This window comes from Mytilus galloprovincialis, chromosome 9 (genome assembly GCF_965363235.1).
Source record: "Mytilus galloprovincialis chromosome 9, xbMytGall1.hap1.1, whole genome shotgun sequence".
NCBI lineage: Eukaryota > Metazoa > Mollusca > Bivalvia > Mytilida > Mytilidae > Mytilus > Mytilus galloprovincialis.
Genome location: NC_134846.1, coordinates 5,416,342 through 5,704,699, shown reverse-complemented (window position 1 = coordinate 5,704,699; position 288,358 = coordinate 5,416,342). Strand labels below are relative to the sequence as shown.

The window sequence follows — 288,358 nt, the reverse complement described above, 5'->3', positions numbered from 1 at the left end:
ATTATATCAAGGGTTGTTTTCAAATGAATTTAACATGGCATACCAAATACATTATCGGATGATGTTTTTTTAAACACTTCACTGAATTATTCACAACTGTATCAATATCAGATTGTCATGCATTCAGTTTCAAAAGCACCTCGTCCAAAGTAGTTTCTATATATTTAATAATATGTACTTCAATAACTCTTACGCGTTCTATAAACCTTATTTTCTCGTCTGTTTTCTGTTTAATATTTTTTGGTTGTGACCATGTAATTTTTCATTATTAATGGCATCAACTATGATTGAAAAACTTAACTGAAAATTAACATCTGAAAACAGGTGATTAAAATCCTTTCCTTTCTGTTCTTGCCTAGATTTTTTCATGACGGGATACAATTTCTTCCGTCGTGTCTCGACTTTGCCTGGCAACTCTCATTGAAACCGGAAAAAAAAATAACAAAAATACTGAACTCAGCGGTAAATTCAAAACGGAAAGTCCATAATCAAATGGCAAAATCAAAAGCTCCTCTGTGATTTTTTTCTGTTAAATATACTGACAGAGTTTGTAAACTCTGTACGGTTTGAATGTGTATATATTGTAAAAACACGCGTCTATTGTTGCAGACTTTTTCATGCCCGTCATATGTGTTTTTGGTTATTTTTGTCGTATGTTGCTATTAAGGTGTATACCCCACATTTCTTTTTATACTCATAAATCAATTATTGATATTTTAACATTGGTAAACTATTGTGCCTTAATTGTCAACAACGACAGTTTGCAAATGGTATTAAATCTATACAATCTTTTTTAGATTTACTTTTAACCCCTATCCAGCTGACTGACCATAAATGTATTACATAATCTTCTAAAGTTTTGTTCTATCAAGAATTTTCTAATTTTCTTATCTGTTTGTTTTATTTTTTTATTTTTTTTTTTTTTTTTTTGTGTCAATTTTTCTGTTAAAGATAGCATTTGGCAACCTACACCTGTTACTGGCATGAGCTTAATCGGGTTAGTTCGTGTCCGACACTTTTGAAGACCATACAATCAAATCTGTCCATGGTATTGCAAGATGTTATACATTGCAATCTCAGATTTAGCCTTTTTTAAACGTGAATCGAAAATTAATAAACAAAATGTGAATTCGGCAACTTCGAAGAGAAATCTTCTGGTGTGTTACAGGTATGTCTGTAATCATATATATAATCAAAAGCGTTCTTGACAATGTGTTGTTCGCTGTTGTTTGTCTTTGTGGGTTTTATTTCTATACTTTTGTGAAGTTTCTTGATTTTTATTTGTTGGTTGATGTGGTATATTACAATGTACAGTATTTTTCGTGTTTCCTGTTATCCATTTTATGTATATATCTGAAGGCCGTAGTGTAACCCATAGTTGTTAATTTCTGTGTTATTCTGTCTCTTATGGAGAGTTGTCTCATTGGAAATCATACAACATCTTTTTATTTTTATAAATATCTATTTACTTAACGCAAACTACTCTTACTTGTTTTGATTAATATTAATTGTTTTAATACATTTTTCCATATCAAAAAGACGAAGAAAAAATTGGATAAAATGGTATTCGCTCTAATGCATACGATTTCTGTGTATCATAAAGATTCATACACATTTTTCTTCTTCTGTCTAAATCTTCCGTTAAAGGATTTTCCGAAAGATTTTTGTAATATAAATCAATTTGTAAGGCACAAAACTTCAAAAGGTTAGCAGTAGAGGTAGCGCCGTCATGTAGTTTGGACAAAACAAATAGCACAGACAATTATATGTAAGTATGACCTTCAAGACTGTATATCGAACTCTTGCTAACGTCCAAATTCCTAACTAACCAAAGTAATTCATAAAATTAATGTCAATCCATACCAGGCATAAATAGTATTTTTAGCAATGAACTTTTCAAGCCCTGGAAGAACCAATTGAGAAAACTATTTTTTACGCTTTTTAGGAAAATCGTGACAAAACAAATTTACATGATATCAAATTAAATACATTGTAATCAGTAAACTCAAGCAAGATAAGTTTTATTCGAAAACCTTGGCATTTAAACAAATTTGACAAAAGTAGATGAAAAACGTGAATGCATTTATAATGATAGCATCGTGTTTACTATACAATATTTAACACATAAACATTTAATTGTCAATTATCTCTATAAATATTGAACTCATTATGTAATTAACACATCATAATTCCTCAATTAACTCTATGAGTATTGTACTTATTTCGCGCTCACATATATAATAAATAACACTAGAACACACCGGTGAAATCGCGGGGAAATAAAGCGTATGTAAACTGTAAAAAATGTATAACTGGAGAGGTATCAAAAGTCAAAGGTACTTGGGGACCGGGCACATTTGTTTTGCCCTCCCCCTTTTTTCGAAATACCGATTTGTATTCCTTCTGTTTTTCTGTATACTATGAACATAAATATATACTATAACTGGTCACTGATATATATATATATATATATATATATATATATATACAACTCGTCTAAACATCAACCCAACAATGTTAGATCTGTAAATTTGCTTTCGCAAATTTTTGGTTCTTCCCTCGCCGGGATTCGAACCCATGCTACTATGATATCGTGACACCAAATCGCCTGCACTGTAGCCGTCCCGCTAGACCACACGACCACCTGGGCTCTCTAAAAAAGAGCTTTCGCTGGCCGTGTGATACCTTTCCTCGTCAGTTTTAATCTAGCGGCGTACTACAGTACATGATATATAAGGCATGAAGATGTTATTGTTACAGATCAGCTAAATTATCTATAGTAAAGGATCCTACAAATTAATGTAATATACAGTCACAGAAAATAATTATATTTATAAGTACGTCTGAGTCAGTGACAACTCTACAACAGATGTATCCATCGGATCGCCATCAATGATAGTGATACATGGCTGTGTACATAATGTATATACAACTCGTCTAAACATCAACCCAACAATGTTAGATCTGTAAATTTGCTTTCGCAAATTTTTGGTTCTTCCCTCGCCGGGATTCGAACCCATGCTACTATGATATCGTGACACCAAATCGCCTGCACTGTAGCCGTCCCGCTAGACCACACGACCACCTGGGCTCTCTAAAAAAGAGCTTTCGCTGGCCGTGTGTTACCTTTCCTCGTCAGTTTTAATCTAGCGGCGTACTACAGTACTATATATATATATATATGATATATATATATATATATATATATATATAGTGACCGCCGTGAAAAGTAAAGAACCCCCCCCCCCCAGTAAACTATTGGAATTTATAGTAAAAGAGGAGGTCCAGTAAGACCCTTTTTTGTCCACAAAATATAGCAGTTTTACAACATTGTTAAAATGTAAACTTTTAGTTATTTATTGGAAAGAAGAATGCTCTGATACATAAATATGGGCTGTTTTTGATAATGCAATGCACATATATCGGGTAATAGCATCATTAAGTCATGCTAAACTTCAGGACTCTTCATTATTTTAGCATTTTAGTTAAATTTTAGACGGTTTCCGTCTTAAATGAAAGTGGCCCCATTTGTGTTCATTTTTAATATCGAAATGTAAGTTGTATTTGATGATAATAAAGGTTGAGGATGAACACGGATGGGGCCACTTTCATTTCTGACAAAAACCATCTGAAAAGTGACATTTTCTGGGCATATTTGATAGATTTTTCATATTTAAGCTAGAATCGGAGCGTTTTAAATAATGAGTAAATCAGTTACAATCTTTCACATTAACTAATTGAAACAACTGAAAAAGACACTTAAGTGTTTTAAAAGAGTCCAAAATCTTTCGTCAGATGAACCTGAACTTTGAGGCCAAAATCAGCCCTTACCGGACCTACTCCTTTTATCAAATACAATTTATTCATAGTATATGTATGTAGTATACTGAAATATATCAGTGACCGCCGTGGATAGAAAACTATTGGAATTGGTAGTAAATAGCAAATACACATTATTTATAGTATATGTGTACATATTCGTTCATCAGTGGCGGATCCAGGGGGAGGGGGGTTCCGGGGGTTGGAACCCCCTTTTTTTGGACGATCAATGTATTTGAATTGGGACATGTAGTTTGACCCCCCCCCCTTTTGTCCTGGATTAGGAACCCATAAGTACTTGGGACAGGACAATTATTTTCGCGTGATTCTGTATACTATGAACAGGGGCGGATCCAGCAATTTTAAAAAAGGGGGAGGTTCCTAACCCAGGCAAAAGGGTTTCAACTACATGTCCCCATTCAAATGCATTGATCGTCCAAACAAGGGGGTTCCAAATCCCGGAACCCACCCACCCACCCCTCCCCCCCCCCCCCTGGATCCGCCATTGTAACGTACGTTTAGTAGTTTAGTATATTATGAACATTCATATTACTATAATAAAGTGTATTTACTTTTTACTATCAATTTTCAGTTTACTAATCGATCCACGGCGGTCATTGACATATCATATAGACCCTCTCTATTTAACTAACTCTGTGACCGCCGTGGATAGTAAACTTGAAAATGATAGATAGCAAATACACTTTATGCATAGTCTTTGTATGATTAAAGTACAGAAAAACGAAAACCGGAAGTCTAGTCTGACTTAAAATTTGGAGAAGGTTCACGAAGGGTTAAAATTGGCCCTGTATTTTTTATGTTTTTTAAATCAGGCCAAAAAATTACGAATTTCACATAGAAATACTTGTGATAATACTACTAAGACAAAAACATTTTTTCTGGCACTTTCCTTTACTATTTATGGAGCAGTGATCCCTTATATGAGCATAATTTGTATTAAAAGGTCAATTTTGGTACTTTTTGTCCATAATTTCAATATTTTTTTTTTGGCATAGTTAACCTAGGCCTCCATCTACGATCCAAAAAGTTTTAATATTGATGAAATCTATATCAAAATTGGAATATTTTGGTTACAACACATTTTGGATCGTAAGTGGCGGCCAATGTGTTTCAAAACCTTTTAGGGCTGGAAAATGCACAAAATCATCATATTTGACAAAATGTCCAAAATGGGCTTACTTTTGGCGAATATCTTGTACTCTTATGAAAAGAACTGATATATTTAGCATATATACTTTTGAAATAGACCCATTTACGAACCAAATTGTTTTATGATTAAGTTGATATTTTAGGCCATTTTGTGCCATTAGTGAATCGTCCAATGACGGAAAAAAACCTCCGGACGCATTTTTTAAATTTTTCGTTTTCTCCCAAAATAACCCAAACTGAATAATCATAAGAATGGATGACAAATGCGACTATACATGGTACCTATAAGACACAGAGGCATGATGATTAATTTATTGTGGAAGGAACAGAAGCGACACACAAAATCAGGTCTTCTCGTTTAATAGTATAGATTTTTCTATTCAGCACAACACATTTTGATCAAAATCGTTTCAACAAGTACAACTATGTTGGCTTTGGTACTCTTTCACGTCGGCTTTCGCCTTGGGTAAGTTAAATCTTTTTTTTTAGTACTAATATTTTTCACTAACAATATTGTATTTTCCGCATTGATAACGAATAGTTTCTATGGCAACAATATCATATCACCACGGTTTTTTTTGTTTTGTTAGTTTTTACTGAATATATGATAAATATAATACTTAACTCAAGTTATGTACCTTTTATCACTCAAGTTATAAAAAGCTTAATGTGAGTCTTCTTCAAATAAGTTATGTTTTTTTTTTCTTGCACACCAATTGCGGATTGTGATTTCGTTTTCAAGATCTGTGAATATATCAAAATATAATGAATAATGACGAGTTTTCAACTTTAGAAGAAAAGTTAAATAAAGGCGTAACAAAATCAGCCCAGTAGTCCGCATGTTTTTGTTGACATCATTTATATGCTCTTTTTCCTTAAATTTACTGTTTACAAAATGTTCAATTTCTTGTAATACAAGGGTTTGTTCGACCACAAGTTATTGGTCATAGTTGACACAACTTCATTATAGTTTCTGATAAGGCCTCCAAACTATTTTGATTCGAGAGTCACTACTGATGAGTCTGCTATTGACCATACGAGTCTCGTGTAACAAATTATAAGCCTGGTATTCTTGATGAGTTTTTACATTGTGAGCATGTCAGATAACATGGATAATTCATAAACATCGTCATTAAAAATCCAATATTAACAAGTTACAGAATATTCTAACATGATAGATCGGTGTTTAAGGCCACTTTCAACACTATATTTTGCTATTTCAGTTTATATTGTTGGATGGAGTAGGAGTGCCCGGAGAGAACCACCAACCTTCTGTAGGAAAACCTGACAATCCTAGTCAATTAAGATAGTAGGAGACGAGCCCACCTGCCTTGTGCGGGATTCGACCTCATAACCTCAGTGTTAATAGGCTAGTGAATTTTCTAACAAAACATAATTACAGTTGCAGATACAACATGGAATATACCGGTAGAATGCTATCCAGTGTTTAGTTGTTTTCACAGGTTTCTAGATGTTGGAAACTTCTTCTATGATGGCGATACTTTAAAAGATGTCAGCGAAGAAACAGTTGAAGAGCTATGTCAGTATGTGTATATTTTTGTCATTAAATAGTATAAATACAGTCTCGATATCCCAATAGCATGATTTCGAATCCCGGCGATGGAAGAACAAAAATTTGCTCCCGCAAATTTGCAGATTTAACATTGTTGTGCTTATATTTAGAGTAATTATATATGTATACCAAGATTTTGTCATTAACTGCAAACCATCGGTATTTAACGAAACTAATGTAACTTTGGTAAAATAGACTAAAATGTTAACCTGCGTGTTTAAACTTAAAATAATGTTTTACAAGCATTCCATTGAATGTAAAAAGAACAATTAAAACATGTTTTTTTGTAAATACTAGATTTTTCTATCTGTGAATTAAATTTAGGAGAATGTTGAAATTGTAAGTACTAGTTTTAGTGCAAAATCTTACCGTAAATTCGGAAAAATAGTACTGGGTTTGAAGCAATAAATTTACGGATATGTGCGGTATACGTAAATAAGCAAACGTCCAAACAAAATTTGACCTCTAATTTGACATAGTATTACAGTTTTCAAAAACAGACAAATATGGAAATAGAAGATTACAGACCACTAAATTTCGAGAGCGTGACTTTCGTGGGTAGGACAAAAAAAGTGAATGTGTTAAACTTGGATCTTCAATTGAATGAGAAAATCGCGAAAAACAAATATCCGTGAAGTCGGCTAGAAAGGTCTAAACTCGAAATGAAGTATCCGCAAAAACAGGTTTTCTTAACAGAATCATTGCACTCTCATATTATATAGATTTATACGTTAATATTGTATATTGCATTGCAGACATTTGAAGACAAAATCCGTGTGTAAGGAGGCGGAAAAATCTAAAGAGATGGATTTTGTTACTGAAATGATGGCTGAAATAGAAAGAGCTGTTTGTGTTGAGTATAAAAAAGGTTTGTATATCATTTGCATTAGATAATCGAATAAAATTGAAATATTCTATGGTTATTCATAGCGTCTCATTTAGAGCCGACATATGTGCATACACTCATGTATATTTATTTGTTTAAAGATTTTATATTTAAGCATGTCTTGCTGTGTGATTTACGTTTTGTTGTATTGCATCGACGAATCTGTGTATCCAATCAATGACATTTATATTTCCATGTTATGGTCGAGGTACAGTACACATGCCGTCAAAGATGGTACAATTTTGCATACAACTTTTGCTAGTTGAATTTTATCTGAAATCGAAAAAGTATGAATGTATCTCTTTTTTGAATATTGATACCTAGTGTTTTATATGCATTGACTTCATGTTCGTCTATTATTTTATATTGAGGCTATATTTTCTTGTCTGTTTGATATGGTCCCAGTAGCAAATAGTAAACAAAAAGTAAATTTGATATCCGAATTTAATTTCGACTATTCAAGCTGAAAACAAGTCGTTGCTTAAAAAAAGAAATATAATAAACATTTGATTGGAAAAATGTAAATCCGCTAAGAATGACAGAGTACAAAGCAACCTGTTTAAGATAAGTTTCAGACAAATTAACTTTGTTTCCTCTCTAATGAAATCCTCTTTAAGCATAGCTATTCAATATTATTTTGTCGAATTCTCTGGTTGGGTGAATCGTAATACCAGGATATTGCTGTTTGACTGTTAAAATACATGGCACATGTAGAAACAAGAAAGAATCGGATTGACTCTCAACGATATGCCTCGATATTATGTTTTTGTTATCTGTTTGAGTAAGAATGCATTTCGTTGATTAAGACTATAGCCATGTATAATCATATGACATTGAAATGTAAAGGTCATGAAAACTTATGTTTTCGACCAGTTATAATAAAGCATATCTAGTAATCCGTTTATTCTATACAAATAATGATTTGAACATTTCAGACATTCAAGGTTTAACACCATGCTACAATGAATCAGAGTTCAGATCAAAGTTCGTGGAATGTGTACAAGGTTCCTTTACAGACTATAATCCAAATACGTGTGGGTAAGTTTTACTTCAGGCAGTATATCAACGATTTACGATCAAATTTGTATTTCAACAATTCTTTTAAAGAAATGTTTTCAATTCTTGTCAATTTTTGAAATATTTGTAAATTAATGACATATTTTGTGGCAGATAGATTTTCTTCAGTTTGTAAACTTTTACGTAATTGTATTTGCCAATTTTCATAATAGCACAATTCTATTTTTGTTATAACGTTGGTTTGTTTAAGATTAACGTCGGCTACCGTGAATATTCTTGTGAAGTTTACCAATGTTTAATATGGTTACATGTCTAAACCATAGAGGAATTCCTCATAATCTGAAACAGTACTATATTCCTTTGGGAGCCTGTGTCTCTTCTACTGAGATTTAATTTCATTTTAAATCATACTTATTTAAACGAAATAAAAAGTAAAAGTATTCTGGAAATTTGATATTAAAAAATCCTCATTGGTGGCTGCATGACAAACCGATATAACAAAAACAGGGACATATGATACATTATGATCTCATTAAATGTACTGGAAATTCTTGATTTTGAATAACAGATTTGTGGACAGCCTGAAAAACTGTGCTTCCATGTTACAGCAGTGTGGATACAATCAACACGCATATACTGCTGAAACCATGCTCAGCGAATATGGTACAACAATATGCAATCATCATGAATTTAATGTTGGGGCTTGATTTCAGCACAATTTTAAACCTTAGATGAATTTTAATTTACCATAAATAAAAAAACATTTTGTAACGCCGAGAATCTTTGTGTTCAACGAATAAATTAGTAAACTATCTTAGAAGATTTATCACGGTTGGTTATGTTGACTCATAATCAAGTCTTAAATACACATTTTACCTGCTTTTGCTACCGTTAGACACTTTGAAATACAATTTTCATTTATTTTTTGGGGGTGACGTCACTCATCACGAGAGTGCACACGCTGAAATGTCTCGCCTGCTTTAGTCTTGATTAGATTTATGTTGAAAGTCTGTAGTATAAAGGTTTTCCTACAAGTATCACATAAACTTAACATCATCAAAATTGTATGAAAACGGTGTTACGGTCAGATGACCCATGCCAGAGAGACAGACATGTACACCTTTCAATCATTCCATACACCGCTATAACTGACCTATTACTTATACATGTAGTATCCGGGAAAATGTCCAAGCCTAAAAAATGAACATTGGCAAATGAACCATGAAAAAAGTAAAATAACAAAAATTCCGAACTCAGAGGAAAATTCAAAACGGAAAGTCCCTAATCAAATGGCAAAACAAAATCTCAAACGCATCAAACGTATGTATAACAACTGTCATGGTCCTGACTTGGCTATGGTACAGGCATTTTCTTGTGTTGAAAGTGGTGAAAATGAATACAAAGTCAGATGAAGCCTACCAGTCGGACATGTACACCTTACAATCAATCCATATACCAAATATAGTGGACCTATTGCTTATATTATCTCAAATACAGACTTGACCGCGTAATTTTAATCTTGATCACTTATCCATGAAATGAGGTCACGGTCAGGTGAAACCTCGCTGACGGATATATAGACGTTTCAATGAACCCATATATCAAATACAGTTATTCTATTTCTCACTGGGTTTTATTTCAAGCACTCACTGAACCATGAAAATGAGGTCGATGACAATGTACATGTGACGGACGGAAACTTCGTAACATAAGGTATATGCATACAAGGTAGTAAGCATTCATGGCTTCCACTTTTCTAAAATATAAAGCCTATTACAAATAGCTTACGCTTTCGGTTATCTTTTCACGTATATATCTTTTTCGAACCCTCCCCCCTCCCTCTCCCCATAGACTCATGTAGCTTTTCCGTTTGTACAGGACATTTTAAAAGTTCAAACAGCATCTGTTTATAATAATATATTGTATTTATATGTTCTATATAACAGAAAACATTTTAGGAGATAATCAGAAACGGCCTTTTCCATGACTGTATTCAATCGGGCGTCATGGATAAAAACTACTTCTAACCTAAACTTTTAAAACAGTGTAACAAAAATGGAAATCTAAAATAAAACGTTATAATTTCAGTAAAAAAAGTACTGTGGTTCGTTTATCTGGATTCTCACAAAGACGTGTCCGTGTGTCCTGTAAAATATTGTATCAACTAATCAATAGTAGCATCATTCTATAACAAAAAATTAAAAACAATCTAAACTGATAGGGGGAGGGTTGAGATCTCACAAACATGTTTAACCCCGCCGCATTTTTGCGCCTGTCCCAAGTCAGGAGCCTCTGGCCTTTGTTAGTCTTGTATTATTTTAATTTTAGTTTCTTGTGTACAATTTGGAAATTAGTATGGCGTTCATTATCACTGGACTAGTATATATTTGTTTAGGGGCCAGCTGAAGGACGCCTCCGGGTGCGGAAATTTCTCGCTACATTGAAGACCTGTTGGTGACCCTCTGCTGTTGTTTTTTATTTGGGCGGGTTGTTGTCTCTTTGACACATTCCCCATTTCCATTCTCAATTGTATTGCTCTATTTTGTTATGATGAACTGAATTAATAAATGATATAACAGTAAAATTTTATCTTCTCACTGTTGGACTAGAATTGGCAGAAAACGGCAAGTCCCTGGACTCGCCTCCACAAATACTTATTGAGAACTTTGATAAATATTCGTGGATTGGGGAAAAATGTTGTACTTTCGCTAGTATTTGATTTCTCTGTTTTGTCAATGTATATGTACAAGCATATATATAATTTGTACTTTGTTTGTTAAACTGTACGCGCGGAATCTACGAAAATAGGTATCTCATGGATATTGATGAATCCACGATAGGCTAAGCAAGACCCTTGTCACACCCTTTTCTTTTAACCAAGAAAGAATGATGATGCCGAATGACTCATCACTCGCGAGGAATCGTTTGTAAATCGTGACAGTTTTCAAGCACCTGATATCACCCCAGGTTTTTGTGGGGTTCCTGTTGCTCCGCCTTTAGTTTTCTATACTATGTTTTGTGGGGTTCCTGTTGCTCCGTCTTTAGTTTTCAATACTGTGTTTTTGTATGCTGTTTGTGGGGTTCCTGTTGCTCCGTCTTTAGTTTTCTATACTGTGTTTTGTATGCTGTTTGTGGGGTTCCTGTTGCTCCGTCTTTAGTTTTCTATACAATGTTTTGTGGGGTTCCTGTTGCTCCGTCTTTAGTTTTCTATACTGTGTTTTATGGGGTTCCTGATGCTCCGTCTTTAGTTTTCTATACTGTGTTTTGTATGCTGTTTGTGGGGGTTCCTGTTGCTCCGTCTTTAGTTTTCTATACTGTGTTTTGTAAGCTGTTTGTGGGGTTCCTGTTATAAATCAACAATTTAATGACACCAAACATTGACAAGAGTTTTCTCATTTTCTTCCACCTGGTCAGTTCAATTATATTTTCAAACCGTTACCCGATATTAAAATCAAAAACTGCTCCAAAGAAGCAGCTAACTTCAAGTGTCACACCACCAATTCAACCAATCAGCATCAAGAACATCTTCAAGTGTCACATCACCAATTCAACCAATCAGAAATGACATGACATATTCAAACAAGCAGTATTTTTTAAATATATTTTTTTATGCAATTGTCCTTTTCTGGGTTATGTTAAGCTGACTTTACCTAAATTTTAAACACTTAAAAAGCTTTTGTATATATTTAAATGAAATTTACTACTTGTTTAACTTACAAAATTTTTTATGCTGATAAACAACGATACTAACTAGGATGCACGATATAATGGTTAATGGTAGACAAATTTTAGCTTAATTTACAGTCATGATGACAAGTCAACAAAGGTTGGGATGTAATTGAAATCAAGTTAAAAGTTAGATAAGTTGACATTAAAAAAAAATACAGAATAAACAACTAATGAATGATAAATTGATTAAGAATAATTAATACTTATAACAGCCACTAATAAAAGTCATAAATTTTATAGATTTTGATTGAATGTTTAATCTTTCATTTCAATAGACATATAAAGATATAGTATGGGTGCCAATGAGACAACTCTCCATTCAAGTCACCATTAGTAAAAAGTAAACCATTATAGGTCAAAGTACGGCCTTCAACACTAGATAACATTATTGACAATTTGCTGAATAGGTTTAAATTCTGATTACTTAAAATTACATAATTGTTTCATATTTTTATGTTTAGTTAGTAAACTGCTAACATTCAGATACGTGCTGCCTGTGTAACCTGATCACAAATTTAACAAATGTTGATGCTTCCAGGGTCATAAAAGCACTAAAACAGCTCCAAGACTTGTTTCTACAACGCTCATCATGGATTAGCCAGAAACACAGTTTTGGACACCTTATATAACTTCAAAGCTTTCACACTAAAATGAATGATTAAAGTTCTTCGTCTAATATCATGATCGTTTTCCCGTTGAATGGACTTTCTAAAAAAAAAAAATAGCCATCATAATGTTTTAGTTTTTGTATATTTAATGTACTTTTCCAATTTGAAAAAGGAAAATTTCTAAATCTTTAAATCATATTAATGAAATTGAATCTTCTGATAATTAAGAAGAAATTATAAGCTTAAAATTGGAATTATAAAATGACGTTCTTCAAACGCTTTGAGTACACACCCGTGGTAAAATATGAATATATTGTTTGGTCTGTTACGATTACACTCCCACGTCATGTGGATTTTTTTTATGAATGAGCTACCCGACGTCTTTCAACGATAACGTAAGAATATAAGCATTTTATTTTAGCAAATACGCTAGTTTATGTCGATAGTTTACCCCTAGATCGCTGTCGCTCGAGGTAAAGTATTTAGCATAAATGGTAAACCCGCGGTAAAATCAGTACAAATTCAAGCCCCAATGAATTATTTCTTAATTATTCTCAATTAAAAAAATTAACTATGATCATTTTCAAATCTTATTAATATAGACATTCTTCTGTTCTTTATTGTAACGTTACTTACTACTGATTTTCTAAAATATTTTTATTTTTTCTGATATTTCTGTTTATTTAATTATCATTTGTGTTCTCAAAGAGATTTCTGTTGACCCTAATGACAAGGTCACTTTATAGTAGAAGGAAATTTTGGTTTCCTTCTCAAACTAACTCACATTTGTTAACAGATGTATATAGAATAAGAAGATGTCAGTGGTCTGATTGCCAATGAGACAACTATCCATCTATTGACAGATATGTTAGCAACTATGGGTCACCTCACAGATTCAAACATGAGCAAAAACCATACTGCATCTAGTAAGCTATAATTATCCTCGACATAATTAGGGTAAAAAAATATCAATTAAGAAAACCAAGGACCTGAGCTATGTGCATGTTATTAATAAAAAAAAATATTTTTTTTATAAATTTTCGCTTTTATATGAGACCAGTTTGCAGTTTTTCGTATTTTTGCATGAAAAAAAAACAAGTATATGTATGCAAGAAGTTTGAAGTTTGAAGACCAAATACAAATATTTAAGGCAAAATTTAACATTTATATCTGTAAACTAATTTCGTATGACTTATGAACATTTAAAAGGTGTTATTTAATAGATTCTGACCATTCATAATACTTTTTCATTTTCAAATAACGGGTTCAAAAAAGTTGCCTTATCAAACTTTCCCCTTAAATAATCAAATGGTTTATTAAAAAGGGTATTTATATCTTTAGAATATCTTGCTGGATATTAACCTAGCGTGTCATTGTGTTACTAATGAAACAGACGTATTCTGCATTTCTGGATCGTACTGGAACCAAATTTGAAATGTAACATATAAATGTACAACGTTTAAGACGATATTTTGTTTTATCTAAATGAGTTTTTAAATTGTATGTGTACGTTTTGTTTATCTCCTGATCGATATATAAAAGGTAAGGGTTGGGATCTTCAAAAACCTAGTATAATCAGACCACATTTTCATGTGCCTGTCCAAAGTCAGGTTCCTCATCAGTTGTTGTCGTATGTCATGACGTAATTATTTTCGTTATTTTGTATTCCCCTCATATTTTTTCTACATTTGAAAATGCCTTTACCAACTCAGTAATATGACAGTTCTTGCCCATTCGTTTTTGATGCGTTTTGTTATTTGATTTTGCCATGTGATTATAGAGTTTCCGAATTGATTTTCCTTTAAGTTCAGTATTTTTGTGATTTTACTTTTTATATACATAAACCAATTGATGGAATTTTAATATCGGTAAACTATTGTTGTTTTTATTGTCGAAAAGTACAATTATCCAATGATATCTAAACACAATGCACAATCTCCCCAACTTCAATCAACCCGCCTTATACGGTTTTTTTTTTTTAGAAATATGTAATTGCATTTTTAAATCAGTCGAAATTTAGATTTTCTGTTCACCCCGTATCCAAATGACTTGAATTAAATGAAGACCATAGAAGTGTTATGTAAAATTCTGGTAGCAATTGGATCTTTCTATAATATTTCTTATTTAAACATGTAAAATATCTAGTTTCATTCTTTAATTTTCTGTTCAAAGTATTAATGGCAGCCAACGCTTGTTTCAGGAATAAATTTAATCGGATAAGTTCGTGACAGAAACTTTTGAAGGCAGAATCAAAATCAAATTTTTCTAAATAGAGCAGGAGCAATTGTATACGGTCGAATTGGCAAACATCATATTGCAATCTTAGCTTTTGCTATGTTTTGCCTGGGTGTATGTTTATTGTTTAACCTAAACTGTTCTGTTGATTGGTTTTTGATAAACGTTTACATCATAAGAGAAGAAGAAAAAATGGGAAAAAATAATTTTTGCATACGATTTTCGTGTAATCATAATACTTCATCAAACTTTTTTTACATCGACCTAAATTAACCAATTTACAATTCATAAAAGTTGAAAGACTATCAAATTCTTGCTAACCACAAATGTCAAGCAATACAAAGCATAAAGAGTTTTTTTTTTTTTGGCAGTGAATTTTCAAGCCATGAAAAACCCCATTTAGAAATAATAAATATTTTTGATAATTTTAGGATAATCGTGACAAAACAAATTAACATACTTGTATATCAAATGCCTTGTAATTAGTATACTCAAGCATGTTTACATTTATTAGAAAAACACTTTGGTATTTAAACAAATGAGACTAAATGGATAAAACGTGCTGGTATTTATGATAAATCACAGCGTGTTTAATACATACCATAACACAAACTAACACATCAAAATTTGGCAATCACCTCCATAGATATTGTACTTGATAATAATATCATATAATTAACACATCAAAATTTGTCAATTATCTTCATAACTATTAAACTTTGTCGTGCTTATATAAATAAATGGCATTTTCATATTCAGCATAAAATATTCAGATCAAACTCGTTTCAACAAGTAAGACTATGTTGGTTTTGGTAATCCTTCAGTTCGGCCTTGCTTTGGGTAAGTCAAATAATTTTCTTTTTCTAAATGTTGATATTTCATCACAAATGATATTATATTGTCAGCATTTTTTTTTCTTCAAAATAGTCTCTTTGACGACATTGAACATCTAGTCAGATCACTACGCATTGTTTCTATCTTTCCTCAATATGTGATAAAAATAATACTTAAGGATGTACTTAGAGATGACACGTTTTCGTTAATTGTATTCGCATTGTTTCATTACGATCCGTACGTGAACGTTGTATTCGGAAAGGCAAACGTTTTTTTTTTTTCATTTAATATATGTGTATGTCCTTGTAATACGTAAAGTTATTGTATTGTATGTATGTACTGGTAAATGCCTCCGTTATCAGAAGAACCCATCGAAAGCTGCGAGGGTACAGAGGCATCCATGTACACTCCTTATCGGGATTAATGGAGATGTGTCACTAACGTATAACTACGACAATTTTTCACAAGGACAATCAATCCCCACCCAACACAAGGGAGTGCTAGGACACCGGGAAGTCTGTTGTTGTGGTGGAGGAAGCCGAAGTACTCGGAGAGAACCACCGGACCACTCGGCGGAAACAGACAAACCGGAGAGGTATCAGAAGATTGATCTCCAGGTGAAAGTAGGGGACAACTTTGACCAACCGAGGCCCCCAACGTATTATTGTTTGTCAAGGCGTATTTTGGAAATTTCAATAAAAATCTGCTATTCTTAAAAACTTTATGAAAATATTCCGTGAAAGGGTTGACAAGAAAGTTCAGAAGTTGAGGGCTAAACGTAACTGAACACATCAAAACGTTATTTGTTTTTAAAGATTCAAACGTAAAGACTCGTCAAGTTTTTTGGCATAAAAAGGGAAGAAGGGACGAACATCCGGCTTCTATAGAAAGTACATTTTCATGAATAAGATAATTAGTATGACTTAATTTTATTTTAATAGTTGGTCAAATGTTATTGAATGCATTGACCAGTAAGACGTTTAACAATTTAGCACAACGTTATTTTTAAATTCAAACACGCCTACTATGTTATGATGACTCATTACAAATATATTTCACTTGACCAATATAAATTGTTTTCTAGTAATACAACAATTTAATGTTAGTATATAAACATTTAGCTTTGTTCCTGTATTATAAATTTAAAGGACGAAACAGGTGACCCAAACTCGCTTGAATAAGTATGGTGTACCTGACGTTCTTAACATGATAAGATTGTTACCAATTTTAAGGATTTTCTTACGAATACTGTTGCTTGGGCAGAGATGCAGGTAAATGTTTTTAACAGAACAATCTCTTACATTTATGTGGACACTTATTTCAACGTAATTTTATATATGCATCTTTAAGATAAAAAATTATATAACCTACCAAAATCAGTAGTTTTGTGACAATTTGTCTTTCATTAAAACGATTTTAATTTTTTATCTGGATTTCGTCAAAGTACAGTAACTATGTAGGGATAAATAAGCAAAACAAAATACTCACGTCTTGTTTAACAAACATAAACATGTACCGTAGCGAATTGCAAGATATGAAATGCCCTACGCCTGCATACCTGGGTGAATTATGAATAGCAAAAGAGAATAATTTAACATCTCGCCAAGATTTTTCTTGTGAAAATGCCTAAATGACCTTGTTCTCAATAATCTTACTTAAATTATTAATACATAAGGAAACCTGCATATATTTTTAACTACACACGTTTAGGATTATTCTTTAGTAGTTAACGTCCACTCAAAAGTAGTAAGATACACTCGAATCTAGAAGTTACATTATGAACTGTTTCATATCTTTAAATGTCATTCTTCGGTACTTCAATGTTTTGTATACAAATAAAGAATAAGTAGAAACCAAGTACACATGAAAAATACCACTTTTTGATTTGATTAATACATGTACATTGATTAAGTCATCGGGTCAGAATAAAAGAAACTCATTTTAACTATATCGCATGTATATCATGTATATGGATACCTCGATACGTATACGTATCTAAATACATCAGTTCTGCAACATCTCCAATAAAAGGTGCATTACTTGAATTAAGGATGTACTTAGGTCAGGTTTAGGAATTTGTGTCAGATGTTTCTTTTTTCCCAACGTTACAGGGTAAATATTTTGCCCCATAACACCCATTTTATTTTCACATTAGACTTCAATAGCTCATGAAAGGTCATTTACCAAAATTTAAGCAGATTCAAGAATTCCTTTCTTTCGATTTTAGACCAGAATAATACCAATGCAAATATCAGGTAAAAGTCCCAATATGCCTGTTCCCACCAAAATGAGCTCCATAACCTATCAATATTTTTATCTTATTTTGTTTCTTCCGTTATTTAGAACAGATCAACTTTAAATTCTTTTTTTATTTTAAAATTCCTTTATTTCCATCAGTTGCTTGTTACATTGTCTTCAACAAGTCCAAGCTCCTTGTGAAGAATACATATAAATTTCAATTCTATTATATTAATAAATAAAACATCAATCTAATAAATGTTTCTTAACATTAACTAAAAAATTATCTTCTTTTAACTTCTTTGAATAATACATTCGTTTTGTAAATTCTCTAATGAATAGACAAAAAACATCAAGTCTTTAAATTTTAGATTTTTTAAATTTCACTTAACATGTTCTACTGTTATCTTGATGGAGAAAAAAAAACGATTTTATAAACAGATAACCAGATACATCATAAAACGATTTTATATACAGATAACCAGATACATTTTTTTTATCTACAGAAGAATTTTGTGTAAGTTCATCATAAATATATTAATATATAAATACAATACAATACAAAAATTGCAGGCTCTTCGATAATGCAAATTAAAGATTGGAATGGGAACATTCTATTTTTTATACATTTTTGGAAGATTCATGAAATACTAAAGCAACTATTTCAATGTAGCTGCCATTTCAGAAGACAGTTTCTTCGTATATTTTTCCAAGCAAAATTGATTTATGTCAATAATGTTATCTCTCGTCGTAAAAGTATTTGTTTCGCTCTATAATTCACAAGTAAAACCATTTCTTTATTCCATTTTACCCCTTCCTTACAATACCTACCTTTTGTACTTATTGAAACTGACTTGTGTTCGTCCTGAACATGAAATATATGCCACTAGACATTAAACCAACAACAATCAATCTAGGTATCTCTGTATACCGTGGGATTTACTGAATTGCAAAGGTTCGTTAGTACATGTACATGTATATATAGGCTGTTGATTCCTTGCGCTTGAAGATGGTGTTCAGTTGTCTATGTTTATATATTTTTTAGAATATTGCCATCCCTTTTGATTAAAGACGAAGTTCCCGCTTGACAAGAAAGTATTGTATGCTCTTAAGTTCATAATGAAGCAGCAAGAGTACCGCTAAAATTATACTGTCTAATACTAGTAACAGAGTATACAAATGTCCTAGGTACTGATTATTTGCCTGTTGGTGATTTTATACTAGGTCGATGACACGGCTGGTGAACGTTGCATCCATGAGGGTTTCAACAGCCCAAAAGTCCGCACTTCAATGTTGACACAGAATATCTGTTTACTGTTTATAAAATGTTAGATTCCTGGTAATGCAAAATTTTTTTAACACCAGGTATATGTCATTATTGGCATAACTTTATGTAATTTTCAGTTTGATTTACAACTTGGTTTTTGATAAGGCGTTCCAACTATTTTGATTCGAATGTCACTGATGAGTCGTATGTTGACGATACCCGAGTATAAAAAATAGTTAGACTGTTATGCTTGATGAGTGTTTACATTGTAACTCAAAGCATTAGACAACACAAATTAAGGCAACATAAGTACCGATGTTCTAATATCGTAATTTGATTACTGTAAATTCAGAAATTAATGCGAGGTTTTTATTATTGCGAAAAATGCGACTGAGTTCTAAACGCAATAATTTAAACTCGCATTTTGAAATATTTTATATGAATTTAACAGGATTTTTCTCAAAATCGTAAAAATTAAATCGCATTTAAGTCTAAAATGGCAAAATCGCAATAATAAATGCACGCAATAAAATCTGAATTTACAGTATCAAGAGACAAATCAAGGTAACTGTTTATAAAATTTCCTTTTTATAGTTTAAATTGATTTTTAAAAACCCCTCGACAAAAGTTCGACGTTGGTTACTGTTCAAATATCAGATAATTTATAAACATCATTACAATCCTACATTAACAAGTTACAGAATGTTCTTACATGGTTGATTGATTGGTTAGTGTTTCATTACTAGTGTGCTATTTTGTGGCGTTCAGTTGTTATAGATTGAGGAAGCCGGAGTGCCCGGAGAGTACCACCGACCTTCGGTAGGAAAACTCACAATCCCAGTAAATTAAGATATGAAGATATGAGTCGAGCGCACCTCTCTCGTGGGGGTTTGTAATCACAACCTCAGTGATGACAGACAGTTAATTTTCTAACAAAACGTTTTCATATAGTTGCAGGTACATCCTGGAGTGTTCCAAAAGAATGCTATCCAGTGTTCCAATGTTCTTACAGGTTTCTTAACGTTGAAAAGTTCTTTTATGATGGCGATACTTTAAAGGATGTCGATGCAGAAACTGTTGACGAGCTATGCCAGTATGTGTATATTTCTTTGACTTGTCACAAATTAAACAATCGGTATTTAAATTATGTTGAGCCGTAGAAATAAATAAAGGTATCAGCGTTTTCCCATTCAGAATATCGTGAATTTTAATCTGGTTGGTTTCAATATAAAAGATACAACATTAAAGACTATCTAATGTTTACACATTATGTTTTTCGTTTTAAAGCTTTGACTATATTTGACATGTTTGAGTTTACACATGTATATAACTTACTTAACGAAAATGATTGCTATTTTTTGTCAATCAAAATGATTATTTAATTTATGACTTATTTTCAGTCCTTGCATAATGTAACTTAAGTTTATACCACACTGACTTGTGTGTGGCTTGCTTGCTATCTGAACAATGAAATCATTATTAGCTAAGGTACTACCTTCTTTTGGGCGGATTCAATTGTTAAGTAGGGAACCAATCAAAAGGAGGAACAGCAAGTTAGACAAGTTTGCAGTTTGTATGTGAGTTTGATTTGTCAATTGCATTTCAATCAATAACCTCTGTTCAATTATAGCTAGATGTTGTACATGTTTAGTTCTACATAACATTATGATTTAATCGATTAAAAAAATATCTTATTATATATGTTTATATTTATATATGTTTATATATAATAAGATATTTAAAGTTATCTGATATTTGAACAGTAACCAACGTCGAACTTTTGTCGAGGGGTTTTTAAAATCAATTTAAACTATAAAAAGGAAATTTTATATATATATATATATATATAATATTGATATCATTATCATTGTCTTGGTGTGCATTTTTATTTTATTTTGGGGGAGTGCTACAGAAGGTGTAAAAATAAACTAAGTCGGGTCAAATCTTTGAGATGTTCTTCTCACACATGATATTGTAGAAAAGGTATTGCATCGATTTGATTAAAATAAAATCGACAAATCAAACACACCTTCAACATGCTTGTGATTTAGCTTATAGTTGACACTATATTTTGACTTTAGATTGAAAACATATTTATAAACTTTGCTTCACAATGTTTATACAGTCCTTACTTTTAATTGGTTATCTACTTTAATTCAAAACTGTAATAATTGACCCCGCCCAAAGGAAGATGATACCTTAGCTAAATACGATTTCATGGTTCAGCTAGCAAGCAAGCTTACCAAAGATGTTACCTTTACCTACACACTCAAATCATTTTGCTGTAATTGACAAAAGAGCTAATCTGCATTTTTACACTTTAAATAATGTTTTATAAGCATTCCATTTAAAATTAAAGAGAACAATTAAAGCGTGATTTTCGTTAATTGTTTTGTAATAAGTTAGGCCGTTAGTTTCCTACTTTGAATTGTTTCATATTTTTCATGTCGGGCCTTTTATAGCCGACTATACTTTATGAGTTTTTTTCACTGTTGAAGACCGTACTGTTGCTTATAACTGCTTATATCCATTTTGTTTAAATTTTGGTGGATGGCTGTCTCATTGGCAATCATACCTCATCTCGTTATTTTTTTTAATTTTGAAGCAATTCATTAAAGAAGATGAGCGGTATCCGAAAATGGAAAAGCGTGTCCAAACAACACAAAACATTAACCTCTAGACATCAACACTGCAATATTACAGTTTTCAACAAAATAAGTATGATAGTAGAAAATTATTCTTACTGTAAATCAACTAATTAACGAGATTTTCCCCGAGTAGAAAAATAAAGGGTATATAAAACGTTGCGATTGTGTAAAATTTGAATCATCCCTATAAATTCATCAAGGAACTAAGAAAATCATAAAAAATAAATCGCCACGAAGTCGGCTAAAACGGGTTTAACGCCAAATAAAGTATCTGCGAAAAAGTTATTTTCCAGAATTATTTCATTACTCATATTCTTTAGCTTTTATGTTGATGTTTCATATTGTATTGCAGACATTTGAAAAAACAATCCGTTTGTAAGAAGGCAGACAAATGTAAAGTGATGGATTTTGTAACTGAAATGATGGCTGATATAGAAAGAGCTGTTTGTGTTGAGTATAAGAAAGGTTTGGATATCATTTGCATTAGATAAAAGACTAAACCTGTAGTAGTCAGCGTTACCGTAATTCATAACGTCTTATTTAGAACTTGACATATGTGTTTACACTTTGTACTGTATTTGTTAAAGATTTTATAATGGAATGTCTTTCTAAGTTATTTTAGTATTGTTGTAGGGCATCGACGATCTTTGTATACAGTCTATGACATTTATATGTTCATGTTACGGTCAATGTACAGTAAATGAGCGATGCCACAGATTTTGGTAACATTTTGTATACAATTATGGCTAGTAGAATTTAAACTGAAGTCGAAAATAATTATGAGTGTATCTTTTATTTTCTAAAATATTACTAATTGAATACTGAATATTGATATTTAGTGTTTTATATCCATTGATTTTACGTTTGTCTACTATTGTGTATTGAAATTTATGTTTTCATGTCTTTAGATACGGTTCCAGTGAACAAAAAGGAAATTTAATTCAGAATGGATTTCGATTTTTTAAGCTGAGAATGTCGGAACAAGTCGCTGTTTAAAAATACAGATAAGATTGACATCCGCGTGGAAAAGTTAAAATCAGTTCAGAATGAGAAAATACCGAATACATATGGAGTCCTGATTAAAGACAATCAGAGAGAGAAAAATTCATCTCTTTAAGCCAATCCACTCAGTCTCCTTTTGTCGAATTCTCTGGTTGACTATATTAAATTACAGGTGATTGCTGCTTGTCTGTTGTAGTACGTGGCCAATGTAGGAACAAGGAAGACTCAGACTGAACTAGAATGATATATGTTTTTGTAGGATTGTTTTGTCATCCTTTTGATCGTTATCCTGTGAGTAAGGGGTATGGAAAACCGACGCAGTTCGTCAATTTTGATTAAAGGAGTGTATTATCATTTTCCACTAGATACTAATCGCCAATTAACTGTTTATCCTATACACATAATGCTGTTAACATTTCAGACATTCAAGGTTTAACACCATGCTACAATGAACCAGAGTTCAGATCAAAGTTCGTGGAATGTGTACAAGGTTCCTTTACAGGCTATGATCCAAATACGTGTGGGTAAGTTTTACTCCAGGCAATTAGCGTTTTATATCAACAATAGGCGATCAAATTTGTATTTAAACAATTCTTTTTATACAACATTTGACCAGTTTGTCAATTTTTTTAATTTGTAAATTAAAAACATATTCTATGGCAGAATATTTATCTTCAGTCATGAAAGACACCATAGGATCAGTTTTTTGCAGTTTTTCATTTTCATTATAGCAACATTCTATGTTGTTTTGTTTAAAATTAACTGCCGCTACCGATAATACACGTCTGAAGTTTGCACATGTTTAGTACGGTTATACGTTTAAACTAAAGAGGAATTCCTCATAATCTGAAACAGTACCATATCCCTTTTGGAGCACGCGTTTATTGTACTGAGATTTAATTTAGTTTCAGCCATGATGAAATGAAACGAAACGAAAATGAAAAACAAAGATGGCTGCATGACAAACCAATAAAATCAAATCAGAGAATTCTCTGATTAAATGCACATGTTCCGGTAGAAACCCTTGGCAATTTTTGATTTTCAATTACAGGTTTGTGGACGGCCTGAAAAACTGTGCTTCAATGTTCCAGCAGTGTGGAGACAAGCAACATGCATCTGCTGTTGCGAATATGCTCAGCGAATATGGTACAACAATATGCAAGCATCACAAATTCAATATTGGAGGTCCTTAATTTCTTGAACCTTAGATGAATTTTGATCTACCATAAATAAAAATAAAACTGAAACACCGTGAATCTTTGTGTTTAACAAATTAATTAGTAAACTGTTTTAGACGATTGATCTCGGTTGGTTATGTTGACTCCTTTCTTGTAATCAAGTCTAAAAATACACATTTACCTGTTTTTGCTACCGTTAGACACTTTAAAATACAATTTTCATTTTTTTTAATTTAATTCTTTTAGAGAGCGACGTCACTCAATACTAGACTGCTTTACTTATGATTGAATATATGTTGAAAGTATGTAGTATAAAGGTTTTACTGCAAGTATCACATACACTTTAACACCAAATATGGTCGACCTATTGCTTATAGTATCTGAGATACAGACTTGACCACTTAACTTAAACCTTAATCACTGATCCATGAAACGAGGTTGAGGTCAGGTGAACCCTCCCTGGCGGACATGTAGACGTTTCAATGAACCCATAAACCAAATACAGTTATCCTATTTCTCAAAATAAGTAGATATTTCACTAGTGAAATAGTGGGTTTTTTTTCAAGCAGTCTCTGAACCATGAAAATGAGTTCAAGCACAATATGGTTAGAGAGTTGTCTCATGGGCACTCATACCACATCTTCCTATATCTATGTGACGGACAGAAACTTCATAACATAAGGTATATGAATACAAGTTATGAAACATTCATGGCTGCTTTCTTCTAAAATATAAAGCTTAATAACAAATAGTTTACGCCGTTTCAGCCGATACAAACCATACAAATTGGTATATACCATTAGCAATAAACTCATCATAGATACCAGAACTAAATTTTGTATATACGCCAGACACGCGTTTCGTCTACAAAAGACTCATCAGTGACGCTCGAATCCAAAAAAGTTCTTGATTTACCTCAATCGTAAATGCACAAAACAGAACATTTCCATAGATCTTTATAAACACCAACCGTCCTACCCCTGAGCCTCGCGTAACTTTTTCGTTTGTACAGGACCTTTTAAAAGTGCAATCAAAATTTTGTTCATCTTAACAATTTGTAGTTATATGTTCTATATAATAGAAGAGATTTAAGGATGGTTGCTACTCTTTACTCTTGTTTTTAACTTTTTGTCAAATATCCTGAATCCTCTAGGTTAATATATGTAGTACCAATGATAATTTTGCCAGCTAACCCATACTTTTGATTTCATAATTTTTTACATATAGTTAAAAAGCCATTTTTGAAAATCTTATAAAATTCTTGTTATTTTTTTCATAGTTTTTGACAGAAAAAAAGTGCCAATGTTAAATGCATGAAAAATCTAGAGAGATTCATTTCCCGCCAATTTAATTGATTGTATCTCAAGAACAAGGACGCGGTCCTTTTTTCTGTCATTTTAGTCCCGTTATTTATATACTATCAATCTATAACAGTCTTTTACAGGGCTTATTATTTTGAAACAGAGGAGCGAACATCCTTAAGGAGATAATCGGAAAATCTATGTCATTTAAACAAAAACATGTCGAAGGGCCTTTTCCATGACTGCTTTTTATGGGACGGCAAGGATAAAAGCCACTTCTTACCCCAACTTTTAAAACAGTGGCACATAAATAGTAATCTAAAATAAAACATTCTCATTTCAGTAAAGAAAAGTACTGTGGATTCATTTAATTTTTTACCATTCGTGGATCATTGAGGAAATAATTGTATTTTCGTGGATATTTCATTTCGTGGTTTTGTTAAAGTCTACATACAAGCCTATAGATTATAGGTACTTTGTTGGTAAACCTGTACCCAAGAAATCAACAAAAAATGGTATCCCATGAACTACGATGAATCCGCGATAGGCTAAGCAAGACCCTTGTCACACCCTTTTTACAAAGAAAGGGTGATGATGCTGGATGGCACTCACTTGAATGGAATTGATTTTAAATCGTTGAGGTTGTCAATCATACTGGTATTGTATCAGTACTCCTACTTGCCATAGAAAAGAATAAGAATAATAGTATTTGAAAAAGTGTGGAAATTCAGTTTTCGAAATATCTCTTCGTGATGAAAAACTCGTATTCATTTTGCGGATTTGTTTATATTTTAGGTCCATTTTGATTTGTTATTCAACGTCTGTATAGTAACGTTTCAGTGTTTCAAACTCTTTAGCCTCGAGCATCACTAAAGGGACTTTTTTTTAGTCGAAATGAGAATCTGAAGCATTCAAATTGGTACCATAAATATTTTAACGTCAAGAGCGAAGCAACTTAAATGCATATTTAGGACGAGAAGATGATTATGAGATATGAATTAAGACCTATACTTTGTACTAGACTGCAACACTGAGCCAGATGATTTTATAAGCGCTAGTTCACAAGGTGAGCCGGATAATTTTATAAGTGCTACTTAACAAGTTCCGCAGGAAGACATATCCTGCGCAGAAACATAATTATGACTCCGAGCTGACCAGTTATTTCTCACCCTTTATGACATGTGCATAGCAATTAAATACCAATTTTCAAGGCTTTCTAATAACACTTGGCAAGAATTCCATACAACAATCTTCCTGAAATGTGGGATTCTGTTTGTTTAAATTGTACAGTTCTGAAAGTAAGATATTGTTACAAATTTCGATAAATCATGTTTATTATTTACAAGCAGAAAGCAGCTCCCAGTTTGAAATAACAAGTTACTTCTTAAAATCCTTAATCACATTTTTAGAATTTTATAACTGAACTTGCAGAAATACATGATACACACACAGATGAAAGGCTTTATGAGTGTGTCACAAGAATCCTTGTGTAATGAGATAAAGAGAGATTAATTTTGCTGATTTTTCTGAATGGCTTTAATATGTCCACCTCAATGATCTGTGATAAATAAGATTTGTAATATCTTTCACTAAAAGAACATGTATTCCGTTACACTTTTGACTAAAAGACCATGTATTTTAATGCATAACACTTGAATAAATCAAAGAAACCATTGTATCTTGTCTTTAGGAGGGAGAAATCCTAATTTGAAAAAAAAATCTCTGAAACTGACACTATCAAGATAAATAAAGGCAACAGTAGTATACCGCTGTTCGATAGTCATAAATCGATTAAGAGAAAACAAATCCGGTCACAAATAAAACCCGAGGGAAACACATCAACTATAAGAGGAAACCAATGGAACAACAAAACACTGAAATTCTACAAGAACAAACACCAACATACACAGAAACGGACTATTTGTTACGTTTTGGGACTGTTTTTTCAACAAACAATCGGCTTTTCCATGGGAACCAACTGTGGTCCTCTTCTTGCAGACTTGCTGCGTTATTCATAAAAGGCTGACTTCATACAGAAGCTTCTTAGGAAGAATGAAAAGAATCAAGCATTATCCTCTAGCTTCAATATAATTCAAAGTTTGGGGACTATGTTCAACGCATCTGTTCCGTCGAACTTGAAATAAAGAATAAAAAGATAGTTATAGCTTACAAGGAAGCTTATCAACCAAAAGTTCCAAGAGATGAAGTTGAAATCCTCCCTTCAAGATTACAGACGTCTTCACGAGTTGTTTGACCTTTATGGTATATATATGCTTCAGGATGACATGCTATCTTCCAATTGTGGTAACCATGATGCTGTCCTCTTTTCATTGAATGTGACCTTCTGAATTATACTCATCACCGGGCTTATACTTACATTAGCAACAAGACAAGTGTCACATGTGGAGCAGGATAATTATGCTTACCCTTCTGGAGAAAATGATAGCACCCCCGGTTTTTGATGCTCCGTCTTTAGTTTTCTATCTTGTATTTTGTTTACTGTCTTTTGATCATTTTTATTTTCTTGCAATGAAATTGTCAATTTGTTTTCGACTTTTGAGTTCGAATATCCCTTTGGTATGTTTCGACTATCATTGTAAAGGTTTTATCGAAAACTAAAACAAAACAGAATAATGTGCCATAAAATTTAACTGTAAGATATGTTTAATTTACAGTGGATACAACGTCCATGAACACAAGTCACAAGAAATCCAACTATAAATTTCAGTTAATTAATCTTTGGATAAATTCGGTTAGTGCTCTCCTTGGAAGATCCAAATTTCAGATGTAAAGATTGACAGACTTTTTATATAGATAATCCAGTTGGTTTTCCTGCTTCAATTGTATTCCACTAATCATTGTTGGGTCCTATATAGCTTGCTGTGCGCTGTGAGCCAAAGCTCTGTGTTGAAGGACGTACTTTGACCTATAATTGTTAACTTTTTATACATTGTAACTTGGATGGAGAATTGTCTCTTTGGCACTCATACCACATCTTCTTATTTACAATAACTCCTACATCATGAACAAGGTGCCAATTGACAAAACATCGATGTTGGCTTGTGGATTGTATTTTGTTAAACATTTTAACTATCTAAATATTCAATGGGCAATAACTCCAAAATGGGTTGTCCTATTTTTCTGAAAATTCAACAGTTCAACCTTGACCTACTGATCATTTTTACCATAATCAGACTTGCTCTATCTGCTTTTGTTTTGAGATATCAGGGACCACCACGACAGATGTCAAGGGATATCAAAAGCTCACATGGCTTTTTAGGCTGTGTGAGCTTAAAATACATTCTCTTTCAAACACAAATCAACATCTTACATAAAATGTTTATTTTATTTAAATTTAACAAAAAACACCAGCACTGGTATCAAGTGAACCTACACAAATATATACACGAGACTTTCAAAAAAATCAAATTAAAATCACCTTCTAGGTAGTTAACATATTTATTAGATCTGTCTAAAAACAAAATTTCTAAGGTCTTTTATAAATCAACAGTTTAATGACACCAAACCTTGACAGGACTTTTCTCGTTTTCTTGCTGCTCGTCAGTTCAATTAAATTTTCAAACCATAACCAGATATCAAAATCAAAGCAGCTAACTTCAAGTGTCACACCACCAATTCAACCAATCAGCATCAAGAACATCACAAATTCAAACAAGCAGTATTTTTCAAATATTATGTAAAAGTCCTTCTCTCAGTTATTTTCAGCTGACTTTACCCTTAATTTACAAAATTAATCCTGATCCTTTATTTGTTTGATCACTTTAATTGCTATTCTGTGTATAAAATAAAATTTACCAATTGTGAAAATTTGATTAAACTGACATAATTTTGTTTAACTGATTAACAACAGTACCATGTCCAAGTAGGCTGCAAGGTATATATATATATATATAAATGGTTTATGGTTGGCTAATTTTAGCTTTACTTGCAGTCATTAGGACAAATTTGCAAAGGCTGGGATGTAATTGAAATCAAGTTAAAAGTTCAATAATGTGTCAATATCAGTTGACTTATTTTTTTGAGAAAAGAATACTTTTCAGTATAAACAATAGAATGCTGTAAAATAAATTGATTAAAAACAGTAAATACTTATAACAGTCACTAATATAAGGGATAAATTTTATAGATTTTGATTGAATGTTTAATCTTTCATTTCAAAACTAGATAACATCGTTGACAATTTGCTGAATAGTTTTTATTCTGATTATTTAAAATTACATTAATGTGTCCTTAATTTTTTTTTTTTAAATAAACTTAACTTTCAGGTATGTGTCTCCTGTGTAACTTTATCACAAATTTTAACAATTGTTGATGCTTTGAACGCCAAAAGATCATAGCCTGCCAACGACTTGCTTCTACAACTTTCATCATAGATGAGACAAAATTACATTTTTGGACCCTGAGATAATTTCAAAGCTTTCACACTTAAGCAAGTGATATAATTTATTCACTTTTAAACATTCAAACAATGCATTTCCTTGTTGAAATAGCCATCTTATTGTTATAAGATTTTGCACATTAATTTTATTGTTTTTTTTCATTTGCAAAAGGAAAATTCTGTATCTTCAAATCTAATTAATGATGTAGGAAATTGAATCTTCTGATAATTAAGAAGAAATAATAAGTTTAAAATTGAAATTGTTCTCAGTTATAAAAATCTACTATAATCATTCTGAACATTTTCAAATCTTGTTAATATAGACAAAATTTGATAGCACTATGCTTTAATAGTCATACATTCTTAGGAAATTTTTGTTAAAATATTTTCATAATTTATAAAATCATTATTTAAACATAAAATGTGTAAAAACAATGTTGCACTACAATAAAACCAGTAACTTTTGATCTCCAAAAAGATAGACAATAAAATTATAAAATCTAAAAGTTTTTGACAAACAAACTAGTAATATTCAAAGCGTGTGCAATCAATGGTAACAAGTAAAGAGAACAAATGCTGATTTCTTCCTCAATAAGGAAGAAAAGTTCTACTAAGAAAGTCATAAACTTCTTCCATATTTCTTCACTGACACAAGGATTAGTATAATCTCTAACCAAATCTTCTAGACCAATCAGAAGTGTCTGAATGCAAAGTCTCTCACCCTTTTCTTTACAAACATCTTTCTAAAATGTAAAATATAAGTAAAGAATTGTTCAGATAATTTAATAATAATCTTTATTGTCATATAAACATATTAAAAATGTTTTCGTTTCAAAATGAATTGTTTTACATTTGTCATTTCGGGGCCTTTTATAGCTGACTATGCAGTATGGGCTTTGCTCATTGTTGAAGGCAGTACATTGACCTACAGTTGTTAATTTCTGTGTCATTTGGTCTCCTGTGGAGAGTTGTCTCATTGGCAATCATACAACATCTTCTTTTTTATACTTAACTTTGTACCTGTTGAAAATTTGTTGGATTGAGTATATATTGGGTTATTTTTGTTATTGAAACTCATAAAGTCAATATTTTGGGAAGCAATTTCAGAGAAGAAATTGTTTCCTAAATTTTTATTTTATTTCTTAATGGTAGAAGAAATAAAATTGATAAATAGAAATACATTGTAAATGGCAGAGAGGTTTATATGAATTTGTCACTCTTAGAGACCTGTACATGTTACTGAGGTTATAGTGTCTACTTTGTCACTCTTAGAGACCTGTACATGTTACTGAGGTTATAGTGTCTACTTTGTCACTCTTAGAGACCTGTACATGTTACTGAGGTTATAGTGTCTACTTTGTCACTCTTAGAGACCTGTACATGTTACTGAGGTTATAGTGTCTACTTTGTCACTCTTAGAGACCTGTACATGTTACTGAGGTTATAGTGTCTACTTTGTCACTCTTAGAGACCTGTACATGTTACTGAGGTTATAGTGTCTACTTTGTCACTCTTAGAGACCTGTACATGTTACTGAGGTTATAGTGTCTACTTTGTCACTCTTAGAGACCTGTACATGTTACTGAGGTTATAGTGTCTACTTTGTCACTCTTAGAGACCTGTACATGTTACTGAGGTTATAGTGTCTACTTTGTCACTCTTAGAGACCTGTACATGTTACTGAGGTTATAGTGTCTACTTTGTCACTCTTAGAGACCTGTACATGTTACTGAGGTTATAGTGTCTACTTTGTCACTCTTAGAGACCTGTACATGTTACTGAGGTTATAGTGTCTACTTTGTCACTCTTAGAGACCTGTACATGTTACTGAGGTTATAGTGTCTACTTTGTCACTCTTAGAGACCTGTACATGTTACTGAGGTTATAGTGTCTACTTTGTCACTCTTAGAGACCTGTACATGTTACTGAGGTTATAGTGTCTACTTTGTCACTCTTAGAGACCTGTACATGTTACTGAGGTTATAGTGTCTACTTTGTCACTCTTAGAGACCTGTACATGTTACTGAGGTTATAGTGTCTACTTTGTCACTCTTAGAGACCTGTACATGTTACTGAGGTTATAGTGTCTACTTTGTCACTCTTAGAGACCTGTACATGTTACTGAGGTTATAGTGTCTACTTTGTCACTCTTAGAGACCTGTACATGTTACTGAGGTTATAGTGTCTACTTTGTCACTCTTATAGACCTGTACATGTTACTGAGGTTATAGTGTCTACTTTGTCACTCTTAGAGACCTGTACATGTTACTGAGGTTATAGTGTCTACTTTGTTGACTTGATGATCATATGTAAACAAAATGTCCATTGGTTTTCAATAGCAGTAGGACAACCGGAAGCGCCTGAGTAAGGATTTCGGCGCTCAGTGATACGGTTCACTAGACGACGTTGTCAACACGTAATGGCGGCCATTATTTGACGTCGGATTTAGCATTCCTCGTTGAAAGTTGCATTTATGACATTCTTGGATGATTTAACTTTGTGCCACACAACATAAAAGATAAAGCTTTATTCCAGATATTGCAGGTAATTATTTTCAAAGAAGTCGTATCCCAAGAAATGATTTAAACGGCAAAAATAAAGTGTAAAATAATATGATTATGAAACATGAATATTGAAATCCAAGTTTTCATCATTTCCTTTTCATGTAATGAATTTACTATTTATCCGAGTATTTCATGTATTTATCACTTTTATTATTTTACTACATTCGGATTTCGGTCTGGGGTATCCGCCCTTGTCTCCGGAAATATTATACCCACTGTCAACATCCGTTTTCAAACTGGACAGACAAAATTAAAAAAGTGTTCTTCACGATCTCCCTCGAAATAATTCACGCTATCACTTTGTGAACATTGTAAACATGAAACTGCAAATACGGACCAAAACGAATCAAATATGAAAGCGTGGATGATCATGTTTCATGCCGACTGTAAGTTCTCTAAAAAAGGGGGTGGGGTGGGTGAATTTCGCTGCTCGTCAAAGTTAAGACGTCCATGTACTAAATCATTAGAATGTAAGACATATTCACTTTAACTCTTGGCTACTTTATACCTGGTCTTATATAAATAAATTCCTATTTCATCTGCGAACAATTAATTTTATCTTCATTATAAACTAACTACCTAAGGTATCCGGTTGTTCCGGCCCCAAACCGATCCGGCCCCAAGTCAATCCGGCCCAAAGTCGATCCGGTCCACGTCGATCCGGCCCCAAGTCGATCCGGCCCCATAATAAAATAAGGCAAATCAAACAAAATTTCTCAATTTGAGAAATTTTAAGAACTTAAAAGAAAAGCAAAGTTTGTGCGTATCAGCTTGGGCATCGGCTTGTACCGTTGTGTATGTAACTATTTGTTATTACACAAGATGAAAGACTTGTTAGGGTCACAGTCAATTGAAAGAAAACGCTAATTACTGCTGATTAATGTTGATGTCTGAATTGTTTTAATATAATTATACCCAATAATCTTGAAAACTTGTAATAAAAACATAATCAACCTAGTTGTTTTATACTCATCTGAAGAAAATATTTTTTTATTTTTTTTTTACCGTACACCTTTAACATTATAATAAAAATCATAAACATTTATGAATTACTTTAATATATATCTTTATTTTTATTCCTTATAAATATTTTTTTTTATTGGGGCCGGATCGACTTTACATTTGGGCCGGATCGACGTGGGGCCGGATCGACGTGGGACGGATCGACTTGGGCCGGATCGACGTGGGGCCGGATCGACGCGAAAGAGCACCTAACTAATTTTATTCAGGATAAAATCCAGTACAAAAGGATCATTGCTGAAACATATGAACACATATAAAAACATATACAAAACAAAACATAACAGCCAACACTTTTGACACTTATAACAACATGAACAAGCAAGAGACAAAACTCATTATATGTTAATTGTTTATGTGTTAAGAATCAGAATGTATTGTGTATTGTTGTCATTATTGCCGTCAGGGGCCCTTAATTGGAAAATAAAGAACTTTGAACTTTTATATGTCCCTGATTTCATTTATATAATACATGTACACTCATTTTATCTATAAAAATTAAATCTTTTATGAACACAAATTGATACAGTACAAAGGGAAAGGGATTATAGGCACTTGTTTCTGACAATGGGGGTTCACTATCCATACTCTTCTTTCCCATATATAAAAAAATAAACCAGATACATGTAGTATCCCCATTGTAATTAACCAATCACCCGTCACCCATTTGAGAGTTTACACAGTGACATACATTTACATGTCAGACCAGAAACTAACAAATTTCAGTGGCAAAACCAGAACTTTTCATAAAGGGGGGGGGGGGGGGGGCTCCAATCATGCTTCAGTCCCTATATAATCAACCAAATTTTTTCCAACAAGGTCTCAATAGTCATGACAGTGGTGGTTCCAGGATTTAAATTGAGAAAAACTGGGTTGTTAGTGCCCCCAACATAGGCGGATTTAGGGGGGGGGCCCAGGGGGCCCGGGCCCCCCCTTTTTGGGAAAAAATTTGGTTGCTTATATAGGGAATCACTGAAGCGTGACTGGAGCGGGCCCCCTCTTAGGTCAGTCAGTGGGCCCCCACTTATGAAAATTTCTGGATCCGCCACTGCCCAAAATGTATATAATTTTAGCTTGTATTGTACATGTTATGATATTTATGTACACTATAATATAATTGAATATAAAAATGTTAACGAAAGGATTGTTAACACACAAATCTGCTCCATGTTATGATATTAAACATTGTTATCTAACATGTTTAACACCGCCACATTATTTATGTATGTGCCTGTCCCAAGCCAGGAGCCTGTAATTCAGTGGTTGTCGTTTGATTATGTGTTACATATTTGTTCTTCGTTTTTTCATAAATAAGGCCGTTAGTTTTCTCGTTTGAATTGTTTTACATTGTCTTATCGGGGCCCTTTATAGCTGACTATGCGGTATGGGCTTTGCTCATTGTTGAAGGCTGTACAGTGACCTATAGTTGTTAATGTCTGTGTCATTTTGGTCTTTTGTGGATAGTTGTCTCATTGGCAATCATACCACATCTTCTTTTTTATATTATACATAAAAAATAATTTTTCAAGACTTGGAAATATTTTCTTTGCCCATTATTGCCTTTAACTTTCATGTATTGAGCAAAATGCTTGAGGCATAATTATTTATAATACTTAGTAAAAACATGTATTTTCTTGGTAATTCATATGGCAAATTTGTATTAATGTGTTGATAATAACAATGCAAAGTTTAATTTTGCTTTGAATAATTTAGTATATAATTTATTTAGTAATTGTATGTACATTTGCTTTATATTTACAGGAAGGAGAAAGATGTTTTCAATTTGAATCAAAAATTCAATACATAGGACTTTTATATATCAACAAAAAACACTTGTACATGTGCATGTGTATGTCATGTATGTGTGATATACATACAACAAGAAAACAGTAATCAAATGGAATGTCAACGACCAGTGTCCAGTAATGTTGAAAGCAAAATGATTTTGATAGAAAACAATAGGACTAGAATATATTATGGGTAAGTAATCCAAAAGTGTCTGTTTAGGGTAAAAACAGTCAGTTATTTACAGTGTGCTATGATTTCAATCCCACAAATATGAAACAAAAACATAATATACATGGTATGCAGACTGTTTTCATAAGGGAATTGACTGAAAATATCTACATTTAACAGTCAGACATAATTATATACTAAATTATTTTTTTTTATATATAAAAGTTGCCAATGGAATAAATTGAGGATGGAAATTATAATTAATGAGATATACGTAAAAGAATCATACACAGACTTTAAGGTCGAATGGTATTCTTTTAATAGTTTAAAGATTTTATTCTGTTATCTATGCCTTATAAATGTCAAGATAGTTACATTTGGATTTAAAACCTAATTTCAAGAATGAAGGGTACCATAATTTAAATTTATTTTATGATAAAAAAAACAATATAAGGGAATTAACTCTTACATGATGTGCATCATATCCATGCAAATGAAGCGTTTTAATAAATCTGACCATTTTTATACGACCGCAAAAATTGAAAATTTTTTGGTCGTATATTGGTATCACGTTGGCGTCGTCGTCCGAATACTTTTAGTTTTCGCACTCTAACTTTAGTAAAAGTGAATAGAAATCTATGAAATTTTAACACAAGGTTTATGACCACAAAAGGAAGGTTGGGATTGATTTTGGAAGTTTTGGTCCCACCATTTTAGGAATAAGGGGCCAAAAAGGGCCCAAATAAGCATTTTCATGGTTTTCGTACTGTAACTTAAGTTTAAGTAAATATAAATCTATGAAATTTTGACACAAGGTTTATGACCACAAAAGAAAGGTTGGGATTGATTTTGAGAGTTTTGGTTTCAACAGTTCAGGAGTTAGGGGCCAAAAAAGAGCCCAAATAAGCTTTATTCTTGGTTTTTCGCACAATAACTTTAGTATAAGTAAATAGAAATCAATGAAATTTAAACACAAGGTTTATGACCACAAAAGGAAGGTTGGGATTGATTTTGGGAGTTGATGTCTGAACAGTTTAGGAATTAGGGGCCAAAAAGGGGCCCAAATAAGCATTTTTCTTGGTTTTCGCACCATAACTTTAGTATAAGTCAATAGAAATCTATGAAATTTAAACACAAGGTTTATGACCATAAAAGGAAGGTTGGGATTGATTTTGGAAGTTTTGGTTCAAACAGTTTAGGAATAAGGGGCCCAAAGGGTCCAAAATTAAACTTTGTTTGATTTCATCAAAAATTGAATAATTGGGGTTCTTCGATATGCCAAATCTAACTGTGTATGTAGATTCTTAATTTTTGGTCCCGTTTTCAAATTGGTCTACATTAAAGTCCAAAGGGTCCAAAATTAAACTAAGTTTGATTTTAACAAAAATTGAATTCTTGGGCTTCTTTAATATGCTGAATCTAAACATGTACTTAGATTTTTGATTATGGGCCTAGTTTCCAAGTTGGTCCAAATCAGGATCCAAAATTTTTATATTAAGTATTGTGCAATAGCAAGAAATTTTCAATTGCACAGTATTGCGCAAAAGCAAGAAATCTTCAATTGCACAGTATTGTGCAATAGCAAATATTTTCAATTGCACAGTATTGCGCAATAGCAAGAAATATCTAATTGCACAATATTGTGCAATAGCAAGAATTTTCAATTGGAGTTATCTTTCTTTGTCCAGAATAGTAGTTGAATCAGCTTAAATCATTGTTTTATACAATATACAATGTATATTCACTTTTACTACCAACTGATAAATTAAAACAATCTTTACCATTCAGTGATTACAAGCACTTTCTTTACGTTTTAATATAATATTTTATGATGTATTTAAATGAGTAGTTATTGTTGCAAACTCCATTAGAAATTTGAATTTAGATCAGTTTTGTAATAAGGGAAAGGGGGATGTGAAAAAAAAATTGGGGGGGGGGTCAATTTTTTTCATTTCAGATTTCATAAATAAAAAGAAAATGTCTTCAAACATTTTTTTGAGAGGATTAATATTCAACAGCATAGTGAATTGCTCAAAGGCAAAAAAAAATTTTTAAGTTCATTAGACCACATTCATTCTGTGTCAGAAACCTATGCTGTGTCAACTATTTAATCACAATCCAAATTTAGAGCTGAATCCAGCTTGAATGTTGTGTCCATACTTGCCCCAACCGTTCAGGGTTCAACCTCTGCGGTCGTATAAAGCTGTGCCCTGCGGAGCATCTGTTTTTTTTTTAGATAAGAGAATGACTTGAGCAGACTGTATTGAGGTCATAGATGGCAATAACAATGAAATACAATATATTATAATTATTATTCTTCATTAATTTTTGATTAAATTAACAAACTTAATTTAATAACAAAATATTTCATTTTCAGTAGACAACACATCCTGTCAGAGGAATAATTTTACTGGAGGATAAAAATTTTGATACCTGGAATCAGCAATTTATATGAAATTTGTTATGAGAGATATATTCATGTACAGAATGGTATCCGAGGTGGTTCAAGTGATTATAAGCGGACATTTTTGTTGAACTAATGCAGGATTTAATAAATGAAAGTTTAACAGACTATGGGCTCCAAAGTTTAGTAACAAGAGGATTTTTTAAATATGTGAGACTCATCAACATTAAAAAGTGCAGAAGTGAAATGTCACCATATTTATTAAAAAAAATCAGATTATTGACTCGGTTGTTTTCATGAATATTTTGTTTTAAGCAATTTCACTGTTATATAATTAATAAGATTCCACATTTATTTTATACTTCTGACAACCGAATATTATATCTTCCCTCTGGCCTCAAGTGTTTCCCTTTTATTTTGCATGAGTGTAATTTAAAAAAAGCTCGCTTTTAGTTTTGGGCAAATTCAAGTTTTGCCATTCCAGAATTATTCGACTTTTTTCCTGGTAAATTAGACATGTACCCACATGTTGTATTTTGCTTTGGTACTTTTTCAAGAAATTGTGGATCAAGGCTGAATTCTATCAAATAAGCTCATTTTTGGATATTTATCACATATCACATACTTGAATAATCTTTAAAATTGAGAATATAGATGGGCAATGTGTCAAAGAGATAACAACCCAACCAAAGAGCAGAAAACGAGCAGAACCAGTAGTATGCTTATATTGATTTACTTCACTTTTGCCTTGTTGTTGAGATTGAGTGAAAGAATTTTTGTTTTGTTTATTCCTATCAATTAGGGGGGTGGGGACTTGTATTCAACACTGCATAACTAAATGTATATCCCATCACCAGATATGAAGCAGCCAACCATACAAAATAGGCCCCCCGTCACTAAAAGGAGAAAAGAGGTGCACAACATACAAAATATTCCATAAGGCTAGCTACATTGTATCATTTGAAATTATGTTTCATTTATTTTTTTTACATGTGGAATTGTTTTTGTAAGTAGTTATTTATTCAATTCAAGGTAATAAATACAGTTACCTTTCAGTAATATGAAAATTAGAAAGTTGGGGTATGATCAATGCCAATAAGACAACTCTCCACCAGATATCAAATGTCTAAAAAGATTAACTTGAACAAAAAGCAGTTAGTGAGCCACATGTATAAAAGACCCTGTTAAATTACACAAGATAGGCTGAAAAGGAATATTCTGCATCTGTATGCAAAAGTGAAAATATGTTTAGAAATAAAAGATGTGTAGCAATGGATGCAAATGAATAGTCAATCAAGACAAAATCTGCAACGTTTTGGCGTATGTGGTTTATTCACAAAATTGTCAACCAAATTTTACATACTTCATTCAAATAATTTACATTAAAGAGGACAACAAAATAAAAAAAAAGAACAGGGCGAATGGGTATAAGGGCAAAGCACCCAGGGCGAACAAGTACAATGGCGGATCCAGCCCCCCCCCCCCCTTTAGGAAAAGTTCTGGATCCGCCACTGAAGTACTATTGTGAACGGACCAGGATTTCTTTTGAATTCCCACGACCTACTTTGAATAGAATTGGTCATCCCTCCTATGCATAGATATATTGATAGTCAGTATGTCAATGCCCCAAGAAACTGCAAAATGAATTTTTAATAAGTTTTTAAAGTCATGATGAGTTTGAACCTCCACTGTAACCAGAGATTGAGAACCATGAGCCCTAAAAATGACACATGCCTCTGACAAAATAAAAAGAGCATGCCCCTGCCAACGCCCCCCTTTTAAAAATAAGAAACCAAACAAAACATACAACGATAATTATATTAACGAAAGGAATATCAACAGCTTTTCTATCACCTAATCAGATTAAATGTTCATTAAAAACTCAGCGGCAGGTAACAATATTCACGGAATGAATCTTGTTTTTTATAAGTTACTTTGAAAACTTTTAGTTAAAGTACGATCATGATTTCAACAAATCAATCGGGGTCCCATGATGTGTAAGCCTAACACTCTAGGGTACCAAGTATATGTATAACGTTGGTATGGATTCAACATATTGCATGCCTTCCTTGGCATTAAGATTAACAAAGAAGAAAAGAATCCAACTTTTAATGACATTTTACGTTGGCATTTTAGGCGCCGGAAATTGACAACGTTTATCTATATACTGACACAACTTCGGTTGAGGTCGATTCCGGCAATTCTGCTTAAAAAATCATATCCAGTAAAATTTATTGATGTATTAACATATATTTGATATGTTTAAACTATTTTTAGTGGATATTTTTTTCGAGAGATGAATTACTATCGTGTTCTTCAGAAACAAGGTAAAGGGAGGATCAGGGCCCCCATAGTGGGGACATACAAAGTAAAGATGACCATTCTCAATTTCTACTCGATAGAAGTGCCTAATTTTTTCAAAACACATACATTTTGTACCAAAGATTAGCATATGAAAGTTTTAAAAAAATTGAGTCGGAGATTTTTTAGAAACACCTCATAATTTTAGCATATCAATAGACGTAATGGAAAAATAGCCAAAAATGGCGCCTTCTTCAATTTCGAAAAAAATCTATAATTTTACAATTCAGTGACACAAACTGCTATATTTAAAGTGGTTTTATACCTAATGATTCACCTTTTCATGATATTTGAATAAATATTTACTTTAAAAACAGAAATTCTTCCAATTTTCAAATCTACCGACCATGCAAGGAAAAACCTATAAAAGATTGAGACCCCTACTTTAAAATGGGAACAAATTTTTGCCCTGGCTTGGACACCTCTGTTCTTTACGAATTTCGATGCCAAAAACTCGCGAGAATAGGTTGTAAAATTTTTTAGCAAATCGAAGGATAGGTATTTTTTTGTTCCCATTTTTGATATAGCCATTTAATCCTATAGTGCAGAAAATCAAAATCCGAAATTCTATGTTCAGATGTAAAAAAATAAGATTTCCTTATGTTTCAATGATAAAAAATGAAAATAATATGTAAACTCATATATTTTTCTCATGTAGATATGCTTAAAATCGACAGTATTTATCGTCCGCACTTTGCCGCAAACGAATTTAAAAAAAAATACAAAAGCGCGCCATTTTTCAGTTGACGTCGGCCGACGCAAAATAGTCCAATTTTCGGCGTAGGACTACTGAGCGCCGCCGAATCACATTTTGGCCGAAAAGGCACATCCGGTTGTCCTACTGTAGGCTGAATAGAGTAAGACAATTTCATAATATTTATTCTTTAAATCTTTTTTGAAGATGATATCTTATTTCTTTAAAGGAGTAGGTCCGGTAAGGGCCGGTTTTGGCCTCAAATTTCAAGTTCATCTGACGAAAGATTTTGGACACTTTTTGAACACTTTAATGTCTATTTCAATTGATTCAATTATTTTTTGTGAAAGATTTTAACTGATTCTCTCATTACAATGGCTCCGATTCTAGCTAAATATGAAAAATCTATCAAATATGCCAAAAACTGTCACTTTTCATATGGTTTTTGCCAAAAATGAATGTGGCTGCATCCGTGTTCATCCTAGACCTTTATATATGTTATATATATGTATCATCATTAAACACAACTTACATTTCAATATCAAGAATGAACACAAATGCGGCCACTTTCATTTAAGACGGAAACCGTCTAAAGTTTAACTAAAATGCTGAAATTGTGAAGATTTCAGTAATTTAACATGACTTAATGATGCAAGTACCCGATATATGTGCATTGTAATGCCAAAACTGCCCATATTTATGTAGCAGAGGCTAAAAATTAACTAAAAGTTTAGTTGACATTTAAACAATTTTATAAAACTGCCATATTTTGGGGCCAAAAAGGGGTCTTACTGAACCTTCTCCTTCACTGATTTCAGCCAGGATCAGCAATTATTTTTTAAAGATCACTTAGTGCAGTAAATTAAGTAGATAATGTTTTGAACTTAATACTGCATTTGAATTTTTAAATAAAGGGTGGCTGCTGCTGCTCATGACACAAGGAAGCTAATAAACCAAGATTTCCAAGTGGTGAAGTTGAAATCATTTCTTTATTAGTCTTATGGACACCACCACAAATTGGTTGACTGTTATAGAATATCCCTTTCAAATATAGATGATAACAGATATGTTCTTAAGGTGGTACCTAACACTACAGGGAGATAATTCTGTAAAATCAGCTAAACATTTTGATTACGTTGTGTTGTAAGCTTCTCAATGATCAAAATAAGTGTTTGTCAAACTGCTATATAACCAGTGTAATTTTTCTGATAAAACGGTTGGTTCAAAATTTTTGAAATATTTATATTTTTGTCAAAGAGTCAAAGTAAATACTTTGTCAAAATTTTAAGAAAATTAAACGAGCCAAATTAATTTTAGTTAAAGTGTTGGGTACCACCTTAACTAAAATTCCATCCCCTTTTCCCGAATCTGACCTTCCAAAAATAAGACATGTTTCTGGGTTTGCACTTACATGAGCAATGCTACGGCTGCCACATGTGGATCACTATCTGCTTACACCGGAGACCCCCCCCCTCTAGTTTTAAGTGGGGTTCATGTTGCTCAGGGTTCTATCTTGTGGGTTTGTGTTCTATTGTTTGTTTGATGGTCTTTTTTATTTTTAGCCATGGCATTGTCAGTTTTTAGTTTCAACATATTTATTTATGGTGGATTGGGAAACAAGTGATTACAACTTATATTAATCCCTTTCCACTTTGCTAGTGCAAGTGCTGCCTTGTAGCGGCATTAACCTGCTTTTTTTCGTCCCCTTTCGACAGACTATCATAATTTCACAAGACCATATTGACAAATGGTGTCAAGGGAGAGTTGTTTTCGACTTATGAGTTAGATGTCCCTCTAGTATCTCTTGCCTCTCATTTGATACTTTATATTTATTTACCACTTATGTTTAACAGTCCTCTGTCTGTCCGTTTGTCCATTTGATACTTTATATTTACTTACCACTTATGTTTAACAGTCGTCTGTCTGTCCATTTGTCCATTTGATACTTTATATTTATTTACCACTTATGTTTAACAGTCCTCTGTCTGTCCATTTGTCCATTTGATACTTTATATTTATTTACCACTTATGTTTAAGTCCTCTGTCTGTCCGTTTGTCCATTTGATACTTTATATTTACTTACCACTTATGTTAAACAGTCCTCTGTCTGTCCGTTTGTCCATTTGATACTTTATATTTATTTACCACTTATGTTTAACAGTCCTCTGTCTGTCCATTTGTCCATTTGATACTTTATATTTATTTACCACTTATGTTTAACAGTCCTCTGTCTGTCTGTTTGTCCATTTGATACTTTATATTTACTTACCACTTATGTTTAAAAGTCCTCTGTCTGTCCGTTTGTCCATTTGATACTTTATATTTATTTACCACTTATGTTTAACAGTCCTCTGTCTGTCCGTTTGTCCATTTGATACTTTATATTTATTTACCACTTATGTTTAACAGTCCTCTGTCTGTCCGTTTGTCCATTTGATACTTTATATTCATTTACCACTTATGTTTAACAGTCCTCTGTCTGTCCGTTTGTCCATTTGATACTTTATATTTATTTACCACTTATGTTTAACAGTCCTCTGTCTGTCCGTTTGTCCATTTGATACTTTATATTTATTTACCACTTATGTTTAACAGTCCTCTGTCTGTCCGTTTGTCCATTTGATACTTTATATTTATTTACCACTTATGTTTAACAGTCCTCTGTCTGTCCATTTGTCCATTTGATACTTTATATTTATTTACCACTTATGTTTAACAGTCCTCTGTCTGTCCGTTTGTCCATTTGATACTTTATATTTATTTACCACTTATGTTTAACAGTCCTCTGTCTGTCCGTTTGTCCATTTGATACTTTATATTTACTTACCACTTATGTTTAACAGTCCTCTGTCTGTCCATTTGTCCATTTAATACTTTATATTTATTTACCACTTATGTTTAACAGTCCTCTGTCTGTCCATTTGTCAATTTGATACTTTATATTTATTTACCACTTATGTTTAACAGTCCTCTGTCTGTCCGTTTGTCCATTTGATACTTTATATTTATTTACCACTTATGTTTAACTGTCCTCTGTCTGTCTGTTTGTCCAATTGATACTTTATATTTACTTACCACTTATGTTTAACAGTCCTCTGTCTGTCCGTTTGTCCATTTGATACTTTATATTTATTTACCACTTCTGTTTAACAGTCCTCTGTCTGTCTGTTTGTCCATTTGATACTTTATATTTATTTACCACTTATGTTTAACAGTCCTCTGTCTGTCCACTTGTCCATTTGATACTTTATATTTACTTACCACTTATGTTTAACAGTCCTCTGTCTGTCCGTTTGTCCATTTGATACTTTATATTTATTTACCACTTATGTTTAACTGTCCTCTGTCTGTCTGTTTGTCCATTTGATACTTTATATTTATTTACCACTTATGTTTAACAGTCCTCTGTCTGTCCGTTTGTCCATTTGATACTTTATATTTATTTACCACTTATGTTTAACAGTCCTGTGTCTGTCCCATATTAAAATTAAAGAACCTTAGTGAGCACGCTCACATACCCCACGTCCCCACATTGTCATAGGAGAAATTAAATAAGTATAAGAAAAAAAAATTGTATAAGAAAAAATACTGAATAATAAATTCCTGTCAATATACACATCTACATAGTATGTCCTTATTATCTACAAAATTTCATGAAATTCTGTTGTGTGTTTTCAGAGGAGTTGAGATGACAAACTGTTGCAGAAGTACATTGAAGCAAATAAGTTCAAAGGGGCATAACTCCTAGAAAAAAAATTGAATCGTAATTTCCTGTTGATATGCACATCTACGTAGTATGTCCTTATTATCTGAAAAGGTTTCGTGAAATTCTGTTGTGTGGTTTGAGAGGAGTTACGATGACAAACTGTTGCAGTAGTACATTAAAGTAAATAAGTTCAAAGGGGCGAAACTCCTAGAAAAAAAATTGAATCGCAATTTCCCGTCGATATGCACAACTACATAGTATGTCCTTATTATCTGAAAAGGTTTCGTGAAATTCTGTTGTGTGGTTTGAGAGGAGTTGCGATGACAAAAAACAGGACTGACGGACGGACTGACGGACGGACTGACGGACGGACTGACGGACGGACGGTTTAAAAACATTATACCCTCCGCAACTTCGTTGCGTGGGGTATAATAAGTTTTATTAAAATGCAGGTTGTGCTCATATGACTTTAAAACTAAACAAACATGTTCATCATAAAAAAAATCTTTGAAATATATTTCAAATGAGGGGCTTAACCTGATTTGACAATTTAAAGAACATGGCAACACAATAGGTTAACGTTTTCTTTGTAGTAGTGTAGTCTCATGAACTATGCATGTCCATTTTACAGTGACATGTACATGTCTTTTAAATAATCCAATTTAACGTTTTGACAGTACAGGGTATGCATGGTGGTCTATGGATACAAGTTCTTGTTTTAATTATTTTTGGTGAAATAATGGCTAAAAGAAGAACAGTGAGAAAATCAAGAGGTCCTTTAAAAAATGTATTACAAATTTCTACTAATAAATCGGTCAGGTCAAGACATCAGACCTTCTTCGTTCGAACCCCTGCTGTGTTATAAAGATATGAAACTAACCTTCAACAAAATACTGCAGAACTCTGCACTGAGTAATATATCTTTGCCAGTCAATACGTCTTTCATGACAATCTTTAAAATGCTCAAGTATTCCTCTCTGGAACATTCTGAAATGATCAACATAATATCGAAAACATCAATTTATATAATGAAGTTAGTTCTTATTATTAAAACCTTATTGTGACTCTTTTATCTAAATTTTTTCAGATTTATAGAAAGTTTGATTTATTAAGATATCAATGTTTTCACAAATTATTTTTTTTCAGATCTGGTCCGAGACCACAATCATTTCGTAGTGCATTTCTTTTAGAACATAAATGAAAATTAAAAAAATCCAACCTGTGCTTTCTCAATGAAATTTTTACAGTGTGTTGTACATGTACTACTTTTGGGACAAATTATATCAAATTTATAGAAAAGTTCATCGGCTCTAACTCAAAATATGGACAATTTTATGTATAGGGCGTCTTGAAATCTTTTGACAGCTTCCTAAGTGCTAATTTTTAACCTTTTTCAGCTTTTTCACTACTTTCCTTAAAAATTTGGGACCCAAATTTTTTTACAGTGTAATTTTAACCCCTTCTTGCAATTTGAGGCATTAAACATGGAGAAATAAATTTGGAAGGGGTATGAAAATTAATGGCAAGTAACCCACTGTCAACACTAGAGACTATATTCGTGAACAACGAAAATCAAGGGACGACAATTGTGGTCTCGGACCATCTAGTCTCATTGTCCAATCCAAATGGTTGCAAAAATATTAAAATCTATAGTCAATATTTCACAATATATATATTCATTACTATTCTTAAATGTGTATCAAACCTTGATTTCTGTAAGCTTTGAAAAGCACTCTGACTTCTGATGGTTTGTGACCTGTTAAAAATTTGTTCACTCGGATCTGTCTTTGTAATCTGTGACTTAAAATTTCTACATTAATATGTCTATGTACTACATTCTTCAGTGAACTTAAATCCACACTAATCTGTCTGTGTGGTGTGGAGGCTTTTGTCGGTGATTCATCAGAGCTGATGTTGCAAACATTTATGGGATCATGATCTAAATCTTTTTCCACCTTCTTGTCACTGTTATGTTGTCTATCTATAAAATACAAAACAAGAATGTTACCCATACATTATCTGAATAACCAGGTGCTCCGTAGGGCGCAGCTTTATACGACCCCAGTGGTTGAACCCTGAACAGTTGGGGCAAATTTGGTCACAATATTCAAGCTTGATTCTGTCTGAATTTGGATTGTGATCAAATTTTTGACATAATATCGGTTTTTGTCACAAAATTTATGTGATCAAAGATCTAACAAATCTATTGCACAATACTGTGCAATTGAAGATTTCTTCTTGAAACTTTTCAAAATTCGAAATTTGAAAAATTTTGAAAAAAAGGAAGCCCTTCAAAAAATGGTAAACAAAAATCCCCCCCCCAACTTTTTGAAACCCCCTTGGAGAAATAACCCTTAAACTCAATCCCATTCTTTCCATTGCAGTATTGAACCTTGTAGTACAATTTCAGAGAGATCCATACACTTAAACACAAGTTATTGTCATGTATGTTTGGAAACTAGAAACATGCTTCTTTTTGGCCCTTTTTTGGTCCCTAATTCCTACATATTTTAGGCAATTAACCCAAAACTTAATCCCAGCCTCCCCTTTGTTATATGGTACATTGTGGTACAATTTCAGAGAGATCCATACAAATACACACAAGTTATTGTCTTGAAACTAGAAAAATGCCTTTTTTACCCCTTTTTGGCCCTTAATTCCTAAACTTTGACCCATAACCCCTAAAATGAATCCAAACCTTCTACTTGTGGTTTTAAACATTGCAGTAAGATTTCAGAGCAATTGAAATACTTCTACACAAGTTATTATCTTGAAACTAGAAAAATGATTGTTTTGGGACCCTTTTGGGCCCCTAATTCCTAATCGGTTGGGACCATCATCCCCAAAATCAATCCCAACCTTTCTTATGTGGTATTAAACCTTCTGAAAAAATTTCATGAAGATCTATTCACTTAAACTAAAGTTATTATCCAGAAACCAATGTGTCTTCGGACGACAACGACGCAGACAACAACATCATACCATTATATGATCCCAAACACTTTTGGGGGTCATATAAAAGCCCTTATTTTGCATATATATATTTCTAAAAGTTCAAACATAATGTTCATGTGTACCAAGTTTCAAGTTGATGTGACCCCAACTTCATAATAAATCTCTATAAACCAAATCTGTACATCTAATAAATAAGTTAGATTAATCTGGTATTTACCCATGTAAGTTTTGAGGCCCTTTATAGCTTGCTGTTCAGTGTGAGCCAAGGCTCTGTGTTAAAGACCAAACTTTGACCTATGATGGTTTACTTTTACCAATTGTGACTTGGATGAGAGAGTTGTCTCATTGGCACTCATACCACATCTTCTTATATATACTTACTTTGTACATTGTTTTCCTGAGTTTCTTGTTTTTTTCTCATATTTCTGTTTATACAATTATTGTTTGCATCCTCAAAGAGATTTCTGTTGACCCTAATGACAAGGTCACCAATGTTGTTGTTGTCATCATCAGACTCTTTCAACGCAACCGTGCGTCCAGATCTTGAAGCTATAAATAGACATGTTTAGATTTAATTACTGTGAATTCATTCATATTCATTGGATACCAATTTTTGTGGATTTCGTGGGAACAAAGGAACCACAAATTTAAATGTTCATCGATATATTATTTTTTTAAAGAATGTATGCAAACTTTGCCAAAAAAAAAGAAATTAAATATCCTAATGGTTTATCCATGAAAATATGCCAGTTTTCCTCTATCCTTAAAAAATTGTTACAACCGAAAATAAATGAAACAACAGTATATGGTTAATACTATGTAAAAATATAGTGAACATAATTTTATATATATAATTTAATTTTGGATGTAACGCGTCTTCTGATTGGCCAACGTTATTTTGTTATCAGCCCATAGACATAATTTAGTCATGTGACCGTGACGTCATCAACGTTTTTTCATGGTTTTCTAGGGTTTTAAATGGAATTTAGAATTAAATTATAAGAAATGACTGTAATATTTTTTCTCTCTATTCGAAATAACATAAAAAATGTGGTGCACACTGTTAAATAACCCGCTACGCACGTTATTCAGTGTGCACCACATTTTTTATGTTATTTTTTCATAGACAGAAAAAATATTACAGTCATTCCTTAAATAATTATTTGATAGCAGGCAGTTATCAGAAAAGTTAACTGCTTGTGGCAGCCAAGCGAAATTATGTATGTTGCCTTCTTGAACTAGTCAGAATACAACTTGTTTATTGGCTAATTATATAAAAATGATCTGACACAGTTTTGACCATTTTTCTAGAAACTGGTCTGTTGAAATTTGTTTAGAGATAAACTTAAAAAAAATGTAGAACTGTTCAAATGGATAAGTTTATCTAAGGGGATCTTTACCTAAGATTTTAATTGAGAGTTCCACCTTGTGAACTAGGAAATCAAAATTTCAAAAAACCCAGTTTAAATACTACATACAATGTATACTATAGTTTCAAATATCTGTTACAAAATTAAAACTTAATTGACCACTTACCATGCTTACAAGACTTTTAAGGATATAACCATAAAAGGATATAATCATAAACAAGATTTTATTTTCAAATCACAAAGTAGCCTTATCATATTTTCTCCTTTAAAATCAAAAGGTATAAAACTGAACTATAGGTCAAGGTTTGAGTATTTACCAGGTATACTATAGTATTGAATTGTTGGTCTTTTTGGTTTCTTTCCTTCTTTGCATTCCATTATCTGTAATATAGAAAAATAGTAATAAAGTATATAGAATTCATGAAAGTCATGTAAAACAAACTAGAGGCTCTAAAGAGCCGGTGTCACTCAACTTGGTGTATGTGCTTATGAAACAAAGGACACAGATGGACTCTTTGTGACCTCTAATTGTGTGTTGGTGGTGGTGATGTGTTTGTAGACATTACTTTAATGAACATTCTTACAATTAACTTTAGATATAATTAACTTGGCCCAGTAGTTACAGTGGAAAACATTTTGTAAAAATTTACAAAAGTATACAAAATTTATGAAAATTGACTCTAAAAGGCAACAACTCTTAAAAGGGGTCAATTGACCATTTTGATCATTTTGACTTATTTGTAGGTCTTACTTTGCTGTACATTATTGCTGTTTACAGTTTATCTCTATCTATAATATTATTCAAGATAATAACCAAAAGCAGTTAAGCTGCAAAATTTTCTTAAATTACCAATTCAGGGGCAGCAACCCAACAACAGGTTGCCTTAATTGGTCTAAAAATTTCAGGGCAGATAGATCTAAACCTAATGAACAATTTTATCCTCATCAGATTTGCTCCAAATTGTATCAGAGATATGAGCCAAAAACTGCATTTTACCCTATGTACTATTTTTAGTCTTGGTTTCGCTGGTGGAGTCATCTAGGACACATTTTTTAAAGTAAATACCCTAATGATTATTGTGGACAAGTTTAGTTAAATTTGTCTTAGTGGTTAGAGGAGAAGATTTTTGTAAAAGATTACAAAAATTTAGGAAAAATTGTTAAAAATTGACTATATAAAGGACAATATAACTCCTTATGGGGTCAACTGACTATTTTGGTCTTGCTAACTTATTTGTAGATCTTACTTGGCTGAACATTGTTGCTGTTTACAGTTTATCTCTATCTATAATAATATTTAAGATAATAACCAAAAGTTGCAAAATTTTCAAAAAATTACCAATTCAGGGGGCAACAACCCAACAAAGTGTTGCCTAATTGATTTGAAAATTTAATGGCAGATAGAAATTGACCTAAGGAACAATTTTATCCCATCAGATTTGTTCTCAATGCCTTGATTTCAGAGATATGAGCCAAAAACTGCATTTTACTCTATGTACTATTTTTAGTCATGTTGGCCATCTTAGTTCACAGGCGGGGTCAATGGACACATTTTTAAAACAAAATACCCTAATGATGATTGTGGATAAGTTTAGTTAAATTTTCCTAGTAGTTTCAGCATTGTTCAGAGAAGATTTTTGGTAGAGATTACAAAAATTTACGAAAAAATGTTAAAAATTGACTATAAAGGGCAACAACCCCTTTAGTGGTCAACTGAAAATTTTGGTCTTGTTGACTTATTTGTAGATCTTACTTTGCTGAACAAAATTGCTGTTACACTTTCTCTCTATCTACTTGTATAACAATATTCAAGATAATAACCAAAAACGGCAAAATTTCCTAAAAATTACCAATTCAGGGGCATCTGTCACAGAATTCATCTGAAAATTTCAGGGCAGTTAGATGTTGACCTGATAAACAATTTTATAATGACAGATTTGCTCTAAATGCTTTGGTTTCAGAGATATAGGCCAAAATCTATATTTTACCCCTATGGTCTATTTTTAGCTATTGCGGCCATCTTGGTTGGTTGGGTCACCGGACACATTTTTTAAACAAGATACCCCAATGATGATTGTTGACAAGTTTGGTCAAATTTGGCCCAGTAGTTTCAGAGAAGATTTTTGTAAAAGTTACAACAACGGATGCCAGACGAAGGACGCCAAGTGACATTGAGTGATGAGAAAAGCTAAATGGGCTCAAAATGATAAAAAAACTTTGTTTCTTTTATTAAAAAGTCATTAGACCTTAGGAAAGGAGACCAATAACTGTTTTAGTATATATGTATATTATTATTGTAGAGTTTTTCATTGATTGTCCTGTCCCTATTAATTACTCCCCTGATATTCCCTTAGTAAGACGTCAAATGGATAGAGAAAAAAACATACATGGCACTCTTCTTGTGTCCCTTTGTAAAGATTTGCAGTTGAGACTTCTTAATGGGAGATTTCTAGGCGATTCCTTAGGATTTTTTACTTTCTATAATTCTAATGGCCAAAGCACAGTTGATTTTATGTTAACAACACCTAATTTATTCTATTGTGTACAGCATTTTATTGTTAGATCTCCAGTGGAATTGTCTGACCACTGTTTATTATCTGTATGCTTTAAATCATGTACTCAAAGAGAGACAACTCTTGAGTCTCTTTCTGATGTTGGTAAATTTCAATGGGAACATTCCATGTCAGACAATTATCATGATGCTTTATTACATAAAGTGTCTGTAAATGATATATTAGATCTAATGAACAATATTGATGATGAAAACTGTGATGATATTGATTTTCTTGTCTCATCAGTTAATAAAATTTATGTAAATGCAGCATCAGAAACTTTAGTATTAAAAAAGAAAAGTTCTCGTCCATTTAATAAGAGAAAAAGAGCTAAACCAAAAAAAGCATGGATGTCCAATGATTGTCTTTTGCTGAGGAAAGAAGTAAGATCTCTTGGTAAAAGACTCCAAAAGGATAAAAATAATGCTAACCTTCGCCAAACATATTCTAATTGTGTAAAACATTATAATAAACAAAAAAAGAGCTTAAAAGCAGAGTTTTATAGGACATTTATTAGTAAATTGAATAGTCTAGAACACAAAGACTGTAAGTCCTTTTGGAAATCTATTAACAATCTAAAAAATAATCACCAACAGGCACCCAGTCCATTATCAAAGCAGGAATGGGTAGAACATTACAAATCCCTATTAAACTCTGATTCAGAACTTAATTTTCCTGATGATCTTGAAACATCAAAAGACAATCATTGCTCTCTGGATTACCCATTTACTTGTAATGAAGTTAAAAAGGGTATCACTAGACTTAAATCTGGTAAGTCTGGTGGTCCTGATTTGATATTGAATGAGTTTATTAAATGTAGTGCCTCATCCATGGTACTAGTTATAGTAAAACTTTTTAATAAAATACTACAATGTGGAAAATTTCCAAAATCATGGAATCTGTCATATATTTCTTCAATTTTTAAATCAGGTGATCCAAATGATTGCAATAACTATAGAGGTATATGTGTCTCTAGCTGTTTAGGTAAATTATTTACTTCATTACTGCAAAACAGATTAACTGTGTTCATAGAGTCTAAAGACTTGTTGAGTGTCAAGCAGGGTGGTTTTCGTGAAGGATATAGAACAAGTGACCATATATTCATAATGAAAACTTTAATTAATAAATATTTAAATAAGTGTAAGAAAAATCTTTACATTTGTTTTGTGGACTTTAAAAAGGCATTCGACAGTGTTGTAAGAAAGGCATTACTACATAAATTGCTCAAAAAGGGAATAGGTGGGAAATTTTATGACTTGTTAAAACATATGTATAGTAATACATTATATTGTTGTAAAACAGATGGATTTATTAGTGAATCGTTCCATGCTAATTTAGGGGTTAAACAGGGGGACAGTCTTAGCCCCACCCTTTTTAATATTTTTGTTGATGACATAGATTCCTATTTCAACCCTGTTTTGTCTGATCCGGTTAATTTAAATCAGAACACCTAATGGCTTGCAACACTGTGTGGATGCCTTACAAACTAATGTTTAAATACTATGCTAGATTAACTGACATTGAAGTTGGAAACAACCCAAAATTTGATTTATTAAAATCTGCATTCATTGAAGATAAAAAATTGTATACACAGAAGAGCTCTTGCTGGGTACAATCATTACATATAAACTAAAAAAGTTAATCAACTTTGATTCACTTCAAATATCACATAATGTGTTTGAGGACTCACTAAAAAACTTTTATAAATACAAGATTTTGGGTCAACTTGAGCATATCAAATCTAATAACACAGGTAAACTAAGATTTTATAGTAAAATGTGCTCATCCTTTGACTTAAAAGCTTACTTAAGATTTGATATTAAGAAATATGATAGATCACTGCTTACAAAAATTAGAATAAGTGCACATTCACTTGCAATTGAAACTGGGAGGTATAGCAAACCAAAAATTTTAGCAAGTGAAAGATACTGCAAACTTTGTAAAGATAAAGTGGAAGATGAAGTTCATTTTCTTTTATATTGTCCTCTATATAAAGACATTCGAGACAAGTTTGATATTTTCAAAAACCTTAATAATGATGATGATATTAAATCAACAATTTATTTACTTAACCCAGTAAATCTGGTTGACACCAGACAAATATGTAATTATTTAAGTCAAGCTTTTGAACTTCGTAATAAAAATCTAATGTCAGTTGGTCTACCATAAGTATAATACTGTGTAATAGTAAATACTGTGATATTATATATATAATTGGTACTTGAAATGCTTTCTTTATGTTATATTTGCATAAATTGTCATGTTTAATGTGTTTGTATCTTGGAATACGCATTATATCATATGTGCTTTGTCCAATAAAATATTTGAATTTTGAATTATATGTGTATGTTTTGTCTATGCATTTACTGTAATCAAAAGTGTTTTTTGTTTGTTTCGCAAATACACTATTCCAGAAAAAATAAAAAGCAAGAGGGTTTGGGTTGGACAACACTTGCATTCTCTTTATTTTGTAACTTAATTGTATAAATTTGCTCCCTCATATTATCAACAGAAAAAAAACCAGCATGAGGTGTCCTACCCCAAACCTTTAAACCCTTACATCAGATTTTTTTTTTATCCTATGAATTCTGAATGATTGTACCTGCACATGTCTTGGAATGCCTATATATATATATACATATATACCTTCCTATCCTGAGATCAGACCACATGGATCAATGAGGATTAATTGGTTCTCAGCAGCCTTGCAAGAGAAATGGTATCCGACAATGACTCTACTATATTCAACTATAAAACAAAACCCGTTATGAAATGCATCAAAAGATTACGTCTAACATGTCTAAGTGAGTTTAAATACTAATTACCTTAAAACCGTCCAAACTTTATTTTTGAAACACACAAGGTTAAAGTAAACAAACAGACTGAGCTCTGGTCATATTAACAAATATTTTTTAAATGTTTATAACTCTTGTTTTTTGGAAACAGATTATCAGATATAATAATTTTGATATGAAAAAAAAAAACCCAAATAGCACATTCGATATACATCTGAAGTGCATTTTTCTTTCTTTACCTTTTCTTCTTCAGATAATTTCTACTCTGTTGGCTACTGGTTTAAAAGTGTTGTACTTCAGATTAAAAATATAAATTTTGTATTCATCCAGACTCCAAATGTGAAATACGTCACAGTTTTGTGTGTATCACGGAGGGTCGTCTCAAAACATGGTTTTAACGGTCCTTGCATGGAAGTTGATTTTTTTACATGTTTATTCTGGGACTATTATGAATGTATTATGTCCCAGCTAAATTGAATATTTTATTGGTTTCGCTTTTTGGTTAATTTTATTTGTTCTTTGTTTTTGTAATGTTTTGTTACTGTTTTTTTCATGAGTTTTGTTTGTGGTCTTTTTTCCGGCAAGTTAGGCCGGGTGAGGATATCAGTCCAACCTGGGAACAGTATACCTAATTATATACTGAGTGCCAATGAAAACGCAACACTTTGTTTTTCAAAAATAAATTTATACTAGAAATGATAATCTTTCAAAATAAACAAAAACTGTTTCCTTGTCATCTTTCGTGCGCAATAGGTAAACGAAACATCCAATGTCGAATCATCAACTCACAGTCCTAACACAAAATGTTACAGCCCCGTGGTGCATTGCAATCTCCACAGCGCCGTGGAGTTGATCATCCCGGACGTTTAATGTGATCCCGAGGAATTTTATTCCACTTGTCCCGCAAAGCAAACTCAAGCTGACTTTATGATATTGGTGGTGGTTTTCATCGTCTAAACCATGTTAAATCTGATGCAAAATTTGTTCGATTGGACCAAAATCCGGCGAAAAGCAAGACTTTTGGCCAAGGCGCGTGCCAAATGTCTATGTAACCACCACTGATATTTTTTGGTACATAATGAATGTTTTTTGGTCTACCGTACAGAATTCGATGTTTACGCCAGACGGCCGTTTAGATGTCACTAAGGAAAAACTGTGGTGCTCTTTAACAATTTCTGCGCAAATGGTGCTTTACTGAAATTGCTCCAAAGGTTCTACCGTGACCACCATTGAACTCTCGTGACCTTTGAACAGCCATCAGAGTCGATATCGGATATGTTAAAGACCAAATGTATCGGTCTTGCTGAGCGTTTCTTGCTTTTTGTATCCCGGGATGTGGCTGTAATATCATTAAATGATTCATTTTGGTTGAATTTGTGGATGATTTGGGTTGTTGTAGAGGCTACAGCTTCAGTCTTCTCGTAATTGTATACTGTGAAAGGCTTCATTGGATCATGCCGAAAACTGCATGTCGCTGGTTGTGATAAAGTCCTGGCATTTACTCAGATGTTTATTGCAGTTTGTTAACAATAAGGGCGGGAAAATTCATGACATTAGCCAAGCTTTAAATGACAAAATCGTGAAAATGGTGGGTATGTTGAAAAGCGGTGAACTCGGTTTATGTCCGTTCAAAATAACCCTTACTTCGCATTTGTTCCAAAAATCACTCAACCGTAAAATTGTCGACAATTGTCTTAAAAGTCATTTTCAACCAACTATACAAAGTTCTAATATAAATATTTTTTTTTTTTTTTTTTTTGAAAAACAAAAGTGTTGCGTTTTCATTGGCACTCAGTATATATATGTTCCTGTTCCAACTATGTGATTGGTCGATATCATAATTCTCATACTTTCCTGAAATATGAAAAAAGTTAACTTGATCGATCTGTTCGTGTCTTAAGTTTTTGAATGAACTATCCGCAAACATACTGTCTTCAGTATTCTTATTAGACTATATAGTTTAATAAAAGAGGGACGACAGATACCAGAGGGACAGTAAACAAACTCATGAGATTGAAAATAAACTGACAACGCCATGGCTAAAAATAAAAAGACAAACAGACAATTATAATACAGAAGACAAAACATGGAAAACTAAAGACTAAGCAATACGAATCCCACCAAAAACTGGGGGTGATCTCATGTCACGCTCTGTAAGGGTGAGCAGATCCTGCTCCACATGTCACATGTGGCACCCGTCTTGTTGATATTTGTGCCGATAGATAGTGGCAAAATTTAAATACCTTGTGGAGAATTGTAAATCCATTTTACAAATTTTCAAACATTCAACCTTTTAGATAAATAAATATGTATTGCCGCTAAATGTTTACAATTCCATATACAGCGTTGAATAGATTGTGCCTCGGAAAAACAAAGGCAAAATTGTTAGAATTACTCTAGGCACTTTATCAAAAATAAAAAATGAATAATCATGTTTCGTGACTTTTTTTAAAGTAAGTTCTATATAAGTTCGTACAATCATTTTGTGAAAATGCCGATTTTGGTAAAAAGCAGCTTTACATTACTATGAAACAAAAATAGTAACAGCCTATGGCGGGTCCCTCAAGACTTAAATGTATACAACATAAATACAAAATAATAACATTAAAATGTACTTAAAATAGGAGAGATTTTACAATTTTGTTATTTTATTTTCTGTTTGTTAACTTCGTGGACAGAGGACTTACCAGATAAACATGAAACATTTGTAGATGTGGTATGATAGCCAATAAAACAAATATCCATTCAAAGTTCAAATGAAGTGGATATAAGTATAAGCAGAGGCGGATGTAGGGGGCCAGGGTGCCCGCCCCCCCCCTTTTTTTCAGAAAAATTTTGGTTGGTTATATAGGGAATCGCTGAAGCGTGACGGAATCCCCCCTTAGGCAGTCAGTGGGCCCCCTCTTATGAAAATTTCTAGATCCGCCACTGATAAGTATGAGGCAACCGTAATCCTTCAACAATGAGAAAACCCATACCGTATAGCTGGTCTAAAAGACCCCAACATGAATGATATAAAACTGTTTTCATTGATTACAATTTTGAAAACAGGAATGTTTTATCAGGCAACAATAAAGACAAATTTTTGAAGGAGTTTTAACATTTTGCACATATTTTAGTTATCTCGTTTGAATTGTTTCACCTTTGTCATTTCGGGGTCTTTTATAATTGACTATAAGGTATTGGTTTTAGCTCATTGTTAAAGGCCAAAAGGTGACCTATATAAATTGTTAACGTATATGTCATCTGGTTTACACTTAATCTTCTTTGACATTTTTTTTAAACAGACCGTTTCCAAACGGATAATTTTGGGTTTTTTTCGGCTATATTCAAGCTATGTTTTGTGGCGTTCTTTGAAGATAAAAAAAACATTTACTTTATATGAAAATTGAAAATTTCGAAAGGATATTGATCGATTGTTTTTTTTTATGTTTAACGTCACATTCAAAACGGAACCATGGCTTACACCAAACAGCAAGCTCTACATAAATATTAATGTGAAAGATTGATTTATTTATTTTATATATAAATTAGCGTATTGTTATCAGATTAGTGAATAGTTTGCGTCTTTATTTTGTACAAGGCCAACTCTTTTGGCTGGGATCGATGGTAATTGAGACTGCTTGGTGTGTGGATGTGGAATCCTTAGGTCCTCAGTATCAGACAGGCTTTCATCGGAGCAGGATCTGCATGGAAAATCTCTTGGTGTCAGTTCTTTCTTGTCAACATTCTTGACTCGACTAAGGCGCAAGTTTTTCTTCAATGCTGACCATTTCTGTGATTCAAAATTCTTTTTCCCTGTAAAAAAAAGGACTAAAATTGAGAATGGAAATGGAGAATATGTCAAAGAGACAACAACCCGACCAAAGAGCAGACAACAGTCGAAGGCCATCAATGGGTCTTCAACGCAGCGAGAAAATCCCTCACCCGGAGGTGGTCAACTGTGAATTTGGACATCGATAATCATTTTGAATAAAGGGAGAATACTGATGTTGTTATACGTTAGGTAATGATGCAGCAACGGATCGAATAAAATAATCAAAAAGATCGGGTGCAATATACAATACAGTCTTATTGCGGACGTACCTTTTTCTGCATTGATTTGAGTTACAATTTGTGACTAAAATCAGCAAAGACCCTGGCATGTCGTGTGGTAATCAGAAAACGGGAGATATGAGAGATCGTTTTTTAATTAGATTGGCAATGAGACAGCAACTGAACGAATAAAATAATCAAAAAGATCGGGTGCAATATACAATACAGTCTTCAACAATAAACAGCCTATATATGATGAGATTTAAATGGTCCCCATGCAGATATATATAAAGTTGTGATTAAATAAAACAAAAGCTATCAATGGTTTAATGCAATCAACTCTATGCAAATTCTCCAACTTAAAAAAAATAAAATATCATGATAAATAACAAGCGTGAACTGAGTGACCAAAGGTTCTAGACTTGTGGCCGTGTTTAATTTATCATTTTGGTTTGTGTAGTAATGCATTAGAATAGGCATGTATATTGTTTTTGTTTCAGTTAACTTCAATTTTCTTGGAACTCAAGGGTCCCATACATATGTATCGAACAACAATAGTCGAAAAGATTGCTATGGAAGTTTCGGAAACATTGTCTATCGAACTGTAAACCGGGGGGATCTACACGATTTACTTTTACCAAGTTAAGGAGGCTCGAGGGTACAAAAACTTTGGAACATTTTTTTTCATTACAAATTTTATTTATTACACTATTAGTTGTTACTTTAGGATACCGTATGGTACAAAAATCAACCAATCTCGCCTGTTCATTCACTTACCATAAAAGATGGTGTAGGTGGGATTAACAGAATAGAGAATAATAGGCAAAAAGATATCTAGAGAATAGATGATAATATATAGAATTTATTTAGACCAAAAAAATTAGAGAATATTGGGATGCTAAAATATAAAGAATAACTGCAAGATTTAAAGAATTGGATAAGAATTTACTGGTTACATTTCCAGAATACAGTTATGAAGACTTAGTAATTACAGAGTAGCCTTGATTTTCAAAGATAAACATTAAAGAGCGAAAAATTCAAGAATACAAAAATGAGGGACCCCATCCATACCTCTCATAAACATTTGTTAGTAAGTATGATCACTGATTCGCATGTCATATTTTACACATATATAGGTTTCTACAACATAAATTTGTCGGACAGGTCGAATCTTTGATATTACATTTTTTCCTAGTGATAGAAAAAAAAACCACTTTTGAATGAAGTGTGTAATGCCGATTGAAATTAAATCTTATTAAGAGGTTTTTTAAAATATTTTGGGATCGCTGTTTCTTTTATCTTTTTTCTACTTTGAGCGACAGTGTGTGTTAGCAGTTTCGCTCGTATCATGGCTTGCCTTTTTATTGACCCTAATATACTTTCTATTTCATGTGTCTATTTTTGCCTCCTTTAATGAATTGACAATACGGCAGATTTTTTTTATTGTGTTTCAATTAACATATGAGATTAACACGTAATAAAACTGTAAGCTTATTGTATTATGTGTCATTTACCAGTCATGCATTTTTCGTTGCTATATAGATATAGGAAGATGTGGTATGAGTGCCAATGAGACAACTCTCCATCCGTCTTTATATATAATGTTATTCAGAAAAGTCGTTTCTTTTTGTGATGAATGATCAGTATGTAATACACAGATAGATGCATTCTCGGTTTTATCAGTACATTTGAAAATTGACCTAACAGTATGTTATGAACTATTATACCGATAAATAAACTTGCCTTTCTTAGATCCCTTTGAAACATTACTGATCTCTGTGATCAACGATGACATGGTTGGATCTTTTGTAATCTTCTGAAGAGGAGTTATCGGCAAAGGCTTTGCTGGCAGACGATATGAATTCGACATTTGGTCCGATACTAGTCCATACAATTTGGGCATATCTTCTATAATATTTGTAGTTAATTCCTTTTCGGTTAAAGGACAAGAAAATGTGTCGAATTCGTCTTCAGATGCATTAACGACCGTGCTTGACGTTGGGCTTATTGCCAGAATTGATGATGGAATGTGTCCAGTCTTCGGGTTATTTCCCATGAAGGATTTTAGTTGAAAATCAAAACCACCATTGTCACAGGATGAAGAATCTGACGGGAACGAGTCCAAAGAAGAATCATCATCTGATTCTGAAGAGTACTGAATCTTTACTCGACTACGACTCGCACGATTTTCCCTATACCTTATTTTATTTTGCGTTTCAGGTTCCAATATCGCAGGAAATTTGGGATTTTTATATACAGCCTTCCCTCTGTCGCTCAAACTATGAACAGCCCATTTTTCAGCACTTTCAAAATCCTTCGGGTATTTCATATTGACCCCGACCTTTGCTCTACCATTTTGTTTTAAAATACTCGCACATACGTCATATCCCAAACGAACTGCATGCATGAGAGGCGAATATCCCATATAGTCCGGAACGTCTACACTCATGTCATATTTTGTTAGGGCTATAACCATTAATCTAACAGTTGCAGCGTTACCCGACGACACTGCATGGTAAAGTGGGGTATTCCCATTGACATCGGTATAATTCAAATCTAGGTCAAGATCTGCGTTTTCCAAAAGGAGGTTCACATCTTTATCTCGACCGTAAATACAAGCCCAGGAAAGTGCATTTCGTCCTACAATATCTGATTTACTCACGGCCGTCCCTTTTCGCAGTAACATTTTCAAAATTTGTAATCTACTTCCTTCATTTTCTACAAAAATTGTTCTTATTAGTGACGTTTGTCCACAGTCATCGGACTCGTCTGCTGAACATCCAGAATCTAGTAGCAGACGAACTTGTCTAGGTCGTCCGGCAGATATTGCTTTTAGCAATGCCAGGCCAGCCATTTTAAAACGAAAATCTGCAGTTAAAAGTTTTACGTTTACAACACACAACAAATCGACATCGTATTAAATTCAACTTTCTCCAAATGAAATGAATTTTATTAATTAAAAAGTTTTTTTCTGTGTTTCACAAGTCTTGGTTTATAAGAGGGAGGAATGACAAACAAAAAATTAAATGCCCAAAAAATTGAAATGACATTTAATTACACATGACAGCTGTTAAAAACTGTCAAAAACTTTAATTAACTCGACTAAGTTATTATATTTTAGCTGTAAACTGTTATCATAACGGTGCAGCAAACAAAACAATCATATATATATGCTGTACTCTACCATGTTATTTTTTGGTTTTTTTAAAAAAGTATGAGTCAAAAAAACATTTTCCCTTTTCCAACAACCGTAAAAAAAGATCTGTATTAAGTCCGATATATAATGAATTCATTAAAAATTTTGTCGTCCTTTCTCTTACCCAAATATTAGGGGCAACACATAATCAGGTACAAATAAAACCAAAGGAGACATATTTATTTTTTGTATTCTTTTATTTTATAGTTCATAAGTAGGTTGAAAAGGTAGAATATAGTTCAAAATGATTTAAAGAATATAATTTTATGATATATATTATACGTCCCAAGTGTCTCTTTTCTCGGTTAAAGGTGATTGCATATCCCTATATTTTAAATATAAAGAAAAAGTCAATGTAACCCCGAAACGTCAATATTTTTTGGCAAAGTTTCATAAAGATCATAAAGCGTTTTGTAAATCGTAATTGACGTTTTCACAAATATCAAAGTGATAGAAAAGTTTAAATGCGCGAAATTAGCCAGCCGATATGATTATTTTATAACAATTTGACAGAATATCTAGCAAATGCATGTGATATTTTTTTTTTTAAATATGATTAGTTTAAGTCAATATGAGGAAATATTTTCCCTATTTTATGGTGCATCTTTTACAAAATTAATGCATATATTCTTATTTCAAAAATATGAACTCAGCAATAATATTTAAAACAAGAATGTGTTCAAAGTACACAGATGCCCCGCCCCACTCGCACTATCATTTTCCATGTTCAAAGGACTGTGAAATTGGGTATTTTTTTTAATTTGGCATTTAAACTAGAAAGATCATACCATCGGGAACATGTGTACTAAGTTTCAAGTTGATTGGACTTCAACTTCATCAAATAAAATTGAGAATGGAAATGGGGAATGTGTTAAAGAGACAACAACCCGACCAAATAAAAAACAGCAGCAGAAGGTCACCAACAGGTCTTCAATGTAGCGAGAAATTCCCGCACCCGGAGGCGTCCTTCAGCTGGACCCTAAACAAATATATACTAGTCCAGTGATAATGAAGTTGATTGAACTTCAGCTTCATCAAACACTACCTTGACCAAAAACTTTAACCTGAAGCGGGACAGACAGCCGGACGAACGAACAGACGGACGGACGCACAGACCAGAAAACATAATACCCCTCTACTATCGTAGGTGGGGCATAGAAATTACTAACTTTACTTCAGTTTTTTCCCCAAAGTGATTCATTTATCGGGCAAACTTAAATCTTTGTTAAAAAAGTGTCCTATAGACTGACAATACACAATGCCTTCACGGTACCATACAGCCTGCATGTAAGTCGGTGGTTTATAGAGATTATTTTTAATACTTTACACAATGATACCAGTATTGGTAAAAACATATGAAGACTTTTGGCAATACTCGATTGTGAACAATTGAAACGAAGAACTAAACACTGCAATTAACATTCGGCCTACATTCAAATGTTCTAGCCAGGCTTAAAATATAGCAGCCCCTCGCTAGCAGCCAGTTTTCAGATATGTCAGTTTCCCTCTAGGTTAAAGAGTAAGAAGGTGATGTTATGTTCCTATTTTGATACTTTATTTGTTCCATCTAATTTGAACGGAAGGGATGTGGGGAATTTAATAATGACTTAAATTCACGCTTAACGAAATTAAGCAAAGGAACTGAGCTTTTATTGTGGTTCCTTATCTTATGGAAAGAGACTCTTTCTCTACTTTACATCAATAGCCCACAGAAAAACTTGAAAATTGAACAAAATTGTATACGACGTTCTCATGATTTTGAGAGTTGCAATCGATTACAAATCAAGTTAAGGAATCTTTTACCAACTTCGTGACCATTATCGAAAAGAAGTGAAAACAGCCTAAAGTACATCCGAAACTGGAAGTACTTTTTTTGTCAATATATAGTACAGTTAACTTATAGATAAGAAAATGTGGTATGAAACAACTCTCAATGTATAAAAAGTTACTAACAAGCATAATTATACTAGGTCAAAGTACAGTCTTAAACCCGGAGCCTTGGTTCACACCGGACATTCGCAAACTCCACACTTCATAGTAGGTATGACTGTTCGACGTCATGATGGTAACGGAAACGTGATACAAACCAGCTTGTTCACAAATACACTTTCCTGATGATAAATAGGACGAAACATGCTTGACGCCAACAGATATTATTTTTCTTGGAAATCCTATTATCCCGTCTTTATTAACAGCAACGCTACTATGAACTCCACATGACGTAAGAGCAACTAAATTAAAGAAAATATTAAAGATTAAAAGTAATAAAAATTGACTGTTCTTCTTTAGTAATACAGTCATTCCCAAAAAATGGGTACAATTACAAAATCTCAGTGTCGCCGGCAAATAACCACAAAATGCAAGCTTAACATATGTCACAGATAATCTTTTTCGTGTTCTAAGTGATTAATATGTATACTAAAATAAAATTATATTCTTTTGTGATGTATATCGTAAATATATTTGTGTGATTTTCTATTCAATATACGGAAATCACACGAATTCCGAATGTCGCCAAGAAAAACTCCAAATATCGGTGTGAATTAAAATACTTTTTTTCATCTAAATCATGATTAGATTTGCTTTTTTTATTTGACACTATATTGATTTTTATCCACAAAAATATTTTAGAATCAAAAGTTATAATATACACTTTGATTTACCCATTAAACAAATGTCGCCGACTTTAAGCAAAGTTGATACATCAAATTTTAAAATCCTGCCTTTAACTTTTATTGCAATGAAACGAAAAATAAAAAAAAATCTTCTCTTTCTCTTTTTTTCGATTGTCGCATATAAGAATCCAACCTACGTAACGCGTATTTTGGAACGCACTAACCAAGAACAAATCAAAATGATGATTATTTCATTGAAAGCACCCATAAAGCTTCTCAATAATCAGTTTTGAGAAAGCAACTCAACAATATTGTTACATATTTCCATGTATAATGTAAATAAAACTAACCTCCGTTTAAATAACCTCCGTGACGCAGTTATTTACAGTTAAGTTGTCAGACTTTTTTTATCAGTATCAGCGGCTGCCGACACTGCCGAAAGTCATTTTTGTAGCAGACATCATTTATTTTTAAAGAAAACAGACAAACAAAATACAGATTTTGAGAAAAAAAATGTTGAGAAAGGTAGGTTGACTTGTTTTTTCCCTATTATGTGAGCAACATTATAACGTTTAATAAACGTTATTTCAGCCATTTACATAGATTTAAAATAGTCTACAACACAACTTGTGTAATTACGACGACAATCATAACTTTTACAGCGGTTTATGGCAAACATTTTCAAGATTATTTAGGACTCATCAATGTAACGGAGGTTATGCAAATAAAAAAAATCTAAAGATGCATGTAAACACGATCATACCAATTGAAATTCTTGTACATTGTTATAGATACCAAATCAGTTCATCAATTATCACTAATAAAAATCAAAAGGTGGTGTCAATCATAGACGACATCATTGATTTACGATACGGAGGATAGAAATTTAAGGAAAAAAAAGTTTTTTTCTCTAACAGGACTTTACTCTTTTTAGATAACGATTTACTAAGAAAAATGTTTAATTCTGTTGTCTTGTTTGTCATTTAATTCCAATATTTACATTCATTTATATGTTTGCTGTTGGTAAGAACTGGAATTGTCCGTTATGGAGGTTTTAAATGTCGTTACGGAGGATAGAAATTTTCGAAATGAAAATGTTTTGACTCCAAAACTTCATAGTTGAGTATAATACATACATTATGGTGTGAAGGAAGATGACATTATCTGTATAGAGCTAATAAAATTAAGTTGAACAGTATTCGGTTTAGGTAAAACATATTTTTGAGTGAAAGTTCATGAATCGTTACGGAGATTTTGACAAGAACAAGTCCATTTGACTAAAAGAAACATATAACTTGATAGAACACAGTTTTTTAGTTTGTAATGTCAATAAATTGTTTAGAAAAGCTAGCATTAAAGAGTTAAGTGTTACTATGTATCAGCATTCAGATACTGGTTTGATATCAACCTCCGTAACAAAGATGGGGTTGTGGATTAATACAAGCATAAAAAATACATACAAGTGATTCAAAACATAAATAATAGGGTTTTTCCTGGAAAGCTGTATTATGAAAATAAAATATTATACAGCATAACATTTCATTAGTTTAAATTTATTACTAAATAAGTTGTGAAAACTACTTATTTGAATTATTTTTTAAACACTATATTAATTCAGACCTTAAAATTGGTATTTGCTTTCAATATATACAGAATAATACGTATAAATCAGTTTGCTATGGTGGTAAATGTAACCCATTTCACATGAGCCTGGATTTAAATCTTGTGTTTTTCTCTAATGCAATTTTTAAGATGACTTTATACAACACTAACCTCCGATACGTTCATACTTACCTTGTCTTACAAAAAATGCTAAAACTAGAAAACAACTGAAATGGTGCAAGTAAAAATTAAAAAAATGACAGACTAGATATAGACACAGAAGAAAACAACACTCTCTCTCTGCTCAGTTGAAATTTATTTTTTAACAGTGTCTACTTACGAATTGTACCCATTTTTTGGGAATGACTGAATACAACAAACTTCTTGATATTGAAGATGACTGGTTGTTGCGCGACTTGTGCGCATGCATGTATAACACAAAAAAATGGTTGAAATCAACATTATTTCATTATTTACAGAATTCAGCTTGCATGCAAACTATAGTAAAACAAAACCTTCAAATGCTCTTATAACAACAGTACTTAATACCAGGTGTATGTCCAATACTGTGTCCCCATTGCTTTTTCTGTATCTCCTTCTGTAAGTTCTCAATCTTTCTATCGAAGTCAACCTTTTGGGATTCAAAATGCTTACTTAAAGTAGCCATAGTGGCCACAAGTTTTTTCACTTCTGCTTTGGTGTAAACTAATGTTTATCGAGATATTGTTTCGTCTCAATTCTATCAAGCTGTCTTATGATGGTCCATAGGAGAGGGTTTTTCTTTTCAACTGCTGTTAACACATGTGTTTGATTACCATTTGTAGAAATAATTGCTGATATAAGTAATAATGCAAACAACAGATTAGAATGAAATTCAAAACAGTGTGGCTGTGGCCATTGATTGACACATTAAATTCATCCATTGACTGGGACAATTTAGGTGAACGTTTTTATGTAACGACCACTGCTCACTGTGTACTTGATGTTTTGTTTGCGTGACCATATACAGCATATGTTTAAGTCTCAGAATCAGTTTCCACGTATATTATGTTGATAGAATAAAACATATTGAATTACGTAAGTGAAAAATAATAATGAATAACATAATGATCAAAACTGGCTAATTTATGATAAAGAAGCGCCGACTTAAAAGTAAGCACATATAGAAGACAAAAATATGTGTGATAAGAAAAAAGAAAAACCATAAGTTAAAAAAGCAATCAGAATAAATAATTTTATCCTGACTTTTGACTTCGAGCCAGGGGCGGACCCAGCCATCAAAAAAAGGGGGTGTCCCAACCCAGGACAAAAAAAGGGGGGGGGGTCCAGCTATATGTCCCCATTCATGATGCATTGATCGTCCAAAAATAGGGGGTTCCAACCCCCGGACCCCCCCTGGATCCGCCAATGCGATCGCACATGATATACTTTGCATATGAAGTACAATAAAATTATTTGATAGCCGCTGTATCATATTGGTTAAATTGCCAAAATTTGGTGTAATCCTGCATGTGCATCATATATTTTCTAGCTTTGGCATTGTGTTCAGCCGAAATCTAGATGTGTTTAAATCTATATTGAAATACGTAACTTGAAATGCAAGAACCCTCTTGCTTTTGTGTCATATATCAACAACTCAATATTTTAATATGATTTTATGGGTATGTAATAATGCATTGGTGTTAATAGACCTATATGAACTTTTCTAGTGAAATAAAACGATTATTGATATGGGTGTGGTTTGCGTTATCATTTTTTACTTATATTTTTTTTTATTCTTCTCTTTGCGTTTAAAAAAATATAAACGGTAAGTTCAAAAGAACCCGTATGCTGTTCTCTCAGCATATATATTTCTCATGCAATGTTTACGCGTTTACCCGAACTAGAATTATACTCCATGCAGACCCAAATAGATTTGTACATAGTAATTTAGGTGGCACGGTAGTATTTCGTTCCAGAAATTTAGGTTGCTCTTTTGGTTAATGTATCTAAACAGTGTGATTGGACAAAAAATACAGGATCAACTGAACATACTTTCCCAAACTGAGGGATGAATCAGGTGTAGAAAAATATGAAATAATTTTACATACAGATGAAAATGAATTTTTGAGATTTTTTAAAAATTTTGTATTCACTGCACCATAAAAGACCTAAAAGTACTAGTGGCCTTAGGTTTTTAAAAATAGCAAAAAAAAAGTAAACGGTCATGATACATATTCAAATTCATTTCTGAATAGTAAAATGAAAGTACTTCAGTTAACTGTGAATGTAGAATTTTTTGCAGTGTTAGAAAGTGGTGAAAATTCTAAAAAGGCTATCATTATCCCTTATGGGCCAGGAAATACTACCGTGCCACCTTTAATCCATGCAGTCTATACAAATCCTTGGTTTATTCTGAGACTACTATAACACAGTTGTTATAGTGGTCTCAGGTTAATGGCATGAAATTCAGCAAATTCAGCAAATTCAAGAATGATTTTTAGATCAATCTAAATAAATACTTAATAAATAAACAAACACAAATTTAATTCTTATAACAGTAACTTGATGATACATTTGTGTAGACACAAGTTATATATATATTCTTTTATATTTTCCCCAGTCCCCTATCACAGTTTCATGATCATTGTTGGAATTATTCAAATTTTTATGTGTTAAACTCAATACCCCATTATTTTCATAAACTTTTACAAACAATTAACTGCTTTTAAATGTAAATCAAGAAGTTGTTCAGGCTGTTTATAGGTGTTATTTTCAGTCTGAGGTTTTCATCCTTTTTTTTTGTTTGTTAGGGAGCTACCATTTGATTTTTATGGGGGGGGGATGGGGGGGATGAAATTTGAAAAAAATAGACATGACAGGAAGATTGAGTAAAAAAAAAGGCAGGATGAGACAACTTGCAAAAAAAAAAGTCAGGACGACAATTTAGGTAAAAAAAAGTCAGGATAAACTAAAAAAAAAAGTTTCATGATCATTGTTGGAATTATTCAAATTTTTATGTGTTAAACTCAATACCCCATTATTTTCATAAACTTTTACAAACAATTAACTGCTTATAAATGTAAATCAAGAAGTTGTTCAGGCTGTTTATAGGTGTTATTTTCAGTCTGAGGGTTTTCATCCTTTTTTTTGTTTGTTAGGGAGCTACCATTTGATTTTTATGGGGGGGGGGGGGGATGAAATTTTAAAAAAATAGACAGGACAGGAAGTTTGAGTAAAAAAAAAGGCAGGATGAGACAACTTGCAAAAAAAAAAGTCAGGACGACAATTTAGGTAAAAAAAAGTCAGGATAAACTAAAAAAAAAAAAAAAAGGCAGGACCGAACAGAGTGAAAAATAAAAAGGCAGGACAGAGATTACAGCTAAAAAAAATATTTCATTCTAGCCCCCCCCCCCCCATAAAAATCAAATGGTAGCTCCCTTAGGCTACATTTATTAGAGACATACCTATCAGCATTTACTACTCTTATGATTGCCTTAACTTTTATATACTTATGGGTTTTATTCTTTTTTCTGTATTTGAGAAAACTGCAACCACACGTCTTATCATTTTCTGAAACATGATCATTTTATAAAAATTGTAGTTTGAAACTTTCCCCAAATTTTCCGCGGGAAATTCACACATGGATTGAACAGAGGCTAAAGCAGTGGCTATGCCGCCGGAGGCCAAACATTTCGAATATTTATCCAGGTAAAACTAATACCTATGCCACACTTGGGACCAAGTCCCGATAAAAGGCCTGTAACAACAGACTTTTTCATTAGCCCGCCTCTGTTAATAATGTAACGGAGGGGGTCGGTGACGACACCTCCCGGGAAGTGTAGTGGCCAGTACTTTGTCCCTATTCGACCATTGGGATACCTGATATCAGATTATGGCTGAACAACAAACAATTAATAAAATGAAACTATATTTTATTCACAAATGTACAGTAATTGCATGAATATTAAACAAAGTCGGAAATAAACAGGAGTCAGAAAACTTTCTAAACTGAAGTTCAAAAATAAAGTAATTTCAAATGTAAAATAAAATAGAGTGTTCCCAGAGTTAGTCTTTTAAGTAAAATAAAGTAAATTTGCTTTGCGTTGTGTTTTAAAGTAGTAAAATTGCACCAAAAAGGGGTGACTAACTCTGGCGAACTGCACCGAAGTGGTGGCTAACTCTAGACTCGATTAGTACTAATATTAGTTCCGGCGAGTATTTGGAGGCCTGTGCAATGCCGACTCCGACTGAATATCAAATGATATCCTAAACTTGTCATTAATCAGGAGAACTTTAAACAGAAAAGGTACTGAAGAAAAGTTGAATAAATGAATATTCTTAAAACATGATAAAAGCATCAAAAGTTAAATACTAAATAATTAATCTGTCCAAATTAAGGGGAATTAACCTAGGCACATCAAGGCACATCTATTACAATAATAATTAGCTTTTACCATGGTAATTTCGGGAGATGTAGCAAAAGGGATAGTTGCAAAGTATTCATTTTCATCCCTCGAGTCAATTTTACCTATTTAACTTATTAAAGCATATAATAAAATTGTTCACCAATTGTCGATTTATGAGGCCCCTCATGGGGGGGGGGGGGGGTCCTAGTAATCACATAATCACCATTTTTTTGCCAATATAATCACATAATCATTAAATATTTGCTTATCTTTAGTAATCAAATAATCATAAACTAAAAATACAGTCCTAGGTAATCAAATAATCATGAAATATTTGGCTTAATAATCAAATAATCATTAAAAAAACGGCCAAGTAATCACATAATCAAAAACCCCATGAGGGCCCTCATTTATTGTTGTATGCAACATAGGTACCTGGGACATCAGACGGTTTCTCTGAAGGAAACACTGCTCTCCCCCTTTTTTCCCAAAATATATATATATTTTTTTCTTTTTCATTAAGGTTCATCATAACAAACGGACAAATATGGCTGTACTTACATGCCAAAAATTACTCTTGAGTACAGACTTACCTGTGAAGTTGGAAAAGTTTTAATGCCTGGCATCACTATCCATAGTGGTCACAGATATATTATATAAGAGAGAAGGTATCTTAATTACTTCATACATTATCACGGGTACCATGATTTCCCGAGAAATACAAGAACAACGTAATATCCCAAAAACAAACTGATATATCCCAATAACAAGATTTTTAATGGTGTTATACTGCTTATATCAGCATACAATTATAAGGTTTAAGGCGTTCATAATTAATAAAAGTACAGTTAGTACACACAATCTTCAGAAAATTGATTTGTGTATCTTGTATGCAAATTCCTTGTTGAAAACAATATGGCGGACGTTATATTTTGTATACAAGACATACAAATCGAATTCGTGAAGTGAAATTGCACTTTTATTATCGGGATATATATATCAGTTTGTTTTGGGGATATTGTAAAGGTTCTTGTATTTCTCAGGAAATCGTGGTACCGCATTATCACCTATTTTCCTTCGTGAATTCTAGGCCAAATCCCAATTCTAATTCATTAAAGATTAAATTTCTTTATGCCAGAGGGCATAACTTGTTTCAGCAAAAATTCCTCTTTTTAATTTAAAGTGCCATTACTTTTAGTATAATTCTACTCTATCGACAGAACCAATTAATTTTGCTCATGGTGTCCTATTTGATCCTTAATTGACGGTTGTTAATCTGGTTCCCTTTATTAAAATAAAGAAAATAAAACTTCTTTCATCATGTGAAAAGAAATATTTTATGAAACACATATTTGAATTTTAAACTTTTAATTAGTAGTAATTTAAATTTGAAAAGAAGATGTGGTATGATTGCCAATAATACAACTTTACACAAGAGACCTAATGACACAGAAATTCACAGCTATAGGTCATAATACGTTCTTCAAAAATGAACAGATCCCATATAATGTTATAAGCCAACCATATATTGCACCACTTTTGATTCATGAATTTGCTTTCTTTTAGTTTTATTTATTTATTTGCAGATACAGAATTATAGGAGAGAAATCTAAAGGATTTTCAGCTTAAAGTACATTTGAACCATTCTATAGTTGACTGTCCAACATTTAGGACAGAAATAGAAACAGGTGTTCAGTTGACATGAAGCTGTACAGGTGCACACTGAAATCTACATCTTTAAACTATAAATAGACTAGTCCTTAGCATGTGTACTGTCTGCAAAGCATGCTTTAGTTTATGGAGTAAAAATTGTCAGGTGATCATGAAATGTACAGCAAACCTGACCAATGATATGGCTCACCAGAGTTGATTGACAGATGTCAGTGAAAAGGGGGCAAGAGATTGAAACTATATTTTTCTTAACAGAGAAGACACTTTTAAAAAGAAATTGATTCAAGAACATGAAAAATTGTAAGTTTTGAAATATATGAAGAGTTTAACCAATTTCTGTTTATCAGTATTTTTTTTATATAAACTCAGGGGGAGTAAATCAAAATAATGTACAGAAAAACAAAAATTGTGTGTTTGCTTATAATCTATAAGAAGATTTCACATTGTGTCAAAAGTTTTATAATAGGTCAGGACAATGCAAAGAATAAGATATTGTAAGTTCTGTTTCTAGTTTATTTATTCTTAACAGTGGCGGATCTAGAACTTTTCCTAAAGAGGGGGGGGGGAGCTGCTCCAGTCATGCTTCAGTGATTTCCTATATAATCAACCTCTTAAATCCGCCTATGCTTAATATGTTTTCTTAAAGCTAATGTCTTAATTAATTGTTAAAACATGAACCAATATGAATCAATATATCTTTAGATTACAGATTGTTATTGCTATATAGACAAGGGGAGATAATTCTATTTGTTGTAGTATAAGCATCATCCCTATGGAAATTCACTTCAACATGTTCAACAGAAGTTAAAAATGTCTATCATATATACATGTAATATTTGTGAAGTTGAAAGAAACAAGTAAAAAAAGTTATACTACCTTACAAGGACAGATATTTGTCGTACTTTTTATTTTTAACAGTCTGTTCTATATGATATTATAGGAGTTATGTGGCTTAGCACTAGTTTTATATTGCATTCTGTAGAATATATGGCAGATTTTACAATAACCAGGATATTTTATTTTTTTTATCAATCAAAAAAGGAATTGCTGAAACTGTGAAACAGACTGTGAAATGTAGTAATGCAGAATGTTATTCTATTAAATGTGTATTTCTGAGTAAATAAAAATAAAAATTAATTTGTATTTGTGTTTTCTGTCAGATGTAGAGAGTTTTTAATTTCAAAATGTTAGACATTGCAGAGACATGGTATCCTACTTGCCCAAAATCTAACTTATTTTGAGTTGAATTTTAAAGTATAAATCATATGTTGGGCATTATATCATGGGCTTATATTTTAATAAAAAGTCTCCTTTTGGGTGTTTATCACAATTTAAAGGCAGATTTTTATTAGTAAAGGTTAAAAAAGTGCATTTTAATAAAAAATTGCGAATGTTACATATTTTCCGTCCGGTGTGGTATGTCGCGATCGCAACTTTTATTTTGGTTCTCAGACAGTCCATTGTAGTTATTTTTATCTTCGGATTTATGAATCATTGAAAATACCAATTATTTACATTTTGATGACCTTAAGGGGGTCAACGGACTAGAGGAATCAATATCATTGGCTGTTCTATTTTTGCGAATGTTACTGATCTACGTTTCCGTCCTTATCAGGGTCACGTGAGGAACATTATATTTAGATCTGTAGCTCTCCTGTATAGAAGTTACGATCTCGCCCTGAGTAGAAATGGAAGCTGAATCGGTTGATTCACAGGATGGGAGGAAACAAAAGGTAAGTTGTATGTAATTTCACTGCATGAGGAACTTGAATATATTCCGTCCATCATAAGGAAGTTCGCAACAAATAGTCGAATCAAGTAATTTCATGATAATATCAAATTAAGAAGCTTTTGTTGTGTTTTTTCATCGTCAATCGAGATTTGATCGTATTTTACGAACATTTGAGTCATCCCGTTCATCTTGGAACATATAATATACATTATTCTTGATAAGTTGTTGTGAACGGTATAAGTTGGACACATTTTTATGTAGCGATTGTTACTTTCGGACATAAATTCAATGTTGCGAATGTCGATCTGAGTCTAGTGAGACAAGTACAGTCGTTGCGAATGTTCCCTGAAGACTTGAATAGGTGTTGGGAACGTTACTTATGGACAAAAAAGAAGGAAGTAATGTTCAATTATGTTGCTAATGTTTCATGTTGGACACAAATTACGACAATAAATTCATAAATTTTCCAAAAAAAATATTTGTAGAAACAGTTGAAATATGGGTGAAAAAACTACTAATTTCTGTAAATTTAGTATTTTCAAATAATTTTGAATAAATTTAAAGAAGGATTTTTACATCTATGATGCTATGAGATGGAACAGATATACTATGTTGCATATGTTACGAAAAGACATTTGTTAAAGTTGCTAATGCTACAAGTGAGACTAAATTGCATCTATTGCAATTCTAAAAACATCACACAGAATTTTGAATTTTAAAACGTAACAAAATACTGAGACCGTCATACACTATTGTGGTGTGAGTAACATGGTAAAAAAATTTAATCTGGCAGCAAGAAGGTTAAAATCATATGATAAATAATAAAGAACCAGGGTTAGCATTCAATTTTATTTGAAGGTACAGGGACAAATAAAAAAATACAAAAAAAACCATTCTGATAATTTTATTTCAAGTAATATTATATACATGATATACATGATATATGCCCGCTTTAAATTGTTACATTTTTTTCTCAGAACAACTACATTATATTAAAATATAAGCATTTCTAAAACTTGGTTTCAAGAATTATTCATCAATCCATCCCACAGTGGCTAAATGGTTAATTTCCTGTTTACTGTATACTTTTAGTGTGGTTTCATAAGTGAGCAGTAGCTCACAGATACTCTTGTTTTTAACTGGATTTCTGTATTTTTTTACTGAAAAAAACTTTTGTATGAGGTTGTACAGCCAGCCTGTCTGTCACAAACACTTATATTTTTTTTTCTTTTCTAGAAGCATCGCAGCACCATTTGGAGAGAACAGCTTAAAAAGAATAATCCTCAAAAGTATAAACAATATTTAGAAAAACAAAAAGAACACTCCAAAACAAATAGACAAAAATTGAAGTCAATAAGATTGAAAAAGAACAAAACACCAGAAGAAGAGCAAGTATGCAAAAATATCCTAGAAAATCTGAGAATGAGGCAAGCTAAACTAAGACAAAGAAAGAAAGAAAAAACTGAAACACCAATTAAAGTTAAGATTGGATCAAACAAAAATACAAAAAGTAAACCATCAACAAGAAAAAATGTGCAAACAAAGAGAGAGAAATGGAGAGTGGCAAAGGCAAAATACAGAGCAAACACCTCAAATTATAAAAAAAGATGGGTTAAGGAAAAGGATAAAAATCGTAAAAAAACAACAAAAGATGATGAGAAAAAGATGCAATTGCCAAAATTGAAACAGAAAACTGAAAAAAGTCATGACATGATAGGATACAAAACAAAGCAGTCCTTGTGGAATAAGGCGTCCTCAGTAAGACAACAGTTGCCAACTACACCAAGAAAGTTTGTAGATCTTTTAACACACATCATTAAAAACACAACACCAAGGAAAAAGGATGCAATATACGAACAACTGATACAGAAAGAAAAAAAGTATGCAAGCATATTTATGCGTAGAAACATGGCATTTACTAAGGATCTTTTAGATAGAAATACTCTCAGATATCTGAAAAGTTATGATAGAAAAAACATAGTCAGAAAAGCATTGAAGAACCTGAAGATACAACCTAGAAAAACAAGGAAGGATAAATTTTCGAAAACAAAAGAAAACTTGGTGAAGTCATTTTTCCTAAGAACAGCCAGAGTTCTACCACAGAAGAGATATACTACAAAATATGGGCCTGGTTATTCTCTACAAATGACATTAACAGCTGCATTTAAAACCTTCAGAGATGAGAATCCTACTATTAAATTGAGCTTTTCTAAATTTATATCATTAAAGCCAAAATGTGTCCGACTATTGACAAAAACTCAGTGGAATGTGTGTGTTTGTCCTACATGTTTTAACATTAAATACAAACTTACATGCCTAAACAGAGCTTTCTCTCATCACAAAAGTCCAAGAAATGAAAAAGAGCTAGTCAACTTTTTATTATGTAGAAAACCTGATGCAAGGAGATTTCACCAAAGTAAATGCATTTATGGCATTTGTGAAATGTGTAGTTCACACGAGAAACATTGTAATATTGTACAACATTATCGTGATTTAAATACAGATCAAGAACAAATACGTAAGCTGTCCTGGAACCATTGGGAGAGAAAAATGGGAAGTGATGGTAAAATAAGGAAATGTTTGGTACAGAAAGAAGGAAATGTTCATCAATGTCTAGAGGAATTGCAGGAAGACGTTGAAAAACCAACACAAGGAACATCCCTTGTTAAACATGTATTTACTGCTGATTGGCAACAGTTCCAGTTTAACACGATAAAAGATAATCTTCCTAAAGATAATATTTTAATGGTAATGGATTTCGTAAGAAATAGAGTAGTGAGATATCAAGATGAAATTAAATCAGCATATTTTGCTGCAGCTCAGATTACAATACATCCTATAGTTTTATTTTATCACTCCAATGATGTGCCAGAACTGATTGTAAGACATTCTTTAGTATTTCTGAGTGATGATATTACACACGACTCAAAAGCAGTCGAGTATTTTCAAAACAAAACTCTTGAATTTTTGGATGAAAAATCTATACCCTACAAGGAATTGATAATTTTTTCTGATGGTTGTGCTGGACAGTATAAAAGTAGGCACACTTTTGCCAAATTAGCACAAGAAAATGTTGTTATACAGCGTCATTATTTTGGGAGTGAACACGGCAAAAGTGAATCTGATGGAGAGGTTGCTGCTGTTAATAAAGCAGTGGACTCAGTTGTAATAGGAAGACGAGCAATTATAACAAATGCTACAGACATGTATAATTGGTGCTGTGAGCATATTGTTTTTGATGAACCAGGATCGAAGAGAGATTTTTTCCTAGTTGATAAAAACATTATCGAACATTCTAAAGAAGACACTGTTAAACCCATTAAAGGAATAAGACAGATACATCAAGTTAACAATGATCCTCAAACACAAGGTGCACTTAACATTAAGAAGGTGTCATGTTTTTGTGAACAATGTTTAAAACGGGACTATGAAAGATGTATAAATTCTGACTATACAGATATTGAAAGAATAAAGATCCAAAATGAAGGTAAAGATGTTAAAGAATCAAAGAGGAAGACAATTATACAGGGAAATAAAAACAGTGAAAACAAAGAAAATGCAAAATTGAAAGTCAAGGAAAAGAAAACAACAATTAAGAAAAAGAAGGAAACAGCATCATCAAAACCAAAAGTACCTGTTGTTCCACAAGAAAAGAAAACAGCAATTAAGAAAAAGAAGGAAACAGCATCATCAAAACCAAAGGTACCTGTTGTTCCACAAGAAAAGAAAACATCAATAAGGAAAAAGAATGAAACAGTATCTTCAAAACCAAAGGTAGTAAAACAAAGTGTGCCATTGAGGACAGCAGAACAACAACAACCACCAAATGAGCACACAGCAATAGACAGGAAACAATATTTTGATTTAAAACTTCAGGAATTGCAAAGGTGTGCAGACTATGATATCTTACTGGCATTATGTACACAGTTAGATGAAGAATTCAAACAAATTGAAATTGTGATAAATGAAGATACTAATATTGTCTCAAATAATTTAGTAGTTGACCGTGATGCATCAAATTTATTCCCCAAACTTAGACTACAGACAACAAAGTTTGTGAACTATTTGCCAGTGGTGGTGTACGGGGATGGGAATTGTCTTCCCAGAAGCATCAGCACTCTTGTCTTTGGGAATGAAAATAATTTTAAGGAAATTAGAGCAAGAATAACAGTAGAGATGTGCATAAATGCAGAATTATACCTCAAAAATGAAAATCTTATCAAGGGAAACAGTTTCCCCAAGAAGGATGCTTCTTATCTATTAAATACGTATATAATGTTTCTGGAGCAATATACACCTGGAGATAGACTTACAAGAAATGTTATAAGAAGACTTTATGAAGAAGAGGTATTAAACTCGTGTAAAAATGGATCCTGGATGGGTATTTGGGAACTTCTCGCAGTTTCATCAGTATTAAAATGTGAAATAATGTCTGTTTATCCAGATGTACACACTGATGTTGTTCCAAGAACTGTACTCCACAGGCGAATTCTTCCCTTGAAAGAACAAGAAGGTTTATATTCTATCTCTGCTGCTGTAATGTGGTCATCAACTAGAAATGATGGATTCATCAATCATTTTGTCCCGCTCTTACCACTTCATAGACAAGAATCACACTCAGTTAATACTGAACCCTTGATTTGCTTTGATGATTCAGATACTAGTTTAAATGAAGATGACAGTTTTATTAAAACTTTTCTTGAAAATGATGTTTTTATGAACATTGATAATAGTGACATTGATGTCATGTCTGAAGTTTTAAGTAGCCAAGCAAACATAGTTGATGAAAAGTCAGAAGTCAAATCAGATGATGTAGTCAAGTCAATGCCGATCGAGTTTGAAGTTGTATGTAGACAAGCAAACATAGGTGACGAAAAGTCAGAAGTCAAATCAGATGATGTAGTCAAGTTTGAAGTTTTAAGTAGCCAAGCAAACATAGGTGATGAAAAGTCAGAAGTCAAATCAGATGATGTAGTCAAGTCGGTGCCAGTCAAGTTTGAAGTTTTAAGTAGCCAAGCAAACATAGGTGATGAAAAGTCAGAAGTCAAATCAGATGATGTAGTCAAGTCGGTGCCAGTCAAGTTTGAAGTTTTAAGTAGCCAAGCAAACATAGGTGATGAAAAGTCAAAAGTCAAATCAGATGATGTAGTCAAGTCGGTGCCAGTCAAGTTTGAAGTTTTAAGTAGCCAAGCAAACATAGGTGATGAAAAGTCAGTAGTCAAATCAGATGATGTAGTCAAGTCGGTGCCAGTCAAGTTTGAAGTTTTAAGTAGCCAAGCAAACATAGGTGATGAAAAGTCAGAAGTCAAATCAGATGATGAAGTCAAGTCTGATGTAGATGTTATGGATAATAGTGCATTAGAGACAACTGTAGCAGAGAAATCAAGGTATAAGTGAATTACATTTGATGTTAAATTATTAATTTTTCTAGTCAAAGCGTTTTTTCCCCTCACAATTACTACATTTGTACTTAAATAATTATGATAACGTTTTGGATACTTTTTTTAACTTAAAGATTATTATCACCAGAATCTATATTTAAAAATATATAGATTTATAACTTGTAATTTCTAATTATTACATTGCTTTAAATGAAGAAGAATTTTAAAAAACAGCCAATACAATATGACAATAATTTATCAAATAGTTTATGGTTAATAATTTATAAACAAGGTAAATGTTATTTAAAACAGAACTTTTAAAACTGGGGATTATCTGGCTGTCAGATTTGGAAATAATGTATACCCAGCAGTTGTAAGTTATCAATTTCATCAAATTGTTGATGTTATTTTTTAGCTCACCTTTCCTAAAAGGAAATGTGAGCTTTTACCATCACTTGGCGTCCGTCGTCGTCCGTCGTCGTCGTCGTCCGTCTGTCTGTCCGGTGTAAACTATTTCAAAGATCTTCTCCTCTGAAACTACTGAACTAATTCCAACCAAACTTAAGCTGAATGATCCCTAGGGTATCTAGAATAAAGTTTGTGTTTTATATACCATTTCATAAAAAAATTGAAGGTGAGCGATTCAGGCTCTTGAGAGCCTCTTGTTTTATTTTCTTGGATTTTTCATTCTTTATCTAACCTGACTTAGATTTCTCCAGTGAAATGCTATATAGATCAAGAACAAATAGAAATGGGATATATTTATTGAAAAAACAGGGTCTTAACTTGGAAAATCTTTAAATGCTTTTCAATTTTCAATGACTGCTTGATTGGTACATTTGAAGAAAAAAAAATCGGTCATTATTTTTAAAGCTATCATTTTGAAGTTTAGGTCAGGTTATGTTTAATTTTTTGTTTGTGAAGATATGTACATACATTTCTTGATTTATATCAACAATTTATTAATAAAATATGTGTTATCTTTAAACTAAGAAAGATATGTTCATTGTACGAAAATTTAGATTTATACTTAATGACACAAGATATTCTTTGTTAAATGTCAGAATACATGAAAAAAAAACACATTAATCAAGCTACAATTAAAAAATAATATTTACAGTGTTCTGTTATTTCATTGATTTCATCTACATGTATCATTTGTGTATTGAGAAGTCACTTGTCATTATTTTTAAATCTTGTTTCAGGTGTCTGAATGGCCATGGATTTTTTATTATGCATCTACTAGATGTAATAGAAGGTGGAAGGAGGGAACATTAAAGTACATCATAGCTGAACATGATATTATACAAAAACTTAAACCACCAGAGATAATAATGGAGGGGCGTTTACTTTTATATATATTCAAAGGTAATTTATAATCTGTTTCTTTGAAGGGCTTTATATCACATTTAAGCTACCATATATATATATCTAGTTGGCATAAAAGTCATTGTTCACAGAAATAATTACCAAGAAATTGTCAATTTGATTTTCAAGTGTACCTTAGCATTATCTAGGGTAATCAGTAAAAAAACATGGTTACCGTTTCAGCTAAAACTAATAATGACAACAAAATTTTTAAAACCATACTTCAAGCATTCAGAAAAAATCCCATTAAGAGTGATGTAAATTTGAAGAAAAGTCCTAAAATAATAGTAAAACATTTTTTTTTTCATAATCATATATATTATAAGCAGTAATATTTTCAATTTATTTTCTTTCAGATGAAGTCCTCCAGAAGAAACCGGGAGACAGAAAATGACTGTTAAATTAAAACATTAAATTAATTTTAAGCTTCAGCAGTATTTGAGATTTTGAATGCAAGATGCTGATGCATCTATCATCGGATCATGATTTAATTGACAAAACAAGGTGTTGAGGCATTGATCACTATTGCATATCAGTACTCACTATATATGTGCAAACTGATTTGAAATTGTTTATTAATTTCTTGTTTGATTTTTCTGGCCAGACATGACATGGCAAATCTCAGTAATACTTCATCTAGAATCAATATCTGGCCTTTTAGCTACTAGTATTTAGTGCTTTTGGTTGCAGGTTTAATTAAAATTGGTATTTGCCTCTTGACATGGATAACAGTTTATACTTCATCTAGAATCAATATCTGGCCTTTTAGCTACTAGTATTTAGTGCTTTTGGTTGCAGGTTTAATTAAAATTGGTATTTGCCTCTTGACATGGGAAACATAGCTTTAATACTTCAAAAAGAATCAATATCCTGCCTTTTAGTAACTAGTATTTAGTGCTTTTGGTTTCAGGTTTACTCCAATTTCGGATAAAACAATAGACATTAAAATGTGTATACTGTGCCTCTTGTCCTCCAAGCATACAGCATCTTTTAATAAGAGCAAAGGTCGGCTCAAAAATATAGGCAAAACAGTTAGTATAGTATGTCTGGGTCAGTTTAATAATATTTAACTTGTTCTAGTCCATATATGCACTTGGCTTCTAATGGAATTTATGCAATAATTAATATTAATGCATCCATTAAATCTGGTTGGTTGGTTCATCTACTACAAGGAAGGGTTCTTTTTGGTACTCTAATCATTTTGACATGATTATCTGGGTAACTGAAAAAGATATCAACAAGAACGGGAATTTTCTTAAAGTATAACTGAAGAAGGTGTTGCTAATGTTACAACCGGGGTACTGTGAATTGGTTTCTAGTTTGACATTTGATATTAAGACAATTACATTCTGTATATTAAGAAACTATTAACCAGAATATATATAATAGTATAACTACAGGCAAAGATAAACATTACTGTATGCATACATTTTAACTTTTAAAGATGTTGTTGCTAATGTGACATGTCCAAATGTTGCTAACGTTACTAATTTTTGTCTCTGTCACATTAGCAACAGCAGTAATTAAAAACATGTTTTTTTTAAAGAATCTGGCATAAATTCAACTTGTATAATGTTAATATATGTAACACATGAAAATCTTAACTGATTAAAAAAAAAATACTGTGAAGAAGAGGTCAATTTCCTAGCAAAATGAAAACTTTACGTCACATTTTATGTCTGTTACATGTCCAACAAGTTATACATTATTTATTTCCACTAATATATTGGAAATAGTAATGTGTTAGATGCTAATTATCTTCCAAAACCAATTTACTTTCAGAATGTGTTTTAGTTTTAACTCAGGGAAAAGGGTTTAAACCAAAATTTATGCAATTTTGGACAAGGGTGGAAAAGGAGAAAATGTGGGCAACCCTGTTTCATTGGAAATTATTCAATAATCTGGTACATTATTTACTATGTGTTGGAAGATTTAAGCCCTACTGATCATAAATTTTCAAAAAATATAATTTGTTTCCATGAAATGTCTACTTTATTTTTTTATTTTGAAAGTAGGTGACAAAACACAATACTGAAAAATCTGCCATATATCTCACATTGATTGACAGGTCATATGATCACTCAAAACTGGATTTATATGCTTTGCCAGAACCACTTGTCATTGGGTAAGGATGTAAAGTTGTGACAGGAAAAACATTAAAAAAACATAAGGTTAAAACCTGCTTGAAGTAGAAGTTTGAAGTTAAAATTAATGCAAAATTTTAACAATTAAAATGTAGTCATCTTTGATGTTGAGATCAATTCCTAACAATTTTTATCATCAAACTATTTTTATTTTGAACCTGCTGACAGGTGTGTAGAATCTATTGTTTCCATTGACCGTTCATTTTTCTTCCATCCACCTTTTTGTCCAGTTTTTGTTTCCACACTCTGAAGTTCAACAAAAATGAAGTTTTCCTCATTCAAATTAAAAACAAACCTCATATACAATGCTAAGAACCAAAACTAACAGACACGGTTCAAATTATGGCAGTGAATCACATACTGTCTTTAGAGTTTTTTCCTTTTATTTAAGAATTGAATGCTTCTTTTTGTAACTTTATTTGGGTGTAAAAGCATTGACCGAAGTACATTTTGTATGAAGCGCGGAAGTGCTTCATTCTAAAAATGTACCCACAGTCAATGCTTTTACAACCCTATAAAGTTACAAAAAGAAGCATTCAATACTTATAATTACATTTTTTAGCTATGATCATGAAAACACTAATTTTATAATTTTTAGCTCACCTGGCCGAAAGGCCAAGTGAGCTTTTCTCATCACTTGGCGTCCGGCGGCGTCCTTCGTCGTCGTCGTCGTCCTGCGTTAACTTTTAGAAAAATCTTCTCCTCTGAAACTACTGGGCCAAATTTAACCAAACTTGGCCACAATCATCATTGGAGTATATAGTTTAAAAAATGTGTCCGGTGACCCCGCCAACCAACCAAGATGGCCGCCATGGCTAAAAATAGAACATAGGGGTAAAATGCAGTTTTTGGCTTATAACTCAAAAACCAAAGCATTTAGAGCAAATCTGACATGGGGGTAATATTGTTCATCAGGTCAAGATCTATCTGCCCTGAAATTTTCAGATGAATCGGACATTCCGTTGTTGGGTTGCTGCCCCTGAAATGGTAATTTTAAGGAAATTTTGCTGTTTTTGGTTATTATCTTGAATATTATTATAGATAAAGATAAACTGTAAACAGCAATAATGTTCAGCAAAGTAAGATTTACAAATAAGTCAAAATGACTGAAATGGTCAGTTGACCCCTTTAGGAGTTATTGCCCTTTATAATCAATTTTTAACCATTTTTCGTAAATCTTAGTAATCTTTTAGAAAAATCTTCTCTGAAACTACTGGGCCAAATTTAACCAAACTTGGCCATAATCATCATTGGGGTATCTAGTTTAAAAAATGTGTCCGGTGACCCTGCCAACCAACCAAGATGGCCGCCATGGCTAAAAATAGAACATAGGGGTAAAATGCAGTTTTTGGCTTATAACTCAAAAACCAAAGCATTTAGAGCAAATCTGACATGGGATAAAATTGTTCATCAGGTCAAGATCTATCTGCCCTGAAATTTTCAGATGAATCGGACATTCCGTTGTTGGGTTGCTGCCCCTGAAATGGTAATTTTAAGGAAATTTTGCTGTTTTTGGTTATTATCTTGAATATTATTATAGATAGAGATAAACTGTAAACAGCAATAATGTTCAGCAAAGTAAGATCTACAAATAAGTCAACATGACATAAATGGTCAGTTGACCTCTTTAGGAGTTATTGCCCTTTATAGTCAATTTTTAACCATTTTTAGCTCACCTGGCCTAAAAGGCCAAGTGAGCTTTTCTCATCACTTGGCGTCCGGCGTCCGTCGTCGTCCGTCGTCGTCCGTCGTCCGTCGTCGTCGTTAACTTTTACAAAAATCTTCTCCTCTGAAACTACTGGGCCAAATTAAACCAAACTTGGCCACAATCATCATTGGGGTATCTAGTTTAAAAAATGTGTCCGGTGACACGGCCAACCATCCAAGATGGCCGCCATGGCTAAAAATAGAACATAGGGGTAAAATGCAGTTTTTGGCTTATAACTCAAAAACCAAAGCATTTAGAGCAAATCTGACATGGGGTAGAATTGTTAAACAGGTGAAGATCTATCTGCCCTGAAATTTTCAGATGAATCGGATAACCCGTTGTTGGGTTGCTGCCCCTGAATTAGTAATTTTAAGGAAATTTTGCTGTTTTTGGTTATTATCTTGAATATTATTATAGATAGAGATAAACAGTAAACAGCAATAATGTTCAGCAAAGTAAGATTTACAAATAAGTCAAAATGACTGAAATGGTCAGTTGACCCCTTTAGGAGTTATTGCCCTTTATAGTCAATTTTTAACCATTTTTCGTAAATCTTAGTAATCTTTTACAAAAATCTTCTCCTCTGAAACTACTGGGCCAAATTAATCCAAACTTGGCCACAATCATCTTTTGGGTTAGTAGTTTGAAAAATGTGTCCGGTGACCCGGCCATCAAACCAAGATGGCCGCCATGGCTAAAAATAGAACATGGGGTAAAATGCAGTTTTTGGCTTATAACTCAAAACTCAAAGCATTTAGAGCAAATCTGACATGGGGTAAAATTGTTTATCAGTTCAAGATCTATCTGCCCTGAAATTTTCAGATGAATCGGATAACCCGTTGTTGGGTTGCTGGCTCTGAATTAGTAATTTTAAGGAAATTTTGCTCTTTTTGGTTATTATCTTGAATATTATTATAGATAGAGATAAACAGTAAACAGCAATAATGTTCAGCAAAGTAAGATTTACAAATAAGTCAACATGACTGAAATGGTCAGTTGACCCCTTTAGGAGTTATTGCCCTTTATAGTCAATTTTTAACCATTTTTCGTAAATCTTAGTTATCTTTTACAAAAATCTTCTCCTCTGAAACTACTTGGCCAAATTAATCCAAACTTGGCCACAATCATCTTTTGGGTTAGTAGTTTGAAAAATGTGTCCGATGACCCGGCCATCAAACCAAGATGGCCGTCATGGCTAAAAATAGAACATGGGGTAAAATGCAGTTTTTGGCTTATAACTCAAAACCCAAAGCATTTAGAGCAAATCTGACATGGGGTAAAATTGTTTATCAGGTCAACATTTATCTGCTCTGAAATTTTTAGATGAATCGGATAACCCGTTGTTGGGTTGCTGACCCTGAATTGTTAGTTTTAAGGAAATTTTGCTGTTTTTGGTCATTATCTTGAATATTATTATTGATAGAGATAAACTGTAAACAACAATAATGTTCAGCAAAGTAAGATTTACAAATAAGTCAACATGACCGAAATGGTCAATTGACCCCCTTAGGAGTTATTGTTCTTTATAGTAAATTTTTAACAATTTTCATAAAATTTGTAAATTTTTACTAACATTTTCCACTGAAACTAATGGGCCAAGTTCATTATAGATAGAGATAATTTTAAGCAGCAAGAATGTTCAGTAAAGTAAGATGAACAAACACATCACCATCACCAAAACACAATTTTGTCATGAATCCATCTGCTTCCTTTAATATTCACATGGACCAAGGTGAGCGACACAGGCTCTTTAGAGCCTCTAGTTCATAAATCTTAGTAATCTTTTAGAAAAATCTTCTCCTCTGAAACTACTGGACCAAATTTAACCAAACTTGGCCATAATCATCATTGGGGTATCTAGTTTAAAAAATGTGTCCGGTGACCCGGCCAACCAACCAAGATGGCCGCCATGGCTAAAAATAGAACATAGGGGTAAAATGCAGTTTTTGGCTTATAACTCAAAAAACAAAGCATTAAGAGCAAATCTGACGTGGGTAAAATTGTTCATCAGGTCAAGATCTACCTGCCCTGAAATTTTCAGATGAATCGGACATTCCGTTGTTGGGTTGCTGCCCCTGAAATGGTAATTTTAAGGAAATTTTGCTGTTTTTGGTTATTATCTTGAATATTATTATAGATAGAGATAAACTGTAAACAGCAATAATGTTCAGCAAAGTAATATCTACAAATAAGTCAACATGACCAAAATGGTCAGTTGACCATTTTAGGAGTTATTGCCCTTTATAATCAATTTTTAACCATTTTTAGCTCACCTGGCCCAAAGGGCCAAGTGAGCTTTTCTCATCACTTGGCGTCCGGCGTCCGTCGTCGTCGTCCGTCGTCGTCCTGCGTCCGGCGTTAACTTTTACAAAAATCTTCTCCTCTGAAACTACTAGGCCAAATTTAACCAAACTTGGCCACAATCATCATTGGGGTATCTAGTTTAAAAATTGTGTCCGGTGACCCCGCCAACTAACCAAGATGGCCGCCATGGCTATAAATAGAACATAGGGGTAAAATGCAGTTTTTGGCTTATAACTCAAAAAACAAAGCATTTAGGGCAAATCTGACATGGGGTAATATTGTTAATCAGGTTAAGATCTATCTGCCCTGAAATTTTCAGATGAATCTGACATTCCGTTGTTAGGTTGCTGCCCCTGAATTGGTAATTTTAAGGAAATTTTGTTGTTTTTGGTTATTATCTTGAATAATATTTCAGATAGAGATAAACTGTAAAAAGCAATAATGTTCAGCAAAGTAAGATCTACAAATAAGTCAACATGACCAAAATGATCAGTTGACCACTGTAGGAGTTATTGCCCTTTATAGTCAATTTTTAACCATTTTTCGTAAATCTTAGTTATCTTTTAGAAAAATCTTCTCCTCTGAAACTGCTGGGCCAAATTATTTGAAACTTGGCCACAATCATCATTGGGGTATCTAGTTTAAAAATTGTGTCCGGTGACCCCGCCAACTAACCAAGATGACCGCCATGGCTATAAATAGAACATAAGGGTAAAATGCAGTTTTTGGCTTATAACTCAAAAACCAAATAATTTAGAGCAAATCTGACATGAAGTAAAATTGTTAATCAGGTCAAGATCTATCTGCCCTGAAATTTTCAGATGAACCTGTTTTTGGGTTGCGGCCCCTGAATTGGTAATTTTAAGGAAATTTTGCTGTTTTTGGTTATTATATTGAATATTATTATAGATATAGGTAAACTGTAAACAGCAATAATGTTCAGCAAAGTAAGATCTACAAATAAGTCAACATGAACGAAATGGTCAATTGACCCCTGTAGGAGTTATTGACCTTTGTAGTCAATTTTCAATCTGCTTCCTTTGTTTAATATTCACATAGACCAAGGTGAGCGACACAGGCTCTTTAGAGCCTCTAGTTCTTAAATCTTAGTAATCTTTTAGAAAAATCTTCTCCTCTGAAACTACTGTGCCAAATTTAATTAAACTTAGCCATAATCGTCATTGGGGTATCTTGTTAAAAAAATGTGTCCGGTAACTTGGCAAACAAACCAAGATGGCCGCCATGGCTAAAAATAGAACATGGGGGTAAAATGCAGTTTTTGGCTTATAACTCAAAAACCAAAGCATTAAGAGCAAATCTGACAGGAAGTAAAATTGTTGATCAGGTCACGATCTATCTACCCTGGAATTTTCAGATGAATCGGATAATTGGTTGTTAGGTTGCTGCCCCTGAATTGGTAATTTTGAGGAAGTTTTGCTGTTGTTTTGTTATTATCTTGAATATTATTATAGATAGAGATAAACTGTAAACAGCAATAATGTACAGCAAAGTAAGAACTAAAAATAAGTCAGTATGACCAAAATAGTCAATTGACCCCCTAAGGAGTTATTGCCCTTCATAGTCAATTTTTAACAATTTTCTTGAAATTTGAAGATTTTCAATAACATTTTCCACAGAAAGTACTGTTATAGATAGAGATAATTGTAAGCAGCAAGAATGTTTAGTAAAGTAAGATCTACAAACACATCACCATCACCAAAACACAATTTTGTCATGAATCCATCTGTGTCCATTGTTTAATATTCACATAGACCAAGGTGAGCGACACAGGCTCTTTAGAGCCTCTAGTTTTATTTAATTCACCTGTGCACTTTATTGTGGGACCACGTGTTATCCTGAATGAAAAGTTTTATTGAGTAATGCAATTGCTTAAGGAATAACATGTGATGTGCAGTTAGCCATTCAGAATAAAGTATTATAATGAAACATACATCTTATGTAATTATATTAACTTGGAAAATTGCTATTTTTATTGTTTTCACACTCTTTCTTTAAGTTTTCCAATGTAAATTTTTTAAGAATAAGAATAAGAATTTTATTAGTTTAAATCCAAACAATAGGATTGTTACTAAATGAACAAACCAATACAAAACAAAAAGAAAACAGACAGACAGACAGACAGACAGACAGGCAGACAGGCATATTAATAACAAAATGATAGACATTAAACACTACAAAAATGTAGCAGTGAAAAAACTAAAGATTATTGATATCAATTATAATACTATTTTTGACAGCATGCCTTCTCTTTAAAATTATCATTTCAAATATTATGATAGTTGATTATATATAACATTATAATTGTGTCTCTTACTATACATTTCACTTATATTGTTAACAGTGATAAGTAAAATATCACATTCTTCACAGGAAAATATAAAATCAAATTTGTTTTATTTACTCATTGAATTAAAACTGGGGACAATACTAGAAATGTCATTTAACATTTTGATCCTAGTTTTATTAATTTCTGAACATGTTATGATAAAATGGAATTCATCTTCCACCTCTTTATGGCATAAAGGACATATTCTATTTTCCAAAACTGTTTTGTTGTATCTAGACTACCGCGTTGTAAATTATGAAACTTATACCCCATTCTAAGAAGGAAAAAATGGAGACAGAGTTCGAATTTGTCCTAGAGTTGTTCTTCTATAACTTGGAACATTGCAAATCTTTTCGTTTCTGCACTCTTAAATTTAGTTTTCCTAATATTGAAATACATACAATGCTAAGATCCAAAAGTTACAGACATAGTTTGAATTAGAGCTGCAAGTCTTTTACTGTTCTAGAGTTATGATATTTTTTAAGCATGAAGTTTGCCAAGCTTGAGCGGTGGCATCATGTCCTTGGACACATTCTTCTATTTATTTAGATAATATTTTCAGGTTAAATTATAATTTATTCTTCTGAATATAATTATTTATTTGAATCAACTTCTTATTTTTAAGAATATTATGAGTGTGACTACCGGTTACTGTTACTGTGTATATCAGCTGCAAAGATATTCAAAGATGAACCAATAGTCTCTCTAACCTGAGTCAGCCATGGCAGTACATTTTATTCAAGTTATTTACAATAAATATGCTTGTTTATCCAGGGCTAGATGTTATAGGAGAGGAGAGGTGAAATATGCTTGTATACTCCCAAGGTAATTGATAGTTAAGATTCTGTCTGTTGGTATTTTCAATCTGCATGTGTGTTATTACATTTATTGCTATTTTGTGCATTTTTCCTTTGATCTTTTTTTGTGATAATTTTTCATATCATGCTACTTGCTTGAGATGGAAAATTATCGCTAGAAACTAAGAGGCACCTGGCGTTGCTAACGAAATTGACAGGAAATTGAAAACGTCGTCATAGGTACAATAGAGATAAACAGATTGTCATTGGTCATCTCAACTCAATTGCCTTTCTCGCTTTCGCCGTCCCGGCTCAAGCTAGAAAATCAATCTCGTCAGGGGTACTACTTATTCAAGTAATTTTTATTTACTTAAAGAAGTAAAAAAAAAATATACACATATAAGTAAATTTGTAGGATACTTATACAAGTGAATTTTATTTACTTGTATAGGTAAAAAAAAAATTGGCTTAGTTATGTCCCTTAGATATTCAGAATTTTTTACTTGTATAAGTAAAAAAGTCATCCTTTTTTCTTTTCTTGAATTCTTAAGATTTCTTTGCTCTAATAAAATTTTAAATTGTGTACCCTTTACTAATCATTTAAGTGTAATTTCGTGGACAATGAAAATCCCATTTGTCTGTTATCATCTTAACACTGCTCATTTACAAGCCCCAAAGGAGCAATTTTTGAAGGCCTTGCCCAAATATACAAGATCTTTGCTCAATCAGTTTCTTTGTTGAATTAATGAGATGAAACATTGAAATTTAATAAACATAATTGAGCAAACCTGGGAAAAATCATTAAAGGCATGATTTTACATCTCAAAACATGAGGATTTTTGTGGGATTGTAAGAAAAATTTGCTTATACAAGTAAATTTTTCAGAAAATTAAAGGGAGATTATTCAAACATCATTTATTTACTTATATGTGTATATTTTTTTTTACTTCTTCAAGTAAATAAAATTAAATTGTACAAGTAGTACCCCTGACTGACGATAATCTATGAATATATCGTTTTAAAGACTATTTTGATATAGATATTAACAATATTGTCTAGATAATATCTTATTGTTTGTACTCCCAATTAAATATAATATCTCCATCAACTCCTTGTTTGTCTTCTTCTGACTAGTTCTCGGACATCCTTCCATACACCAGTCGACCTCTTAAAAGTTGATTCTGAGGTTCAACTCTTTATCCTGCAGGAGAGATGTACAGCGCCATTATTAAGGTTTTATGATTGTCTAGAGCTCTTCCATACACACCCTTAGTTAGTCCATGGTGGGTCCTTTTGAAGGTATTAATATATTTTACAGAGTTGTGCTTTTCTGTTAAAAATCATCTTTTAAATTGGCATGTAGCAACCTTAACATATTTTTTTTACATAACTGGTTTCTTTATAGCTTAAAAGTTAAAACAGATATTTTATATATTAAGAGTTATCTCCCATACACTGTTATATTTAATATGAAATATTCATGTTTTGTTTAAATTTCAGGTGGATATATGGTGTATCATACCTTGTACTTGAGATGACCAATTTGAGTTACTTTAACCTGGGATTACAAGCACCCAAGATGGACATAGTCTAGCCATGAAAAATAAGGACTTGAGTAGTTATGGTAGTGGTAGACTGTAAATTTAATAATATCTAATCATGACCATGTTGCAATATTGAGAAATAGATATTAGAAGATTTGGTATGAGTGCCAATGAGGCAACTCTCCATCCAAGTCACAATTTATAAAAGTAAACAATTATAGGTCAAAGTTTAGGGTATATGAATTTACTTATAGAGTAATGTGGGATAAATGTTAAAGACAACAGAAAGACATTATTGTAGGTTTTACAGTAAAGTTATTTTCATCGGTGTCATTGGGACTCGTAGTGTCTGGATGAAAATGATCTCGTAGACAATTATAAAACATCTCTTTATTTTTATATTCAGTTCAGAATTATCAAGTTTAAGAAGACAATGCAGATAAAAAAAATTTGACTGAAATGAATTTTAGACTTATCTATATATAATGATTAATGATTGTATTTTAACAAAATTAAACTTCAGTTTGGTATAAAACGTAACAACTTGTATATTTTCACGTTGATATTGAGAGGAGAGTGATAGATTATAAAATTATTGGAAGACAAATGAACTTAAATTGACTTACACCTGTGATTTTTTAATTTTATTAGATCTTTTTATGGAAGATATATTATAATGAGAAAGATGTACCTAGGTTGAATCATGATACTCAGGCAGACAGAATTGCTGACTTCTTAAAAGCCAATCTCCTGTGAGAGAATGACATGATAAACAAAGATAAACAGAAACAGATATAATGGTTCCTGCTAAAAAAGGTAGGTTTAAGAAATTGTCAGATATTAACTCTAAATACTTGCTCAGTTTTTATTTGTAGTCTCCTAAACTGAGATTGCTGTGATGTGTGTTTCCTGACAGTCTATTTGTTTTATTTGCTGGAGTCTTGGGACGTTATACCACATTGCATATAGAAAAACACTCAAATCCCAACCCATCGAGCAAGTTTCTGTTTCAAAATCAAAATATATCCATTCCAAGTAGTTAAATCATGCCTCATTCAGTTTCCTCCACAAAAATGTAACTTACATTTAGTTTAAACAAAGTTTTATTCATTAGGACTCCTAGTGTCTGGATGAAAATGATCTCTCCGACAATTATAAAACATCTCTTTATTTTTGTATTCAGTTCAGAATTATCTAGTTTAAGAAGACAATGCGGATAAAAAAAAGTTGACTTAAATGAATTTTGGACTTATCTATAAATAAATCAAAAACATAATATACAACTCTGATGCATGAATTAAATATAATTCAGAAACAAGCAAACATTGCTTTTATTAATCTTTCTGACAGCATAAGCATAATAGATTTATTTAAAAGTTGGTTATACATACAACAATACAACATAAGCTTTGTAAAGCATTTATCTAACATAAATTACATGACTTATGGTTGATGTAGAAGTACTGTTGAAGATTAAGTTTTAACTAGAGTTATTTCCCTTTTGAAGCCATTCTTATTCAGTTTCTTCTGGTGTTTATGAATTTTACTTGTCCTTGGATATTATAATTTCTTTCAAAACTGAGATAATTAAATGAACTGATTTTCAGTTTTTACTTATGTTGTGACAGTATTTTAAATAGAAGTTAATTTGTTGAGTAGTAGAATACATATCTTGACTCTTTTCTGTTTGCCATAGATTAAGAAATTTAATTAAGACCTTCAGTTTCATGAACAATTAACATTTTGAGAGAAAAAAATACTTTGAAATTGAGCAAGTGCATTTTTATGTGCCGTATATGTAGATACCTTGACACAAAATAGATCACGGTCCTGTTGTAAATTACTAGAAAAACTTTGACAATACGAATTTATATTGACGTTTTATTTCATCAATAAATAATACTGTGTGATATTTACTTAGAACATGAGATGTTATAGTCAAAATGATTGTTTGTTTACAAGGCAAACATACAGTTAAATATATTGGTGATTTGAATGGTGTTAGCTGTTGACAAGGGAGCTTCATGATGACTTCAAGTAGCCACTTTAAAAGCTTTGTAGTGATAAAATATAGATATAAGAAGTTACTTTGATAACAGATAGATTTGACGATCTTGAGAAGTAATAAAATTTTTGTAAGAATTCACGCTGGGGTTTAAGGACATTACACTGTAATAACGTACAAAGTTCAATAGATTATTTTGAAAAAAAGATATCAGTACAATTTACTACAAATATTTTATTAATAATTTTCCACCTATATTAGGAATTTCATACCTTTTCTGAATTGTTTTGGTAACACTAATATGTATAAAGACATCATTTATAATTACTTATATATTATTACCAGTATAAGCTAAGTGCTTCTGTCCTAATACAATTACTCTGTTAACAAAGGTATAAAAAATCCTATGTTAATAAATTGGAAATCTATTTGGTAGATAATTGTCTCATAGGCATCACACTGTGGATCAACCAATTTTTGATATTTCATTATTGTTTATAATTACTTATATATTATTGCTAGTATTGCTCAGTGCTTCAACCTTAATACAATTATTCTGCTTGGCAATCAGGAAGATCTCTGTGACATTTAAACACCAGTCTTTATTATGCTTTTTTCTACAAAATATCTTATTCCCAATATCCCCAATATGCTAAAAAAAACATAATCAGGCCAAACAGATGATCAACATTTGGAAGTTTTTTATTTCCTAAAATACTGAATACTGTAAATAGTACTTTTCAATTCAAAATATTAAGTGACATTCTAATTTTGTAATTTCAAAACTTTTTAATTGTACATGCATTTTGTCAATCTCCTAAAAGAGGAAATAATGGGGAGAGATCTGTTTGCGCCAAAAATGCATCACATTTGCGCCACAACTTTTTTTCACCAAAGCTACGTTTGCGCCACCTGTTTTAAAATTACATGGCATCATTTGCGCCAAAAAATAAAACATACGATTGCGCCAATTAGAAGATAAACGACTTCCCTCCCCTTTTATTCGGACTTAAACCAGCAGTTTACACGGCAAATGTTTCCTTTTCTGAAACATACTTTCTTCTTACTGCTGCTGCATGGGTACTTCCCAATTTAATGTATATAGTAGCTTGTAACAACTTAACTTTATTGTCCAAAAAGACAAACATTAAAGGATGAAATGCATAAAACAGTTCATAATAATTCCTGTGGAATGCTTCCGTTTCATTACTGATAGATATATAAAATTTCAGCCCATACGAATGGTGGGAACACATCACTGTGTCATCAACATATATGTGTCTAAAACCTATTCAGCAAAAGATTCAATTTTCTTCTCTTTTGGCATATCTTGTATTAAATATTCAGCAAAGCAATACGTTTTCTTCTATCTCTGTACATGGACTGTCTAATGCATTTCAAGTCATTTCTCTCCAGATGCTCATCTTCATGGTGAAATATATCCGAACGTTTGATTAAAAAATTGGAATAATATTTGGTAGATAATTGTGTCCTTGGTATCACACTGGTGGATCAACCAATTTTTGGAACTTCAATTTACCTGTTCTGTATTGTTTACACTGGTGGATCACATCTTATTAAAATCTTTAAATTGATATAAAAATGTAAGCCAGTTCATAGATGCTTATATGCACACAAGTATTTTGGTTTTAAATTTAGCTTTCGAATTTTTATTATTTTCTACATGAAATGATTCTTAACTTGATTTTAATTGCTATATATATGTATTTAATCCATATCATGTACGGTATTATGAATATCAATATATATCATTAATATGAAATCTTCTTTAACAAATCTCCAGTTTAAAAAAGTTCCAAACAAAGAGAAAATAGAATTTAATCAGGCAAGATAATAAGAAGATTTGGTTTTAATTTGGAACATGCATTTTACACTTGATTTGAGGAAGCTGTTGATAAAAATCTTCAGTTGACATTTTAAATATCACTTCGAATTTTAAAAAAAGAAGCTTTTCATTGAAATTTTTTTTTTCTTTTTGCATGCATGCAATTGTTGATCATTATGAGTCTTTTGACAATTCATATAACTTTAAAAAAAAGTATAGTGTCATTTAATTTAAATGTTTTCTTTTTCTTTTTCATGCATGCAGTTGTTGATCACTAAAAGAATTTTTAGATAATTTTTGCACAATTCATAAGATTTGAAAAAAGAAATTAAATGTTTTCTTTTTGCTTGCAAGCAATAGTTGATAATTAACGTTTTATGACAATTTTTTTGTGCAGTTTAATCTGACAGTTATTCTATTCAAAATTTTATAGTATGACATTAGTTTTTGGTAATGTTATAATCTCACTGAATTGGACTTTTTATTTTCGATTTAATTTTCTATTTTTTTGCATCCTTTAGGATGTAGACCTGTTATCTTTTATTGATATTTTCTTTGGCATTAAATTAATCTCTTTAGATGGAACCAAAAAAATAGTTCTGATATCATATAACAATACAGACATATTAAAATTTGATATTAGCAGAAATAATTCTCTTTATGGAGAGCAACAAAACCATTTTAATAGCATCTAATGAGTTTTTGTCATTAATTACAGGTTTGGCTTTCTGTCATTATGCATTTTGAATGAAACATTTAATACTTGAATTGGTAAAATAAGATCATCGTTGTTCAGCTTTGTGATGTGTTAAATGGGGAGAGTTTATTAACATGGGTCTTTTAGTGTAAGTATTAAAATTGATTGTTCAGAACATGTTTGTCATTTAATCAGTTCAGCAAGGTCAAAATTATACATAAACATCGCAATAAACTCAAAGACCAGGATTAAAACTTTTTACGCTTGATACACTGCTTTTTCTCTCCAAAAGACTCACCAGTGCAACTTGAATCAAAAATTAAAAAAAATTAAGAGCATTGAGGACCAAAGTACCCAAAATTAGAAAAAGTTTTGCCAAACACAGCAAAGGCAATCTTGAAAAATATGATGTAATGCTTATTTGGAAACTATCATGAGATGGAATTTCTTTATTGCACAATTTTAATATTCTAGTAGGGACTGGTGCATATTTAGAACAATTCACCATTTAGAACAACAAAATTTATATTAATACTTTTATATCTGAATTTGCAACAATTATTAGTAATAATCCTTATTACGCATTTAACTGTTTAATTGAAATGGTTTTATTATTAAAATTTGTCACCTGAGGGCAGAAATATTGTATGCAAATTGTGTTAATTGGACATTAATTAAGTCATATCTAGCAGCAGTTTTTCTCACTTTTTCCTTTGAAGTAAAAGGATATGGTTAGATCAATATTTAATTACATGTAGTTATTAATTCAAGTATGTGCTAATACACTTCCATACATTAATTCAAACCACAAAAACATATAACAAATTTAATTGTGTCCAACTTCATGCAGTTTTTAATTGATAAATAACTAGTCATAGATTTTCCCATTTACTCTTTATTTCCTAGTGAAATTCTGATAAATAAATGCAGTCTGGAGGTAAGTCAATAAAATTTACTTAAGATATTTTAAAAAATTACCAAAAATGAGATAAAACTAGAAATTTTATAATTTTTGGCAAACTTTTCTTTTTAACTGTTTTTCAGATAAAAGTGACAAGCTTAGAAACTGGATTCACTGTTATGATTTAATGAGATTTAATACAAACAGGTTTTATAAGAGTACATTTTCATGACGTATATTATTATGTACATCTTACATATCAAATTTCACTGTGGATTCTATAGTGCCAATAAATAGACTGAAATTTGCTGTGAAATTTGGGATAAATAATATATAAAAAGGAAAAATAAAATTATTTATACCAGACAAAATCTTTTTATAATGTCCTATAAGGGTGATCATGAAACTTTTTGATTTTAAAGTGTTTTGATCAAAGTTGAAAGTCACAGCAGTAAATAGAAGACTAAATTAAAAAAATAAAATAGTTTATGGGTATCTTTTGAACCATATGTCCAATCTTCACCACCTATGATTGAATATACCCCTTGGAAACACGGGCAGTGGCTGCCCCTTGGCTGAGTGGTCCAAGAAGTTATACTGCTGTATCTCTAGCCTGCCATCTCCTAGGTGGTAAGTTCAGGCACTCTTGCTTCCCCAATCAATTATAACTGACCACAAAGAAATAGCACAATAGTGTTGAAAGTGGCATTAAACACCAAACAATCAAGAAAGGAAAGCACACTCAGTTATGCATTGATTTTTGTGACAAAATTCCAGAACACCATGCTTATGACTATAAAAATGGCTAATAGGGGTTCAAATGTCCTTTTAAGTTTGGTTCATGGTAGTTTTGTTCCTAAACCAACCTGAAAATTAAAACATATAATGCATAATTAATCAATAAAGTGAGTTATTTAAACTGTGTACAAAATAAGGGTTTTGACCCAGATTTCATGGTTTATTAAACATGGTTATATGATAGTGCTAGAAGGTCAGCACTATAGGTTTTTAGCTCACCTGGCCCGAAGGGCCAAGTGAGCTTTTCTCACCACTTGGCGTCCGTCGTCCGCGTCGTCGTCCGGCGTCGTCCGGCGTCGTCGTCGTCGTTAACAATTTACATTTTGAACTTCTTCTAGAGAACCACTGAATGGAATGGAACCAAACATGGCATGAATGTTCTTTATGAGGTGCTGACCAAGTGTTGTTACTTTGTAGCCGATCCATCATCCAAGATGGCTGCCAGCGGGGGACTTAGTTTAACAAAGGACGCTATGGGAAATGCATACAAATGACTTCTTTTAGAGAACCACTGAATGGAATGAAACCAAACATGGCATGAATGTTCCTTATGAGGTGCTGACCAAGTGTTGTTACTTTGTTGCCGATCCATCATCCAAGATGGCCGCCAGCCGGGGACTTAGTTTAACATAGGACCCTATGGGAAATGCATACAAATGACTTCTTTTAGAGAACCACTGAATGGAATAAAACCAAACATAGCATGAATTATCCTTATGGGGTGCTGACCAAGTGTTGTTACTTTGTAGCCGATCCATCATCCAAGATGGCCGCCAGCGGGGGACTTAGTTTAACATAGGACCCTATAGGAAATGCATACAAATGACTTCTTCTAGAGAATCACTAAATGGAATGAAACCAAACATTGCATGAATGTTTCTTATGGAGTGCTGACCAATTGTTGTTACTTTGTAGCCGATCCATTATCCAAGATGGCCGCCAGCAGGGACTTAGTTTAACATAGGACCCTATTGGAAATGCATACAAATGACTTCTTCTAGTGAACCACTGAATGGAATGAAACCAAACATGGCATGAATGTTCCTTATGAGGTGCTGACCAAGTGTTGTTACTTTGTTGCTGATCCATCATCCAAGATGGCCGCCAGCCGGGGACTTAGTTTAACATAGGACCCTATGGGAAATGCATACAAATGACTTCTTTTAGAGAACCACTGAATGGAATAAAACCAAACATAGCATGAATGTTCCTTATGGGGTGCTGACCAAGTGTTGTTACTTTGTAGCCGATCCATCATCCAAGATGGCCGTCAGCGGGGGACTTAGTTTAACATAGGACCCTATGGGAAATGCACACAAATGACTTCTTTTAGAGAACCACTGAATGGAATGAAACCAAACATGGCATGAATGTTCCTTATGAGGTGCTGACCAAGTGTTGTTACTTTGTTGCTGATCCATCATCCAAGATGGCCGCCAGCCGGGGACTTAGTTTAACATAGGACCCTATGGGAAATGCATACAAATGACTTCTTTTAGAGAACCACTGAATGGAATAAAACCAAACATAGCATGAATGTTCCTTATGGGGTGCTGACCAAGTATTGTTACTTTGTAGCCGATCCATCATCCAAGATGGCCGTCAGCGGGGGACTTAGTTTAACATAGGACCCTATGGGAAATGCACACAAATGACTTCTTTTAGAGAACCACTGAATGGAATGAAACCAAACATGGCATGAATGTTCCTTATGAGGTGCTGACCAAGTGTTGTTACTTTGTTGCTGATCCATCATCCAAGATGGCCGCCAGCCGGGGACTTAGTTTAACATAGGACCCTATGGGAAATGCATACAAATGACTTCTTCTAGTGAACCACTGAATGGAATGAAACCAAACATGGCATGAATGTTCCTTATGTGGTGCTGACCAAGTGTTGTTACTTTGTAGCCGATCCATCATCAAAGATGGCCCCCAGCAGGGGACTTAGTTTAACATAGGCCCCTATGGGAAATGCATACAAATGACTTCTTTTAGAGAACCACTGAATGGAATAAAACCAAACATAGCATGAATGTTCCTTATGGGGTGCTGACCAAGTGTTGTTACTTTGTAGCCGATCCATCATCTAAGATGGCCGTCAGCGGGGGACTTAGTTTAACATAGGACCCTATGGGAAATGCACACAAATGACTTCTTTTAGAGAACCACTGAATGGAATGAAACCAAACATGGCATGAATGTTCCTTATGAGGTGCTGACCAAGTGTTGTTACTTTGTTGCTGATCCATCATCCAAGATGGCCGCCAGCCGGGGACTTAGTTTAACATAGGACCCTATGGGAAATGCATACAAATGACTTCTTTTAGAGAACCACTGAATGGAATAAAACCAAACATAGCATGAATGTTCCTTATGGGGTGCTGACCAAGTGTTGTTACTTTGTAGCCGATCCATCATCCAAGATGGTCGCCAGCGGGGGACTTAGTTTAACATAGGACCCTATGGGAAATGCATACAAATTACTTCTTCTAGAGAACCACTAAATGGAATTAAACCAAACATAGCATGAATGTTCCTTATGGAGTGCTGACCAAGTGTTGTTACTTTGTAGCTGATCCATTATCCAAGATGGCCACCAGCGGGGGACTTAGTTTAACATAGGACCCTATTGGAAATGCATACAAATCACTTCTTCTAGTGAACCACTGAATGGAATGAAACCAAACATGGCATGAATGTTCCTTATGTGGTGCTGACTAAGTGTTGTTACTTTGTAGCCGATCCATCATCCAAGATGGCCACCAGCGTGGGACTTAGTTTAACATAGGACCCTATGGGAAATGCATACAAATGACTTCTTTTAGAGAACCACTGAATGGAATGAAATCAAACATGGCATGAATGTTCCTAATGTGGTGCTGACCAAGTGTTGTTACTTTGTAGCCGATCCTTTATCCAAGATTGCCGCCAGCGGGGGACTTAGTTTAACATAGGACCCTATGGGAAATGCATACAAATGGTTTTTTCAGAGAACCACTGAATGGAATAAAACCAAACATTGCATGAATGTTCCTTATGAGGTGCTGACCAAGTGTTGTTACTTTGTAGCCGATTCATCATCCAAGATTGCCGCCAGCAGGGGACTTAGTTTAACATAGGAACCTATGGGAAATGCATACAAATAACTTCTTTTAGAGAACCACTGAATGGAATAAAACCAAACATGGCATGAATGTTCCTTATGAGGTGCTGACCAAGTGTTGTTACTTTGTAGCCGATCCGTCATCCAAGATGGCCGCCAGTGGGGGACTTTTGAATGAAATTAAACATGTTCCTTTCCTTATAAATGAGGTTGTGTTGTCACTTTTAGCCAAATTTTATATTTTTTTATATGATTTCAAAAACCCAAGTAGAATCAGGTGAGCGATACAGGCTCTTGAGAGCCTCTAGTTTTCTAAATCGATTTATGAATTTCAAAACAGTGGTATACTGCTGTTGCCTTTACTTAGTATAATTATTTTTGTTTTATGTTTTCTTTGTGCTGGTTGCTGTCTCTGCCCATACCCCCTTTTAGTCTTGCACACAAACATGTTAGAATAATAAATGTAGAGCATTCTTCATTAATCAACTGTGGGAAAAATGGGACTTTATTTTTCTTGACTATTAAGTAAAGTATGATTTTGCTGAAATATTATCATGGTATGGAATAAATGATATTATTAATTCCAAGTAAAAGAAATAGTTTAAAACCAATAAAATGAAGCATTATGTTTTCTGGCAGGTGCAGATGTAGGGTTTTGAAAAAAGGTCTAGGAGGCCTGGACAAGCAAGGTTTGGAGTGATACTTGTATAAAGTCTATCATATATGTAGGTGCATTAAAGGGGATCCATGTGCCCCATAAATTTGGCTCTGTCTTGTCTGTGTTTGTTTCCATCCCATATCACAGTAATGTTTTAAATCAAGATAGTTTACTGTAAATTTATCATATTTATAATCGCATCAACTTGAAACCTGGTACATATGTTCATTATGATGTGAACTTTATAAATTATATGCAATGACCTATAATGGTCCTGATTTCAACTTTCTTCAAACATAGAATTGTGAAATCAGTACATTCTATTAAGGTTCAAGTTTTTTAGTTAAGGTAGTTTAGTGTAAACATATTTTATTAATGAACTTGTCATATACAAATACGTGTACTAATGTATAAGCAAATAAAAAGAATGCAAGTAATTCAAATTAAGGATTAACAGTGCTCTTATATAAATCCGTTCCCATGAAGTTGTGGTCACATCAACTTGAAACTGTTTGCAGAACATGGAATGTCATCATGTGAAAGCAGTACATGCTAATGTTAGAATTTATCTTAAAAGTACATTTGTAGTTCTACTTCTTATCGTTGCTTGTGGAGAGTTGTCTCATAGGCAATCATACCACATTCTCTTAAGTTTTTTATTTATCATTTGCTGAAAATCTTTACTTTCCATTTCTTCTATAGACTAAAAAATCTTGGTAGTTCATGTAAGCGGAAGAAACATATTCTGATTCTATCATTCTTCTTCTCAGGACATTTTATAGCTGAATATGTGATATAGGTTTTACTCATTGTTGAAGGCTGTACATTGACCTATAGTTATTAATTTCTTTGTTATTTTGACTCTTGTGAAGAGTTGTCTCATTGGCAATCATCCCACATGTTCTTAAGTTTATATTATTGAATGCTATACTTTGGGACTCTGCCTTCTTTTAAACTGAGTTTTACTGTGCATATTGCTATGGGTTTCTTTATTCTACATTGACTTGAGGTATTGGGGGAGGGTTGATATCTCACAAACATGTTTAACCCCGCTACATATTTGCGCCTGTCCCTGTCAACGTAAATTTGTTCCGCCTAACAGAAGTTCCAATGGAAACTTTGTTATAAACATTGTCATAATATCTATTCCTGTTGGAACAAATATTCTATTCCATTTATTCCGTTAGGAACATATACTGTAATATTTATTCCTGTGGAAATGATATTCCAGAATATTTTTTCCTTTTGGAATTTATATTATGAAGGAATTTCTATTCCATGACACTCTTTGGTCGGGTTGTTGTCTCTTTGACATATTCCCAAATTCCATTCTCAGTTTTATCTGAAATAGCCTGTACATGTATAAGTGATAGAGAATCTTGATTTAAAAAGTCATTTGAGTTCATGTGAACTAGTAAGTTAAACAATACAAATCATTCACCTACTTACAAGTTACAATACTGTCAGATTTTATACTGTGGTTTCTACGTTTAGGTGAAGAGTTAACAATAAAAAGTCTATCATTATTTTTCTTAATTGTTGTACTTGCAATACAAAACCTGAAATTCATCAAGAATGGCGGAGGTTTATAGGGGTTCAGTTCTTCATGATTTATGACTGTTTGTAGTTACTTAGCTCTTTTGTTTAGTTAATCTCCCATGATTTTAAAATTGGCAGAAAATCATTTTCTGCTGTACTTGGTTGCCAGGTTTGTGAGAATGATAAGAAATCTGTTTCTCAAGGAATATTGAAGGTTGAAGAGCATATGTGACCAAAAGTTTATGAAATTTGTTTTTCTGCTGATGCACATATATTATTTCATTTTACTCAAAAAGAAAATATATACTTGGTAACCTCTTTTCTTCTAACTGTCTCTCTTGAGAAAAAGTTGGCAAAAATCACATAGTACTGATCTGACAGTTACTGAAAGCTAGTTTAAAACCTTTTTTGAACTAATAAATAAATCATGTTTTCCCAGCTTAACATATCAATCAGTACACATCCTACAGGTTTAATGGAAAGACATCCTAAACAGTCTAACATCATAAGCTTATCAATCCTAAAGTAGGTATCTACAGGATGTAGGACCACAAATGATTATAACTGTAAAGAAATAAATATTTTATTTCTGTTTGAAATTATGAAAAAATATCTAGGTAGTACTTGAGCTATAATTGAAAAGGCTAAATGGGAAAGAATTTGTTGGGGTCTTAAATAAGTCATGTACTTTCATGATTTTAGAATAAATATTATTGGAACTGTTTATTGATCAGTCTCTTTTGAACAAATGATTGAATTGTTTCTAAGGTAGACTTTTATGAGGGGGGGCAAGGGGGGTCCCAATAACAGCAAAACAGCAAATTGATTTGGGTCATAACAGATAACAAGGAATTAAAATGGACAAAAACAGATAACAGTAAATGAAATATTAAAATAATTCGGTCTTTGACAAATCAGTATTTCTTATTACGGATATAATCCTTTGTAATGCATTCCATTTTTTGATGACTATGTTTTTAGTATTAATTTATGTATCTAGAATGTGTTTAAATTACTACTCAATATATTATAATATTTTTATATGCTTGTTTACGGAACGTATTATGGTATACTGTTGTCCGTCTGTTGTCAACATGTCGGACATTAACTCAAAAACTCTTTAACCATTTGCATTAAACTTTGGGAAATTGGTTATATCTATTGACGTGAGCTCCCTTTTTTTTCTTTTTTTTTTTTTTATAAATTTTAGATTTTAAGTTTCTGGGTAATGGGTTTTTATTCAATAAAATTGGTGGGTTTTTTTTTCAGTTTTCTGATAATATCTCAAAAATGCTTTCACAAAGCAAGGAATTTTGGTGAATTGTTTATATCTATTAACATGAGGTAACTTTCAATTTTTATAAATTTTAGATTTTACGTTTCCGAGTTAACGGGTTTTATTAATTAAAAAGGGGTGATTTTCCAGTTTTCAGACATTAACACAAAAATCATACGGTTTTCAGCAGTTCTCATGAAACGTTGGTGTATTGTTTATATATATTGACTGAAGCTCCCTTTGTTAATAATCAAAAAAGTGACCTAAAAGAGTTGAATATTCTGACTTTTTCTAAATGACCATTTAATGAGGTGTGTGAATTTTTCTTAATAAAACTTTGAGGCAAAGTGGTATATAGGGTAGAAAAATCAAAAGCACCAATTATAAGCATGCAATTTATCAAGTACTTCGAACGAATTTTGACACTCTAAAAGCAATTTATTCCACTATTTTCAAAGGCCTTATTTGAACAATTTTTTTATCAGCTGAGGTTTTTGATTGTACCAAGTGTACTAGTAAGTAGAATATATAGTTTAGTAGGGAAACAATGGGTTGAAACGAAATAAATCTTTGTTTGTAATGAGTTATGTGCAGCTTCGGACCCAAGTACATGGTTGGAACTTTCATTGTACAATGCATTTGGTTCTGCTTTGAAAAGAATCACAGAGCTGAGTCTATGTACCATATTATATAAAAGGTTAAGTGGTTGTTAGGACCTAGTCCTTAATTGAGATCCTTGTCAGATATTCCTGGTCATATGTTTTCCCTTTTGTCATATTAAGAATTGTTTTAATTTAATATGTTCGTACGGAAAACAAGGAACATTATTCTCATACAAAAAATTAAGATAATTCTAAATACACATTCATAAAAAAAATGGGATTTATTACAAAGGATAATCATAAGATATACTTGAATTGTCCTGGACCTCACTTCTGTGATGGGTATATGTTAATGGAATCCTTCTCTGAATACGGGACAAACATATTAGTAGTGGTAGACCCCAATGGCCAATGATCTTCAATTTATACCGAATATTGACTGTCAAAAAAAATGCTAACATTCCAATTTTCAATAACAGTTAACAGCAAATACATTATCACAATAACAGATAACAAAAAAACTAAAAGCCCAATAACAGCTAACAAAGAATAAGACAATAACAGCTAACAGCAAATACATTTTCAAAATAACAGATAACAAAGAATTAAATTGCCCCATAACAGCATAACAGTTAAACCCCTTGCCCCCCCTCTTTTATATTTGAATTTGACCTCAGCTACCAACGAACTCATAGCCAAAGTTACATACAATAATAAAATCTTCCAGAAAGTAACAGAATGTCTCAGGCCATAAAAAAGAATAGATTTGTTTGCCCTAACCCTACCTACCGAGTAACAGAATGTCTCAGACCATAAAAAAGAATAGGTTTGTTTGCCCTAACCCTACCTACCGAGTAACAGAATGTCTGACCATAAAAAAGAATAGGTGTGTTTCCCCTAACCCTACCTACAGAGTAACAGAATGTCTCAGACCATAAAAAAGAATAGGTGTGTTTGCCCTAACCCTACCTACTGAGTAACAGAATTTCTCAGACCATAAAAAAGAATAGGTTTGTTTGCCCTAACCCTACCTACCGAGTAACAGAATGTCTCAGACCATAAAAAAGAATAGGCTTGTTTGTCCTAACCCTACCTACCGAGTAACAGAATGTCTCAGACCATAGAAAAGAATAGGCTTGTTTGCCCTAACCCTACCTACCGAGTAACAGAATGTCTCAGACCATAAAAAAGAATAGGCTTGTTTGCCCTAACCCTACCTACCGAGTAACAGAATGTCTCAGACCATAAAAAAGAATAGGTTTGTTGCCCTAACCCTACCTACCGAGTAACAGAATGTCTCAGACCATAAAAAAGAATAGGTTTGTTTGCCCTAACCCTACCTACCGAGTAACAGAATGTCTCAGACCATAAAAAAGAATAGGTTTGTTTGCCCTAACCCTACCTACCGAGTAACAGAATGTCTCAGACCATAAAAAAGAATAGGTTTGTTTGCCCTAACCCTACCTACCGAGTAACAGAATGTCTCAGACCATAAAAAAGAATAGGTTTGTTTGCCCTAACCCTACCTACCGAGTAACAGAATGTCTCAGACCATAAAAAAGAATAGGTTTGTTTGTCCTAACCCTACCTACCGAGTAACAGAATGTCTCAGACCATAAAAAAGGATAGGTGTGTTTGCCCTAACCCTACCTACTGAGTAACAGAATGTCTCAGACTATAAAAAAGAATAGATTTGTTTCCCCTAACCCTACCTACCGAGTAACAGAATGTCTCAGACCATAAAAAAGAATAAATTTGTTTGCCCTAACCCTACCTACCGAGTAACAGAATGTCTCAGACCATAAAAAAGGATAGGTGTGTTTGCCCTAACCCTACCTACCGAGTAACAGAATGTCTCAGACCATAAAAAAGAATAGGTTTGTTTGCCCTAACCCTACCTACCGAGTAACAGAATGTCTCAGACCATAAAAAAGAATAGGCTTGTTTGTCCTAACCCTACCTACTGAGTAACAGAATGTCTCAGACCATAAAAAAGGATAGGTTTGTTTGCCCTAACCCTACCTACCGAGTAACAGAATGTCTCAGACCATAAAAAAGAATAGGTTTGTTTGCCCTAACCCTACCTACCGAGTAACAGAATGTCTCAGACCATAAAAAAGAATAGGTTTGTTTGTCCTAACCCTACCTACCGAGTAACAGAATGTCTCAGACCATAAAAAAGGATAGGTGTGTTTGCCCTAACCCTACCTACCGAGTAACAGAATGTCTCAGACTATAAAAAAGAATAGATTTGTTTCCCCTAACCCTACCTACCGAGTAACAGAATGTCTCAGACTATAAAAAAGGATAGGTGTGTTTGCCCTAACCCTACCTACCGAGTAACAGAATGTCTCAGACTATAAAAAAGAATAGATTTGTTTCCCCTAACCCTACCTACCGAGTAACAGAATGTCTCAGGCCATAAAAAAGAATAGATTTGTTTGCCCTAACCCTACCTACCGAGTAACAGAATGTCTTAGACCATAAAAAAGAATAGGTTTGTTTGCCCTAACCCTACCTACCGAGTAACAGAATGTCTCAGACCATAAAAAAGAATAGGTTTGTTTGCCCTAACCCTACCTACCGAGTAACAGAATGTCTTAAACCATAAAAAAGAATAGGTTTGTTTGCCCTAACCCTACCTACCGAGTAACAGAATGTCTCAGACTATAAAAAAGAATAGATTTGTTTCCCCTAACCCTACCTACCGAGTAACAGAATGTCTCAGGCCATAAAAAAGAATAGATTTGTTTGCCCTAACCCTACCTACCGAGTAACAGAATGTCTTAGACCATAAAAAAGAATAGGTGTGTTTGCCCTAACCCTACCTACCGAGTAACAGAATGTCTTAGACTATAAAAAAGGATAGGTGTGTTTGCCCTAACCCTACCTACCGAGTAACAGAATGTCTCAGACTATAAAAAAGAATAGATTTGTTTCCCCTAACCCTACCTACCGAGTAACAGAATGTCTCAGGCCATAAAAAAGAATAGATTTGTTTGCCCTAACCCTACCTACCGAGTAACAGAATGTCTTAGACCATAAAAAAGAATAGGTTTGTTTGCCCTAACCCTACCTACCGAGTAACAGAATGTCTCAGACCATAAAAAAGAATAGGTTTGTTTGCCCTAACCCTACCTACCGAGTAACAGAATGTCTTAGACCATAAAAAAGAATAGGTTTGTTTGCCCTAACCCTACCTACCGAGTAACAGAATGTCTCAGACCATAAAAAAGAATAGGTTTGTTTGCCCTAACCCTACCTACCGAGTAACAGAATGTCTCAGACCATAAAAAAGAATAGGTGTGTTTGTCCGAACCCTACCTACCGAGTAACAGAATGTCTCAGACCATAAAAAAGAATAGATTTGTTTCCCCTAACCCTACCTACCGAGTAACAGAATGTCTCAGGCCATAAAAAAGAATAGATTTGTTTGCCCTAACCCTACCTACCGAGTAACAGAATGTCTTAGACCATAAAAAAGAATAGGTTTGTTTGCCCTAACCCTACCTACCGAGTAACAGAATGTCTCAGACCATAAAAAAGAATAGGTTTGTTTGCCCTAACCCTACCTACCGAGTAACAGAATGTCTCAGACCATAAAAAAGAATAGGCTTGTTTGCCCTAACCCTACCTACCGAGTAACAGAATGTCTGAGACCATAAAAAAGAATAGGCTTGTTTGCCCTAACCCTACCTACCGAGTAACAGAATGTCTGAGACCATAAAAAAGAATAGGCTTGTTTGCCCTAACCCTACCTACCGAGTAACAGAATGTCTCAGACCATAAAAAAGAATAGGCTTGTTTGCCCTAACCCTACCTACCGAGTAACAGAATGTCTCAGACCATAAAAAAGAATAGGCTTGTTTGCCCTAACCCTACCTATCGAGTAACAGAATGTCTTAGACCATAAAAAAGAATAGGTTTGTTTGCCCTAACCCTACCTACCGAGTAACAGAATGTCTCAGACCATAAAAAAGAATAGGCTTGTTTGCCCTAACCCTACCTACCGAGTAACAGAATGTCTCAGACCATAAAAAAGAATAGGTTTGTTTGCCCTAACCCTACCTACCGAGTAACAGAATGTCTTAGACCATAAAAAAGAATAGGTTTGTTTGCCCTAACCCTACCTACCGAGTAACAGAATGTCTTAGACCATAAAAAAGAATAGGTTTGTTTGCCCTAACCCTACCTACCGAGTAACAGAATGTCTCAGACCATAAAAAAGAATAGGCTTGTTTGCCCTAACCCTACCTACCGAGTAACAGAATGTCTTAGACCATAAAAAAGAATAGGTTTGTTTGCCCTAACCCTACCTACCGAGTAACAGAATGTCTCAGACCATAAAAAAGAATAGGCTTGTTTGCCCTAACCCTACCTACCGAGTAACAGAATGTCTCAGACCATAAAAAAGAATAGGCTTGTTTGCCCTAACCCTACCTACCGAGTAACAGAATGTCTTAGACCATAAAAAAGAATAGGTTTGTTTGCCCTAACCCTACCTACCGAGTAACAGAATGTCTCAGACCATAAAAAAGAATAGGCTTGTTTGCCCTAACCCTACCTACTGAGTAACAGAATGTCTCAGACCATAAAAAAGAATAGGCTTGTTTGCCCTAACCCTACCTACCGAGTAACAGAATGTCTTAGACCATAAAAAAGAATAGGTTTGTTTGCCCTAACCCTACCTACCGAGTAACAGAATGTCTCAGACCATAAAAAAGAATAGGCTTGTTTGCCCTAACCCTACCTACCGAGTAACAGAATGTCTTAGACCATAAAAAAGAATAGGTTTGTTTGCCCTAACCCTACCTACCGAGTAACAGAATGTCTCAGACCATAAAAAAGAATAGGTTTGTTTGCCCTAACCCTACCTACCCAGAAAATAGCTGCCTACTCAAAATCTTTCATTGTCCTGATGTGAAAATATTTTTTTTAATCAGATAGGCATGGAGACTTTAAAAAAATTGACGCTTTAATTTCATTTTGTAGAAAAAAATTAAAAAAAATGCCTACCTACCTACCTACCTATTGTCCTAACCTTTGGGTAGGGTTTGGGCAAACCAAAATATTTTTAAGTGTGGCCTCAGTAAATGTTTTACATAGAATCCAGGTGAGCGACTAACAGGGTCATTGGGGACTCTTAGTGTTTATATTTTAAAAGTCTAAAAGGTCCACAAGTAACAAAGTTTATTGATTAGAACAGAACTATTTATTGTAATTGAATTAAACATAATATGTGTTTCATGGATTCTATGAAGTAGAAGTCATTGTTATATTTAACTTGTATAAAATGAAATAAACGTTTCCTTTGTAAATTCATGGTATCTTAGTTTCAGTGAAGAGTTTTAAGTCGCAATTCTACAGCAGTTTTTAATTGATTTGTTTGTTTTCCGAGATATTTAAATATATTCACGAATGTTTGACGAAGGATTTACTACAGGAAGTGTTGACTTTGTTTCACTTTATTATTTGACTTATCTCTGCATATTATTTACTTATATGAAAATTATGTAAGAATTTGTGACAATCGTTAGAATATTTCTAATTGACAAGTAATAAACTTCTAAAGGTAGCACTAAGTATACTTTTAGTACGCTTGTTGTACATGATCTTAAATGTCCTTAAGAATTACAAATACAAAAGAGAGCAGACTTTTATACATATCAATGAAAATACCAGACATATGTTTTTTTTCCCATTTCCTAGTACATGTATATATATTATATTTTAACTGCTCAAAATTTTTATGTTGAGCAATAATGAAAAAAAAGTCAATTGGCTAAAAGCTGGACTTGTATGGGATGAACATGAATAAATTGGAATTGTAGTATATTTTCCGATTGTGTGACGTAAGAAAATTCTTGCTTCATTTCATGGTAAATATTACAAATATCACATTTGAATATTGACTTATTTGTTGACAATTTGTTTTAATTTGTTTTGAACTTTCCATAAGGTCCAATAAAAAATTAAAAAATTCCTGCGTGTACTAACCGAATGAATTTTATTTTAGAACCAAGCCATAAGTTTAATTTAAAAATTAATGGTCTTGGCGAACGGAAGGAATGTAGAGTAGATATCAGTGCAATACAAAACAAATGCCTTACAAGCAAAAAGACATCTATTTGTCAGTTTAAGGTTTGGGCTTGTGTCTTAACACTAATATTGCTTCAAAGTCTATATTACTTAACGCAAGCTTTTTCTAAAAAGGTACTAATTGTTTATTTTTATGAACTGCAGGCATGACTCCTGCAAATATTTTGAAATATATTTAAACATTTCTGAAGGTTATAACATCAAGAGAAATGAAAGTGTGATTTAATTGTGAAAACTAACGATTGACCAATTTGATATGATTGAAACAGAATTCAGCAGTTATTGTTTGAAGTGACTGTTCAATGATCTGAATGATTAGTTTTTGATTGTTTTGAATTCATTCTCTTACAATAATTTATTTTCCTGTTGAAAAAATAATAATGGTTATGTTTTATTGTGTTTATAAATTAGAAGTTGTTAGTGGAATGAAGATAAATGATTTTGATGTAAATTGTAGTAAATTGAATGCTGACTTAACGAGTTCATTAAAAATAAAGAAACAAAAAAAAAAATGGTCTAGGTCACTTACCAAGAGTATTTAAAAAAAAAGTGAAATGAGTCATAGGATTCAATCCTAAAATCTTAATTTTGGAAGAATATTCATACTCCAATATAATACTGTACGTTACAATGAAAAGATTACTTATTGAGAAGTAAAGTTTGGTTTACGTAACAGAAAGATTATGTTTTATCATCCACCTGGAAACATATTAAGAGATCAGGATTACAAGAAAAGGGAGTTTTTGTTAATTTATCAGTTTTAAAGTTTTGATGAAATTTGATGAAATGGACAACAAGTGTTGTGAGGTATCTAGGATTTAAAAGTTTGCTAAACACCTTACCTAATAAGTATTACTCATACTAATATGGTCTTTTATTAAGGCAGGATGGATAAGGGATCATCAGTATGGTCGTTGTGGGTGGTTCATACAGAATAAAATTTCATTGAATCCCAAAACTTGTTTATTTTGAATCAGATGGATCACAAATGAATTTTCTAATTATTGTGTTTAGGTAGCACTCATTGATAAATTTTAAAAAAGGATACAAAAGATGAAAACTGAATTAGAATTCAAGAGATGCAATACGAGAGCAGTTGATTTAAAAAAAAAATAGAGTGAAAAATAATTTTTATCGCACATTGGCAGTAAATTAGACTTGACCTAAAAAAAAAAAAATGTTTGCATTTAAAAAAAAATCAGTATCCTATATTTCATCAAATAATACTTTGAGATTTTTGTCTTAAGATTGTTTTCATGAAAACTAATTATATACATATAGAAAAAGAAGTAAATCAGTATACAAGCACTGAGAATAAGTGATCAACTTAAAATTAGGTTGATCTATGGATATTGATGTTCCACATTTTACTCTTATATCACACTTCCACGTAATTGTAATGTCATCTTGAAATACAAGAACCTTTCAAAAATATGGTATAATATAGGTAATACACCATATAGAATTGGTCAGAATAACATAACCCTTTTTGGTATTATCAAGGTTTTCCAAAAGCACGTATTTAATTATACCCCCAAATGGATTGTACAAATTTGTTCAATGCATTTAACTGTAAAATTTGCATGAAATGGACATTTCCTGATTTAATGGTTGGATGTGATTTTTACGATCATATAATCTTAATGGCAGGAAAATGGTAATGATGAACTGAACCTAGTAAAAGACAAGCTCACATTAACATTTAAGTGGGTAATACAGTTCAAATATCCATCAAAATCGTTAATCAATATTGAATAAACATTAATGGATTACGAACATTATGTGGATTTATGGCGAGATTTACTGATAACACTTCAACGTTTTGTTAGGTATTTGTCCTTTTCTATTCATAAAAAAGCTGTTGCTGGTTAAATTATAGATTTGATATGGTAATATCTTTGCTATATATCTTTGTTTACAAATCGGTGGTTTTTATCTTCCTTTCATACTCTGATACAAGATTAACAATGCTGAAAATTTGATGTTTTGTCGCTCATCATATCTTATTTTATATCTTGATGTATGGGTTCATCATGAAAAGGAAAAAAAAATCATAATTGAATTATTAATAGATCATTGATGCACATCTGTGTCATAAGGCAACAAGAAATTTAAATGTTGAAATACATTGAATGTTAATATGATTGTTAAGCAATATTTTTAGGTGGTCTTTCAAGTCTTTGTTTATTGCATGGATTTTATTATTTTTAAGACTAAAACCTAAAATAAATATTAATCAAATTTCTTTCAAATGTTTTTATGCCCTGCTTTAGAGAGTTAAAATTACGTTGAGCATAAAGCATGAAGGATTAAATCTTACATTTGAAATTAGGTTTTGTTTGTCAACACTTGAAATGAATCTTAATACACACGAGGAACACGTCCAGGTGCCAGATTTTCTCAATGCATTGAAGACCCATTTGTGGCCTTTAGCTGTTGTCTGCTCTTTAGTTGGGTTGTTGTCTCTTTGACATATTTGCCATTTTCATTCTCAACATTATGTTCATTTTGAAGTAAATTTCTAAATAGATATGCCAAATTAGGGTTTTGACGCAGATTTTACAGTTCAATGATCATTGAAATGTTATAGCACATGATGTCCTATGTTTATTTTGTCAGATGGTGAAACTCATCTGCTGATGTTGACCTTGGTAAATTTAAGATAAAGCCACCTCTAGAAAACTCTCATATTGTTTTTATGCCCCACCTACGATAGTAGAGGGGCATTATGTTTTCTGGTATGTGCCTCCGTTCGTCCGTTCGTTCGTCCATTTGTTCGTCCCGTTTCAGGTTAAAATTTTTGGAAGAGGTAGTTTTTGATGAAGTTGAAGTCCAATCAATTTGAAACTTAGTACACATGTTCCCTATGATATGATCTTTCTAATTTTAATGTCAAATTAAAGTATTGACCTCAATTTCATGGTCCACTGAACAAAGAAGAAGATAGTGTGAAGCTCAGGTTAAAGTTTTTGGTCAAGGTAGTTTTTGATGAAGTTGAAGTCCAATCAACTTGAAACTTAGTACACATGTTAACTATGATATGATATTTCTAATTTTAATGCCAAATTAAAGTATTGACCCCAATTTCACGGTCGAGTGAACATGTAAAATGATAGTGCGAGTGGGGCATCCGTGTACTATGGACACATTCTTGTTAAAACCTTATATTTGTTCACAAAGCATAAGAATATGACCAGTTGATAGAAAACTGGAAAAGAAAAAAAACACTTGTTATATCATATTCATGGTATAACAAAATCAGAATTGAAAAGCTAAGAAATATATATTTGGTAGAATAACAAGTAATTTCTGATGTTGTAAATTTGTGAAACCTGGTAACTGGTTATTTTATTACACGATCGTAAGATTTCATTGTTATGTAAAATAATATTATATTCAAGCCTTGTCTAAAGAAAATGATATTATTATAGCAGTGACAAACATAATTGTGCATTTCTAAAGGGAGATTGTATTTTCTCTAAAAACAATCCTTATAACAATAGCGCTGCAGATGATTTGTTAAAATAGATTAACTGTTGAATTATTGAAGACTGCACACACAATGTAAAGATTGAAAGATAATTGAGATCAAGTTGATAAAATATTTGTGTTTGAAAATTGTCATTTTAAGTTTCATTGCACTAATATTGCTGGGTGGGATTAATATTCATGAAGACTTGATACATTTCTATCTATTTTGTATTTATGACAGATTTCCACAAATTATTACTTTATTTACACTAATTTATTATTACTGTTAATTCAGAAATTATTGCGAGGTTTTTATTATTGCGAAAAATGCGACAGAGTTGTAAACACAAAAATTAAAACTCGCATTTTGTAATATTTTGTCTGAATTAAGAATGATTTTCTCAAAATTGTAAAAATCGCATTTAAGTTCAAAATGACAAAATTGCAATAAGAAATGCACACAATAATTTCTGAATTTACAGTATATTGTCTACGAGGGAATTTTTAATTTGAATGAGCTCTCCTTCCAGGCCCATTGACAGGAATATCTATTGAAGGGGGGGGGGGGGTTCTATACAATCATACAACAGATACAATTCAAACAGAACATTGACTTTAGCAGTACTTATTTGTTTTCAAGGGTGTTTGTACGAACCCCTCAACACTCTTGACTTCAGGTGTGCCTTCAAGAAGGTTCAAACTGCATTAAAGGGGATATATAACTCATCATCTTTTATCTTTTCTTTTTTATATTTTTATAATATAGAAAACACTACCAGCAGGTTAACAGGATATGATAATATGAATAACTAAATAATGGCTATCTAAGAACTATAAACATTTAATATTTTTTTTACCTAATAAAAGAAAACATTGAAATTTAAGTAAATGTTTTTAAACCATGAATGGGCATGATATGTTTAATTAGATTCATGCTGTTTAAAAAACTTTCCTATCTTGTTGATGACAAAACACTGCAAGAGTGAAATTTATTGTAACGTTGGACATGAAAGTGATATGAACTGTTAAGCATGCACAAGCATATATTCAGAGTGGGACCCATTCTTGTTAGATCCTTTTCATTCAAATAAAATGTGAGCATATTTTAACTCTTGACAGCCATAATTTGAAGTGAAATATATTGACAGTTATGGCCTCAGACTGAATAGACTTTTTCATTTGCCTGTATTTGTGACATCTTTTTAATCTAGTGGATAACGCATACACTAAATAATAGCATGAGAAGCACAGGTCTTTAATATTTACTTAGTGTAAATATAGATGAATGGAAATTATGGAAAATCATGATTTTGTTGTCTCTTGGTAGACAATGCTATTTTGTGCAGACTATTTTGTTTACATAAACTTTAGATTAGGAGCCAATAAATGAAAATGTTAGCCATTACATCATGTCAAATAAAGATAGAACTTCTCAGGTAAAATGTCATGGGACTCTTAAATGAGCTGAATGATGCAATTTCTCAAATGGTTTGTTACTCCAAAGATGAACTTTTTTTGAAAAATTCTCTTCATGTTTCTAGGAATAATTGATATATAATGATTGTGAGATAAATAGTGTTTGTTCATGGGAACATTCTATATGAAGTAATACATAAACAGCTCTAAACAATTACCATGGTTTTCTAATACCGATGTAATCTGTTTTTAAATCTTTTAGCTGAGCAACTTTAGGCCACGGTTTTTTAATTTGTTGGTTTACGGATTTTCCCCATAAAAAAGTGAGGTCGGTCGGTCGGGAAAAAAAAGAAAATAAAATATCTTTCAAGACAGAAAAATATGCAAAATAAATATATATTTCACCTTTCTAACATGCTATTTTGTCATAATTTCTTAAATTTTAGTTCAATGAAATATTATGGCTCAGCTGTCATAAACATTGCATGACATATATATTGTCTAATAATTTCCCGTAAATAGGGGGTGCACGGACAAAGACGAAATTAAATCATCATTTCACAAACAAGAAAAACATTCGCATATATACTATCAGATTATTACATGGCATTTTTCATATCGCATGCATTATCAGCCCTAGGTTCAATATCAGCCCAAGAGCCACATGGCTCGAGGGCTGATATTGACCGAGGGCTGATAATACATGCGATATGAAAAATGACATGTTATGATCTTTTTATCATATGCTTCAACAGTAGAGAAAAATAACAGATTCATATATTGATCCTTCTACGTGGTTCCCAAAAAGATCTTGAAAGAGTAAAAAGTTCACGGACGTCGGACCCAAAATTTGATACATTCAATAAGAAATATTTCTATCATATGCCTCAACAGAGAGAAAAAAAACAACATTTTAATATGGACGAATCGACAAAAAAATAATTCAACAACATACATAATGATCATTGTTTGGAAAAGTCAACTTTTTAAAGAAACTTTCTAAATTATGTTTCAGAAAAACTTAAAAAATGCATTTATTGAATAAATATTTTTTTTTATTTTACTTTTATTTTTTTTTTATTTTAAACAATATACTTTCCAGTATTCAAATAATTGTTTTGTGCACTACTTTGTAATGTTTTTTTACTGCAAACGTAGCATTGAGGTGTATTTTCCGGAATTGGCCGAGTATTACCGGAATGCCATGTGATAACGTTACGGAAAGGCATGTGATAACAATCGAAGCATGTGCTAAACTTTTCATATCAGCCCGCTAAGCACCAATTCGAAAAATATGGAATTTACGTCAATTTAATGCTATTATCATACGGTAAAATTTATATGTTATTTAGTCTAAGTATATGATAAATGTATATATATTTTTTATATATATATATATACATAGCTCTTAATCAATTCCAGAAAACTTGGTGAATAATGAACGAAAACTGATAAAGAAAAAAATGTAAAAACGTCGTACGAAAAGAAGTTTCAACACATGGGTCAAAAAACGTAATAGACTCGTCCACTGGAAAAACGAGAATATTGGTTTAACCTGTTGTCATGCATTCCCGTTTTTTATCCAAATGGCCAATATTTTTTTTTATGTATGATACAAGAAAATTCCAAATGATTTGTTAATATTCAGTATTTTAACTTGATATCCGCATTTGGACAAGTCTATTCCTATGAGATGATGCATCTTACGGACTGGTGACAAAAAAGGGAAATGAACTTATTGTGTAAGCGGTTTTAAACACAGGTTTCGTTCCGCAAAATTATTTGTGCAAACAACATTTCAAGGTCAGTTATATTTATTTGTCTATTTTTAGAAACGTAAACTGGAAGTTCTATTTTTTTACAACAGAAAGTGTTATCAATTTTGTTAGTGATGAATGCATTTCATTTTATAAAAAAAAAAATATTTTAATTATTTTTCAGGGAAAATGCATTTGTTAGGGTCGGCGGGAATAAAAAAGCATGAAAAGTCAATTTTATTTTTATTCTGAAAATCGGCAAAATCGGGTCGGCGGATCCATAAACCAACAAATTAAAAAACCATGGCCTTTAATAGTTTTAAAGAAGGGGGGTCCAGGGGTTAAAACCCCACTTTTTTTGACGATCATTGTATTAGATTGGGGATCCAGGGGTTAAAACCCCACTTTTTTTGACGATCATTGTATTAGATTGGGGACATGGTTGGTACCCCCCCTCTTTATCCTGGGTAGGGAACCCCCTTTTTAAAATGTCTGGATCCATCCCTTGTATGAGACCTATTATATAGCAGATGATACAGAATAGGTATTTGTTCAAGTGCAAACAGTGGTCTATCAATGTCACATCTCTTTATTATAATTTTATAGGGAATGGCTTCTTCAACCCCTTTCTAGAATTTAAAAAAAACTTTCAATATATATATTTGTCATAGTGCACATTCTTTTATTTTTGTTGGTGGGTTAGGGTTTAGTGTTAAATAATCTTTACTCACAGTTCCACCAGATTATCTAAATTTGCCCTTTTGGAAATTAAAGTAAAACCTTAAGGATGTACTTAATAAGTGAAATTTAAAAAAAATCAAGAATTTAAAATTGATACTATAAGTCGAAAGAGTATTAGATAAGGAACAATATAAGCTTAAAATATTGATAAGTTATGAAGCTCCTTTTCAAGATATTTGAGTTTAGAAAAATTGCGGGAAAAGGCTGACTCAAACTTTAACCTATCATTTGCATTGGTATTGTTAACTTTGGGTCTCAAATTGAAATAAAAGAAATCAAGAATCTACTTAAATTTTGGTAAATGACCTTTTATGAGCTATTAAAGTCTTATATAAAAAGAAAATGTATGTTATGGGCCAAAATATATTGCCCTGTATTGTAGGAAAAAAACCCAAGGAGTTTGAATGTCTGACTCAAATTTTGAACTTCGCCTAAGAATATCCTTAAGAGATGCTAAAAAATGGCAGTAAATATGGTAGGAAGCTTCCCAGCAAGCTTCTGATCGAATGTTTCATAACCATTGTTGAAAGCTGATAGATTTGATAAATAGCTAGAATGATTTTTATGTGGTTCTTTAGAAATTTGAGATAACAAAGTATTACAGTATAAGAATAATGGACTGAAAATATTATAAAAATTGTTGTCTTCACGATATCAAAATCAGTCTAGTACCAGATTGTATTACTAGTAAATGGATTAATTGATGAGTTGGTAAAAAATCAGGACTATACCATGTTATATGAAATGAAAATCAACCTATTTTATGTTAAACAGACATACTGACAGTTGGTCATAGTCAGGACAAATACAATGTTAATGTCATATAAATTTATATAATTATGCTAAATACATTGTACTAGACAGACTTGCTAACAGTCTGCAGGAAGGAGAATTGGTATGATTGCCAATGAGTCAACTCCTTATCAGAGGCTAAATGACATAGAAGTTTACAACTAAAGATCAACTAACAGCCTTTAATTATGATCAAAACACATACCACATAGTAAGTTATAAAAGGTCCCAAAATGATAAATATCAAACAATTTGAAATAAGAAAACTAACAGCCTGATATATACACAAAATAAATATGATATACAACAACAAATAACAACCACTAGTTTGGAACAGGCATATACAAATTGTGGCAGGGTTTAACATTTTTGCGGTGGCTCAACCTTTTATACACAATTCTTTGACTTTTTTCTGAATTTCCTCGTTCCATTGAATTAATCCATGAAATTATTAAAAAGATAATGTGTTTCTATTGTCCAATCGACTGAAGATTAAACCTTCAAAGAAACACGGAAATAGTTTCTAGAGCCTCAAACATTGATGAAGTTAAATCAAAGAACTGTAGATTATTTCTTTTAGAGCCTCAAGCACTGCTAAGAAGATAAAACCATTTCACTGATTAATTTCTTACCTGAAAATCTCTGATTTTCTCGTTCAAAGATCTTTTTAGTAAATACAGGAAAAAACCTTAGATTGATAATTACTGAGAGCCTTATAGATTCACTGAATTAAAGTACTTTTCCAGAAAATTTGTGTTGTCATGGTTATAACCATAAATCTTTCCTGTATTTTTTCATGTTATGAAGTAGCATTATTTTGTATTCATATGACCACAAAAATTTTTGCGGTCGTATATTGGTATCACAAAGACAGTTGGTTTCCAGACAATAACTTTAGTATAAGTAAATAGAAATCTATTGAATTTTAACACAAGGTTTATAACTAGAAAATTCATAAGGGTTCCACGGAACCCAGTGTCTCGCCTACTTTTGCTGTTAATCGCAGACTCAACAAAAATGAGGAATTTATATATAGACATCAATAAAAATTTCCCTCTCTATACTGTCTTTTGATTAAAAGAAGCTTCCAAGTTTGGTAAAAAATCCAGGATAGTTTATGAATCTAATAAATGTTTTATAAACTTTAACTGCAGACTGTATGTAATGTTAACTGGAAGAAAAACTAAGTCCATTTATAAGAAAAATACAGAAAAAGTGAATTTTTTTTTTCAAAATTTACTTCTGAATAATATCTTATGATCAGAAACAAGCTTTTGTCTAAGTTTGGTAGAAATCCAGGATAGTTTAAGAACATTATAAAAATTTTAAAAACTTAAACCACAGAGTGAATGTTTTGTTTCTGGCAAAAAAACTAAGTCCATTTATAAGTAAAATACGGAAAAGTGGAAATTTATTTTTACAAAGTTTTCTTCTTGACACTATCTTATGATCATAAACAAGCTTCTGTCCAAGTTTGGTACAAATCAAGGATAGTTTATGAAAGTTATTAAAATTTTAAAAACTTTAACCACAGAGTGAATGTAATGTTTCATCGCAGAAAAACTAAGTCCATTTATAAGTAAAATACAGAAAAGTGGAAATTTATTTTTACAAAATTTTCTTCTTGATACTATCTTATGATCATAAACAAGCTTCTGTACAAGTTTGGTACAAATCAAGGATAGTTTATGAAAGTTATTAAAATTTTAAAAACTTTAACCACAGAGTGAATGTAATGTTTCCTAGCAGAAAAACTAAGTCCATTTATAAGTAAAATACGGAAAAAATGGAATTTTATTTTTACAAACTTACTTCTGGATACTTTCTTATGATCATAAACAAGCTTCTGACTAAGTTTGGTAGAAATTCAGTATAGTTTAAGAAAGTTATTAAAATTTCAAAAACTTTAACCACAGAGTGAATATTTGTGGACGCCGCCGCCGACGCCGCCGACGCCGACGGAATGTAGGATCGCTTAGTCTCGCTTTTTCGACTAAAGTCGAAGGCTCGACAAAAAGGGTAGGTGGGGATTGATTTTGGGGGTTATGGTTCTAACAGTTTAGGAATTAGGGACCAAAAAGAGGCCCAAATAAGCATGTTTCTAGTTTCCAGACAATAACTTTTGTTAAGTGTATGGATCTCTCTGAAATTATACCACACATTTCCATACCACAAATGGATGGTTTGGATTGACTTTGGGGGTTATGGAAACCATTTAGGAATTAGGACCAAAAAGGGGGAAAAACAAGGGTTTCCTTGTTAAAGGACAATTAAGACAAATATATTTCAGTGTAAGGGAGGTAATCCAATCATATTGAGGTAATAAAGACATATGTTTGGATTACCTCCCTTACATTGCTTATCAATTATGGTGTTTGCCTTGATGTGATTAGCGCTTATAAATTATGGTGTTTGCCTTGATGTGATTAGCTATCATTTTACTTTAAGAAGTTACTTTTAAACTTATGCTGATTAATTAAGGAATATTTATTTTCTATTTTAAGACTTTTATGATGTATTTAAATGGGTAATTATTGGGAAATTTGAATTGAGATTATGATCATATCTTGAGGGAAAGAATTTTTTATTTCAAAAAAGGTGAGGGGAGGTGAGAAAACAAAAAATTAGAGGGGAGGTAGGGGGTTAAAAAAGAAATTAGGGAGGGGGGTATTTTTTCTCATTTCAGATTCAGAAATTTAAAAGAAAAATTCTTCATTTATTTATTATTTTTGCAAATAAAAGGGGGGATACACAATTAATTTTTCTTGCAAAAGGGGGAGGGGCAAAATTCTACACCATATTGTATTGCACAAAATAAAATAAAAAATGCAGGTAATTATTTTTATTCTTGGGGGGAATAAAGGGGGGGGGTCAATTTGCATAGTGTATTGTGCAAAAGCGAAAACAATTGAGTATAAATTTAAATCATATAACCAATTCTGAGCTCTTTATTCGACTACAGTTACTCTGTGTCAGAAACTTATTATGTGTCCAATATTTAATTACAATCCAAATTCATCCTGTATCAAGTATGAATATTTTGTATCTTTTTGCCCCAACGGTTGAGGGTTATACCTCTGTCGTATCCAGCTGTGATCGGCAAAGCAATTCATTTTAGTATTTGGTGCATGTTATGATAAATCCCAACACAGATATAGATACTTCATACAAATGTGTTTTTCATATTTTGTTCTTGTACATGACTGGATTTTCGTCATTATTTGTGGTATCCAATTTTTCATGGATTTTGTGCAAACAGATGAACCACCAATTCAAATGATCAACGAAATATGTATGTATGCATGTATGTACATTGTATTTTCAATCCTTTAAATTTGGTATCCACAAAAATATATGAATACACTGTATATATGATACATCTGGGTTGGTGTCAGTAATAGATAACAGTCTTTATATATGCCTTGGAAAAGAATCCAGTATTTCTTAGAATACTGACAAATTAAAGCTAGCTTATAAGGATATTCATTTTGTTTTCTTGAGTTCAGGATTTTAATCTGAAAAATAGCTGTTTTTTCCCATAGTATTTAAAATTAAATTGATTGTATAAAAGCATTGTCCTCAAGTATATATTTAAATCCTATATCCAGTAAAAAAATGGATTAAATAAGTTATAATAGAGTGTTTGTTATCTATTTTACAATCAAGACAATGAAAAATCTGAAAAATCAAGATTTACTGTTGTGTCACAGTTTGGGAGTAGATACTTGAAGACATATTATATAACAGCTTGTGTTACCTAGATTGTAATGGGCATGATGTGAGCTTGTAATTGTTAATTATTGTCATATTTCTAAAGTTTTAATGATATCTACACAGCGCGTAAGATGACAATTTATATCATCAAAAGATTGTTTTATCAACAAACCATCTGTCACAGAGAGAGATAAATATTGTTTGGTATGATTGTAGTAATGGATGTACTTATCGTAGAATATCGGTTAATTTGGGTACATTTATTTGAAGTACTGTGGATTCATTAGGGCGCCGCCGAGTGGGCGGTTGGCCTTTAGTGATCAGTCTGTCCCTCTGTAACAAATTGTGTCCACTCTATATCTAGAGAACCGTTTCCTTGCTGTGTAGAAGACCTATTGGTGGCCTTTGGCTGTTATTTGCTCTAGATCTTTGGCCATGATTGGGTTGTTGTCTCTTTGAAACATGCCTGTTTCTATTCTCTGTAATATTTTTTTTTACTGAATTTCAATACAAGGGAAGAAATGTTATTCTAGAAATATACAAATTTTATAAGACAAAAATATTTTGCAACTACTAATACACCTTATGGATATTTTTGTCCACCATAACTGGACATCACAAAGTTCCCATTAAATTTTGGCATTATAATAGAAAATATTTGACGTCACAATGGAAAAGTGATTGTTGTATGACTTCAAAAGTTCAAGCAGACCAGATTCTCAGGTCAAGCGGCACTGATTTCCAAGTAGCATAAGGGGTATTAAGTAACTTTGGCCCTCATCAACTTTTCTTATTTCTTCTTTTATGGGAGAAAATTAGGTGTTGTGGTTTGACAATTTGTTAGACTACTTCCAAACCACATTGGTTAACCAAAATATATTTATGTAGAGGTCACTTAGTTTTCATCAATGGAAAAAGTCATTATATGGCAAATTCTGAATAAAAATGCTTAACATGGCATTAAAAAACATATATATCGTATATCAGTTTGCTTATGAAAATAAAATACCATTGACCAGGTAATAATACTATCATTTTAACCATATCCAATAGTTACCAAATGAGATGAATGAATAATAGTCATACCTTTACAACTGAACTGATAGACAGTTATTAATCAAAGGTACTAATAAACTGTGACCATTTGTCAATAAAACAGATACCACACTCGACCTCATTGTATTCAGTAAGAAGACTTTTACTTTAACACCTTTTACTACCTGTATTACTTCAGTCACATGGTATTGTGAATGAGCCAGTTAAACGCTATTGACTTTAATGTCAACATTGGAACTTTAAACAGTGTTTCCTATACTTTTTCTCATTTCAATTGAAGACAAAATTTTCAAAGATTGGAATTAGAATTCAAATTGCATTTTAATTTTGCTGTTTGATAAATATATTACTTCAAGGACAGTAATAAGTGGATGTTTTTGTTTTAAAAGTTTCTAAACAAGTGAAAAATTTTCTTTTTAAGAAGGAGAAGTATTTCTTTGTTTTAAGTACAAAAAAAATAATTGTGGTTTAAATTACGTAGTTGAGTCATACATTACAAAAGAAAATATAAAGGAATTGTTCTTTAATGTTTCATGGTGTTCATTAACAACAGAATATGGAATAGTGAATAGTGACTTTGGATTTTATTTTTTATCTGACTGAGCTATAATCATTATAAGGTAAGGAAAGGCTACATTTGACTTAATATTGAAATCGCATGTCTTATATCATGATACGACTATTAAGAAAATGTTTCAATTGCATGCCTGGTGATCATTTGACCCCTTAATCGGTTTTATAATTAATATTCTGAAAATTAACTTTTGGATGAAAAAAAAAATCAATATAAACAGTCATGATTGAATGTTTTGATTTAGATTTTTGTTCCAAATAATCTTTAAAGATTGTAAAATAGCTATTTATATAGTTAGCAGTAGAATTAATTTTGGCGACTGTTTTAAATGTTTACATAATACTGATGATATGAATTCAAAGACTTTGCAAGAGTGCTGTAATGCTACAGGAATGAAAAATGAGGCATGAATAATTAATTTATTTTCTAAAATGGTTTTGGTTACTTAAGAAAGATACATTATTTTTAAACAGGAGGTGCTTATATTTGTAGATGTACTGTCAAAATATATTTTTTTTTATATACAGGTAAATTTAATGTTGGCATTGCATATTTCTTGATAAACATAAAAATCTGCAATTCATTGTATAATAAACAGTTGTAAAGGTACAGTTTACACATGAAATATTATAACCATTAATTTCATTTCAAGCTTGTTATCTGAAAGATAATGTTTGCCCATAGTTTGATTGGTTGTCTAGTAGTTGTACAGAAAATATCCCCAAAATCAAAAGAAAAACTAAATAGAAATAGAGGTTTAAAATATCAAATCAAACCCTGAAAAATAACTCATCAAAATTGTGGTGACAGAAAATAGTGGATTTATAAACAAGAATCAATTTTGGATTAAAGTAGCTGGTTGATTATCATTTCTGAATCCACTACTAAGATGTTAAAGTTGTTGCCTATAATTGCTTGCTTACAATCACTTTATTTGAACTTTGGTGGATAGTGGTATCATTTCCAATCTAACTACATCTCTTTTTATTGATGTAAATTTCATAGCTTAAATAAGTCACCTGCACAAATGCTAAGTTTTCTGATGGTATAATTACAAAGTTCTGTTTAACATATGTGTAAATTATTTTAAAATAGTTTACAAAAGTGACCTTAAACATGACTTTAATGTTGTTAATTATATGAAGTTCAAGATTGCACATTTATTATGCTGTTTATTTATTAGGGAATTATATTTTCATTTTACATTGAAAGCTTTGCCTACATTGATGTTTACAAGTTCTACTCTTTCTTCTTAGAAAAATGATCATCTTTTATAACTAGATTTTTATGCCTTTTTTGGGGCATTCTCTTTTTCTGTCTGTGCGCTCATTCTTTTGTCTGTTCCTGTGTCTGTACCGTTTCAGGTTAAAGTTTTTGGTTAAGGTAGTTCTGATGAAGTTGAAGTCAACTTGAAACTAAGTACAAGTGTTCCCTATTATGATCATAATAATCTTTCAATTTTTGCAAGTTCTAGATGGTTTGCCACATTTGGCTGATTGTAATACTTATAGATTATCGATTGGTTTTCTCGCTTGAGCCGACATGGCAAAAGCGAGAAAAACAATCGAGTTGAGATGACCAATGATAATCTATTTATTGCTATTTTACCTATGACAGTGTTGTCAATTTCATGTCAATTTCATTAGCAACACCACATGCCTCCTTAGGTTCTAGCGATAATTTTCCATCTCATGATATGAAAAATGATCACAAAAATAGATCAAAGGAAAAATGCACAAAATAGCAATCAATATAGTTATATAGTAAAATGACCCAAAATATGTCGGATCTATTAAAGTTAGGTCAAAGTAAGGTCATTGTCAACAGTATCAGTATTTCTTAGAGAATTTGATAACTGTTTTGTACTAAAGTAAAGTCTTAAAAATAAACATATTGTGGTAAAGACTGATTCAAATACAGGTATGATCAAAGTTTAGGTGTAATTTTAAGATAGTAGCCAATTTCAAGGGATTATTTACTCCTTGCCTTCAGAAAGTGTTAAATCAACATTTAAATCTCAAATGTATAAAATCTAATATCAAAAGTGCTTCATATTTAGCTCAAATCAAAATATAACGGTGTTTAAATTTCACTTGAAATCTTTTAAAAAGTATTTCAAATTAAGGTCAATGCAAGTCTTTGAATAAAAATGTTTGAAACTGGAACACACTGACTGGACTTGAAAGACATGTACTGACAAAGGATGAAATACATTGATGGTAACTGTCACTTTCATCTTCAAGTTTCTTTAAAACAGGAATAATAAATTTTCATAAATATGTTATTTTGAATATATTTTTGACCCGTTTTGTTTGACACAGACTGTCTGTTAAAAGTGCATATATATATAAGAGTATATATTTCAAATTTTGTATATCGTAATCTGCAATTTTAACTTTTTTAAAAATGAAATAAAATGTGTAAAATAAGGTTGATAATCAAATTGCAGAATGATTGATTAATAACTGGTGCTTACTGCTACTTTCACACTTTTGGTTGTATTGTATCATGGCAATAAGATTTTAATGGTGGAAAAGCTATAGAGTTTGGAATGGGCCACAACCTTTGGCAGGAAAATAGCAATCTTTGTGAATTAAAATTGGACTCAAATGCACCTGTAGGGTTTGAACTCACAATCACAGGCTAATGTTATCTCCAGGCACTCAGTCTTCCTTCACAAATGAAAACTAACCGCCATGAAATAGCCTAAATGTAAGCACCAGTTATTAATCAATCATTCTGCAATTTGATCTTATTTCCAAAAAAATAGATGGTCTAAAATGAAAAAGTTCTCTTCAAGATTTGATTTGTTTATTGGTGTTTTAAAGCCACTTTTAAGGACCCCATTTAGGCTATTTCATGGCGGTTAGTTTTCATTTGTGAAGGAAGACTGAGTGCCTGGAGAAAACCACAGACCTTCTGACAATCATAGTTAATTAAGATTGGAGTCTAATGCACCGGCATGAGCGGGGTTCGAACTCACAACCACAGTGTTGACTGGCTAGTGATTACAGTAGTAACTACTACAACCTCAGTGTTGACTGGCTAGTGATTACAGTAGTAACTACTACAGCCTCAGTGTTGACTGGCTAGTGATTACAGTAGTAACTACCACAACCTCAGTGTTGACTGGCTAGTGATTACAGTAGTAACTACTACAACCTCAATGTTGACTGGCTAGTGATTACAGTAGTAACTACCACAACCTCAGTGTTGACTGGCTAGTGATTACAGTAGTAACTACTACAACCTCAGTGTTGACTGGCTAGTGATTACAGTAGTAACTACTACAACCTCAGTGTTGACTGGCTAGTGATTACAGTAGTAACTACTACAACCTCAGTGTTGACTGGCTAGTGATTACAGTAGTAACTACCACAACCTCAGTGTTGACTGGCTAGTGATTACAGTAGTAACTACCACAACCTCAGTGTTGACTGGCTAGTGATTACAGTAGTAACTACCACAACCTCAGTGTTGACTGGCTAGTGATTACAGTAGTAACTACCACAACCTCAGTGTTGACTGGCTAGTGATTACAGTAGTAACTACCACAACCTCAGTGTTGACTGGCTAGTGATTACAGTAGTAACTACTACAACCTCAGTGTTGACTGGCTAGTGATTACAGTAGTAACTACCACAACCTCAGTGTTGACTGGCTAGTGATTACAGTAGTAACTACCACAACCTCAGTGTTGACTGGCTAGTGATTACAGTAGTAACTACCACAACCTCAGTGTTGACTGGCTAGTGATTACAGTAGTAACTACCACAACCTCAGTGTTGACTGGCTAGTGATTACAGTAGTAACTACTACAACCTCAGTGTTGACTGGCTAGTGATTACAGTAGTAACTACCACAACCTCAGTGTTGACTGGCTAGTGATTACAGTAGTAACTACCACAACCTCAGTGTTGACTGGCTAGTGATTACAGTAGTAACTACCACAACCTCAGTGTTGACTGGCTAGTGATTACAGTAGTAACTACCACAACCTCAGTGTTGACTGGCTAGTGATTACAGTAGTAACTACCACAACCTCAGTGTTGACTGGCTAGTGATTACAGTAGTAACTACTACAACCTCAGTGTTGACTGGCTAGTGATTACAGTAGTAACTACTACAACCTCAGTGTTGACTGGCTAGTGATTACAGTAGTAACTACCACAACCTCAGTGTTGACTGGCTAGTGATTACAGTAGTAACTACCACAACCTCAGTGTTGACTGGCTAGTGATTACAGTAGTAACTACCACAACCTCAGTGTTGACTGGCTAGTGATTACAGTAGTAACTACCACAACCTCAGTGTTGACTGGCTAGTGATTACAGTAGTAACTACCACAACCTCAGTGTTGACTGGCTAGTGATTACAGTAGTAACTACCACAACCTCAGTGTTGACTGGCTAGTGATTACAGTAGTAACTACCACAACCTCAGTGTTGACTGGCTAGTGATTACAGTAGTAACTACCACAACCTCAGTGTTGACTGGCTAGTGATTACAGTAGTAACTACCACAACCTCAGTGTTGACTGGCTAGTGATTACAGTAGTAACTACCACAACCTCAGTGTTGACTGGCTAGTGATTACAGTAGTAACTACCACAACCTCAGTGTTGACTGGCTAGTGATTACAGTAGTAACTACTACAACCTCAGTGTTGACTGGCTAGTGATTACAGTAGTAACTACCACAACCTCAGTGTTGACTGGCTAGTGATTACAGTAGTAACTACCACAACCTCAGTGTTGACTGGCTAGTGATTACAGTAGTAACTACTACAACCTCAGTGTTGACTGGCTAGTGATTACAGTAGTAACTACTTAGACCACTCGGACATCGAGGCCCCTTCTCTTCTAGAACAAGCCTTGCTATAAAAAATATCCATTTAGAATTGATGTCAAGACGTACGCATGAATTACAAGACTTATTAGAAATCCCGGGCTTTAAAAGCGGCTGTTGTTAAACTGAGTGTCTTGTCTTACAGTTTAGATATATATAATACTAAATCATGCTAGTGTGTCTTTACTTTAAGCAAAGAGACAAATATTACTAAGAAATTCAGTAGTAATATTCACTTCATTTTCCTTATTGTAATATATTTTTGCCATATACGGTATGTTAAAAGTGTTTAATTTTCTTTTCTGACATGCTAAATTCAAGTTAGCGAGCAATTGGGGGGGGGGGGGGGGGGGGGGGGGGGTGCTGTAAATAGATATTTACTTTTGGATATCTGATTATGTTGTTCAATTTATTTGAAGCAAAAGAAAGTGAATTACTTTTATTTATAATCTGTTTGAAGGTACAGCAAACACCTCTTGGTACAACAGTTCATTTAAAATATTGTAATTACTGCCTTGTAACTTCACAGGAACTTAATATTAGTCATTATAGGCTACAAGGATCACATTCAAAAATACAATATGTAATTTTTCCAATGTGTTTGCTCAGATTATATATGGATTATGAACACCAAATACATTTTATGTTAATGTGAAATGAACATGAAATGGACACTATGTTGACATTGTTGTTGAGTGTAATTATATATCATCTGCTTTACTTTGTCACCTTGTTAACTGTCCAAGTTTAAATAAGTTTAAATGGACGTTACAATTCTGATTTTACCGTTAGTGTATTTAAACATTATTTCTAACACAGTTGGAGAAAGTTCAATAAGTTGTGATTTGAAGATTGAAAATGGCTGTTTATTAGTTTAGAGTACTAAATTATTTAATTCACACCTTTTTGAAGAGTAATTCATTTAATGTTCTTTGGGAAATTGGACGTTTTATTAGTGAGATATATTATTCAGTACTTTTTATGCTCCACCTTTATTCTGACTGTTCATGAGTCTTTAGCTATTTTTTTTTTATTAAAAGTTGAATGGGATGTTTGAAGGTTACTTTGAATAATATAAGTTACTGTACAATTTAGGTGTTTAACGTTGATGTGCTAGGTCCCCCAACCCAACTCTTTACTAAATTCTGTTGTCATTTCTTAAGGTTGGTGACAGAATTAATGTTGAAATTTGCTTTTAATTTCAATTCAAGATTCGTCTGCACCAAAAACTATTTCAACTACTAGTCTGAAGACCAATATTCTGACATTTTTCTTATTGGGCCAAACAAAGTTTTGCAAAAAATTACTAGTCTGAATGAAATTTTACAAGTCTGGGGCATCCGACTAGTGGCTAACTGGCAGACTGCAGATTAGAGTTTTGACCCCAATTTCATGATCCCCTGAACATAGAAAAAGATGGAGAGAGTTGTGCATCTCTGTATGTACTAAGGACACATTCTGGTTTCTGCTATTTCTCTCTCTATGCTATTACCTTCTTAACTCTTCTTGAAGCATTTGTTTTACATATTTAAAACTTCTGTAACCCCATTTTATGGATCAGAGATAAAAATATTCCGACAGTACGTAATTTGATAACCCTTTTGAAATATCATCTATTATCATTTTTCTGGGTCTGTGTTGATCTTCAGAAAATTACCATATATCTTAATTACAACAATTATAATTAATCCTACGAAGGTTGGTATGAAAACTAATATGTCAACAAAATTAAAATTTTAAACAATAATTAAATAAAAAAACCAGTAGGAAGAAATTCACAAGTATAGGCCCATGTTTGTAACTCATAATTAAAACTACCAATGTCAATATATGTTCAAGAAAATAAAAAGATATTTTCTGTATTTAATAAAATTGTTATTTTAACCATTGATCTCCATTCTATTTGAGTTATCTGTCAGTTTTGATAAATCGTTCTCAAAATTTTGATGAACAAGTCAATATATTTGTCAATTAATTCGATACCAGGTGATTGAAATTTGAGATAGGTCGTCTTTGTATTTTGACGAAGATGTCATAAATGTTTTATGTGTCAATGAAAAAAGACTTTAAAACCAATTTTAAATCAATAAAATGGATTTTTATAAGAAATTTTGTGGGAAACTAACAGAAAAGCAAAGATTAATCAAGAATATCATGTATTTCGTATTGTTGTAAAGTTTAAATATTTACGTTTTGATAAATGTATAAGGCTCTTTGTACTTGATAGTACCAAGTACTTAGTTAGATTGTGATAACATGGAAACACAAAGTTAGTGTGGACAGTTCCTGTTTTGACCAAGTAAGTACCTAATCTTCTGGACACTTCACTTCTTTTCTTTTAAAGATTACATTAAGTTATTGACTTTTAAGGCCAGTAAAAATGCAATTGGCTGACCGAACAATCTGAGTCTTCAAAATTTTGTTTTTGAATTTCCAACAATATAGTTGAGAGATTACTTTAAAATCAAAAACTTTTCAAGGACTTAATGTACTCGACTCGAATATCTGAAAAATCCAAAAGTCAGTATTTTTCCTCAAGGCTCAAGCAAAATATCAATGATAATAATTCAAATTATTCTGTTTTGAAAACTAATTATTGTGAGATCAAAGGCATTTTGATACATCACATGTATTGAGGATCAATAATTTAAAAAGATTGTCCCTGATTGTCATGCAAACAATATGCATACAATAAACAGTGAATGGCAGGAATGAATAGTAAATGACACACTTGCAGGTTGATTTCCAGGGGATTTTTAAAGGGAAATATAACACGACTACTAACAGGTTTGAACAGGGTAAGGGAACATGGGAAGGAGGGGTGCGAAGCAGAGTTGAAGGGACAGAAAAAGGGATGATCAATGAAAGGATATCCTGGGAAATTGTCTTTGACTGATTTTTGTATGGAGAGAGAAGTGGGATTGAGGGATGGGGAGATATCTGTTTGCGCCAAAAATGCGTCCTTTTGCGCCACAACTTTTTCTCTCCAATGCTACGTTTGCGCCACATGTTTTTAAAATTACATCATATCATTTGCACCAAAACTAAAACATACGATTGCACCAATTAGAAGAAAAATTACTTCCCTACTCCTTTATTTTGGACTTGGAACTGGCAGTTTACACAGCAAATGTTTCCTTTTCTGAAACATATCTTCTTCTTACTGCAGGTGCATGGGTACTTCCCAATTAAATGTAAGCAGTAGCTTGTAACTTCACTTCATTCAGTTTATTGTTCAAAAAACAAATATTGAAGGATGAAATGCATAAAACAGTTCATAATAATTAATATTATAATAAAGCCTGTACGCATGGTGGGAACAAAGCACTGTGTCATCAACATATGTGGCTAAAACATAATCAGCAAAAGCTTCTACTTTCTAATCTATTGGCATGTCTTTATTAAAATATTCAGCAAAACAATAAGTTTTATTCTCTCTCTTTACGTTGACTGTCTACTGCATTTTAAGTCATTTCTCTCCAGATGCTCATCTTCATGGTGAAATATCTCCGAACATATGATACTTGTAAGCCAAAAAATAAGAATAAATATATATTAAACATTAATATTTATGATAGATGTGTACAGGTAAATTGGCTCAAATGAGTTCCGGCGCAATTAATACATTTGGAAAACAAAATTTGGCACAAATGATACCCTTGAAAAACAGTAATTGGCGCAAAAGGACTGCTGCCGAGGGATGGCCCTGTCCTCCAAATCAGTAATGATTCTAATGTGGAACATGGTGTTAGAAATGAACTTCAACTTCGGAGAAAATGAATGTGATAGATTGGTCTGTGTAAATGTAAACCATCATGTTGTACCACAAATATTTTGAATTGTATGCTTTGAAGCCATGTATGATGTATTTCAACTTTTGAGATTAGAGGATGATTTTTAATCTGGTCCATTTTTACTTTAAAAGTACCCAAAGGTGAACATTTAATTAGTGCCCATCAAATACCGAATATACAAGATTACACTGTTTAAACCATTTCAATGGCATTTGAAAGCTTAATGACCCAGTTGAGCTAAAAAAAATCATATTACTTGCTTGCTTGACACTGAGGCAACATTAAAGACACATTTCTGTGTTATATTACTATACTCTTCTATTAATGTTCAGACTCCATAATAATCATTCTGTTACTAATAATAATTCAAAAGTGCTTTCAACTTGCTAATTAATAACGGCTATTTGAGGAATAGCTATTTGAAGTCATGACAAGATTTAGCAAAAAATAGCTAATGCTAAACTATTGACTCATATCAAGCACAATAGAGTGATATTTCATGTGATATTTCAGGTTATTTTTAACAGCTTTCAATCATCTTTTTTTACCTGAATCACTTTGTTAAAATAATGATGAAATAAGTCCAGTCTTAGATTCCTATTGTGTACCAGATCAAAGACATTAGAATCAATGACTTATTTGACTTTAAAGAACTTGATCTATAGACTTGTCCAAGTATTATTAATGTAGAATGGATTAATAGAAATACAGATGGTTATTCACCAGTCTATCAAACAGTTATGGATATCTGTGGTTGTGTGGTCTCAGTACTGTTGATAAATACAGATGGTTATTCACCAGTCTATCAGACAGTTATGGACATCTGTGGTTGTGTGGTCTCAGTACTGTTGATAAATACAGATGGTTATTCACCAGTCTATCCAACAGTTATGGACATCTGTGGTTGTGTGGTCTCAGTACTGTTGATAAATACAGATGGTTATTCACCAGTCTATCAAACAGTTATGGACATCTGTGGTTGTGTGGTCTAAGTACTGTTGATAAATACGGATGGTTATTCACCAGTCTATCAAACAGTTATGGACATCTGTGGTTGTGTGGTCTCAGTACTGTTGATAAATACAGATGGTTATTCACCAGTCTATCAAACAGTTATGGAGATCTGTGGTTGTGTGGTCTCAGTACTGTTGATAAATACAGATGGTTATTCACCAGTCTATCAGACAGTTATGGAGATCTGTGGTTGTGTGGTCTCAGTACTGTTGATAAATACAGATGGTTATTCACCAGTCTATCAAACAGTTATGGATATCTGTGGTTGTGTGGTCTCAGTACTGTTGATAAATACAGATGGTTATTCACCAGTCTATCAGACAGTTATGGACATCTGTGGTTGTGTGGTCTCAGTACTGTTGATAAATACAGATGGTTATTCACCAGTCTATCAAACAGTTATGGACATCTGTGGTTGTGTGGTCTCAGTACTGTTGATAAATACAGATGGTTATTCACCAGTCTATCAGACAGTTATGGACATCTGTGGTTGTGTGGTCTCAGTACTGTTGATAAATATAGATGGTTATTCACCAGTCTATCAGACAGTTATGGACATCTGTGGTTGTGTGGTCTCAGTACTGTTGATAAATATAGATGGTTATTCACCAGTCTATCAGACAGTTATGGACCTCTGTGGTTGTGTGGTCTCAGTACTGTTGATAAATACAGATGGTTATTCACCAGTCTATCAGACAGTTATGGACATCTGTGGTTCTGTGGTCTCAGTACTGTTGATAAATACAGATGGTTATTCACCAGTCTATCAGACAGTTATGGACATCTGTGGTTGTGTGGTCTCAGTACTGTTGATAAATACAGATGGTTATTCACCAGTCTATCAAACAGTTATGGACATCTGTGGTTGTGTGGTCTCAGTACTGTTGATTCATTAATTTTCGTCGGATACCAATTTCGTGGAATTCATGGTTCAGGTTAATTATAAATATAAATGGTCATCCTTATTACTGCAGACCTTGGCAAAACCACAAAATTAAATATCCATGAAAGTGACGGTTTTCAGCAATCCACGAAAATTGGTACCCATGAAAATAAATAGATCCACAGTAGTTGGATTACTGTATTACTAGCCTGTCAACACTGAGATCGTGAGTTCAAACCCTGCACCATGGCAGAGAGTCTTGGAACTTTAACAGCCCTTTTAATTAGTCTTTTGTTGACATAAAGAGTTAACTTTTTATGTACATGTACTTTAGATGAATTGAAATATAAGTCCTCATATAATCCTTTGTTTTTGGTTCATGTCCGTCATTTTTAATTTTCATTCATTGTCTAGTTATAAATAAGGCCTTTAATGGTTTCTTCTTGACTGTTTCACATTTTTCATTTCAGCCAAGGGGGGGGGGGGAGGTGGCTTATATAGCTCACTGTCTAATTTAGGGTGTTCACAATGTTGAAACCTGTATGGAAGGAAGCCTTATAGCTTAAATCCACTTCATTTGAACTTTGGTGGATTGTTGTGTCATTGGCAAGCATACCTCTGCTTTTAGATATACAAATTCCTATGAATGAATCCCTAATGATAAAATGTGATAACTTTGCATTATATTTTAACTCCAACACTTAGAATCCTACAAGTGTATAATATTACAATCATTGAAGGCCAACTTTAAATAAGATAATTATATTCCATGCTTGAAATTTTACAACATATGTTTTAATACAGCGAGAGAATCACTTTTACGTAATAAATAATAATTAAATGTTCATTTTTTGCCACCCATTTAAAGGTTTATAGATCTAAATGTGCACTAAATGATTTAGAAATGGCTCAGAATAGATATAAAATAATTTTCCGTTTTTTCATCGTTTTAATTTGAAACAAATTACTGAGAAATGAGATCTCACATTGAGAAATAGACTTGTAATTTTATTGTGACTGCAGTCGTAACACTTATGATATTCCATTATAGATACAAAAGAAATAATGAAATAACTCTTAATCATATCATACTTAATAAACTTATCTTGTAAAAAATATTTTAAAGTTTTGCAAGATATTCGTTGTAAGCAAGAAAATGTTCTAATTTCACCTTGGCAAAAGTATAATTAAAATTAATTCAGATGTGAATTCAAAACCTAAAATATGTTCAGATAAATCTCTAATTATTTTATGAGTAGTGTAATGATTACAGCTTGGTACAAGTGTTAAAATTAATTCTTAGGTCTTCAATATAGTAAGTAATATTTATATTCAAGTGAATTTTTTGACTATTTTATGAGAAGTCAAAGTTTGGGTTATTTACAAATTATTACTGCTTTTGTCTGTATCTAGATATAAGAAGATGTGGTATGAGTGCTAATGAGACAACTCTCCTTTCAAGTCACAATTTGTAAATGTAAACCATTATAAGTCAAAGTACAGCCTTAAACAGAAAGCCATCGCTCACACCGAACAGCAAGCTATAAAGGGCCCCAAAAATGACTAGTGTAAAACCATAAAACAGGCAAACCAATGGTCTAATCTATATAAAAAAACAAGAAACACTTATGCTAAAAGTACAGCTGAGCTTGGAGATCTTTTACCATAAAACCCTGTATAAATGGTACGTCACCATAACATATTTCCATGGGAAATGTTCAAAATTTGGAGCCAACGAAAGTTTGATAGATTTTTACAAAACCATTTTTGGGGCTATACTTTTTTTACAATCAGGATTTTGGGTTTGAGACACAGTAAAAACCATATAGTTCATGTCCTAATTTTGTCAGCAAATCAGTAACTGCCTGTCCAAAATAATTTGAGATAAAAACAAGGTCATCTTTGTATACCAGATAATAATACTGTGACCCAAGTCAAGAATTATAAATAATCAAGAAAAGAATCTGTTTTGTTGATTCCAAACAACAATTAACGGAATTGTACAAATCCTTTTGATTCAGGGACAAAACATTGTAAATTGTAAATTTATCAGCTGTTCAATGGTTAAATTCTAATCTGAACATGTCAAAGACCTGTTGCTCGCCTTCATCTGATTTTTTCGCTCTTTGATCAGTTTGTCGTCTCCACAACATATTCCCCATTTCCATTCTTAATTTTATTCTATCAAAACATATGAATGATATGTATAGATATTAATGCCTATGATATCCTACATTATGACCTCCTCTTGTTTATATTATTGATGTGTAAATGTACATATGCAGTATAAGGTTATAAATATCTTAGGAGTTGACAGTAATGACTATTTCTCAGGTCATTTGCCTTTATTATCGGAATGAACAGAGGTGGAATGCCTTATATATTTATCTATGTCCTTGTATGGATATAAATAGCACATTGGTTATTGTTTATCAAATTTTCTTAGCGTTTTCAATCCCATAGTACACCAAAATGCCAATCTTGACATCATTTGAGAGCTTTACTCTTACATGTTAAAGACACCCTTGTAGATTCCGATAACAGTGCAGGCTAATGCCGCTACAAGGCAGCTCTCGCATCTCCAAAGTTGAAAGGGATTGATATAAGTTGTAACAACTTGTTTCCCAATCCACAATAAATAAATATGTTTAAACTCAACTAAGAATGCCACTTGTAGAAACTTTGAATATATACCGTCCTTTTTTTTCTCAGCAAATTCAACTTGCACAACTCTCCAATGTTAATTGAATAAATTTTTTGCTCATGTTTTATGTAAATTTTAATAAAAGCTTAAAAAGGTCAGGAAACCATAATTATTTATCTTGTTATGCAATTTATCTTAAATAAAATCATTTAAATTTTAAAGAAGATTTTCATATCCATTTTACCATCAATTTAATTTATCTATTCATACTAATACTAAAAATTGACAAATTGTTAGTTATTCGATATTAAGTTCAGTTTGTAAACGTAGGTCAGACTTTTTAAAAAAAGTTTCAAATTTCATAATTTTTCTTCAGTTGAAATTAAAATTTTGAATAGATTTTATTTAATGATTTTATGGTATGTGTGGTTAAAGTTTGAAACCTGTGTACAGTGCTATAATAATACCTCCTGTCAAACATGACTTTAATCAGAATTTTATTTGAAATTTGTAATCTGGACCTGAGTTTATCAATTGATTTTCTGTCATACATATATCTAGACACTGATGCAAAAAGTAAATTCACCAAAATAAAGCTCAAACACATCAAATAAATGGATAACATCTGTCATATTCCTGATTTTGTACAGGCATTTTCCTATATAGAAAATGGAGGATTTAACCTGGTTTTATAGCTAGCTAAACATCTCACTCTTATGGTATATAAGAATTGAAGGCATCTCTCTTAAACTTCCAATATAACTTAACGGCATTTGAATTACTGTGGATTCGTTATTATTTGTGGGATACCAAACTTCTAGCTTTTCAGGGTTTAAAACATGATGAATGAAATTGTAAATTTAAGTGGACATTTTATATAGGCTTGTATGCTGACTTTTGAAAGACCATGCAGGAAATGAAATATTCATGAAAATACATTATTTCTTCATTCCCTGAAAATTAATATTAAACAGTATAGTCTTAATGTCTCATACATGTATGACACTTTTCTTAGTCTAAAGATTGCATGAAACAATTATGTTGTATTCATCGCTAATTTTGACCAAGTATTAACAGACTGGTTAATAAATAATTCTAAGAGGAAGTTTGCTTGATCAAATGTTTTGAATTGAAGAATATCGTTATGTTTAATCATGTAACAGTAATGAATAAGCAAGTATGCCAAAATCTGAGCACAACCAGCAAATTTCTAGTGCAGAACCAATTAAAAATTTTTATGTACAATTTATTCCTTTTAAAATTGTAGAATGTTTCAATCTTGTTATATTTGAAAAATAAGACCATTTTTTGCTCATAATTGTTGTAATGAACAGCTAATTAGCTATTGTTTGCTGTTTACATTAAATCTTTATTCAAAAGGATGAATCAATGAAAGCAGCTGTATTCTTTCATGTACACCATGACACCTGTATCTTCCAGCTATCGGTTCAAATTTCAAAAGTTATGTAATGATTATGTTTTCAATATAAAAGGTAAACGATTTGTTAAAAGAAATAACTTAGATGTATTTATCAGAGTTGAGAAAATCAATTGATGGTAATTGTTATAATGACAGGAATACTGTTATAAGGATAAGTACTTGTGCTGGTGCTATGGTTGCATCAGGTTAAGTTGAACTGTAAATTTGGTTCGTGAAACCAACCTTGTCCAACTATGCTCAGCTGGTCTAAAAATCTTTTTTTTTTAATTACACTTGCAAAAAATCCCATGCCCATACCTGTAGCCAGGGGGGTTTGAAGGGTTCGGATAAAGCCCCATTGAAAACAAATAAGCACTGTTAAGTCAACATTCTGTTCGAATTGTAACTGTTAAGGTCGAGTTCATGAGACCAAATAACCCTCCCTATGAAATTCCTGGCTAAGCATGCCAGTCTCATAAGGTTTAATAATAATTAAAGAAAAGCAACAAGGTTTTGTCTATGTTTATGAAATGATGTCATACATACACCTGCTTAGACAAAAGCCACATTTATTGTTATTTTTCATTTGGATAAAAACTGGAATATCTACATTATCATTAATGTAAGTTGTGAGTCACTACTAAAATTCTCTCTTAAGGATAAGAAATTAATCTACATTAAAAACAAACAAGATATTCAAGGTGTTTTACTTCAGAAATATTTTTGTTTGTTATAGTGCTCCTAACAAGGGAATTTGTTGAAGTCCATTGGTTTATTTTTAGTTATAAAAGCAATAACAAAGAAAAATTCAGTACAGAATTGAGGTCATAAGTTTTATTTTCTTTTTGTTTTGATTTGATTTCCCAGTTGATGAGGTAAATGCAAAATGATCATAATTTGAAATTTGGATGACAACTGTTATTCATATGTGAGGAACAGAATATAAGGCAGCAACCATTTGATTTTCTGGGGGGGGGGGGGGGGGGGGGCTATGGTTTTTTTTGGAAAAAAAAGTTTGTTTCCAGTTTTTGGAGAAAAAAATAATTTGTTTTTGATTCTGAGAAAAAAAAATTGTTTGTTTCACCCTCAGCTGCCACTATATGTAATGCTAAAATTGAAAGAAAAAAATTGTTTTCGACTTGTCGCGAAAAAAATAGATTGTTTTTCGCCTCAGTCGAAAAAAAAAATAAAAAAATAAAAAAAAAAATTTGTCCAGAAAAAAAAACCATAGCCCCCCCAGAAAATCAAATGGTTGCTGCCTAAGGCACACATTAAAGATGTCATACGAAAAACATTTCTTTGTTTATAGAATATGTTTGAGTGAGATGTAGAAATCTTTGATCTCTGTTGTAGATCCTTTGAAAATTATTTGTCAACAAGCTTGAATTGATGTAAACATGAAGATGTTACAAGTCCACATTTTTTTATATCAACGTTTCTCAATCTCCCAGTTTTTCCATGTCTGATATATTGAGAGTAGATATTTATGGTAATGTTAAAATATTAATAGATAATGCTCTTTGATTTTATGGTAATTGTTCTGTTATAATCTTTTTATCTAGGAATAAGGGAATTAAGTTCAGTGTGTTTTTATCTGATTTTCTGTGATCCTTAGAGATTCTATTAGGCAAAACTCAAAAACCTAATAACAGAATGCATGACAATTAATTATCAAGCCTCAAGTTGACTTTTTATTGTAAAATCATTATGTCAGCTTTTGTATGTTTAGCAACTCATCCCCTTTTTACTTTAGTTTACAAGGATAGGTTTACATGTACATGTATTTTTAAGGTGTATATATTTACATTCAGACTTCCATTTATAAAAAAAAAACATGATATGTGACTCTGTACGATGAATTCCTCAAGTCCATGGACGTTATAAATGTTGAAACAGTTTTTTTCTAACTTGTGAGATGTAGATATTCAATTGAAAAATCCTTTTCTGCCATTTCAAATGACTTTTATTTTAAATCTCAATGTTTGTTGAATGGGATATGAAATCTTAGACATGAGTATTTTATTTGTCTAAGATATACAAAGTTCTTCTCGTCCAATTCTGGTTCTCAAATACCAATATTTTACATATCAGAAAGTTATTAAATGGTGAATTTCATTGTTGTCAAGTCACTCTAAATCACTTACGAAAATATTTACCATGCAAGTACCGTTTGAATAGCTGTCGATACTACAGTGAAGACGTAAGCCCTTCAGTAACAAATTTACCCAAATATCTCTGTATGGTGGGGTGGTGGGTCAAGGTACGCTCGGCTTAATATCTTTAAAGTAAGTTATTTGTATGCTGTTTGATTAGGTTTTGATATGTAGTAATAAATGTATAATATGAATCTAATGATATAACAGGTTACGACATTATTTTGTCGTGGAAGAAGAAATGATGCGATACGGGTTATTGGATTAAATTTACCGGAAAAATCTTTTATATAATGTATCTTTAAAGAGATGGATTTATAAGGGTTAAGAATAATCAAGCAAACAGTTACATAAAATGTTTTACAGAAGAGTATTTAATAGATTCAGAAGCTATTTTTGGTGTTCTCTTTTACTTTCCACTTTGATCATTACCATACAGTGGCGGCATTGTAAAGAGATTTGTAAACAGGATAATTCTCTTATAAATTCCTCTCTAGACTTGTACCTCAATAGGACAGTGATAGTAAGAAAATCTCAATTTATATTAATGTTTGTAATTAATTATAAAATACTTGAGAGTCCATTGAAGCATTTTATAATAATAATTAAGTCTTAAAAGTTATGAAGTACATGTAAACTCGGCTGTTTTCTGCTCTTTGATCAGGTTGTTGTCTCCCTAATTTCCATTCTCAATTTTATTTGAACTTGTTAAAAGCAAGTACGGAAGGTTTAATACTGTTCAGTTTTCTATGTAGAGATGTTCAAGAAAATAATAAAAAGAAAATACTGTTACTTATGCTTTTAATAACTTATTTTTCGATCTATATAAAAGTTAGATGCAGTATGATTTCCAATGATACTTTTATCCACTCAAGACCAAAGAATGATGATTTAAACAGTTATACGTCACTGAAGGGCCTTCAACAATGGGCAAAGTAGGTGATATCTAAAAGCTTTACAATGCCCCTGCATGACAAAAATGGTCTGTGTAAATTAAACTGTATAGTGATAATTGGTTATTTCAATAACTGTTATTCTGTTATTTCCTGTGTTTGAAACTCAAGATACCAAACATGTTAAAGGCCACAAGTAACTCAGTACATGTACTTCAATTTGGGGAGAAACATATATAACTCTTCTATGTAATGGTATGCATTGAAAACATAGATTGACCTTCAAATTCATACACACAAAACGAAATTATGATTAAAAATTTTCTTTCCTTTAAATTAGTGTTATAAGCATTTTAGAAATATCTGTGTGTAAGATCTTGATAATATTATGTTGATCAATAATGAGGGTTATAATTAAGGTTCCTTTTAAATCTTCCTTTACATTGAAATGTTACCCATGTAATAACTGTTAAATAATTTAAGGTCAATACTAATAATTACAGTATTTTGAAAAAAAAGTAATAAATTATCTCCAGTTACAATGATTGAATGATTGCAGATTATTGCTGGTTATATTTGTTACGGTAGTCATTTTTCTTTTGCACAAAAAAATACCAGTTTGGAGAGTGTACAGTAGTGTGGAACCCCAACTTTCATCTTTAAACCAAAGGCTTCTGGTTAACAGTTATTATAAAGATCTTCCCATCCATGTATGTATCTATTTTTTACAATGACATGCCATATGTCCTTTGAATAGGGGTAAACACTTGGAGATGTCATGTGTTTTCCATGTTATCTTGGGTTGCTGTCTTGATTTATACTAACCTCATATCAAGGTTCAGATCCAGGATTTTGAAAAAAATGAGGTGGGGGAGGGAGAGGCATTGTCATTTATCATATAAATAGCCCCTCCCCATAATAACTTTGACTGATATATAGCCTTTTCATACAATGATTATCTTGTTATATTCCAAACATGAGACTGTTTCTTTCCTTTTCCAAATACAACAGGAAATAATCTGCCAGGAAACATGACCAGGTTTCTATTGTTTATATAATTGAGGCACTAAAACACATATTTTATAAGGTTTCTTAGATCTATATCATGTTCTTTCTTCCTGAGAGTGCTAATTAGTTATCTGTGTTTTATAATTAAAAAAAATATCATGTAAAACCTCACCTTAAATAACAAGGTAAATGAAAATGTCCATAAGTGTTGTTTAATTAAGTTCGGCATGCATTTTCTTTATATTCAAACTTCAAGGACATGCATACTTTTATGACAGAGTGTTTTATGAGACAAAGGTTTTATGTTAAAATGATAAAAGAACAGAATCCTGAAAGAAGCATATTTAGGCTAGTCAATAAGTAATTTAGTGTTGAACCATAATTCATTCAAGACGGAATGATTTACACTAATTCTTTAATAAGGTATGCCACATTATAAATGAATTTTGCTGTTTTGCACACTCAACAATCATTATTAAAAAAAAAAATGTCAATAGGTTTGAATTAGAACATTTACTCTTACATATATTTACAAGCAGGTGGCATCTGTGTCCCATGGACACATTCTTGTTTTATTTGTTAATTGATTTCTCATCAATCTGGCTGTTATGTTCTCTCATTTCAACATTTTGCCATGTTGGAGCTTTTTATAAACTGACTATGCAATATTGGTTTTGCTCATTTTTTGAAGGCTGTTCAGGGACCTTTAGTTACTTCCTTCTATGTCATTTGGTCTCTTGAGAAATAGAGTTGTCTCGTTGAAAATTGTACCACATCTCTTCATCTTTATATACAGTATTGAATACCCATTGGTGGACTTGGTCTATTTTCTGTTCTATGGTAGGGTTGTTGTCTCTTTGATTCATTCCCCATTGTCATTCTCAATTTTAGTACTAATGGTTTTATCCATTGTCAAAGGTCGTACATTGAACTGTTCTTGCTTACAACCATATCATTTGGACTCGTGTGGCTAATTGTCTCTTTGGCAATTATAATTCTCCTTTCATACAAATGATGATGAAAAAAAACCCTGAATGTGACTATAAAGTGTTTAGAGCCAGTTTGTTGATGTAATTATTCAACTTGTCGCAAAAGTACATTTAATAATACCATAAATGTCTTCCTAATGATCACAATGTAAAACTTGTAACCTGGCGTGATTATGGACTTGGTCAACTTGTCAACAAACGACAGATTGAATAATGTTGTATGACAAGATGACAACAATTAAAACATCATAAATTGGACATTTATGGCATTTTATTACATTTTTTGACAATTAAAAGTACAAGATACATTCCTAGATGTATTTTGTTATATAAAAAATCCAAATAAAAATGTGTGATGAATTTGAATGTGAGGAAATTAAGTTAATAACGATATTTCATATTATCAACCTATCTGTTGCTTGACTTATTATAAGATGTATTGTTTTAGACCAGCTGTTTTATTTAAGAGGTGAACTTTCTGATCTTTAGGTTGAAAACAACTGATATTGGGACAAAATGTTTTTTTGTCCAAAACATGACCTAAGTCTAAGACGGTTCTGTTACTATATTTCCATTAATTAGAAATCTAAAGAAAATCTAAATTTGATATATATTCTTCTTGTATTGAAGTTTTGGTGAATCTCATAAAAGGAATATATTTAGTTATGTATATTTTGTTGCTTCTTTTTTAAACAAGCTTTTAGGTTTATCTGCTGACAATGTATAATTTTAAAATCAAAAGCAATATAATTAAAACATTGTAAGCAAATTCTTCAACGTAATACTTTGACATCCTATGTCTTTTGATATTATTTCTGGAATGCATCACATCAAGCTTTTCTCTTGACTTTTAAAACGTAAATTGTGGCCCTGCAGCTAGATTTCACCAGTAAGTTACAAAATTACCCCTGATATGCAGGTATGAATTGGACTGTATATTATTTCATTGATAGATTAAAATTGGAAAGGGTTGAGGGGTATTAAACAAATATTTTCTATGTTTTCAAATTATTCCTCTGTTAAAGACCAGTTGCTTTATTCTTTTAAAGTATGACAGTTCATTGCTATACCATCTATCCTTGAAGTTCTTTTAAGATAGAAGCATAACATGTCCTTAGAAGTCACTGACATTGTAAGATCGACAACAACATACTAACAATCATGTTTACATTCATAAAGATGTTGGTATCACAGAGAGGATAAACCACATCATTTATTGAAAATGACAAGTTGTTTTAATTAATTGATTTATTAACATGTGGTTGTCCTTCATGCTAGTTTGTCTAATATTTTGTGTGAACTTTCCATAGCAGTCTGAAACTGGCACTTTTATTATGTGACTTTAAAAATCTTTCACTTTGCTTAGTTCTTATCTAGACTTACCCAGTAATTTGAAAACTATGACTTTGTGATATTTCTATTACTAGACTCGTAATTCCTTTATTCCAAGTCAGTTATGAAGGGTTGAGATTATTGTTTATAAATAAAATGTTTTTTTCTGTTCTTGGATTTTTCTTGATGTTTTACATAATAATTAGTTGAGTACGGTATAACATGGTTTTTGGCTTGATTTAATCCCTTCTGCAATTTCTGAAACTAGCTTTTATGAATGTTTTTTTAACATAAATTAGGCCGTTGGTCGTCACGTTTTAATTGTTTTACTTTTGTCATTTCGAGCCTTTTAAAGCTGACTGTGATATGGGTTATGCTCATTCTCGAAGGCCGTACAGTGACTTAAAGTTGTCAATTTCTGTGTCATTTGGACTCCTGTGGAGAGTAGTCTCATTTGCAATCCACATCTGCTTTTTATACGACCGCAAAATTTGAAAAATTTTTCGTCGTATATTGCTATCACGTTGGCGTCTGCGTCGTCGTCGTCGTCCGAATACTTTTAGTTTTCGCACTCTAACTTTAGTAAAAGTGAATGGAAATCTATGAAATTTTAACACAAGGTTTATGACCATAAAAGGAAGGTTGGTATTGATTTTGGGAGTTTTGGTCCCAACATTTTAGGAATTAGGGGCCAAAAAGGGCCCAAATAAGCATTTTCTTGGTTTTCGCACTATAACTTTAGTTTAAGTTAATAGAAATCTATGAAATTTTGACACAAGGTTTATGACCACAAAAAAACGGTTGGGATTGATTTTGGGAGTTTTGGTTTCAACAGTTTAGGAATTAGGGGCCAAAAAAGGGCCCAAATAAGCATTATTCTTGGTTTTCGCACAATAACTTTAGTATAAGTAAATAGAAATCTATGAAATTTAAACGCAATGTTAATGACTACAAAAGGAAGGTTGGTATTGATTTTGGGAGTTTAGGTCCCAACAGTTTAGGAATTAGGGGCCAAAAAGGGACCCAAATAAGCATTTTTCTTGGTTTTCGCACCATAACCTTAGTATAAGTAAATAGAAATCTATGAAATTTAAACACAAGGTTTATGACCATAAAAGGAAGGTTGGTATTGATTTTGGGAGTTTTGGTCCCAACAGAATAAGGGGCCCAAAGGGTCCAAAATTAAACTTTGTTTGATTTCATCAAAATTGAATAATTGGGGTTCTTTGATATGCCGAATCTAACTGTCATGACTGTGTATGTAGATTCTTAACTTTTGGTCCCGTTTTCAAATTGGTCTACATTAAGGTCCAAAGGGTCCAAAATTAAACTTAGTTTGATTTTGACAAAAAATGAATCAGTTAGGTTCTTTGATATGCTGAATCTAAAAATGTACTTAGATTCTTGATTATGGGCCCAGTTTTCAAGTTGGTCCAAATCGGGGTCCAAAATTAAACTTTGTTTGATTTCATCAAAAATTGAATAAATGGGGTTCTTTGATATACCAAATCTAACTGTGTATGTAGATTCTTCATTTTTGGTCCTGTTTTCAAATTGGTCTACACTAAAGTCCAAAGGGTCCAAAATTAAACTTAGTCTGATTTTAACAAAAATTGAAATCTTGGGGTTCTTTGATATGCTGAATCCAAAAATGTACTTAGATTTTTTATTATGGGCCCAGTTTTCAAGTTGGTCCAAATCAGGATCTAAAATTATTATATTAAGTATTGTGCAATAGCAAGTCTTTTCAATTGCACAGTATTGCGCAATGGCAAGAAATATCTAATTGCACAATATTGTGAAATAGCAAATTTTTTTTTAATTAGAGTTATCTTTCTTTGTCCAGAATAGTAAGCAAGAAATATCTAATTGCAAAATATTGTGCAATAGCAAGATTTTTTTTTAATTGGAGTTATCTTTCTTTGTCCAGAATCAACTTAAATCTTTGTTATATACAATATACAATGTATATTCACTTTTTACTACTAACTGATAAATTAAAATAATCTTTACCATTCAGTGATAACAAGCAGTTTTTTTACATCTTATTTCCTTATCTTATCTAAAATGTTTTTAGATAATGTATGTTGGACATTTGCCAGACATGACTATGATGTCATTTTCTATTTTTATTTGCCAATAACTTTATGTAAATAACTTCATTGGAAATTTGCCAATATAAAATGTTGCTGATGAAGTTTTTTTTATTGTTTTATACAATAAACAATGTATATTCACTTTTACTACCAACCAATCTTTACCATTCAGTGATAACAAGCACTTTATTTTACATTTTAATATTTTATGATGTATTTAAAAGAGTAGTTATTGTTGCAAACTCCATTAGAAATTTGAATTGATATCAGTTTTGGAAAAAGGGAAACGGGGATGTGAAAAAAGGGGGGGGGGGGTTAAATTTTTCTCATTTCAGATTTCATAAATAAAAAGAAAATTTCTTCAAACATTTTTTTGAGAGGATTAATATTCAACAGCATAGTGAATTGCTAAAAGGCAAAAACAAACTTTTAAGTTCATTAGACCACATTCATTCTGTGTCAGAAACCTATGCTGTGTCAACTATTTAATTTTAGATTTAAAAAGTTTGAAGAAGATATCTTTAATTGTAAAATTTGTAAAATCTTGACATTTGTTTTGTGTAAAAAAAAACCATGTAATGTCAAAAATTTGATCACAATCCAAATTCAGAGCTGTATCACACTAGAATGTTTTGTCCATACTTGCCCCAACTGTTCAGGGTTCGACCTCTGCGGTCGTATAAAGCTGCGCCCTGCGGAGCACCTGATTTTAGCTCCCCTGGTCCTTCAGGCCAAGTGAGCTATTCTCATCACTTTGCGGCTGTTGTCTGTTGTTGTCATTGTTAACTTTTTATACGACCGCAAAATTTGAAAAATTTTTCGTTGTATATTGCTATCACGTTGGCGTCGTCGTCTGCGTCGTCATCGTCGTCGTCGTCCGAATACTTTTAGTTTTCGCACTCTAACTTTAGTAAAAGTGAATGGAAATCTATGAAATTTTAACACAAGGTTTATGACCACAAAAGGAAGGTTGGTATTGATTTTGAGAGTTTTGGTCCCAATATTTTAGGAATTAGGGGCCAAAAAGGGCCCAAATAAGCATTTTCTTGGTTTTCATACTATAACTTTAGTTTAAGTTTATAGAAATCTATGAAATTTTGACACAAGGTTTATGACCACAAAAGAACGGTTGGGATTGATTTTGGGAGTTTTGGTTTCAACAGTTTAGGAATTAGGGGCCAAAAAAGGGCCCAAATAAGCATTATTCTTAGTTTTCGCACAATAACTTTAGTTTAAGTAAATAGAAATCAATGAAACTTAAACACAATGTTAATGACTACAAAAGGAAGGTTGGTATTGATTTTGGGAGTTTAGGTCCCAACAGTTTAGGAATTAGGGGCCAAAAAGGGACCCAAATAAGCATTTTTCTTGGTTTTCGCACCATAACGTTAGTATAAGTAAATAGAAATCTATGAAATTTAAACACAAGGTTTATGACCATAAAAGGAAGTTGGTATTGATTTTGGGAGTTTTGGTCCCAACAGTATAAGGGGCCCAAAGGGTCCAAAATTAAACTTTGTTTGATTTCATCAAAATTGAATAATTGGGGTTCTTTGATATGCCGAATCTAACTGTCATGACTGTGTATGTAGATTCTTAAATTTTGGTCCCGTTTTCAAATTGGTCTACATTAAGGTCCAAAGGGTCCAAAATTAAACTTAGTTTGATTTTGACAAAAAATGAATCAGTTAGGTTCTTTGATATGCTGAATCTAAAAATGTACTTAGATTCTTGATTATTGGCCCAGCTTTCAAGTTGGTCCAAATCGGGGTCCAAAATTAAACTTTGTTTGATTTCATCAAAAATTGAATAAATGGGGTTCTTTGATATACCAAATCTAAGGCCAGAATTTTTTAATTTGTTGGTTTACGGATCCGCCGACCCGATTTTGCCGATTTCCAGAATAAAAATAAAATTCACTTTTCATGCTTTTGATTCCTGTCGACCCTAACAAATGCATTATCCCTGAAAAAATAATTAAAATATTCTTTTTTTTTTCATGAAATGAAATGCATTTATCGCTATCAAAATTGATAACACTTTCTGTTGTGAAAAAACAAAACTTCCAGTTTATGTTTCTAAAAATAATGAAATCAATTATAACTGACCTTGAAATGTCGTTTGCGCAAATTATTTTGCGAAACGAAACCTGTGTTTAAAACCAATTACACAATAAGTTCGTTTTCCCTATTTGTCATCAATCCATAAGATGCATCATCTGATAGAAATAGACTTGTTCAAATGTGGACAGGTGGAAGACGTCAAGTTAAAGTACTGAATATTAAATAATCATTTGGAATTTTCTTGTTTCATAGATAATAAAAAAATATCGTCCATTTCCATACCTGTCAACCTGTGACGATGAAAATGCAGGTCATGACCTGCATTGAAGAATCAAATCTCAGGTCATAACGCGTACGAACTTTTTCGAGCTGAATTTCAGTATTTATGGTACATTTTCTTATAATGTATATCAAAGATACCAAAACATCAATGCATTTTCACTTGGTTAAGTCATTTTAAATCTTATTTATTATTATTTCATTATACTTTTAAAGATTTTTATAAATTTGTGTATCACAGTCTTATGTTCTTTACTTTTTGTCATCATCTTAAATTTATTTCTGAAATGTAATTTTAAAATGAGAATACTAGCCTTTAAACATACCATGTAGAGGTGTTACATGTATGAACAATCATCTATAAGGAAATTAGACTATGATAAAATATAATAATACAGTTAAAGGAAGTATAAATGTAAAAAATAATTTTCAACTTTTTTTTTAAAAATTGTATAAAGTTATAAAAATAATGAAAAGTTATTTTTCAATATGTATTTGAATTTTATATTATTATGATTTAATCTTTTTCACCCATAAAACGTAAATATAAGGAATAATTTTGAATGGTGACAAATAAGGGGAAGTAACTCTTAGTTGAAATATCTTTGTAAAACAACAGGGCAATTTATTTACGACCTAAAGCTAATGTATTGGTGTTAATCAACAGTGTGTTTGACACCAAAGCTGTCAAGTGAAGCCATGCACTTAATGGGTCACTTAATTTGACAGTTTACATAGCTAGATGAACTGCATGTTCATGGAAGAATTACAAATTTGCCGGTATTTCAATCAAAGTAATATTACTTATGAAAATCAATCTCAAGGCTAAGAAATACGGGTGAAATCGGGTCATTTTCGGAATTTCCGGGTTATTTTAATGACCCGGCGGGTGATCCGGGTGATCCCTCAGAATTGTGAAAATCTCAGGTCATACCCGCAGAATCCGTGTCAGTTGACAGGTATGCATTTCGATAAAAAACGGGAATGCATGACAACAGATTAACCTGATATTCTCGTTTTTCCAGTGGACGAGTCTATTACGTTTGTTGACACATGTGTTGAAACTTATTTTCGTATGACGTTTTTACATTTTTTTTTCTTTATTAGTTTTCGTGCTTGAAGATCATAATTCACCAAGTTTTCTGGAATTGATTAAGAGCTACGAGAATGATTTGTGTTTCATGTCCGTGCACCCCCTGTTGTTTACGGGAAATTATTAGAATATTGTTATGCAATGTTTATAACAGCTGATTTCATCGAATTAAAAATCTAAGAAATGATGACAAAATAGGATAACAAACATATTGTTAGAAAGGTAAAATATATATTTATTTTGCATATTTTTCTGTCTTGCAAGATATTTTTTTTTATTTTTTTCCCGACTGACCGACCCGACTTTTTCATGGGTAAAATCCGTAAACCAACAAATTAAAAAACCCTGGCCTATCTGTGTATGTAGATTCTTCATTTTTAGCTCACCTGGCCCGAAGGGCCAAGTGAGCTTTTCTCATCACTTGGCGTCCGTCGTCCGTCGTCGTCCGTCGTCGTTAACTTTTACAAAAATCTTCTCCTCTGAAACTACTGGGCCAAATCAAACCAAACTTGGCCACAATCATCATTGGGGTATCTAGTTTAAAAAATGTGTGGCGTGACCCGGTCAACCAACCAAGATGGCCGCCACGGCTAAAAATAGAACATAGGGGTAAAATGCAGTTTTTGGCTTATAACTCAAAAACCAAAGCATTTAGAGCAAATCTGACACGGGGTAAAAATGTTAATCAGGTCAAGATCTATCTGCCCTGAAATTTTCAGATGAATCGGTCAATCGGTTGTTGGGTTGCTGCCCCTGAATTGGTAATTTTGAAGAAATTTTGCTGTTTTTGGTTATTATCTTGAATATTATTATAGTTAGAGATAAACTGTAAACAGCAATAATGTTCAGCAAAGTAAGATCTACAAATAAGTCAACATGACCAAAATGGTCAGTTGACCCGTTTTGGAGTTATTGCCCTTTATAGTCAATTTTTAACCATTTTTCGTTAATTAAAGTAATCTTTTACAAAAATCTTCTCCTCTGAAACTACTTGGCCAAATTAATCCAAACTTGGCCACAATCATCTTTGGGGTATCTAGTTTAAAAAATGTGTGGCGTGACCTGGTCAACCAACCAAGATGGCCGCCACGGCTAAAAATAGAACATAGGGGTAAAATGCAGTTTTTGGCTTATAACTCAAAAACCAAAGCATTTTGAGGAAATCTGACAGGGATAAAAATGTTTATCAGGTCAAGATCTATCTGCCCTAAAATTTTCAGATGAATCGGTCAATCGGTTGTTGGGTTGCTGCCCCTGAATTGGTAATTTTGAGGAAATTTTGCTGTTTTTGGTTATTATCTTGAATATTATTATAGATAGAGATAAACTGTAAACAGCAATAATGTTCAGCAAAGTAAGATCTACAAATAAGTCAACATGACCAAAATGGTCAGTTGACCCGTTTAGGAGTTATTGCCCTTTATAGTCAATTTTTAACCATTTTTCGTAAATTAAACAATCTTTTACAAAAATCTTCTCCTCTGAAACTACTTGGCCAAATTAATCCAAACTTGGCCACAATCATCTTTGGGGTATCTAGTTTAAAAAATGTGTGGCGTGACCTGGTCAACCAACCAAGATGGCTGCCACCGCTAAAAATAGAACATAGGGGTAAAATGCAGTTTTTGGCTTATAACTCAAAAACCAAAGCATTTTGAGGAAATCTGACAGGGGATAAAAATGTTTATCAGGTCAAGAACTATCTGCCCTGAAATTTTCAGATGAATCGGTCAATCGGTTGTTGGGTTGCTGCCCCTGAATTGGTAATTTTGAAGAAATTTTGCTGTTTTTGGTTATTATCTTGAATATTATTATAGTTAGAGATAAACTGTAAACAGCAATAATGTTCAGCAAAGTAAGATCTACAAATAAGTCAACATGACCTAAATGGTCTATTGACCCCTTAAGGAGTTATTGCCCTTTATAGTCAATTTTTAACAATTTTCATTAATTTGGTAAATTTATGTAAATTTTTACCAAATATAGTTCTCTGTTACCAATGGGCAAAGTTCATGATAGATATAATTGTAAGAAGCAAAATCGTTCAGTAAAGTAAGAACTTCAAACACATCACCATCACCAAAATACAATTTTGTCATGAATCCATTTGTGTCCTTTGTTTAATATGCACATAGACCAAGGTGAGCGACACAGGCTCTTTAGAGCCTCTAGTTGGTCCTGTTTTCAAATTGGTCTACACTAATGTCCAAAGGGTCCAAAATTAAACTTAGTCTGATTTTAACAAAAATTGAAATCGTGGGGTTCTTTGATATGCTGAATCCAAAAATGTACTTAGATTTTTTATTATGGGCCCAGTTTTCAAGTTGGTCCAAATCAGGATCTAAAATTATTATATTAAGTATTGTGCAATAGCAAGTCTTTTCAATTGCACAGTATTGCGCAATGGCAAGAAATATCTAATTGCACAATATTGTGAAATAGCAATTTTTTTTTAATTAGAGTTATCTTTCTTTGTCCAGAATAGTAAGCAAGAAATATCTAATTGCAAAATATTGTGCAGTAGCAAGATTTTTTTTAAATTGGAGTTATCTTTCTTTGTCCAGAATCAACTTAAATCTTTGTTATATACAATATACAATGTATATTCACTTTTTACTACCAACTGATAAATTAAAATAATCTTTACCATTCAGTGATAACAAGCAGTTTTTTTACATCTTAATATTTTATGATGTATTTAAATGAGTAGTTATTGTTGCAAACTCCATTAGAAATTTTAATTTAGATTAGTTTTGGAATAAGGGAAAGGGGGATGTGATTAAAAAAATTGGGTTCAATTTTTCTCATTTGAAATTTCATAAATAAAAAAGAAAATTTCTTCAAACATTTTTTTGAGAGGATTAATATTCAACAGCATAGTGAATTGCTCTAAGAGAAAACAAAATTTTTAAGTTCATTAGAACACATTCATTCTGTGTCAGAAACCTATGATGTGTCAACTATTTAATCACAATCCAAATTTAGAGCTGAATCCAGCTTGAATGTTGTGTCCATAAAATGCCCCAACCGTTCAGGGTTCAACCTCTGCGGTCGTATAAAGCTACGCCCTGCGGAGCATCTGGTTTCATTTGTAACTTCTTGAGGACTGAAAGGAATGGAACCAAACATGGCATGAATGTTCCTTATGAGGTGCTGATCAAGCTTTGTTGCTTTGTAGCCGATCCATCATCCAAGATGGCTGCCAGCAAGTTTAACAAAGGACCCTAAGGGAAATGCATACAAGTGTCTTTTTATAGAGAACCAATGAATGGAATGAAACCAAACATAGCATGAATGTTTGTTATAAGGTGCTGACCAAGTGTTGTTATTTTGGAACCATTCCATCATCCAAGATGGCCATCAATGTGGGACTTAATTAAACAATCATTAGAACCCTACGAGAAATACATACAAATGTTGCCTCAATCATTATTTAAGTATCTGTTACATTGTATTTTTTTTTTTTTTTTATATGATTATAAAAACCCAAGTATAGTCAGGTGAGCGACACAGATTCTTGAGAGCCTCTAGTTATATTTGAAATGAAATACATCTTTGTATCACAATTAAGTCACACACAAAAAATGACTAGTGGTCACTTATTTAGGAGATTATATCTTTAATATTTGCTCTTGAAATATAAATATGGTTTATATCACTATGACAGGTGTTTCTTGGGGCTTTAGGATGCAAATGTCTGTATTAACCTCACTGGCCCGTGTCACAATTCTCAAGATAATAAATGTTTGGAAAGTTCAGGCAAAACTCCATTATTTATGTGTAGCCACAGTAACCTCATTCAATCTTTTCAGGTTCAGTAGTGAGAAAACAATTAATTATGTATGTAATTTATGGTTTATGTATGTCATCTGTATTTTTGTTTTTTGAAATAATTGCGCCTTTTTTCAGACCACTTTATTATGACATGTAATTGTGAAATATGATATCTTACAAATAATGATGTTGTAATTGTTTTGTCTGCATATGGATAATACATCAGCATATATGGTATGTAACATGGAGTAATTACTGGCTTAAAATGGAAGAAATTCAATTTCTGAAAATCTAGTTTAGATTTAGATGCATTTGTTTTGTCTGACAGAAAAGAATATTTTGTGACAAAGAGAGACTGGCATATCCATTGTCTTCATTATTCTTTTTGTATGTGTCACAATTTTTGTGAATTCTCAACTTCTTCAAATACGCTCGACGGAAATTTCTATTGAACACACATTTTTGATATGAGTGAAATTTGGAGTTTCTGATATCAAGTTATTGACTTGGTCATTTCTGTTTATATCAGTGAGTTAATCTATAAATAGCTTGACAGAATTGCACAAATTATTTCTGCTCTGCAAGTAAGTAATCAAAATCTGAAACAGTGAACTTAAGAAAGGTAGTAATGGTAACAGATGACAGTCCCTATGTATGTACTGCATTGAAGACCTATTTATTCTACATGTGCTTCAATTATCAGTGGTGCACAAATAAAAAAATGTGGGAGTCAAAATCAGACTTGAAGTTTAATAACATTTTTATAATATGTGTTAATTAATACCTCAATATTATAATAAATAATGAAGGCATAATGTCATAATACTTTCATATTAAAAAAACAAACCTTTGGGCTGAGTAGAAATGAAAACCACATAGAAGTGATTTGGCTTACTTCTGGTAGATTTATTAAATCGTCACAAAACATTCATTTGTACCTCAAATTGCAAATGACATTATGTAACAATGAAATTTCTTTAGAAATGTTATCAATGTTTTGATATAATCTCCATAACAAGATTTTGATTGATATGCATGTTTATTGAGATCTAATCGGTGTATTAGTTTTCTCCAATAACACCCAGTCTAAATGTTCTACGATATTGAAAATACAGATTTACTTTCAATATCCATTTATTACATGGATCAGTCTAGATTGGGCGACATGAATGGAAAGATTTGAAACATTAGTTCAGAGTATATTAAATTACTGTAAGAATGGCCACCTTATGTTGTGGTAAAAATGAATAAAAATATGATGTCTAATTTTGGAAAACAGAAAGGTTATTGTTCATTAAATTTTTTTTTACAAATTATTGAAGAAGAACAAAGTTTTGATATATGATGTGTGTTTATCTCGTTACATCACATTTGTTAGCTTGTTTTAAATACATTAGTTAACAAAGTAACAAAGAGCTATTTCTTGTAACAATACTTTTTTCCTAATTAAAAATGTTTTGTGCCAAGATTCCCTACCAATAAACATTATTTTGTGCACATGTTTATTTTGTGACATTAATTTTGTGAGACACTATGACTTTGATCCCCAGATGCAATACATCAATAAATCCTTGCTTTAACATAAGCTAACATGGTTGCTGTTTGTCATATTTGTTTTTATTTATTGTTTTATCCTGAATCTGGTAGTTGGTTTTCTTGTTTGAATTGATTCACATGTTGTCATGTCATGGCCTTTTATAGATAACAATACAGTATGGGTTTTGCTCCTTGTTGAAAACTATGAATGTGTGGTCACATCAATAAAAACTTAGTTCACATGTTCAATATGATACGACTGTTCTATATATGTTGTATATGCCTTTCTAGAATTAATAAATGACTTAGATTGTGTAGTTTACTGAATATGGAAAGGTGGTAGTAAGAGCAAGGAATGATTCTATGGATACACACGCTTCTTTGCAAATATTATAATTTTGTATCTTTTAACTTTATTGTAGGCTGTGAAACCTAAAGATGAATGGCTGAATGATGTCCAGGGTCTCTGACGTGGCAAGGAGCGGCTATCAGATGGCGCCACATCAGTACAGACGTAATGTAAACAAACAACCAGAAATCTATGATATAAATAGTGATCTACCACAAAATAACAGGTTTGTCCAGAATATATTCATAGAAAATTAAATAAATACGTTAAATTGGTTTTGTCTAATTCTAAAAAATAACATGACATTGTTTTTTTGTATTAACCAAAATTAATTTTTAGTGTCTACAAGGCAAATATTCATTAATAGTCTGTTGATTTCCAGGGGCGGATCCAGCCATTTTAAAAGGGGGGTTCCCAATCCAGGACAAAGGGGGGTTGGTGGTGGGTTCCAACTATATGTCCCCATTCAAATGCATTGATCGGCCAAATTAAAGGGGGGTTCCAACCCCCCCCCCCCCAAGGAACACCCCCCCCCCCCCTGGATCCGCCAATGATTTCAAAATAAAATATTTGTCATTGATTTGGATAAAATTGTTGATACCATATGGTGTTGTCTTATATGATTGACTCTCTATGTCAAATGATGTCAGTTTGCAAAAAAATCCGCTCAAACTGATGCTTTTGGCTGTCTTAAACTTGCAATGACTTGAGAGTTTTTATTTTGCATCCTGTTAAAGGCCATACTAGAACGTTAATCAGAAGCCAAGCCGTTAAAATGATAAGTTGATAAAAAGTGTTCCCTCGACTCTTCACTACTCTCAGAATTTTTCCTTTACCTGTAAATAAAAATTTTGTAATTTAGCTGTTATTTTTGGCCTCACATTTTAATTAAACTTATTGATTTAATTTGAGAGTAAAGTTTTAATATTATGCTAGCTACACTTGCTGATCACTTTATAGATATAAAAAAATGAATGTCATTTTTCAAAGGGTCATATTAATTTTAAACCTCATCATTTATGTATTATAAGCTGTCATTAAATTTTTCAACTTTGAAACTTCATGCATTACTTTTGTCATCAAGAAAAATTTGTACCCCACACATATAGATGGTAGATTTTTTATTGCTTGTGAGAATTATCTGAAAATTATTATAATATTTAATAAGATAACATTATTTAAACTGGTAATTTAAACAATTTTTGATATTGGGGAAAAGAGTCCTGCTTATGCTGGATGCTTTGTTTAAGGAAAAACTTCATCAATGGGAAAACTTCAAATATAAACAGATATTTTGTTCTTTTTTTTTTTTCTTTTTTTTTTATACCATGGCTTTGTTGGAAATTTTAAGGGCAAAGAACAGCTGTTGTACTACGATTTGTAGAAAAAGAATTTTATAAAGTAAAACTGGTCACAATATTTTTTACTGACAAATTTATATCGAGGTTATTTCTGCTTTTATAAATTTAGAATAAACACATTTGGAGTTTAGTATGGTGTTCATTATCACTGAACCAGTATATATCTGTTTAGGGCCAGCTGAAGGACGCCTCCGGGTTCGAGAATTTCTAGTTGCATTGAAGACCTGTTGGTGACCTTCTGCTGTTGTCTGCTCTATGGTCGGGTTGTTGTCTTTTTGGCACATTCCCCATTTCCATTCTCAATTTTATTTATTTAAAAGTTCAAAGTTAAAAAAAAAATTATGGGGATATGTGGACGGGATTTTCTAACTGCCTTGAAGAACAATTGGTGGACTTTGGCAGTGTACTGCTCTTTGGCTGGGATGTTGTGTCTTTGACACATTACATGTTTCCATTACCAATTTTGATACTTGCTCAGTTAATAAGAAAAGAGATCTCAACAACTAACTCACAGTGGTTACAAGGTTGCATGAAAGAATTTTAAATTGAATGGCCTTCAATTATTTTTGTTTGATTCTTTATTGTTTTCCCATATAAGTTATTTCTTTTGTTTGTACTAAAATTTAATTTTGACTTAAATACAAAAACTTCAATACTGGTTTAGACTATCATACTTGGAAAATCCAAAAACATAACCAAGCAGTTTATAAGTTATTTTTAGTATTTAATTTCCTTTTTATTTAACCTAACCAGGAAGTAAATCAGCTCTTTTTGTTCTTCATGTATAATTGAAAGGCTTGCAACAAATGTTCTATCAACTTTGTGATGTTTAAATTGCAAATAAAACATAAAAAAATCAAAGTTAAGGCGAACTTTATTAAATATTTAAAAGACAATAGTGAGTGCTTGATGAAGTGGCAAGTTTTAGGTGGCTAAATTTCAATTATAACCGATTAGAAAATTTATTATGAAAATTGCTGATAGATGGTTTATGATAAAAATGCTTTTATAATTGAAAAAATATATAATTTATTTGGTAGATTGATATTGTTTCAGTTTGCACGGTTAGCCAGACTAGAAAAATTTCATTTGGACTAGTAAGTTTTTGCAAAACTTTGTTAGGACCAATAAGAAAAAATTCAGAATAATGGTCTTTGGACTAGTAGTTGAAAAAGTTTTTTGGTGCAGACTTGTTTTATTTGTTTTTGTTATTGGATGTTGTTACACAGTATATATGACTGTGTTTACAGCAACATTGTCAGAGCATCTGAGATCACTATAATTTTTGGTTGAATTTGTGTTCCATTAGGTGTTAAGTTTTCTATGTTAGGTTTCGTTTAAACTGTTGTTCTCCATTTTGTTGGGTTTTTTTCAACATTATTTACCATAGCTTTGTTGGTTTGTTTTCAACTTGTTAGTTAAATGGTATCTTTTGCCTGTGAATTACCATAAATGTTAAAATGTAATTGCATTTGAAAATTTTAGAATTCAGAATTAATGAAATTTAAAACATATTGACAAAACAAACAAGACTTATTCCCAAATGTGATCTTCAGTCTGTCTTAGCCATTAGGACAAAGACAAGCTCAAGCTTATATGAATACCTCCATGATCTTGATAGGTTGAAAACAAAGTGTAAGGGGTCAATTCCCTGTGCTATTGTACTTTTACTTCTGGGAGGTAAATATGTTGATAATGGAGAATGTAATATCATAATTATTAACTATAACACCGTTAGCTTATTACTGCCCCAGTAAATCACTGCTTCCTGAGAAGATGTTCTTTATGGTCCTATACTTGGTTTAAGACAATTTCATTGTTTTGTAACTCAGACAAATTATTTATATCGGTAAAAGAAAAAATAGCTTTCTTTAGTGATGAATCAGTACAGAAGTGGTCTGTACTTTTGCTTTTAAAATTAATTAAGGTAGTCATGCAATGTTATGCACTAGTTATAGAAGAAATTTATTTAATGTCCTTTTAAGTTGTATCAGAAACAACTGTATTGGTATTTTAAAGTTAAATACAGTGCATGGAAATACATATAGTATTCTTCATTCATAAGTTTTCACAATATAATATAATTCAAATAGAACCACATATTTTTCAAAAGGATATTCTGGGGTCATTTTTTGTCAAATTTAAAGAATTTTTATTACTAATATATAAGAGGAATTGTCACATTTTCTATTGGGTATAATTTTGTTAAAACACATTTTTATTTTCTGACTATTGAACACAAGATTTAATTTTTTGTCTAAAGTTGTTACATATTTCTACCAAATTAAATTAAAAACAGTCAACATACAGTCTTGAACAACAATAAACAAAGGTCTGTACCATCTTCATTTTAGCTGAGTCAGTTTCATCCCTATAATTACCGGAAATCTATCTTTTAACAGCATCTTGAACTGTAACTAATTACATTTACATGTACATGTATGGTTTCAATGATTAATCCTTTGACAGTTCTTCGATATGTTGGAAATTTACATCATTGAGAAGTGATTATTAATATATTGTAACTGATTGCTAGAAAAATACATGTTGTAGATCACTGTCTCTTGACCTAAATGTAACTACAGATTTTCCACCTTTTTATTTTAATTTTTACCACTTTCTTGTTCACTGGCTGTTTAATGGGAGATAACTCTAACTGATATAGGTAACTCATTCTAGTTATTGTGTAAAATCAAAGTTTGACAGGGCTTGACATTAACGCTTGTCCGATTGTCCGGGACAAGTGGACACAGGTGTCGGGCAAGTAGATTCACCATACTACTTGTCCGATGGGACAAGTGAAAAAACAAGATCAGATAAAAATAGATCAAATTCAAGACTTATACATTCCCAAAAATATTAATGATTGTTTTATTGATCATACTTAATGAAATTATTATTCATTGATTGAACCAGAGACATATAAAACTTGTATAATATGTCTCTGATTTGGAGTATTGAACATGGTGGCAGCCATTGACCAGGGGGATATAAGTAAGGGGAAAGAAACCAATGTTAATGTATCTTAGTATAAGCTTCCTTGAATTAGGAGCACCTCCATATGGAGTTTTACCTTAACTTTAAAATATTAAATTAAAGTATGTTTCATTTGATTTTGCTTTTATGCATAACAATACATTAAAAAAGGTTTTATTTGATAAGATCTATGATATAAAAATTTAAGATGAAAAAAAAAAAAAAAAAAATCTAAAAAGGCAGATTTTTTAGTGAAATGTGTATGTACTTCATGATCATATATATCAATGTATATACAAATCAAAATAAATTGTAAAAGCTTGTTTTAACATCATCAATAAATTAAAAAGGTTTACTCATATACATGTTCAAGGTGGCCAGGTGTATTTACGTCCTTGGTTTAACCCATACCACTACTAAAGAATGAATAGGTCCATAGGGGAACGTAGTGGTTTGGGAAGAAATGATGATTTAATGATTGACAAATGATAGTGACATTGAGTCAGAGAACACAGTCTTGCAAAAAAACTTTTATTCTGAAATAATGAAATGTATTTTGATGCGGTATTCATATAACATTACAAAATGCTCCTTTTATTAGGTACAATCAAAGCCTAAGTGTTATTATTGCATAAATCATCAATATGTTAGATTTTTAATTATGAATTCGGACAAGCGAGTTAAGAGTTCGGACAAGCTGATTTCCTTGCCACTTGTCCGAAGGGACAAGTTAGAAAAAATGTTAATGTAGAGGCCTGTTTGATTATAACATTGAAATAAGATCTAAGTGGTTTAAAATTGACTTGCACATTTTTAGCTCACCTGGCCCTATAGGCCAAATGAGCTTTTCTCATCACTTGGCATCAGTCGTCCTTTAACTTTTACAATAATCTTCTCCTTTGAAATTAATTGACCATTTTTAACCAAACTTGGCCAAAAACATCTTTTTGGTATCTAGTAAAAAAAATGTGTCCAATGACTCAGCCCGCCAACCAAGATCGCCACCATGGCTAACTTCGGAACATAGGGGTAAAATATAGATGTTCAGGCTTGTATCTTTAGAAAAAATTGCATTTAGATCAAATCTGACAAAGCGTAAAATTGTTCATCAGGTCAAGATCTATCTATCAGACAAATCAGACAACCCATTGTAATCTTTTACAAAAATCTTCCCAGAAACTACTGACACAAATTTAATCAAAATATGTGAAAGATTACACGAGTTGTCTCCCATTGAACATAACATTTAAAAGTCTTATTTATGTATCATTTTGATATTAAAACATAAATAGGTATTTTAACAGTAAAAAGAAAACCCAACTGTTTCAACAAACACAATTAATTTTACTTCAGACAAAATTGTTGTTTATGTATCTTTCAGTCATACCTCAAAATGTATTTAGAACACAGTTGCATGTTAGTCTATTTACTTTTTAAAGTTGACTGTCTGGTCATCAAATACTACAGTCATGAATTGATAAATGTGATGTTCAATGGGAGACAACTCATGTAATCTTCCACAAATATTTTTATTGGCATAACCATGATACTCAGATATAATAATTGGAAAGCTTGAATAAATAAAGATATGGGATATATATCAATGAGATAGTTACTCTACAACAGAAATAACTAAAAGATATGAGTTTCAATGATTAGTACTGGTACCATTCAAAGACTTTTAAAGGCCTATTAAGCTAAATTACCCAGTTTTATATGAATTTGGTTAAATATACTTATCATGAAATTGCCTCTATATATTATAGTATATGTTTGCTTTTACAACATTTTCTCATCGCAATCAAGGGAAGACATCAAAAGATCGATGTAGGATAAAAAACTTAAATCAAATAGATTGGGGGTGGGGGTCAACATTGCTGCAAGTTTTGTTAATCCAAAATCGATTTTACATATATCCATATAGGTAAATCAATTTTTCCCAAATTAAGTTAAGGGTGGGGTGTGGGGGTCAATGAAAAAACTATGTGAATTAAGTCTTTTATCCTATGTTGAACTTTTGATGTCGTCCCTAACTAGGTGATGAAAATTACACTCAGATGCTGATTGTTCATGTATTTGATCAGGGATAAATGAAACCATCATAGTGCAATATAAAGACCAAATTATTCTGGTTAATTTTATTCTTCTAATTGTTGCATTGCAACAATTTCAATATGCACAATAAATGGTTATCATGTGTTCGTGGCACAGCTGTTAATTAGTAGATATTTTTTTACAACCCTGACACAGTAAGATCTTAATCAAGTTTGAGACCTCAAAAATTATTCAACTCAGTGAAATAAGTTATAGCATCAAAACAACATTCTTAGTTAACCATCAAAACAGTTTCTATCGTGTCTAATTAAAGCAGAATAATTAGTAGTAATTAGCTCCCTTGGGAACTTTCATACTGTGATATTTGTAATAAATATAAAACATTTTTCATTTACCAAGAAAAATAAGAAAATGTTATCCATACATCCTATTGGGATTTGGATTTGATTACCTCATTACAAAGAACTATACTAAAAATGAACTTTATGTCTTTTTTGACAATTACGTGGTTGTCAGTCTGTCTTATGTCACACAAGTTTTCACGCGTCTTTCTGGAGTTTCTTCATTTACTCCAAGCAAAGTGCCAGCAGCAGCATAAGACTCATTATAAAAGTACATGTAGTTGAAAAAGATTTAATGACTGTTTTGCATAAAGTGTCCGTGTAGCTATGCAAAGGGAGGCAACTGTACTTTTGTTTTATAACAACAATCACAATGTATTGACAGTATGCTAAGAATGCTAATCATGTGGTGATTATTTTAACATGAACTAATTCAATCAATTTATTTAAACCATATATATTTTAGTATATCAGAGAACTGTGTCTGTAAGTATTTTTTATCCCTCTGCTGCTAGGCAAAGATGGGATTTAGTGTTACCCTTGACCATTGGTCTGTCTGTCCAATATTCCTTTCTGCACTATAACTTAAGTAGTGCTCATTCAAATATTATGAAACTTGTTCACAATGCTGAGAACTTAAATTTGATGGTAGCGAGTCACCTACCAAACTAGAGTTGTTCCCCTTTATAACTTGGAAAATTGCAATTTTTGTTTGTATCAGAAAAATTATTACATAAGAAATAAAAAGATGACAATGAAAACAACACACTGCTCAAAAATATGCAAGATTAGAACAAAATAGAACTCAGTGTCTTAAAACCTAGGAATGACATCAAATGGTCTTTAGCTCTTGTAAAGTATTTTTACAAGAACTTAATGAATTAAAGCTATTCTTTTGATAAGTTTTATCTACAATGACATTGTTCAAAACATTTAATTTTAATGTTTGATTTCAGTTACCCGTACTATTAGCTCTGTACATTATGAATCAGGACATTATGAATCAGAACTTTTTATTATTTTCCTGCTTATTTCAGTTACACTGTAGGTCAGGACATTATGAATCAGAACTCTATATTTTACTGTTTGATTTCAGTTACCCTGCACATGACAATGAGCCAGAACTGTATTGTTTTGAAGATTTTATCCCCAGTGATGAACCAGTCCAGTATTGTAATGTAGAATCCATGCACCCCAGTGAAATGACCTGTCTGTCATGTATTAACAAGTAAGTCCACATATTTATCACCCTGGTCATTTTATGTCCTAGAAAAACAGCAGCAAACTTAAGAACAAAAGTTAAGCAATGAAATTCAGTTTAAAACCCTTCTAAAAGTTCTTAAACAGTTGATAGTACTTATGAATTTTAATATCTTCTGTTTCAAATACCAGAGAATATCCCTAAATTTACCCCACAGTTAAACTGTAGTACCTTACATGGTATATTAATGCAAGTCTTCCCTGAGGTTATTCAGTAGAGACGAGAGGGTTATTCTTGTATTTTATGTGAGTCCATCAAAATATTCAAGAAGAAGCTGACATTTATATGATAAGTCTGCATATTGCCAGAAAAAGTTATGTATTAAAATTTCTGCTGATGATGCACATACATTTCTCTTCTTGTATTTGGATCGGACTTTTATTACATTGTAAACGGCAGAAAACGTTAGCATTAGCATAGAAACAGTATGCTTATAAATCTGATGTATGTGACCTCTTGGTCATCTTAACTCTAGTTATGTCATTAGGTGTTCTATCAACCCTGCTACATCCTGATTGTGCCTGTCCTACTTCGTCAGGAGCTTGTAAATCAGTGGTTGTTTGTTGCTGTATTTCACATTGTTTGTATACCCCACCGAGAGACATATTTTTTCGGCCTGTGGGTCTGTTCATCTGTTCCACTTCAGGTTGAAGTTTTTGGCAAGGTAGTTTTTGATGAAGTTGAAGGTCCAATCAACTTGAAACTTAGTACACATGTACTCTATGATATGATCATTTTATTTTAATGTCAAATAATACTTTTTTTACCACAATTTCATGGTCCACTAAACAGAAAATGACAATGCATATGGGGCATCCATGTAATGTGGACACATTCTTTATTTTTTTTTATAGTTTTGTCCATAAATCAGGCCTTTAGATTTCTTGTTTAAATTGCTAAACATTCATAACTTTGGGGCTTTTAAGTTTACAAAGTGGTGTTGGTTTTGCTGATTGTTGAAGTCCATACAGTGACCTATAGTTTTTAACTTCTACATTATTTGCTCTGTGGTGGTGAGTTGTCTCATTAGCAATCATACCACATCTTCTAATTTGTACATATACTAATATCTCTATGGTAATATAAATGACACCTTTCAGAGAATTTAGATCCTGTTGCAACTTTAATGAGAGTCGTGGTCTGAATGGGGAAAATTAATGAACTAAAAATATCTTTTGATACAGAGAGAAGTTGATATTTTTATGTTGCTGACAATGTTGTCACTAAGGGGAACATACTTTTTATTATTCTCATTGTTCTGAAAATAATCATTAGCAGGTAAAATTGCAGTTATTTTCTATATAAACCTTTCCGTACGTATGTAAAGAATTGTTATTAGAAATTGCAAAAATTATTCTATCCTGTACTATAACAGTTTTCATTGCTTCTGAATTGATGAGGATTTGAATTAGTAACAGGATTTCATTCATCGGGAGAAATAGATTTTCTGTAAAATCTCTGTTTTTATGACAGCACCAAGTTTGCAAATCAGTTTTATTCAGTTTTATCATTTATAATATTCATGCAGCAATTTCTGAATTCTTCCGCGTATTGCCTACGAGGTCAGCCACAGAGGTCAGCTAGCGTGGGTGAAATATCCCAGTAGGACCAGGAAGCGTTTGATTAATTTATATACCTTATTTACTTGGTTTAATATTAAGATTCCATCAAACGATAGCGATAAATAGAATTATTGATAAATTTAGGAAATAATGGGTAACTTTTATAGCATTTGATCCTAGAATACTTTAAGCTGATGATGTATTATGGACATATAGTTTTCTTAAGGAAATAGATGTGATGTATATACATTAATTAAATGTCTTTATGGTTCTTGGTTTGTTAGACAATGTTGGTTCCTCGTTTGTTAGATAAATAGACAGAAAAATAAACTGAGTATATTAGTTTGTTTAATGCATGTTCCTTAATAAATTGTCTGAAAGTTATCAAAATTTGATGAAATATTTGAAATTAAGAGATGTAAAAAAATCAAATATTAATCTGTTAAAGAATAAATGAAGTACAATATTATATAAGAGTTATAGATAATGGTAGTTGAAACTTTATGTATAGATTAAGTCCTATTTGATTTATGTACTGAATTTTCTTTAGTTCTCAGTGCAGTCTTTTATACGACAGTTATGTTCAGCAACATTTGTGTCCTTATGACCTTTAACAAAACATGAAATACAGTATCTAATTAGTTATCAAAGGTACCAGGATTATAATTTAGTACACCAGACGCACGTTTCCTCTACATAAGACTCATCAGTGACGCTCATATCAAAAAAGTTATAAAGCCAAACAAGTACAAAGTTGAAGAGCCTTGAGGATCCATTTATTACAATAAGTTTTATGATAATTAAGTGTCATAGGAAAAGGAATGTATATATACAGTATATTTTATCTGGAAAGTACTCAGACAATATTTTAATGCAGTGAATTTTTTGAATGTAAAAAAAACAACATAAAAAACCAGCTTGTAATCTTGTCGCATTAGAAATTGGTACTAGTCAGCATAATAAACAAAGAAGGAATGTTTGACACAGCAACTTACCAAAACAAAGGAACCAAGGTCATCATACAATTTTATCAAATAGATTATTCTTAAAATTGGGTTTTCAAGTCTCACAAGATCACATATGCATTGAATGAAAAATTGAAATCTAAAACCGCCTTTGCAAATGTGTCTTACTCAATCGATTTTCACCTTTTTCACTATTTTTATCTTAATTTAAATCATCTTACACTTGGTAAGATATACAGCCAGGGTCAGTTGTTGAAAAAATAATAATTTTTGAATACTATTTCATCTTGTTTGTTTGATAGGCAGCTTATTCTTATTTGAGTTTAATTAAAAGTAGGTGTGTCTGGAAATGAAGGGATTGTGGGATCACGGAAAATCAATGTTATCAACATTTCCAAGATGAAAACAGTATTTGTCTTTTTAAGAAAACTTGTCATTAATATTCAATACAAGATCCTTCATTTCGTGTTTAATTATAACTACAAGACCTTTGAGTAGGGAGCGCCCATGTTCCAATTTGTTGATAAATAGACTAACAATTTTCATTTAGCAAGGAAATCCTGTTTCCATTACTGAATGACAACATCGCTAGTTTCCAGGAATGAAATTAATGTGCGTGAAATTAACGACTACTTTGGATATAGGTAAACATAACAACCATACGAACAGATCACAAGGCTCTATAATTGAAGAGAAAATAGAAATCGTGATTATCGTTTCTGCAAAGAAGGAATGGCTACGTCTTATTTATTCGCTGAGGCCAGAAATGTGCTGTCTTTTTGATTACAGCTTTTGTTAATTGGTTAGCTGACAACTTTTAGTATAAATATAAGTTTTCATGACAGCTACAAGAATCGTTTTTATTGCTATGATTTGAAAGGGATTGGAAATAAGTCATTGTAATTACTAAAAAGGTTCAAGCAATTTGGCTACAAATAGCTAACACAGCAAAATCTGAATAACATTCATCTGCAGAAATCAAGGATTTATTCCATTTCTTATGACATCTCTCTAAGGCAAAGTGGCACAGTACTAAGAATTGTTTTTTTTTTATTTAAGTTATAACACAACTTAGTTCAATCGAAAATACCTCCTTATTTCAAAGACCAGTCTGTACCAATCATTTCTTATACCTATACCAAACCTATTGCAACTAAAATTTTCAATTACAAACACGTTTTGCAGGATCTCGATATTGACGACTTCAAGTCTAAACCTCCTGATTGCACTTGTGCTAGTTCCCAATTCACATATAATCCTGCTGGCCACGTTATTACCAGTGACCTCAACATTGTTAATAACACGTCTCTGCGAAATGTGTTATCGAAAGGTCCGAAATATCTTGAGCCTAAATCCATCAATTGGAAATACAACTTTAAAATTTTGATGGATTCAGTTGAGGATTATGCCAGGCAATGGGCTAAGCGTGAGAAGGAAGACGTAGACACTCTTTCCGAATGGATTAAGGCAGTGAGGTCGTTGATACAAATCAGAATTAAGAAACTGAATGGGTCTATCAATGCCCATGCTACGTCAATCTTTAAAGACCCAAAATGTTGCAAAACACCTATCCTACCTCCATGACAAATATGTTGTTGTCCCCGCAGATAAAGCCCCAAACAACATCGTTTTTGTCGAGCCTGCAACTTTTGTTGCAGAAAGCTCGACATAGGGATAGTGATCCGGCAGCGGCTACGGCGGCGGCCGCGGCTACGGCGGCGGCGTTAGCTAACTTCTTAAAAGCTTTATATTTTAGAAGGTGGAAGACCTGGATGCTTCATACTTTGTATATAGATGCCTCATGTTACGAACTTTCCGTCAGTCACATGTCCAATGTCCTTGACCTCATTTTCATGGTTCAGTGACCACTTGAAAAAAAAGTTCAAATTTTTTGTAATGTTGAATTCTCTCTTATTATAAGTAATAGGATAACTATATTTGATATGTGCGTACCTTGCAAGGTCCTCGTGTCTGTCAGACAGTTTTCACTTGACCTCGACCTCATTTCATGGATCAGTGAACAAGGTTAAGTTTTGGTGGTCAAGTCCATATCTCAGATACTATAAGCAATAGGGCTAGTATATTCGGTGTATGAAAGGACTGTAAGGTGTACATGTCCAACTGGCAGGTGTCATCTGACCTTGACCTCATTTTCATGGTTCAGTGGTTATAGTTAAATTTTTGTGTTTTGGTCTGTTTTTCTCATACCATATGCAATAGGTCTACTATATTTGTTGTATGGAATGATTGTTAAGTGTTCATGTTTAGCGGGCAGATGTCATGTGACCTTGACCTCATTTTCATGGTTCAGTGGTCAAAGTTAAGTTTTTGAGTTTTGGTCTTTTTATCTAATGCTTTATGCCATAGGTCAACTATATTTGGTGTATGGAAATATTTTATGATCTTTATGTCAGTCGAGCAGGTTTTATTTAACCGTGACCTCATTTTCACGGTTCATTGCACAGTGTAAAGTGTTTGTGTTTTGGTCTATTTTTCTTAAACTATAAGTAATGTGTCAACTATATATGTTGTATAGAAGCATTGTTAGCTGTACCTGTCTGCCTGGCATGGTTCATCTGACCTTGACCTCTTTTTCAAGGTTCATTGGTCTTTGTTTAGTTATCTTGGTTAATGTTAAGTTTATGTGACAGTAAGTGAGTTGTAATAAAGCTTAGCTTTATACTTAGGACTATCAACATAATATCAATGATTAGTATAGAAGGCGAGACATTTCAGCGTGTGCACTCTTGTTTTAAACTATAAGTAATAGGTCAACTATATTTGTTGTATGGAAGCATTGTTAGCTGTACATGTCTGCCTGGCATGGTTCATCTGACCTTGAACTCATTTTCATGGTTCATTGGTCTTTGTTTTGTTATCTTGGTTAATGTTAAGTTTATGTGACAGTCTTTAATAAAGCTTTATACTTAGGACTATCAACATAATATCAATGATAAGTAAAGAAGGCGAGACATTTCAGCGTGTGCACTCTTGTTGTATGTAAAACTCATTACATTAACTGCTTGATAAACGAATTAGGTATTGACAATTCACTTGGAAACTCAACATATACCCTCATGACACTTACCAAAGAGGAAATCCTGGATAATCATAGGTCTGTTCTGTGTTCCTTTGAAATTTCAACCAAAGATGAAGAACTGGATCTGCCATCACTGTATTGGATACCTAAACTACATAAGTGTCCTTACAAGCAACGGTATATTGCTGGGTCTTCCAAGTGCTCCACGAAACCTCTTTCTAAATTATTAACATCTATTTTATCAGCAATCAAAGACAGGCTTCAAAGTTATTGTGAAACTGCCTATTCTAGAGGGGGCGTGAATCAGATGTGGATACTTAAAAATTCCAAACATCTTTTAGAGTACATACAATCTAACTCTCTTTCATCTTGTAACAGTATTAAAACATTTGACTTTTCTACTCTGTACACTAGTATTCCACATTCCAAACTAAAAGACAAATTGAAAGAGTTGGTATTGCTTTCCTTCGTAAAAAAGAATGGCCAACGTAGATACAAGTATCTTGTCTTAGTGAGGGACAAATCCTACTTTGTAAAGGATCACTGATTCGAACAAAAAATTCTCTGAAACTGATATTATCAAGATGCTTGATTTCTTGATTGACAACATATTTGTTACGTTCGGAGGACGTGTTTTTCAACAGACTGTCGGCTTCCAATGGGAACAAACTGTGCCCCTCTACTTGTCGACTTGTTTCTTTATTATTATGAGGCTGACTTCATGCAGGAACTTCTTAGGAAGAAAGATAAGAAGTTAGCAATATCCTTTAACTCTACTTTTCGCTATATAGATGATGTTCTTTCACTAAATAATTCAAGATTTGGTGACTATGTGGAACGCATCTATCCAATGGAGCTAGAGATAAAGGATACTACAGATACAGTTAAGTCGGCCTCATATCTTGACCTACATCTAGAAATTGACAATGAGGGTCGGTTGAAAACAAAACTTTACGACAAAAGAGATGATTTCAGCTTTCCAATTGTGAACTTTCCAAGTAGCAACATTCCAGCAGCACCTGCATACGGGGTATATATCTCCCAATTGATACGATATTCCCGTGCTTGCATTTCCTATCATGATTTTCTTGATAGAGGGTTGCTGCTCACAAGGAAGCTATTGAACCAAGAGTTCCAAATGGTGAAGTTGAAATCATCCCTTCGTAAATTTTACGGACGCCATCACGAGTTGGTTGACCGTTATGGAATAACCGTTTCACAAATGATATCGGATATGTTCCTTACGTCGTAACTACAATCCCCTTCCCTTTCATGAATGTGACCTACAGAATTAGACTATTTACCGGATTTGTTATCACATAGGAATACGACGGGTGTCGCATGTGGAGCAGGATCTGCTTACCCTTCCGGAGCACCTGAGATCACCCCTAGTTTTTTGGTGGGGTTCGTGTTGTTTATTCTTTAGTTTTCTATGTTATGTCCTGTGTGCTGTTGTTTGTTTGTTTTTTTCATTTTTAGCCATGGCTTTGTCAGTTTGTTTTAGATTTATGAGTTTGACTGTCCCTTTGGTATCTTTCGTCCCTCTTTGACTTTGTAGCTCAAAATTTTGAATCCATTTACCCTTTGAAAAATGTACATTTTGATGATAAAAAAGAGTGAGTTTAAAGTTTTGAAGTTGTGTGCCTACTATAATAGAATTGTTTGAAGAATTTTTCACATTTTCAGGACTATGGGAATTTATTTTCCAACAAAATTTCCAACCTTTTATAATTGCAACTATATTGTAAACCATTGACATTGATCAGTCGCTATGTGTAACCTGGACATTTGAGACTTTCACACATTTTGAATTATTTAAGCCACCATACATGTTCATTTGAAATTCTTAAAATATTGATAAGATTTGCCTATTGAAATAAATCATACAGATTGTTCCATCAAATTTTAGAATTTTGACCCAATCTTAAAAAGCATTTTTAATCTGATCATCAAAGTATCTAAACAACAAATATGAATTCCTTTTTAATGACATCTGTTTTAATAGAAGACAAAGAGCATCTTAAGGTTGTAAATGATATATAAGAAATGACAGCCGTTTTGACGAATCCTCGGGAGTTCAATGAAAGTCTCCCTGTTAGAAATGACAACGGTTTTGACGAATGAATCCTCTGGAGTTCAATGAAAGCCTCCCTGTTAGAAATGACATTTACAGATGTCATAAGAGCAGACTAATTGAGAAGTACAGTTAGAGTATAATTAACAGAGTAGTACTACCACCAGCTGTGATGTATTGTTAAACTGATAGATGTTCACTTTAATATATCCTATTGTCTATATTGACTCAGTCCTAAATTAAGTTGGATCAGAAGTAAATATAGTAGCATCTCTGTCTAAAATAGAAATACTGATGAGGAATGATACTAATCTCATTGTGTTTATTCTTATCAGGGTTTTTTTTAGAAGTGCATTTCTGAGTGTCATGTCTAATATTTCGTTATCTTAGTTCCAATCAAATTCCCTACGTGACAACTTCTCATGAAAAGACTGCTGGAAGAAATAGGAAATTGAGATGTTTGTTCACTATAGTATGTGGTTATAAATTCTTCCGTTCTGAAAGAGAAAACTATTAAAGGGTCATAGAAACTAAGCATTCTTGTGTTTAATTTGCTTTGTCATACTATTATGTAAAAACAAAAAACTTATAATATCAGAATTTATAGGTGTTGAACATGCAAAATGCAAAAAGAAAATCAAAAGATATATAGATTTCATTTTTTAAAAAACCTTTACTTTACATGATATTAATATTGTATGCATGAATGTACTGAAATTATAGAAAAATGTATATTAGGTTTGTCACGTGTAGGTTGAACTGAAACAATTTGAAGAAAAAAAAACTCATTTGCTTTTGTAAAGTTTGATCTTCAAAATGGAAGAGTAAAATATGATATATGCTGCTTACACATGAAACATGTGGGATTATAATAGATATGAAATTAAATGATGCATGCCTTAGGCTTTTGAGTTCTATCATTATCTCAAATATCTATATGAAAATAGAATTTGAGAAAGAAGTAGTGTAAAAGTTATGTAATTCTGTGGTTGTTCATCGACCATACAAGACCCTCATGGTTTGTCAAGGTTGCTAAAAACCACCCTCATAGTTATTGCAGCTGTTTGTTGGTAATATGCATTTTTAGAATAGAGAATGGAACAAAAATGTTTTGTTTAAAATCATGCCTCTTGATTTTTTTGTTTCTGAGTTCTTATAATGACGAATAGCCCCTAAAAAGTTATAACGGACAATAAAAAAAGACAAACGCAAAATTATAGACTCCTAATTTAACTAAAATTGAGAATGGAAATGGGGGATATGTCAATAACCAAACCAAAGAGCAGATAACAGCACCTGGAGTTAGGCCTCAGCTGGCCCCTTAAAAAAATGAGTTCAGTGATGTTGAATGTCATACTAAGCTCTAAAAACTGTCTTTATTGTCGACATAAACTCTAAAACATACAAATGACTTAGATTTAATAAAACATACAACACAAACAAAGGCCAGAGGCTCCTGACTTGGGACAGGCGAAAAAATGTGACAGGTTTAAACATGTTTTGTGAAATCTCAACCCTATCCCTAATTTTTATGAAGTGAGCCCTCAACCCTCTCTCTAATCTAGCAGAGTCATGTCACTGCACAAGATGGAACAATTGAAAAATCGTTTGAAATGGATTGACTACTGGGGAAGATAAAGATGAACCTGAAAAAAAAACCTAGCTTAAAAGACAAAGATCAAAGTACCGATCTAAGAGTACTGGCAGTAACTTACAAGCTTGTTCAAAACCAATAGCAACTAATAAATAAATCATGATCTTCCAGACTAAAGTACCAACCAGTACACATCTTACAGATTTAATAATAGACATCATAAACAGTCTGAGAAAAAGCAGGATCTCTTCAAATGCCAAAATATAATTTCGTAATAGAAACAGGAAGTTTAGGACCATAACTTTTCATAAATGTATAACATCTATCTATATATTAGAAAATTTAGATCTACAAAATCAATGCTATCACAATATACCAGTAAGGTTTATTCAAAGGTCACTTATGATACTGTGTTAAAATTATATCCTTTTAGAATCAAGTGAATTCAATAATTTATATAGTAAGACTTAATATAAATGCTTGTTTTATTCATAATGAATAAGTAAAAGTTTTTTAAATTAACAAGCTTCATTAACAACTTTAATATAAAAATCAAGGTGTGCTAGCTTGGTTTGTTTGTTCAGATTCTTATTCTACATGTACTGATATAAACTTTTGAACCAATTATGTTTGTATCTTTTGAATTTTTGTTTTGAAACTGTTTATGACAATTCCAACTTGAATAGATTATGATAGATTCTTAATATCTCTAATTGCTTAATTCAAAAAAAAATATTCTGAATATAGGACCTTTAAAAATGAACTTTTCTTATGAAAAAAAGTGCTATCTTTAAGTTTATCTAGGTCTTTTTCGCAATCTCATTCAATCAATTATAGAATGATTGCCAAAAAAGCCGGAAACCATGAAAATCTGTGTTTGTGTTCATTAAGTTATTTAAAATCAAGAACTAAAAGATTGAAACACATTTTCTGTTGTAAAAGCTATTTCATTTTGAGTAATTACTGAAATATTGAAATTTGAAAGCTCACTTCACTTTTCTATGAAAGTCCATTTGTTTGTTAATCATAACATTCACATTTCAAAGTAGTTTATACTTTGTTGTAAACAACTTGAATTATTGTTAAATTAAAAATACATTAATTCTTTGGAATATGATTGACACAAATATGAAAACATGAAATTACCATTTAGAACACCCAAAATTTTGTCTGGAGCAAAGTAAGATAGGCAGGGCAGAATTAGGTTAATTAGTGGCGTCAATTAACATTTTCACTCTTGACTATGCCAGCAACAGTTTTAAAAATGTCTTTGCTGCAAAAACTGTGAGCCTGACTTGACATTGATGTTATAATTTTTCATGGTGTAATAAATTTGGTCTGAAAATTTATCAATAGAGTAATATGAAATGGAATAAAATCTCTTTTTAGCTCACCTGGCCCAAAGGGCCAAGTGAGCTTTTCCCATCACTTGGCGTCCGTCGTCCGTCGTCTGTCGTCCGTCGTCTGTCGTCCGTCGTCGTCTGGCGTCGTTAACTTTTACAAAAATCTTCTCCTCTGAAACTACTGGGCCAAATTACACCAAACTTGGCCATAACCATCATTGGGGTATCTAGTTTAAAAAATGTGTTCGGTGACCCGGCCAACCATCCAAGATGGCCACCATGGCTAAAAATAGAACATAGGGGTAAAATGCAGTTTTTGGCTTATAACTCAAAAATCAAAGCATTTAGAGCAAATCTGACAAGGGGTTAAATTGTTAAACAGGTCAAAATCTATCTGCCCTGAAATTTTCAGATAAATCGGATATCCTGTTGTTGGGTTGCTGCCCCTGAATTAGTAATTTTAAGGAAATTTTGCTGTTTTTGGTTATTATCTTGAATATTATTATAGATAGAGATGAACTGTAAACAGCAATAATGTTCAGCAAAGTAAGATTTACAAATAAGTCAACATGACCGAAATGGTCAGTTGACCCCTTTAGGAGTTATTGCCCTTTATAGTCAATTTTTAACCATTTTTCATAAATCTTAGTTATCTTTTACAAAAATCTTCTCCTCTGAAACTACTTGGCCAAATCAATCCAAACTTGGCCACAACCATCTTTGGGGTATGTAGTTTCAAAAATGTGTCCGGTGACCCGGCCATCCAATCAATATGGCTGCCATGGCTAAAAATAGAATCTGGGGTAAAATGCAGTTTTTGGCTTATAACTCAAAAACCAAAGCATTTATAGTAAATCTGACAGGGGTAAAATTGTTTATCAGGTCAAGATCTACCTGCCCTGAAATTTTCTGATGAATCTGACAACCCAGTTTTGGGATGCCGCCCCAGAATTAGTAATTTTAATGAAATTTTGCTGTTTTTGGTTATTATCTTGAATATTATTATAGATAGAGATAAACTGTACACAGCAATAATGTTCAGCAAAATAAGATTTACAAATAAGTCAAAATGACCACAATGGTCAGTTGACCCGTTTAGGAGTTATTGCCCTTTATAGTCAATTTTTAACCATTTTTTCGTAAATCTTAGTAATTTTTTTACAAAAATCTTCTCCTCTGAAACTGCTTGGCCAAATCAATCCAAACTTGGCCACAACCATCTTTGGGGTATGTAGTTTCAAAAATGTGTGCGGTGACCCAGCCATCCAACCAAAATGAAAAAAAAAAAAATCTGGAGTAAAGGTGTTTATCAGGTCAAGATTTGTCTGCTCTGAAATTTTCGGATGAATCAGACAACCCGTTGTCGGGTTGTTGATCCTGAATTGTTAGTTTTAAGGAAATTTTGCTGTATTTGGTTATTATCTTGAATACTATTATAGATAGAGATAAACTGTAAACAGCAATAATGTTCAGCAAAGTAAGATTTACAAATAAGTCAACGTGACTGAAATGGTCAATTGACCCCCTATGGAGTTATTGTCCTTTATAGTCAATTTTTAACAATTTTCATAAAATTTGTAAATTTTTTCTAACATTTTTCACTGAAACTATTGGGCCAAGTTCATTATAGATAGAGATAATTTTCAGCAGCAAGAATGATCAGTAAAGTAAGATGTACAAACACATCACCATCACCAAAACACAATTTTGTCATGAATCCATCCTCTTCCTTTGTTTAATATTCATAAAGACCAAGGTGAGCGACACAGGCTCTTTAGAGCCTCTAGTTAATCATAAAATGCATGTTACAAAACCATGCAATAAATAGATTATCAGTTTTGCTTTGTACAGAAATCATAAAAAAATAGCTGCTTTGTAATTGAACATTACAGCTTTTTCAGGTCAACTTTCAATGTAATAATTCATTGGAAAAGTTGATAGTATGACAGATGATATTTTACGGTATCTTATATACTATTTCTCACAGCTGTATCTTCCTTAGTTAGAGGTTACAGTGTCATTACTCCAATATTTGTCTTCTTCAAACAGATGAAAAGTTTTCTTGAATGCAACTATGAATTCATTAATATATGTTGGATTCTAATTTTCGTGGAATTCACAGGTACAGGGGAACCACAAATTTAAATGTTCAATGAATTACAAAATTTCTCAAGGAATGATAGTAGGCAGAGCTTGGCAAAACCAGGAAATTGAATATCCATGAATATGCAAGTTCTCCTCTATCAATGAAAATTGGTACCCACGAAAATAACTGAATCCACAGTAATAAAATATACATAGCAGCCAAGTCAGTTGGGGATCAAGAACTTTTCCTAAGGGGGGCTCTGACTGACCTAAAAGGGGGGGGGGGCCTCTCCAGTCATGCTTCAGTGATTCCCTATATAATCAACCAAATTTTTCCCACGAAAAGGGGGCCAGACACCCCCCCCCCCCCCTGGATCTGCCTATGCAAGTTTTTGTAAAAACAAATATTCAAAAATATAGTACATTAATCAATGTTTTACAGGTGAATTTGCAACAAATTGAAAACAAATGTGATAAATATATTGAATATGTCAGAATGAACCTCAAGCTTTGAAATTTTATTAAGGCTCTACTGAAAAAATAGTGATAAACAAATTATTAATGGTCTTTCAAATTCAAGGATGTTTCGTGGACAAATCTTGATGATGATCTCAAGGCTGTTGCCCTTTGATGAAATGGTAGCTGAGAAAGACCTGCTCATTCGAAGAACCATCGATTAACTCTAATTCCCTGATGCTCAAATTTATCCTTGAAAATTGGTGATTGTCCTAGAGAAATGTTTTTACTAAATGAGTGGGAAGCCTTGTTTAAAGATAACTTTGAATAATAAAAAACCTTCAAACTACTTCCTACTTTACTTTATCTCAATACATCAAATGTTTTTACAATCACGATTATTAACATTGTCTTAATTCTAATTATAAATCATCAATCATCGAAGATCATGTTAACCACACACTCAATTTGAAACATAATTAGTCTGTTACACACTATCTGATGGGTTTCCACCTGTATTTTTTTATTTTCTGTCTGATGTAGAAATCATTTTATGAAAAAGGTGAATTCAAAAAAATCCTTTAAGAAATTAATCTATTCATCATTATTATTTTCTGTAACCTCAGCATGGATTTTTTGTTATTTTATGTTGTTGTTGTAATTACCAATTAATTTAGCTTTTGGAATTCATTTTGAAAAAAAATATAAAGTTGAAATGAGTGGATAAGTCTGTGAGTTCTGTAGTAAAATTGGGGCCACATGTCAGAGAGCATCCCAACAAGCAATTTCATGGTCTTGAGAAATAAGCATTGGACTGTACATTATATTAAAAGCTTTAAAATAGCCTAAAGAACAAATTCTGAATTTCAATTACTGTCCTCATTATTTATGTTTGGCAGTTATTGTCTTCTTGAATAGTATCTAGACTGAACATTAAAACAACAATGTTCCCATGATGCAACATTCAAAGCAACAATGTTCCCATGATGCAACATTCAAAACAACAATATTCCAATGATGATGCAACATCCAAAACAACATTGTTACATTGTTCTTATAATTTAACACGATTTCCCATAATTTAAACAACGGTATATTGCTGGGTCTTCCAAGTGCTCCACGAAACCTCTTTCTAAATTATTAACATCTATTTTATCAGCAATCAAAGACGGGCTTCAAAGTTATTGTGAAACTGCCTATTCTAGAGGGGGCGTGAATCAGATGTGGATACTTAAAAATCCCAAAGATCTTTTAGAGTACATACAATCTAACTCTCTTTCATCTTGTAACAGTATTAAAACATTTGACTCCTCTACTCTGTACACTAGTATTCCACATTCCAAACAAAAAGACAAATTGAAAGAGTTGGTATTGCTTTGCTTCGTAAAAAAGAATGGCCAACATAGATACAAGTATCTTGTCTTAGGGAGGGATAAATCCTACTTTGCAAAGGATCACTCTGATTCGAACAAAAATTTCTCTGAAACTGATATTATCAAGGTGCTTGATTTCTTAATTGACAACATATTTGTTACGTTCGTAGGACATGTTTTTCAACAGACTGTCGGCATTCCAATGGGAACAAACTGTGCCCCTCTACTTTGCAGGGACTTTTTAGGAAGAAAGATAAGAAGTTAGCAATATCCTTTAACTCTACTTTTTCGCTATATAGATGATGTTCTTTCACTAAATAATTCAAAATTTGTTGACTATGTGGAACGCATCTATCCAATGGAGCTAGAGATAAAGGATACTACAGATACAGTTAAGTCGGCCTCATATCTTGACTTAATCTAGAAATTGACAATGAGGGTCGGTTGAAAACAAAACTTTACGACAAAAGAGATGATTTCAGCTTTCCAATTGTGAACTTTCCATTTCTAAGTAGCAACATTCCAGCAGCACCTGCATACGGGGTATTTATCTCCTAATTGATACGATATTCCCGTGCTTGCATTTCCTATCATGATTTTTTTGAAAGAGGGTTGCTGCTCACAAGGAAGCTATTAAACCAAGAGTTCCAAATGGTGAAGTTGAAATCATCCCTTCGTAAATTTTACGGACGCCATCACGATTTGGTTGACCGTTATGGAATAACCCTTTCACAAATGATGTCAGATATGTTCCTTACATCGTAACTACGATCCCCTTCCCTTTCATGAATGTGACCTACCAAATTAGACTATTTACCGGATTTGTTTTCACATAAGCAACACGACGGGTGCCGCATGTGGAGCAGGATCTGCTTACCCTTCCAGAGCACCTGAGATCATCCCTAGTTTTTTGGTGGGGTTCGTGTTGTTTATTCTTTAGTTTTCTATGTTGTGTCATGTGTGCTGTTGTTTGTTTGTCTTTTTCATTTTTAGCCATGGCGTTGCCAGTTTGTTTTAGATTTATGAGTTTGACTGTCCCTTTGGTATCTTTCGTCCCTCTTTTTTAACACCATTTATGGATAGATCCATTTCTGAAATTACAATTAACCTTGATACAGATACAATGACAACTCTTGACGAGTTTTAATACGTGGGACAAACCCATTATCATTATATGATAGTGTTAAATGTACTTTCCTGCCAACTCAGACACACTATCATTGATGTATCTATTGCATTTCCGTTTCCTACTTGTCGACTGTCCTGGCTTTAAAACAATTTTCTAATGGAGTGTACTTTAGATATATCTTGTTCATAAATCATTTAATTTCCAAATGCTTATCCCCCAAAAAGTGAACTATGAAACAACTTTGGTAATTATTTTAAGTTTAAGTGTGAAGTAAAATTCTGACAAAGTTTCCTTCTTCTTGAGATAAGAAAGTGCTTGTTAGCCACTGAAGTATTATATTAACGAGGAGATGAAAGTATCTCTATTATGTAATGCTGGTTATCCTTCAAAAATGCATCTATTTTTGTGGTGTTCCATCACCAATTAGTAATTTTGAATGTTTTGGCAGGTTCTGATGAAAGTTTGATTATTATTTTACATGTTCTAGATAATTTATGTCCTCAGTAGCAGTAGTATTACAGTTTTGATTAATGGTTCGTGTACTCTACAGGTTAGATAGAATTTGTTCCTTAATCTTCTGTAGTCACATTAAGCATGTAAATGTTTTTTTTATTTATTGCACTTGGATAAAAAATGAGGTTTGGTTGGTAAACAAAACTTTTTTGGAATGGCTGAGGCATCTACTAACAAAGTGATATTTTCATAGCAGAGTAAAAGTTAATTGCTTACGTCTCAACAGCATGAGTTCATATTCCTTGCAGAGAAATAAATGTAGGAACAAAATTTCAGTTTTAGCATTGTATGTTACTGGATGTTAGCCTTTGCTATTTGGCATGTGTGTGCATTACAAGACAACAAGTTGCTTCCCATTACAGATGACCTTTGACCTATACAATTACCTTGGACCTATAGGTTAAATGAACTTGTAGAGAACAATAATTGCAAGATACCCCAAAACCATAAATATTTGTGTTTGCCTTTGCCAGACCTTTCTACTGCAATAAAAAATTAAAGGTTTCTTAATGAGGATAGTTCCCCCTCCCCTTAAATAATAATTAAATTATTAAAAATCTTTTGGCTCCCACTCCTAAACATAAAAGACATTTTTTTGTGATGAATTTGTACATTAACAACATACAGAAATCCTCTTTACTAATAGGCCTTTTTAGATTACAAAATATCAAATATCAGCTTTGAACATTGAGCGATAATTTCTCTTTTAATGGAGCTAATTAGCATGTACTGTCAAAGAGCAAAAATTTGGTTCCTTTTACAGGTATACTGTAATGGACTGCAAGAAATATAATGTTTGTGTGAAAATAATATTGTAAATCATTACAATTTATATCAAACATTAATAACACTATCAGACACAATACACCTTTAAATTAATATTGGCTGTAATAAGAGATAGAAATTCTATTTTTAGGGCAATAATGATGATACGCCTTGAAATTAATATTTGTTGTACAAATAAGAGAGAAAAATGAGGATTTTAAGGCAAACGTGAGGTTCTCAGTTTTATATAACTAAATGAAATACAAAACTCCGAGACATAATTGTGAAAATCAATGTCCATGAGATATGTACATGGTGGCCATTATATAAAACAGTACTTGTTTGTTGAACTCCTTAATATGTTTTATCTAATCTGCAGCAGTTGCAAGACAAGAAGATGTGTTTAAATCTTGACTTGTGTCTGAGACACATGTTTTAATCCTCTGCTTGTCAAGCTTGATGTATCATAGAAGATTTGGATATCAACTTGGGGGAATTATTTTATCCATTCTTTAGCATCAAGTAGATTTTTAGTCAGAATTAAACCTGTAGAATTAAATTACTTTTCCACACTTTCACCATGTTTATGACCATTTTATTTTTAGTTCTCAGGGATCTGATAAGAATCTGGCCTTAAAAGTCATTTCCAATTGTAAAGTTTATCTTCAAACCAGTTTTATTGATAGTAACTAAAAATAAAAAAAAAAACTTGCTAACATTACTTTCAAGAGGTTCTTAAAGAATAGAACCACCTCAATGTAACTTTAAAACAGTATTTCCATTTTTGATGCTCTTTTGTTGGGTTGTTGTCTCTTTGCACATTCATCATTTCAATTCTCAATTTTTTATAATATCCAATTTGAAGAATTGATATTTGATTGTACTATATATTATATGTACAAGATAAAATTGAGAATGGTTAGTGGGAAATGTGTCAAGGAGAGAGCAAGAAAAACCCACACATTGAAGCAGGCTGCAGGTTGCCCCATTTACACTAGGTAAAATAGGTCAAACTTTCCCAATTTCTATTTAAAAAGATTTGATCCTTATAACAATTCTCAATTGAGCTGTGCCAGGAATACAATAACATTGACAATACCTGATCACAGTGTTTAATCTGATTACTTCACTTTGTGTATATAACAACCTAGCAATAACTCCTATGATACTTTTGAATTTTGAAGGGGATGCATGTTGGTGACCTAGTACATTGCAAATTTTGTGTCCCTTACCCTTATTCCTTAATACTCAAATTTACATTGGAAATCAAAATTTCACACCTTCCATTCCAGTTGACCAAATTTCCTGACTTATTAATCCATTTAATATGGTCTTGTCATGAGTATGTCTAAACCATTTGTGAACTGGTTTATTAGGCATTGGCAGCTAATGTTGCTGTACTAGACCAGTCACATGTTTTATAAGCCATTTAGGATCACTGTGGAATTGTACCGTTTATTGGTAATTACAACAGTATCTAGACTGTGAAACCAGTGAGTCTTATGGAATCGTTATTTATATTTGAATTTTGGTTAACCATAATGTCTTTTAATTCTCGATTTCACTGTGGAATTCTGTCACTCGTCTTTAATTTTATAATAACTTGGTCGAAATTGAAACAGACAATGTGATGGTAAATGGAACAAAATGTACGTGACTGCCTCAGTCAAAGTCTCTGTAATTTAATGAAGTGTAAATTTAAAATGCTAGACTAAGTACACATGCAGAGTAATTGAAACAAAACATGAGACTTGCGTAAAGAAATGAATACCAGCATGAAAAAAATAATGAGACAAAACATTAGTCGTGATTAGAACAGTTGCTTCGAAAAGTCAGAGATCCCTTTTATGGGCATTAAAAACTCTGCTTTTTCAAGTAAACACATCAATTTTTTTTTTAAGGAGACCCAAAGACGAAGAGATCATAAGATATAATATGCATCCCTTCAAAATTCAAAAGTGTTTGAAGAGGCATTAGCTGACAAATTTATGCGAACAGAATTTATCAAAACTCAAATTTGAAAATACTTAAACATATTATGAACTGCACAAGTTCTAAAACATTATGCAATGTTTGGAATTTTGTTTCACATTTTGGTTCAGCTGACTTTTTAGCTCACTTGAGCTTTTCTCATCACTTGGCGTCCGTCGTCCGTAAACTTTTACAAAAATCTTCTCCTCTGAAACTACTGGGCCAAATTTAACCAAACTTGGCCACAATCATCCTTGGGGTATCTAGTTTAAAAATGTGTCCGATGACCTGGCCATCAAACGAAGATGGCCGTCATGGCTAAAAATAGAACACAGGGGTAAAATGCAGTTTTTGTCGAGCCTTCGACTTTAGTCGAAAAAGCGAGATTAAGCGATCCTACATTCCGTCGGCGGCGGCGGCAACAGCGTCCACAAATATTCACTCTGTGGTTAAAGTTTTTGAAATTTTAATAACTTTCTTAAACTATACTGAATTTCTACCAAACTTGGACAGAAGCTTGTTTATGATCATAATAAAGTATCCAGAAGTAAATTTTGTAAAAATAAAATTCCATTTTTTCTGTATTTTACTTATAAATGGACTTAGTTTTTCTGCGAGGAAACATTACATTCACTCTGTGGTTAAAGTTTTTAATATTTTAATAACTTTCATAAACTATCCTTGATTTGTACCAAACTTGGACAGAAGCTTGTTTATGATCATAAGATAGTATCAAGAAGAAAATTTTGTAAAAATAAATTTCCACTTTTCTGTATTTTACTTATAAATGGACTTAGTTTTTTTGCCAGAAACAAAACATTCACTCTGTGGTTTAAGTTTTTAAAATTTTTATAATGTTCTTAAACTATCCTGGATTTCTACCAAACTTAGACAAAAGCTTGTTTCTGATCATAAGATATTATTCAGAAGTAAATTTTGTAAAAAAAAATTTCATTTTTTCCGTATTTTACTTATAAGTGGTCTTAGTTTTTCTTCCAGTTAACATTACATACAGTCTGCAGTTAAAGTTTATAAAACATTTATTAGATTCATAAACTATCCTGGATTTTTTACCAAACTTGGAAGCTTCTTTCAATCAAAAGACAGTATCGAGAGGAAAATTTTTATTAATGTTTTTCCTCATTTTTGTTGAGTCTGCGATTAACAGCAAAAGTAGGCGAGACACTGGGTTCCGTGGAACCTTTACAAATTTTTGACTTATAACTCAAAAACCAAAGCATTTAGAGCAAATCTGACAGGGATAAAATTGATTATCAGGTCAAGATCTATCTGCCCTGAAATTTTCAGATGAATCGGACAACCCGTTGTTGGGTTGCTGCCCCTGAATTGGTAATTTTATGGAAGTTTTGCTGTGTTTGGTTATTATCTTGAATATTATTATAGATAGAAATAAACTGTAAACAGCAAAAATAATCAGCAAAGTAAGATTTACAAATAAGTCAACATGACTGAAATGGTCAGTTGACCCCTTTAGGAGTTATTGCCCTTTATAGTCAATTTTTAACCATTTTTCGTAAATCTTAGTAATCTTTTACACAAATCTTCTCCTCTGAAACTACTTGGCCAAATTTAAACAAACTTGGCAACAATCATTTTTTGGGTATCTAGTTAAAAAAATGTGTCCTGTGACCCGGCCATCCAACCAAGATGGCCACCACGGCTAAAAATAGAACATAGGGGTAAAATGCAGTTTTTGGCTTATAACTCAAAAACCAAAGCATTAAGAGCAAAACTGACGGAATTAAATTGTTTATTAGGTCAAGATCTATCTGCTCTAAAATTTTCAGATGGATCGGACAACTGGTTGTTGGGTTGCTGCCCCTGAATTGGTAATTTTAAGGAAATTTTGCAGTTTTTGGTTATTAACTTGAATACTTTTATAGATAGAGATAAACTGTAAACAGCAATAATGTTCAGCAAAGTAAGATCTACAAATAAGTCAGCATGACCAAAATTGTCAGAGTACTCCTTAAGGAGTTATTTTCCTTTATAGTCAATATTGAACAACTTTTGGTCATTTTTGTAACTTGTACAAAAATCTTCTTTTCTAAAACTATGGGCCAAATTTAACCAAACTTGGCCACAATCATTACCAGGGTATCTATTTTAAAAAAGTGTCTAATGACCCTGCCTGCCAAACAAGATGGCCGACATCAGTAAATACAGTAACAGGTGAGCGACACAGGCTCTTGAGAGCCTCTAGACAAATCATCTCCAACAAAGGCTAAAAAAAAAAAGGTTACATCAATACAGATAAAGACTTGCAAGCCAATAATGCATAAGTATGATTTTGAGATTAATAATTTTGTCAAGTTTGATCTTAAATGACTGTTTATAACAAAATGATATTTTTTTATTTTTCGCTGTAATAAATGCTTCAAGCAAACAACAAAATCACAATGTAATTGAAAATCAAAACTTTTATAGATTTATTCCTTGTTCTGTCATCATTCTCTTTTACAATGTTTGTTTACACTGTTGTTTACTCTGTAAATGTGTCATTGTATAACAGTTGCATGTTAAGGACACACCTAATATGAATATTAATTACTGCTTTTAATTACGTGTCAACAGTAGCATATAACCTAATTCATTTAACAAGATGTTGTTGAATTGTACCCTTTTTAACAGGATTGGCTCCTATTTGTTAATTGTTTTGTAATTTATCATAACAATCCATATTATCTAGAGTACCGTCATACCCTGTGGTATGTTCTTTCCTATTATATATTCTCTATGGAATGAAAAAAATATTTATATTTATTTGCTTTGAAAATTTATCTTCCAAATTGGTATTTTAGTGGTTTATTTGATGTGTTTTTTAGTGCATCTCTGCCATCCTGTGATTTTTCTACCAGGAAGGAAGTAACCTGTGTTAATTATTAACCAGAGATAAAGATAACATGCTAGTAAACATAAAGATGTTGTTTGTACAATCAAATGTTTTTAAGTACAGCGTGAGGCAGTTCAATTGTCAGTGTATTTACCAATTTTCATGTTTTATTAGAGAGGAGGTGGGGTCGAAGAGGATGTACTCTTTCAATTTCCTCTCTCTCTCTCTCTCTGGTCCACCCCACCCCATCCCCCACCCCACCCCCCAAAAATTTTTAAAAAAATCAATTAAAAAAAATCCTTTTTCATCATAAAAAGGTCATAATAATTTGCAATGCTCTATTCAAAATGTTTCACAATCAAGGACAATTATACTCACTTTCTTCACACCCTGAATCTTCAATTGAAATTTAAAAGCTGCAGAAAAAGTTTCTGTATAGGGAGGAGGTGGATATGGTTTTATCCATTTGAATGCCTTACAAAAAATTCCCCTCGACCCTTATTTTTCTTTTTATAAATCTTTTTTTATATATAATGATAAGCAATCTGTAAAAGTTTTATAAAAGTTTAATTATTTTTTTAATAGTTTTTGAGAAGTTAAACTTGTCAATGACAAAGCTATGAAAAGTCAAGAGAGAACATTTTCCCGCCAAAATTTCAACGGCATATATCTAGAAAACAAGCACATTCACCTATATAATTTTTAGACATTTTTTTTTTTTTAAATAAGGGAGATAATTTGTTACATCCTGTTTGGAAAATGTCACTTCCCATTTTATTTGATACTTAATTACTTGACAGATTTCTAAAATATATGGTTCTTAAGATGCTTTTTCACTACACAAGTACAAAAAATAGCTATTTCTGGTTTACACAAAGTAACTTTCGGTTGGCTTTTCCAAGGTCATATGGCTTGCAACTTTCGGATCATGCTTACATGTGAAGTAAAATCAAATGTCAAAATCTAGAATGCCAATGTATCAATGACCTTGAGCTCAATTTGAAGGTCATAAACCAAGGACCTCAAATCAAAAGACACTAGGTTTATATTATATTTGGTGAATGAGATATATCACTAAGCACATTTTTAAAAGTAAGAGGGGAGAAAACTCCGATTTGATGTTAGCATACCTGTATAACCAAAATGAATGTGTTATGACATGTCGCAACTAACAATTTAGTAAAGGTATGTTGTCATCATCTTATAGATGGGTTTTAAAAAAAAAGAAATATGCCATAATCAAGTTAAGAATATGACCTTTACCTCTGACCTTGACCTACATTCTTTTTTTGTGACCAAGGACCTAAAATCAAAAGACCATAGATCTCCAACTCCTTCTTGTTTAATATGAAACAAACATTTAATATCTTCTGACTAAACCTTTTAAAAAACAATTTCTAGACAGTATATTCGAATGTGTTGAATCCATTAATTCTTTATCCCTACTTTACTGACAGAGATTAAAAGCTCTTTGTTAATTGAAGACGTAATGATGAGCTTGGTTAATCTATAATACATTATACAATCATAATCGCATGTGCACTGCTGATGCACTCTTTGATGGGTTGATGTCAGCTGGAATTTTAGTTCTGGAAGATGCACAAAAGATGGTTAATTCATACATCTTAGAGCTTTTTTTAGCAGATAGCGTCTAAAAAAAGCTGAAATGTCCTTTTAAATTGTTGGCCTGCTGGGATTTGTTTGTGATTATTATAAGTGACATTTGGTGTACATCTCTTGCTAAATCTATTACGTACTGTAATCACTGACTGCTTTCTACTGCTTTCTACTACCAGTATGAGATAAGGGATTGTTAATTGAAGTGAAATTTTCAAATGAAAGTTTTTAGAAGCTTCATTTCCAGAAGTGATTTCCGTTACAAATGGACAGAGAATCTAAGCACTTTTTGATATATTGAAATATTTGGAACAGAGATATTGACACGTATTCATATATGTTGCAATGTTTGTTCTTAAAATCGTCAGTGGAAATAAAATTTATTGGAGTTTATAGAATACATTAATTATTAAAATTGCAATTATATTAAACAATTTACAATTAAAAGGTTCATTCACTTGAACTCCTGCAGGAATATAAGTAAATCAACAATTTTGACACATATTATTACATACATTGGTTCTACATTTAGTGGGAATCTGGTTTACTAATTGTTACAGATTTTTATAACGCTGTGACTGGAATACAATAGAATTAAATTGATTATTGGTATGCAGTTACCAGTTAGCTTTTATGGAAACTGACAAGCGACACTTAATGCTGTTAGTGGCTGAGAAAAAAATGATCTGATCAGCGCCTAGAATTGGCTTGGTCATGACCGTTATGGTTGTAGGGTATTGTTGAACTCTGGGAGAAATCTGAATACTCAGTAGAAATTGTATCATTACATAAATCAATAGGAATTTGATTTGTCAGACTCTTTAGAGCGTTTGATGAATGAAGGAATGAATGGTCTTAGACTCCAAGCAGTAATGAGATTATTTTTCTTAATGGAATTGATATATAGGAAGTGAGAACAAACTTTACCTGAAATATCAACCACTTGTTTCATTTTCTTCATCTACCCGGAAAAAAATTTAGCCGAATGATGAATCTAGTTCTTACATTGTAAATGTTTATATGAGGAATTAAAAATTTTGTAAAATGAGTTTATTATGGCAACGAGTGTACAGAAAATGGAAAGCATGGAAACAAGCAGAAATGGTGGTGACATCACTTCTTATCACTGTTCAAAACAAGAGAAAAGAAAAGAAAATGTGAGTCTTATCATTTATTTTACTGTTATTGTATCAATTTTAACTTGCATTCTGATTTGTTATAAAATTTGTCACTTGACATTAACCATTCAAAAATCCTGCTATCAATTTCAGATATTTTTTGCCATGTTACAAGAAAAAAAAATAATTTAAAAATTTCAATTTTGAAAAAGTTTCATATAGCTGACTTATTCATTGACAGAAAAATATATTAAATGCACTAGACCCCATAAATCTTTGCAATATCAAAAAAAATATCCTAGAAGACAATAAGGATACTATTTTTTGTATCCATTTTTCCAAATTGCTAAGCTTTTACCTTATATTGAATGATTGAGCATCTTAAAAATTGATACACGTAACTGTATTAATTAATCTGGCCTTAAGATGTGCTAACTTCATTTTGCAAAAATTGTTGATGTCCACTCCATTACTTTCTCTGCACAAAATAGTTAAATTTGAGATACTCAACGTTATTATAAGGCCGGAAGATGTTAAAATTCTAAATTTAAAGATAGTAAGTGGAGAAATTTCATAATATGTTCATTTACAGTAAGAGATCTGAAAATGTGTCTGCATCAACGAGACAGCTACCAAACAAAGAGAATATCAGAAAAGAAAAGAATATGTTTCTTCAGTATGTTTTTCATCTTTTTAATTGTGGTAACATCATAAGTCAACAATGGAGGTGTTTCTCTAGATTAAAAGCTACCAATAATGTAATCATATTCAATTAACTCCCAATCAAATCACCTGAAATTGACAGTTTATTGGGGGAATCAATTGAACCCCCACATGATTTAAATTATTTTTTACTACCTGCCTGAACTTTGTAAGGAAGCCTTTGTCAATGCTAGATAAGATAAATAGTCCATATAAATGTATTGTGAAACATTACTCTGCTAATTTAGAAATCTAAAATACTTAGTGGATCACTAGAACACACAACACATTATATCCATTGCTCTTCTAACAGTTTGAAATATTTCTTTTATGGTATTTAAAAAAATTGTATAAACTCAGGTCTTTTAAAAAGGTCTTTTATCTATATTTTCTGTTCAAAAAGACTGGTGGTTCTTTCTGGTCCCAGCAAGACCAGCTTCCTGCACCAATAAAAACACCACCACATAGTGATGAAACAGGTGTTAAATACCAATCAAGCAATCAATCAGTCAAAAGTCACAAATTGCAATTAATTTTTGAGTTGTTTATACCAAATGCAATTGCAAAGGATACTTAATAAACTTCATAACTTTTATATTAATATTGTTAGAAAAGTTTATTATACCTAAAATTTGCCGGACCTCAGAAGAGAAAATTTCAATTTTTAGTTAATTCATAATGTGTAATTTGTGATTTGGAAGCCCTGAAAATTGCAAAACAATTGTTGGTGCATATTTGAAGAAGTCAGCAAAATATTTCTACAATTGATCAATTTCTGAGTAAGATCTATACTTTTTAGTAAAAAGAAAATACTTAGCTGATGCAATTCTATATGGTACTTATGATCAGCATATTAATATGTTTCCTAAAATTAGGAGTTACAATTAATTTAATACATTATAATTTATAAATTCACCCCCCCCCCCCCCCCCCCCCCACATTAGTAGCAATATACCAACTTCACCTGCATATGGGATGTTTTACTTATTATGTCTGTTTAGATTGTAAATATAACAGAATTTGATGAGACTGTCATCAAAGTGAGAGGTTTAGCACTTTAAAACCAGGATTAATCCACTATTTTCTACATTTGATAATATCTGTACCAAGTCAGGAATATGACAGTTGTTGTCCATTCGTTTTTGATGTGTTTTGTCATTTGATTTTGCCATGTGATTATGGACTTTCAAATTGGATTTTCCTCTGAGTTCAGTATTTTTGTGATATAACTTTTTATACACTAGAGCATGAAACATTATGACAAACGGAAGTGAAAAACACAATAAAATAAAATGAAGCAAGTTTGTGCATTTTGGAATTCTTACATAATTATATAGTTAATCTATATTTGGATAACAAAAGAATGATTTATGTACTGTATCATCATGGTACCTTCAATTCATAAAAAAATATTTGTGTTGGAAATCAAAGCCTGTTGTATTCTGACCTAATGAGAAAGATATAATGTATTTAGTTTTACCCGAGATAGATAGTTGACCATTTATGTAATAATATTCACTATCCTGTGAGTATAATCTTCAAATACGATTGAATCAGCAGCATTGATTGGTCACATGTTGAATTCTTTTATTAATGTAAATTTCAATATAGTCAAGATTTTTTACTTTTTATTAAATTGTGTTAATATCTCAATACCCCTTCAGCAATTTTTTTTGGTCGAATATATGGTTTTAAGAATGGCTTTATATATAAAACAATAAATTTATTTTAAATAATCTCTATTGAATCACATTTTAAAAATGGTTACTCGTTTTGATTGCAGTCAAATGCTACACATACTTTTATGAAATATTAGCAAAGTAATTAAAATTTATTAATATTTATTCACACAAAAGCTGATGGCTAAACATATACTGTGGAGTTATTATAAGTTGGATACTTGTACTTACTTTTGTGGATTTCGTTGGTATGATCGTGAATCACAAATTTATTAAATGTTCAATGAATTACAAATTTCTATCAAGTTTTATGCAGACTCTGGCAGTAACACCACAAGTTCAAGTTTTCACAAAAATACAAGTTTTTCTCAATCAACAAAAATAATTGAATCCACAGAATCTGATTGGCTGTTTCTTATTATAAAAGATTGAGCTTAAAACTTCCCCATTTTTTGACCTTTTGGATAAAGGAAGCTGGCTTGTCATGTTTTGGATTTTTTTGTCAGATTTTCGGAATCCTCTGGTTTTATCCATTTGAATGCCTTGAAAAATATTCCCATTTTTCTTTTTGTAAATCTTTTACATTTATAATGATAAGCCATCTGTAAAAGTCTTATAAAATTTTAATTACTTTTTAACAGTTTTTAAGAACTTCAACCTGTCAATGATAAAGCTATGAAAAGTCAAGAGAGAATATTTTCCCGCCAAAATTTCAATTTTTTTTCAAAACCCATCTATAAGATGACAACATACCTCGAAAACAAGCACGGTGACCTCTATATTTTTTTTGCTCTTTGAATTCCTTTATTAATTCCCTATCAATATAAACTAATGTTTTGAAAAGTTAATTACTCTGAAACTGAGAAGCGAACTCCCTTAAGCAGTTTTCACTGTTTTAGCATTTAGTGTTGAATTCTGTAGGAGTTTTATCACAGTTTTAAAATTCTGCTAAGAAGGATTATTAGATTGATGACATTTTTTTCCAAATAACATGTGAAATGTGTTAATGTTTTCAGAGAAAATCTTTACATTATAATTGAATACAAAATGTGATTTAGAACACCTTTATTCTTAAGGTTTCTTGCATTAGGCATGTGACATATTCAAATTTTAATTTATACCCCAAACGATGAAGTGGAAAAGAGTGAAAGGTTATCATCACTTGTTGTGGCCCAGGATTCTAAGGTCCTTTATTTTTGTTGAATCCTCTTTATATTTGAATCAGAACGGCTAATATTAATTCAAATAATCAGATAAATCTGAAAAGGGGCTGATTTTTTTTTTTCGGTAGTAAATCATGTAAACTTCGTATATTAAAAGATGATGGTTTTAGTTATATATTATATCATACAGCAGCATTTGTATCATGGGTCTGTAACTGTAGGGCAATTCCTATATACAAGGGGATACAAGGACAAGCCGTGTTTCTATGAACCAATTTTCTCTCTTTTGGCACTTTGGTATTCCACTTTTACATTACACCAAATGAAACCCAAACAATATGGGAAAAGTTGCATTTTAACCCCTGCAATACATGAATAGGAATTAATACATTTTTTAAATCTAAATTATATGAAAAAGGTGGGGTAACAGAACTCCAGGGTCATTCTCTACCATTTTAGTATTGAAGAATTTTTGTACTATTTATGTGTATTTTGTGAATATTGCAGCTGAACAGTATGGGATAAATTGAGAACACTGTCTCTACCTTATCATTGTCACATTTACATGACTACTCTCCGTGAAGCTTGTGACGAGAGAAGACCTGACGTGCCAAAATGCTGACAACTATTTTAATACTATTATTATTTATATAATCTAAATATAACTTCGTACAATAAACCAAAACATTGTAGGTAGCCTAAAGTAGTTGAAGGCCAGCATAATTATCATTCATCATATCACTTTAATACTTTGATATATTGATATACATTGTAGGTAGCCTAAAGTAGTTGAAGGCCAGCATTATGTTATCATTCATCATATCACTTTAATACTTTGATATTGATATACAGGATCTTTAAAAAGACTTTCCTTTGAAAAAGTTATAAAATACTATTTTGGTTCGATTATCTCTCACTTAATCATTATGTTTTAGACTATTTTTAGATCATCCTCCATATATAGTGATAATGTTTCCTGAAGTTTTTCTTAATTATCTAAAACATCTGGTGTTTAGTATGATATGTTGCTGACAAACAGAAATTTAGGGGACAAACCTATTTTCTTGTGATATCTAGAATCTCTGATTTCTAAATATGTCACGTTCTTCATCCTACTGTCTTTGTTACATTTAACCTTGAAATTCATAGTAGAGAAAAACAGATGTAATGAACAAATGGACATTGATTATTGTAAGATGATCTGGTATATTCCAAGGTTTACCTATAATACTGTAAATTGAAAAAAAATATTCCTTACCTTTATTATTGCAATTGTTTGAGTATCAATGTTTGATTTGTCTAATGCTTAATCCGTTTCTGTGTGTGTTACATTTTAATGTTGTGTCGTTGTTCTCTTATATTTAATGCGTTTCCCTTAGTTTTAGTTTGTTACCCTGATTTTGTTTTTTGGCCATAGATTTACGAGTTTTGAACAGCAGTATACAGTACTGTTGCCTTCAGTGGCGGATCCAGAAATTTTCATAAGTGGGGGCCCACTGACTGACCTAAGAGGAGGCCCGCTCCAGTCACGCTTCAATGATTCTCTATATAAGCAACCAAATTTTTTCCCAAAAAGGGGGGGCCCCCCTCTAAATCCGCCTATCTCCTTTATTTGATTATCAACACAGATAAGAGTTTAATTATTTAGATTTCATGAAACTTTACATGCAAATAATGCTATCAAAATTTAAATGGGAGTTTTCATTTTTGAGACGTGTTGCCATGTTAACTATTTTACTAGGTGTTGTACATAACGATCTTGACCCTCTATGAGAGTCTCCCTTAGTCAGTAATTTCAATTTGCAATAATGGAAACATCACACAAATTTCTGAATTTACAGTATTTGATTAAAATTTGCAAGGATATTTGTGAAGGGTCCTTGTAATAATTCTTCCAACTTATTCCACTTGAATTAAAACATGGTTGGTAATGCTGAATTCTGATGTATACCCAGTTCAGGTTAAAGTTTTTGGTCAAGGTAGTTTTTGATGGAGTCCAATCAACTTGAAACTTAGTACACATGTTTCCCATGATATGATCTTTCTAAATTTAATGCCAAATTATAGTTTTTACCCCAATTTCATGGTCCACTGAACATAGAAAATGATAGTAAGAAGTTCAGGTTCAACTTTTTGGTCAAGGTAGTTTTTGATGAAATTGAAGTCCCATCCATTTGAAACTTAGTACCCATGTTCCCTATAATATGATCTTTCTACTTTTAATTTCAAATTAAAGTTTTGACCCCAATTTCATGGTCCACTGAACATGGAAAATGATAGTGCAAGTGGGACATCCGTGTACTATGGGCACATTCTTGTTTTTCTCTAAAACTACAAATCTTTTCAATTTTATATCTTTTCACTACAATGGATCAGTGCATTAATGTTTGGTGTCTACAGATATATGGACAAATGACCTCTGATAATAGTGAGGTAACTCATTATGTTCATTCTGTTGTGTTGTTGAGATGCTGTCTGATTATTTTGTACTCTGTCACCAGTGGCGGATCCAGGGGGAGGGCAGGGGGTTCAGGGGGTTGTAACCCACTTATTGATTTGACAATTAATTCATTTGAATAGTGACATATAGTTGGAACTCCCTCTTTATCCTGGGTTGGGAGCCCCAAATTCCCCCTTTAAAAGATCTGTCCACTGGATCTGCCCCTGGTCACATTTACTTCTAGTGTTTCCTAATTTTCCTATTTGAATGCTTTTGAAATCCTCTATAAAACGTTACTTAAATGTCTTGCTATTTGTATGGTACATTATTCATGACAGCAGTCAGTACATATTTAGGTTCTGATTAAACAATGTGAGAAATTATTTTCACACTCTTCTGAAATTGGTTTAAAATGGAGATATGGGAGGTCAAATAAATTTACTGGTGATTATGTATTGTTTTCAGGCCAACAATATGGTTACCAAAGATAATTCTTTTAATATTCTGATGTTTCTCCTTCTATAATCACTTTGTGACCAAATTTTTTGACTGCAGATATTTAATTGGTATAACAATATTTAGATTTCTTGTTTCAAGCTTATCACCAACGCACAAGGCAACTTATAAGTTATGTTATAATTATAATCACTCTGATGCAGTACGTTATTCTACATAAGGCAACAACCATTTTCTTATCTGGGGGGGGCCTGGGATTTTTTTGAAAAAAATATTTTGATGGCCTAACTGAACAAAAAAAATATTATGTTTTGCACTGTAGCTAAAAAAAAATATGCTGTCACCTGCTTGAAAAAAAAATTTGCACTGCTCAATTTGAGAATAGTGAAAATAACAACAGTTGAGACAGTGGAACAGCAGATTATAAACATCTGTCCAGTCGACAGATTAAACTAAGATTTATATTTATACCTTATTACTTTTTGTATTTTCCTGTAATAGTGTTTGATCCAGAAATATTTAAAAGCATTCCAAATCTCCCGTATGTTTGCTACTTCATTAAGACATACTTAAAACTGCAACTATTATAAACATGATATGGTCATAGATAGATATGGTATCATATTAAAGCAGTCTTTTAAAGTAGCCCTGATTGTGTAGGACACAGACTTGTATACCGGTAGTATTTTCCTTTGTATCATTCTGTATCATTCTTTATACCTCTTTTTTCAATGGAATGTCAATTATCATAGTTGGAAACAGTGGATGTTTATAATTTGGAGCTACTCACTCTTTGCCATTACATATGGCAATGGTGGCCACTTCAATTGCAGTATTAAAATTCAAGGACTGTGGTACCTGTATGACGAAGTCAGAGAATATCATAATGTTGAAAGTGGGCTAAAAAAAACAACAGAGACAACAGCCAATGCCAGGATACAGACAGAGCCATGCACTTTACATTTTACATCAATTAAAAAATTAAAATGAATTTTATGTAAATTTTATGGTTTTGAGAAAAAAAAATGTATTTCTGTTCCACATTATAGGAAAAAAAATTTTGCTTTCCTTCTCATAAGAAAAAAAAAATTTATCGGAGGAAGGTTCTGAAAAACAATTTATGAACATAATAAAAATCCCAGCCCCCCCCCCCCCCCCGATAAGAAAATGGTTGTTGCCTAAACATACACTTCAGGAGCCTGTAATTCAGTGGTTACATATTTGTTTTTCCTTCATATTTTACATAAATAAGGCTGTTAGTTTTCTCATTTGAATTGTTTTACATTGTCTTATTGGGGCCTTTTATAGCTCACTATGTGGTATGGGCTTTGCTCATTGTTGAAGGCCGTACGGTGACCTATAGTTGTTAATGTCTGTGTCATTTTGGTCTTTTGTGGATAGTTGTCTCATTGGCAATCATACCGCATCTTCTTTTTTATACTATCTTCCAAAGTTCAAATGACATAGATGTAAGCAATTATAGGCAACGGTACAGCCATCAACGAGGAGTAAAACCCATTCTCTATATAATAGGCTATACAAGGCCCTGACAAAGTGTGAAACAATTTAAACAAGAAAAAATTACCACATATCCCAAAACAATAAACAAAACAAGAAATATGACAAATATGAACCAACAACAACCACTGAGCTACAGACACCTGACTTGGGACAGACACATACCAGTAAAGAAATGGCAGAATTAAACATTTTGTGCATGCATGCTCAATCCTCCCCCTTACCTGGGACAGTGGTATAACAGCACAACATCAGAACAAACAGCTTAATAAATATTGGTCTTACTCAAAAGATTGGTAGGAGGCACAAAACCAGATAACATAAAAACAGTAGACACAAAGCACTGAGACAAGAGAACTGGCAGTCAAAAAGTAGTTCAAAACCAATTACAACTAATAGACATACATGACCTTGTGCAATGTCAAAATATAAGTAAACAGTATTGATGGGATGTTGGGTAATGAGTTTAAAAAAGAAAAGAAAAAGAAAATCAATGTGAGTACCAAAAATAAAAAAAAGATATTCAGAGGGGTATTAGCACAAGAGATAAAAAATATTCAAATCTGCTCTTTTTTTTTTTTTGTTCAATCATTAATGAAAGTGAAATAGTGAAAAAAAATACACTTTGATCCAATGTGGTTCAATTTTGCTGATGAATTTTTCAACTTCATGGAATATGACTATACATGTGACCTTCAATTTAACCCGTTAGCTAGATATAGGTTATGCATAATCTAAGCATGTTCAGCTATTAAAAGGAAACGAATCTCAACATTGATAGTCAAACATTATGATAATGGTGAACAAATTTGGTTGTCGGAATTCATCCCCAAAATTTCATTCCTTTAGAGGTAAAAATTATGTTAAAACATTTTTTAAGCTATAATATGAACTCAAACAGACCTAGAAAATTCCAATTGCATGTATTTGCCATCTATTTATATCCATAATTAGGCTTATATCAGGTTATCATGACATTCAGCATTCTTCATGGGTCACCTTAATGACATTAGATGGCATCTAGAAGTAACAGTACAAACAAAACAATGATTCATATTTTCAAGTCTATGCATTGCAAATTGTTTATTTTAGACTTTTGATAATTTAGATATAGTACATTGAGGTAGGTTAAATCAAAGATGAGAATTTGAGTCAAATCATTGAACTTTAAAAGATATGATTAAAATTCATCATAAGTGAAAGTTTGAATATGGTTTGTTTATAAACCATGACATCCTGAATCACACGGAAGGGGACGACAAATGGCTGACCCGTGTTAAGAGAGAACCATATCTCATGCACGTTAAAGACACCCTTGTAGATTTCGAAAAAAGTGTAGGCTAATGCCGCTACAAGGCAGCACTCGCACCTGCAAAGTGGAAAGGGATTAATATAAGTTGCAAAACTTGTTTCCCAATCCACTATAAATAAATATGTTTAAACTATCCTGAATCACAGACTACTAAGCTATCTTGATTCTGTAGGGAGGAAATAGTCTAGAAAAAAAAAGTAAAAACACAAAAATACTGTACTCCGAGGAAAATTCAAAAAGGAAAGTCCCGAATCAAATGGCAAATTCAAAAGTTCAAACACATCAAACGAATGGATAACAACTGTCATATTCCTGACTTGGTACAGGCATTTTCTTATGTAGAAAATGGTGGATTGAACCTGGTTTTATAGCTAGCTAAACCTCTCACTTGTATGACAGTCACATAAAATGAATTGATATAAAAACAGTCAGAAGTCAATAAACAGTTGATAAACTTCCTACATCCAAAGCACCTTCCTGGATTCTAAACATTTGAAAGGCTGGGGGTTTAATGAGTTTGAATGTACTAAATATGTTCTTATGTAATTTTCAAAACATCAATTTTGGAAGGTAAATATTTGAAACAGTTTTTGTAATCAAATATGCCACCTTTAATGCATTTTTGAAAATACCATTGTTATGATATATGATCAGTGATTTTGTTAATGAAGACAAAATGTTAGGTAAATAAAGTTTACAGCAGACGGACTGAACAAATGACAATAGTAACAGACGACTCAATGATTGAAGAGATACTTGTAATAAAGAGGACTTGGTCTTCTGGGAATATGGAAAATATCTTTTTCTGAGAAACTATAATCAGATATGGAACTCATTTGAACAAATCTTGCATCATTTCAACGAAAATCCAATAAACAAACAAACATTGTAACCTGATTATATACAAACAGGATTCTTAAATTAATATTGTAAATTTCTACAATGACAGATTCATTTGCTATTTTAAGGAGAAATTTACAAAATGATCCGTAATGTTTGATCAGAATGTAATGGTATGACGTTGGCTTAAAATTTTGTTTATCAAATGATTAATATGTTCCAATGTTTGGTATATACAGCTTTGAAACTCTTATTTGTAGTGGGTTGTGTTTGAACTCAAATAATAAGGATGGGAATAGAACAATTTGAAGATAAAAGACAGATATAATGTATAATTTGTAACAACAAATTTAAACCTAACTGTATAGTTCATGTTACTCCAATAAACTTTTACATTTTACTTTTATAGTTGCTAACATATGGTCTCAAGTTGAATGAAAAATGATGAAAATAGCCATGGCTGAAATAAAAAAGACAGTCCAAAAGAGTTTTTAGAAAATGAGAAAAAAATGGTTTCTATTCATTTATTTAAATTTCGTCTTGAGTTTGAGATAATCATATAGTTGCATTTCACCAACGAGTATATGCATGGTTTGGGATTTCTTAAAGAATTTTATCTTGGAGACTCTTAGTCACTGGTAGTTTCTCTTTTTAAGTACAAGATGGGTTATATTAAAGAAGGAGATAAGTGTGGACACAGAATAGTATTTTAGTAAGATTGGTTATGTCATTGTTGAAAACATGGAATCAAATACAAAATAATTCTTTGTTAATATTTCCGTGAATTTGATTATAAACTAAATTATTTCTATGTTTTAAAGGACGGGTTCTTGGAATACACCTGTAAATCTTTAATTAAGGCTTGGGGAATAATCGTGTCCGCCCAGGTTAATAGCCTTCATAATAGATGAAAATTACACCTATTTGTTTTCTAAATTGATCAGTAAATAAAAACACATTAAAACTAAAGACAATGGCATATGGCTTGTGTTTTATTAAGGTATGGTGTAACCTTTAATTACTGGGTATATATATATAATCATTTATGTATAGACCACTGTAATATTAACTAAGCAGATCCAGCAACCACATGATAAAGTACAGGTTAATAACGGGTAAAAGATAAAGGTGAAGCACGTTTTAGATGTAAACAATTAACACCTGAAAACAAACGTTTGTAATGTGATTCAATCCTTAATTCCAGTTATTATATAGACTCTTCTAGTCTATGTGTACTCACAGTTCACAAATTGCTCTTTTTCAACAGTATAATTTATCTTATTTATTAGATATCGACTCTTTTAATCTGAAACTAATTGATATTTGTTTACTCTAACTTCTGTCAGTTTTTTTGTGGAATTGGTAATTTTGGTCTGAAGATGAATTGATCATTATAGATTTATTTGATTTTAGGTTGTAATTTTGGTCAGCATACGTCATTGTTGTTGATAAGTATTTTGAAATTTCTTGGTGCGTACTAACAGAACTTCATTAGATTATGGATAGCGAAAATGAACTTCCTGTTTTAATAGTGACGAGATTTAAAAATTTTTCTTGACAATCATAGAACGAATCAATTACTTTTACGTAGGTTTTAATGAATATATACAATGCAGACTCTCTTTTATGAAAACTTAATTGCATTATTTCTGAAGCCAAACGTCATTACATTTAGTATTAGAGAAAGAGAGTTTTGACTAAGCTTAAACATTAGAGAATTCAAGGAAATTCCGTAGGAGGTAGCTTCTGGTGATTTACAAATATCTATATAATTAATATTTTGTGAACTTTAATTTTTGCAAGGACCTAAGAAAGGTGAATTTATACAAAATTGTGTGGAACATTTATGAAACATTCCGAAATATTTGAGAAAGGCATGGTTCCTGAAAAAGCACGATTAAAATGGAAGGTATTGTGTTCAGTAGTTAGATGGATTTCTAATTCTATAAAAAGGTAAGAATATAACATTTGCAATTTCTCTACATGTCAAATAGTTGTAAACATAAATCTAATGGTAATCATTTTTACAGTTGATCATTAATTGGAACTGATAAATTGGTATCCTAAAAGGTCAATACTTGAAAATTTCAGGTTATCCAAAGTTTTTGTTTTGTGAAGCTTTATAAAATTTCTATTGGTCCATCTGGCACAGTGAGATGAATGCCTCATAAAAAAAACTAAAACTACAGGGTAAGGAAGTAAAGAAAAAGAAATTTAACTCCAAAGTGAAGATTTGAAAGAAGAGATGTAATTCTAGAAAGGAGATCTATAAGAGTTGATCAGACCTTCAAATTTAGAAAATATAGTTTCTATTTCTATTATCAGTTATACACCAGTAGTGCAGAAAGAAGTCTTATTGTTTAAGGTAGTTCAGGGGTATAGAAAAAAAATGACAGAATTTTCTTATACTTTGTGAAATTTAACTTTGAAGTATTGTAAATGAAAAAATGCAAAAAAAATTGGGGGTCACCGGCCATCTAAGAGATATTTTGACCTCTGAAAATGAGTGCAAATAGGTTATATGGAAATATAGGGAAAATGGACAAAAAAACAATTTGATTGAATTTTCAAAGCAAAATAAATGACAGAAGTTGCTCATTTTTTCATAAAGTAAAGCTTGATGTCTCTATTTTATAAAATTGAAATAAAATTGGGGGCTCACCGGCCATCCAAGAGATTTTTTGACCTATGAAAATGGGTGCAAATAGGCTAAATATAGGGAAAACAGGCATAAAATATCTTTGATTGAATTTTAAGAGCAAAATAAATGACAGAAGTTGCCTATTTTTTCATACTGTAAAGCTTGATATCTCTATTTTATAAAATTGAAATAAAATATGGGGGTCACCGGCCATCCAAGAGATTTGTTGACCTCTGAAAATGAGTGCAAATAGGCTAAATATAGGGAAAACAGGCATAAAATATCTTTGATTGAATTTTAAGAGCAAAATAAATGACAGAAGTTGCCTATTTTTTCATACTGTCAAGCTTGATGTCTCTATTTTATAAAATTGAAATAAAATTTGGGGGTCACCGGCCATCCAAGAGATTTTTTGACCTATGAAAATGGGTGCAAATAGGCTAAATATAGGGAAAACAGGCATAAAATATCTTTGATTGAATTTTAAGAGCAAAATAAATGACAGAAGTTGCTCATTTTTTCATACTGTAAAGCTTTATGTCTCTATTTTATAAAATTGAAATAAAATTTGGGGGTCACCGGCCATCCTAGAGATTTTTTGACCTCCGAAAATGAGTGTAAATAGGCTAAATATAGGGAAAACAGGCATAAAATATCTTTGATTGAATTTTAAGAGCAAAATAAATGACAGAAGTTGCCTATTTTTTCATACTGTAAAGCTTGATGTCTCTATTTTATAAAATTGAAATAAAATTTGGGGGTCACCGGCCATCCAAGAGATTTTTTGACCTCTGAAAATGAGTGCAAATAGGCTAAATATAGGGAAAACAGGCATAAAATATCTTTGATTGAATTTTTAGAGCAAAATAAATGACAGAAGTTGCTCATTTTTTTCATACTGTAAAGCTTGATATCTCTATTTTATAAAATTGAAATAAAATTTGGGGGTCACCGGCCATCCAAGAGATTTATTGACCTCTAAAAATGAGTGCAAATAGGCTAAATATAGGGAAAACAGGCTTAAAATATCTTTGATTGAATTTTAAGAGCAAAATAAATGACAGAAGTTGCTCATTTTTTTCATACTGTAAAGCTTGAAGTCTCTAATTTATTAAATTGAAATAAAATTTGCGGGTCATCCGCCATCCAAGAGATTTTTTTAGCAAAATAAATGACAGAAGTTGTTCATTGTGCAACGAGGGGTTTACCTCTGCGGTTGTATAAAGCTGCGTCCTGCGGAGCATCTGGTTATTATTGTGCTTAATACACCATATTTGTGACAACATATGAAAAGTGTGAGCTGACAGTCTGCTAAGTTTTTATCCATAAGTCTCATTCTGACTTTCTATCTGAAAGGTTTTTATGTGTCAATATTTGTGTTTCAATATAAAAGGAAGATGTGGTATGATAATTGATTGTTAATGAGGCAACTCTCCGCAATAGACCAAAAGACACAGAAGTTAACAACTACAGATCAAAAGCGGTTATTGCATAGTGAGCTGTAAAAGGCCCTTCAATTTCTAATGAAAAACAATTCAAATGAGAAAACTGAAGGCATATTAATGTACAAATGATGAACAAAAAAAAAATATGTGACACAACAAAAGACAACCACTATCTGAATTACAGGTTCATGACTTGGGACAGGCACATACATAATGTTGTGGGGTAAATGTTTGAAGGTGACAACCCTTCCCCTTAACCTGGGACAGTGGTGTAAATTGGTACAACATAGGGGTTTTATCAATTTGTATTATTCATTTGTGAACTCTGAATCTAGCGAAAAGTAGATTATCACAGATAAATTTGCAGAATGAGTTGTATGAATAGTCGGGACCCTTGTCTTGCACTTTATGGAGCAAGAAAAATGTGATGAGATTTGTATGTACATAAAGTCTGTCATAAAATTAAAGATTTCAGTATATTCGCATTTTACAATATTTTTTGTAACTGCTGTATTTAACATGTTATTTTTCTCTTCTACTGTAGGATAGAAAAGAAAAGTAAGTGGTTCAAATATACATGTATGCCTCTTGAGACTAAAATTACATGCAATAAAAATCAGCCCCCAAAAAAGCAAATTTTAATAACTACAGCTGTAGTATGCATTTTTAAATGTAAATACAATGTATGTGTTAGGGGCCTAAATTGACCCTGAATTATTTCAAGTGTTTTTGGCCTTAGACTTTTTAATACATAACGTACTATTAAATTATTACATGTAATATACTATGCCATTTGTAATTTCCTTTCTATTTAAAGTACATTTTAAACATATCGGAGGATTCAGAGGCAGCCCTGGGAAAAATTTGGTTAATAATATAGGGAATCACTGGAGCATGACCTGAGCGGGTCCCCTTTTAGGCAGTCAGTGAGCCCCCACTTATGAAAAATTCTGGATCCGCCACGGGGATTATTTATACAACAAAAACATTCACGAGGTTTTAAATTGCAGGAAAATATCACCTCTTTATACAAGCCCTCCCCCTTTTTCATTCAAAAACCCACTAAACATGCTAAAAGGCACATACTCATACATTTTTATAATTTTGACTTTTGAATAATTATTATACATTCTACATGTCTGATACATGTACATCAAATTAGTCTTTAAAAACATTTTGTCTATAACATATATCTTATAATTGCCATGAAACTTGGTCCGTAGGCTTTTAATTTAGTAAGCTCTGGTCACACAAAGTTGGTTAAGATCAGTTAGTTCCTACTATCCTATTAGATAGGAATATAGTTAATTTATTATCCTTTGATTAATGATTTTATCTTTATTTACACAATAAAGACTTTAGTTTTCTCGTTTGAATTGTTTTACATGGTCTTACCGGGGCCTTTTATAGCTGACTATGCGGTATGGGCTTTGCTCATTGGTGAAGGCCGTTCTGTGACCTATAGTTGTTAATGTTTGTGTCATTTTGGTCTTTTGTGGATAGTTGTCTCATTGGCAATCATACCACATCTTCTTTTTTATATCTTGTGTGAACATTACAATGCGTTCCACATGAAAATCAATTATATAATCATTTTTATAAATTTGATTTCATACCTTGAATTTTTTTTCATACACCTTTAAAAAATATGCCTTTAAATAAAGAGGAAGTATTTAAAGAGTTGAAATTATACTGTAACTTTTGGTCATGAATGGACCAGCTAAAAAAGGTTAAAAAATGTCTGAAGCCATCAAGAGAATATGACACCCACTTAGTGCAGGTGTAATTTTTAAAAGTTTGCATTTAATGTCTTTAACATATTAAAGAAATGCACTTCGAAATAACTGTGTAGAGACCTACAATGTAACAAGCTTTTAAATTTAGAAAAATATCATTTTATGACAAGACCGCTTTTCCTGTTTAGGTAGTAAAAGTTTTGTTTTCTCTCATGAAGATTCTGTAGGATCAAATATATTATAGGAGGGTAAGGAAAAGATTTAAAGAATAGAGAATAATGCATGAAATGTTCACAATACATTCATGACATTTGTAAATATAAAAGAAAATAGACATACATGTAACAATGAAGAAGGTTGTTAAATTATAAGAAGTACAGAAAAATGGAAAAAAAATAAATAGAGATAAATGGTATAAAGAATTAGATAGGAATGAAATGAAGGACCCTCAATCCAGACCATCGGTAAGAAAGGTAGTTTTGTGAAATGATTCATATTTAAAAATAATTTATACAGTCTAGATCCCGCTAACTTGTTTAACCCCACCACATTATTTATGTATGTGTCTGTCCCAAGTCAGGAGCCTGTAATTCAGTGGTTGTCATTTGTTTATGTGTAACATATTTGTTTTTCATTCATTTTTTTTAAACAAATAAGGCCGTTTGTTTTCTTGTTTGAATTGTTGTACATCATGTATATTGTCATATCTGGGCCTTTCATTGCTGACTATGCGGTATGGGTTTTGCTCATTGTTGAAGGCCGTACAGTGACCTATAGCTGTTTATGTCTGTGCCATTTTGGTCTCTTTTGGATACATTGAAGTTGTCTCATTGGCAATCATACCACATCTTTTTTTATATAGATGGGTTTTGTTCTATTCTTACATGTCTAAATTTTAAGTCTGCATGCTTAACCAAAAATGTTATAACTGGAATCCTAGCAAAATAAACTGCATTCACATTCGAATACTCCAGGTTTGCAACAAGAAAATTCTGTTTGCATATACATGTAATTATATAAATCCCCTACTTTCATGAAATTTTATCATAACCTTTTCTCCCAGAAACCTCAATGGTCTGAACCCTATGCAGATGACATATTTCTCTGGTCCACAAATTTTCAAATCTATTACATGATAAAAGTACCATGAGCTATGCCTTTAGTTACATTCATAATTAATTTTCAGCCTGAAAAAGGGGGGGGGGGGGTGTCATTGTTTTGTTGTTGGACACGGATATTGTTTTGAAATTTATTTACGCTTAAAGGTTATTTTTCAGTGGTCGTGAATCGCTCTTTGAACTTGTATATTCAATTCATTAGTGCTTACTTGTCAGTTTAAATTTCCCCCTTTTCATGATTTGTTTACATCATCTTTCGCCAGTTTGTCGGACCTTTTCTAGTGTAAGACAAGGGTGAAACTGCTTCATAAGCTACCAAAATGAAGATCGTTATCTATAATTTCGATCTGCATTACAGTATTCATGAAAAGCAGTCCACGTGTTCGATAAATGTGAGTTATTCTCTTTTCATTCTTCTCCTTCGTCAAAAACATGCTTCATATTTATTTTTAGAACGGAAGTACTATTTCAACAATGACAATTGTAAGAATAAATTTTATTAAGTTTTAAAATTGCATTTAAAAGTTATTCAACTCTTTCTCAATGCATTTGAATAAAACAGATTATTAAAATGATCATATTTTACTGTTATGGAAAATTACGACAATGTACATCACTTACGATATCAATGCGCAACTTTATGCGCAGACGGCGCGAAAATTTAAACCCCCGAACTACCTTAAAGATTCAAATTTATATTTCCATGCATTAGTTGGACTTCATTTCCATTCTCTATTTTATTCAAATGAAATCCTTTTTATCATTTTTTTTAATGATAACCCAAGGGTAAAAGTTGTCATTTGGAATCCTGAATCAGAACTTCAAAAAAATTAAACTCTGAAATCTAAATGAGCTAAAGAATTGTTTAAAAAAGTTTACCAAACAAATAATAGATTTTTACTCTATGTGAAATTTGTTGGAGATCTTTTCATGGAAGAAGGGAGATAACTGGAATTTTCACTTTTCATTAAAATGTGATTAGACCTTCAATGATGAAGTCAGATATTATGAAGAAATCTAAGAGCCCAGACCAACTTCAAGAAAATTCTAATGAATTTTTGGTGACTGTTTAAAGGTTGGATATATGGACTTGGCATTAAGATTAAGAAAAGACGTTAATAGTGTATTTGATTATAAGATTATTTTGTATAGTCTTTTAACTAAATTTGATTCGGTCAAAAAGATATATTTGTCAGCTGTATTTTCATAGAGCAGACAGAAAAGTCATCTTGCACAGTTGGAGTTGTATTGAAAATATTTTAAAATAGAAATAGAAAATCCTAATATTTTTGTGAAGCAATCTTTAAAACACAAACAGTCAAAATGATTTTTATTCTGATTTTCAGGACAATAAAAAAATAGCTATTTCTTCTTGGTTGATAATCTTCTGCCAGGTTGATATATCCCGAAATCAACCTCATACAATGTCTTTAATTGTTTAAAAATGGCCTTCAACAATGAGCCAATACCATTTAGAAAAGTTAGTTTTAATCATTCATTGTGCATGGCGGCAATAGAGCCTTTTCATGTTGGTGAAGTATAATTCAATTGAAGTTAAATATTTATTTGTTTTATTTCACATGAATTTACCAAAGTATCAATAAAACCATATAAAAGATGAAACAAAATATGTATGCTCTCAGTAATTCTTTTTGAGTTATCTCTCTTTGATTAATAAATACAACAGCATGGATTGGGAAAAGGGAACACATTTGATGGACAGGTTTCATTAATTTTCTGTCAGCTAGAAAATATTATTAACTCCTCACAGTAATTGACACATTTGACCTACCACACACTATATATACCCTAACTTAAGCTATTTATATAGCCTATAGTTACTTTTCTAGTGAGCAATATTTCTGCTGTATATACTACAATTGGCATGTTATGTCAATTTTTGTCATTCCTTTGTATTAGTTTTGCCTCATAGTTGTAAATCATAACCTGTTGAATGCATTTAGCCATTTCATAATGTTTATCATCACATTGTGTACACTTCTAATATACATAATATAAAACGGCATTAATTAGCTGATTATTTTTTTTAATCAAAGATACCAGGCTTGTAATTTGTGGAAGCCAAATGCTTGTTTCTTCTACGAAAAACCTTGCAAGCAGGTTAATCATTGAATAAAAAGAAGTTGAGAACTAATTAATTGTGAATGTATATTTTTGTAAAAAAAAAATGGATATGAAAACCTGTTTAATTTGATTTAGAGTTATGGTTCTTCCGTCACTCAGGTGTTGTGTATTGGCTTGATTGAATTAACTATATTTTTTTTTACAACTTTGAATCTTTTGAATTTTTGGAGACCAAATGTTTTTATAAAGGAAGAGGGAATTGCCTAGCAAACATCTTGTGGCTAAAATACAGACCAAAGCATTCTGTCACTTCAGGTCTAAACATGCTGAGTGCATATTTATAATCAGTTTGGAAGAACTTAATTAAATGCCTCATTAAAAGTTAGATGTTGTTTATTTTTCATCTGAAATGTTAAAGTTACTGACATTGAAAATCTGAAATTTTCTGCTGTGTTATTTTATAGTTGTAAAGTGTTGTGTTTTTTTGTATGTTCCTGTAGAGGCCTAACTTTGTAATGTTACCAAATTTTTGTTATTCTTCTGAATTAAAACAGCTGTATAGAATTTATTAGTTATACCAGCAGATCTAGAGCTAATTTTTTGGTACATTTAAGAGTTTAATGATATATGGCCCATGGCCCAAATTCCATGAAAGTAGTAACAAGTTGTTATGTGTCGGTAAATCCTGCAGAGCTGTAAATAATTTTTGTTACTGCTTCCCTATAGTTACAAGTTGATGAGAAATTCATCACAAAATGTTCCCTATAGTTAGTGGATAAAAAGGATGACACAGGACTTTCCTTGTAGTGTGTGGATGGGAAACTCTACCAAGAAGCCTCTCAGTGATATAAACCATTGATGATACAATTGTATTTTTTGACAATATAACCAAGATCAATGGAAAACATTGTTTTATCCAATTGTCTGTAATTTACGCATTTCTTTCCGTTTAATGGAATTGGGACTTCTCAGTAGTCTTACAAATCGTTTGTTGTCAGCATATTATACAATAGCATCCTTGGAGAATACGTTATTGTGATTAAAACTTGTATGATATAGGATGACGCTTGTCATTTCTGACGTTTTGGTGACACACAACAGAATTGTTTCAAAAAGCAACAGAAAATTAATCTAATAATTATAATTTGAGCTAAAAATGGAAAGAGTATATGAACTTTAACATTTAATGTGTGAATAAGTAAAAAACTAGTGTTACCACTAAATTTTGGAATGGCAATGTTCTGTGTTGTACAGTTGGAAGTTTTCTTTCACGAAATTTTATAGATATTTGTTAATGTTTTATTAAATGTTTTTTGACTTATGTTTTGCATTGAAAATGTTTTTAATGAGGTTTTCACTGAAAAGAAGGATTGTTACTTTTAAATCTTGATAAAGCTCATTAACTGACTTTTGACAACTTTTTATGTGCCTTGATCAGAGGATAAGTCAGTTTTTGACAATGAAATAGTTTTTACTATTGTGTTAAATATATGCAGTGTTTGTTATTTACATTCTGTTTATTACAAAAGTTGAGGCATGCTTTTGTCGCTGAAAAATATTGAATTAATTTGTGTGTACTTTGACATGTGATTTTGAGAAGGACATAAACTTAAATATACATGGAAAATGTCTGCATTCCTAAATATACCATTACTACAAAGGATACGGACATCTTTTAGACGGAAAACCAGGTTTGAAGAGTATGCTTTGTTAACAAATCTTTTTCTTTCAATAATTTAAATTGAGATATTCTGTTTTTAAAAAGTGATTTTTGTACACAGTAAAGTTCTCAGTGATGAGTTTTCCTTTTTAGAGTTTTTTCCTCTTGATTTTTGTTGTTTGGTTCTATGGCTTTTCATTAGAGGTGCTATTTGTTACTTTTTACTTTCCTGTAGTAATTATTTAAGCAATCAGAATTTATAATTTTTGCAGGATATATATATTTATAGACAACAACATCCTTCAAATGGGACAATTATAAGTACAGGGTCATATCAAAGATAACGAAAAACCTATATCATTTCTTCTTGGTTTTATTTTAAAGTATATATTTAAAGTAAGAATTATTTTTTTCAATGTTATAGCTGATCGATTCAGAGACAGACTTATAATTGTTTTTTTTTGGAGAATGGTTAGAAAATGTTAACTTTTCCTTTGAATGGAGAGACACATGCTTTTGATGAAAATTTAAATAACCATTCCCTTAAATATTTAATTATTTTTGTTAATTATAATATTTTACATCAGAGACAAAATGGAATACTAAAATCATTTTTGAAAATATGCAATTAACCCAACATAGTACTCAATGTGTCATTTCATGTTGTAAATTGAATTTTAATCTCAAAAGTTGTACTTACAAAAACCATTAAATTTGATGAAATGACAAGAAAAGGTAAATTAGGAAACTGAAATAAATGTAAAAGCAATTAATTGTTTAATCAATGAAATCTATTTCTTTTAATTGTATTGTACAAAACAAGTTTGAATTGTTGACTTTTTAATTATTTATTGAGCAAATAGTAAACCTAAAGTTTGGCAATAGAAGTATTATTGTTAATCTTCAAGCTTAAATTCTAAATATCGTTATGTGAAGTTACAGTTTGCAGTAGTACATTTACTGCTGTATGTAATTTACAAAGATTTTTAACTCTGACATCTGAGATTTAAACAGTGATAAATAGATTGTTTTACATTAAGTTGGTGCATGTTTATACAAACATGGATGTTTTATTTAGATTGGAATGATTTATTGATTACTGGATTAATTTAGTAATAATTGAAGTTTTAAATAAAATGGGCTCTGGATCATCGGTACAAAGGTATAGTACTTATACATATTTTCATATTTCTATTACTTAACATTTTATTTCTGTCAATGTATTGTTTTTTGTTTGGTATTTTATAAGATTGCAATTTCAACATTGTGAGTAAGCTTATAAGTTTTTTAACATCCAAATTTAATAGAAAAGCTCAGTTTTGTACCTGTATGGTAATTTGCAAAAGTTAATATTTTGTTTTTGTATCCATTTTTTTTTAGGGGAGAGATTTTTTTTTTTATATGAATACTTTATTTTAGAAATAACAATGGCCATCATATTCAAATGTTATCATGGTTGTTGTATATATGCCTAAGTGGTATTGAGTTTTTTTTTTACTTCATCCTTGTAATGGTGATTGTTAAAATATGCAAGTTTTCTCATAGAAATTGCTTTAAATTCTGTATTAGATGAAATGTCTTTGAAATTCAAGAATTATCTCCCTTGTGTGTACAAAACAGTATAGAAATTTGTCATAAAAATTGGTCTGTTCAAATCAAATGGTGACTTGTGTGCTAATTTTTATATGCAGTCTCAAGAAACCATCATGGAAAATAATCTCACACTTGACTTATATTTAGAATGAAATATCTCATGGTTTAACCTGGAATCACTAAATTTACAAGTCAGTGCCTTGCCAGTCAATTTTTTGGTAATTTTATCTTGCTAAATTGTTGAAGGTCATACATTGACCTATAGTTGTTAATTACTGTCATTTATGAAGACTAATGTCGCATTGACCATCATACCACATCTTTTTTTTTTTATTTTGACATGTTGCTAGTAAATAAAGCAGTTGATTTGACTTGTATGTGATTTGAACCTTGAATTCTGCAATAAACATATAGAACTGTGTTCTTTGGTCACAATTGATAACCCAACTTTAAGTAATCGGTAAAAAGGAAGTTGATAAAAATTTATACCATCGTATAGCATGCTCAAATGAAGTCTGATGCCAAATTTAAGCATGTTCTGATGCATAGTTCTTAACACTTAAACTGTGACAAAATATTCATACATACTGGTAGTATAAATATAACAATAACTTCAACCAAATTTCATGAAAAATGTGACAGAAATTTTTATGGGATGCTTGGAGCAACACATAGGGGTAAAACATCATAGTCCTCTCCTTTGGAGCAACACATAGGGGTAAAACACCATAGTCCTCTCCTTTGGAGCAAGAGTATGATTAACATATCAGTTGATATACTAGTGATTTCAAATGGTTACAAACTGATCATTTTTTGATGCATTAAATATAGTAATGTTCTGTGTTTATTTTTTTAGTAACAAGCAAAGACAGCTGCACAGATCTAAGACATTACCTGTGATACACTCACCATACCAGTGTACAGATGAGGATGAGTTACCAGGCTGTCAACATATGGTACAGGGAGCTATGGATAATACCCAGAGATGGTCCAATAGAAGTCCTGATAGTTCAGGTATGAAAGTGTACAACGTGACCTCACTTGTTATAAAATCCACATTATGTGGATTCATTATATTTGTAGGGTACCAATGTTGGTGGGTAAAAGGTATTCAATCAGATACAAACTTTTTATCAGCAAAAATCAGACAAAATCAAGTATTCACTAAAACACTGTTTTCCTCAATCCACAAAAAATTGTACTCACGAAAAATTAACAGATGCACAGTAGTCCTTAATAGTAGACAACAGATATTTGTGTCATTTCAATGTTAAGCATTGCAATTCAGTTGGTAAATTTATTGTGATGAATGATAGTGAACACACACACCAAAAACATACATTGTACATGGACCAAAAAAGGTAAAGGGGATGAAAATGACAATATTAAACATACAGGCAAGATTGAGGTGTTAACTTATGCATCTGCCAATGGGATCTTGGACATTGTTTCTAAAACTTTCCAGATTTTTATTTAATTATAACAAAAATAATCTTAAAGTCATAAGAAACCTCAAACTAAAAAAATAATGCATATGTTTTTGTCGAGCCTGCAACTTTAGTTGCAGAAAGCTTGACATAGGGATAGTGATCCGGCGGCGGCGGTGGTGTTAGCTCACTTCTTAAAAGCTTTATATTTTAGAAGGTGTAAGACCTGGATGCTTCATACTTTGTATATAGATGCCTCATGTTACGAAGTTTCCGTCAGTCACATGTCCAATGACCTTGACCTCATTTTCATGGTTCAGTGACTACTTGAAAAAAAAAGTTAAGATTTTTTGTAATGTTAAATTCTCTCTTATTATAAGTAATAGGATAACTATATTTGGTATGTACGTACCTTGCAAGGTCCTCATGCCCGTCAGACAGTTTTCACTTGACCTCGACCTCATTTCATGGATCAGTGAACAAGGTTAAGTTTTGGTGGTCAAGTCCATAACTCAGATTCTATAAGCAATAGGTCTTGTATATTCGGTGTATGGAAGGACTGTAAGGTGTACATGTCCAACTGGCAGGTGTCATCTGACCTTGATCTCATTTTCATGGTTCAGTGGTTATAGTTAAATTTTTGTGTTTTGGTCTGTTTTTCTCATACTATATGCAATAGGTCTACTATATTTGTTGTATGGAATGATTGTAAGGTGTACATGTCTAGCGGGCAGATGTCATGTGACCTTGACCTCATTTTCATGGTTCAGTAGTCAAAGTTAAGTTTTTCAGTTTTGGTCTTTTTATCTAATACTATATGCCATAGGTCAACTATATTTGGTGTATGGAAATATTTTATGATCTTTATGTCAGTCGCGCAGGTTTTATGTGACCATGACCTCATTTTCACGGTTCATTGCACAGTGTTAAGTTTTTTGTGTTTTGGTCTATTTTTCTTAAACTATAAGTAATAGGTCAACTATATATGTTGTATAGAAGCATTGTTAGCTGTACATGTCTGCCTGGCATAGTTCATCTGACCTTGACCTCATTTTCAAGGTTTGTTGGTCTTTGTTTAGTTATCTTGGTTAATGTTAAGTTTATGTGACAGTTGTAATAAAGCTGAGCTTTATACTTAGGACTATCAACATAATACCAATGATAAGTATAGAAGGCGAGACATTTCAGTGTGTGCACTCTTGTTTTATTTTTATAATGGATAGTTTTCATTATAAAACTTATGTACATATACTTTTTTCTGAAGAAAATTCTTTAATTTGTTCAAATTAAGAAGAAGTTTACTTTATGTTAATTGCTTCCTAATTCCCCAACATATTTTCCATATGCACAGTGACCTCAGTGTGACATATCTCATAAAAATCCTGTTTTAACACTAATCGATTGAAAAAAAAATTGACGATTATACGAAATTTATGCGAAAAAAATGATAAAAAAGTGCACAGAAGACTAAGTTAATGATGTTTTTATGCATTGGTTCAAGAATTGGAATAACATTATTTTTCACTGGTCACTCGTTTCTTATGACTTTTAAGAATATACTTTATGATTCTGGGTAAAATTAAGTCTACATGACGAGAACAAATTTCCATTGAAATTGTAATCATAGCAATTTTTGCTTCTTTCTCAAACAAATAAACAGTTTATATACAGGGCTGACCTATAAATAGCTGATGAGTTGAATTGTTATTCTCTGATTGACCTTATTAGATTCTCAGGGCAGTGTTTTATTAATAAAGAGCTGAATATTGCTTTGTAATAGTTATATACATTGTTCCATTGACATAGATGTTTTATGAAATCTAGAATTAGATATCCCTTAGAGTGCAATAACAGCCTTTCAGACTGATCTATACCTGGCTCTTTGATAGGTAAATCTACTTTGGGAAGACTATTAAGGGAGTAGAACTTTGATTATATGAAATGTTTTCTCAACTGGTTCATGTAACAGTTCTATTAGCATGTTGCTATACGTATAGGGTGTTTATTGGTCTTACTTGGTGTTTTTCAGGTTAATAGGATTTAGCCTCATGATTTAATGTATTTTTGAAAAGTTGGTCATAAAAGAAGAGTAAATTTACTTCCTGATAGGAGTTATTTTATCTAGGAAGTGGAACTCTGATTGCTTGGAATGTTTTCTCGACTGGTTTAAGTTCTATTTATATATATATAGTGTGTTTTTCGGTTAATAGGATTTTGCATGATGATTTAATGTATATTTTTAAATTTAGCCATAAAAGTAGAATAAATTGACTTCAGGAAAGAAGTTAATGTATCTAGGAAGTAGCACTCTGGCTGCTTCAAGAAACTTTTCTTGACTGGTTTAAAGTTATGTTTGCATGTTGGTATTTTTATAGAGTGTTTTACAGTCTTGCGTTGAGTTCTTCAGTCAATAAAATTTTACTGGATGGTTTTATGTATATTTGAAAACTTGGTCAAAGAGTATATATTGAAAAGAAATTTGGTTTGTTGAAAATAGTTAAACAAGGTGCCAGAAATTTTTTAATTCTTTTTAATAAAATTGAGAATGGAAATGGGGAATTTGTCAAAGAGACAACAACCCAACCATAGAGCAGACAGCAGCAGAAGGTCATCAACAGGTCTTCAATGCAGCGAGAAATTTCTGCACACGGAGGCATCCTTCAGCTGGCCCCTAAACAAATATATTATACTAGTTCAGTGGTAATGAACACCATACAAAACTTCAAATTGTACACAAGAAACTAAAGGTTATAATAATACAAGAGTAACAAAGGCCAGAGGCTCCTGACTTGGGACAGGCGCAAAAATGCGGCAGGGTTAAACATGTTTTGAGATCTCAAACCCCCCCAATAGCTCTAGACAATGCAGAAAAGTAAATGCATAACAATACGCACATTAAAAGTCTTTATTGTTTTTGAAACTTTACAAAGAACTGAAATACCTTTGCCCTTGTATATTTAGGATTAACTCGTTAATTTAGAATAAACTTGACTCAATATATATATTTTCCACTTTTTTGCATCATCGTAAACATAGTTGATTGTAGATCTGTGTCAATGTTACGTATACGATAATCTTAACAACAATGGAAGTTGTCAACCATAGAAGAGAATCTCTTACTAGTAAAGGTGCAACTTTTGAATTTATAATATTTGGTGCTATTTTTTTCCATCAAAGGATTATTTTAAGATAAGTCAAAATGAAATTGAGAATGGAAATTGGGAATGTGTCAAAAAGACAACAACCTGACAAAATAGCATAAAACAGCACAAGGCCACCAATGGGTCTAAAACACAACAAGAAAATGAAGCATAGGGAGGTAGACTGCTTTTGAATTGATTTGTCTAGAAAGAGGTCAACTTCATGCATTGTAAAAGCTGTATCAAATTATTGCATTGAAATTGATCCTGACATCATATTTGGCAAAAGTTTTTTATTGATGAATTAAACCGAGCAGTAAGGTCTGAAAACTAAGCCTTTATTTGCTATGATCCTTACTTGTGGACTGAATTTCAAAAGATAATGATTCTCTTATCATTTTAATCAATTCTAGAAACCATTATGTAATTATAGCATCGAAAAATTTTGAAAGATTATACCAAAGTGTAAATAATTTTGCTTTTAACTAATTTGTCACCCTTACCAGAGAACTCCTTTCCTGGGGAATAGAATGTTTAAAGTTACTCAACCAAACTGTTAGATTTATTTCACTTTCATTAACTTGTTTTCTTCTTAAGTAATTCTCCAGCCATATTTAGATTAGATATTATCATGTAAATTGCTTGTATCACTTTCGCGTGGCATGTTTTGTTAATTTTCAAGCTTATGAAGTTGTCAAAGACTTCGTAAATAATATTTGTGATACATTTTTTCTGTTTCGTAATTTAAAAATTAAGTTTCTACAATGTAACTTCATTGACCAAATTTTTATTCGAAAAAAATCTGCATTATTGTGCAGTGCATAAATGTCAGTTGCAGTATTAATGGGCACCCTATAGTTATTACCTATTGAAATATTTGTGCTGCGTTGGATAGAAATCGAACTTATGCAAATGAACATCAATACATCTGTTATTCTATCTATGGTAGGAAAAATCTATATGCATATCTGTAACGGTTTGAAATTTTTGAACATAAAGTAATTGTTATAAGAACCATACAAAACAGACCAAAATTCATAATTCATTTTGTAATAATTTCATTTTGGATGTAACGTGTCCTCTGATTGGCTGACGTTATTTTGTTATCAGCCCATAGACAGAATTTTGTCGTGTGACCGTGACGTCATCAACGTTTTTTCACTGTTTTCTACGGTTTAAAATAGAATTTAGAATTAAATTATAAGAAATGACTGTAATATTTTTTCTGTCTATTCGAAATAACATAAAAAATGTGGTGCACACTAGCTGTTAAATAACCCGCTACGCACGTTATTCAGTGTGCACCATATTTTTTATGTTATGTCTTCATAGACAAAAAATATTACAGTCATTCCTTAATGTTCCAAATTAACCAAAGTCTCATATATGTGCATGTATATGTATACTGCAAATAAAGGTCCATTTCTATCCCACACAGCTCATTTGTTCTTTGTGTGTCCAAAGGAAGCATAAAAATCAGACAAGCAATACAAACCTTTTGCAATTTCTTGTTTATGTTAGCAGTATCTTTTGCGTTTTATCAGAAATACATTGAATGTTGTTCAAATAAAAACTTTTCTTCTCTCAAGTTTCTGAAGATATTATATAATATGAACATTTCTTCGTATCTGTAGAATACTCTGGATCTTGTGGTAGTGAGAATGGTCGGACGAAGATGAGGTCCAGGAAGTACCGGGTCAGAAGTTTGAGTCGAGAAAGAAAGTCACAGAGAAGGACAAGAAGATGCTCAGGCAGCTCAGATCAAAGTAAGGGCAAATCTCAAAAGGTTAATGGTCATCATTTTGATCCATCAACCATTTTCAAGTTGAAATGTATTTATTTTTAGACTGAAACCTATAAACATTAGTCCCAGTTTGAGGTTTATAATTAAAAAGTATCATTATAGATTTATATAAGTTGAAGCCTTGATAAGGTTAGGTAATGAGGCTGTGCTGTTACCTATAATTATTAACATCCACCTCATTCTGCCTCTAGTGGATTGTTGTCTCATTGCCAATCATACCACATCTTCTTAATTTAAGCCCAAATCATTTTAAGGTACTTAAACACAGTATTTTAGGAATAATATATATTGATTGTGTTTCAAAAGATAACTATCTATGAAATATTCATGTAGTTTTATTTTATAATAGTTTCATAAATTTAATTGGACTAAAATTCAAATGTTAAATCTAAATTATCTCCCTTTGGGCTGTAAAAAAAAAGTAAAAATTTAATTTCTTGGTACAAAGAAATAAAAACTGTTATAGTAATTGCAATTTAATTTAGCTTTTTAATTCAATGTAGCATATGCAAGAACTTTTATTGTGAAAAATTCCATATTAAACATGAATTAATAATCACATCTGGCCAAATCTCTTGAAAGTTAATTATTTATGACTTTTTTTTTTAAAGTTCATTAAAATTGAGTTTAAGGCCATAGAAGACTGAAAAATGATTGGAACTTTCTACTTAATCTCAAATTTCTGACCAAGACAGATTTGATTGCCACGGATGCTTTATTGTAATTGGTCACTATTTTATAACTATGAATAAAATCTTAGGTTTATACCCTTTCAAAAAATGTTTCCATTAATGTCTCTCGGTTCTTGCAGAAAGTTCTTATAGAATCAAACTAATAATGATTATGCAATGTTTCTAAGCAGTGGCAGATCCAGGGGGGGGTGGTTCCGGAGGTTGGAACCCCCAATTTTTTTTGCCGATCAATGCATTTGAATGGGAGCATATAGTTGGAACCCCCCCCCCTTTACTCTGGGTTGGGAACCCCCCTTTTTAAAATGGCTTGATCCGCCACTGCTAAGAACTTGTTTTTAAAACAAGGACATGAAAAACTCAACTATGAATGGTAATGTGAATTCAGGAATTATAGGTAAAAAAGGCAATAGAGTAGTGAACAATACCAAAGGGATTAAACCAACTGACAAAGCTATGGCCAAAACCGAATAAGATGAAAACAAACACACCATAAAAAACTAAAGATTGAGAGAAATAAACCCCAACAGAAACCTGTGGTGATCTCAGGTGCTCTGGAAGGGTAAGCAGATCCTGCCCCACATGAGGCAACTGCAGTGTTTCTTATAATGTGTAAGAACAAAACCAATGAGAATTGAAATTCAGTATGTCACTATTAAATAAAAAGTCACATTGAAAGCATATTTTTTTTTTTGAAATCAAGAATTAATCTCACATTTCTGTTCATTTTGCAAAGTTGTTATAATAAATGAATGCAAAAAGTTTTGAATTTACAGCAATCTTCCTTTAAACAAAACTTATTTAGATTTGATTGATGTATATTTGATTCTTTTTGTGCAACTGGAGACACAAATATCTTTTCAAATGACATACAGTTATCAGATAAAATATTTTACTTTTGGCCTAATGACTTGTCATTTTTTATAAGAAATTTTTCATTCTATTTATAATTATATAATTTGACAGATATTTAATTTACTTATAGTAAATTATTGTATTGAAATATATTTTCAATCCCTTTCTTTAAAATAATTACTGTCCTAGTTTTGGGTTCTTTGAAATTTTGACATAATGATTAAAAGGAGTAGATTTGAAAGCTTTGAAACGAGGGTATTTAAGAGAGATATGTGAATAATTATGTCTAAAACTGTGATTGATAGAGTTATAAAGATTTTTTTTGTAGTTTATTGTCAAATTGAAATCCTTTTATGAACTGTTAAATCCTAAATCAAACTCATATTTATATCCATTTTAACATTTAAAAAAAAATAAGTAATAATAAATAAACAGAAAAATTCTAAATTTACAGTTCTCTCTAATTTAGATAAAACTAATTGAGAATTGATTGGTGAAATTATGGATCTGTTTTGGAGACTAAAGACACAAATATCTTTTCAAAATATCATTCAGTCGTCAGAAAGAGAACATTGATCTTTGTTGGATTGTTGTCAATTCTTTGACTTTTAATCTACTGTTAAAAGCAAAATTTAGGCCTCTAAATGAGTCTTTGTCTTGGTCTATGTTTAGGTTTCACTGATGTACACTTGATGCCCTGCTCCACCCTTTATTTATATTCCCTAATCTATAAATTATTACATTAAAATTAATAATCATGATCTGTGGTCAGCCCATATCTCCTTACAGGCAAGGAAGGTTTTATGGAATATTGAATTTATAATTCTGAATCTCTTATCACCTGATTTGTGAAATTCCTAAAGGACTATTTGTTAGAAAATAGATATCTGGCTTCAAGCACAATTGTTATGAACTAGCTGTGGTTCTTGACTAGTGAATTATGACAAGAAGCAATTGTATGTTTATCGATTAATGCTTGATTTGGATTAATCAGAAATTTGAATAATCTTGATGAAAGTCTTTATTAGTAAATTGATGAAATTAATAGATTCAGAAATTGAAATGGACGAATTTGTAATATAAGAGAGAGCTAAGGAATTTTTCAAAACAAACTTAGTTGAACATACCAACTGATGTAAATTGAAGATGTATTGCATATAGATTTCAAAGTAATACTTGTATGTAATAAAATTAAGTAATGAATTATTGCAAAATAGAACAATATCCTTTAGTTTTACCCAAGAGGCTGTTTGTGATAATGTTAAGGAAAGTTATATAAGATGTTGAAGAGATTGGTATCACATTATAGCAATGCTCAATCAGTAACATAGACAGAATAATGGTTACTGAGGAGAGAATAACTAATGGCTTACGTTTCTTCTAGACAAATTGTCCAAAACAGAGAGATATTAATATGATTATACAGGTTTTCAATTAGAACAGATCTTAAGTGGGTTAGTGAATGAATCAATCAATTGATAAAAGTCGACCCAATAATCCAGTAACCTCTATTACGATTATAAGACATGATAACATTGGAATGAAATTTTAATTCAATTATTGAATAGTTTCATTCCTGAGACCGGTTGTCAATGTGAAAGTTTTGTTTCACCACCCTTACCGAAAAAAAAGCCCAGCGGCAAACATTTGCAGCAAACGTTTGCTGCAAACTTGCCGCAACCATTTTACCATGCAAATGAAGTTTGCGGCAAGCTTGCTGCAAACATAATTATGCAAATTAGATTTGCCGCAAGCTTGCGGCAATTCAGTTTCATAAGGGCACGTTTTATATTGACCAAGACTGGTAGTGGATGACAAGGCTTTAGAAAAAAAACCTCAGGGATGTTGTAAAAGTACACTTTATATATATTAGTCTTCATCTGTAGGTTAAAATCTTTATAGCATCATCTAGGAATCTCTTAGGAAAGTGAACACAGCAAACCAGCCATTGAGATCCAGTGCATGTTGAGTCAATATCTATATCCTGAAGACCTGTGACTGTTTATCACTTGTTTGTTGACATTACTTCAAATGACGGAATTCTAACTAGTCATAAAACACTAATAGATAAAAGAAACAAAAAACAAAGAGATCCTTACATTTTTAAAATATATAAAAAAAAAAAGAAGCTTTTTGTAAATTATAGATTGTGATTCAAGTTTTAAAAACTGTTAAGCTATATATAGCGTGATAATATGCTGAAATACTTGCCACTGGAGCAATCAATTAAACAGAGCATTTTCATTGGCTAATTTTTCAAAGCCGTCCAAATGATATTTTTTGGGGAAATGACAAATCCATATCATAACCTGGTGCCAACAAGTACAAAGTGACCTAGGCAAAAATGTAAATACATGACAATTATAGGTCCGCTGTTAACTGGAAATAGCCAGAACTGGATATTAAAGTCATATTTTATTGTTATTATGTTATTGATTCCTTTATAATCTGTACTGCTATTTAAAGGGTGAAAATCCATAACGTCCATTAGGAAGACATTGTCCACATTCTTCTGTTTAGATAGTATCTATTTATTGATGCCTTGGGCCGTTGATACACTTTAACTGATTCTCACTTGTATGGTAATGATATAAAGAGTTTAAATAAATCATTTAACACGCAGATAAGTGGGTTATATAATACACCAGGGCTCTTGGTCATCGTTTGACACGCAGATAAGTGGGTTATACACTAGGGCTCTCGGTCATCATTTAACAAGCAGATAAGTGGGTTATACACCAGGGCTCTCGATCAGAAAACTACTCAGTACTTGGGGTAGGAAATTTGTGCTGAAAACACTGATTCACATATTTTTGATTGTTTGATTTCTGAGTCAGAGAACAATAAATGTATTTGGATATTTTATGACTGCAAGGCCAGGGCACTTAGTCAGAAAACTTTACTCTGTACATGTACTTGGGGTAATGAATTTGTGCTCAAACACCAAATGCAGTGATTGGTTGAATTCTGAATCTTAGTACAATAATCCTACTGGAGAGTTTTATGACCACAAGGCCAGACTTAATAGATGTTAATTTTAGATGAATCTTATTTATTGCTTTATCTATAACCTTGTATTGTATGATCAGCTGTTGACAGTTTCCATAATAAATAATCAAATAAGTAATACTTAAAAGGGATGTTAATATACTATTTATGTACCTGGATACTGGTCTCTCTACTCATCAGATATAATTGTTTCAATAACTGTGAACAACATGCAGGTATTGATACTCCTTTTTAAGATATTTCCAATATTTTATTAGATGGAGACATATGTTTTTGCCACCTGTATTGACAATGAATTTACAATAAATGAATTTATGAAGCGCTTTATCATAAAAATGAAAAGATATTGGGTAATTAAAATTATATTGAAGCTGTTTGCATTCTCTTCAATATTGATTTTCAACTTAAAACATATGAAGAGATGATTTTTTGCAGATGGGGTTATTATATATCAGTGCCATTGGGTCATAGATGGGGACTTGGAAATACTGGGCGTCTGTCCTTCTTGTGAGCACTCTCATCAGACATGCAATTCTAGCCTTTTTAGCTCACCTGGCCCAAAGGGCCAAGTGAGCTTTTCCCATCACTTGGTGTCCGGCGTCGTTGTCCGTCGTCGTCGTCCGTCGTCGATAACTTTTACAAAAATCTTCTCCTCTGAAACTACTGGGCCAAATTTAACCAAACTTGGCCACAATCATTATTGGGGTATCTAGTTTAAAAATTGTGTCCGGTGACCCGGCCAACCAACCAAGATTGCCGCCATAGCTAAAAATAGAACATAGGGGTAAAATGCAGTTTTTGGCTTATAACTCAAAAACCAAAGCATTTAGAGCAAATCTGACGGGGTAAAATTGTTTATCAGGTCAAGATCTATCTGCCCTGAAATTTTCAGATGAATCGGACAACTCGTTGTTGGGTTGCTGCCCCTGAATCGATAATTTTAAGGAATTTTTACTGTTTTTGGTTATTATCTTGAATATTATTATAGATAAAGATAAACTGTAAACAGCAACACTATTCAGCAAAGTAAGATTTACAAATAAGTCAACATGACTGAAATGGTCAATTGACCCCCTAAGGAGTTATTGTCCTTTATAGTCAACTTTTAACAATTTTCATAAAATTTGTAAATTTTTATTAACATTTTCCACTGAAACTACTGGTTCATTATAGATAGAGATAATTGTAAACTGCAAGAATGTTCAGTAAAGTAAGATTTACAAACACATCACCATCACCAAAACACAATTTTGTCATGAATCCATCTGCTTCCTTTGTTTAATATTCACATAGACCAAGGTGAGCGACACAGGCTCTTTAGAGCCTCTAGTTTGTATGAAGTTCATACAGATAATTTACATCAGCAATGTTTCAACCATGTTCTAAGCAATATTTATGAAAAAGAACCCTCAAAATATATTGGAGTTATTTCCCTTGAAAAGAAAAAATATATGCATCTGTGGGGAGCATTGGTACTCTGTTATTTTTTTTTATTTTAGAGGATACCGTCTCAGTTACTTTACTGAAAATAATAGTCTTAAGAAAACTCTTTTACATAGATGGTATTTATTTTAAAAAAATTTAATTTTTTCAACCCAAATGTCAGGAGGGTGCTGATTTTGGGATTGGGTTTGAATTAGAAAAGATATGACAAAGCTTTCAAATAATGAATGTTTATAGTTGCTTACAAACATAAAATAACACATGTTTTAATGCATATAAATTGATTGTGCATATTCATTTCTCAAAGGTGCATATATGCAGATAATTATAATAAATATTTGATGAATGATCATTAAGTATGGTGTTATTACTATTTACAGTCATCACATCAGGTTGACATATATTGCTTTGTTATTATTCTCCCAGATGATTTAAGGATGGTTTTCACTTTCTCTGCTACAAAAAGCATTAATTTGTAAATAGATCTTTATGATTTATCTGGTTACTGTTTATAGGCTTGGCAGATCATAACTTTCAATCCTTCCTGTGATGATCTGAAATTTATAATAACCAGGCTTTCGAAAAATTAATGAAGTACAGATGTGAAAAAAGAGTTGCTGGATTGATTTTTTGTCCACAAAAGATGTATTAACAAACCTTAATTGGAATTCTTTATTTTTCAATTTAGTATTGTCACTAACACAGTACAAATGCTGTCAAGGCCACCACTAGATCCAGCCTTTAAGTCTTAAAATATCAGCACCACAATGCATGCACTATTAACATATAGTGACCAACTTTAACTGGTCACTGATGGAGATATGTGACCAACTTTAACTGGTAACTGATGGAGAGTTGTCTCAATGCAAACAACCAGAAATTGGTACTGATAAGTTTTGCTCTCACATTTGGCATGGCTGATAGGTTCTGCTCTTTGAAAGACCCAGTGATACATTTAATATTACAGAATAGTTGATTAAGGTCCAGGATAGAATCATAATTGGTGATATCTGATCTTGTTGGTAGGGGTTTGTGGACTCAGAAACAACTACCTTTTGCAAAAACTGGCAATCCTTAAGTCAATTAAGATTAAAAACTGTCAATCCTTAAGTCAATTAAGATTAAAAACTGGCAACCTTAGTCAATTAAGATTAAAAAGTGGCAACCTTAGTCAATTAGGATTGAAACTAGCAATCCTTGTCAATTCAGTTTGAAAACTGGCAATCCAAGGCTGTTGGAATTAAATGCATCTTGCCAAAACAGGTTTGGAAGTTCTGAACCTTGGCAACCTCTGTGTTGGCTGGCTGAGATTTATTATTGAATTGATGAAATTCCACCCTTGTTACTGACTGTAGACTACAAATAATATATTTCTTCATGGAACAATATTAATCTATTGACTTTTTTATTGGGAATATGATGACATGCATAAAACAAAATTGACATTTATAGAATAAATTAATTGCTTTCCTTGTAATTAAGCCTTCATATATAGATTGTGTTGTTCATTTCATTATTGAATAGCTAAAATTTGTAGCTTTAACTATTGCAGTGATGCTCTTTGTGTAGGATTTTAAATGATTATTAATTTATTCATAAATTTAAATGAATTTCCAACAATCAGAGCATGAATTTAGCATCAACTTAGCTTGATATTTGACAGTTGTATACCTTAACAGTTTTGATTTGATTTTCTGATTTGAACTCTTAAATATTTATATTGCCTTAATTGAACTTGAAACCAAATCCATTATAAATTTTTATAAGAAATTGAATTGTTTTTCAATTACAGATGATTATTGAATATTGAGAGGGAAACATTTTGAATAGTGCCTTGAGGTTAAGATCGAATGAATTGATTTAATTAACATTTTGATTAGTTAAGTGGGTATAGTGAAAAGTATTCATTAGTAAGTTACACTAGGTAGGGTATCAAGAGGTTTTAATCCTTAAAGTAATTTACAAATTATGGACACAGGTAATATTTAAATATTGATAGGTAAAAACTGTTTTGTTTAGCCTTACCTGTTCAAAATCATTTATGTACATATTTCTCAAGACATACCTATGGAATTAGGGAGAAATGTGTTTACTGTCAAAAGATATGGAACAGTTTTGACTAGGACCTGTGCTTGTTGAGAGGTTTCAATAGCTTTTACCTATGGTATATAGGTAAATGTTTATCGATGGTCAAAGGAATGGATTGTATAGATATGATTAGCATTTTCAATTGGATTTTTATATATTCGGTATGGTGGATGTAATACCAAGTGAAGTGATTTGTGAAAGGGACGATTTAAGTAAATAAGCCACAGTTGTCAATTTAGGTTATATGACAATTATTGTCAAATACTTTAATGGGAAAATCCTGCACAGGCTTTATGGGCAGGATATTCTGATTTCAGTTGTGAATGAAACCATGGGTTAAACTGTGACTCCTTTTGTGTTGTTTAGACATAAGGAGAAATGGATTTACGCTGGAATTATTTTGTGTCTTCTAATTTTTATAAAATTTTGTTTCTTTCTGCTCGTGTCTAATCGTTACCAGTGAATTTTCATTTTTTTTTGAGAAGTGTATTATGTATTTTATCATTCAGCCAACTGTTTCATTGGAATAAGTAAATTTAAAAAAAAAATGGATATACAAAAATTAGCCAAAAAGATGTGGCATAGGAATACAAAGATGGAGGATTTAAGGAGGACTGGCTCCTTAAGGGTGAAGAAGGGATCACATACTATTTTAGCTAGAGCCAGAAGTGAAGGTTTGCCAATCTTTGATGAGGCTCCGTTAGAACTACCACAGAGATCATACACACCGTTACCTAATCTTCCTCCAATGAGACCTCGTAAGTTTTTGCAGATTAGTTTGGTTTTTTTGGCGTAGTAAGGAATATAGTTGTCTGATTAGACATTTGATCAAACCTCTGTATGTTTTAATTAGAAATCATCTAAACACAAATTTCATTTTATTATAAGTCAAAATCAAAGTTTCACATTTGGTAAAATTAAGATTTTATCCTGAGTTTCAAGATGAATGTGGAGATCTAAAGGTGAAAGATTATATTGTTTTCCCCATCAATAGTTTGTTTTAAGATGTTTTAATTTAAAAGACGGATCTGTTTTATGTTTAATGGTGCATTCAAGCATATAAAACATTCTATAATGCAATTTTTGTTTGTATTTCTGATACAGAATATTATATTTTACAACATATTTCCCAGGAATTCAAATGGACAAATTTTACTTTGTGAGGCCTATAATTGTTAAATGGTCCATAGTTTATCCTTTGATATTTAGAGGAAATTCTTTGTGGTATGGTTTTGTAAGAAGATCAGTCATAATTGATCATTTTAATTTTGAATGAAAAATTATCCCAATACACGAAATTGTAAATAATTGTATGGAAATAATACTATATTACTATACTATAACAAAAGCAGAAAATTATAAGAATATAATAGATCTAAAAAATCTGTTCCATTTTGAATTAAAAAGACTTGGCTAAATTCATATTTAGTGCTGTCAAATTTTTACTCAATTCAGAGATAATTTAACATATCTAGAGAATATTTCTGCATTTTATGGCTTGTCCCCTGAGACAACTAGCCAATTCTGAATGTAAATTCTTAAAATATAAAGTGGAAGACAATTAATATTATTCTGAGAATGCTTAAAAAGTTTGGGGGACTTTTAAGGACAATTGCTGGGACAGATGTCAAAAGTTCAGCCCTTGTAAAAAACATGTAAATTTCCAAGCCTGACAACGGGGAGGCAATGTCCTGTCTTGAGGTGACAATAGATTCATTTTCAAGTAGATAAGTCATACATTATTTTAATCCTCATTTAGTTTTATAAATACTAAAACTAGAAATACATTATATTGAAAATAGACTTAATTTATGTTTGAATAGAATTAAGAAATATCTGGGATTTTTTTTTTCAAAATTAAAACAAAAACTGAACTTGACATGTGTCATGTGTCTTATGTAAACACAACTGTTACTTATATAAACCTGTCAATGCCTAGAACAACAATAAATTTCAAGATTCTACATGATCCTCTTGAAATAATATAACTCTTTTTATGGAGCACCCATAAAACTTGTGTGAAGGACACTCATATCAAAATGGAATTTATCTATACTAGAATTTTAATCAGGGGGAAATTTATTTCTCTAAATTCTTTAAACTGATGATAAAATTTTATATGATGTATATAACTTGTTATCAAAGATAAAAGTTAGAATATATCAAACTCTTCTAAACTTGTATAAATCTTATCGCATTGTTGAAGTGTAAATTTGTCATTAGAACACAGTTCTTAAACTTTTAAGTGATTGCTAATAAATTGAAATTAGTCTAAACATAACATGGCACCGATTTGTAGATCACATTTATTCAGATGAAATGTTAAGTAAACACATATTGCAGTCAATGCAAAAAATAAACAAATTGCATGTCTTGAAATTTACTTTTTTAAATGTTTACAATATAAGCTTTATATATTTGTACAAGGTTGATTTTACAATCTACAACTAATTAGTCTTAGGTAGAACATGGTTTAATTTATATGCTGTAACTTGATCTGATGTCTTTGGTGGATAATGTTTGTATAATACTCTATTGAAACCAGTCTATTATAAGATCACTTGAAAATACAGATGTAAAACTTTACAAAAAACCAGAAGCAGATTTCAACACAGACTCATTCAAGTTCAAGGTTAAACCCTAAAATAATATTGCTGTAATGAGGTCGACATGATCTGAATTGTTTTAAAGTTTCACAAAACAATGGTGAGGTTCTGTTGCTTTGGAGCCATGGCGGTTGAGTGGTCTTATTAGTCCAACTATTGGGTCGAGTGGTCTAATTAGTCAAACTATTGGGTCGAGTGGTCTAATTAGTCCAACTATTGGGTCGAGTGGTCTTATTAGTCCAACTATTGGGTCGAGTGGTCTAATTAGTCAAACTATTGGGTCGAGTGGTCTAATTAGTCAAACTATTGGGTCGAGTGGTCTGATTAGTCCAACTATTGGGTCGAGTGGTCTAATTAGTCCAACTATTGGGTCGAGTGGTCTTATTAGTCCAACTATTGGGTCGAGTGGTCTAATTAGTCCAACTATTGGGTCGAGTGGTCTTATTAGTCCAACTATTGGGTCGAGTGGTCTTATTAGTCCAACTATTGGGTCGAGTGGTCTAATTAGTCAGACTATTGTATCACTAGTCTGTCAACACTTAGGTTGTTACTTAGAATCCAGCACAGAATAGGTACACTGGACTCCAATATTTATTGACTAGGATTGTCTGTTTTCCTACCAAAATGTCTGTGGTTCTCTCTGGGAATTCTGGCTTCCTCCTCCATTAAAAACCTACTGCAAAGAAATAGAACAATAATGTTAAAAGTGGCATTAAACACCAGTCAATCAATGATCTTGCTTTAACAATATTCATGAATTATTTTATACAAAGCAAATCTAAATATTGGGATTTGGATCCCTCCCCAGGATTAGGACACCATGAAGTGTGCTATGTGTTTGTCAAATTTCTTGAAAGGATTGTTTGAAATTTTATAGAAAATATTTCCATTTTAATTCCATTGTTTTGGGTTCTAAAATTTAAAATTATAAATTGCTTTCATTATAGTTCATGTTCAAGTTATGAAATACTGATGTTTCAAAAAGGTGAGAAGACTGAACATGTTCTAATATCTTTCTTTTGAAGTACTGATGTACTTATTAAGAAAAGGTTTATACTGAGGAAAGGTGATAAAGTTTATTCCAACATACTGCATGTGATGAAAACAACTTTAATCTTCTTTTATAAAAGTCAATGTGGTCAAGTGTGTAAATCATATCTTCAAACTTTCAAGTCCTTAAATATTATTACTGAGATGACTTAGCGTTTCTAAGTCATAGAGTTCACTTTCTTTATGAGATTAGATATTATATATTTTGTTGGTATTTCTATTTATCTGACATGTTTGGCATTGATTGAAGATTTTAGAAAGAATTACAAACTATGGACTTCGAATTCCATAGTCTACTATTACTATAAAAAAAAAAATACTGACTCATGCTCATGTTGCCCTATAGGTCAGATAGATTGAAACCTAATTCATGTCCACTTAAAAACAGTCATTGGAGATTAAAAATTGGTCCCCATTTTAGTTTAAGTGATGATAAACTTGACAGGGAAAATAATATATGACTACGACCAATAAATGTTATGTGATACTCATAATTTTACCAACTTTTTGAGTTGTTTGCCAATTTGCTGATAGACTGCTTGAAGAGAATATACTTCTTTAAGGAACAATTACTATTGTTTGAGAATTTTAAATCTTTTAAAATTTCCAAATTTTGTGAACATTTTAGCCAGACAAAGAAATATAAAATGGGTGTTCAAAGCAGCAAAATAAGTTGCTAAATTTTGTAACAGACCTAAATCATAATTATGACTTTTACTGCCTGGATACTGCTTCCCTGCAAATAACATTTACTATATTATTGGAGCAGATTTGTGGTTCATTGAGGAAAAGTTGTTTATTAATATATTAGTCATTCAATTTCTATTATTAAATTCTCTGTAGTAATGTTAACATTATATAAACCTATAAAGGATTAGTAAACATTTATAATAGTTCTCTCTTATCAGAGATTATGTGATTAGATTTATAATCCGGTATAATCTTATATTCATCAGAAATTGCAGGGAAATACGTTTTGCATTATTTAGAGTTATTGATTGGAAACCATTAAGTATTTCATTGTGTCCAAGAACTATACAAGATATAGATAAATGACAAACTGTAATGGATTTTTCTGGGTGTTTTAAGCATTTTCAATATAAACATATTTAAGTTGTCGAGCTGCAATTACAATAAATCTAACAGCAAAGGGATCTTTAAAGACAATCTCGATATAAATTGAACTATTTTATTTGGTGTTTTAGAGCTCAAATTTAGTTGCATGTTGTTCTTTCCAAAAATGAATCAGTTTTAAATACTCTCTATATATCGTAAGACATTGGAAACACCTCAAACAACAAGGTCAAGTTCAAAGTCACATATATTGACTGCTACCAAGATACTCTTTAAGATATGTTGACAAAATTAGTTTTCTGTGTACAAATGAAAGAATTGCACCTCTTTTATATATCTTTAAGTCTTTTACAGGTTTGTATGAAGCCTTAGTTCTCAAGGTTTAAAAGATAATGGAATCAGTAACTCTTTTGTTTTCTGTTAAGTGACCCTTTTAAACTTCAAATAAACTAACTTGTTTGAGACTCTGTTGCAGCGTAAGTCACCAGGGTTACGTTATCATGAAATTTAGATTCCTTGAAGTTTTATATGTATGGTAAATGCTATATATATGTACAGACACAACATTTTTTTTTTACCATCTTCTTATTATACCCCATGCAACGAAGTTGCGGAGGGTATAATGTTTTTGACCCGTCCGTCTGTCCGTCCGTCCGTCAGTCCTGTTTCTTGTCATCGCAACTCCTCTCAAACCACACAACAGAATTTCACGAAACCTTTTCAGATAATAAGGACATACTATGTAGTTGTGCATATCGACGGAAAATTGCGATTCAATTTTTTTTAGGAGTTACGCCCCTTTGAACTTATTTACTTTAATGTACTACTGCAACAGTTTGTCATCGCAACTCCTCTCAAACCACACAACAGAATTTCACGAAACCTTTTCAGATAATAAGGACATACTATGTAGTTGTGCATATCAACGGGAAATTGCAATTCAATTTTTTTTCTAGGAGTTACGCCCCTTTGAACTTATTTACTTTAATGTACTACTGCAACAGTTTGTCATCGCAACTCCTCTCAAACCACACAACAGAATTTCACGAAACCTTTTCAGATAATAAGGACATACTATGTAGTTGTGCATATCGACGGGAAATTGCGATTCAATTTTTTTTCTAGGAGTTACGCCCCTTTGAACTTATTTGCTTCAATGTACTACTGCAACAGTTTGTCATCTCAACTCCTCTGAAAACACACAACAGAATTTCATGAAATTTTGTAGATAATAAGGACATACTATGTAGATGTGTATATTGACAGGAAATTATTATTCAATATTTTTTCTTATACAATTTTTTTTTCTTATACTTATTTAATTTCTCCAATGACAATGTGGGGACGTGGGGTATGTGAGCGTGCTCACTAAGGTTCTTTAATTTAATATAAAAAAGAAGGTGTGGTATGATTGCCAATGAGACAACTATCCACAAAAGACCAAAATGACACAGACATTAACAACTATAGGTCACCGTACGGCCTTCAACAATGAGCAAAGCCCATACCACATAGTCAGCTATAAAAGGCCCAGATAAGACAATGTAAAACAATTCAAACGAGAAAACTAACGGCCTTAAGTCTATCTCAGGCTTGAGGATAAGAGGGAGTAATATGTCCCCTGTGCACCAAGTCTCCTATCCATTAGTGACAATTCAAATGTCAACCCATTACCATTGCACTGTTGACGTCTCTTTGAAGATCGTTATACTTTGTTTCTTTGATATGTGTATTGTTTAATTAATTGTGATATTTTTTGAATATTTATGAATTATTTGCTACTGAATTTGAAATGCAGACAACAATCAATTAATATTTTTGTTTCATGCTGGTAAAAAAATAAGCTATAAGCAAAAAAAGTAAGCAAAACCTTTTTATTTTCTTGTTGACCTTGACATCCAAATATGACCTTCTTTTAGTAAGTTGGGGGAGGGGGGAGACATTTCGACAGAAAGCACTTAATTTATTATCCACTTCAATAACGTGAACTACATGGCTTATTTTCCAGGCTCAACGCTTGAATTTGTCTTTATTTAGTCATGTGTATGATAGTTATACTGTTACATAACTTCACAGTGAAACTATGTACAGTATTCCTGTTAAACATGTAATTTGTCATTTCTTTGCATGATAAAACATATATGAGGCATTTCGCTTTATGGCCAAGCTCTGCAGTGTTGATTTAGGTGATTATATGAAAATTACAAAAGATTAATGTTTGCATTAAAAGAAATGCATTAAAGAGATAGTTTGTAGTAAAGAATCAAGTGCAAGCTTCAGTGCAATAGTAGAATTAGTTGGGAGTCTCTGTGTGACATTGTCTGTAGAACGTTTATTGCAGGTCAGATAAGTCCAAGATTAAGATGCACCTTTCACAGGCAAGATTCCAAAACTTACATTAGTTAGAATGTGTAGAAAGGTCATTGGGGAACTGATGTAATCTGCAATGTTTTAAAATGCTTTTTGATCAGTTGTGAACAAGAGTTTGTATGATATCAATAGATATAAGAAGATGTGGTATGAGTGCCAATTAGACAACCAAGTGACTGAAATGACAGGCAAATTTTGGTATGACCAGACAAGGATTACTAATGAATCAGCTAATTTCAGACATTTTTTTTTTACATTTTTCAATTTTTAAATGTGATCTTTGTATCTTCAAGAAATGATTTTTTGGCCAGGCTAAATTTTTTGGTTGCATGTCTATGTTGTGGCTAACATTTTGTAAAATGAAGGCAATAAATTGCAAGGCAAGGAAAAAACATCTTAATTATCAGATAGAATTTTTACATGAATTTTCAATAAGATATTTTCCCTTTGGTTTTAAAAATATGATCTAAAAAAGATTGTGCTCTAGGACATGCAAATTCACACTGTATCAGTGTGTCACAAAGTGTAAAATATAATTTTTCCTTTTAAAACATTACTATCATTGTAGCATGTTAAGACACATAGAACAATTCACTATGGTATATTTAGTTAATGAACAATCATAAACACTCATAATTGATCAACAAGATATGTAAAGTACTAGTAACCTATGATTAATGGAAAGCTATTGGTTTATGTTATGATTTCATATCAGTTTCATCTTGAAAGTTTACATGTAAGAAAACATTAGATAAGTTCAGTCATATAAACTTACACATTCTACTGTTTCAAAACCATAAATAAACTGTGGAAAATGAATTAGGTATCAAGTTTTCCATTAAGTTTGAGGAAGTGCAGATATGTTTTAGTGCAAAGTATATCATTGTATGCTGGTAAAAGAAAAGATCATATGACGTAAAGGGATGAAAGAAAGCATCCAGGGATCTTTGATTATCATTAGTTTTCTGACTTTGAGCAGCCCTTTGTACTTTTAGTTTGATATACCCCTCAGAGGTATTGCACTTGATAATTTGATATACTTATCACATGCATTTCTATTAAGTCCAGGTACAATGCATCATTCAGATAGAAAGTATGTTGTGTACATAAATCTATAAAAAATGAGTCTTTTTACATACGTTTACTTAAGCACATTTGATAATGAGAAATCATAATCTGGAATGCATCAGTCCATTATATTTTCTAATTCACCTAAATACACCTGATTATTATGGGCACAATGTCAAAGTCATTGCTGTATTCCAACTTTGAAATAGAATGACATTACCCCCCCCCCCTGTGCACTAAAGTTTGTCCTCATTTAATAATTATTGTACTTATTACTGATTTAACTGTAATTAGTACCTACTTTAGAAACTGTAGGAGATGGATGATTAGATAGTGCTTTACCTTGCACTAATTTTAACTGTAAATTAACTTCGTTTTGTTTCTGTACAGTTTGTTCTATTTTAGTGTTGTATTCCAGCTTGTTTAATTTTAATTCACTAAATGAGGGTTTCAGTGCAGGAGTTATTTTCATTTGAATAAAATTGAAGGTTGCGGTTATGGTGTAAAAAATAACAGATAAGAGCCAAAACTTTTAATATAAAAGCTGGATTGTCAATTGTATCTAGGTCTTTGTTGATCCATGCATAAAGGATTTTACTTTTAAATGCAAAAGTTAATGTATGTGAACTTTTCTGAATGGTATTTCTTATGAGTAAGTTAAGTACTATCTTTTGTATGTTTTTACTTAAATAATATGTTTGTATTATCTGTAGAAAAGTTCTGGTAGCTAGACTGTCAGCAAATTTATTCAAGCTGAGTGTCAGAGTCTTTATCCTTCATAATTTTCATATCAAGTTCTGTCCCGAATATAAGCTTTTTAAGAGATGAAACCATATTTTATAAAGGTTATGTTATGAAACATTAGACTATCAGACTTTAAAGTGGGAAACATTAGATCTGGTGACTTATTAGTATAGATATATGGCTTATAAGCTCTAAATGACTATGATGAGTGACTGCTATATATAACAAAGAAGACTTTGAAAGCTTGACCTAACCTTAATCTCATTGTTCTGATGACACATATGGAAAGAAAAGGAGCTAGAAAGTTATAGCATCTATGAAGACATGTCTTTCACATTTTTTTTTACCTACAGCTAGGAGCAATGACATTAAAAGTTCATCTGTTTAATAAAATGAATAAAATGTGAACTTTGAAATGTGGATTTACACTTAATTGTACTTTCAATTTTTGCTTGTTACTTTATGTAAATTAAATTGATTTCACATTATAACTATTCTAAACATTCTGCAGGTTCATTAAATTGTATATCTTTTGGATGTCGAGCTATCTCAATAATTTCATCATTTGAGTGTACTGGTACACAATTTTTAGAAAAGTTTATTAAAGCTCGTATGTAAAGCAAGTTCATTTCATTTTCGACAGCAGTGTTATTCTTTACTGAATAAATTTATGCAGGCCTAGTGCCAACTTTTGGGGACTTAAAGTATACAGTAGGTATGGTTGACTGTGTAAACGTAAAAACACCAATGAGTTTCATACAGGCTGCGTACAGTTGAATGTTGTTTGTAATTTCATTTTCCTTTATTGCAATAAAATAGGGTGGTGTTTACTCTAAGTTCAGACAATTGTTGATCCTGTTAATATAAACATTTTTAATTTGGGATGTGTTCTTTGTAAATGAAATACAAACATTTGAAGGTTGTCTTGTAAAGGCCACCAACAGATAATGCTGGTTATTTCTTTAATTGTATGATAAATGATTTCTTGCCTGTTATTTAATTGAAATCTTTGGTAAATGATCTGAAAATTAGACATATGCTGAGCTCATCGATTTAAGGTTGAAACCTTGATTTACAACTAGACTAAAGTCAGTCATTAATACGTCAACTTTGATTCCCAAAATTCACAATGATAGAAATTCTTTTTTTTTTTTTTTATTGAATATTGATTTTCTTTCAATCATATATCTGAAACTTCGTGTTGTTTATTCTTTAGTTTTCTATGTTGTGTCGTGTGTACTATTGTTTTTCTGTTTGTCTTTTTCATTTTTAGCCATGGCGTTGTCAGTTTGTTTTGGATTTATGAGTTTGACTGTCCCTTTGGTATCTTTTGTCCCTCTTTTACTCATTGCAGTATATATTATATTGATTGACATATACATTTAAATTTTTTGCATTGATTAAACATCATATGATTGAAATGGCTTTAGGAATAAATTGAAAGGTCCACTTGTTGATGCCATGGGGGCCAGTGGCCGAGTGGTCACAGTAAGTAGTTACTACTGTAATCACTAGCCAGTCAACTCTCAGATTAGGAGTTTGATTCCGCTTGTTTGAGTGCACTGGACTCTTATCTCAATTGACTAGGATTTTCAGTTTTTATATCGAAGGTCTGTGGTTTTCTCCAGGCACTCTGGCTTCCTCCACCAATAAAAACTGGCTGCCACGAAATAGCCTAAATGCAGTGCTTAAAAGTGGCATTAAAACTCCAAAAATCAATCAATCTTGATGCCATGAATATTCATAATAGATTTGTATCTCTTGTCTTTAAAAGCCTAAATTATGAAACACTTTTTTTATTGAAAATTTTAGCAGTGCAAATTTTTTTAATGAAATTTGAAACCAGGTCTGTTTCACTCACATATATACCAATTTTAGAATTTCAATTAATCAAGTAATTGAAAATAATTATACTGGAATTGATAAATAAATGTTATATAAGAAAACTGATAAAATTTTCTTAAATAAGAAAGTATGTCAACTGTATGCAAGTGCATATTGATTACAGATTGCTAGTTATTACTAGTCATTTGGGATTGTGCCAAACTTTATTTAATAATAATTTTTTGAAAGTTTGCTTACACTTGAATTTTTTCCCTTATAAGATTGATAGTTAGTTTACACAATATTTATCAGGGGAATGCATGATTAGACAGTTTCTCATCTCATAAAGACTTTTAACATTTGTATATTAAAACGTGTCTGTTAAAAGCATGAATACCTTTTAAAATATCACAAATGAAGGACAATTTATTAAGAGCAAGCATTGACATTTTATCTATTTGAAGATATTTTAAATAATGTACATAATATAATGAAGCATTTCTATACCTCTGAAGTTTATGTTTATCAAAAAAAAATGTGCTTTTGCCTTGAGTTGTCTCCCCTAATTAGTCATGAAGACTGGTTCCATGCATAGCCTTAACATGCAAAGCTTACAAAGGAACTAAGCATTATGTTGGAAAACTATCCTCTATTTCTTTCTTTCATTTTATTTTATATGATGTTCCATTATGCAGAAAGATTGAGATTCTCAAAATAAGTATATTTTAATTTATATATTTATAGGCTCTGCCTGGAATTTCGAAGATGATACAGATTCAACAACTTCCTCAGAAACAATGACCAGTGTGTCAGATGATGTTCCTATTGGTTCTAGTCAGTTATACTACACAACACCACCTAAAACAGTAAGTGTCCACATCCCTAAGCATTCTCAAGTGGTATATATAAACTCACCAGGTTATTTTATCCTAAGACTGTAAATGATGAGGCTTCATTGTCAAGTTCTGGTAATATTTTACCTGCTAAAAGATTTACAACAAGAAACATTTTATACAGCCTAATATGGAATTACTTGTTCAGTAATGAATGCTAAATTACATAATGATCCACATAAGTACTTTACTATGTGGAATGGGTTTGACTAATTGTTGAAGGCTGTACAGTGACTCAGGTGGATAGTTCTTTTAGATTGAAACAAAATTTCTTTCCACTACTTATTCTTAGACCAATATACAGACTTTTTCAAAAGTGTCCAAACAAAGTTTTGAAAATATATGCTAGTCTGAATAACCATTTACTAGTTTGGGGGCATCAGACTAGTGTCTAATGGTGCAGACTGTGACACTGATTCATTGACAATCACAAGTCCTTATTAACCATCAAAATAAATGTTTGGCAGAAGAAAGATAATCACAGATGGCCACCATCATTGCATCATTTAGGAAATGCATAAAAGCAATCATATTCCAGACCATTCGACCAATAGGCTTATGATCAGATAGAGACTTTTTATAGCAATTGCATTCTTCCCTGATCCAATATGTATATGATGTAAATGACCTTTGTCAATTTTTAAATGACAAAGCTACAGTATAGCAGTATTTACATTACTGACTATTGAAATACAATATACCATTTAAGATATATGACTAGTTCATTGATTCAAGGATTGATAAAGGTTTTTACAAAATATGTTTGTTAATTTCATAGTAAATTGTATTGGAAAATTCTAAAAACTACAAGTGATAACAATGGGAACTTATAAATCTGAATAAACTTGCATACTAATATTGATACATATTTCTTTTTGTTTATATCTGGTTAGGTGACATTATATTCTTCTAAACTTGCACTCTCTCTTAACCATTTTTACTCTAAAGAATGTTTCAGATTAAAGTCATATGACCCCAGTGAGTGGTGAAAAATAATGTTTATCCAATTCCTGAACCAATGCATGTCTATATCATAAACTTGGAACTCTGTGCACGATTTTGTCATTTTTTACGCAAATATATCGTATAATCGTCAATTTTTTTCTCTCTGTCTGTTATGATTTAACAACTATGGCTGCTCATTAAATGCCGTGCTTTAAAGCCGAAGTTTACCGATTGTCACCTTATAGTAAATAAATAACAAAAAGCATGGGTATTGAATACATGTTTAACATGTACAACAGATAATTGTTTATTTTAATGACAGATCCATACGTATTGCGATCGCCAGATTTTTACGAGGAGGGTTACGCTCAGGTCACTACGTATACGAAAAATATGTCCGCGAATTGCTTCCTGGAAGCAAGCAATTAAAAACAAATGAACTTCTTCTAAATGAGGACAAATTAAAGAATTTTCCTCAGAAAAAAGTATATGTACATAAGTTGTATAATGAAAACTATCCATTTAGTTATTAAAAACATGTGCATGATTTTTTTTTATTTTGAGGTTTCATATGACTTTAAAATTTGTATTGCCCCCTTTTAATTACAACCTTCTAGGATATAAAACATTTAGTCTTTTGTACCATATAAATGTTTCAGTACTGATGGACAGTATTGACCTCAACCTTTTACCTCAGTCAATATTGTTTTCTGTTCATACAGACCTCAGACTTTCTTCTAATGCATTTTCTTTGACGGGAGGTATGAAAGGTTTTTTTTACAAAATAACCAATTAGACTTCATTATTTATGATTTTCCATCTTGAAGTTTTCAAGCTTAATTGTCTTAACAGTTATGGTAATTTAAACAAATTTTAATCTCCAAGATTAGAATTAAAACTTTCTATAATATAAGTTGATGAGTCAGACTTCCTTCTCTGCTGTTATATTTCCAGTACTTTAGTATTGTAATGTTTGTTTTTTTTTTGCATTTTTTGGATGCATCATAAATGAAGAATGTTGCCTATTGGTATTATAAATTGTTCCCTGTAGGGGTAGACATACAATACCATATAAATTGGTACATGACATACTAGTGCAGGTACATGCTGCTAGACTGAACTCAATTTGGAAGACATTTTGTCAGATTCTTACAGAGTGGGTTTTATTTTTAGGTGGAGAATGAGTACAAATGGGTAATTTGGCAAACTTACGAATTAGTAGAAATTAGCGGGATTAAAATCGTATAAATGTTGATAAGTGTCAATGTTAGGCTTTCAGGTCACATAGTACGTAAATTATTGCATTACTGATAGTAGGTTGTTTCTCATAGTTATAATTCTAAGAAAATTAAGATGATGAGTTGGCAATTTTTTTTTAAGAATGTGCAAAAATGTTTTCTTGTTCATTTCTTTGACACTCAAGAGACCATCTTATTCGACATCAAATGACGGCAATTTTATTGTAAGAATTTACAGAAAGTTTTTCATGTTCATTTTTTTTTTGAAGTTTAAGAGACCATCTTATGCGACATCAAATGATGTTTCCAGCATAATTTGAATTGTAATTATTAAACATCTTTACAATTGTAATACTTTGGAGATTAAAAGGATAGGTTTGTCTGACAAAGAAAATGTGCATAATTCGTAAGTTTTGACAGGAAACTTTCCCGCTGAGATGATTCTGACTGAATGACTTTTTTAAATGTTCTGTTTTTTTTGGAGGATGGTGATGTGAATTAATAAATTGTCACTAGGATTGTGACAGATGAGCATGCAATATGATGGAAAATGAATATTTATAGCTTTTGATATTTAATAGGCATGTACAATGGGTGCAAAATGATTATTTATTATTCAATCTTCCATTATATGCATGTAGGTGGTCAAGGTCTTTTCTCAACAGGTTAGGGGCAAATCAGTATCCTTTCAGTACTCAATATTGTTGGGGCAGTGAAAGGGCTCAGACTGTTAATTCACAAAAACAAACTGTCTTTATTGTGGCTATTTTATGTAAGTAGATAAAATTTACTAATAATTCTGGTGGAACTATAAGCATTCCTTTTATTTGAGAAAAATTTTTCCAAAGATATTTTATTTTTGTAATTAAGAAATTAAAACAAATTTATATAGAAGTAAATTAGTGCAAGTTTTTTCTTTCATTTAATGTCAAGGACTTTATACCTATAAACTAATTGTTATCGGTATGATTGAAGTAATTATCATTTTGGGAGCAAAAAGAAATGTCCATGAAAATAGAATTTTTAAGTTGTGAAAACAAGAAATTGTCCACCCATAAACTGGCTATTCTGAAATATTTAAAGATAACCTTTCAATGAAAAATCCTATTTATAAATATTTACAAACATCTAAGCTAACAGAATTAGGCAAACTGTAAGTAAAAGGACTTAAAATCTAACATTTCTTTCATTATGGTTACACTGGAACCTGGCTATATATATGTACCACCCTCATGTGGGAAAACATCAAAAACTGTTTTATAGAAATATCCTGGAATTTCCACTTTGTTAGGAAATCAGTTGATGTCTTATTCCAACTTGTTACGTTATGTGGTTTAATTCAGCCAGGTTTTCTTAAACTGTATCCCTGTCTAAATAAGTTAGGTTCTGGAATCCCAGTAATTGTTGATTGATTGATTAAAGTCTAAATAAGTTAGGGTCTGGAATCCCAGTAATTGTTGATTGATTGATTAAAGTCTAAATAAGTTAGGGTCTGGAATCCTAGTAATTGTTGATTGATTGATTAAAGTCTAAATAAGTTAGGGTCTGGAATCCCAGTAATTGTTGATTGATTGATTAAAGTCTAAATAAGTTAGGGTCTGGAATCCCAGTAATTGTTGATTGATTGATTAAAGTCTAAATAAGTTAGGGTCTGGAATCCCAGTAATTGTTGATTGATTGATTAAAGTCTAAATAAGTTAGGTTCTGGAATCCCAGTAATTGTTGATTGATTGATTGCGCCTGTCCCAAGTCAGGAGCCTCTGGCCTTTGTTAGTCTTGTATTATTTTAATTTTAGTTTCTTGTGTACAATTTGGAAATTAGTATGGCGTTCATTATCACTGGACTAGTATATATTTGTTTAGGGGCCAGCTGAAGGACGCTTCCGGGTGCGGGAATTTCTCGCTACATTGAAGACCTGTTGGTGATCCTCTGCTGTTGTTTTTTATTTGGTCGGGTTGTTGTCTCTTTGACACATTCCCCATTTCCATTCTCAATTTTAAATAAGTTAGGGTCTGGAATCCCAGTAATTGTTGATTGATTAATTAAAGTCTAAATAAGTTAGGTTCTGGAATCCCAGTAATCCTTGATTGATTGAGTAAAGTCTAAATAAGTTAGGTTCTGGAATCCCAGTAATCGTTGATTGATTGAGTAAAGTCTAAATAAGTTAGGTTCTGGAATCCCAGTAATTGTTGATTGATTGATTAAAGTCTAAATAAGTTAGGGTCTGGAATCCCAGTAATTGTTGATTGATTAATTAAAGTCTAAATAAGTTAGGTTCTGGAATCCCAGTAATCCTTGATTGATTGAGTAAAGTCTAAATAAGTTAGGTTCTGGAATCCCAGTAATCGTTGATTGATTGATTAAAGTCTAAATAAGTTAGGTTCTGGAATCCCAGTAATTATTGATTGATTGATTTTTGGTATTTAAGGCCACTTAACAAAATCATGGCAGCTACCATCAACCTTTCATAGAAAGTCCTCCTTTGACAGGAAAATCCTTGTAATGGAACATGAAGCAAAAGGTGCAGATAACTATTAAAACCAAGGTGGATGATGCACTACAAATGTATAAAGTAAATAGATAAGAGGCATTACATCAAAATCATAAGAAAAATAGAAGAAAAAAAATGCTCCATGTGTTGAAATACATTTACTTTCTGTACCCAATGGTTCTTTGACTGTAGTTAATAGTACAAAGTATAAAGGTTTTACTTAACCTTTGATAAACATAATTACTGTCGAGTTAACTTGCCATTAAGGTTATGATAGAGAGAGAGAGTAACATAATTACTGTCAAGTTAACTTGCCATTAAGGTTATGATAGAGAGAGAGAGTTAACCTTTGATAATCATAATTACTGTCAAGTTAACTCGCCATTAAGGTTATGATAGAGAGAGAGAGTTAACCTTTGATAATCATAATTACTGTCAAGTTAACTTGCCATTAAGGTTATGATAGAGAGAGAGAGAGTAACCTTTGATAATCATAATTACTGTCAAGTTAACTCGCCATTAAGGTTATGATAGAGAGAGAGAGAGTAACCTTTGATAATCATAATTACTGTCAAGTTAACTCGCCATTAAGGTTATGATAGAGAGAGAGAGTTAACCTTTGATAATCATAATTACTGTCAAGTTAACTCGCCATTAAGGTTATGATAGAGAGAGAGAGTTAACCTTTGATAATCATAATTACTGTCGAGTTAACTCGCCATTAAGGTTATGATAGAGAGAGAGAGAGTAACATAATTACTGTCAAGTTAACTCGCCATTAAGGTTATGATAGAGAGAGAGAGATAATCATAATTACTGTCAAGTTAACTCGCCATTAAGGTTATGATAGAGAGAGAGAGTTAACCTTTGATAATCATAATTACTGTCGAGTTAACTCGCCATTAAGGTTATGATAGAGAGAGAGAGAGAGTAACCTTTGATAATCATAATTACTGTCAAGTTAACTCGCCATTAAGGTTATGATAGAGAGAGAGAGAGTAAAAAGTGAAAGATAGAAAGTCTGACATCATCAACTGCTGCTTCCTGAAACAAATCCTGTCTGTCGATGTTTCATCTTTATCGTTCTGATGCTGTGCACGAATAAAAAGTAGAAGAACCTAATTACACCCGTAGTGAAATAATAAAGTTTATCCCCTCTTGACGTTATTGTCTGATTAGGTTTAGAAGGGTCCTGCTGGGAGCAGATATCTGTAATCTTAAGATGTTTCATTTCTTCACAAAAGGTAGAAATCATTACGTTAATTAGTCCCATCTTTTTATATTAGATAAAGGTATTTTGTGAATGCTTTTGAATCAGTCGGCCAGGTGTGATTTTTGTCTGTCAGTGTTCTGTAGAAATCTCATCTTGATTCTTAGTGTTCATTCCAATAGGAGGAAATTTACATTGTTCATATTTAATTTAAAACTTGGTCAAGTTTATTAAAGTAACTGGAGTGTTAAGTGTTGAAAATGCATTATAAAGTGAAATATTTAAATTACAAATTCAAACCAAGGGTATGTATTAACTTTTTGTTTTATTTAAATTGTAAAAGTTTGTCAGCTACTTTTTTCTTTCAATGTGTTCTTTATGTAAAAAACATTGTTTAACATGGTTCTGTTGAAAGAGATTGCTAGTATTAAATGCAAATCACCTGTTCCAAGCTTTGTTTTTGTTTTTGTTTTTTTTTTTATATCTAGAAAATGCATTGATACTATCAACAATTTTCACTGTATTTTGAAATCAAGTTGTCAATTACCAACAAAAAAATTCTGAAGAAGCAAGTTAAACTGTTCCCTCCCCCTAATTATGTTATTGGGTCTCTTTTGGGTTTTGCCCGAAAGAAATAGAGAATGAAACAAAAAGCATTCTATTTTTAGTAAAATATGTGGAAATCGTGAACATATAAACTTAAGCTCTGAAAAGCCTGTTAATGAACTTTGTACAGTCTTTTTTAATAACGGCTTTTCTGCTATATAAGGAATGATGCAGGTATATAAATGCTGATGAACTGTAGTGACAAACTACCAAGGATGTGAGGGTGCATCAGTGATAATTAAATATCAAGGTCTTGTGTTGAATGTTCATACTTGTTAAAACAAATATCTTTATAGTGTAGACACAGTATCCAAGGGTAAGCTCTGAATGGTCATTTTCAGGATCATTTGTATTGTTGTTATAATTACATCAGGTAATCTGTTATTATTTACAAACTCTCAATACATCATCATGCATCATATTAAAATTTGCATAAATTATTTTATTATTTGATTTTTTCAGAACATGGTACGCAATCAAGATGACAAAAGGTAAATATGTCTTAAAAAATGTCTATAACTAACTGATATGTTGCTAAACAATAATGTTCCTGTACTCATGTCGAAGGTTGAGATTGTCATTACTGTAAGGTATGGACTGTCTAGTCCATCATTGAGGAGATCATAGCAACTCTCAAGTTGATGAGCAGCAATGAAGTACTGCTATTTTAATCTGTAGATGAAACAATTTGATATGAAGTTAGAAGTCCTCAATTAGGTTTTTAAAGAAAATCAATGAATAGAAAAAATAGATACACTAGTTGACCCAAAAATGTTGACAATTTTACAACATTTCCAATTGGACTATCCTGTTGATGGAGGCAACCAAGTTGTGAAGCATACAATTCTCTACAAATTTGTATATATGATTACCAAAAGAGTGTCATGTAAATAATATGGCCTTTATTATTCTTTCCTGAGTAACAACCGCCTCGTACTGTTCATCGACACTCATCTATCACTACTTATGAAGTTTTAAGCCATGAACAGTCGTAGCTGCAGAACAGTAGTACTTAGGATTGTTTTTTTTTTACTTTTTGTCCACACATAGTCACAAATGTCATAAGGACCCAAGAACTATGGTTGGCAGCTTGAAAAGTCGTAAAGTAGGGGGGTTGATTCAGGTATTCTGTCTTATTTTTAAAGAAATCAATATTGAGAGTTTTTTAGCTCAGAAGACAGCTCTCTGTAATAATGATTAATAGTGAATGTTTCTGTGTAGTTTTTCAGTTTTTCAAATCTTCAACTGTGAAAAAAATTGGATATAAATGTTGTTTAAGTTAAGACACCAACATGACCAAAGGATTGAGGAAAGAAATGGGGGAATTATTTTAAATCATCGAGGAGTGATATATCATGTAGTGGAAAATCTTTGATATCATTGAGGAGCAATATATCACGTTTTCTAAATTACTTATATCCTAGACGTAAAATCTTGTTATTTATTGAGGTTTAATGTTTGTTGAGAAGACTACTTAGATTTATTTATTTAAAACATTCTTTGCTAATTTTTAGAATAAACTGTCAATATGACCCCTAGAGATCTTATGACAAATATTTTGATATATAAATGCTTGTTTATTTTTTGGTCCCAATGTTTAGTCACCAATTATCCTGTGATATACATAGGACCTAGATTTGATCCAAGATTTTGTCCTTTTATATTTACTGTTTTGTCAATAGGTAATCGACCATAAAGAATTCAATTGTGAAAATATACTCAAATGAAAGATCATAGAAAAGATAGAATAAAAGAGTGTCCTTTCGATGAATTAGTTTTTTGACACTTTTACTGATAAAGACTTGTATGGTTCAGAAATATGTCATCATTATCTTTTGAATGATATTTAATATTTCTCATTTCACGTTTTGTACGTTAATTGCTAGAGTAAACCCATAGAGAATTGTGAAGTAAAGTGGTCGTTCTTTCACACATATTTTAATGGAATATATTTACGTGACATCTTTTTGGTGCAAAAGGAATTTGTCTTGTCTAGTTTCAATGTATTAGTAATCTCCTGTATCTATATATGGACATTAAGTGTGAAAATAAATGATCCATATGCTTATCTATGACAAAACTTGACAATATATATAAAACCCTTGGGATGATAGGAAATTATATTCAAACTATCAATAAAAATGAACGTAACTTGGAGCTATTTGAATATTGGTACAAATTTGTCATCTACAAATGTTGATAAATATGGCTCGCAGTTGAATCGATTTTTTTTAGATTTTTTTTTTCAATTTAAAAGTAACCATGAGAACAAAGAAAGGAAATTCCCCCCTTTTTTTGGCTCAAATTTAATATATTTGTTGGGAAAACTTGTTTTTATCACATAAATAATAATAAAAAGGATAAATAATAATCCCTCTTCTTCCTTGTACATGTATAAACTTAATATGGAAATCTGATGGTGGTGTGATTTAAAACATCAGTGGTCATGATATCTGGTGAGTAAGATGTTAATAGATGGACAAATGAAGACTTTTCTAGGTAGTATCTTTCAAATTCAGTACTACAGAATTGTGACTTCCTATTATCACTTGATATCTTTGGAGGAACAAGACGATGGAGTTTGGTCCAGTCTTGTATAGTCACCAGTGTCTTATGTTGCCATTTAGAGCTTGTTTGGTTATTTTGTTTCATGGTTGCTATCTCGCTGTTGTATGACCCATGTGACATGTCTCCTTTTATTTATTATTAATATTTCAATGAAAGATGTGAAAATTTGTAGAGACTGAATTTATCTGATAAAAGTTCATTTTGTTATGACAACCATTTATATTCTGAATAATTGTGATTTAGAATTCTAGTTATTATCCCTTACAGTATAGTTACTGTAGTACATGTGAGTACACAAGTGTCTGAGAGTGTATGAGTTTCATTCAAGCAGGAAATTAATTATAAAATGTCAGGCCTTTGACAATATTGGTTGTAAATTTTTAATGTGAATCCATGATTTATCTTATGAATGAACAATTAACACTGCTGTTGGGATTCAGTTAATTTTGTTCTGTTGTTTCAAATATCTGTTCAAAAATCAATGATTTTTAATGAAAATTTGATAATGCCTATATTTGACCAATATAATGTCAGCAGTGGGGGTCATAAACTAGGATTCAATTCTAAATAAAAAATGCAAAATATACAAAATGATACAATTACTGTTCATTAAATTTATTATTAAATTATCATTCAGCACAAAATATGTCACGCTAGTGGTACTTTATTATAATATAACTGTTATAAGCCTTGGATAGATATTCCTGTGAATCTAGTCAAAAGATAGGGGTTAGATTTAAGAATATCTATGTAGTGGTTAAAAGAATTAAGCTTTATGTAATAAGAGTAAATGTCAATAGCCATGACATCAATTTTCTTATAAAAGAGATTTATGTGATAACAAATAAAGAATCTAATATTTAGAAATTTGAGAATTTAAATAGGTAATTGAATGAAAGAATGCAAAGAGCCTGAACTTTTAAATATACAGTAAAGGAATGTATTTGGTGAAAAATTTACAAGACAAAACTTGTACCTGATCAGATGTTTTATCTACTTCAAATTTAAGGTCAGAAATAGTATCACATGGCACACTTTGAAATTAAAATATTTTTTTTTGTCTGCCAAAAGTTGAAGATTTCAATTATTTATAAACATTGTGGTGTTTATTGAGGTCACAAAGAGTTTAATTACAGGTTTTATGTTCTTCATCAGTTATTCATACCATTCAATTAGTAATTTAAATCTTTTATTGGAAATATGTTGGTTTTTATCTTGTTTTTAAAATCCCATTAAAATTGTAACTATTAGTTAGCCAGAGTTAAGTCCCTTAGAAAATTTTCTATTGATGTAAGGGAGATAAGTCTTGTCATCTTAGTATCAAAAAGTTTAAAATTAAAAGAAAATTATACATTTCTATACATGTATTAACTTACTGCTGTGATTAAGACATAAATTTGTATTCATTAAATGTTATTGACTTTTATTAAAGTTTAATGTAATTGTTAGTGCTATTTAGGGCAGAAAATTTATTCAAAGATGACTGCAAAATGACGTTAAGTCTTCCCAGGTATTTGCCCTATCCATTCCACAGCTGAATTAATGTTTTGAAAACCTTGATAATAAAATTTACATTTTGATTTCACTTTCATTGAATAACAAAATATCTGTAATTTCAAACATTTGATAAGGTATTTAACTTTTGTGGTAAGGCTAGATAAAAGAATTAAACAACAGCACTTCTGGATAATTCTCATTCATGTTAAAGTACTCAAAAAACTGGCACATCAGAAAGTGAAACTATGGCCCACATGGTGGTATATATCTTAAGAATGAAATTTACCTATTTAATTCAACATTATATTGCAAAATTTGAAATGAAAGACTATTTTAAATGACTTAATATAAAAAACGAGTTGTGATGTCATTTCATGATTTGATGGAGTACTTGTTATATATTGTTGTGGTTTAAATATCCATCCATTATTTTGGTTTAAAAACGTAAATTATTATTTCTGTTAAAAAATGGGATAAGATTTTTTTGATGCTTTGATTTGTTGGCCTTATTCAATCAAAACTTTTGACGTACAAAGTACAATTACATTAGGTATGGTTCATTCTTTTGATAATGGTAAGACTAAATATTATTTTTTAGATCATATTGAAATAAATAGCGACATTGAATGATGTAAATATCTGTGATGAAACAGAAACTTCAACAAATATTTCATAACATGTACTGTATTTCCAGTATAATCTTTGAGTTTTGTAACATTACATGTATTCTTTTAAGATTAGAAAATGTGAAATTTATTGTTTTATTTGTTTTTTGGTTTTTTTTCCACATTTCGTTATTTATTTTTTGTTCGTTTCAGTATTGGATTTCATAAAGTAACGAGATGCTTGAGTCAAAAAGATAGAATAAAGAATGATGTATTACAAGAACGACAACGATCGGTCAGTCTGGACTGGTAAGAATTTCTAAAAATAACTAAATACTTCTCATTCAGTACATTCATTTAATAGGAGAGCAGTACTTGTTTCTATTTCCCTCCTATGCTACTGATAAGTACTGCCTGCATTCCATAATTTTTATACATGGAAGATAATGAAACCCTCGCTCAATTGGTGCATTGTACTTCAGAAAAAAATAGAGAGATTGAGGTGTAATTACTCTGCCAAAACCAAAAGCCCTTTAACATTGGGGCATATTAAAGTACAACAATTAGAATTTCTAAAACCAGAAATTGGAAAAGTACAAAAACGATTTTGTATACAAAGGGGAACAACTTTTACTCGACAGCTGACTTCAACTCTTTATTCATAAACAATAAATATTTATTCTGTTAACAATACCAATTGACGTCATGAAAAGTGCCTTTAAGAACAATATTTTCATTTGTAAGACGCTTAATCCTTTTTGGATAAATACGTTTAAACCCATGTTTACAGAAAACTGTTATAGGATAAATAACTTACGCTGTTCAACAGGGGTATTACAAATTTCAAATAATATTGGGTAGATCGGTATGTTCTTTTGTGGTTTTAATAATTAATAACTTTTCCTTTTGTTTGGATTTGAAATTTACAGAAAGGAGCCTTTATAAGTAATAAGTCTTTACTTTCAAAGTCTCTATCACCATAGATCTAACAAAAGTTAAATAATTTACTCTCTTAAAAAACTATCTGCAACTAATAATGTAAAGATATATTTACTGGTAAAATAATGATAGAGCGTTTCTTAAGTTGAATACCCAATTTTGTAAATGGCTACTGAAGAACTTTGGTATAACATATGACAATTTTATTTTTAAATCTCTTGTAAACTTTATACATTGCCATACAGCATATGAACACATATTTACCTTGGTAGAAGTTTTAAAACATTTCACAGACTTTAATTTTAGATAAACATGCTTAGTTAAATTTAAATATTCAGATTATAACAGCTTACAATGTTACCAATTTTTTCATTGGATTACCAACTGAGAAAAGGATTATTATGAAATATACACAGGATGACTTTACAATCTCACAAAATGGAACGTGACTTTATAAATATGACCTAAAGGGACATGGTCCTGTTTGAAGTTTGCAATGTTCAAAGAAGTATTAAATATTTCTTCACTCTTATTTTATATCATTACTTATTAAATACATACTGACAAATTGACTATTGATTCACCTGTATATAGAGATATGGTCGATCGTCCACGGTATCTGTTCGAACATGTTAATTTTATATATTTAATTTTCTCACTGGGACAAGATTTCTTATGGTGTTGATAGGAATTACCTACCATTAAATTACCTACATCTCGATAAGAAAAATGTTTGATCCTGTTGTCCTTCTTTTACCTGAGTTTTAATTTGATTGATCAACTATGTCAATTTTTATGTAAACATTTATAGTAGTTTATTTCTTCGTTAGACTTTATTATTTTCATTGTGTGATAAATTTCAGGAGAAAAACATATATTCTGTGAGTAATTAATGGTAAATAGGGTAGCGGTCATTATATTTGGTTTTGTTTCAAATGCAAAAGGGTCTTAATTAGTTTTAGTAACTTTTGGTATAAATGATTCAATATATTTGTAGGTGATTTTGTGGCAATCATTGTGTAATGTAAGAGTCGCATTGACAAAAAAACTTTACTATTTTTACCCCCTGTTATTTATAGTCTAAGCATGGGTAGGGGAGAGTTTTTAGAACATGTACAAGCACTTTTGGTGATGAGAAAGGGATTGTGTGTATTCCTTCATGGTTGTCTGTTTTATAATACAATGTATTTGTTGCACAAGGTATGGGTACTAATACAAATGTTATCAATTTTGAAAAAACAAGATACCAATGGGACATTCAAAAATAAAAGAAACTGACAATGCCATGGCTAAAATCGATGAAAAGACAAACAAGTTCACAAAACTTGAGCAGAAAAGAGCATTATATAACTATAAAAGAAAGTTGATTAAATCAAACATGTGACAAAGATTTGTTGTGTATTGCAGCCTTTTGGAGGAGTAAGTGATTTAACCATGTTCTCCCTAACCAATAAAAGCAATCTTAGGTTTTAACATTGATCACAAATCTGTTTTATTGAATTCTTACACAATTTCTCAGAATGCATTTTAATAAACATGCTTCATCCTTTTACCAAATGCACTGAAAATCTGTTTTACACTGCTTTGTCTATTTCATTAATAAAAAATATGCATCCTGGAAAAATCAGTAATTATGAGACAAGTTGCTAAATCTGGCAATTTTTAGACCAGTTTTACCTTCTTATACCGATGCACTTAATACCTAACACAACCCTAACCTTATTCTCCGATTTTTTATCTTTTTTTTTATCTACATTAATGTATTTAATATAAAAAAAAAATTGAATTGTGTAATTTCCAATGTTTAATATTCTATGACTTATCTCCCTTTAATTGGCATGTGTCTGCACCATAAAGTCAACATTCAGTTGCATAAGAATATTTAATGTTTATGATGATTCATGAGAAATATCTTTTAAGTCATTAAAAATGATAAAGTTATACTTGGTTATTTCTATTTTTATCTAGGACTAATAGATAGATGATTTATTCATGGTCTCTGTTTTTATTCAGTATTAGTTTTCCACTAAAACTTTGTTATTTAAAAAATTTAAAAGTATTGAACATGAAATTCAGAAGAAAAAATACTGCTACATATAGATATAATAAATCTTTGTTTCATAATTGTAACCATTTAAATTATCAGTTTGCATGTCTATCACAAATTAATAAACTGTATCAGGAATAATTAGCCATTATTCATTTAAAATCATAACCGTTTGGATAAAATTTTGATATATTTGTCTTAGATTAACAAAGTTCAATTCTTTCCTATGCATAGTACACCCATTGTTTATTTTAAAATTGAACAAATATCAAACAATATCAGATGGAGTTAAAGGATATATACTTGTAATGTTAAAACTTGTCCAATTTCAATGTTTTCCTTGCACCGACTTAAATGGCTAAGAAAAAGTCCTACTCCAAGGTGAGTTTTAAATGATTTTCTTTTTAAAAATATACTAATATTGAAGAAAATTAAACAAGATAATTAAAAAAAAATTAAAAATCAACGTGGAAATAGGACTACATGTATTAACAAATAGTGACAATTCTTATTTCAAACTGCAGGGCTACGGTGTATTCATTAAATTTTTTGTGGTTTCTAATTTTTGTTGTTTGAGAAAAAATTGAATGTTTACGGATATTTGATTAGATATTTTTGTTGAAGTCTGCATACAAGCTAGTCTACAGGAAATTTGTACTTTGTAAAACTGTTTATTCTGTGATTCAACTATCCCCATGAAAACCATATTAAATTAGTATCCCATAAATGATATTGCATCCACAATACTGTAAAAACTCATCACTGATAAGTAGCATTCATTTATTTATCTAGATATCTAGTTGGTCATGGTTTTATCTTTCTATTCTTCTATGAATAAAATTTAACAATCTTTTTTTTAATTTTGCTTTATCTAGTTATATTTTTTAACAGTAACTTTCTAAGATTCTAAATTCTCTGGTATATTCTAACGGTGGGAACCTTCTGTTTTTATGAAATTTTTGTTAAAATCATAAACTGTTTTGACAAAATTAAGACTCAAACTGGAGGTAAATTATATAGCTGAAATTATTTGTTTTTTTTGTTTTTGTTTTGATGAATCCAATATTGAGTGTAATATATGATTTTGTTCTTTTGTAGTGGTGATGGAAGAACAATAAAGATATTTATGTCACAGAACAATGATACGTCACCATCCAGAGATACCCCCGCTGGTCTGTTACCTTCCCCGAGTGCACCAGCTCAACTCAGAAACATGAATGGATACCAGTCTTCTCATCGTGGATCCAAAATACTCGTCTGTAAGTTGAATGAGTTAATTTGAAACTTGAGCAGAAAACTATTTTTGAATCGTCATCACACTTCTTGATCATGATCTTGTTAGTTTAATATGAAATCTGAGATGTATACAGGCTTGTTTAATAATTGATATTAATCTGGATTAAATAACATTAAAATATCAATTAAACATAATCTTTTGAAGAATGCAATGTATGTTTACCAGAACAAAGCCTAATTATTTGGTAAAAACTATTCAGTTGACTGACTCATTGTAAGATTGTTTGTTTTTCATCAAAAGTTTAAGAAGAATTATTAAAAATTTAATTGAATTAAGTCAGTTATAAATAATGGCCAAATTGGAGCTGGTTCTATCAAAATTTTATACTCACTTTCTAAAAGAAATCTATGGAGGTGAGTAGCCTGTTTGAAATAAGTTGTGAGAATTCACAGTATATATAGAATGGTGGTTTTATTTTAAAAAAATAAAAATTTGGGGATGATATATTTGTGTACTCTCTATGGTAGAGATACAAGATGTGTTTGTGGTTTCAAGGGAAACAATTTCTTCAAGAGATATACAAGTGAAAAAGATGTAGAGATAATAGAATCACTACCCTGTCTTGCTTCCATTACTGGTACACTATTTGCAGTAGAGAAAGAAACCACTTTTATATAATAAAGGGGAAGTGTGACATGGCACCTGTTTTGACTCCTTCGATATGAAAACCAAAAAGTACTATAACATCACTTGATATGTTCACAAGATACAACTTGGTCAGATTAGTTTTCTGAAATAGTGTCTTTCATATATATGCTTGGACTAATTGGAAGCCTGTTGACAGTTTTTGATTATGTTGATATGGGGCCATCCTCTTTGGAAACATTTTTTTTTTAAATTAAGTACAAGTTAATGAACTTGAGTTTTATGTCATATGTGACAGCACTAAAATAAATGTTTGAATAAATAATGATAATCTATAATTAAAGTAATCAATTTAGGTGCACTAAATGTAATAAAAAGATTCATATGTATCATTTTCAAATATCATTGTACTAAATTCATCTAAATTAATGAATAATTAACAAGTTATACATTTTCAACTTGGTATCAATGCAGCATCATTTGTGACTCGAGATTCAAAAGTGCAACAAATTTATAGTAGATAATTATAGATTATGGTTGATCATCTCAACGAGATTGGGTTTCTTGCTTGAGCCCGTAATGTGAAAGCGAGAAAAGCAATTGAGTTAAAATGACCAATGATAATCTGTTTATCGCTATTTTACCTATGACGACAATGTCAATTTCATGTCAATTTCATTAGCAATGCCTCATGTCCCCTTAGTTTCTAGCAATAATTTTCATCAAGGGAGTAGCATAATATGAAAAATTATCAAAAAAAAAGATCAAAGGAAAATGCACAAAATAGTGATAATGATGTTTATACCTCAGTATTAGACAATTCAATTGAGTGTTAAGTCCAAAGATCGTTAGCTATAGTCACATTTATAAAGGAAACGTCTTAAAGAAAAAAGGAAAGTTAACAAAGGAAATTTTTATTGTAGAAGTGTCTCGTCTTTTCTGGAGATACAGTTTTTATGAATTCTCATTTTTGTGGCGTTTGCAGACTGTAAAACAAAATCAAAGCCTAAAAATAATGCATTTTCAAAAAAACCATGATATGAAATTATTTCCATGTCTGAATAAGATGGATAGAGAATTGAAAAATGGGGAGAGTTATTCGAGGAAGCAAGCTCATTTGTATGTCAAAATTTCTTGTGTACAATTTGGAAATTAGTATGGCGTTCATTATCACTGAACTAGTATATATTTGTTTAGGGGCCAGCTGAAGGACGCCTCCGGGCGCAGGAATTTCTTGCTACATTGAAGACCTGTTAGTGACCTTCTGCTGTTGTTTTTATGCCCCACCTACGATAGTAGAGGGGCATTATGTTTTCTGGTCTGTGCGTCCGTTCGTCCGTCTGTTCGTTCGTCCGTCTGTTCGTTCGTCCGTTCGTCCGTTCGTCCGTCTGTCCCATGTCAGGTTAAAGTTTTTGGTCGAGGTAGTTTTTGATGAAGTTGAAGTCCAATCAACTTGAAACTTAGTACACATGTTCCTTATGATATGATCTTTCTAATTTAAATGCCAAATTAGAGTTTTGACCCCAATTTTACGGTTCACTGATAGAAAATGATAGTGCAAATTTCAGGTTAAAGTTTTTGGCTTCAGGTTAAAGTTTTTGGTCAAGGTAGTTTTTGATGAAGTTGAAGTCCAATCAACTTGAAACTTAGTATACATGTGCCCTATGATATGATCTTTCTAATTTAAATGCCAAATTAGAGTTTTGACCCCAATTTTACGGTTCACTGAACATAGAAAATGATAGTGCAAATTTCAGGTTAAAGTTTTTGGCTTCAGGTTAAAGTTTTTGGTCAAGGTAGTTTTTGATGAAGTTGAAGTCCAATCAACTTGAAACTTAGTATACATGTGCCCTATGATATGATCTTTCTAATTTAAATGCCAAATTAGAGTTTTGACCCCAATTTTACGGTTCACTGAACATAGAAAATGATAGTGCAAATTTCAGGTTAAAGTTTTTGGTCAAGGTAGTTTTTGATAAAGTAGAAGTCCAATCAACTTGAAACTTAGTATACATGTTCCCTTTGATAAGATCATTCTAATTTTAATGCCAAATTAGAGAATTTATTCCAATTTCACAGTCCTTTAAACATAGAAAATGATAGTGTGAGTGGGGCATCCGTGTACTGTGGACACATTCTTGTTTTCTATGGTCGGGTTGTTGTCTCTTTGGCACATTCCCCATTTTCATTCTCAATTTTATACAATATATTAGGATAACTTTTGTAGACCTCTGCCTTTAAATATCTATTGCTCATCAACTTTTACCTAATGTATAGACATTCTTTAACAAAATGGCTTTGTTTGTAATTTTGTTGCATTTTTAGCTCACCTGGCCCAAAGGGCCAAGTGAGCTTTTCTCATCACTTGGCATCCGGCATCCGTCGTCCGTCGTCGTCATCGTCGTCGTTAACTTTTACAAAAATCTTCTCCTCTGAAACTACTGGGCCAAATTAAACCAAACTTGGCCACAATCATCATTGGGGTATCTAGTTTAAAAAATGTGTGGCGTGACCCGGCCAACCAACCAAGATGGCCGCCATGGCTAAAAATAGAACATAGGGGTAAAATGCAGTTTTTGGCTTATAACTCAAAAACCAAAGCATTTAGAGCAAATCTGACAGGGGTAAAATTGTTTATCAGGTCAAGATCTATCTGCCCTGCAATTTTCAGATGAATCGGACAACCCGTTGTTGGGTTGCTGCCCCTGAATTGGTAATTTTAAGGAAATTTTGCTGTTTTTGGTTATTATTTTGAATATTATTATAGATAGAGATAAACTGTAAACAGCAATAATGTTCAGCAAAGTAAGATTTACAAATAAGTGAACATGACTGAAATGGTCAGTTGACCCCTTTAGGAGTTATTGCCCTTGATAGTCAATTTTTAACCATTTTTCGTAAATCTTAGTAATCTATTACAAAAATCTTCTCCTCTGAAACCACTGGGCCAAATTAAACCAAACTTGGCCACAATTATCATTGGAGTACCTAGTTTAAAAAATGTGTGGCGTGACCTGGCCAACCAACCAAGATGGCCACCACAGCTAAAAATAGAACATAGGGGCAAAATTCAGTTTTTGGCTTATAACTCAAAAACCAAAGCATTTAGAGCAAATCTGACATGCAGTAAAATTGATTATCAGGTCAAGATCTATCTGCCCTGAAATTTTCAGATGAATCGGACAACCTGTTGTTGGGTTGCTGCCCCTGAATTGGTAATTTTAAGGAAATTTTGCTGTTTTTGGAAAATGACGCAGTCATTGTTCCATAACTGCCGACCTGATTTCTCTGCCTACCGCGCTTGGTTTCGTATTTACTAATTTCAATACAAACTGGAGGAATGTGCTTGTGTTATCATTATGCATGAGCATTGTGTAGTAATCAGCCAGGAACCAGTTTACAAACTAACTGGTTTCTGTTTGTATTCCACTACAGTCGAAGAAAGTGTTGTAGTTTGACAGGAACCAGTCCAGAATTTTGTAAACTACAAAACGTAATCGGTTATTATCATTCCGTTTTGGTGTTTCATACCGACTTATATGGTTTGAATAAGCTTAAGACCCTTCAAACATTAATGTGATAGGTATATTAAAGACTGTTTTACAAAAGGATGAAACTGTTTTGCTTTAAAAGTCGTACTATAGTGATATATGTTATGTACGGATTTCCACTCTCACCGGTTAATTTCTTCTTTTACACGTGCTTTTGAAACTTCCTGTTTAAACATCGCAAGTTTTAAAATTGTTTTTTGAGTGAATTAAACTTATTTTAACAATCACGAAGCGTTCGGGAATCATTTCAAGCAGTTTCTTCTTCTCTTTGATGATGGAAAATAGGTTTTCTCAAGAAAATACCGCAAACGATCGCAGAGGAATTGAAACGTACAAGTCAAGTCGGCACCTGGTTAAATTGGCATCTAGTCAAATCGGCACCTATTTGACGTCAATTCGGCTTCCAATAATATTTATTATAATATTTTCTATTCAATTAATTAATAACTGTTACCAAGTACATAGTGAATATTAGGTAAACAACGAGACCAAAGTGAATATGTTGTTGTGTATAAAAGTAAACAACGAAGCTATTGTTTTAACCATTAGACAATTATTAAAATTAAATGGAAAACTATGAGTCCCTTTCAATAAATCAAACTTTCATGCCAAATAATTAGCAAATTTAAGGTGGTTTTTTTTCCAGTAATGTTTAAACAGCATTAAACAAACAATCCTGTAAAAGACTCAACTGGTTAAATAATGCATAAAAATATCCAATAAGGCTATTTTATTTTTTTCTGGGACGCCTTCCTGAGACGTTCGTAGGAAGGCTTCCTAAGAAGGCGTCCCAGAAAAAAATTAACATAGCCTTGTGGTCATAGGAAGGTGTCCCAGAATAAAATTTAAAAAGCCTTGCCAGACTTAATAATTATTTGGACTACTCATATATATCATTAAAAATACACCAAAAAATTCATGTAGTTGAGAAAAATAAATACATTCAAAATGTACATGAACATCCAAAAAAGTGAAAGTTAGTATTAACTCTTTTTGCTTTAAAAATTTACAACTGCATATAAGTATTGAATGCTTTTTTTTGTAAATTCATTGAGGTGTAAAAGCGTTGACCGAAGTACTTTTTGTATGAAGCGCATAAGCGCTTCATTCTAAAAATGTGCACACGGTCAACGCTTTTGCAACCCTATGAGGTTACAAAAAGAAACATTCAATACTTATAATTACTTTTTTTAGCTAGGATCATGAAAACACGAATTTTATAACTTTTTTATTCAATTCATCTGTGCACTTTATTGTGGGACCACGTGTTATCATGAATGAAAAGTTTTATTGAGTGATGCAATTGCTTGAGGAATAACATGTGATGTGCAGTTAGCCAATCAGAATAAAGTATTATAATGAAACATATATCAAATGTAATTATAACAAAATACATTACGTTGTAAGAGTTATCTCCCCAAACACTGTTTTTCTTGTGGCCACCTCTCCTTCGTAACCGTAAAAGATTTTATTTTACCAAATTGCTCGTTACATATTTAGGATAAGAATATTCGTTTGAACCAAAGCTCTATGGGGACTCCATATGAGAGTTATTCCCCCTTTTTCATTTGATTCAAGCGATATGCATTTTCAACTGGTAAACCATAACTGATAGAGACCTAGGGTCTTCATGAGGTCATTGGTACTAAAAATGAAAATGAGGTCAATGTCAAAGGTCAAGGTCATATTATAAATTTTGATTTTGGCTTATTTTCACTTCTTTTCAAATACTGTATGACATTTTGACAAATAATTTTTCATAAATTATTAGTTGCGACATGTCCTTACTTGTATATTTTGGTTGAAAGGCTGCGCATACAATAAAAGGGAGTTTTTGTCCATCTTACATTTAAAATTACGCGTCAAGTGGTAGTTCTCATTAACCAAACATATTAAAGACCTAGGATATTTTGATTCAAGGTCCATGGTTTGTGACCTTGAAATTGAGGTCAAGGTCATAGGTTAATAGGACGTCATAAAGCCATAGGAACTAACATTTTAAACTGATTTTTCATATTTCAATATAAAAATAGATCTTTTCTAGTGGAAAGACTTCAATTATTCTCTGAACAATTTGTTTTTAATTTACATCATATTTTGTGGGAGAAGGGGGTTCAGACTATGTGGTATCAGGTCTGTTTGCGCCCAATACACTTTCGCACCTCGCACGTTCACACCCAAGGTCCATTCGCACTCTACTCATTCGCGCCCAATTTTAATTCAAATTCAAGTTGAATAATTGGAAAATCATGATTGTTGTTTTAAATTGCTTTGGTGTAAATACTGAAAGTATTTTTAGCTTGGTATGAGTAAAACATTGAAGATTTTAAAGGAAAAACACAAAAGATAATTGTTTTTAAGCCCTTTGATCTGAAACAACGAAACAATAAAATATAGGAACCAAAATATAGCAATCCACTATTATAACCAAAACATGATAAAATTTATTCAACACACAGAAAAAAAATAGTCAGAATCTCACTTCATTATGAAAGAGGTCAATGAAACAAAGTATAGCAATACACTAACCAAAACATGATTAAGAGTTATTCAACGCTAAATAAAACGTTGACAAAATACCACTTTATTTAGAAAGGATTATTATTATCTTTAACAATACGCTATCCAAAACATGATTAAGATTTATTCAACACAAAAAAAAAATGCTGTTTCACTTTATTTTGAGACAATGACAACAATTATACTTATAAGAAAACACTTCCTTACAGAGTTATTAAACACAAAACCAATTAAGATTAGTTGCGAACATCTAGGGTGTGAAAGTGAAAGGGGGCGAACATGAGTTGGTGCAAACGTGAATGGGCGCGAACGGACCCAGATTCAGCCTATGTACCAGTGAGAAATATAGAAGCCTTTCTACGGTATTTATTTGTACAATTCAGGTAGTCTTGACCTATTCATTTGTCTTAAAAAAAAAACCAGCCAGTTGGCACCTTCACTTCACACACACACATATACGAATATCAATTATATGCTGACGAGACATGTTGCATTGTTAAACTAATTACGGTATGTGAAAATCAAGACTTGCATAAAAACTATCCCAATATTAGAGACAGTGGCGTCATTTTTCTTCAGAGCTTTCAGCTCTTTGATTGGTTATTATCTTGAATATTATGATAGATAGAAATAAACTGTAAACAGCAATAATGTTCAGCAAAGTAAGATTTACAAATAAGTCAACATGACTGAAATGGTCAGTTGACCCCTTTAGGAGTTATTGCCCTTTATAGTCAATTTTAAACCATTTTTCGTAAATCTTAGTTATCTTTTACAAAAATCTTCTCCTCTGAAACTACTGGGCCAAGTTCATTATAGATAGAGATAATTGTAAGCAGCAAGAATGTTCAGTAAAGTAAGATTTACAAACACATCACCATCACCAAAACACAATTTTGTCATGAATCCATCTGCGTCCTTTGTTTAATATTCACATACACCAAGGTGAGCGACACAGGCTCTTTAGAGCCTCTAGTTTCTCATGTGATATAAAAATAACAAAAAGTGGTATGATTACCAATGAGACACTTCTACGAGATACCAACTATGTACAAGGTTAGCAACTTGTTTTGGTTTAGAGGCTTTGTTTTTGCTTTTGAAAGAAGTTGCAAAATTGAACTTTTGATGTTGTTTTGCACATAAACTTGTTTGTTGTTTCTAATATTTTGAATTCAGTTTTGATTTCAAAATCGTAGAATACATTTAATATTCTGACATGCTGATTGCACATAAAGCATATTAATTTATAATTAATACAGATCTATTAATTACGCTGTTTTCATAGAAGTGTGTATGACAACAACATTCATAACATGGAAATACAAATAATAAAAAAAATAATATAGCGTTAACTCTATTTTATAATGATTAAATCCTTGAGTTCAATGTACTTGTTAAAATATTTCTAATTGTTACGTCATCGAAAATACAACTCCGTTGTAAGTGACTCCATTTGTAAATTGACTTCACGTATTAACTAATTAATTATTTACAGCGGCATCATCATGCAATAATTATGGTTTATTCATCTATCTTTAAGTGCACGAAGTACACCAAACACACTTGTTCGTTTACCTTTTTGTGTTAAAAAAAATATCTGAGGTGACTTAACCATTAGAAACAGTTGTTTATCACAATAATTTTAATTATTTATTATTAATATGTCGCTATAAGGGTGGGACAGTATTTAAATTAATATGTGGCTATAAGGGTGGGACAGTATTTAAATTAATATGTGGCTATAAGGGTGGGACAGTATTTAAATAAATGATTTCATACACCTGCATCATACTGATGTAACAAATGTTTCAAGATAAACTCATTTTACGTTGTTTGTGGCAGATTTTACTGAAACTAGCAGGTGAGTTGAGAGTAATATTAGAGTGAGGTATACTATTAAACCAATCTTGGATATTTGGGTATAGTCACAACTCTCAATGAATAAAATCAAATTGATGGCTTTGGAAATTATTTGTGAAGAATACCCATTTAAGTATATATTTCCATTCAGTTATCTAAAAGAGAACTTGCGGTTTTGCGCCTGACCAAAAAAAGATTTATGGTTGAAAATCATTAATAGTTTTATTAAGTTCAAAATTTATCCAAACAATAGCCTCTCAGTAATTCCTTCTTTTCTACTCTGAAACTGCATCTACAGATTATTTAACATTAATAGTGAAGATTGCTATTTTACCACTGAAGGAATGTGTAGGATATCTGAACATGTACATTAGACATTAGATGGATATCAGAATACATTAGACATTAGATGGATATCAGAATATGTGTTTGAGATATTGAGATTATTCTGGAACATGTACATGAGACATTAGAAGGATATCAGAATATGTGTTTGAGATATTGAGATTATTCTGGAACATGTACATGAGACATTAGAAGGATATCAGAATACGTGTTTGAGATATTGAGATTATTCTGGAACATGTACATGAGACATTAGATGGATATCAGAATATGTGTTTGAGATATTGAGATTATTCTGGAACATGTACATGAGACATTAGAAGGATATCAGAATATGTGTTTGAGATATTGAGATTATTCTGGAACATGCGCATTTGACTAGAAAATGATTTTTGAACAAGTGCATAAGATATTGAAAGGATATTGGAAAAGTAAGGATCCCTCTTTTAGTGATTTAGTCCTAACTGTATTTTATATGTATAATTTTTTTCAGCAGCAAAGAAAAGAGGGTCTACAAGCAGTGATACGGACATTCTGTCTCCACATAAGATGTATGAGAGACGGAGGTCTGATAGAGGAAAACTATCTGGAGATGCTTCATGTAAGTTTTATTGTTTTTGTATATGTTTCTATGCAATCTCTTTAATGATTTCTCATACTATCATAAACATCATTTAACTCAGGAGTACCTAACTGGAATTAAGGTCAAGTTGCAATGTGACCCCATGTTAGAGTTCTTGATGGCATGCATACAAGGAAAAAAGTGCCTCTGGAATTAAAATCTGACCTCACCCTATTGGCCTTAAAAAATTGGACTTTTCCCTTGAATGGGGGTGTAAGCTCGGTGTTGGGTTTTTTTGGGGGGAAAAGGGGGGGGTGGTATGCTGTTGCTAGTACGGTAACCTCAATTTGTTTGTCAAGTAAATGATAAAGATTTCATCAAGGAATACAACATTTTTAGTAGATTTTATTTAGTCCAGAATATTTTTATAGGTTTATTTTGTTGTTTGGTTTGCTTTCTCATTGTCCTATACCCTATATTCCCTTTTATTCAATTTCTCCCTTAATCATGAACTTTCCAAGTTACATCATACTGTGATTAATTTTATAGTATTTTGTAATTTTACCCCTTAATTAGTTCATCTAAGATGTTTCATTGTTAGATATCGATCGTGTTATATATTTAGTCACGTAAAACATGAATAAAACCATATAATTATTTAAAAAATCAATAATAAAACGTACAAGCCAATCAGATTGATTCTGGTAAATTTAAATATTATCAGCATGTTGAGATGACTAAGCTTTGTAAGGAACAAAAGACATATTTTCCGCCCAAAGGTGTTTTATACGTGTAAAGGTAAAAAATTGTCAAATTTAACAATAATTAATTGGCTTCACATAGATTATCATGATTAATGTGGTGTATGTTTTGTGATATTATTTGATTATAGATAATTTTTTTTTTTATTCTTAAATACTCATCATAAAAGCATACTTGTCAGTGGTGTTCAGACTAGCTTGTGTACGAGAAGTCAAGATAACAAACTGAACGGTCTGGTTGGAAAACTCTTGTGTAATTGTCTGTTGTTTTGTATTGCTAGCTTTGTACATTGAGCACATTTTAGATATCTTTTAATCATCACTTATCATGCTAATGAAAATCAATTGTTTAAAAACATGCTGATCACTAGTTGCAAATACTCTTCTCTTTTCAAGATTCTTTGACATCTTTTAGAACTGCTTAATTAGAGGACGAGGTTTTTTTTCAACGACCTTGACTACTCATGAAGGTCTTGCAAGGCCTTAGCACAGTTGGAAGCTTAATGAGCATTTCTTTTGATAGCCTGTGTGTTGCTTCTTTTAAATTCACAACACAAAGCAAACTGAATAAATTTAATACACGATTTTAAATTAAGATGAAGTGGAAATGCATTATGTAATTATCATGCACCTGGAAACACGATTTGAAATGACACGACAGGTAAATTGTAATGGATGATATGTATTGTTCAACAGATTATTAGATTGAATACTTTGTCCATTACAGCTTTGTTTGAAGTGGTAGAACAACAAGACATAGACTCTGTCAAGGCTATACTGGAAAGTCATACGGTTAATGTTAATAGGTAGGTTTACTTAAATTAAATGCTTGCTCACCATATTTACCGCCTGTAAATACTTTCCTTTATTTCCTGATACTGTGGATTAATTTATTTTCGTGGGTATAAATTTTCGTGGATTACTGAAAACTTGCAATTATTCGTGGATATTTGATTTTGTGATTTTGCCAGTCTTTGTATACAAAACCTATTGAAAATATGATATTTGTTAAACATTTGAATTCGAGGTTCAACTGGACCCATGAAACCCACGAAAATTGGTATCCAATGAATAATAATTTAATTTTGGATTGGCTGACGTTATTTTGTTATGAGCCCATAGACATAATTTAGTCATGTGATTGTGACGTCATCAACGTTTTTCATGGTTTTCTACGGTTTAAAATGGAATTTAGAATTAAATTATAAGAAATGACTGTAATATTTTTTCTGTCTTTTCGAAATAACATAAAAAATAATGAATCCACAGTACTCTTTTATCAGATTCAATATGTGTTTGACTGTTGGTGTTTTAATAGTAATATTTAAAAAAAATGTACAAATTTATTGAATTTTTAGAATTACATTTGTTTTAATACAGAGGGGGGGAGTTGCTTTCAATTTGCCAAAATAAGTCCTTTGTGAGTTTAAGAACAGTATCAGTCTTTTTTTTATCATTTAAAAAAATCAACTTGTGCATAACATTATTTTAATAACGTACAAGAAAAAATCATTTATAAATATCTTCTTATATTATATAAATGAGTATAAAATATTTTGCAGTTATCTCCCCTTATATATGTATCAATGTGAGATATTTCATGATTTAATCGCCAATTTTTGATCCTGTGATTTTTGTTTTCTAGTTTGAATGGTGAAAGATTAACTCCCCTTGATGTAGCAGTGATGACCAATAATATTCCAATGGCTAAGTTACTGCTGAGTTATGGTGCAAGAGAAAGTCCTATGTGTAAGTTCACTTTCTTCATTCATTCAATAAGCCTATTCCTTGAATGAGTTTCACGAAATAAGTAGTACAACTAAAATTGATCATAAGTATACTGAATCTTAGTCGTAAGTATTTTTGTATAACCCACTTTTTAGATATTCCTGTGGTTGGTATTAGAAACTTCTATCAAACTGTTGAAGTTTTAAAGTTGAATATGTTTTTGAAGTAGACATAAATATGGTTATGTCTGTTGCCTCTTATCTTGAAGTGTTTCGAAATAAAGTATATTTAACCATTTTCAAACTTATTTTGTATCTAAAAAGGGAATCTCTACTAAGGAAATCAAAGCTATTTTTTCTAAAAATAATTAAACATTCTACAAAGGATGTTACGTATTGTGTATGCTATATAGTTTACCTTGAAGGGACTAAATAAATTACCCAAAAATCATTGGTGCTGTTATTTCTAGTGTTCTCAAAATCAAAGATAGACTTTCATTTCATAATTTAGATCAACTTTTGGAATGCCTTGAAAACTACAAATATTCAAACAGAATATTTAAGTGAAAAGGAATCTGCCAAAAATGAGAATTTTTGTGGTCATTAGCTAGTTATAATATGAAATAACTTCGTAATATTTTGTTTGTTTCTTTGAATTTTCTCATACCACAAACATTGAACAATCATCCGGATAAACAAACACTCCTTTACTTAGCAAAACAAAACACTTTAAATCATGTTTTAATTAAAGAATGAAGACATTCTTAATAATTAAGTGAAGAAAATTATAAATTCTTAGTAATTAACTGGAGAGTTTTGTACCCAATGAAACTTAAATGCCCATTTGTCAGTAGGAAATATATGATGCATATTTCTTAGATCGCTTACAACATGCCTTACACTATAACTTTTGGATTAGTTAGTCAAAAATGTCTGTGATCTTCGTAGATTAAAAGAAAATATTACAAAAAGTGTATTTGTATTCTTAGATCTTGTAGGTTATTCCTCCTAAGATATATTTTGTTGTCAAATTTGGTCATTCCTTGCTTCTTTCATTCAAATTCATTGTATTTCTCATGGAAAAATTTGCAAAGATTTTAGGAAGTTTTAACTTTAAGCAGTAAGTCTTCTCTTGAAACTTATTAATATCATTTTAGACAATTTAAATGTATTCTCTGATAATTGCTCTATGATTATTCTTTATTGACTAAAAAGTCTTGTTAACATCTTATTTATTGAACAGAAAATCATAAAAATATACTTATGAACAAAAAGCAATTGAGAATATGATAGTGTTGCGTTTTCATCAAATATTTTAGATAGAGTTGCTGAGGTTAAAAAAAAACAACATAAAACAGGTTTGTTATGATAAAAAGATTGGGGAAATTTTGTATACATGTCCAAAATTCATGGTCAACTTATGAAAGCCCAGGGCTAAAGTAGTGTTTCAAATCACTTTAACGTTATATCACCGTTATTCATATGAAATATATTTATGATTAGGTATAGATTTATTACACCCCCTTTGGCAAGTAATAATTCTTTTCAAATTTATATGTCCTTACTTAGTTTCCAATTGAAGGAATATGTTGTATACATGTTAAATAACAAAGAGAATTTGGCAATTCTGTTATAACTATAATGCTATTAAGTTAATGTTATTTGTAAGTGGATGACTTGTTTCTTTGTATCAAATACAAAATTAGTCGGTTACGATATAAAAAAAGGTGTGAAAATGTCATTTAGTTCCACAAAAATTTGGTATAGGAATAGGATTTTTCATTTCGATACTGCTCAGATAATATGAGTGTGGAAGCTGAACTCTGAGAGGAAACAATAAAGTATGAACAAGTGTCTTAGATACTGTTGGATTGGTTTATATTCCTGATACCTGGTACCAATATATTTATATTCCTGATACCTGGTACCAATATATTTATATTCCTGATACCTGGTACCAATACATTTATATTCCTGATACCTGGTACCAATATTTGTGGATTGAGGAACAATTGTAATATTGTGGATACTTAGTGTTGTGGTTTTGATTAATTCTGTACTGAAATGCTTGTGGAAATGTAGCCTAAGATTCTTGGTTAACCACAAAAACATTAATCCACAGTAATTTTGGATGTTCAGATATACCAACTTATTGTTAAGGAAGAGGAATAGCGCTGGGTTAATACTTCTGAAAACTTCAGCCTTTCAAACAAGTGTTTTATCGAATGCCTTGTACAATTGTTATACATATACACGTACTGACAAAAAACTTCTGCAACAAAGTTAGCAAAGATACATGTTTATAATTAATTGAAAACTTTTCCTGTTTGTTATTATAGTTTTGAGGATAGACAGTAGATCAGCTAAGTTAGATGAACTGGTAATGGATGCAGAGAAACGGGTGGTAGATTTATCAGCAGCCATTCTCAATGCTTCAGCCAGCAGTGGATCTCTCTCAACTACGCAACAAAAGGTGGGTTGTCTTCTCTTGTCTTAAATTATTCTCAGAAATGTTTACTTATAAGTTTGCAGTAAAAGTAAAAGCTTCAGACATTTAGTAAAATTTAATTTGAAGTTTGATGCTTTTATGTAGAACTTCTTTATTTGTCTAAATAAGATACCAAGGGGAGATAACTGAAATATCTTCCACTTTTTATTCAAATATAATGAAAAATTGATTTATTGTTGGTGATTAGCACCACTACTGTTTTATCAGTTTTTATTTGAGGAGGAAGTCAAGAGTACCTTCAGAGGGTTAAGAAATGGAACTGATCATTTCAGTGTTATAATTTGGTTAAGATGTTACTGGTATTGTAATGTTCTGTTGTCATACAACAATTTTCTGTATTGACAGAAAGTCTTCACCTGTATTTTATCCTATGTATTGATACATTCCTCGGATGATGGTACTTCTATGCTCAAAACCTACTAAGGGTCATGAGTTCAATGTTTAGTAGGTCAAAATTATACCTTTAATCAGATAAGCTTAACAACTGTTACCTTAGATATGAAAAAAGACTATTTATATTTCATAATAATAATTTAGATTCTATCAAATGTTTATTGTGATGATCAGCATGGAACACCTTGTTAAAATAACATTATTGTCAAAGCATATTATTTCATCAAAATGTTTTAATTTTCTCCTTTTAAATGACTGTTTGGTTCAGTCCACAGTAGGTCCTTCAAAAACGACCAGATGTTTATACTGTTCAATATAAAACTATAGCTTAATTCAAATTGGATTTTGCAAATAAAATTTATCAACTTTTTAAAGCAGTATTTTCTTTTAATTTTTGTTTAAATTCTCACTTTGCTGTTCAAGTTACAGTGATCAATTCTGAGATTTTGACATTTTACATATTTAGTTGAAGTGATTATGTAAGTTTTTACATAATTGATATATTATGATTTTACATGTCAATCAAATGACATGAATGGATATGCAATGTTATTATTATTTGCATAATTTACCTGTAATAAGTCTGAAAATGGATACCTGTCAATCAACAAGTTATAAGCCATTAATTAAGTAATGTGATCATTAATTAAAATTCCATTCATTTAATTAGGTTAATTGGTAAGATATTATAATTAAATGTACTTTTACAAGTGTCACTTGTAGATATTGCATGAAAGTGTAATTGGAAAGATTATTTCAATCTTATTCAAATTACATCATGAAGTTTGACTTACATAATGTAGCAGATTTTTGTTTTAATTATATTGATTATCATTTTTAAACAAATATTAAACTTTTTGTTCTTCAGAAAGGTATGTTATATATTTTACTGGCTTAAGCTAAAACTTCTTTTGAGTTAATGGGGAACTAAAAGGATAAGTAATATGTTAGTAAAGTTCTAAATACAATTTAAACAATAATTCTGTTATTAAATAAGTAAAAGGTGAAAAGATTTATAATGCATAATACATTTACAATGACTTGTAACAAAAATACATAGTTCATATTTATGTAATATTGGTGTTTCAATCTGAATGTAAAATATCATGTTTTAAAATAGCCATTAATATTTCTTTACTTTGGGTAATTAAAGTTTTAATCTTTTAGATAAAGCTATTTTGATGGTATCACTTAGTATTAAGGGATATATGTCTTAAACTGTCACCAAAGCCCACTTTCTTGATAACTTTAAATTATGTGTAAACAATAATGTTTTGATGTGTGGAAAACCATGTTTGAAATCAACACATGAAAACAATAGAAAAACTGTTCTTTAATTCTTTTGTTTATGTTGTTAATCCATTGAATAATCAAAGATAAAAATACTATATGTACGACACCTTTAATCATAGATAATCTTTTCACAAAATATTTTCGTGCCATGTGGACCGTTGGTGTTAGAATGACTAAGATTTATTATAACACAGAAGACGATCAACTTTGCTTGGATTTTTATATATTCCATAATTGGTAAAGTTACTGTTTTTTTATGCACTTTAAGATGTCAAAAGTGGCTTATTTAGTTTTAAAATGCATTTAATTACTGAATCCATGTGCATTTTGTTGATTAATGCGATTTGGTGTTGGTTGTACAAACAAAAGTCTTTCCTATGTAAAGAAGTTGCACAAAACTGTTATCTGTAAAATTTCCCCATTTGTATTGTTCAGTTGAATCATGTACCTATAAATGGACGAAATCGTGTAGCATTTACAGATAATGGGAGTTACTTTAACTTTGAATAATCCCCATATAAAAATTCAATTTGAAAGATTTTTTTTGCACGTTTTTTAAATTCAAAGTTTTACTAAAGATAAAAGATGATAAATTAGGCTGCAATGAACTGTCAATTTATTTATTGGCTCACAGTGATTAAGGCCTTTTTGCACTTATGCAATGTAAAGTAAATATCAATCGTTCAATTGTATTAATTGAAGGTCAGAAACTCCAATATAACATAGTAAACCCTTGTTTTTCCTAATAAAAAAGCCCAGATCAATTGAATCTGAATTATTAGGTCATCTATAGTTGCTTTTATATTTTTTACAGTTTTGTTCATGTCTAATTGAAAAATAATGTTTTGTGTATGTGGACATGTTGTACGAGGAAGAGATGCATTCCTTAAACTTTGTTTACAAAACGAAATCGTTAGATCATAGAAGTTATTTACTTAAAATGATCTAGTTTGTCAATGTGGTCTATTGATGAAGATGTTGAAATATAGTGACATTCACTTCAGGATGGAAGCACAACAACATTGGGTAATAAAAATATTTAAAAAAAAATAATTCTATATGATTTCTTGATTTTATAATTTAACTTAACTTGACGCAAGTTACTTTTTTATTTTTCAGGAGAATGAGAAGCAGTTAAGTCACTGGGAGTTCAGACACAAGTTATTAAAAAGAATGAAAGCTGGATACGATCATGCAAGTAAGTCAAAGTAAAAGGTAGATTTTCAAAGGTTCAAGTTATTCTTGGCATGAAAAAAATGTTTGGATTCCAGGGTATAATTTGTGCTTTGCTACTTTGTCTACATAAATCTTATCAGTGAAAAAAAAAGTCATATGTGATTGTACTAGAAAAAATTGTAGATTTGAACATATTAAGTATTGAGACTGGTATGATTTGTCCGTCATGTATGGTCATGATAATTAGATTTGACGAGTCAAGTCCCACAGGTCTTGTTCATTTGAAGGCTTATTATTTAGGGATAAGCATGGTACTTATAAAGATATAAAACATCTTGAATAGTACTAAAATGTTCTTGATGGGTCTCTTTAAGCTCAAGTGTACTTATGGACATTTTATAATTTTAACAACAGGGGTCTAAATGAATAGAGTAATTGATGATTGACAATGGTGCTTAAAAAAGACTAAATTATATCATTAATATTGATTATATGTCAAATTTTAAATCCATTTGAATTTCAAATAAAGTTTGAAATTTTGAAGGATAAGACCTTCATTTTGGGTAAAAGAATTACGTGTGCAAATATTTGATCATTTACTTGTGGTAAATACTTTACAATAAAAAGTGGTCTCCTTGTATAAGAGAGTAAATTATCATTATAAATATTGGATTTATTTTTCAAATGTAGATAGAATTTTGAAATTTGAATTCAACTGCTCTTGTTCTTCATTTGGATTAAAGTAATTTTGCTTTTTCATACAAACAGTATTCTTACAGAATCAAATTCCATTCTCATTTTGAGGTTACTTAAGTTTCATATTACAAATTTGTACGGCAAAGGAAAAAGATTGAAAAAAATACAACATTCATTTGCCATCTAACAAAAAAACATTGATAAATAATAAATGACGAATTAAAAGAAAGGACAAGTGCAGAGAAGGGGATTTTTACACTTTTAACATAAACTTCTCTTATCTGTATCTACAAAAGACACCTTACTAAACAAACAGAAACAACAAAAAGCTTTTTGTCGAGCCTTCGACTTTAGTCGAAAAAGCGAGACTAAGCGATCCTACATTCCGTCGTCGTCGTCGTCGTCGGCGGCGTCCACAAATATTCACTCTGTGGTTAAAGTTTTTGAAATTTTAATAACTTTCTTAAACTATACTGAATTTCTACCAAACTTGGACAGAAGCTCGTTTATGATCATAAGAAAGTATCAAGAAGTAAATTTTGTAAAAATAAAATTCCATTTTTTCCGTATTTTACTTATAAATGGACTTAGTTTTTCTGCGAGGAAACATTACATTCACTCTGTGGTTAAAGTTTTTAAAATTTTAATAACTTTCATAAACTATCCTTGATTTGTACCAAACTTGGACAGAAGCTTGTTTATGATCATAAGATAGTATCAAGAAGAAAATTTTGTAAAAAAATAAATTTCCACTTTTCCGTATTTTACTTATAAATGGACTTAGTTTTTCTGCGAGGAAACATTACATTCACTCTGTGGTTAAAGTTTTTAAAATTTTAATAACTTTCATAAACTATCCTTGATTTGTACCAAACTTGGACAGAAGCTTGTTTATGATCATAAGATAGTATTAAGAAGAAAATTTTGTAAAAATAAATTTCCACTTTTCCGTATTTTACTTATAAATGGACTTAGTTTTTCTGCGAGGAAACATTACATTCACTCTGTGGTTAAAGTTTTTAAAATTTTAATAACTTTCATAAACTATCCTTGATTTGTACCAAACTTAGACAGAAGCTTGTTTCTGATCATAAGATATTATTCAGAAGTAAACTTTGCAAAACAAAAATTCACTTTTTCCGTATTTTACTTATAAATGGACTTAGTTTTTCTTCCAGTTAACATTACATACAGTCTGCAGTTTAAGTTTATAAAACATTTATTAGATTCATAAACTATCCTGGATTTTTTACCAAACTTGGAAGCTTCTTTCAATCAAAAGACAGTATCGAGAGGGAAATTTTTATTGATGTTTTTCCTCATTTTTGTTGAGTCTGCGATTAACAGCAAACGTAGGCGAGACACTGGGTTCCGTGGAACCCTTATGAATTTTTTTGTTACTTATCAAATCACAATTGTTAAAAGATTTTGCAAGTAACTGGGAGAGGACAATATACCATAAATCTCTTGCTTTATTTATCTTTATACAAACGAGCCCACTTTACCTCTGTTTACTTTCTAAGGTAGAGATTATTTAGGTACATGTTTCTATCAATGCATTGGGATAAAATCTTAAAATGTCGTTTATTGACTCAATTCGTAAGTAAAATAATTTTGGAGTTTTGTAAACCAAATAATATTTTTTAAATGGTAATTTTTTTTTACTATCTGTTTGTAAATGCAATTAACAAGATTTTACAAAAATTATTGCAGCATCTTAAAATTGAAAACAATAAATTAGATTGAATATAGTTATAACCTAAAGAAATAGATTTGTATATAGATTTTCTTTGTTAATAGCATTATAGAACTGTGCATTTTGTTATTTTCAGGAATGCCCGACCCTCCAAGTTATGTGAGTTTGACAGTTGCCAGTAGTTCATCTTTACTTGTACGATTTGACGAGCCTCTTAATCATAATGGTGCAGTTGTTACTAAATATAAAGGTATCTAGAATTTAGTCAAAAGTCTAGGCTCCCAGTAGATTTTTTTTCCGATAATTTTTTTTTTTTCGTTAAATAAAGGGAAACATGTTTTGAAAAATTTGAAATTAATAAAATTTATGACTAATTTAAGTGTATTAAGTCTGGTACCTCTATACGTCACATCAGTACAAATAATATATTGTACAGTGGTATAACACTGAAACTTTAAAGCTTTTATGTAAATTGTCAAGACATCTTGGTTTTACTTAGTGGTATTTTTTTCTATATGATTACATCTAACACCATTTTACAATAATATTTTATATTTGATGTACTCATCAGATGAAACGTGTATTTAGAATTTTAAAATAAATTGTCCTATTTATATTGTTTGTCCTAGTCATTGATTTGTCATTAGTTTAGCGTTCATAAATGTTATCTGTGCTCTATTGAGAGTACTGGTTGCCATTATTTTTTTTTATAACATTGACTACCTACAGGAGTAAAATAAACCAGTCATTGCATTAATCTGATTCTGTTTACAGTTGAATGGAGTTGTTTTGAAGACTTTATGCCATTAGCTGGAGAGAGCATTGTGGAGAATATGAGACAGTTAGAGTATGAGATTGAAGGTCTGGCTAAGGGTAACAGATACTATGTTCGAGTGGCAGCATGGAATATGAAGGGATACAGTCCATATTCTTCAGCAAAACCTTCATATGCTGTACCATCAAGTAAGTTACTTGTGTGAAATTCAATATCAATTGATATGAAATATAATGCCTATATCTTTTTAGAGCCAGTTTTAAAGTGATTTTTTTTTTCACCAACTGATAGTCCTGTCTTTTTTTTTTTTAAATGACATTAATTGTCTCAGTGTTAAACCAAATATTTTCTTACTTCATTAGGCAAGTAGATCTGTAATACTTATAACTTATATAAATTGTGTCCAGAGATGTTACTTCTGTGATGTTACCTAGTGACCGGTCACTTACTTGTGTGAGATATTGCTCCAGTTATGTTACAAAGTCACCTGTGTCTTTCTGACACAATTGAATAGACATCTATTAAAGAAAAAAGAATTTGATTATCAAGAAAGTCATTAAAAGGTTGCTTTTAGAAATATACTGTTGATGACATATATAAAAGTAAAATAAACAATAGAATACAACAGATTGTGTATATATTGACAAATAAATGTGAAATTACGACAATGAAAAAAACAAACAAATTTGTCATTCTTAAAACATATTGACAAAAAAATGTGAAATGAAAAAAAATAAGTTAAAATAAAACTACGTCAACATGTTGAAGGTTAAGAGAAATAATATCATGTTTTCATCTGCAGGTTGGAGAGATGTAGACGGAAATGCAATGTCTCGAACAGAAGGAAAAAATAAATTAATGGACGAATTATTCTCCCAGGTGAAACATTTGCGGCCTCCAGATGCATCAGAACTAAAAGGTATTGTTAAGTTATTTTAATAGGATATTTGTTATTACTATCACTGGTAATAAACACAGTCATTATCCATTAGTTCAAAAAATAAGATCAGATTTCAAGGTTGTGTACCTTTAATGTTATTGGAAATTATTTCTCCGAGGCTTATTTAATTCAATATTGTACTGAATCCAAATTATAATTTAATGGGAGACAACTCTATTTCAGAAAATACCGGTGGTGATTCCCCACAACAAAGAAAGAGAAAAAGTATTAAAAATCTGTTTACCTCAGCTCCAAAGTTTTATAAAACATTAAAACGGTAAGTTTATAGCAAGAAGATTATTTGAAATTTTACAAATCGACTTTACATATACCAGTATTTGTTGATTTATGCGATTGAATATATTTTGTTTATTCATGGCAAATTTACATTATAAAAGTTTTATTGCCAATGAAGATTCCAAGTGTCAGGCAATTGTGGCTTTAGCAATCAAATCATGACCAGAAAATTTTAACTATATGCACCTAAATAAAATCCAATGGAACAGTGCTTTTATAGCTGTTCTTTATCTGAAACTCGCTTATTTTCAATTTTTTATCTATTTTATACATACAGTTAGGAGTTTGTATATTATTTTTCTTAAAATATAAATAAATTGAGAGTTTGATATACAGCATCACAGAACATTGCACAAAACCAAACATAAGAGTCGTTTTTAATGTGACACAAGTAATAATTTGCTTTATTTATTAAAATTTCAGTGGAGTTTATTTAGCTTGCCTATTATACAATGGTGACAAAGTTCTGGTGACGGGAGATGACCAGTTACCAATAGTAGAGGTGGATGAGAATTTCTCAGGACCAAGTGTCTACAATGATTTTCATTGGCTGATGAAGGTGAGTTGAATTATGTATTAAATTTAAATTAAAAAAGGAAAAGTATAAAACCCAACAACAAAAGAATTATAAGATTAACACTGATACTTGTTACCCAATATGTGGGTCTGATAATTCCAAACCAAATTCTAAGTTCATTATTCTCAACCATCTAAATTATGCACACAAACTTTAAACTTTCGTACATATTCTTGCTGTTTGACATGGTGTCCATTCCCAATAACTTCTTTTGCAAAAAAATCATTGGATGAGGAAAAGAGAAGCAGTTTCAACACAATGAGGACTAATAAGAAAACAAAAGCAGAGTAATGGTATAACCTGCATAAGGCAGTCCTAAATTGGCAGAGTTTTCGGCAAAAAAAGAAAAGAATATTGAGTTTATAAGAATAAATAGTTTAAATATATGCTATGAATATTTTTTTATGCTTTGTAATGATTTTGTGATTTGATATTGTAGGTATCGTGTACCTGGGAGGATGTCAAGTCGTTACGACAAGATATGGATAAAAATACTAGTGCTGGAACCATGCATTTTAGGAGTAAACTTTTACAGGCTGTTTCTATTATGCAGGTTAGTAGTGAGACAAATAGGAGATTATTCTTAGTACATAAAATGTTTCCTGAATATACTTTTGATAAAGTGGAGAAAATTGAGAATGACATTTTGCATGATTTAAGTTTTCTTTGGAAACAAACCAATATTGTTTTTCATGTAAGGGAATAAATTTACTGTGTAATAGTATTAATAATACTATTCAAATGATGTGTAGTGTTATAAAATTTAGGGAAAATGAATACAATAAATTGTTTCACCCAAGCTAAAGGTTTAATAAATTATACAGAATTTGTTTATTTTTTCCAATCTGCAAATCATATTCATTTATCTCTTTCTAGCTTACATGTTGATTACTTAATTTCTTCTTATACTTTATAGAACAAATTCATATGAATTGTTGTCTTTTATTTCAGAGCTCTTTAGGTGTACAAGATATAGGTCAGTTTCATTTTAAACCATTGAAGGACCCCAATGGATGTATAATACTAACTACGGTGTGCAATATTAAAGATCCAAAGACTGTCATCCTGGGGTCAGGGAGGTGGATCAGCTTTGCCAAATTATTACGGAGATCCTCGGCAGCATTACAAGAATTACAAGATTCTCCTGACGTTTTACACTCGTCTATAGGTGTAAGTATTCTTTACTAAAGAATCAAAAGGCCTGTGGGGGTATTGTTTGGATTTTATTATATATCAGATTGTTTTTGTCTTGAATTTTTGTTTATGCTTTGGGTGTCAGAAAAGTCAAATAAGTCTTCACAAATAAAAATTTACAATTATATGTACACATCAAACATGAATTTTCATCAAATGTTTTAGTGATTTCTTAAAGCATGAATCATATGATGGGGAATGACTTATAAATGGCAATTTAGTACAAAAAATTAATCAGGCTAAAAAGTTTTGTAATTAAATAGAAGAAAACTTATAAATGGCAACTTAGTACAAAAAATAAAACACAAAAAGTTTTGCAATAAAAAAAAAAGTAAAGTAAAGGAAGAAAACTTCAATTTTGAAATATAAAATTATTTTAAGATTTTATTGAAGGGAGATAATTCATTTCTGTTTTTATTTTTTAGGAGATGATTTTGTACCACCAAGTCAGCACTATCCCTCTAGCCAAAGGACTGTACATATGTTACCTGAAGTTACAAGTGGCTGTTGATCTCATACAAGTTCTCGTACCTAAAAAAGCACCAAACGTTCTTCCATATGTCAAAGTCAGAGACTGTCCTAATGTTTCAAGGTACATTATCAAAATTATTCAATGAATTATTTTAGTTGATTTCATAAAAGTGACTATGGTCTAGATTACAAACTGCAGACTTCATATTTCAGTACTGGTATCTCCTTTTATTCACATAAAAATTTCCATTTTGAAATTTAGGCTATTGAAATGTGAACCTTTGAAAAACTTTTTTAAAACCATTAAGAGAAAGATATAATGTTTTTTTTCTAATTTTAAACAGTTATTGTGTTATGGATGAATGCATTATAATATATTGAATTTAATATTCAACAAATTTTTCATCTCTTATGTTATCTCTCTGATCTTTCTTCTCTTTAATATCTAACCTAAGTCTAATCTTCCTATTTTCCAGAGAAGAATGGGAATGGTTACAAACAATCAATGCAGATCAGCATGTGGCGCCACCTACAAGTACTCAAGAACAGTTTCGCAATCAAATAAACCATTCTACAAATAAGCTGTTTAGCATGTTAGGTAAGTTAATTTGATCAAACACTTCATATTTATTGTATTTAAGAGATGTTAGTTTTTTTCTTCATAAATTTAATTCAATTATTTTGGAAAAGTTGATATTGTTTTTTCTTGTTTAAAAATTATGTAAACCTTTAAAAAAATAAATAAAGATGTATTTAAAAATAAAAAAATTAGGGGAAAACAATAAATTTAATGGTTTATTTTCTTTATTTTCCAGAAGTATCAGAGAATATGGCTGGCAGTCATAGATTATATGATTTAGAAGTGATGGAGTTTAGTAATGATGTTACATTCCTGTTGGTGCTGCCCCCTGTTGAGGATGTCTGTATTGTACCAGGTCAACGTGACCTACTTACAGAGAAGAGAGATTTTATGTTGCTTCCAGTTCAAGTTTTTGAAATGAGTAAGTGGAAGGGAGACAACGTAAAAGTAGGAAACTATAATTTTGCAATCCTAAAACTTTTTCTTTCCTATGTAAAGCAGTTAAAAGAGTGCAATGCAAATATTACTTTAATGATTCACCAGTAATGTTAATGTAAAAAGGTAAAAATTCCAATATTTTTTTGAAAACACATATATTAATTTCTTTCTTTCTTTTCTTCAACAGTTCATATGTGTACATACAGACCTGATTTGATTGGTCGATATGCAAGGTTATCAGCTGTATTGGAAATGGACGTCAGTCTAGCACAGCAGGCACAACGTGAGGTATGTAACATTTCTGGAAGATTCTGATATGTATTCACTTAGAAATATTGTACTTTACATCTAAATACACATTAAACACAAATAAAATCCTCAGCTTTACAGAATTATATCTGTAAAATTTGTTATCAAGAAATGTATGAAGAGATACATAAAAGACATGGCTTACTATATAGTAAAGGTTAAGCTAATTGTTGAAGGCTGTACAATGATCTATAGTTTCTTACATCCACATCATTTAGTCTCATTGGCAATCATTACACATTTCCCAATTTTTATCTTGAACGAAATTTTTTTCCATAAGACATAATCAAATAAAATACATGTGAATGGTGTAATGAGATTTTTTTGTGTATCAAATATTCAAATTGTTGAATTCCTATTTATGATTTGCAAAAAAACAAATTCTGACTAAATTTTATATTTTAGGCATTTTCTGATGAAGAAGTGAATGGTACCAGAGATAGAGTTGACAGATTAAACAGTTTACAGCAATCTTTAGATCGTTCCTGGAAAGGTACACGTTGGATCATGGATTTAATTACATTTGCAAGAGACAAGTCATCACGAGGTGGCATACCGTGTAGTATGTTAGACAATTCCTCTAATGACGCATTCTCACCAAAGATAAACGATGACAATGTGTTCGACAATAATAACTCTCATCCTAGTTGTGGATCAGCAGGTTGTGATTCAAATGAGATCAGTGTTGGTAAAGACAATCGAAAAATTGCTAAATTTTACGACCCAAATGAAGAAGTGTCAAAAAATAATGGGCATGTGCAAAAAGAATCTTCACATTCATCGTCGGGAATTTTACAAGTGTATGTGGCATATGAAACAGGACTATCAAAAGGAACGCGAGTAAGACTTCATGTGACGGAAAAAACTACAGCACGAGAAGTTGTGACGCTTGTTGTGAAACAATTAAATAAAGCAGTGACTTCTAAAGGCAAATGTGGTCCTATTTATGGAGAGGATGAACTTGATAAATTCTGTCTGGTGGCTGTGATAGGTGCTAGAGAAAGGATACTGAGAGACGATTATCATCCATTACAATTACAAAATCCATGGACTAAAGGAAAATTATATGTCAGAATGAAACGCAATTTATTAGCTGCCATTCAACAGGGTCATGCAACAGAAGTATAGCATGATGGCATTATCTCTTTCATATTTAAAAGGTTATCATTTGTTCAGTGCTTTCATATTTCCATATCATTTATACTATACAAGTGTGATAAATCGGTGATAGAACTTTTCTTTTTTTGTCTTTTTTTTTATACGAATGATGACTTTATATACTGGTACTAATGTACCTAATTGACTGTGATGCAGTATTTTGTAAGTTGATGGTTGTAATTTGTTGAGTTTAATGAATTTAATTAGTGCAGAACAAGGAATTTGATCATGTTGATGTAGGAGAAAATGTATTTGTTATTGTGTATTGCAACTTTATTTATTTTGGTAAATGTTATTAAGAGTCAATATTTATTAAAGGAAACAAAATACTCATTTTATTGTGAGGAAATTTCTTCATTATTTATATCATAACTGATTCATAGTATGATTATGGAAACAATATCTTCAAAAACGATGGTAATTTTTTTTTATTTGAAATTTCTGAAATCAAAGACGGTTATAATGTTTAATTTGAAATTCAGAAGTCGAAAACTATCATAATCTTAATTCGAAAGTGAAAATTTAAAAATATTTTATGTTACACATTTCAATGTACTGTACATCATTTCGTTCACATATATTTTTTTTGCTTAATTACTCATAAAAACCTAGTCAAGCCATATTATAAGTAGACTTTAACCAATGTCTAATAACTAGTCAAGTCACTTTAAACAAATGACGTTGATTCCATCCACATTATTTAATTTTCATCTTTTTGTTGGTATCCATTAATTAATGTTTTCTCGATCATCTTGGGATATGACGTGCAATCAAAATACTGTGAAATTATGCAAAATTTGAATGAGTACCATGGGCATTGAATGTGACCAAGCAAACAACATGTATTAACTTTCTGATATAAGTCTTTTACTTATTTTTATAAGTTTTGTATCTTATATGAGTTACCTAGTTAATCACTTTTAAAAAATGAAGAAAACATTTTGTAAATCAGTTTTCAAAGAATTTGGTCGGAGATGGACACTCCACTGGCCCATGTAGTTTTTTGTCTGAATATCTCAAAATGAAAAATGTTCCAACAGATTTAGGCATGCATACACATAGTATCTAACGAATATTCATGATTTCACAGTATCACTAATTTTCTTCCATAATGAATTGTTTAATGAATTGTTTTGATTTATACAGTTATATGTAGGAAGCTTGTTATGCTAGGTACATGTATTAAGAAATTAGGTTTTGCAATGTATTTTCACACAGAGCAGTTTAGGAAATAAGATCTTTGTCTCTTTACTGTTTATTTTTTGTCTATAAACTATTCCATTGAGTCTTTCTAAAATTTTGAAGAACTGATAATTTTTTTTTATTTTAATATTTTTATACACGTAAATGACCTACGGGAAAATAACTTTGATAATAAAAAAGGGATGATTATATTTAATTGAAAGTAAAGTATGAAGAAAAAATTATGAGAACCTCAATGTCAGTTTTACTTTGATTTCTCAGTTCCTTAAAAGAATAACATTGCACCAAAAATATTGTTCTTAATTTATAACCAAAGTATAATTAAGACCAATATGTCTGTGATTTGTCACAGAAAACAATTTTTTTCCCATGCAACATACATTTGTACATGTATTTTTGTACATTAGCCAGCTATTTATGAGTTGTAATGACTTTGAATTGTTAACAGTTAAATAAAACATTAAAATCAATTTTTGTGTTATTATGATTCCAGAATACACAAATATGTGGTAAGTTTCACCTAAAATGGTTGAAGGGAAGGAAGATCTTTGTTTCTACATTGGATAAGATATAGAACTGGACATTATACAGTTTTTTACTTTTTATTCAGTTGATACAATGACTCATCAACCCAAGATATATGATATTTTCTGAGGCCAACAACAGTCTGTCAGTCTAGCAAATCAGTTTTCTTGACTTTTTTTCTTCATGATTGAAGATATTGGTTTGATATTTGGTGTATTGTTTTATTATGACATGTTGCAGATCAAATTAAAATTTTGTTCTTGTCTGATGATTTTTGCAGAGTAAAGGTCCTTAGACTTAGAAAATTCACTTTTTTCATCATGCTTGATGATACTGACTGGATGTTTGTTATAAAGGTTTCACAATGACTTGTAAGACTTTTGTTCCAGTACAATGAATTTCAAACCAGTAGGTGACTTTGTATTGCAATACTCTCAAAATGCTTGTTATACTAAATATATCATCTGATTTTGCAGTTGCTAATTTTCATTAGTGAAATATTCATTGTTTTCTCAAAACATACACCTAAACAAGAAAAAGTTAAAAACTAGAATTTACATGATGTCATAAACCTATGTCATTGACGTTGCCTTGGAATATCTATGATTAGGTACACAGACGCTGTCCCAAATCTTGTATGGTCTTATTATGATATTTTAGTAAATAGATTTCTTATACTTTTTAAAGTGAATGCGAAAACAGAAAAAAATTATAGCCTATTATAAAATGTATTGACACTTATTACAGAAAAACAACAAACACGATGTCTCTGTCTTTTTGGTATTTGTTGTGTTGTTTGATTGCTCTCACATTGATGTACACCCCTTGTCAATTTTAGGGGTGCTGTTTTCAGCCACAGTTTGAACAATGTAAAAGTTTGTGAATATTTCAGGTTATAGGGAACCACTAGTTTAAGAGCATGATAATTGGTATACAGTTGTAACAGCATTGGCACACTCACGTCTCATTTCCATGTTAATTTTTGGCCCTGCCCCCTCAGTCATGGTCTATCGATTTGAAATATTTGCTAAATATAAAAAAGAAGATGTGGTATGATTGCCAATGAGACAACTGTCCACAAGAGACCAAAATAACACAGACATTAACAACTATAGGTCACCATACAGGCTTCAACAATGAGCAAAGCCCATACCACATAGTCAGCTATAAAAGGCCCCAATATGACGGGAATGTAAAACAATTCAAACGAGAAAACTAACTGCCTTATTTATATAACAAAATGAATGAAAAACAAATATGTAACACATTAACAAACAACAACCTAAGTTTACATACACTAGAAGTTTGTGATTACCGGTAAGCAAGTTTATGGGGAACTACAAGTGTTATGTCAATGGTATTTGTCATTCAGTTGAATCAGCATTGGAACATCTCCATTTCCATGAGGATTATCTGGATCCTACTCTTACCCTCAGTTGTGGTCTTAATTTTGATTATTTTGCATAATTCACATGTTAAAATTTGATCAGATCAGATAAAGATAAGTGACTAATATTATTAATAATTCAATGAAAGTAGGTATGTGCAGTTGTGTAAATATTTGCTAGTCTCATTTCCATGGAGCCCTAGGCTTTAATCATCATACGTTCATTGTCTTTATAACTTCAGCCTATTTTACAAGTTAAAGTTTGTGCTTAAGGATGTACTTAGGTGAGGTTAGGTGAAAATTGATAAATTAAGAAGTTAAAATTGATACTATTAGCTGGTAGAGCATCAACTAAGGATAAAAATAAGTTAAAAATATTGATAGGTCATGGACCTCCTTTTCGAGATATTTGAGATTTAAAATATGGCGGGAAAAGGATGACTCTAACTTTTACCTTATATTTGCATTGGTATTATTAGGTCTCAAAACAAAAGAAAGAAAATTAAGAATCTTCTGAAATTTTGGTAAAGGACCTTTCATGAGCTATTAAGTCTTATATGGAAAAACACCAAGGAGTCCGAACATTTGACACAAATTCCAAAACCTCACCTAAGTTAGTTTAAATGGAACCACTTATCTTATGGTGAATCATTGGTTATACAATTTTATAAGCATTGGTACATCTAATTTCCATGGAGGTTCTCTGTCCTGGAATCATTAGTCATGGTCTGTTGACTTTGGATTTGTTTACATGGTTGACATGTTAGACGCTTAAATATTGTAATTTTGATTTCAAAATTTGCATTGTACTATAGCCGGGTGAAATGGCTATTCGACTAAATGTAAATCAAGAAGGAAGATTTCGCTCCTTAAACTTTTATTTCAGCAGTCCGGCAAGACCGAACAACAAACTCCAAACTAAATGTAATGTAACATACAAACCATAACAATATATATAATCACAAGCAATTAAAGGATTAAGAAGATTAACAGATGACAAATTAGAAATAACAATTATAGATTAAAAGAGTAATTAGTGTCCGACACGTATTTGTAAATTATAGTCTAAACTGTCACAGAGAATAAATAATGAAATAAATAGAGTAAATGCATTTAAGATCTTTTTCCAAGATTATGACACATAATCCGTGTAAAACACGTATGCCTAAATTTACGACAAAGTCTAGAATAATAAAACAAATGCAAAACCTAAATATACATTAAAACAATTGAAATACTAAAATGTTGTTTAAAAACTAATTTCATTGCACTGTCCAAATAGTCCGGTCATATATTCCCGCGGCCTCTGAAGACACGTCCCGGGTCTTAATATCATATTCAACTGAAATTGTTCCTAAAGTTTCTTCTGTGATTGTAGCGTCCTCTGTAACGATAGTTTTGGTTTGGATGATTATCTTCTCTTGTATTTTTCCGAATATTGTCCAGTTCGTCTTCTAGTGTTGTGATTCGATTCAACATACGTTCTTTGTCGCGCTGTAATTGATATTGCTGGTCGATTGCCTCAATTCTTTGATTGTAAATCCGAAGATTAGCCTCTTTAAGATTAGCAATGCTTTTTCGTAATATTTCCATTTCTTTTTTATCATCTGCACCTTGTTTTTGAAATTTTTCTAAATTGCGAACCACACTGTTATGCTCTTGTTTCAGCTCTTTGAATTTCTTTTCGTAATGAACACTTTTGATTTCAAACTTCACTCTCTCTGAATGCACTCGGTCGTGCCTGAGTGTAACGCTATCAATGAATTCTCTATCATAATTAAAGGCGGGAAAGAAATCCATCAGTTCAATAGTGGTAAGTTCCGCACAAGGAAAAATTGACATAGCTTTGTTTTCTTTGAATATCCTCATCCTTTCTGCGTCGCGGCGTAACTTTGATTTTGATTTAACTTTAACAAGTTTCACGTCCGGTTTTCTATGAAAGTTACACATTCTGGCGAAATGTCCAAAATTTCTGCACTTATAACAAAATGACGTTTTTGCTATACATTGTCTAAAATGAAATTGATTGTTCACAGTCTTTCCACAAAACTTACATAGGCAGTTGTCCATATGTTGTGTTGAATTTCTGGTCTGAAAGGTAGCTCCATTATCAGACATCTGGTATCTCCAGTTTCGGCCAAAATTTCTGGTTCTCTGCGTATCCATTTTTCTGTTTGCTGGGGGATCAGCTTCACAGGTAGAACAAGGTATCCGAAAGATCCGTTGCCCGTACGCCCTAACACCAGATATAGCTGGGTTAAATGGCTATTCGACTAAATGTAAATCAAGAAGGAAGATTCGCTCCCTAAACTTTTATTTTAGCAGTCCGGCAAGACCGAACAACAAACTCCAAACTAAATGTAATGTAACATACAAACAATAACAATATATATAATCACAAGCAATTAAAGGATTAAGAAGATTAACAGATGACAAATTAGAAATAACAATTATAGATTAAAAGAGTAATTAGTGTCCGACACGTATTTGTAAATTATAGTCTAAACTATCACAGAGAATAAATAATGAAATAAATAGAGTAAATGCATTTAAGATCTTTGTCCAAGATTATGACACATAATCCGTGTAAAACACGTATGCCTAAATTTACGACAAAGTCTAGAATAATAAAACAAATGCAAAACTAAATATACATTAAAACAATTGAAATACTAAAATGTTGTTTAAAAACTAATTTCATTGCACTGTCCAAATAGTCCGGTCATAGTACTATCAAAATTTAAAAAAGCAAGACATCTCGATCAACAGTTTATTTTATATATACCGGTATGTCAACTGTATGTATGCTTACAGTCACACCTATTATATAGACATTATCTTTAATCAGTTTAATTGAGGTCTTGAGCTGGCATGTAAGTAACTGATTGTATGTCCTTCGTTAATTTGCGTCTATTATTGTCCTTTTGTTTAGTTTCATCTGTACCCTATTCTAACATCACATCAGACTCATTAAAATGAATTTAACTGTGAATATGGGTTGTTTTTGGCTAGAGGAAAAGGGAATGGTCAGTGACAGCTCGAAAAACATGTTTAACCCATCCGCATTTATGAGCCTGTTCATAGTCAGGAACCTCTGACTTTTGTTATTCTTAGTATATTTTTTTTCACTTTTGGTTCATTTCTATGTTTCGGAGTAGGGACTTTCTATACTTGTATAGAAAGTCCATGTTTGGAGTTAAAAAGTAAGATATACATAAGAAGATATGATATAAGTGTCAACGTGCCAACACTCCAGTCAAGTCACAACGTGTAAAAAGTTGACAATTTATAGGTCAAAGTACGACTTTCAAATCGGGGCCTTAAACACACCGAACATCAAGCTGTAAAGGGCCACAAAAATGACTATATTGTAAAACAATTCAAAAACCTATGAAGCCTATTATTTGCTAGACAGGTATACATTATTGTTATGGGGTTAGCTGGATTTCTCGCTATGTTGTAGACCCATTGATGACCTTTGACTGTTTCCTGCTATGTACATATGCTATAATAAAAGAAGAACATTACGGACATAAAATTAAACTTGAAGTTAAAAAAAAAACAGGCAGGTAAAGTTTATAGCTGCCGGAAATTCACAAATCTAACTTTGTTGTGCTGAAATTTAGACGAATTATATATATGTTCCGAACCATTTGGACCATACGCATATGGTCATGATCATATGCGTATATGCGTATACGCGTATGGTCCGACCGTACGTTGTACATGAGCATATGAGTATAATACTCGTTTGGTTATTAACGGGCCGGACCATATGAGTATTTGGACTATATAGGTATTTTTATAAAATACATTATAAAAGTTTGAATAATACAAAAACGTTATCCAAAAAACAATAATGGTTACCATGACAATGTATTATTTTTATAATTCAAATACTACGTAAAATTTACATATTGATGACATAGTTAGTTTTCATCGCGAATTACCTTCTTGCATGTAGGCTTGGGGTGACATTTACTTCCACGCGGTACATGTATCATACATTTGTAGCTTATTTGCATTTAAAAGTCTTGGTTGTGCACGATCCTTTTCATTTACACTTTTTGTTTGCGAGTGAAAAGCTAGCCTTTTTGTAGCTGCGAACAGTGATACCGAGGTTTTGTGCCATTCCGATATGTCTACGGTGTTTTTAAGAAGCTCTAGATCTTAAATATCGTAGCATGACTGTAATACACCATACTCACAAGACAACTTAAATAAACTATGTTACTTTCCAGTGACTTCTTGCGTGACAGTTCATTAAGAAATTTTTGGATTTTTTTTTAAGTCGACATATTGCCTTTCACTCCTAATAACAAATCGGTAATGACCATCGGTATAAAATGTGTTTGTTATAGTTTTTACAAGTAAGTCAAATTAACTGTGTGAAACTTTTAATTTTATTTAGCTAATCGTTTTATTATAATATGATTATACAATTACACGGCTGGTAATCTACACACGCAGAACATTTGGTTCTGCAATGAAAACCGTGAGAGGATTTTCCGGTTGTGCTTGAGTGGAGTAATTGTCACCGCTTCAAAAGGTATGTACATTTCTAAATCTCAATTTTCTTATTCAACTGATCAAAATATTGAAAATCAGAGAATGATATGCTGTGGGGAATACTTTAACGAAGAGATACATGTATCATTCACTGTTGTGCGTAGAGTTGAACTATTACAAAATCAGTTGCCCCACGAGAAATTGCCTAAAAAAGTGACATTTCAATTTTGAAATGGTTCTATTTACAGACCTTCAAGTTCACATTTAGGTTTTTTTTCGGGCAATGGGTATAAATATTGTTTTTGGCGGCATGTACCGTGTCCGATGTTGATAGACGTCTTAATAATTCCAAAAACTACATTTTATCATTAAGTCATGCGTGAGGGGATCGGTTCTGATTGAGGACATCGTGAATGCGTGAGGGGAAGGACACACATTTTTTTAATCTTTGGCTTTGTGAATTTTGTTGACTCAATAAATGTGATCAATGCTGATTAAAAAGCACAGATTTATCCTATACTTAAATAGATGTAAACTGATCACTGATTCAATGAAATCAAACTATTAACTGCATGTTCAATATCAGAAAATGCCATTGTTCAAAGGAAAAAGGAAAAGAGGACTAATATTGACTCTCTACAAATAGCCATGGAGATACAAGTTATCCCCGCCCTCGAAGCGAACTAAACTCTCTGGGAGTAATCCTGTCGTCAAATATACGTCACAGAGACCACCACATGTATTTAAGAAAAGTATATCGCCGATCAAAACTTCAACACCTATATATATTAGACGTAATCTGTTCACCCAAAATCACGAAATTTTCGAGAGAAAAAAAGGCAGATATACAATATTTATTATTCACGAACATCGATGAAAGCCAAGATAATCTCGAGGAGGACCATAAGGAAGAGCATGTATTAGACAACGAAGAAGTCATAGAAGAGGACCACGTAGTAGCTAAACCACGAGAAAGACCACATGGAAGACCTTGAGGAAGAATATAAAAAATTTTAAAGTGCTTTACATAAACTCAGACGTAGGGAAAAGGGAAAGATTTTTTATTTATTTTTTCATTAGTACAGAGTGGACGTTTTCCTTTAAACAACCGTTACATTGCATTCGACCAGTTTTTTGACATTGTTTAATGGTTTGAAAAGGACGAATCAAGACGAATGAGATACTCCCCAACATCTCTGCAGTATTTTTGGTTATTGTTGACAAGTTAACATTTTTTGTTTTTATTCTTCGTGAAACATATTATTAAACCTAGGTTCCCACAATTTATTTCATAATTCAATCTCATAAACTTTTCTAAGCACACATAATAATGATTATGTTTTTTTTAAAGAACAATGTAGCCTAATTTACGTAAATTTCTACGACTCATAGCTTGAATATAAAGATATAATTTGTACTTCCCCTCACGCATTTACGATGTCCTCAATCAGAACCGATCCCCTCACGCATGACTTAATGAAAAAATGTAGTTTTTGGAATTATTAAGACGTCTATCAACATCGGACACGGTACATGCCGCCAAAAACAATATTTATACCCATTGCCCGAAAAAAAACTAAATTTGAACTTGTAGGTCTGTAAATAGAACCATTTCAAAATTGAAA

At 31.8% G+C, this 288,358-nt stretch overlaps 5 protein-coding genes and 1 long non-coding RNA gene across 18 annotated transcripts; 4 read left to right on the top strand and 2 right to left on the bottom strand.

Annotated features, from left to right (window-relative positions):
- The first annotated feature begins 15,754 nt into the window (after positions 1 to 15,754).
- LOC143044306 (uncharacterized) lies at positions 15,755 to 24,273 on the top strand. The gene is made up of 5 exons (XM_076216258.1): positions 15,755 to 15,877; positions 20,328 to 20,469; positions 22,377 to 22,489; positions 23,448 to 23,550; positions 24,078 to 24,273. The coding sequence occupies exons 1-5, from the start codon at positions 15,838 to 15,840 to the stop codon at positions 24,217 to 24,219; spliced, it is 540 nt and encodes a 179-aa protein (XP_076072373.1). The 5' UTR covers positions 15,755 to 15,837; the 3' UTR covers positions 24,220 to 24,273.
- A 4,559-nt stretch (positions 24,274 to 28,832) lies between these two features.
- On the bottom strand, positions 28,833 to 54,649 carry LOC143044304 (uncharacterized). 4 transcript variants are annotated; one of them, XM_076216254.1, is made up of 7 exons: positions 54,521 to 54,649; positions 54,133 to 54,234; positions 49,252 to 49,315; positions 47,946 to 48,113; positions 46,315 to 46,590; positions 45,490 to 45,596; positions 28,833 to 30,647 (listed from the first exon to the last, which is right to left on the bottom strand). In XM_076216254.1, exons 3-7 carry the CDS (start codon positions 49,310 to 49,312, stop codon positions 30,405 to 30,407), a joined length of 855 nt encoding a protein of 284 aa, XP_076072369.1. In that variant the 5' UTR covers positions 49,313 to 49,315; positions 54,133 to 54,234; positions 54,521 to 54,649; the 3' UTR covers positions 28,833 to 30,404. The 4 variants fall into 4 exon arrangements, with proteins under 4 accessions (XP_076072369.1, XP_076072370.1, XP_076072371.1 ...); XM_076216255.1 differs by having other exon boundaries at positions 54,133 to 54,190; positions 54,521 to 54,644; XM_076216256.1 differs by lacking the exon at positions 54,133 to 54,234 and having other exon boundaries at positions 54,521 to 54,648.
- LOC143044303 (uncharacterized) lies at positions 32,678 to 38,131 on the top strand. The gene is made up of 3 exons (XR_012968625.1): positions 32,678 to 32,854; positions 35,250 to 35,468; positions 37,822 to 38,131. It is a non-coding gene; the product is annotated as an uncharacterized LOC143044303 (long non-coding RNA).
- Positions 54,650 to 57,777: 3,128 nt separating the features above from the next.
- Positions 57,778 to 61,278, bottom strand: LOC143044302 (uncharacterized). The gene is made up of 2 exons (XM_076216253.1): positions 60,060 to 61,278; positions 57,778 to 58,079 (listed from the first exon to the last, which is right to left on the bottom strand). The coding sequence occupies exons 1-2, from the start codon at positions 61,168 to 61,170 to the stop codon at positions 57,826 to 57,828; spliced, it is 1,365 nt and encodes a 454-aa protein (XP_076072368.1). The 5' UTR covers positions 61,171 to 61,278; the 3' UTR covers positions 57,778 to 57,825.
- Positions 61,279 to 72,799: 11,521 nt separating this feature from the next.
- Positions 72,800 to 80,700, top strand: LOC143044297 (uncharacterized). Its single transcript, XM_076216236.1, has 4 exons — positions 72,800 to 73,521; positions 74,757 to 78,907; positions 80,107 to 80,269; positions 80,626 to 80,700. Exons 1-3 carry the CDS (start codon positions 73,477 to 73,479, stop codon positions 80,177 to 80,179), a joined length of 4,269 nt encoding a protein of 1,422 aa, XP_076072351.1. The 5' UTR covers positions 72,800 to 73,476; the 3' UTR covers positions 80,180 to 80,269; positions 80,626 to 80,700.
- An 11,091-nt stretch (positions 80,701 to 91,791) lies between these two features.
- Positions 91,792 to 280,782, top strand: LOC143044300 (ankyrin repeat and fibronectin type-III domain-containing protein 1-like). 10 transcript variants are annotated; one of them, XM_076216243.1, is made up of 27 exons: positions 91,792 to 91,929; positions 156,401 to 156,553; positions 164,157 to 164,288; positions 212,025 to 212,182; positions 217,370 to 217,501; positions 237,104 to 237,225; positions 244,206 to 244,234; positions 248,627 to 248,722; positions 250,216 to 250,233; positions 252,498 to 252,658; positions 262,051 to 262,158; positions 263,608 to 263,686; positions 264,526 to 264,629; positions 266,947 to 267,080; positions 269,922 to 270,000; positions 272,507 to 272,620; positions 273,145 to 273,333; positions 273,948 to 274,064; positions 274,269 to 274,362; positions 274,806 to 274,941; positions 275,399 to 275,512; positions 275,911 to 276,129; positions 276,579 to 276,745; positions 277,101 to 277,222; positions 277,440 to 277,625; positions 277,830 to 277,930; positions 278,357 to 280,782. In XM_076216243.1, the coding sequence occupies exons 2-27, from the start codon at positions 156,429 to 156,431 to the stop codon at positions 279,077 to 279,079; spliced, it is 3,759 nt and encodes a 1,252-aa protein (XP_076072358.1). In that variant the 5' UTR covers positions 91,792 to 91,929; positions 156,401 to 156,428; the 3' UTR covers positions 279,080 to 280,782. The 10 variants fall into 10 exon arrangements, with proteins under 10 accessions (XP_076072358.1, XP_076072359.1, XP_076072357.1 ...); XM_076216244.1 differs by lacking the exon at positions 91,792 to 91,929 and adding an exon at positions 123,834 to 124,206 and having other exon boundaries at positions 262,054 to 262,158; XM_076216242.1 differs by lacking the exon at positions 91,792 to 91,929 and adding an exon at positions 123,834 to 124,206.
- The last annotated feature ends 7,576 nt before the right edge of the window (positions 280,783 to 288,358 follow it).

What these genes read in the sequence shown, in the direction of transcription:
- LOC143044306 (XM_076216258.1), top strand. Translation starts at nt 15,838, where the DNA reads ATGTTGGTTTTGGTAATCCTTCAGTTCGGCCTTGCTTTGG. An exon ending in TCAGTTCGGCCTTGCTTTGG is followed by an intron (nt 15,878 to 20,327) that starts GTAAGTCAAATA and finishes GTTTTCATATAG; the next exon opens with TTGCAGGTACATCCTGGAGT. An exon ending in TATGATCCAAATACGTGTGG is followed by an intron (nt 23,551 to 24,077) that starts GTAAGTTTTACT and finishes TTTCAATTACAG; the next exon opens with GTTTGTGGACGGCCTGAAAA.
- LOC143044304 (XM_076216254.1), bottom strand. Translation starts at nt 49,312, where the DNA reads ATGGAATGCAAAGAAGGAAAGAAACCAAAAAGACCAACAATTCAATAC. An exon ending in TCAATACTATAGTATACCTG is followed by an intron (nt 48,114 to 49,251) that starts GTAAATACTCAA and finishes GTCTATTTATAG; the next exon opens with CTTCAAGATCTGGACGCACG. An exon ending in TCAGGAAAACAATGTACAAA is followed by an intron (nt 46,591 to 47,945) that starts GTAAGTATATAT and finishes TGTATTTTATAG; the next exon opens with ATAGACAACATAACAGTGAC.
- LOC143044297 (XM_076216236.1), top strand. Translation starts at nt 73,477, where the DNA reads ATGGAAGCTGAATCGGTTGATTCACAGGATGGGAGGAAACAAAAG. An exon ending in AGGATGGGAGGAAACAAAAG is followed by an intron (nt 73,522 to 74,756) that starts GTAAGTTGTATG and finishes TTTCTTTTCTAG; the next exon opens with AAGCATCGCAGCACCATTTG. An exon ending in ACTGTAGCAGAGAAATCAAG is followed by an intron (nt 78,908 to 80,106) that starts GTATAAGTGAAT and finishes ATCTTGTTTCAG; the next exon opens with GTGTCTGAATGGCCATGGAT.
- LOC143044302 (XM_076216253.1), bottom strand. Translation starts at nt 61,170, where the DNA reads ATGGCTGGCCTGGCATTGCTAAAAGCAATATCTGCCGGACGACCTAGA. An exon ending in TTCAAAGGGATCTAAGAAAG is followed by an intron (nt 58,080 to 60,059) that starts GCAAGTTTATTT and finishes TTTTTTTTACAG; the next exon opens with GGAAAAAGAATTTTGAATCA.
- LOC143044300 (XM_076216243.1), top strand. Translation starts at nt 156,429, where the DNA reads ATGATGTCCAGGGTCTCTGACGTGGCAAGGAGCGGCTATCAGATGGCG. An exon ending in TGCAAGAGAAAGTCCTATGT is followed by an intron (nt 264,630 to 266,946) that starts GTAAGTTCACTT and finishes TTGTTATTATAG; the next exon opens with TTTTGAGGATAGACAGTAGA. An exon ending in TAAGCTGTTTAGCATGTTAG is followed by an intron (nt 277,223 to 277,439) that starts GTAAGTTAATTT and finishes TTTATTTTCCAG; the next exon opens with AAGTATCAGAGAATATGGCT.